General features: G+C 41.9%; 1 protein-coding gene across 1 annotated transcript; it reads left to right on the top strand.

Moving 5' to 3' along the window:
- The first annotated feature begins 125,564 nt into the window (after nt 1-125,564).
- DISP3 (dispatched RND transporter family member 3) lies at nt 125,565-253,441 on the top strand. The gene is made up of 21 exons (XM_063436627.1): nt 125,565-125,748; nt 164,266-165,190; nt 175,416-175,635; nt 188,858-188,994; nt 190,100-190,234; nt 212,010-212,170; nt 212,500-212,639; nt 214,873-215,018; nt 215,443-215,604; nt 216,079-216,240; nt 231,786-231,914; nt 233,800-233,936; nt 235,892-236,073; nt 240,272-240,402; nt 241,516-241,688; nt 241,822-241,948; nt 242,248-242,393; nt 248,316-248,475; nt 250,044-250,157; nt 251,132-251,298; nt 252,292-253,441. The coding sequence occupies exons 2-21, from the start codon at nt 164,269-164,271 to the stop codon at nt 252,652-252,654; spliced, it is 4,014 nt and encodes a 1,337-aa protein (XP_063292697.1). The 5' UTR covers nt 125,565-125,748; nt 164,266-164,268; the 3' UTR covers nt 252,655-253,441.
- The last annotated feature ends 34,917 nt before the right edge of the window (nt 253,442-288,358 follow it).

Below are 288,358 nucleotides of genomic sequence, written 5' to 3'. Positions count from 1 at the left end.
GAAAACACTGACAGCAGCCTGATATGCAGTGCTTAGAGGAGAACACTGACAGCAGCCTGATATGCAGCGCTTAGAGGAGAACGCTGACAGCAGTCTGATATGCAGTGCTTAGAGGAGAACACTGACAGCAGCCTGATATGCAGTGCTTAGAGGAGAACACTGACAGCAGCCTGATATGCAGTGCTTAGAGGAGAACACTGACAGCAGCCGGGTATGCAATGCTTAGAGGAGAACACTGACAGCAGACTGATATGCAGTGCTTAGAGGAGAACACCGACAGCAGACTGATATGCAGTGCTTAGAGGAGAACACCAACAGCAGCCTGATATGCAGTGCTTAGAGGAGAACACTGACAGCAGCCTGATATGCAGTGCTTAGAGGAGAACGAGAACACTGACAGCAGTCTGATATGCAGTGCTTAGAGGAGAACACTGACAGCAGCCTGATATGCAGTGCTTAGAGGAGAACACTGACAGCAGACTGATATGCAGTGCTTAGAGGAGAACACTGACAGCAGACTGATATGCAGTGCTTAGAGGAGAACACTGACAGCAGCCTGATATGCAGTGCTTAGAGGAGAACACCAACAGCAGCCTGATATGCAGTGCTTAGAGGAGAACACTGACAGCAGCCTGATATGCAGTGCTTAGAGGAGAACGAGAACACTGACAGCAGTCTGATATGCAGTGCTTAGAGGAGAACACTGACAGCAGTCTGATATGCAGTGCTTAGAGGAGAACACTGACAGCAGTCTGATATGCAGTGCTTAGAGGAGAACACTGACAGCAGACTGATATGCAGTGCTTAGAGGAGAACACTGACAGCAGACTGATATGCAGTGCTTAGAGGAGAACACTGACAGCAGCCTGATATGCAGTGCTTAGAGGAGAACACTGCCAGCAGCCTGATATGCAGTGCTTAGAGGAGAACACTGCCAGCAGCCTGATATGCACTGCTTAGAGGAGAACACTGACAGCAGCCTGATATGCAGTGCTTAGAGGAGAACACTGACAGCAGCCCGATATGCAGTGCTTAGAGGAGAACACTGACAGCAGCCTGATATGCACTGCTTAGAGGAGAACACTGACAGCAGCCTGATATGCAGTGCTTAGAGGAGAACATTGACAGCAGCCTGATATGCAGTGCTTAGAGGAGAACACCAACAGCAGCCTGATATGCAGTGCTTAGAGGAGAACACTGCCAGCAGCCTGATATGCAGTGCTTAGAGGAGAGCACTGACAGCAGCCGGGTATTGCAATACCATGGTAATTTTTTCTCATGTCAAGAAAATAAATGTGAAGTTTTACAACTGATTGCAAGAATCGTATTCCCTAATTTTCACATGGAGGAACTGGATAATCATTACTTGCACATTTCGCTACATATTGTAAAGACAGATTACATGAGTTATCGTTCACTCAGAGAGCACTCAATTATTATTATTTTAATGTCAGACTTGATAACATAGAGATGTCAGTGATTCCATTGCTATTCCATCCCAGCACAATATGCACAGACAGGAAAATACATGTTAAAATGTAAATATTTGGTAAATGTAGCATTTTATTGAATCAGTCAAACTTTGGATTTTCATTTAATATACATATAATATAAATGTTTTAGCACAAGTGGACAATGATAAAATGGTAAAATTTCATAAATAAAAAGAATAAAAATATAGCTTCTGCCTTCTATTCTAGATAAGCAAATTTCATTAGGCAGAGCCCCAGGAAAGTGCGTTTTTAAAAAAAATATATTTATACGGTATATGGACAGAAAAATACATTTTATAACCAAACAACGTAAAACAATTTATTTTATATACTTTTTATACATTATTTAAAAATACTAACTTAAAAAATTAATAATAAAAGATAACATATGTTCTCTTGTAATAATCAGGTCCAAACATTGTAAGAAGGAAAACTCCAAGCACCATAACTACTACAACTCACTGATTTGGTTTTGCAACTTCCCCCTTACCCCCTCTCCCCCCAATGTAAGGAGTCAAATCAATTTAGAACGGTTTGACTTCTTACCTAGGGTCCATGGGGCGATGCTCTCCGCCTCCACTACCAATGCCAGAGTGACAGAAGTTTCTAGGCAGGATCTTCTGTTAGCGTTCATGAGTTAAAGGGACACTATAGTCATCAGAACAACTACAGCTTAATGTATAGTATACAGCTTAATGTAAAGTATACAGCTTAATGTAAAGTATACAGCTTAATGTATAGTATACAGCTTAATGTATAGTATATACAGCTTAATGTATAGTATACAGCTTAATGTATAGTATATACAGCTTAATGTATAGTATACAGCGTAATGTATAGTATACAGCTTAATGTATAGTATATACAGCTTAATGTATAGTATACAGCTTAATGTAAAGTATACAGCTTAATGTATAGTATATACAGCTTAATGTATAGTATACAGCTTAATGTAAAGTATACAGCTTAATGTATAGTATATACAGCTTAATGTATAGTATACAGCTTAATGTAAAGTATACAGCTTAATGTAAAGTATACAGCTTAATGTATAGTATACAGCTTAATGTATAGTATATACAGCTTAATGTATAGTATACAGCTTAATGTATAGTATATACAGCTTAATGTATAGTATACAGCGTAATGTATAGTATACAGCTTAATGTATAGTATATACAGCTTAATGTATAGTATACAGCTTAATGTAAAGTATACAGCTTAATGTATAGTATATACAGCTTAATGTATAGTATACAGCTTAATGTATAGTATACAGCTGTAGTTGTTCTGGTGAGTATAATAGCTCCCTTCAGGCATTTTCATGTAAACACTGCCTTTTCAGAGAAAAGGCAGTGTTTACATTGCCTCTAGAGACACCTCCAAGTGGCCACCCCTCAGATGCCCACTGGAGGGGCTTCCTGGCTCAGTGCTGCACAGTAGGCAGCCCTGCCGTTCAGCGTCTCCATGCTCTGCATGGAGACGCTGAATTTTCCTCATAGAGATGCATTGATTTAACGCATCTCTATGAGGAGGTGCTGATTGGCCAAAACGGCGGGCCCCATTTTGCCTCCTTGCCAATTTCATCCAATCCAATGATTTCCCTATGGGGAAATTCTGACGATGTCACCAAAATTGGAAATTATGATGATATCACCAAGGAGGCGGATCGGAGGAGGGACCAGTGTTGGCGAACCCACGTGGTGCTGGAAACAAGGTAGGTTTTAACATTTGCTAAGGGGGCAAGCCACCTAAATGGTGGATTAAACACTATAGGGTCAGCAATACATGTTTGAGTTCCTGACCCTACAGTGTTCCTTTAAGCCCTGCAATGTGTGGCTTAGTGATCAGGTGAAACTCTGAAACTACACCAACAAACATGATATTCGTGGCACTTGTCTAGATATCAGGCTTGCATCACCAGCAGGGCCGTCTTTAGCGCGGGGCAAACGGGGCAGCTGCCCCGGGCCCAGTTGCTCCTGGGGGGCCCAGAGCAGCTGCTCCGTGGGCCCCGCGATTTGGGCAGCCCCCCTTGGACCCGGTGGTGCGGCTGCACAGAGCCGCACCATCCCGCATGCTAAAGAGGGTCCCCGGGTGGCCCATGCACTAAGGGCCACCCGGTGGACATGTGTCAGCAGGGGCCCGGTCGGGCGCTGTTACGCTTAAACAGCGCGACCGGGCCCCTTCCTGTTCGTCAGCCGGCTGGGAGGAAGTGAGTGCCGCGCGTCACTTCCTCCCACCGGAGATCAGAGCCGCACAGGAGGAGAAAGGCAGGAAGGAGGGGAGTTTAAGAGGAGAACTCCCAACTGCCTCAGCCTGCCACTGTTCCCCAGGGAAACCACCCTCCAGAAAAGGTAAGGGTGGTTGGAGGGTGGCTAAATGTATGTCAGTATGTTTGTGTGTGTATGTCTGTCTGTGTTTCAGTGTATCTGTGTGTGTATATCAGTATGCCTGTGTGTGTCAGTATGTGTGTGTGTGTGTGTGTGTGTGTGTCAGTATGTCTGTGTGTGTGTGTGTGTGTCTGTGTGTGTGTGAATACTTCTGTCAGTGTGTGTGTCAATATGTCTGTGTGTGTGTGTGTGTGTGTGTGTGTCAGTATGTCTGTGTGTGTGTGTGTCAGTATGTCTGTGTGTGTGTGTGTCTGTGTGTGTGTCAGTATTTCTGTCTGTGTGTGTGTCAGTATGTCTGTCTGTGTGTGTGTCAGTATGTCTGTCTGTGTGTGTGTCAGTATGCCTGTGTGTGTCAGCATGCCTGTGTGTGTCAGCATGCCTGTGTGTGTCAGCATGTCTGTGTGTGTGTGTCAGCATTTCTGTCTGTGTGTGTGTGTGTGTCAGTATGACTGTGTGTGTGTCAGTATTTCTGTCTGTGTGTGTGTCAGTATGTCTGTGTGTGTGTGTCAGTATTTCTGTCAGTGTATGTGTCTGTGTATGTGTGTGTGTTAGTATGTCTGTCTGTGTCAGTATGTCTGTGTGTATGTCAGTATGCCTGTGTGTGTCACTGTGTCTGTGTGTATGTCAGTATGCGTGTGTATCAGCATGTCTGTGTGTGTGTCAATACGTCTGTCAGTGTATGTGTGTCAGTATATCTGTCAGTGTATGTGTCTGTGTGTGTGTATGTATGTGCGTCTGTGTGTGTGTGTGTGTGTGTGTCAGTATGTCTGAATGTGTGTCAATATGCCAGTATATATTTGTGTGTCAGTGTATGTGTGTGTCAGTATGTATCTGTGAATGTTTTAATATGTCTGTCTGTGTGTGTGTATGTGTCAATATGTCAGTGTGATTGGGGGTTGGGCGTAATTGAGGGGTTGGTGGATTGAGAGGGTCGCAGGGCCGAGGGGGCCCAACAAAATTCTTTGCCCAGGGTCCTATTCATATTAAAGACGGCCCTGATCACCAGTTACACTGCCTGCTTTCTGCATCTTTGTCCTCTATTCACACGTCACGTCCTCATCTGCTACATTGGACTTTACATTTCCTTGTTTCTCTAAACTTTTTTTGTTCTCCTCTGGTTCCATCTCTCCTTCTGCTCTTTTCTCCACCAATCATGTCCTTCTACCTTTCCCCCTTTTGAGCATATGTAAATTATTATGTAACTGTTCAGACATGTTATCAACCAATCATAAAAAATGATATGCAAAAAATATATTAAAAAAGTTTTCGGCCCAAAAAGCCACTGCTTTTGATGGTCATGATATTGTAAGAAAGAGATGGAGCTCACGTTAAGTGAACATGTGTCAAGTTGGGCCACAAAAGTTAAACATGCTTTAGCCAACTTATATAACTAAAAGCTCCAAGTATTATATTGTTTATTAATTTTGGTGGGAAACATAACTGGTTATTCCACACTCAGACAATGGCAAATAATAGGCAGGGTCACCTCTCCAGATACCATTCTTGATTCCACCATGATATCTAAGGCACCTGAAGCTTAATATTCTACTGGAGCACCTTGTGTAGGAGTGCAGTGCAATATACGAGCCTGATAAGTGATTTGGCACAGTCCACGTGGCAGATGGTGGATGAAAGCCTGCCTCCAGAAATTCAGCTGTGCCCTTCAACACTCATCAGGTTGCAACTGAGTGTTTTGTTGTAGTAAAGAACCACATCTCATATCTTTCGACATCAGTTGCCCATTAGACGATCTCATCATCAAAACACTTGATTGTAGAAAACGTGTGTAGTGCAGATAACGTGTTTTCCTGTTTAACATTCCATTGCACGCAAAACATTTTTTTCTCCTATCGCTTTTGAACAATTTGCTCTGAAATCTGTGACAACCAACATTTCAGTGTGTCTTTGTGATTATTTGACTGTGTTACTGATATCGTTTTATCTCTTCGATGGCTTGTTTTCCTGTGTCTCAGCTTTCAATTTAATCTAATGGTTTGTATCATCCTACATATCTCTTATCATAATCTGTTTGTGTTCTCTTATCCTTGTGATAGATTTCAGTAAGGTTTTTCCTTTTCCACTAAGTATAATACATTTGCTAAACGTTGTGGGCTGATATACTCATTGATTTGTAGTGACCGCACAGCTTGTTTTAAATCAGGGACCTGTCTGTGCACTTTTATAGGGGTAAGCGAATTTGTCTAACGCAATTATTTCTGGTTTGGGTGAAAATGTGTTACAGCGGACAATCAAAAATTATTGTGAAAAAAAATTGAGAATTATATCAATAAATATATTTTAAATAACCAAGATAACCAATAGCATAGTTGGACTTAAAACCAGTCCTAACATTTTTTTGTATCTGTCCAAAACCAGCAAATTATAATGCATATTTGTGCAAGTCTTACTCCTGTTAAGTTTGCCCGTTGATGTCAGATATGATTGCCCATGGGATATTCCCCAATAGTTCCTGTTTTATCAATAGGTGATGTAATTTCTGAATTTATGATTAGAAGAGGGATTAGTGCCTTAAAAAGTTCTTCAGTTCTTCTGTGTTGGTAGACACAAACCAAAAATCAGTAATGCAGGCATATAGTGTAGTATGTCAAATGAATATGGAAGGAATAAGAAGAGGGGATACACTTACAATAAGTAGAGCTATCAGTTACCTTTACTTCTGTGTGCCTGGGCTGTGAATATCCCTGGGTCCAATGGTGAGGGATCCATAGGGTATGTAAAATAAACAGAAAACAAACACAAGTCTAATGTAGTATATATGGTATGGGAGGTGAAATAAATAATTTTATAGAAATGCACTCACAATGTGTGGAGCTTCCAAGCGACTCCCAGAACACAGTGGTATAATCTCCATTCTAGGTTCTTGTTACTGGGGTTCTCATGATGGTTTATTTGAAAAAAACAGGTGGTTTGATCCCCAGCAAGATAATTCATGTACAAACTATAAAATCCACTTCTTCAATACATGAATACATTTTACAACATTCCTGGACCATCCTGACTTTCATTTAGAGTTTATACATCAATTTGCTTGGTAGGGAACATACCATCTAAGTCATGAGGATTTAGTAAAGCTCAGGACCCACCGGACACCGGCATACACCATGTATCCTCACGCGTGGATTGTACCGCGCAGGCACACAAAAGTAGAGCTAACTGATAGCTCTACATATTGTAAGTGTATCTCCTTCGGCTTTTTACTTCCATTTACATTTAACATACTACACTATGTACCTCTTTTGCTGTTTTTTGTCACATTGCATAACTTACCAACACCATAGACCCTTTTAAGGTATCACTACCTCTTCTAATCGTTTACACATATCTTTGGACTGGAATAGCGATACTCTGGCTTGGGTTGTTTGAACTGGATTTTACATTTAACTAATAATGCTAGAAGCTTACCACCTCTATATTTTGGAAGTTCTGGGTATTCTTGTCAATGCCTTCATTCTTGCAGTGATCCTCCAGTCAAATGAAGCCCAATGTTGAAGTCAAATCAAATTATAGCCACTGCAAATTATACACTTTATTAATGACCATGAAGACTCAGACTTCAACAGATACAATGTGGACTATTAATAAAGTGTATATTCTGTATGGGCTAAAATTTGATTTGACTTCAATATTGGACCTCATTTGATTATAGGATTCTGTGTCAATATGTCAATAATTGATACAAATTTATTTTCTTTTGGCTTTCAGCCTATTACTGTTGTTCTTGCTGGTTAAGAGTTAATCCCTAGATATGTATTAACCCACACTATCTGTACAGACACATATCCCAGCAGTCAGGGACAAAAATCAAGTATATACACTTTAAAAATAAACATTTAACTGTTTAGCAAAAAAATCCACTCAATGTAAAATGGGAATGTTAAAGCCCAATGTGTTTCAAATACAAGAACAGTCTCCCTCCCCAGTCAGTACCCTCTCCATCTTGGTATTTACCAAACGTTGTGTATATTTAATAAGAATAAAGTATACGATAAGCCACGTAGCAATCTTCTCCCTGCGCCATGGGGCAATTTCAATAAAGTTTGACACTTTCTAAGCAGATATTTTATTCAATGGAACATTCTTGTAACAGTTTGTATATCAGCACTAAGTTAATAAATGTATAAACGCAGAAATCACATGCATTTGTGAAATGTATCCAGACATTTGTGTTATCAGCAGCCCTGATAAAATCCTGTGGAACCCATTACCCTTCAGCTCCTACAGGGGTAATCAATCTCTTATCATTACTGACAGACTTAGAAAGGGACAGGTTTAGCCAGTTCCTGTCAGCTGCAAGCACTATGCCCTTTGCACTGGTCCCCATAGTAACCCTCGGTGGGGTGACCAGGAGATGGTCCGTCCATATGTCTGGAGGCAATTAGGTATTCACAGAGAGTGCGGCCTATCTAGACTGCCCGAAACAGCACAAACCTAGAATATCAATTACTTGACTTTATTTATGTGAACAGAGGAAGCGAGAAAATAGAAAATAAATTATCAGCCTTTTATACAAGTGTAACAACCAGCAATCTGATTCCTTACATCTCCTAAGACATTCAATTAATAATTTGTGATCTACAGAAATGCTAGAATGAGAGCGGAGATTCTGTAATTACTATTTCAGAGCTTACCCTGATTATTTACTATTTAAATCCATAGACAGGAAGATATAGATAGATAGATAGATACATGATAGACATTCATATAGACAGATAGATAGATAGATAGAAAGATAGATACATGATAGACAGATAGATAGATGATAAAGAGCAAGAGATAGAAAGATAGACAGACAGATAGATAGATAGATAGATAGATAGATAGATAAAAATATACATTTGCTCCTGCACACAAGCTCAAATGTCCCTTATTAGCCGGGTGCCAACCAAAAAACAGCATAGATAGATAGATAGATAGACAGATAGATGATAAAGAGCAAGAGATAGAAAGATAGATAGATAGATACAGGGCTGTCTATAATATGATTAGGACCCTGGGCAATGCATTTTCTTGGGCCCCCTGGGCCCTGCCCCTCCTATCCCTCCCCCCCAATTACGCCCAATGTGCAATCACACTGACAGACGTACTGGCACATACAGACACAGACAGACATTAAAACATTCACAGATACATACTGACACACAAATATTGTGGCGAAACCGATATACTGGCAGACATACTGACACACACACACAGACATACATACACACACAGACACATACACTGACAGATATACTGACTCACACAGACACATACACTGACAGATATACTGACACACACAGACACATACACTGACAGACGTACTGGCACATACACAAACACACACACACACAAACACAAACACACACACACAAACACATACACTGACAGACATACTGACACACACAGACACATACACTGACAGACGTATTGACACACACACAGACATACACACAGACACATACACTGACAGATATATTGACACACTCACAAACACTGACAGATATACTGACACACACACAGACACATACACTGACAGATGTATTGACACACACACACAGGCATACTGGCATACACACAGACACACACACACACACACAGGCATACTGACATACACATAGACAGACGTACTGGTACATACACACAGACAGACATTAAAACAGTCACAGATACATACTGACACACACATACACTGACACACAAATATATACTGGCAGACATACTGACACACAGACATACATACATACATACATACATACAAACACAGACACATACACCGACAGATAAACTGACACACATAGACACATACACTGACAGACGTATTGACACACACACACACAAGCATGCTGACACACACACACAGGCATACTGACATACACATAGACATACTTACACACAAGCATACATTTAGCCACCCTCCAGGTTCTTACCTTTTTCTGGAGGGTGGTTTCCCTGGTCCAGTGGCAGGCTGAGGCAGATGGGAGTTCTCCCTTGGAACTCCCCTCTTCCTGCCATTCTCCTCCCACGCGGCTGTGCTCTCCAGCCGGTACAGGAAGGGGCCCGGTCGCGCTGTTTAAGCGTCACAGCGCCAGACAGGGCCCCTGCTCACACATGCTCCCCGGGTGGCCCTTAGTGCATGAGCCACCCGGGGGGCCTCCTTAGTGTGCGGGCCGGTGCGGCTCTGTGCAGCCGCACCGCCCGGTCCATGGGGGCTGCGCAAATCACGGGGCCCATGGGGCAGCTGCCCCGTTTGCCCCACGTTAAAGACGGCCCTGGATAGATAGAGCGAGAGAGATAGACAGACAGACAAATAGACAAGTAAATTCTGCTCACATTACCATTCCACAGGCATTTGGCATGAAATAAAGTCTGTTACTCTTTCCACTAAGTAATTTAGCTGACACTACATTCTGATGAAATGTTATCTTTAAACCACCACCGGTGATTTTATTTTCGCATGACAGGCACGCTGTATAACAGTTTCCATTTTTAATGAGCCAAAAACACACAAACACAACCTAAGAAAAAATAAAATATGTCAAAACCTTTCTAAAATCAGAACCAACTCCTTCTACGAGGGAAATTTGGTGCAGATTTTGAAACAGCCGTGAGATATGTGCTGGGACCATCCTCCTTCATCATTTAGATTAATTAGTGTAACCTTGGATGGAGCAGTTCCCCAGTGAAATTAGTCTCACCACCTGTTAATTGCACTTCCTCCGCTATCCGACGCCGCATCACAGACACATTCGCCTCTTACAGTAAATGTTACCGTGAGATATATGCATAGATTCTGTACACCAAATTAACAAGGAAAATGAAAATGTTTCTGGCTCAGAGGATTCCCAGGATTTAGGTAGTGTTTCTTTCTAACATCTAACATATTTTATTGCAATATTATTGGATCAAATCATGCAGGGGTTCTGAAAAAGCCCTCAGTTCCACCATTCCTCCTATTCTATTTAGCAACTCAAATCATCCCACTCTTAACGACCTTCCCCCACATTTATTTCAACATGTTGTTAAAGTACTTGAATTGTCGTCCTAGTGTCAGGAATACAAACAACACTGACACACAGAACCAATGGAGGCTGGTTCATAGGGGCAGGTGGGGCTCCCATCACCCCAGTTAATGTTACAAATAAAACCCTCAAGTTTATTGGCATTGTAAGGACTACCAATAAGTGTATGTTAGAAATATGTGTCTGCATATTTATATCTGCAGTTAACATTTTCCCCTTTATGAATAACTGGAGATGCAGCTGATTTTAAACAGGGCATGTCCTCTCATGGGTTAAGTGTATAGAGACCAACAAGACAGGGGCAGTGCCCCTCCATCTTTAAACTTTACCAATCACCAGTGCACACAAATTAGGAAACATCTCCCCAATACAAAGGAAAGGCCGGCCAGTCGTGTATTAATAAAGGTTAGCTTACCAAGTAAACAAGTTGAGGTCGGGGTAATAGAAATCTGAAGAGTCAAGATACGAGCTAAAGTCAAAGGCCCGAAAACCCCCAACAATAATATTATAATGCATTCCCGGGTAATATTTGACCACAGCAGGGCAATGACTAGTTCCTAAAGTGAACTTTAATAGTATATAGTGGAGTATCATTGGTTGGCATCACCAGAACATCCGTGATCATTGGTGTAGGAACGAAGCAGTAGTTTCCTGGTTTGGGCTATAGGAAGACCCCTTAATGGAGCAGCCCATGTCAGAAATGATGAGAGAGCAAGGCAATATGTGGCAAGATGTTGGTGCAGACTGGAGAAGTGAGCGTGGCACCCCAATGCTAAACTGGAGCGGAGGCAGCAAGTAATGTGACACTTTTTTTGATACGTCTTGATATAATCATTTTAATGGCTACATTTCTGGAAGGAAACCATGGTTGTGATATCTGCTGAAGTTTAGCAATTTGTTTTGTATTGTATTTGTTTTATGTTTAGCCGTGTAACTTCCCCGTCATATAGAGAATGAAAACCTTCCACTATGTTCCTGCTGGTGAAACACTGTATTATTATTATTATTATTATTATAGCCATTTATATAGCGCCAACAGATTCTGTAGCGCTTTACAATATTATGAGAGGGGATTTAACTATAAATAGGACAATTACAAGAAAACTTACAGGAACGATAGGTTGAAGAGGACCCTGCTCAAACGAGCTTACAGTCTATAGGAGGAGCTTACATTCTATAGGAGGAGCTTACAGTCTATAGGAGGAGGGGTATAAAACACATTAGGACAGGATATTGCAATCAAATAAGGTGGGAGTGAAGCAGAGCTGGAGGAGAGAGTAGAGTGCTGCCCTTTAGGAGAGAGCAAGAGACAGGGATGTAAGGTAGAGGTTAGTCTGGGCGGCCATAGGCTTTCCTAAAAAGATGGGTTTTAACTTAGGTTTTAAGGGGAGAGTCTGATGGCGGTAGGCAGGCTATTCCATAGGAAGGGAGCCACCTGCGAGAAGTCCTGCAAGCACGAGTTGGCCGTACGGGTACGAGCAGCGGACAGGAGATGGTCACGTGCAGAGTGGAGAGACCGAGAAGGGGCATACCTATGGATCTGTGAAGAGATATAAGAAGGGCTAGAATTGTTCAGTGCTTTATAGGTATGGGTTAGCACTTTGAATTGACTCCTATGGGATACAGGAAGCCCATGTAAGGACTGAAAGAGGGGTGAGGTGTGAGAGGAGGTGTGATTTACAGAGGAAAATCAGTGTGGCGGCAGCATTCATTACAGACTGTAGCGGGGCAATACGGCTTTTGGGAAGACCAATGAATGCATAGAATACAAAATCCTGATTTTGGATTTTGATGTAGGAAAAATAATTGTATTAAAATCTCATTTTAGAATGTGCTCATTAAGACATTAGAATGTTCTCTATATAATGGTGTTTCTCACTACAACGTATCAAGAGTTAATCACCACCTATTCCTGCGATTAAATCCCACTCCTAACACCAATACAGGGGTAAACATTTTCTGTGTTAGAAATTCCACTCTTATGTTCTATTAGTTATTACTCACAGGAGTGTGGAACAAATAGGGCTTTAAAGTGACTCTCCATTTCCACAATGCCAGTTTTTACCTTACTTTTACTGACTAGTAAAGTTTCCAGGAAACATTTGAGCCCCCCTTAGTGTTGTGCCCTAACTGTAACTTGTTTTAATTTGAAATTACATTTGTAATGTAAAGCTGGATCACATTCAGAACTCATCTATTTGAAGTATTTTACATGAATGTAGAAATTATGCTTTTCCAAAGCAAGATTTAGCATGACCATAAAATGACTAGAGTTAGATTAGGTTTCCTATAGTTAATAAATAATATTGTCTCATTTTGACATATGCCATTAATAACAGCAGGGAAACTGAGTTATACACTTTCCGTGACGAATTTGAATAATATAGAATGCTCATTATATTTCTACAGGGTAAAACACTTTAAGTTTTATTAACTAAATCATAAATTGAGGTGAATTAAAAAAAGAGAAGAATTCAGGATTGTAACGGATGCCAGTACTCCAGCTAAGTATATCCATGAAGAATCTCCCAAGTCCCAAGCGCCGTAGTGATTATAAGTGTGAAAATAGCTCCCAATCCCCCAAACATGAGCCTAGATTTCAGGAAGGGGTAAAATGATCTGTTTAATCCAGATGGCCTGCTTTTATGCAGTACAAGGACACAGAAAACACGCCCATGACACTCCCACACAAAACCGCGTAATCCCTTCCCTGTGCCTGGGAGATAATTGAGTCAGGAACTGTACAAACTTAATCTCCAGGCACAGAAAACATACAATTTACAAACTCCCCAAAAGTACCTTCAAAACACATGAAAACTCCACAAAAGTTACATCCCCTGATTGCCCTAATCTGGGTGACAAACATATCCAAAAATCACCCAGATTGGTTCAAGGATTTGAGATTTCCATGGAAGTCAATAATTTGACCGACCGCACACATGGTCCTATGCCCAAAACAGTTCCATTAAATCAGGGCTAGCGGTCGGTGAACTTTGATAACATAAAAATTAATACAATACCGAACATAGTCTCTATTTTAACCATGGACCTTGTTTCCCTCATCCAAACGAACAATTCCACCGAACAGTGTTCTTCTAGGATCTATAGAACCGAATGGAAGTCCAGCAGTGTTCGGGAGTTTCAGTGTCTGATTATAGTTCCATGAACTCGACGATCAAACACCGCTGCCTGCGTTCATGCGAACAAGATGGCTGCCACCTAGTGGTCGTTCATACAAATTGCGGCCATCTAGACAAACAATTAGAACACTGAGGTCAGAACCGTTCCAAGGTGTTAATAGGGGTTAACAAGCTCCCCTTTGGTCCATAATTCATGCGGTTGTTCGGTTCCCGAACGGTACAAATAAATCCCACAAACCAAGTCTTTTTACCAGCCTTTTCTATGGCCCATAGTCAGTGGGCAGGAGGCTAGCCTTCACACTCCTACAGGAGCCTGTGACGAATGTCCTGGCAAGGGGGTGTTCGTCACAAGGATAAAATAGTTAATCCATGACTATAGCTAAGCAAGTAAACCCTTCTATAGATACAAGTTACCATCAGACATTATTTTGAAGATAATGTAATTAAATTTAAGAAATATGTGAATCGCTTTAGGTTTTGTGTTCCTGTTTTTTCTCAATAACATTTATTCGCATCATGGTATACACTGCTAGCATACAATATGCAGAAAAACACAGCAGGTTAATTGTTGAGTTATTCTTCCATCCTTTTATAAAATAATTGTGAATACACTGTTTAACCCCTTAACCCCTTAAGGACCAAACTTCTGGAATAAAAGGGAATCATGACATGTCACACATGTCATGTGTCCTTAAGGGGTTAAGGACATATGACATGTGTGACATGTCATGATTCCCTTTTATTCCAGAAGTGTGTTCCTTAAGGGGTTAAAGCATTATATGGTATCCCTAACCTTAAAATAGTCCAGTCAGGGTCTAAATTATTTTCACAGAAGCAGAGTCCAATTCTGTAGGTGGGATAATCATATATAAACAAAGATGTCTAAATAAGTTGTTTATGGGTCTTTGTAAAGAACCTGATGATTTTTGGTGGAATTTGGAATCTTAGAATGCCATTGGAATATATAATGTCTGCACCTCTGCACCTGGACATAATTTCACACATTTAGGAAGCACTCTTACACCAAGCACCTCTGCTATACAGGGCTTGTCTTCTGCTTTTTTTCCTGCAAAGAACTCGTGTAGTGACCTTGGGTCCGTGACCCTTCATGGCTTCTATAATACACCCGTGAAATTAGCTCTACAAAAGAAGATGAAATATTTGGAGGGAAGAGGACCGCCTCTCACAGTCACTCTGTAGACTTGCCATGAAAGAAACATTGTCTTCTACACAGCACTGAAGAATAAGGGATGGTATATTGGATTCTAGTGGTAAAAAATAACACTGACCAATAACTGGCACGAAACGACAGCGGGATTTGTGTCAAGAAGGATCTACTCCTACTCATTACTGTACGCTCTTAGTCTAAGCAACCTTCAGCACTCCAGATGTTGTGGACTACATCTCCTATAATGCTCTTACAGCCATAATGTTGGCAAAGTATTATGGGAGTTGTAGTCCACAAGATTTGTTTATTTCTATTTCACCCAAACAGTCTGAGGGTAATGCCAATTCCAATATATCTGTTTGGGAATTCAATGAGTAAAGCTCACACACAGATCTATCATATCTCACTTACACATTATATTTTCATTCCAAACACAAGCTACATCCTTGTCTGTCTTTCGTTCTGCGGAGGATTCTGCGACCAATCAGAATACTCGGTACATAAGGTTGCACCAGATGGTTTAATCCTCAAGACATCAAGAAAGCATCTGGCTAGCCTTCAGCCAAACTTTCTTCCGATTTTGCAGAGATAAAATGTATTAGTCTTGGGAGATACACACTTAAACTGATTGTACTTTTTATGTTTAAAGGGGCCTATTATAAAAAGTGTCGAGTTTGCTACACGAAAGATAATATTTTCTGTTTTCAAACCATTCCAGTGATTTGGACATGCATAATTTATATCATAAATTTAATCAGTTTTATTATAACGATTGAAATGAAGTGCTGGAGAGAGAAGCACAGTGTTTTGGGGATACAGAGTGATTTTGTATAATTATCTTATTACAATTTTACCGGTATGGGAGGATCATTCGGTGCTTAAATGAGACTATATGGTACTTGTTAATTGTTCTCTCAGCAAGAGTGAAAATGCCGAACACAAGCTAAACTAACCAGAATCCATGTCAAGAGACGGACGTTGGTACACTGGTACAGTGGTGGGAATCCTTAAACTGACTGACGGGAGTATAATTAACAATTAACAACATTATAAAGAAAATCAGAAATGACCAAGGCTCTTTTCAGGCGTAAAATGCCTTAAACCCCTACCCACCTCCACCCCCTCTAAATCAGCAAACGTTAATCGAGGCATTGCAGATATTTTATCAACTATATTTCCCAAGATGTGTGTCATTAGGTCTGCATGTCACTGAGCATATTGGGCCATGTAGTTCAGAAAATATCTACAGTACCAATGATGGCCATCACTGTGATAGAAGTAAGATAAAAGGAATCTGTGAATGGACATTAAAAAGGGAATCACTGCATAGAATCTTGTCAACGTTTTAGCAGATATAACCCCCAAAATGGCATTTTACAGGTTACTGCAAACACTATAACCACTTCAGTGATTTGAGGTGGTTATGGTGCAAGCACTCTGTATGTGCAGTGTTTCAAATAGTTCACATACTTCAGAAATTCAGTGTTTCTGTCTGAGATGCAAATCCATCTATAGAAGCGTTCTTCAGCCGGCTGGGAACTAATGATAGTTCCAACTGAAAGCAAATAAAACAGAACAAGTTATCCAAAAGGGGGGAAGGGGGAGAAAGAACGATATCTCACACAAGCCCCCCTAAATGTACTAGTACAGTGGCAGCAACCCTAGGTGATAAGATTCCATATAAAGATAAAATATAGCTTTTAATTTGTTATATATCCCAACGTGCTAATTAAATAGTAAATAATTAAAGCTGAGAGGTATTAAACCAAAACAGGCAATTTAACCCCTTAAGGACCAAACTTCTGGAATAAAATGGAATCATGACGTGTCACACACGTCATGTGTCCTTAAGGGGTTAAAGGTTAGCCCGTGCTGCCCTTGTCTTCTGGCAACACCAGTGGCAGAGGGGTGTAGAGGGTATAAATTTAAAGACTCTGTCTTGTTAATCGCAGTAGTCCCAATGTTGTAACCCCCCAACTCCCATCACTCTTAGCCACCTTGGCGGCAACATTTCTTATCCTCTCAGCGGTAAGTCAGCAGCCTAACTGTCACCCGGCTGCCTAGCTAAACATAGTCAAATCATCAAAGCTGGTGGTAGAACTGGAGGAAATCTAAGAGTGATGGGAGTTGGAACATTCGGATATATAAATATATATATTAACTAACAAATTAAAAGCTATAATTTATCTTTATATGGAAACTTATCACCTAGGGTTGCTGCCACTGTACTAGTACATTTAGGGGGGGGCTTGTGTGAGATATCGTTCTCCCCCCTTTTGGATAACTTGTACTGTTTTCTTTGCTTTCAGTTAATTTATGATTAGGGGTTACCGCCCCCCAGTTAATGCTCAGCTACCTGACACACTCTCTCTACTCTTTCTCTACTTCATTTAATGATAGTTCCATGCACATTCTACACACTGAGGTTCATTTAAGTATCTATCTAAGGATTGAATGGCAGCAATGGTATCCGTGTCCTGCAGCTCTGTAGACGCTGGATGTCATTCAGCCGCCATTTATTGCAAATTGGCGTCCAGAAGGACCAAAATAAATGGCAAACTGTGAAGCGGATTGCTCCCTTATTGTGACACGGCACTAGGGTACTCATGTCACCATAACCACTACATGTGGCTGTAGCGGCTATGATGCTTGGAGTAACTCGGTAATTCTTTTTTGCATATTTTTGGGTTTAAAAAAACAAGCCTACTAGTTTCTGTAGCTTCTGTAAATCCTCCCATTTTTATTTGTTGCAGACTTTTGCGTCTGCTCTGGTCATTGTCGCAATAAGAAGGCATGCAGACAAAGCACGCATGCATGTGACTGGCAAAACACTCGATGAGTTGTATTACAGCACATTGATAAGCGTGTGAATGGCTAGTTGCAAGATCAGCACAACCCCTCTTGCCGTCTGAACTATAGCTCAAAGCAAGTGATTCAGAAATCCCCCTCTGATTGACAGCCGGGAAGGTGTTTTATGACAGGGCCTAGTTATCTTCAAATAGACACTTTTATAAAAGAAACCTGCAGGGACAGGCAATTTAACCCTAAAGCAGTTTAGCGAGCCTTCAGCAATATCCTCTATGTAGAGGTCATTGTGAACAAAATACATTTTCCAGTGGAACTACAAATCCCATCATCCCCAGAAGCAGAGGTTATTTAGCTTGGGATTGCCGCATGCATTCGGCAGCAGATGCTTCTAATTGACAAGCCCACGTACCTTTTTCATTGTGCTGCTTACTGAGTCAGTAAACTTTACGATTACAATATAACAAAATCTTTTCTTCTCTGTGGATGCATTTGCATAGACCAGTCTATAAAGATTAAAGTAGATTTGAGTCTCATTGAGTTATAATACAGCAGATTGTGGGTCCCTAAACAGTAATATCTATAATTATGGATTGCATCGGACGCAGTGACTTTCAACTCTCTCTAAAGCCAATTCGCAGCCAACTCATAAAAAATATGACATTTTAATAAACTTTTAAAGTGCCCATCGCCTGTACCCAACAGCTTGTATATATCTGATATATGTGTTAATGTAATAAACAGTGCGTTTGTTAAAGGAAACCTAAGGTCCTAAAAATAACTATAGATTTAATTCTGTCCACCTACACTTTCTCCTTTGCTAGTGATAGACAGCCACTAGAGGAGGACGTAACCCTGCAAGGTAATTATTATTTATATAAACTGCAATAATTACACTGCCAGGGTTAAGGGTGGTGGGAGTTGGCACCCAGACCACTCCAATGGGCAGAAGTGGTCTGGGTGCCTGGAGTGTCCCTTTAATATCTGTGAAATGCATTGAGGTCAATATTTTACCATTTTTATTCCTATATATAACTATAAGTAGATATGAGCTGGCTTTGATAGTCTTTGATAATGTTCCATGTTCATTTGCAGATATCACCACGTAGGGATCCACAATCTGCTATATTAGAAAACAATATGCCTGAACTTCTGTTTTAAGATTGTATATGGAAATGGAGCCATAGACCCATAACGCTTGCGGTGGATTTAAATTGCTAATTTTAGTGGATCACAAATGCAATGTTAAAGCTATGCAGATATACACATAGCACCAGGACAAAGAGTTTACTAAACTGCAATATTTAGCCTATTAGAGAGCCAACATTTTCCAAAATCATTGTATTGGTTCTCGCATAAACAGATAAAAACAAAGTGCACTTTGACACAAACAAAAAATGAAAGAGCTTTTTCAATTTAAAGTCTGGAACGTGTCTGTAAAAACGCACATCAAAGCTCACACCCTTAAGCCTTTCAAAGGAAAAAGCATACATAATAGAAAATCTATAAAATCTTTTTTTCAAACCCGGAACTGCAGCAATTTGAAAAGAAAATTCTAAATTATATAAACTAGTAAAAAGTCTCCAGTTCAACTATTTTTGAAATTTGTCTTTTTTGGCATAAAAAGTGAATTTCAAGATGTCAGCCATATCAGCGGAGAAAAGAGCAGGTCTGTAGGGGCTTACCAGTCGTCAAAGGGGGCGTTCCACCTGTCAAAGATAATGGGCCCAGCTGTAAAATGGGGTCTGCCTGTCAATCAAAGGTGCGGCCCCCAAAAGAGGATGGTGGCCACTGGCCAGGCTGATTGACAACCTGCCCCCTCCAACAGTCTATGCACACATTGCAGCTGAAGTGCTCTGTACATAGTCCTAGTACTCAGCCCCTTCTTGTAATTACAAATTTACAGTCGCATTTCAAAATGAGGGGCAGATCGACACAACCTATACTCGCTGGGACAATACCCGAAAACATGACAAATTTGGGACTGTTGGAACCTATAGCCAGCTATTCTGGTATAGGAAGTAACCCAGCATGTGTATAAATACATTAGTGTGCAATCATCAATACACTTTGTCAGCCCTACCAGGGATCCGCTCGACGCCTGCGATGCACCATTAATTTTTACATTTTTAAACTGATGCAAGCTTTTGCCGGAGTGATTAAACTCATCGTAGCCCTCTAATTATACCATAATTAGTCGTCGGATATAGGATGAATGGATAGCTGTCTCCACCGTCACAACCCAGGATTGTTTACAAAATATTCACTGGCGTTCGCTCAATATTGTATCAGAGTCTGCGCAAACAAAAATTACAATCTAAACTTTACTTAAAAAAATGCTAATCCTGAAAGTACCTCTCTATAGAGACAGTAATATTTATCTCCAAAACCCTAATGAGTGAATAAAAACTGGGGCAGAAATATCCCCATAAGTCCTAAATAAGGAACAGGGAGGGGAAATTGGCCGTGCATTATGGTATAACTTGGCAGACTTGGCAATCCCCTGTGTTTTCTCATCCCTAAATTTAACACATACGTGACACCTCTCGATCCTGGGCACCTCGTCTTAGCTCCCTGTCAATCACTGCTGTAAGCTCTGTCCTTTGCCTCAGTCGATCAGCGTAGCGACAGATTAAGGGAAATAATTGTTGAACTCTGAATTGCAAAATTGAGGCTAAAACAGCCAAGCTGTAAATACAGCAAAGTTGGAGAATTTTTCCAAATCACCTACTTTAGCCTAAATTTAGCAATTTGAGTTCAATGAATAAAACACATAGTCTGTAATAAGAGAGTTTTCTCCGACTTCCTTTTTTTCTTATTTATGTTGATGCAGATAAAGAGCTCCGTTTTAATAGCATCACCAGAGTGAAACATGAAAGTAAAGGGATTTACAGACAGACAGACAGACAGACAGACAGAATGATAGCATGACAGTGTGAAAGTATTTCTAATATCCTATGATCCAACACATAGAACTATAGCTACCATGGGTTAAAACACTCGATAACAGTCACCCTCCTTATAAAACAAACAACCAACAACTGGGATTTCTACTTTACATTAACCAACACAGGAAAGAGCGTTGTAATTCCCCGATACACGGTGTGGTTTATGGAAAATATGTCTTTGTTTCTTGCGGCAGAATTAATATCCTAACACATCTGGCTGCGGGACCTAGTGGGAAGCTCCATTCGGATTCAGCAGGAGAATTAACTTCTAACAAAGTCAGGATGATGCAGGAGAGAGCAGGACAGGGGAACAGACGGCTGCTGCTTGGGAATATAAAGTCTTATTACCCAGCGCTCAGTTAAATCAATATTAGAACAGAGAATTTCAGTGGGAAAGAAAATCGATGACATGAAATACAATGTATTACGATAGAGCTACATTGGCAAAACTGTGTAGAGATTCTAATGATAAGTTAATGAGCAAATAAATAAATGGAAATTAGGTAATTGTTTTTACATGGGAAACTGGGCAATGCGGATATGACCCATAGCAGCAAACGGATAACCTTCCATTGTATTCTAACTATAGCAGATTACACTTCATCCACAGTGGATATATAGCATACAGCAGCAATGGACTAGACTTCCTCTGCAATCAGACACTTTTTAAGCTGTTTGGGGGTCTCTCCAAGAAAGCTCGCCCAGTCTAGCAGCGAGGTCAATGGGGGAGATTGAAAAAACCTCAATTAATCTGAACTTGGCAGATGAAATACCTAAAATCTCCCTTAACACCACCCACACACATAATAATATACCTATTACTATTTTAACGGTGCCACCACCAAGACAATTTATAAATGGGGTGCCTTGGTCCCCCAGGTAAATCAATAATAAAAACCCGCCAAATACAACTTTGCACAATATTTAAGGAATTGAAAAAATACTAATACATGTAATCAATGTCTCTGTTAAGTCAGTTTTATTTAATTCTGATCTCAATGTAGGCTAAGCTCAGTAATGAAACCGTAACCCAATTTAAAATTAATGTGAGCTTGACCTTATCTGTTCCCCCAACCGAGTGTACTGAGTCCATCAGATTGTATGTAACTTCAAAATAATGGGGATTTAGTAACAGTTTCTGATCATACATTGCATAAGCCTGCCACAATGACAATGTACCCCATTCTTGGCAGTCCTGCTATAACACCCCAAACAATCAGAAACCAGAAAAGGCAACATTTAAACAACATTCCTTACTCATATGTTCAATTAAATAGATTAACAACAAAGCTAGGAGCAAAAAAAATAAAATAAAATTGAAGAAGCCCTACTCATTTTGCCCCTTGCAAGACTTCTTCACAAGTAAATGATCATTTAAAATCATGGCACATTCATATTTGCTGAGTAATTAACATGCCATTGACAGATAAAGCTGAAACAGCATTGTGTCCTGTAGCTCATCTTTAAAAAAAGGTTTCATGCCTCATTCTCTATGATTAAAACAAAACCAAGATGGTAAAGAAGGAGGTAAAGGACATTTTTGTTATACATACTTATCTATGTTTGACTTCAAGTGGTGGTTTTAAGGCAAGCCTTGTCTATTTGGACCAAATAATTGTTAGAATATGTATCACAGTAAGGTTTGATCTAATGCTTTCTTTACATATTTTTTCAGTTAAATCAATTGTTTGATGCTGAGAACATGTAATACCTACAAACCTTTTATGGCAATATCCCTCTTTGTTGTGTTGTGTTAAGAGGAAAAATCCAATTCCACTAATCCTCTTCATCCATGGCCAGTGGATTCTAAAATAACAATGAGAAACATAATCCCATGCATGTAAACAGATGTTTATTTCTAAAACACCTTCCAGCTTCTAAAACATTTGATCAAGCAAAAGAAAGAGAGGAAGGGAAGGGATGGGGTAAAGGTTGTCAGAAAGGATGTGAAAAAATAATATAAGTGAGGGAAAAAAACTGAACGTGAGATAAAAATAAAATAATATCAATCAGTAAATAGAAAATTATAAAATATAATTACGTATCTCCATACAATGTCTTCTATGCATCATTTCAGTTCAAAAGATTTCAGATTTTGAATTAGTTGGTTAGAACTCAATTCTAGTTTTATTCTGGACATTAACAGCATGTTAAAAATAGCCAGCAGACCTTCTATTACCATATTTTATTTATCTTTTTCTTCCTATGTTTAGAATTCGCAAGTTTGCTTTGAGGAATAAAAAGATGGAAAGCTATGGTTTTTCCATAAAATAGTCTTAGTTGATGGAGTTAGCAATGTGAGCTGAAGTTAATTCGATAGACGTGTTCAGCTAAGCAGGTGCTCAGGATCACAGCAGGCAAATATCCCTTGAAGCATTCAGAGGATTTACGTGGTAGACTATTCACCCTTTCCTGGCCAGTGAAGCACAGCTAAAAGAAACAAGTGATTACTGAAACAATATCATTTTGGTATTTTAAGCTTCTTGTAAATATATGAGTAAAAGTTAACTGGCATGTACAGAGTGAGCCAAAGAATTTAACTTATTACAGTGCCTACTGTTGTCTCCCCCCCTCTTTAGTGGCCTCAAATGTCTTAATTTTTACTGAATGGAAGACATGCCTCCCGTGCTCTGGGTGAGAGACCCACAACTGTTACTTCCCGCCTCTAATATGCTAGCATTCCGTCACGCGCACACGCCTGGTGCCATTACGATCTGCCATAGAGAATCATTGTACTGAATGGTTCTCTGTAGCAGAATCATAAGGGCATTGTGCGAGCAATGGCATGCCCCTATGGTCCCCAATGCACCACTACCAGTACACAGCAGCACCGAAGGAGATTTGATGCAGGAGAGAAGATAATTTTTTGCTTCATTTTGACACTGATCGTTGGGGCGGTGCCTCTTGAAGCTAAGTAGGGACATTAAGACTGTAGCGTTAGAAATACTGATATGTAGTATTTTAAGTAAAAAATATTTTCCCAGTTTGAAAAACAGAGACTGAACTGAGTTCATATTACAGTTTTGAATATGTTTGGTTTTTCCTTTTATTATAAAAGAGCTTACTAACAATATAATAAAGCATATCTAAATTGCGGATATTCGGAACAGTATAAGTGATGTTCCCTAATGGTGTCTGTTCCAACTCATAAATACTTTAATATCCTAAGACGATTACTCACTCATCTCCACAAAACGCTCTTAATTGAAACAAAACTTTCTTTGTTTTCAAAGAAAAACACAAAAGAATTTTCACATAATTGGCTGACTCATCCTTTGTTTCCCTTTAATTGCTTAAATAAAAGAATTAGCTGTGCTAAGTTTAATACATTTACAGACACAAGCAAAACACTAAATAGTAAAGAAACTTCCCATGAAGAATGGATGGCTGTTTATAATGTATTCCCCTTTTTTGAAATTAAACTATTAATCTGAGTCTTGATTTTGTTCTAATTTAAAACCAAGTAGTGTTCCATCTATGCATTTTTATTTAAATGGTGTATGTATCATGTCCCTGCAGTCTCACTGCTCAATTCTCTGCCATTTAGGAGTTAAGTCACTTTGTTCATGCAGCATAGCCACACCTCCCTACATGTGACTTACACATCCAAACAGCAGAGTGTGTTAACTTTAGATGTTCTTGCCTCCTGCTTTGTTAATTGAAAAGCAGCCTCCTGTGTGAGACTTGATCATGTTAAATAAAGAAAGAAGAAAGCTATTAAGAATAAATTACTAATATCAGTTGTCGCAAATGCACCCTACTCCAAGAGTGTGCGTGATGTAGTTGTGGGGGTGAAAGGGTTAAAGTTCACTATTTGTCTGCACTAGACCAGAAATAATGACAAAATCTTCCTTAACACCACACACACTTAGACATAATAATATACCTATTACTATTTTAACGCTGCCACCACCAAGACAATTTATAAATAGGGTGCCTTGGTCCCCCAGGTAACTCAATAATAAAAACCCGCCAAATACAACTTAGCACAATATTTAAGGAATTGCAAAAATACTAATTAGTCTCTTTAGGTAACGTGATTCTTAACCAGACATCAGAACTTAATAAAGAAATATTTATTATGAGCCAAAAATAGTCACAGTGGATACAAAAATATAGATGAAAAGGAGGGGGCGGGGCCTGACTAGCATGGCGACTGGATGTGAATCCTGTGAGTTCCTAGTGAAACACACAACAAAAGTCGATTTTCAAGCTGTTCCACTCAAACTTGCACTGAGCCCAATATACTTTTTGATCTATTTACTGACTGATCATCTTGGGAGCGTATTCCGCGGTCATCTACATCCTTCCAGACACTGACATTGAGTGTGGCCTACCAGGTGCTGAGACGGGTTGAGGCAGCCGCTCTCCCAGATTCGCGCAGGCAGGGCTCCGAGCATGGTCATGATTCCCAACCACCCCCCCACCCTTGGATGCCCCCTTCCTAATATCTCCCAAGATCCTAAGAGCTGTGGCAGTGCCACAAGCCCCAGCAAGGGCACCGGAGGCACACTAAAGATGACGGCTGCCACGAGTACCCCAGCACCAGGAAGAAAGGCAAGCACTATTCACAAACGAGTAGATAGTCTCTTTGATGCGTTCTGGAGAAAGTTGGAGAGCAGGCTGACCTTAACCGAGGCAGAGGTGGTCCCTTCCACACAGTACCCGAAGCACATCCCGACACGTAAGGCAGTTCCCACCATGAGCCAGAGGCACTCAAGTTGGCTGAGGTTGCACTGGAGCACAAAAAATAAGGCAATTCATTGGCAGGCACTGAAGCTGTGTCCCTCCATGCCCATCATGACAGAGAAGTGGATCCCGCATCCACAGAACCCATCAATGCCACCTTCAGCATCAAGCCTGCAAATTTAAGCTATGTGGGACTGTGAAATACCTGTTAAAGGGATAGGCTGAAAGCATTATATTTCAATGCAGGAGGTGTCCACTGTTGATCCAGCTCCCTTTGCTATCAACCTCCATGTTTTTGTTGCTGTACATGTTATGCCACCATGGTTTCTCTCCTTAATAATGTACTGCCTACTTGATACAGTCTGTTAATGCATAGTATGCCTGTGTTCTTTTTTATTATTTCTCTATCTATGTGCTAATACTATGTCTAGCCTGGTATGCCAAGGATGGAATGACCTAATACTCACCATGTCTATAATTTCTTTTCAGTTAGACTATTCTGCATTTGCCTCTCATTTAGACATGATTGTTTACCCTGCTTATTATGTAAAAAAGTTTGACAGCTATCTTTGCAACACAAATCATATGCAGGCGATGTATTGTACTGTTGTCAGAAATGTATACTGTTTACCTGAATACCTATCGTTATGTACAATATTATGCTCTGCATGTAAACTGTCTTCTCAAAAATAAAGAATTAAAAAAAAATAGATGACAAAACAAATTAATTACACCAACAACAGATAAAAACAAAAGGGATAAAATAACAGAAAGTCTTAATAACTTACTCAGCTCTTCAAAGTCTATACTTCTGCCCCAGGAGGTCTCTGGTAGGAAAGATGGTGACTTACTTCGAATTAGATTCTGGCCCCAAGCAAGTACCAAGGCATTTCAGTATCATTGGATATATACCCTGTGCATTACCATGCTTGGTCTAGAGATGAAGTTAATGCATATCTATAGAGATAATGCGTGACCACCCCCTTGTGTACCAGACCAACATCAATCCAAATGGAAACATTTGGTTCTATCTTATCTTATGTACATGCCACATAAATAATAATTGCATCTACAAATGTGTTATTATTTCCCCATTCCATAGATATGTCGTATGCCATACTTGCAACCCAATATGGCGGACATCACTATTCCTTCCCCTATGATTAAGTTATGACAAACATGTTTGGAGTTGTTTAGAAGATGGCGCTGGTCACATTCCAAATATAACAAACATAAGGCTTAATTATTATTTTGTGGGTAAATATTAATGGGTTTTTTTTCCTTTTGGAAATGATACCGGGACAAGGCTAATAGCCATTAACATATCAACAAGATTGACTCATCAATTAAGAGGTACATGGCATATGCCTGAACCAGATCTTCAGGTGTAGAATATCACACCTTGCACACCTTCACTCCTATGCAATTTACATTACCCCTTCTGTCATCTGACCTGTGTGGGGGTCCAAACTTGAAAAGGAATTAAGGCTATAAACCTTCCATAAAATCAAATTAACCCCTTTTGACATTGACAATGTCCCATCTCTACCAGTCAGGCACTACACAAATTACATTAAAGGATAATATTCTATAGTGCAATAATGAATTATGCACCCTTGCCGTGACATCAGTTTTTGTGTATTTTTTAAAAATTTCTTCCAGATGTTCTCACTGTGTCTACAATGCTTCTCAATGAGAAGTATTTGATTGGACAATATCCAGTATTAAGTACACATTTGCTTGGGAGGGTTCTTCGTGAGATAGATTGCACAGTGAAGTTATCAGTGTGGTTATTAAGCCACATTCTTTCATTTTACATGAAGAGTATTTTATCAGGAAAGTTTAGGAACTAATTGTTAAACTGGATATCGTGGAGAACTGACAAGAGAATTGCAAATTAGAATTTAAAAATCTCTTTTATTAGCTGGCTCTGTCTTTTGGACTAATATTTGAAGTGCTCTATATCAAGTCTCCATAATTTCTGCTTTTATGAAAAAAGACCTTTGGTTTTATATATATGTATACAAAATATACACACATTACAATTACTACAGGTATGGTTTTATATCCAGAGGCATTCTATGTTGATTTCAATCCTAGTAGAAGATTAAATAAGCAAACATAGAGGAAGTTCCCCTGTGTAACTAAATGTGTGCATAATCTACACACAAAAAATCCACGATAATTAGAATCTTACTGCTTATTAAAAATGCTTAATTTATTTTCATTACTTAATGAAGCAGGCTAAGCATCATAACTGCTACAACCCAATGTAATGGTAATGCCGCCTAGAGCCCCGGGTGCCACCCCTCGCTTTAATATTATACTATTTAAGAACAGTTTGATAAAAGCGAAAGTCTTCCAGCACTAAGAATCCCTCATATCTAGGCTAGTATCAAAGTCAGTTTGGTCCAATCTGGACAGCGTTGATTAGCTTAAATAGCAAAAGAAAGGTCCAGGCAATGCTCTATAGGCACATTTATTAGGAACAAGGTGAACATCACAACGTTTTGATCCTTCAATGGGCCTTAGTCAGAGCTTGATAAAGACCCATTGAAGGGTCGAAACGTTGTGGGGTTCACCTTGTTCCTAATAAATGTGCCTATAGAGCATTGGAGGGCCTGGACCACTCTTTCTATTGGTATTTAAATTATTTGGGGTTGGTGCCAGCCCTTGGTCTGGATGCACCCATATTTGGCTCAAGTGAATAGAGTGCAGCTCTGTTTTATTTTGTTCTTGTGATTAACATTGAGCTGGATTACCATACAACCATCACCCCCTGTCCCAGCCAATCAGTGCTGTCAAGGTAGGATGAAATTGACTCTGAAAACGTGGAAGAGTTAATTCTGCATTATAAATGTGATGAAACGGGGTGGTGTCTTGGTTTGATAAATGATTTGATATTAAATCGGAGAATGAAGAGTGTCTCTTTAAAGCATACAGAAAAAAACTTTGCATTTGTGTTTGGTAAATAATATTATAAATTATGGGAAGCAATACTATTAAACTCCAAACATTTTTACAATATAAATTTCAAGGAGCACCAAATGTTATGCCTACAGTGTATTACATGATATACAGTTTGTTTTGAGTACACTGTGCCAAGGGGAAAAACAGCAAAAATCTAAAATAATATAGATGATTAGTTGGATGGTGCTGGCCAGGGCATAGAACCTGAAACTCAAACCCTCTCGATCCATTACTGGAAAAGTAATGAGTATTCATCCTATGCATCCAATCCGCAGTGCGCTTGGAAACTAGCATACATCACAAATATTACGAAGGTCATAGGATGTAAGGTACACGAGAGACACAAGAATAAATAGCATTCAGTAAGTGTAGCTATAACTGAAATAAAATAGATTCTGGGGAATGACCATTTCACCTCTCCCGTGACATCGCTGCTCAAGATAAAATGCACGAAACAAACAGAGGGGGATTCTATTGCTTTTCATCATATGGGCTGCACAACAAGCGTCTGTGATGGAAGGCCTGCTCTTATTGATCCTGCGTTATATCAAGGTGATATTATTATTGGATGTGTTAATATTAATGCACACTATTTAAATTGTAATCAGATTTATGCCCTAAAATGTAGATTATAGATAATTGACAGCATATATTTAGGGTCAAAGTTTATAAAAAGAAAAGGAAATGCATGTCTGTAGTTTAGATACTCAGTTTAGTGAATATAAACCTTAAGGGTTTTCAGTATTCAGTAAACTTTTCACGACAGGTACGCAGGATCCCACAGTTTGCCGTTAGCCGTTAATTTCTAATTTGAGCCTCAATTTAATATTGTTGGATAAACATTTAAAATGATTTAATATTATGTATTTTAATTTTGTAATGTTTTTACATTATTATTTTATTATTTATATAGCGCCAGCAATTTCTGTAGCCCTGTACAATGGGTGGACTAAGAGACACGTAATTGTAACCAGACAAATGGACGCACAGGAACAGAGGGGTTGAGGGTATGGGCGTCCGCAGGAATTTTATCAGGGGGGGGGCATAATTGTAATGACATCCATGCTCGGCCCCTTTATTTCAGGGCCGGACTGGGGTTACAAAGCAGCCTTGGAAAAAAATGTGTGCCAGCCCCATGTGTGTATGTGTATATGTATATATATATATATATATATATATATATATAAATATATATATATATATATATATTTAAATAAATATATGTGTGTGTATATATGTAAATAATATTTAAAAAAAAAAAAAATATATATATATAGATTGATAGATATTATTGGTATGTTTCTTTTTCTAATTCAAAACATTGGTTCTGTCAGTGTAAAAAATTTAATTATACAGTAAGCATACTCACATGCAGACCGACAATCTCACTGACACAAGCACACAGACTCATTGATACACAGCTTCACAGACCGACCATCTCATTGATACATATAAGCTCATTGACATAAAAACACAAGCTCACTGATACACATTTATAGGCTCACTTACAGGCAATCTCACTGACTGACACACACAGACAAGGTTGCTGGTACACACACACACACTTAGTCAGGGGGTCAGGACCTGTGGTGAAAGGTGAGGGGTAGTAAGGGGGTCAGGACCTGTGATGAGGGTCAGGACCTGTAGTGCAGGGGTCAGGACTTGTAGTGGGGGATCATAGGCAATAAAAGGGGATTAGGGGCTGTAGTGGGTGCGTAGTGGCAATAGTGATGGGTTAGGGGCTGTAGAGGGTGCTAAGTGGCAATAGTGTGGGCTTAGGGCCAGGTGAGAGAGCCATGGACTGTGGCTCTGCCTAAAACTGAACATAGCCTGGTTTACTAAACAGTGAACTGAGCTATGGGAAACTGATAGCTGCTGTGGTACTATCTGTGCGGTAAATATATCTACAGAATGTGAGTATTTACCCCCCACACCTGTCTTTGTCACCACTTACTTTCTCACTACACTACATCCCCCCCAGCTGTACCTCTGCCTCCATCAATCATTTATTAATCTCCTCCTTGTCAAGCCCCCACTTTTATTTGTTTTAACTTACCTATTACTTGAGTATCTTCTCTACACCAGCCCCTGAGCAGCATGCCTCTGCAGTAATCCTGCCCACAGGGTTTCCTCCTGCGAGCAGCTCCTCCTACAGGTGCTGGGAGCGCACAGCATGCTGCAGAGGGGATGTCACTCCCTATCTCCTCCTTGTATTCAGCTCTGAGCTCTCCTCCCTGCACACAGAGAGCAAGACCTGGCAGGGAGACCCTGCCGGCTCAATCAGCAGCTGACCCTGAGGGAGGAGGCATGCTGAAAAATCCAGGGGGGGCAATCCCCGGACGCCCATGGTTGAGGGTCCTGCTCAGTGAGTTTACATTCTAGAGGGAGTGGGGAGGAGTGACACAAAGGGTATAAGTAGGGGTAATGAAATTGGTTGCTAGAAAAGTATTCGCTGAGAACTTAGTTTATTTTGACAGTTGCAGGAGAGGAGTCATGGGGGGGAGGGGGAAGGGTTGAATGAAAACCCACTAACAGTTTAATTGATCTACCTCCCAGAAGAAGTGAGTTTTCAAAGATTTTTTGAAGGAGTGGAGACTGGGTGAAAGTCTTACAGAGAAGGGAAGGGAGTTCCACAGAAAAGGTGCATCAGATGTGGGAGTACGGACAGAGGATAGACGTAAGTCTTCAGCAGAGCGCAGGGGCCTCGACAGGACATACTTGTGTATTAGGGAGGATAGGTAGGCTGGAGCAGCATTATCTAGGGACTTGTAAGCAAGCACCAGAATCTTAAATTGTTTTGACATATATATTTTTTTCATATATGATATGACATCTTCTGATATTCTAATATGTTGAAAAAAAATATTTTAAAAAGTTTGTCCAAAAATATTAAATCATTTGGAAAGCTCATCCAATTCACAGTAAGATATATAATATAAAAAAGAGAGGGGAAGAGGGCAAAAAGATTATTTTACAGTGACATCTGCATCAGCCAGATACGCCTGGAAGAGTTTTAAACCCCCCAATTTGTCAGAAGCCCTTTACAACTATAATTTGTTGGTTCCATCTATGACATTGAAGGGTACATTGTTCTGGATAAAACGGATTGAACGCCACCCTATCAGGTTATTCACTCAAGTGAGAATTGTAAGAAATCAAAGTTAATTTGACTTGAAAATTTAGACCAAAATAGCCATATTGGACTTGGAATATGTTACTTTGGGTGACTGTGTGTGGGTGACTGTGTCTATGTAATGTTGGATGTGTGGCTATGTGTATGTGACTTTGGGTGACTGTGTGTGGGTGACTGTGTCTATGTAATGTTGGATGTGTGGCTGTGTGTATGTGACTTTGGGTGACTGTGTGTGGGTGACTGTGTCTATGTAATGTTGGATGTGTGGCTATGTGTATGTGACTTTGGGTGACTGTGTGTGGGTGACTGTGTCTATGTAATGTTGGATGTGTGGCTATGTGTATGTGACTTTGGGTGACTGTGTGTGGGTGACTGTGTCTATGTAATGTTGGATGTGTGGCTATGTGTATGTGACTTTGGGTGACTGTGTGTGGGTGACTGTGTCTATGTAATGTTGGATGTGTGGCTGTGTGTATGTGACTTTGGGTAACTATGTGTGGCAGTGTTTCTCTGACGTTGGGTAACTGTAGATATGACGGTTGCTGACAGTGTGTCTGTGTTTGTGGCTTTGTGTGACTGTGTATCTGACTGTGGGTGACTGTGTGTGACTATGTTTGGCATTTGATTGCATGTGACTGTGTATGTAAATGTATGTGACTGTGGATGACAATGTATATGTCACTGTGTGTATGTGACTGCGAGTGACTATGTATGATTGTATGCATCTGACTGCATGTGACTGAGTGACTATGTGTGACTGTATGTGACTGAGTGACTATGTGTGTGACTGAGTGACTATGTGTGACTATGTGTGACTGAGTGACTATGTGTGACTGTATGTAACTGAGTGACTATGTGTGACTGTATGTAACTGAGTGACTATGTGTGACTGCATGTGACTGAGTGACTATGTGTGACTGTATGTGACTGAGTGACTATGTGTGTGACTGAGTGACTATGTGTGACTGAGTGACTATGTGTGACTGTATGTGACTGAGTGGCTATGTGTGACTGCATGTGACTGAGTGACTATGTGTGTGACTGAGTGACTATGTGTGACTGCATGTGACTGAGTGACTATGTGTGACTGTATGTGACTGAGTGACTATGTGTGACTATGTGTGACTGAGTGACTATGTGTGACTGCATGTGACTGAGTGACTATGTGTGTGACTGCGTGACTATGTGTGCCTGTATGTGACTGAGTGACTATGTGTGTGACTGAGTGACTATGTGTGACTGAGTGACTATGTGTGACTGTATGTGACTGAGTGGCTATGTGTGACTGCATGTGACTGAGTGACTATGTGTGTGACTGAGTGACTATGTGTGACTGCATGTGACTGAGTGACTATGTGTGACTGTATGTGACTGAGTGACTATGTGTGACTATGTGTGACTGAGTGACTATGTGTGACTGCATGTGACTGAGTGACTATGTGTGTGACTGAGTGACTATGTGTGACTGTATGTGACTGAGTGACTATGTGTGACTGTATGTGACTGAGTGACTATGTGTGTGACTGAGTGACTATGTGTGACTGTGTGTGACTGAGTGACTATGTGTGACTGTGTGTGACTGAGTGACTATGTGTGACTGTATGTGACTGAGTGTGTGAATATATTTGGTATGCATTAATTAAGTAATTTCTGGGTCTTTCCCATCTTGATGAATACATTTTATTCCAATAAATTAGTTTTAAGTAGCGCTAGATGTTTCAGATGTATGGAGTTATGTTTATTAGAAATGTAAAGTTACATCTTCTGTTCGATATTGAAGATATGTCTTTAGCTCACACTTTCAAAATCTGCACATTGTGGACTATAAATCTTGACCTGTCGGAGAGTTTCAGACTTGCTGTCAGTTTGTCTTACTTCCACTCTGTGTACACCATTCCCTCATTCACAAAGACACAACAATAATGCAGTACACAATGTGACAATATCTGGGCTCTCACGACGGCACAACAGCAAAAAAATGTAATATTTTGTTCTATTTTATTGAATTCTGTTTGACTTTGTTTTATTTCCACTGCCATGTTCATATGTTGGCAAAAACGTGATTGTACCAATCTTACTCCATAGCTAAGCTAAATTATTGTTGTAACTGTAACTTAATACTCAATTGCTCCATCAATCGAGACCTTACGTGGTCCATGATTGATCCATTGTACAGTGAACCCAAAAACTCAATAAAAGCCATTAAAAAAACTGATGTTGTACTGAAAAAGGTATGTCTGCTAACATTCCCTTTCTTTGGTTTGTACAGCTATTAAATGTGAAAACTAATACGATTGGTCAAATCGGATTAAAAAAACTCCTAGACTGATGAAGCATGTTTTACTCATAGTTAAAAATTATAAAAATGGATATTAGTGTTATTTCCCTAACATCCCTGGTCCATCCCATCAATTCTACTGGTTTAATTTATAACCAAAGACAGGAAACATCTTGTACAAGAGAGAAAGGTAATGACCCACAGAGTAAAAGCTGGTTTTAAATAATTATCTGTACTATTTTCTGACAAGTGTTCCTGAATACAGCACAGGTCTTGGGCAGCACTGTGTTTAGCCTGCAGATATATCAAAAGATGATTACCAGGCAAGGAAAATTACATCTTTACATCAGGAAAATGTATAACTGTATCACAAGAGCTAGAATTTAGACAATTACGATTATTTACATAGCACCAACATATTCCACAGCGCTGTAAATAGGGAGACTAGATAAACATGTAACAGTAGGTGAAGTGGACCCTGCCCCAATGAGTTCTGATGTCAAATAACTTTGAATTCTGTTGGACAGAGTTTTAGGGTGTAAACTGGACCCTATAGACCAGAATGAGATTGCTCCTGATTGGTGGAGAATCTTCCTGGTGAAGGAAGGGTCCGCTGGCTGCTACTGACACTTACTGTGCAGGTAAGTAACAGTAGATTTTTTAATAGTTGATAGTGTATTTATTACATTGCATATTTTTTTTTAACACAGTCAATATAATGCATTAAAATGGTGCAGGAGTGGGGGGATGGGATGGATACCTTATTTTTGTAAAGATTTTTTTTTACACAGGAGAAAAAGCTGAGTATATTTCTATGAATACCTTCTGACTCCAATAATCCTGGTAATCCTGGAACAACCTGACGAGTTGGGGTGAACGGTGATCGAGATACACATGCCAGCTGAATGTGATTTAATATAGAATCAGAGTTAACATCTTTAGCAATATCTACTAATCGGACTGCAGAATAAACGTAATGTCTCCTCAAATCTCCATTTGACTTAGGTTGCGTTAGCTAATTCTACGCCTTCCTCTTTCCCAAATTAAATGTTCCAAATTAAGATCCCCTGTTGTAACATGTCGAATTTGTCTTAAGGAAGCATCAATAGAAAGCTCTGAATTTTACAAGGTAGCTTAGAAAGAGCATTTCACTATATTCACTCAACATGTGAGATTTAGGGTCCCCATACCCAAAAACCTACATTTATAAATGTTTGATAAAAGGTTGACCTAAAATTAAGCTTGCAATTAAAAGGAATAGTTGGGAATGGGTTTGATATCACTAATTGTTGCTTCAGTTCTAGAAAAACTTAACCTTTCTCAAACTGCACTTATATCGTGTTGAGAGGTTTTTTCTGCTCTGTGTTGTATATTTCCAATTTAGAGCCTTTCTTTAACAAGCACACGGCCCATCTGACCCAAAATCCCAAGATCCCACCAAAGCAGCGATGGTATGGGATAGAACAGACATAACCCAAAGCCCCTTTACACTCTCTGCCTTGGCAGCAATGCTCTATTGACGATCTAGCTCATCCGGATAACACAGTATTGGGACCCTCTCTCAGAATGTGGAGGAGGGTTAGGAATGCAACGTATCCATTGGAGGGAAATCTCGTATTGCCAATGGGAATGAGCTTGGATATAACTATATAACTAACACTTTCTTCTGTAATAGATGGCAACAGACTTAGGGACTTTACTCACCTGATTGAGGACAGATCTCTATCTTTTCTATAGTCCTTTAGCTGGTGCCAACTAACTCACTTCCTGTGATTCTCAGTAATACCAAAATGGCAGCCCAGTGATCTCACCACATTTGAGAGTCCATGCTTACCCCAGACTGTACTAATGAGATTGTTACCTGATGTATTCTCTCATACAAAATACTACTCCTAACTGGACCCCAAACTTTATGAAAGCATGTGAGGCTGCACTACACATCTAGCTCACGTGACTGGAAATTGATATGTAACTTATTAATCCGCTCCTCCACCAGCATACATAGACCAGAAGCTTTATATAAGGTTATCACTAGGTGGTACAGAACAACTTCATTGTTACATTATTTTTCCCATAAATTAGTGAACTCTACTGGTGATGCTCATCAGAAAAAGGCATTATAGAAACCATCTGGTGGTATTACTCAGCTATTAGACCCTGAAGTGTTCATGGTGGTTGGAGTAACTCTTTATAACGTGTAAGTAAAGTGATGTGTACATGCAAATTAACATCAAAGGGCCGTGCACATGATTTAATACATTTTATTTGTATGTATTCCTCATTCCGTTGATATTCTGGCATTTTCTTCTAACATGGTTTGATATTCAGTTCTCCCAAGACCCTGTGAGCTAATAACCAATGAACATAGCAACAATGTAACAGTTTTATATTAAACCTTAACTATTATTATACATTTCCAGAGTAACTAGTTAGAATAGCAGAATACAAAAAGAATGTTATTTATAGTGAATTATTACTTTTGAAATGTGTTAATGGAAGGAATCCCTCAATAATGACCTGAAGTGGAAGATAATAGATTAATATGTAACAAGTTATAGAAAGCGTTTGCAAATAATTACAATAAGGTAAAACATGTCATTTCTTATTCATTGTGATGTGTTCTGACGTTACACTTCTTGTGATCAATTGCATGGTCTCTGCGATCATGAAACACTGTCCATATTATCCACTGGGGGGGTTCAAAGAGACCAGTTCCATCTGCACTGCCAGCTGGGCATTAATGACTATATTAGACCCAGGGAGACACGGGCACAAAGTCAGCTCGTTCTAGATAATAAGGCTGTGTCCACAAAAAAGAGTCAAGGAGACTCTATTGAAAGATGATGTTAGTCAAATTTACACATGCCAGTTTCAATGAAATAATTGAATAATTGAATGCGTAGGAAATGCTTAATGTAGACTCTGTGAGGACAGAAAGGTTTGTAAACAGATTGTATTGATATGGACCTTTGTATTATTGCATTCTGCTAAAAGTATTATTTTAAATCTTTGCTCACTCCCTCCCACCCTTGCTTGCTTTGTGTTGTAGTACTGGTTTCCCGGCAATGTGTGTGAGGGGTGCTGTGTGCCTGTGTGTGTGTGTGAGGGGTGCTATGTGTGTGTGTGAGGTGCTGTGTGTCTGTGTGTGTGAGAGGGGTGCTATGTGTGTGTGTGTGTGTGTGTGAGGTGCTGTGTGTCTGTGAGGGGTGCTATGTGTGTGTGTGTGTGTATGTGTGAGGGGTGCTGTGTGTGTATGGGTGGGTGAGGGGTGCTGTGTGCCTGTGTGTGTGTGAGGGGTGCTATGTGTGTGTGTGAGGGGTGCTATGTGTGTGTGTGAGGTGCTGTGTGTCTGTGTGTGTGAGAGGGGTGCTGTGTGTGTGTGTGTGAGGTGCTGTGTGTCTGTGAGGGGTGCTATGTGTGTGTGTGTGTGTGTGTGTGTGTGTGTGTGTGTGTGTGAGGGGTGCTGTGTGTGTATGGGTGGGTGAGGGGTGCTGTGGGTGGGTGGTGTTTGTGTGTTGCAAAGTGTGAGTGGTGCATGGAGAAAATGTTTTCTTGTTTTTAAAACAAAATATGAAATCTACATTAATAAAATCTGAAGGTCCCCCCCAACCTTCTTACCTTTAGTGAAGGTGGGGGGGGATGAGGGAGGGGAGGGGGCACTGCCCTGGAGCTATATAGCTCCTCTGGCTGCAGGCTGTCTTTACTCCTCCCGAGCTGAGGAGTGTGGTGTGAAGCATTTCCATGGCAATGCACTGCAACGCTCCACACAGCCTGCTCGCGGGAGGAGCGATCTCCTCCCAGGTCCCTCCTCCTGCCTCCGGGTCCTCCCACCGTCTCTCCCCTCTCTTGAAGGGCCTTTGGGCCGGTGTGGGCGATCTTTGATTTCCCCACCGGACAGAGAGGGCCCACGGCAAGAGAGCGGGGCCTGCAGGGGAGATCAAAGGATCTCTCCTGTCAGCCTGGGCAAGCTGTACATGCCTGTGGGGCCCCCGGGCAACTGCCCAGCATGCCTATTGGGAAAGACGGCCCTGCTATCACCCCCTCTGATATAGCCTACCTGTCTGTCATTTAGCCTACTTCTCTCTCATATAGCCTATCACCCATCTCTGATATAGCCTATTACTCCTCTCTCTTATAACCTATTACCCCTGATATTATTATTATTATTATTTTATTATTTATATAGCGCCAACAAATTCCATAGCGCTATGCAATGGGTGGACTAACAAACACGTAATTGTAACCAGACAAGTGGACTCACAGGAACAGACAGGTTGATATAGCCTGTCACTCATCACCTGTCTCTCATATAATCATATAATCTACCTGTGTCTCTTATAGTCTAATTCTCTCATGTAGAATACCTGTCTTTCATATATCCTAGCACCCCTCTCTAATATAACCTACATGTCTCTGATATGGCCTACTTCTCTCACATACAGCCTTCCTCTCCTCTATGACCTATGGCCCTTTCTCATATAACCTATTATCTCTATTTCATATAACCTACTTCCCTCTCATATAGCCTACCTGTCTCTCATATAACCTATCACTTCTCTCTCATATAACCTACATGTCTCTGATATGGCCTACTTCTCTCACATACAGCCTTCCTCTCCTCTATGACCTATGGCCCTTTCTCATATAACCTATTATCTCTATTTCATATAACCTACTTCCCTCTCATATAGCCTACCTGTCTCTCATATAACCTATCACTTCTCTCTCATATAGCCTACCTGTCTCTCATATAACCTATCACTTCTCTCTCATATAGCCTACCTGTCTCTCATATAACCTATCACTTCTCTCTCATATAACCTACCTGTCTCTAATATAACCTATCACTCCTGCCTCATATAGCCTACCTGTCTCTAATATAACCTATCACTTCTCTCTCATATAGCCTACCTGTCTCTCATATAACCTATCACTTCTCTCTCATATAGCCTAACTGTCTCTCATATAACCTATCACTTCTCTCTCATATAACCTACCTGTCTCTAATATAACCTATCACTCCTGCCTCATATAGCCTACCTGTCTCTAATATAACCTATCACTTCTCTCTCATATAGCCTACCTGTCTCTCATATAACCTATCACTTCTCTCTCATATAACCTACCTGTCTCTAATATAACCTATCACTCCTGCCTCATATAGCCTACCTGTCTCTAATATAACCTATCACTTCTCTCTCATATAGCCTACCTGTCTCTCATATAACCTATCACTTCTCTCTCATATAGCCTACCTGTCTCTAATATAACCTATCACTTCTCTCTCATATAGCCTAACTGTCTCTCATATAACCTATCACTTCTCTCTCATATAACCTACCTGTCTCTAATATAACCTATCACTTCTCTCTCATATAACCTACCTGTCTCTAATATAACCTATCACTCCTGCCTCATATAGCCTACCTGTCTCTAATATAACCTATCACTTCTCTCTCATATAGCCTACCTGTCTCTCATATAACCTATCACTTCTCTCTCATATAGCCTACCTGTCTCTAATATAACCTATCACTTCTCTCTCATATAGCCTAAGTGTCTCTCATATAACCTATCACTTCTCTCTCATATAACCTACCTGTCTCTAATATAACCTATCACTTCTCTCTCATATAACCTAACTGTCTCTAATATAACCTATCACTTCTCTCTCATATAACCTACCTGTCTCTCATATAAGATATCACTCCTGTCTCATACAGCCTACCTGTCTCTCATATAACCTATCACTTCTCTCTCATATAATCTATCACTCCTGTCTCATACAGCCTACCTGTCTCTCATATACCCTACTGTCTCTTCTGTAGCCTATAACCTCTGTCTTGCACACAATACTATTTGTCTAATGTTGCTAGGTACATACACCTTCCCTTTCCTTTGTGTAATAGTTGTTCCCCCTGTGTATTTCAAGCTCTAACAATTTCTTGCCTGTTTACGCCTGATCCATGTATCTCCCACTTTCCTTTAGGTACCAGCGGATCACAGCAGCTGTGGAAGGAAATACGCCCTTTACCCGGGTTTCTTTCCTGGCGTCCAATTATGTAAACAGAAAATAATAAAGTAATTTCACCCATGGGCAGATCTGAATAGAAAGCATTTCCTTCCAGCGGTAATGTATGGCGTGCTCGCTATCTACCTCCTGGCTTCTGCCGTCTTCTGTTGTCTTTGGAAAATATCTAATGCTCGCAAGAAAGTCGAACACAAAACATTTCACAGCTGAAGAACCAAGATAAACCGTCTACATCTGTATTCACGTTTCATTTTCAAAGCGATCCAGACAAATGAATGTCTCTCTCTGTATTTGCTTCAGTTGTTTTTTACCTCTGTTTGTCTCATAACCTGTTCCCTCGTCCTCTTCTCATTAATTCTCCTCGTTACAAGCTATGACAGCAGTTCAAGATATATTTACCTGCTGCCTCCAACTTTTCCTTCAACTTGCATTTAATATCTACAGACGAGTGCCTTCCTGACTAAATGAAGGGACGGTAAACACAGGCAAGCAACTAGTGTCTGGCTCGGGCTACTGGGCAACTGCTGAACAGTTCCCACATGAAGAAAATTGACGTGTGATCTGCTGGGAATTAAGAGCAAAGCTGAAAGGCTGGACTATCAGATATTTCAGAAAACCCTGAAATGTGTTAAATAATATGGGCAGCTCAATGTGAGACTTGTTCATCCATAGCCAACAGGGAAAGCAAGTACAAATCAGAGGCTGGTATTGCAATATGTTTAACACATGGCAGGATGCTAGGAGTAAAAATCCCAGGCGATTTCCATTATTTACTACTAATAACGATGTAAATCAGAAACATGATGTAAAGCAAAACACTCCTACAACAGTAATTGATTAATGAAAGTGTCTACTTGTATCACAAAAGACGGATACGTCAAAGGAAAATGCGAGCTATTGACTGGCCTGCAAAGTGGAAGAACGGAAAAGAATGTCAAACATCTAATCTATAAAGAAAAACAAATACATGGCAGTTATAGGCTCATCGATACGAAGGTTATGTCGCTTTTGAACTGTTTAGCTGAATATCTTTTGCTTTTACACCATTTTATTTCTTTCTGTGATATCTTTATTTATAAATGTCTTTGATTTCAGCAGTGGAGACCAAAGGGGATTCTTCATCAAATTGTTACAGGTGAATTCTATGAATACATTATATCTCCAGGATAATCCCTGTCTGTCAGAAGTAGTCACTAAAGTGAGAATTCAAAGTGAAGTTCAAAATAAAGGTAAAAAAATAGCCAAACTGAACTAATGATCTGAGTCAGCAATACTTCCAGTGTGGCTAATTTGGCCATAAATCCCAAATTAACATTTATTGTGTAAACACTTTTCATCTCAATGTAAGTCAACATCTACAAAAGATTCAAAACATTAATTAGCATGAAGATTGCTGTTACACACCAGGAACGAGTCCCTCATGTAGCATATGGCTGAGCCAAGTTTGAGCTCAGTTTGATGTGAGTGATTTCAGTGTGGCATTACAGGGCACCAAACTGTAATTTAATTAATTTCACACTACGTGAATATATATGTTCCTTTACAACACTTTCAATTCATACTGGAGAGAAATAAAGGAAACCCATAATCGCAAACCCGTGTTTTATTAGCCACATTATTTATCAATTTCTTTTTTCCCCAATGATTTACGGTGTTTAGAGGGAACATCAGATTGTACGGCAGGAATGCAAGCCATGAACTAGTGGACAAATACACCTGGAGTTCTGATATATTAAGCGCTATAATGAATGCGCGATTAGGAAGTACTTTTGCCATGATGACATCACTGATGATGTCATGTGTAATTTACAGCCTTTTACACTTTAGCAAATAAAACACATAAAAAAATAATGGAAGAATTATATTCAAGTGAAAGATGTTAATGATAAATTAATCACAAAGAAAACAGCATTTCTGTACACATATTACAGCATTATAAAGTAAAACGGGTCAGGGCTGATTGTTATAGCAAAGGAACATTTACATTTTACATTTTAACCTTTAAATGTGGGTACAAATTCTTTAGCTAAAAGTAAACACGAGTAAAAGTATTTTGATTGATTGCATTGCAGAGAGAAAGGATCTAAAATCTAACCTTGATTCTCAGATTTATGAGCTCATTTACAGGCATCGGTAGAGAAAAATAGTGTGCAAAAAAATCAGCAAAATACAATGCATTAACCAATTACTGCTCAGATTCTCAGGACAGCAACATCAGAAAGTGGCATTAGAGGAAATGTATCCGATAGGCTGTAACAGAAACCCCAAACGTCATAATGATGGGATGCACCCCAAAAAAGATCATTTATATGTTATGCACAGAAACTGTATAGATAAAGAGGACACAACATTGTTAAAATGTAGCGACTGAAACATCATAATGTGCAGCTTACTATAGTGAAGGTTTAAACCTTCATAACTAAAATGTTCCATTCCTTTGATCAATTTTGTAGCTCGTCTCTGCACTTTTTCTAGTGCCATGATATCCTTCTTTAGAATATGTGCCCAAAATTGCACAGCATATTCAAAGTGTGATCTTCCCAGCGATTTATAAAGAGGCAAAATTATATTTAATTTTTTATCCCAAGAATTTATGCCTCTATTTATACATGACAAAACCTTAATGGCCTTAGCAACTGCAGATTGACATTGCATATTGCTGCCTAACTTGTTGTCTATTACAGTTCCCAAATCTTCTCGTGTGTGGTTATCCCTAATTCACTACCATTTAGTGTGTAAGTTGCTTGTGCATTCTTAACCCCGAAGTGCATAACTTTGCATTTCTCTACGTTAAATTTCATCCGCCATTTTAGTGCCCAGCCCCCAATCTATCGAAATCCCCCTGCAGCAAAGCAATATCGCAGAGTGGAGATCATAGGACTCCACGCTATTCCGCAGGAGCCACTGCTAGGCTCCACAACATGTGACTGTAAATCCATATACTTACTTACTTACAGCTCCAGAAAAGTGTACATCTTATTTTTCCTTCCCACCACCAAAACGAGTTACTATACTATCCGCCCCTGTATTTTTCTTTTCAAATCATTTTTATTAAAGTTTAGAAATTTTTAAACAAGTTAGAATGAATAGACAAACATTCTCTTCGGGGTAGGAAAGGTAAGGGGAACTTGGAAGTGGAAAAGGGTATCCAACCATTTTAATGGCAAACAAAATGATGTATATGAACAGTAATTGTTCAGTGATAAAGTTTAACAATAAATACATTTTATAAACAATAAACTTTTTAAATTGATTTTTCCCATTTATCTCAATCACATTTTAGTTTTGTAAATTAATGCATAATTTTCCTATATGACAGTTTGTGTGCTTTATTATCTAAGATTAAATTAAAAACGTCTTTAAGTGATGGTACATTTTTGGATTTCCAATAACGTGGTAGCAGCAATCAGGATGTGGCCTATTTTATCTGTTCTATTGACGGACTATGGGAATTTTTTTTATAGTACAAGTTCTGAGGTTAAGATACCAATATATCTATCCACTTTGACAATTAGGTTGTGAATCCTTTACCAGTATCTAGTTATTTTGGGACAATACCACCATATATGGGCCATATTTCCTATAACCCCACAATCTCTCCAACACCGGTCAGAGTACATATTGTTCATATTGTGCAGTCTAGACGGAGCCAGGTACCAGCGATATAACATTTTGTAATGATCTTTCGAAATTGTCAGTACAAAAATAAATTCCTTTTAGTGCTTTAAGGAAACTGAACAATTCTTCAAGCTCATATTGTGTTCCTAACTCGGTCTCCCATGACACCATATGTTTCAATTTAACTATAGGTTTGGCGTTGTAAAGCAAGTAACACATAGATATTCTACCCTTTCTGTCCGGGTCCTATAAGAAGACTATTTCCAGTGTGGATATCTCTGGTGACCTATAGAGATGTCGCGAACATAATATTTACCATTCGCGAACGGCGAACGCGAATTTCCGCAAATGTTCGCAACCGGGCGAACCGAGCGAACCGCCATAGACTTCAATAGGCAGGCGAATTTTAAAACCCACAGGGACTCTTTCTGGCCACAATAGTGATGGAAACGTTGTTTCAAGGGGACTAACACCTGGACTGTGGCATGCCGGAGGGGGATCCATGGCAAAACTCCCATGGAAAATTACATAGTTGATGCAGAGTCTGGTTTTAATCCATAAAGGGCATAAATCACCTAACATTCCTAAATTGTTTGGAATAACGTGCTTTAAAACATCAGGTATGATGTTGTATCGATCAGGTAGTGTAAGGGTTACGCCCGCTTCACAGTGACAGACCAAACTCCCCGTTTAACGCACCGCAAACAACCGCAAACAGTCCATTTGAACAACAGCAAATTTGCACAAGGTTGGATACCAAGCTAGCCATGTCCCGTTCCTCGTCCTCAGTGATCTCACTGAAGGTATGTTCTTCCCCCCAGCCACGTACAACACCACGGTTACCAGATAGGTGACAACGAGCACCCTGGGATGCCTATTGTGGTTGGTCTTCCTCCTCCTCCTCAAAGCCACATTCCTCCTCTGACTCCTCTTCCTCACAATCCTCTTCCAGCGTTGCCGCAGGTCCAGCAAGTAATGCTGATAAGGCTGTTTCTGGTGGTGATGGTGACCACAACTCTTCCTCTTCACGCTCATCTACGGCCTGATCCAGCACTCTTCGCAGGGCATGCTCCAGGAAGAAAACAAATGGTATGATGTCGCTGATGGTGCCTTCGGTGCAACTGACTAGGTTTTTCACCTCCTCAAAAGGATGCATGAGCCTACAGGCATTGCGCATGAGTGTCCAGTAACGTGGCAAAAAAATTCCCAGTTCCCCAGAGGCTGTCCTAGCACCCCGTGTGACGAAACCAACCTCGCCACTGAGAACTGGAGAAGCCTGGTTGCCCGCCTGCTGCCTTTGGACTATGGCCCTGGGAGATTGGGCCCTTTACAAACAGTATTCGGCCCTAACAGAGTGCATGTCACTCATTCTGGCCCTTTAAATACAGTGGGGCCATTCGGTACTTGCCCTGTGTGAGCAGTGATACCCCCCAGATAGCTATGCCATGGAGCCTATTCATATAATGAAAGACTATGGGAAAGACTTTGGCTCCATGGCAATTAAACTGTATTTGTGTGGTCTGCGTGCCATTCACCTAATAATGTGCACGCAGACCTGAGCTATCTGGGGATATGTTAAATGTCTGTGTTTAATGTATAAAAAGTGACTTTATGTATTTTAAAGAGTTTTATGTTGTTTTGCAACCATGTGGTTAATGGAGTCTGCCTCTAGTCCTGGATAATTAGATTTCCTCTCCAATTATCTCCAGGGCAGAAGGGAGGAAGCCAGGATGCATTGTGGGGATGTTTTACTTTTACTGTTTGAGCCAGAAGGAACAAAAGATACTTTTAGTAACTTTTTAACCCCTGGTCGGATTCATGCCATTTTTTAATATGTTGTTCCCCTGAATGGATTGATTGTGGATATGTATTTTTATGTGAATGTGATGTATGGTTGTAAAGTTATGAAAGTTGTGTAAAAGTATATTTTGAACTGTACACATAATGGGATTAAGTGTCACACTAAGGGGAGGGGATGTGTGGGAGGTAACATCTATGTTATTGGTTATTTTATGCCTCCCCCTGGGTGTGGCCTGTATGTGTACTCATGTAATAAAAACCAGGCTGGGTGCCCAGCACCTCAGACCACTGCTTGACCTTCAACACGGAGCCTTGTCTCGTTCTTGGGGGGATTCACTGTATGCTGTTGGAGATTTGACTGCTAGGAGTGTAAGCTGATGTCTGCTTTTCCTATTCATCTGCTAGCAGCTATTTGTGAGGTTCCAGCTGGAGTGCTACCTTATTCACCTATATCCAGTTCGTGAGTTCTGATGTTCTGCAGTAGCTGTGCCTTTCTGAGGAAAGGGGATTATCGCCTAAACTGGGTTTTATCCTCTTGTATGCTGAAACGGTCCGTTACAATTGGTGGCAAGCGGCGGGATCGTTCCTACAGCCAGAAGGACAGCTACAGAACACCATTTCTTTGGATTTACAATTTGAGGGCAACGCATGTCTGAGTACAGCGACCCTGACAGCACCAGGATGGAACCAGCAGTGGAGTACAATAAGGGTGACATGGATGACCGGGATGCAATAAGGAAAGGCATCTGGTACCAGGCCCTGGATAATGTACAATACCAGCGGGGTGAGAGTCTCCCCAGTGAAGAGCAGCGGTTGCAGAAGCAAGTGGCCCTGCGGATGCCCTTCCTGGGAGAGCAGCCCCTGGAGGAATGGGTGAAGGAACTAGAGCACCGGGTATGGCAGGAGCTATGGCTGGAGGATGCCTACCAGGCGCTCTGGTGGTATATGGCACAGTATATACCCTGGACAGCCGAACATGACAAGCCAGAGGGAGAGGAGTTTGATGGTCCTGGCTTGTTATGGGAGTCCTTTGCAGAGCCTGGCTTCGGGAGCCCTGCGCAAACCAGACTGCAGGACATTTTCTATGAGAGGGAGGCTAGGCATGAGTGGGATGACCCCCATGAGGTAGAGCAAGACCTGGCTCACCTAGCAGCCCTGGAGTGGGAACTGGAGCAAAACTACCAAGATCTCTTCCGCTTCATTGGGAAGGCTCAGCAGGACAGTAAGGTGACAGACCCAGATCCAGACCCCTTCCGCTGGGAAGATATTGTAGAGATTTACTGGGAAGAACCCCAGGTGGCCTGTAGAGATGGGACCGAGGTCTCTCCACCGGCCCTGCAGGGAATTGGGAGCCCAGTCTCCATTCCCCAGCGGCAGGCTGAGTTACAGGGGGCAGAGGTAGTTGGTCCCACCCCCCAGCAGCAGAGTGATATGCCGGGAAGGCAGTGTGAAGTGCAGGGAGAGGAGAGCAGCGTCCTCCCTCCCCAGCGGCAGGCTGAGTTACAGGGGGCAGAGGTAGTTGGTCCTACCCCCCAGCAGCAGAGTGATATGCCGGGAAGGCAGTGTGAAGTGCAGGGAGAGGAGAGCAGCGTCCTCCCTCCCCAGCGGCAGGCTGAGTTACAGGGGGCAGAGGTAGTTGGTCCTACCCCCCAGCAGCAGAGTGATATGCCGGGAAGGCAGTGTGAAATGCAGGGAGAGGAGAGCAGCGTCCTCCCTCCCCAGCGGCAGGCTGGGTTACAGGGGGCAGAGGTAGTTGGTCCTACCCCCCAGCAGCAGCATGATTTTTTGGGAATTGGGAGCCCAGTCTCCATTCCCCAGCGGCAGTGTGAAGTAGAGGGAGAGGAGAGCAGCGTCCTCCCTCCCCAGCGGCAGGCTGAGTTACAGGGGGCAGAGGTAGTTGGTCCTACCCCCCAGCAGCAGCGTGACTTTTTGGGAATTGGGAGCCCAGTCTCCTTTCCCCAACAGCAGGACACTGTATTAGGAGAAGAGACAGTCGGTCTCCCTCCGCAGATGATGGAAGTATGCATGGGAGAGGAGCTTATTACCACCTCTCCCCAGCGGCGGATTATTAATGGGCAGAGTGTTCTATCGGGAGAGGAGCTTGTTACCCCCTCTCCCCAGCGGCAGTTTAATGTACCAGGGGGAGACTGTAAGCCCCCCACCGGTGCAGATGGGACCGTGGTCTCTGCACTTACCACACAGGGGGTAGGGATGGTCGGTCCTACCCCCCCACGACAGAACTATGTATCCAAGGGGGAGACAACCGGTCTCCCCATTCAGCAGCAGAGCTATGCAACGAAGGGGGAGACAATCCGTCTCCAGCAACCAGGCTCCAACCAGACTACTCCGGTGGTAGTGCTGGCATCAGGACAGAGTACCGCTGGTCTCTGCCCACTCAGCAACCCACCAAGGCAGCCTACCAGTCCCCTGCACAGCCGGGGTGAGGCACCTGGACATGGACAACTTTCTCCTCTACCCAGGTGTAGTAATCATTTATTGTGGGTGGGCTGTACTGATGTTTCTGCTTTGTGGGTGGGTTGCTGGACTAACAAGGGCACTGACCGGCAGGAGGTCAGGTACCCTGTTAGTCTTTTTGGAAAGGGGGAGAGATGTGACGAAACCAACCTCGCCACTGAGAACTGGAGAAGCCTGGTTGCCCGCCTGCTGCCTTTGGACTATGGCCCTGGGAGATTGGGCCCTTTACAAACAGTATTCGGCCCTAACAGAGTGCATGTCACTCATTCTGGCCCTTTAAATACAGTGGGGCCATTCGGTACTTGCCCTGTGTGAGCAGTGATACCCCCCAGATAGCTATGCCATGGAGCCTATTCATATAATGAAAGACTATGGGAAAGACTTTGGCTCCATGGCAATTAAACTGTATTTGTGTGGTCTGCGTGCCATTCACCTAATAATGTGCACGCAGACCTGAGCTATCTGGGGATATGTTAAATGTCTGTGTTTAATGTATAAAAAGTGACTTTATGTATTTTAAAGAGTTTTATGTTGTTTTGCAACCATGTGGTTAATGGAGTCTGCCTCTAGTCCTGGATAATTAGATTTCCTCTCCAATTATCTCCAGGGCAGAAGGGAGGAAGCCAGGATGCATTGTGGGGATGTTTTACTTTTACTGTTTGAGCCAGAAGGAACAAAAGATACTTTTAGTAACTTTTTAACCCCTGGTCGGATTCATGCCATTTTTTAATATGTTGTTCCCCTGAATGGATTGATTGTGGATATGTATTTTTATGTGAATGTGATGTATGGTTGTAAAGTTATGAAAGTTGTGTAAAAGTATATTTTGAACTGTACACATAATGGGATTAAGTGTCACACTAAGGGGAGGGGATGTGTGGGAGGTAACATCTATGTTATTGGTTATTTTATGCCTCCCCCTGGGTGTGGCCTGTATGTGTACTCATGTAATAAAAACCAGGCTGGGTGCCCAGCACCTCAGACCACTGCTTGACCTTCAACACGGAGCCTTGTCTCGTTCTTGGGGGGATTCACTGTATGCTGTTGGAGATTTGACTGCTAGGAGTGTAAGCTGATGTCTGCTTTTCCTATTCATCTGCTAGCAGCTATTTGTGAGGTTCCAGCTGGAGTGCTACCTTATTCACCTATATCCAGTTCGTGAGTTCTGATGTTCTGCAGTAGCTGTGCCTTTCTGAGGAAAGGGGATTATCGCCTAAACTGGGTTTTATCCTCTTGTATGCTGAAACGGTCCGTTACACCCCGGTCATACAAATATTCATTAACGGCTTTTTCTTGTTGGAGCAGACGGTCGAACATTAGGAATGTTGAATACCAACGTGTTGGGCTGTCGCAAATCAAGCGCCTCACTGGTATGTTGTTTCGCAGCTGGATATCTGAAAAGTGCGCCATGGCCATGTAGGAACGCCTGAAATGGCCACACACCTTCCTGGCCTGCTTCAGGACGTCCTGTAAGCCTGGGTACTTATGCACAAAGCGTTGTACGATCAGATTACACACATGTGTAAGCCACTTTGCCGATCTCCAGTTGGTGCGGAGTCAGCCACTGATCCACTTGTGCGTTCAGGGCGGACAGGAGTGCTGGTCCGGTGTGACTCTCTGCTTTCAGGCAAGTCAACCCCAAGACGGCGTGACAATGCCGTATCCAGGATGTGGAATAGTACCTGGGGAGCTGGGGGGTGCCGTTGATGTGGAGCAAGACGCAGCAGCAGAAGAGGACTCAGCCGAGGAGGTTATGGAAGAGGATAAAGTAGGAGGAGTAGAGGAGGTGGCAGCAGGCAAGTCGTGGCGGTGTCACCAACTGCTCTGCAGAGCCACGCATTCCATGCTTGGCAGCCGTCAGCAGGTTTACCCATGCTCTGCAGACCAGGAATCAGTGGTCAGATGAACCCTTGCCCCAACACTATGTGCCAGACATGCCATTACTTCCTTTTGCACAATCGAGTACAGGTTGGGGATTGCCTTTTGTGCAAAGAAATTTCGTCCGGGTACCTTCCACTGCGGTGTCCCAATAGCTACAAATTTTTTGAATGCCTCAGACTCCACCAGCTTGTATGGTAAAAGCTGGCGGGCTAAGAGTTCAGACAAGCCATCTGCCAGATGCCAGGCAAGGGGGTGACTTTGTGACATTGGCTTCTTACGCTCAAACATGTCCTTGACAGACACCTGACTGTGGGCAGATGAGCAGGAACTGCTCAAGGTGAGAGACGGAGTGGCGGATGGTTGAGAGGGGTCAAGGAGGACAGCAGTGGTTGATGTGGCTGAAGATGCTGGACCAGGAGGAGGATGGTGGCTTTGAGTTTGTGTGCTGCTTGTACTCATGTGTTGATCCCATAGGTGTTTGTGATGTGCGATCATGTGCCTTCGCAAAACAGTTGTAAGTAGGTGGGTGTTGGACTTCCCACGACTCAGTTTCTTTTGGCACAGGTTGCAAATGGCATCGCTGTTGTCAGAGGCAGACACACAAAAATATTCCACCCTGCTGAGCTCTGCAATGACGGCATTCTGGTGGTGGACACAGCATGCTTTGATTGGCGTGCTGTCGGGCTGACCCCGGGTGCCGATGCATGCTGTCTGACTGTGCCACTAGCTCCTTGCGACGACCTCCCCCTGCTTCCAACTCGTCTCCTCCTACTCTCTGTCTCCCCATCTGAACTTTCGCCCTGTTCTTCTTCTTGCCGAGCGGGCACCCACGTGACATCCATGGACGCATCGTCATCATCAACCGCTTCACTTGTATCTGACAACTCAGCAAAGGAAGCAGCAGCGGGTACAACATCATCATCATCACACCGTACGTCCATGTGTGTAATGCTGCCTGACTGAGACATATCCCTGTTATCTACATCCTCTGGCAATAATGGGTGCGCATCACTCATTTCTTCACTCTGACAGATAAAGTGAAGCGGCTGTGGTGCTAGTGTTGGTGGTGGTGGCAGGCGGGTGAGTAGTATCTTGAGAGGTGCCCGAAGCTAAGCTGGAGGAGGATGGTGCGTCAAGGTTCCGAGCAAAAGCTGTAGAAGATTGGGCGTCCTGTGTTAGCCAGTCAACTATGTTCTCAGAACTTTTCAAGTTCATGGTACGTGGCCTCTGAAAACTGGGCATTATTCTAGGGCAAAAGGGAATCACAGCACCACGACCACGACGGCCCCTGCGGGGTGGCCTGCCTCTGCCTGTCATTTTTTTTGGATTAGTGGTACTATGTGTGCAAGCTACTGTGAGACCATATATGAGTGGCACTGTGCAGTGGCAGAGGTTGGCAGAGTACACGCTGTAGGCCTGACACACTCGCTTGAAGACAACTAACTGCTATTCAATCTATAACAGTGAAAACAAATGTTTTGTTTTTAAATGCACGCTATTGTGACACCAGATATGAGTGGCAATGTGCACTGGCAGAGGTTGGCAGCGTACACGCTGTAGGCCTGACACACCCGCTTGAAGACAACTAACTGCTATTTAATCTATAACAGTGAAAAAAGTTTTTGGGTTTTTAAATTCACGCTATTGTGACACCAGATATGAGTGGCACTGTGCACTGGCAGAGGTTGGCAGAGTAGACGCTGTAGGCCTGACACACCCGCTTGAAGACAACTAACTGCTATTCAATCTATAACAGTGAAAACATTTTTTTTAGTTTTTAAATGCACGCTATTGTGACACCAGATATGAGTGGCACTGTGCACTGGCAGAGGTTGGCAGAGTATACGCTGTAGGCCTGACACACACTTATGAAGGACACTGACTGCTATTAGATTACAGTCAAAAACTTTTTTGTTTTTAAATGCATGCTATTGTGACACCAGATATGAGTGGCACTGTGCACTGGCAGAGGTTGGCAGAGTACACGCTGTAGGCCTGACACCCGCTTGAAGGACACTGACTGCTATTAGATTACAGTCAAAAACTTTTTTTGTTTTTAAATGCAAGCTATTGTGACACCAGATAGGAGTGGCACTGTGCACTGGCAGAGGTTGGCAGAGTACACGCTGTAGGCCTGACACACACTTATGAAGGACACTGACTGCTATTATATTACAGTCAAAAACTTTTTTTGTTTTTAAATGCAAGCTATTGTGACACCAGATTTGAGTGGCACTGTGCACTGGCAGAGGTTGGCAGAGTACATGCTGTAGGCCTGACACCCGCTTGAAGGACACTGACTGCTATTAGATTACAGTCAAAAACGTTTTTGTTTTTAAATGCACGCTATTGTGACACCAGATATGACTGGCACTGTGCACTGGCAGAGGTTGGCAGAGTACACGCTGTAGGCCTGACACACACTTATGAAGGACACTGCCTGCTATTATATCACAGTCAAAAACTTTTTTTGTTTTTAAATGCACGCTATTGTGACACCAGATATGAGTGGCACTGTGCACTGGCAGAGGTTGGCAGAGTACACGCTGTAGGCCTGACACACACTTATGAAGGACACTGACTGCTATTATATTACAGTCAAAAACTTTTTTTGTTTTTAAATGCAAGCTATTGTGACACCAGATATGAGTGGCACTGTGCACTGGCAGAGGTTGGCAGAGTACACGCTGTAGGCCTGACACCCGCTTGAAGGACACTGACTGCTATTATATTACAGTCAAAAAGTTTTTTGTTTTTAAATGCAAGCTATTGTGACACCAGATTTGAGTGGCACTGTGCACTGGCAGAGGTTGGCAGAGTACATGCTGTAGGCCTGACACCCGCTTGAAGGACACTGACTGCTATTAGATTACAGTCAAAAACTTTTTTGTTTTTAAATGCACGCTATTGTGACACCAGATATGACTGGCACTGTGTACTGGCAGAGGTTGGCAGAGTACACGCTGTAGGCCTGACACACACTTATGAAGGACACTGCCTGCTATTATATCACAGTCAAAAACTTTTTTTGTTTTTAAATGCACGCTATTGTGACACCAGATATGAGTGGCACTGTGCACTGGCAGAGGTTGGCAGAGTACACGCTGTAGGCCTGACACACACTTATGAAGGACACTGACTGCTATTATATTACAGTCAAAAACTTTTTTTGTTTTTAAATGCAAGCTATTGTGACACCAGATATGAGTGGCACTGTGCACTGGCAGAGGTTGGCAGAGTACACGCTGTAGGCCTGACACCCGCTTGAAGGACACTGACTGCTATTAGATTACAGTCAAAAACCTTTTTTTTTTTAAATGCACGCTATTGTGACACCAGATATGAGTGGCACTGTGTACTGGCAGAGGTTGGCAGAGTAGACGCTGTAGGCCTGACACACCTGCTTGAAGACAACTAACTGCTATTCAATCTATAACAGTGAAAACATTTTTTTTGTTTTTAAATGCACGCTATTGTGACACCAGATATGAGTGGCACTGTGCACTGGCAGAGGTTGGCAGAGTACACGCTGTAGGCCTGACAAACCCGCTTGAAGAAAACTAACTGCTATTCAATCTATAACAGTGAAAAAAGTTTTTTGTTTTTTAAATGCAATCTATTGCGACACCAGATAAAAGTGGCACTGTGCACTGGCAGACGTTGGCAGAGTACACGCTGTAGGCCTGACACACACTTATGAAGGACACTGACTGCTATTAGATTACAGTCAAAAACTTTTTTGTTTTTAAATGCATGCTATTGTGACACCAGATATGAGTGGCACTGTGCACTGGCAGAGGTTGGCAGAGTACACACTGTAGGCCTGACACACAGACGCTTGCAGACAACTAACTGCTATTCAATCTATTACAGTGAAAAACAACATTTTTTTGTTTTTAAATGCAAGCTATTGTGACACCAGATATGAGTGGTGGCGCTGGGCAAGTGGGCACAGTGTCCACTGTGAGCCTGACACAGAAGCTGGCAGGCAGGCAACTGCAATTAGATTACACAGGGAAAAAAAAGCAGACTGATGTTCTAGCCCTTACAGCAGAGATCAGATGAGTCCTTCAGGACTGTAGTGGACACTGAATACACTAGCCTAGCTATCCATTTCCCTATCAAATCAGCAGCAACTACACTTTCCCTCCTCTCACTAAGAATGCAGCTTCAGAATAAATCTAAAATGGATGCTGTACAGGAGGTGGGAGGGTCTGGAAGGGAGGGTCTGCTGCTGATTGGCTGGAATGTGTCTGCTGACTGTGAGGCACAGGGTCAAAGTTTACCCAATGATGACGAATAGGGGGCGGATCGAACCGCGCATATGTTCGCCCACCGTGGCGAACGCGAACACGCAAAGTTCGCCGGGAACTATTCGCCAGCGAATCGTTCAGTACATCACTACTTTGGAGTCATTATTTATCAGAGATGGGCCCAAAATTAGGACACCTATCAGGAGTTTTTCCAGGCTTTGGCCTGTGCGCACAAGGACTCCTCCGGCATCTTCCCCCGGTCTTAAAAGAGTTGAACAATTTTACCACGTGGGGAATTAAGAGTTCTGGAAAGGTTTTATAATATAAAATGGTGAATCCATCAGGACTAGGGGCCTTTCCAGATAACATACGTTTGATTGCCTCAGCTATCTCTTTAGCTGATATGTCACACTCTAAGCTTTCCAAATTGTCTGGGGAGAACCAAGGCAATTTCACTCTATCCAAGAATTTATCAATTGTTAACTCAGAGGGTTGGGATAGTTCTGAATTCAATTCTAGATGATAAAGTTTGCTGTAATATTCTGCAAATAGATCACTAATTTTGGTTGGGTGAGATATTTTTTGCCCCTGATCATTTAATAAATATGCTATTTTTGACTGGATATTCACATGCTGGAGTTTAAACAACAGAAGAGTTACGGCCCTGTTGTCTTTTAAATAAAATGTTTTCTTAAAACGTCTCACCATGATAGACGTACAATCTAAATGAATTTTTTGGATTTTTGCCTTAATTTCTCCTATCATTGCTTTTTCTGTTGTTCTCAGATTGTTATTATTGATTCTCTTCAGGTTAGACACTCTAGAAATAGAATAACCTCGTTATCCAGCCTTATGCGCATTCCAATCCACCTCGCCAGGAACCTCAGATGAAGCATTGTCTGAAAAATAATCACTCAAAGCCCTCTCTGCCAATGAACTATTTTCAACATCATTTAACAAATAATCGCCTAATTTCCAAGTTCTATTTGGGACTGAAGATATAGTTTTGACTATATGCATTATGACTGGAGCATGGTCGGACCATTTACATAGTTACATAGCTGGAGACTTGTGTCCATCAAATTCAGCCTTCCTCACTTTTGTTTTTGCTGTTGATACAAAAGAAGACAAATAAACCCAGTCTGAAGCGCTTCCAATTTTGCAAAAATCTAGGGAAAAAATTCCTTCTTGACCCCAAAATAACAGTCAGATGTCTGCTTGGATCAAGCAGCTATTAGTTCACTAATTAAAAATTATATCCCTGTATGTTATGTTTTTGTAAGTATTTATCTAATTGCAGTTTAAACATCTGTATGGACTCTGATAAACCCACCTCTTCAAGCAGAGAATTCCATATCCCTATGACTCTTACTGTAAAAAACCTTTTCTTTGACTTAGACGAAATCTCCTTTCTTCCAGCCTAAATGTGTGACCTTGTGTTCTATGTATAGCGCTGTTTATGAATAGATTTCCAGATAATGGTTTGTACTGGCCCCGAATATATTTGTATAATGTTATCATATCCCCTCCGAGGCACCGTTTTTCAAACTAAGGAGATTTACATTTTTAACCTTTCTTCGTAACTAAAATGCTCCATTCCTTTTATCAATTTTGTAGCTCGTCTCTGCACTTTTTCTAATGCCATGATATCCTTCTTTAGAACAGGTGCCTAAAATTGCACAGCATATTCAAGGTGTGGTCTTACCAACGATTTATAAAGAGGCAAAATTATATTTTCATCCTGAGAATTTATACATGACAAAACCTTACTGGCCTTAGCAACTGCAGATTGACATTGCATATTGCTGCCTAATTTGTTGTCTATAACAATTCCCAAATCCTTCTTGTGTGTGGTTATCCATAATTCACTACTATTTAGGGTGTAAGTTACTTGTGCATTCTTGACACCCTAGTGCATAACTTTGCATTTCTCTACGTTAAATATCATCTCCCATTTTAGTGCCCAGTCGCCCAATCTATCCAAATCCCTCTGCAGCAAAGCAATATCCTGCTCACATTTTATTACTTTACAAAGTTTTGTGTCATCTGCAAACACTAAAACATGGCTTTCAATGCTCATTTCAAGATCATTTATAAATATGTTAAATAGAAGCGGCCCCAAAACAGAACCCTGAGGGGCACCACTTACCACTTTTGTCCAGCCTGAAAATGTACCATTAGTAACAACTTGTTTTACTCTATCCTTAAGCCAATGTTCTACCCAAGAACAAGAATATTCATCTAGACCAATTTCTTTTAGTTTGAAGACTAACCTATTGTGAGGAACCGTATCAAATGCCTTGGCAGAATCCAAGTAGATCACATCCACTGCAACAGCCTGATTAAGCAATTAATATCTAAGAGATCAGATTTCAAGATGCGCAGGATTAAAGCACTCTGAACCATAAACCTGTCCAGCCTAGAATACATTTTTTAAAATAGAATATTAAGTAAAATCTCTTTCACCCTCATGCAAAAGTCTCCAAGGATCATTCAAACCACATTCAATCATGTGTTTGCACCATTTATCCGCCATCTATCACTGTCTCTCCTATGGGATTGATCAGGGTTTTCCCTAGCATTATCTAGTTCTCCATCCATGACAAAATTCGTATCACATTACCAAAATACCTCTCAAATTCTCAGTTACCAAATCCATAATTTTCCTAAAAAAACGTAACTGACCAAGGTGGGAAAATACATATTTACAATTGTGTGCTCAACATTATTGATTTTACCTATCCACAATATATACCTCCCGTCATTGTCCGTTATTACCTTATCCGTAAAGCATGCCACATTCCTGTTGAAAAAAATTGATGCATCTCTAGACTTAGATTTATAGACACAGTGAAATTGGGTTCAGAAAAGCTTTGCCATAAGCTTAAATCTTTACCATCTTAAAAATGTGTTTCCTGGACACAAATTATATCAGACTTGCAGGACTTAACTTCTTTAAATAATAATCTTCTCTTATCCGCGATGTTGAGACCTCTCACATTAAATGACAAAAACTTGAAGTTGGCATCAGGCCTAATTCTCTGTGGCAAAGGCAACTGTATATTTGTAGTTAATGCTTCCTCCTCCATCTAACTTTTTTTTCTTCTGAGCTGTCTGTAGCTCTCTCCATCCCTGCAGTTGTGTAGAGGGTGGAGGCAGAGGCCCCCCCCCCCCGCTGGTATCTCTAGCCGTGAAGCCGAGGACCCCGATGGGGAGCGGGACCTCACACCCCCTATCCCCTCCTCCTCAGCCCGGCCGCCCCTATATATGAGCACTTGGAGCACACTGGGCCACTCTCCGAGCTCACGGCTGATTCAGCTGCGGTCCCGCCACTCTGAGTGTGATGCTCCCACCAACGGAGATTTACCGGCTAAATATCCTGGGGCCTGTTTTGAAGGGCCTTTGAGTGGGCCTGCAAGTCCTTACTCACCCCTGCAGCATCTCCTTCCAATTTCTTCGTTCCAGGCACACACTTTTTGTTTTTCTTTTGCTTCTGCATGATGATATGAGGTTCTTGTACCAGAAGCAATATTCAGTTTATATCAAATAAAATTGAAATAACTGTTTCGGAACAAAATTGTCCCCTTGGCCCAGGAGCCTCTCTAAAAGGTGGCCATCAAAGATGGTGGCCAAGACATGCCCAGTCCCTGTATTTTTCTCTTTGTCATTACATAAACTTTTAAGAACACTGTAGGCACTACACCTACCCCTACCCCCACCCCCATGTTTTACTTTATGTACAGAGACCTGATATTAGTCCTGAAGGGGTTAACTTGCAAGTGATTGCGATTAATGTTGTAAAAAGTCCTAAAACGCTATCTTTCTTGGTCCCACACATTTTTATCCTCTTTTATTCTAAGCCCTGCATTGAGCAATAGCTGACTTACAGATATTCCATCACAATGGCTGGGATCTCTTTGGGTTTCTCACGGAGATTCAATGTTTTCCAGCCATAGACTGGAGCTGTGCACACTGCGTTAGGGTCCCTCAACTTCTGGATGTTAAATGTGTATGATGAGGGGCTGCTTTAACCCCTTAAGGACCAAACTTCTGTAATAAAAGGGAATCATGACATGTCACACATGTCATGTGTCCTTAAGGGGTTAAACTATGACAAAATCTAGCAATATTAAAATTCTGGACAAAAAATCTGACCCCAAAATTTGACTAATTTCAAAGAGGTATTGATTAAATATTGCGTAGATTTTTGTCTTTACATTAAAATCTGTTAAGATAGCAGCTCATCAGAAGTGTTCCTCATCAGACGTGTTTTTTGGTCAAATATAAATCTTTCTATCAATGTCACACCCTGCAGACCGCATTGTGTATCTTTTGTGCCAATACAAAATACAGGGTATTGCTATTGAAGAATCCTTTCTTAGCAGTTTCTGAACAAGAAAACTTTCGAAAAGTGTTTAGGGGGAACACGCAAACTATAAAAGAATCGGAAATGTAGCACAAACATTTCATTTATCTTCTTATTTAACCCCTTAAGGACCACGGACGTGCTAGGTAAGTCCGAAAAAAACCAGACCTTAAGGACTGTGGACGTACCTAGTATGAGCACTGGAAGCGATCGTGAATGCTTCCAGCCGCTCTAAGGGTATTGCAATGATGCCTCTGTGTCGAGGCATCCTGCAATACCTCTCCTGACTGCAGGGCCGCCAAGTGCGATCAGGAGCGATCACTTTCGGGTTGCCTCACCTGGCGCCCGGCAGTGTAGCAGAGCATCAGAAACCATCGGGCAGGATTCCGATGCTCTGCCTGCGTGCTGTGTGCCTCGAGGGGTAGAGGCACTCAGTGAGGACTTAAAATCAACAAAATCAATAAAAACATTTTTTTAAAAAAGAATAATATAAATGTATTAATCCGCCCCACAGCCATGTGGCTTCCAATATGGCATTGCCTTTTTAAAGGCAGTGCATCATGGGGCTTCTGGGGGGTGTCCCTAGCTTGCCTCATCATAGAGGCAGGCTAGGGACATCCAATCAGAGCTTGCCCCTATAATAATATTTATTCTACCTATGATCCCCATTTGTCTGATCAGGTCAATATTAGTAAATATTGACTCTGATCAGTGTGGATCTCCCTCCCTCTCTTCACTTGTGTTTTAGTGAGAGAGGGAGAGAGATCTATGTTTTGAATAGAGAGGTTTAGACAGATTTAGGTAGTTTTAGTTAGGGATTGGTAAAATTGTGAGGCCCAAAGGCTATTTTCAGAGCTATTAACCCCAATCCTGCCAGTGATCACTGTACAGAGCTGTATAGATTACTGGCTCTTGCACAGCAGCACTTATTTTGCTGTCTGTGCATTTTTTTAGGGGTTAATTTTTTTTAGTGATTTTTTTGTGTGACAGATCACTAAGTAAAGTGAGGTCGTATAGCGCTGAGGAGACGTATGCCTTTCATGCGTTAGAGTCTGACGTGTCTATGTCTGACTCCGACCCTGATTTTGGTGCAGAATGCTTGGTTGTATAGGGAGAGGTCTGGTCACTAAGGGGTTAAAGTATGGGCCGGACCACGTCCTTATTTCTCTGCTCTTTTATTATACTGAAATGATTGGTTGAAAGTGATGGGATTGGAAGCCAGCAACCATTAACAAGATAGTGACAACAGGCATAACTTTTGATTTATGTGTTAGGTCCCTTCAGATAAGCCAAATCCAATCATGCGTTTGATTTGTCCTAATCCCATGCTTCAAATCAAAGTGTATTTTAATTAAAATAAAAACATGGATGAGTTGTCTGATGCTCTTTTCAGTTGCAAAGACCAAATTAGAAGCGTTCTATGTAAACTGAGTTTTTTGCTGAATCCAATAATTTGAAGCTGCGCCCCAGCAGGAGAATAGATAGATTGAGGTATAATGTCCTGGAAGGCAAGAAGCTTTCAATTAGCAGTTCAGTCAGGTGCAGGGCAGCGTGTTATCACCAGAGACCCTGTCTGACATTCATTTGGGGAAATGTAATCTTCTTACATATGTATGGATTGAGATCCAGTGCAAAATACAGCAGGGGCGAGGAGGACAGCAAGTCTCCATAAGAAATGTTTTTTTTTAAATAAATCTTTATTTTTCGGTGCATCCGAGTACAAAACAGGCTTGCATTACCACGACAGTATGAGCAATCATTTAGAAAACAGATAAGTGTAACTTTGCTGTGGTAGAAAGATACAGCACAAATTTCAAGTAATATTGAAGTCAGGCTAGTCAAAGAATAAGAGTACGACAAGATAATATGAGGAGACATCAGTGAGAGTATTATAAGTATTGGTTGCATGTTGAGAGATAAGAGACTGTGCTTGCAGAGGCATTGCTTAAATTCAGGTGGCTCAGCCTACCCCATACTAATATTTGTGGCTCAGGTTCTGCATGCCAACACCCCACCAGCCCCAGTTCTCACCGCACGCCATGGCACCTGTGTCATGAGTACAATGGCAGAGTGTTGATACAACTCGGGCTTCTTGGTAATTCTTCTAACATGCTGAGTGTTGTGCTCCCGAAGGTGAGAGAAGCTTTGAGGGGGCTTTTTCAGTGTAGGCCGCAGTCTGGAGCGGGTGGCCAGCAGTCGAGTCAAATCTTCGGCGCTGATGCGCTCGTCTGGGTGCCTGCCTTTGCTTCCTCACCTTTGGAGCCGCTTCAGGGTCTTGCCCAGGAGGTGTGGAGTGTTGCGCGGTCAGATGCAGAATCAGTGCCAATGGAGCCTTCTCCTGAATGCACTGGTGATAGGAGAGCTTGGCCCAGAAGTCGTCAAACAGGCGATCCAATTTCTTAGAGAGAGAGGGTTGCGAGTCGCTGGATGTAGAGTTATACGTGGAATCCACCATCATAGTCATAGATGGCCTGCTTGTACAGGTAGGTTGATGTCGGCACTTAGCCTCCGTAGCACTGGTAGCATTTGCCTGGGATATCCCTCACCGGCGGGGGGGGGGGGAGGGAGCAGAGTGTGCAGGGTAGACCTCCAGGACAGTGTGCTTCAGTCAGCCAAGGGATCAGCAGCCTCCCTTGCGCTGTCCTAGTAGGCTCTTTGTAGGCCGCAGGTCTATCCCTAGGGAAAGTAGCCTGTTTCGTTCTGTGTTCCTGACCCCGGTTAGTATTTTGACTATTCTCTTATTCTCTTATATTCTGGCCATTTTAAGGTCCGGTTAGACGTTATCATTATTCCTAAGTGTGATACTAATACTGCGTGTTGGATCAATTGTAATCCTGACAGCGCGGCTGCTAGGCTCCGACTCCCAAGAAATGTGTTTTATGTTTATTTTGGATATCTCTTACCCCCGTGGGATAGATCAATTAGAATGGTGCTTTCTCATCTCTTTCAAAACCCACCCCTTTTCATTTTAGATTCTCCGATATTTGGTGTAAGAATTTCAGTATTGCTGGTACATATACAGTATATTTACTAGACTTCTGCTTTCAGTTTCAAATCATGATTCACCTGAATTTTGGGCGATTGGCGATTCATGGTTAAGGGACAGCAACTAAATGTTGATTTTATTCACAGATTAAGAGAGAAGTGACCAAGAGATAGAAAAAAGGAGTTGTAGTAAAAAGAAAAACTATCTATATTTATATATTCTATTTTTAGTGAACATAATATACATATATTTATTTGTGGTCAGGGAGTAAATATTAAACATTATTATATCCTAAAGTCGGTTGTGGTGTAGGCCTGTAAATAAAGAAGGTCCACCAAGATGGAATTTGTAAAATAGGGACTGGTGGGTGGTGTGACCAAGCGACGTCAGCCTGGTATGGAGGTAAGTCTGGGGTTATAGAGGCCAGGTACAACCCCTCAAACAATATTTTGCAGTTCACTTATTGGCCAATTTCCACACCATTTTGGTTCATCCGAATCGTTTTTGCCAAATTGACAAGACCCAAACCACTTTAAACAATTTTATTAATTTTTTTACAGATTAATCGATTTGGACGAACCACATTTTTTTACACCGTGCACAAGTCTAACATTTACAATTTTAGGGCACACGTAACTAAAGGTATAATAGCAAACTGCCTTTATCAATAAATCCTAACAAATGGTGTAAATATTTTAGTAAACAATTATTTTAAAGGTTATTCCAACAGTACATTTCTAATGGCTTGTCTTCGTCCTCCCTTCAGATTCTCATTAAGGTGATAAGGCCATTTTTATATACACTGCAGGAAGAGGCCACACATATTGAAATCTAAATTTGCAGTGATAAGATTTGCAGATTTCAAACTGTTTTCAGATAGTTTGACAGTTACCATGGTCTCCTGGGTACCTGCAGTCCAATATATTTAGATCAGCTGAGGTTTTTTTTTCCGTATTAAGATAAAGTCCTCCCTTCTTTGGATAAAGATATTTCTAAGATAAGATATGCCACGCAGAAGGCAATGATGGCTCTAGGAACAATATATAGGGGGCGCATAACATAGTTTAAACTGGGGGGGGGGAGGGGGTCACTCATAATTTGCACTTGGAGTGGGGGGTTAATGTGCCGCCATTGGCCACATTAATCACCCAGCATTCTCCTTCTGGGCTGGATAATGACACTTTGTTAATTAGATGACTCTCCTATTTGCTATATTTCTGTGAGCTTGCCATATTTAAGGATACTAAAAAAGGGAGTTATCTGCTAAACAGCAGCCTAACCTGGTATCCTTAAATATGGAAATCCCACATAAGGGCACTAATTCAGGTAATTACCTACTAAACAGCTAAAAGATCAAAATTGGGAAAAGGCCCTTTCTTAGTTTAGATTTTTCATTTGTTTTGTAGATAACTCCCTTATTTGTATCTTTAAGTGTATTTGCTGTATTTAAGGACACCAAAGCTATATAGAAAACACATACACATTTTCATACACACACAAATACAATCACATGCACACATAACCATAGATATATACACACATATAAACACAAACATACACACAATCACAGGCACACACATAATCACAGACATAATCACACACATACACACACACAATAACAGACACATACACACATATAAACACAAACATACACACAAACAGACACATACACACATGGTCACGTTTATACACACACACACAATAACAGACACACGCACACATATAAACACAAACATACACACAATCACAGACATAATCACACATGATCACATTTATACACACACACACATTTGTACTATTTATTAAGAGGTCTATATCTGAAGAGGAGTGGTAAGTGGACACCTACAAGTACCATTTAAGTAGGGGACTCTTGGTACCATCACTCCAACACTGTGCTGTAGTAGTTATAGTGCTCAGACTATCCCTCTAACGCATGTGAATGGGAAACACACAAAGCTTTGCATACACTCTTACCCACTTGGGATTTTTACTTTTAACTAAAGACTAAACCGTGTGATCTGAAAGATGAGCAGATAAATTGACAATAAATTGAGGCTCGCTGTGTGGAAATTTTGGATTTTTTTCCAAATCATTTAATTTTTCATATATTGAAATTGGTTCAGTGTTTAGTTAATAAACCCCCAATATTTTCCTTCTGATATTCTGTTCTTTCCATAGTTACTGGATGCTTTACATGGAACCTTTGCTTTTCGCTTGTTACTCCAGGGGAGTCTATTATCCATTCCTTCTAGATACATACAGCTTAACAATATGTTCATAACAAGCACATAATAGAAATACACCCACAGAATGGGGATCTCATGGCAGACAATTTTATTAAAGACACGGAGGCTCCTATTATGCTTCTCTTTCTTTATTTTCCCTCAGCAGCGAAGAGAGAAATGAGTGAAAAAGAGAAAAACATATCATTAACATATATACATATTCAACATATTCCACAGTGCTACATTGGGGAACCTCCCCCTTTTAGTATATAAGGTGTAGCACTCTCTTCCTCTTCCTCTTTCTTCGCTGCTCCCTCAGACCAGCTAAGTACATTTATTGACTATATCATTATACTGTCATCTATACCTACTCTGCCTGCAGTTTTATCTGCAGGGTTTGGTTCTAAGTTTTATTCATTCCTTATACTGTTTTTCTTTCCTTTGGGGTGGGCTCTTGCCCCTCTTCACCCTGACCGGGTTTTGACCCGACCCGTTTTTTCACCCGGGTCCCTGGGCTCCTCTGTGCCCCTGACTATCCCCCCACCCCACCCTTGTCGTTTTCGGCAACCGTTATATCCCGCCTTCCTTACTCCACGGCGGTCTTTCACACCTTCTCGGTTCCGCCGCGGGCGAGTTCTGCGCATGCGCGGACACTCGCGGCGGCCATTTTCTTGGTTTCCCGTCGCCGATAGTGCCGGCGGCCATTTTAAGCCTCATTACTCGGCGTGTTTTTGCTCCGAGGAGGCTGCTTGACCCCGCTCCTGCTCTTACCGGGTATTTTTTCTCTCCTGCTCTGTCCTTTGTGCGTGGGTTAAGCAATCCAGCACCTCTGTCCTTTAGCCTTACATTAACTGCTAGTTTGTTACCATGCAGTCTGCCTGTGGTGATTTGAATCCCCACCCTGTCCCACTTAAGGGTACCACAGCATCTGATTCCCAGGCCGACTCCAACCTTATAGGTTCTGAGGAATTCCAATCCCTCTTGGACACTACTATGTCCACCTCTATTAACAAGGCCATCTCCTCGGCCATGGGAGCTATGTCATCTAGTATCTCCCTATCTATCTCTCAGGCCCTTAGACAGGCCCTTCCCACCCAGTCGGGCACAGGGCCCTCTCCCAACTCCCTTGATGAGATTAGCCCAGGGCGCAAGGCGCCTGCCAAGCGCAAACACACCGCTGACCCTCCCCACACACAGGTACAGCCTGGTTTGAATGACACGCCTCAGGCTGTCGATGATGGCGCGCAACAACCGCGCAGTAGAGCTACTGGCCGGGCTACGGCGGCCAGGGAATGGAAACGGGCACGTGCCCATGATTTATTGTCCGATTCGGACGAGGATGGGGACGAGGAGTCAGACAACCAATTCTCAGATCCCTACGGGGACGAGGTTTCAGGGGACGATGACCTACCAGGGTCACAATTCCCTTCCAGGCAAACCAAGGCCAAAACCCCTTCAGGGGCCCATGATGCAGAGCTAACCTCTGACGAGAAAGATGCCCTGGTCTTTGACCCGGACAACCTCAGGCACCCTCGCTCCGCGGAATGGGAGCCCGCGACCCATATAGCCCGATACCTGGCCCTTAGGGTACGGAAATCCCTCTCACAGGAGGGCCGGAACAAGCTGAGGGCAGAATGCCCACGCCCGATCATACCCGATGCGGTAGCCAAGACCCCTGAGGTAGACCCCCAGATTGTGCAGTTTCTGGGCAAGTCGGGTTGGAAACCCAATAAAGGCCTGGACTACTCCATGCGGAACTGCCAGGATAAGTTCCTTGACACCCTGGGCCCGGTCACCAAATTGTATGAGCTGCTAGAGACGGCTCAGTCGACTGGGGCTCCAGTAGACTTTGAGGTGGCGTTCGGCTGGCTCCAGCGCCTGATTTGCATGATAGGCAACGCCAATACGGCCATGTCAACAGAGCGCAGGAAAGCCATCCTGCTTAAGATTGAGCCCAAGCTCGCAAGCATGGCCTCTAACGAGCCCGGTGCCTCCGCAAACGGCCTTCTATTTGGAGAATCCTTTGTAAAGGACCTAGGGTCTTACGTAAAGACATTCACGGCCTTGGACAAGGCCCAATCCTCCATTAAGAGGGTTTTTAGCCCAAAGGTTTTTGGCGGGGCCGGTAGAGGTAGGAGCCGTCTACCCGGCCGCAACCCCCGGGGTTTCTCAAGACCGGGCAGAGGCTCCTTCAACCAACAGAGACCGACCCAGGAACGGTCCTTCACCCCATTTTTCCCCTCGCGAGGACGGGCTTGGCATACCCGCGGCAGTCGAGGAGCACCCACGGCAAAACGCCCTTATGGTGAGTACCATGTTTCCCCTTTCTTCCCATATACAGGTAGGGGGCAGACTGACCCGGTTCGCCCGGGCATGGTCACTTGTCACGTCAGACAGTTGGGTGTTACAGGCAATAAGGGGTTACCAACTAGAACTAACCGCTCCCCCCATTCAGCCCTCTCCCCCAAGGGCGATTCACATGCCATCTGCACACTTAGATCTCATCTCTACGGAGATCAGGGAATTACAGGCCAAGAAGGCCATAGAAGAGATCCCTCTAGACACACCGGGTTTCGTAAGCAACCTTTTTCTAGTGCCCAAAAAGGGAGGCGGGGTACGCCCGGTTATCAACCTGCGGCCCCTAAATGCCTTCATACAATACAGGCACTTCAAGATGGAGGGCATTCACTGCCTCAGAGACCTACTCCTACCCGGAGACTGGATGGTCAAATTAGATTTACAAGATGCTTACCTAACGATCCCAGTAGCCTCGATTCACAGGAACCTACTCCAGTTCTGCTGGGAAGGCAAGAAGTGGCGTTTCACATGCCTACCTTTCGGCCTGTCCTCCGCCCCGTGGTGTTTCACGAAGGTCCTAAAACCAGTGGTGACCTTCCTCAGGTTACACGGAGTCCGCCTTATCATTTACCTGGACGACATCCTAATACTCTCCGGGACTCGATCCCTCTTACTAGAACACTTAGGGTGGGCCCTACACCTCATACAGAACCTAGGCTTCCTTGTAAATTGGAAGAAGTCGGTTCTGATCCCCTCTCAACAAATGGAATTCCTCGGATTCCGTATCGACTCCGTACTACAGGTTCTCTGCCTCCCAACAGAGAAGATGTCCAACATCAAGAGGGATATAAAGAAACTGATGCAAAGGCCGGACATATCCCTACGCCAACTGGCGCGGGTAATCGGCCTGTTAGCGGCCTCTATCCAGGCGATTTTCCCAGGCCCGCTACACTACAGAGCCTTACAACGGCTGAAAGCGGCCTGCCTGAGAAGTGGCCACTCGTACGAATCTCACATTTCCCTGGACACAGAGTCGAGGGAGGAACTGAACTGGTGGCTAACCCACATGGAAGCTTGGAACGGCCGAGCGATCTTCGGGTCCACTCCAGACCTGGTGATCGAATCGGACGCCAGCTTACATGGCTGGGGCGCGCGCTGCGGCAATATATCCACAGGAGGCAGGTGGTCCACGGAGGAGTCCTTCTTACACATAAACTCTCTGGAACTGCTGGCGGCCTCGTTCGCCATTCGCAGTCTGTCTCCCAGAGGCATCTCATGCTCGATCCTCCTCAAGCTGGACAATGTCTCAGCCGTAAGATACATAAACCATCTAGGGGGAACCAGGTCTCGCATCCTAGCGGTTTTGGCCAGAGACTTCTGGAACTACTGCTTACAAAACAGCGTGTCCGTTACCGCGGAACACATCCCGGGCCTAGACAACTACACCGCGGACTGGAACTCCCGCTACCTGAGGGACTCGGGAGATTGGAAACTGCTACCGAAATTATTCCGCAGAATCTCGTCCCTGTGGGGACCTTTGAGCATGGATCTGTTCGCATCCAGACTCAACACACAACTACCGAAGTTCTGCAGCTGGAGACCAGACCCGGAGGCAGTAGCGACAGACGCTTTCCTCCAAGATTGGTCCGAGGGCAGGGCTTACGCCTTCCCTCCGTTCAACCTGATAGCTCGTTGCCTGGCGCACCTCCGGCGCTTCAAGAGCTCATTGGTACTGATAACCCCGTGCTGGAGATCTCAACCTTGGTTCCCACATCTGCTGGAGATGGCGATAGACCACCCACGGCTACTGCCGGACCATCCATCGCTATTGACCAACCCAGATGGGGAGAACCACCCCCTGGTGGAACAGGGCCTTCTCCGCCTCATGGCGTGGCTCCTTTCCGGGGACCCTGGGAGATCACGGAGGTTTCGAACACGACTGTGCGGCTCCTGGCAAACGCATGGGCACCTGGTACACGACAAGCCTATGCTGCAGCATGGAGACAGTGGGCCAATTGGTGCTTGGGACGATCATTGGATCCGATATCAGCCCCTGTGAAATCGGTACTAGATTTCCTTACGCACCTGTTCGAATCAGGCAAAGCCTTCCGCACGGTCAATGTTTTCCGCTCGGCCATCTCAGCCGGGCACGACCAGGTGGACGGCCTCCCACTGGGTCAGAATCCTCTGATTTGTCGTTTGCTCAAGGGAGTTCGTTTCTCACGTCCCCCCACATCCAGATACGGGTCCTTCTGGGACGTCACCTGTGTGTTCAGACTCATAGATGGCTGGCCCACTAACGTAGATCTTTCTCTTAAACAATTGTCAGCAAAACTACTGATGCTGCTTTGCCTTCTATCCTGCAAACGGGTATCAGACGTGAGAGCCTTGGACTGGCGAGCACGTTCATTCACCCCGGAGGGGGTGTCATTCGATATTTCACGAAGAACGAAGTCGGCCACCAAACAGGTCTGCTATCCACGGATACCGGGTTTACCTAACTTATGCCCAATAGCGTGCCTAAAAGAATACGAATCTCGCACCTCTACACTGCGCCCGTCCAATGACGGGCCTCTGTTCATCTCCCTGAAAAAACCCCATCTGCCGGTATCCACACCGACGCTGGCAACATGGATTAAATGGATACTAGCTACGGCCGGAATAGACGTCTCTGTTTTCTCATCTCACTCTGTTAGAGGCGCCATGGCCTCTAAAGCTTCGGCGGCCGGTTGCCGCTTGGAAGACATTCTGAAGGCTGCAGATTGGTCTACGGAATCCACATTCAGGAACTTTTACTTTAGACCGATACAACATTTTTCAGATAAAGTCATTGCTCAGCTTTAAACAAGCATAATAGGAGCCTCCGTGTCTTTAATAAAATTCCTAGATTTTACTAGTAGCATGACGTAAAGTCATGATTTTATTAATGACACGGAGGCGAGTATTATTCCCTCCCTCCCTCCCTGGGTTGGAGGTGGTGATATGGTTTTCTATTGCATCCTATCCTTTCTGGACTATATCACGACTTACTCCTTTAGGACGGGTCTTCCTGGCCCATAGTCTATTTATTTATGCTGTATAGATTTTACGCTCTCTGTCGTTTGGCTTAGTTTACTTTAACTTTAATTGATCATGATCATCGCACTTTATGTTATGTCTAGTTAATATGTCATTTATTCCTTTTCAGAAGTCAAGATTACTATATATAAAGTGGAAAATATTACACCCAGTTGCAAGTTGAGATTTTACCATATTTCTCCCCTCTCTCATTTTAGCGTGATTCCGATTACTTATGGAACTAACAGGAGCTTCGCAGTTGACTCCGCATTTCCAGGAAGATATGTTCAGCTTCCCGAGTTTAAAGTTCAAATTCGAGTTCTGGTTCGGTTTACGGGTCTTCGGATCGCGACGAAAGAGGAAGAGGAAGAGAGTGCTACACCTTATATACTAAAAGGGGGAGGTTCCCCAATGTAGCACTGTGGAATATGTTGAATATGTATATATGTTAATGATATGTTTTTCTCTTTTTCACTCATTTCTCTCTTCGCTGCTGAGGGAAAATAAAGAAAGAGAAGCATAATACTCGCCTCCGTGTCATTAATAAAATCATGACTTTACGTCATGCTACTAGTAAAATCTAGGAATTACATATTGATAGGGATGGCTTCCGCACTGGCTTTTATTTATTTATTTTCAAATATTTTATTTATTATTTGGCTATTTTATAATTTTTTAAGCATATTTAAATGAAAAAAGTGTAAAGTTATGAAAAAATGAAAAGTCTATATATACATTGTGTATATAAATTTATGTACCGTATATCATACATTTCTATATAACATTAGCTCTTTATAACTATTATAAAACATGCAGATCTTGATACACACGAGTTAATTATTATGATTTTCAGAGAGTGTTACTGCTATGCTGTTTACATTTTGGCTGCTTGCTTTTTATTTTTCTCTGTGTTTGTTTTCGCATCTGTTGCTAAATATTGCATTTTCCAGGAGTGATTACAGTGTCATGCTGGGCCACACAATACATCTCTAGGTTACTGTGAGCAACAAAATCGTCAAGGTCACCCAAGAAAGTGGATGAGAATAATATTAGTAATATTGTATCCTTTTTCGGAAGCTTTACAATGTTCCTTCATCCTTTGGACTCACATGTGGGTCTGAGCTGCACCTTGGTACAGCTGGTTAGTACATAGCAGGCAAAATGGGAAAGATTAATCGTCGTGATCAGAAACTTGTGCAATAATCGAAAATATCGAAAACTAGGAGAATAACCAATGCGATGAGCTTGGCCGTTCCACGGAAAGAATCCTTCTCTGGGAATGACATTGTATAAACATTGACATTCTCCCTTCATCCCACGATTTATGACAAATTACAAAGATTTATCAAATGACATGACAATCCATGGCACAGCCAGGCCACACATTGCAAGTACGAGGAAATTAACTTTGATTTCTCTCTTTCCAATGCCATATATTGTGTTTATCCTGTCTCTAGTTAGGGGTAAATACAGTTGTGTGAATTTCTACATTCATTTTTTTTTAGATCTCACAAACAGACACATGTAAGATGAAATCGATAAAATCGACGGACCACTATAGTGCCAGGAAAACATGGCGCGCGCATTCAGCCAGTCCATAGGAAAGCATTCACAATGCTTTCCTATGGATGCTGGCGTCTTCTCACTGGGAAAATCACACTGAGAAGCGCGATGCCCTCTAGCGGCTGTCAATGAGACAGCCACTAGAGGCTGGATAAACCCTATTATAAACATAGCAGTTTCTCTGGAAAAAAAAAGGGTTAAACCTAGCTGGACCTGGCACCCAGACCACTTCATTAAGCTGAAGTGGTCTGGGTGCCTAGAGTGGTCCTTTAATGATAAATTCTATTTATATAGTTACATAGCTGACAAAGACTGGCACCCGAATGTTAAACCTTTCTCACGATCCAAAAGAAATGTAAACTCCAGTCTGAAGTTCTTTTCAAATTTGCAGCAAAGTAGGAAAAATATCCTTCTTGGCCCCAGAATGTCAGTCAGATCTCTGTTTCGATCACATATTAGAAATGATATCAATGAAGATCATGGATTTGCAAGAATTCATCCAGTCGCTATTTATGGTAAGTAACGATTTACCTTTATCCTGTACCTGCCTGCTGACATGATGAACTGAGCAAAAATAAAGAATTTCTAAAAAACCTAAAATCTAAATAAAACATGCCGGCACAGTATGCTGGGTGATATGTGTGCTCCTGCACAGAACCATTTTATTCCATGACAGAGTCTGCTTTCTCACTCTCTATTATGAAGAAGTGGGAAACTGAGCCAGACACTCGGGATGCTAAGTCAGACACTCGGGATACTAAGTCAGACACTCGGGAGGCTAAGCCAGACACTCGGGATGCTAAGCCAGACACTCGGGATGCTAAGTCAGACACTCAGGATGCTAAGTCAGACACTCGGGATGCTAAGTCAGACACTCGGGATGCTCAGTCAAACACTCGGGATGCTGAGGCAGACACTCGGGATGCTAAGTCAGACACTCGGGATGCTAAGTCAAACACTCGGGATGCTAAGTCAGACACTCGGGATGCTGAGGCAGACACTCGGGATGCTAAGTCAGACACTCGGGATACTAAGTCAGACACTCGGAATGCTAAGCCAGACACTCAGGATGCTAAGTCAGACACTCGGGATGCTAAGTCAGACACTCGGGATGCCAAGTCAGACACTCGGGATGCTAAGTCAGACACTCGGGATGCTAAGTCAGACACTCGGGATGCTAAGTCAGACACTCGGGATGCTAAGTCAGACACTCGGGATGCTAAGCCAGACACTCGGGATGCTAAGTCAGACACTCGGGATGCTAAGACAGACACTCGGGATGCTAAGTCAGACACTCGGGATGCTAAGTCAGACACTCGGGATACTAAGTCAGACACTCGGGATGCTAAGCTAGACACTCAGGATGCTCAGTCAAACACTCGGGATGCATAGTCAGACACTCGGGATGCTAAGTCAGACACTCGGAATGCTAAGTCAGACACTCGGGATGCTAAGTCAGACACTCGGGATGCTAAGTCAGACACTCGGGATGCTCAGTCAAACACTCGGGATGCTAAGTCAGACAGTCGGGATGCTAAGTCAGACAGTCGGGATGCTAAGTCAGACAGTCGGGATGCTAAGTCAGACAGTCGGGATGCTAAGTCAGACACTCGGGATGCTAAGTCAGACACTCGGGATGCTAAGTCAGACACTTGGGATGCTAAGTCAGACACTCGGGATGCTAAGCCAGACAGTCGGGATGCTAAGCCAGACACTCGGGATGCTAAGCCAGACACTCGGGGTGCTAAGTCAGACACTCGGGATGCTAAGTCAGACAGTCGGGATGCTAAGTCAGACACTCGGGATGCTAAGTCAGACACTCAGGATGCTAAGCCAGACACTCGGGATGCTAAGCCAGACACTCGGGATGCTAAGCCAGACACTCAGGATGCTAAGCCAGACAGTCGGGATGCTAAGTCAGACACTCGGGATGCTAAGTCAGACACTCGGGATGCTAAGTCAGACACTCGGGATGCTAAGCCAGACACTCGGGATGCTAAGCCAGACACTCGGGATGCTAAGCCAGACACTCAGGATGCTAAGTCAGACACTCGGGATGCTAAGCCAGACACTCGGGATGCTAAGCCAGACACTCGGGATGCTAAGCCAGACACTCGGGATGCTAAGTCAGACACTCGGGATGCTAAGTCAGACACTCGGGATGCTAAGTCAGACACTCGGGATGCTAAGCCAGACACTCGGGATGCTAAGCCAGACACTCGGGATGCTAAGCCAGACACTTGGGATGCTAAGTCAGACACTCGGGATGCTAAGTCAGACACTCGGGATGCTAAGTCAGACACTCGGGATGCTAAGTCAAACACTCGGGATGCTAAGTCAGACACTCGGGATGCTGAGGCAGACACTCGGGATGCTAAGTCAGACACTCGGGATGCTAAGTCAGACACTCGGGATGCTAAGTCAGACACTCGGGAGGCTAAGCCAGACACTCGGGATGCTAAGTCAGAAACTCGGGATGCTAAGTCAGACACTCGGGAGGCTAAGCCAGACACTCGGGATGCTAAGTCAGAAACTCGGGATGCTAAGTCAGACACTCGGGATGCTAAGTCAGACACTCAGGATGCTAAGTCAGAAACTCGGGATGCTAAGTCAGACACTCGGGATGCTAAGCCAGACACTCGGGATGCATAGTCAGACACTCGGGATGCTAAGCCAGACACTCGGGATGCTAAGTCAGACACTCGGGATGCTAAGTCAGACACTCGGGATGCTAAGTCAGACACTCGGGATGCTAAGTCAGACACTCGGGATGCTAAGTCAGACACTCGGGATGCTAAGTCAGACACTCGGGATGCTAAGTCAGACACTCAGGATGCTAAGTCAGAAACTCGGGATGCTAAGTCAGACACTCGGGATGCTAAGCCAGACACTCGGGATGCTAAGTCAGACACTCGGGATGCTGAGTCAGGACTGTGCTGCTCACCGTGAGACTATTGGCAGGTATGTTTACGCGGCCGGGATATCTCTGTCCTGTAAAACCAAGCCAGGTACAATTTCAGGATTACAGGACTTCTTGACAAGCGTGCTTGAAATATGGTTGTCATGGTCACCCAAGCATTAAAAATCTGTGACATTATCAAGCATTGCACTTGTAGAGGAAAGAGAATGCATTTCTAAATAAAATAGAATTCTCTACTGCCATAAACATTTAGATTTCTTAGCTAATATTTCTGGGGGGTTTTAAGACAAGCAACTACTGAAGAACTACAGCTCCCATGATGCTTTGCCATCCTATGTGACTACCCATAACTACCAATAATCACCAACAGCTGGGATATCTATTTTGCTGTTTTAATGTTCCCATACCTGCTTGAAGCAAATCATGCTAAGGGGAAATTCAGGGTACGGTGATGGATGGAAAATATTAAATAGTGTAAGACAGTTAGAGCTATTTTATATATACTTTAAAATAGTTAAAACAATTTAAACAAAATATGAGGATGGCATCTAAAAGGTCAAATCTTCTTTTCATTTACATAAGATTTTAATTTCGGCGACAAGCGAGCTCTAAATGTGAAGTTCTCTTTGTGGAGAACATTGGAGCCATTTCCTGGGGTGTACGAGGGTGAGAATGGACATTTTACATTTCTGGAATCCTGCCCTTCTCCAGCAGGTACCTCTGACAAGAAGAAGGTTCGGGGGATGTCTGTGGCCTACTTGACAGATGAGCTTAGGTTACTTTACCTTCGATCTAATAGCGATCGCAAAGCACAAGATTTACCCTTCACAGTGCCTCGTGCCGGGAGCTATCAAAATATCATAAAAACCTGCAATATTGTTTTCTTTTAAGAACAAAACACAAGGATTTGAACCCATTTTAAGTGTTTTCTGCTTAGGATCCCTCCACCATTTTGAATATAAATGAAAACTGTCTCATTATGAATGAAAACTTGTCAGGATTCACCTGGAGCCTCGAAGCTTGGAATTTGGGCAACATACAGGACTGGGGGTAGCTCTACCCATTCCACACCCATCTCCAACTGTTTTACAAGTGGGAACACTTGGTGTGGTCCAGCCTGTATGTGCACGGTCTTACACATGTTTAAGGATGGAACCAAAGGGCCAGATTAAGAGCCCATTGGGCTTGTTGCTGACATTTATGATGGGCCTAATTACAGAATCTTATCGACAGAAAACACTAAAAGTCCTACCTCCCAAGCGTCATGTATCTGATGGAGATGGTGCTGGAGGGAAACTCATAGGATGCAGCCATAAGAAAACACATACCCTATGCTAATCTCTAGCTTTCCCCTTTCAAGTAAATCCATACCCCATAACAGCAGTGTCCAGTGAAGCAGGATTTTCAGTGAGCGGGGTGAAAGGGTGGGCCCCTAATGTGAATCACATAACCAGAACCGCCCAAAAGGGACAAACATGCCCAAAAAGGGGGCCTGTCTGCACAAAGCATTAGATGGTCAGCCTGGCATAAATGCATGTCAGGCTGCCTGCCAATCATGCAGGATGACCAACCAAGGGCATACTATGCAGACAGCACCCCGAGCTTGGCATAAATGCATCTAATGATGTGCTAGCTCTATGCTTTCTAAGGACTGTCCCCTAGAACTCACTGGTCCACTCTCCTCACCTTCTTACAAGCAGGCAGAAGCTCCTCTTATACAGTCTGGAACAGAGAAAATGTGTATGTAGTAAGTGTAGAAGAAAGGGATTATGTCACAGTGTTAGAGAGACTGAAGCAGCAAGAGCATTTGCATGTTGCGCAAAGTCAGCTTTACCTTAACTAATTTCAATGTCAGCCAGTCCACATACGTTTTGTTCCCCTACATCCCTCTTAAGGTTCCATACTTATGCAAGAACACGTGAAGAGTAGTGTTAAAAATGAATTAATAAATAAATAAAATAAATAAATAAAAAACATAAATTGGCCTATTCCATAGTCATGGACCTGGAGCTGCAGCTCCAACAGCCTCTATGTTAATCCGGCCATGCGTCTCAGAGACGAAACAGGAATCCGGTATTTTCCTAATGTGATCATTTTCCGATTACCATAGTTGTGAAACGGTGTAAGACTGACCTCACTCACTCTATTTAAATGGCTAACAAGTATGTTGCAATAATTATAGAGACACTCCATGAAAAAATGCAACAGGCATGTATCTCATAGATCATAATGGTACACCCAGCCTGATTGTTTTAATGGTGAAAGATATAGAATGTAATAACATAGAAATACATATATCCTATCACTGCCCACTTGGCTCCAAAACGAAAGAGAAAGTGGTGGGATACCAACAAAGAAACATCGTGTTGTACATTTCCACGAGCCAACTGCACAACGTTGCCCTTGAATCTTTGCAAATAGTATCCCAAAGTGAATCTTTTTTATTAGAAATTGAACTGTTTATCACTCATAGTAATCTTTATGTTCAAACGAATGAGAATCTCCAAATTATCCAAGATACTTGCTGCTAGTGATGTACCGAACTGTCCGCCGGCGAACAGTTTCCGGCGAAATTAGCGTGTTCGCGTTCGCCGCAGCGGGCGGACACATGCGCAGTTCGATCCGCCCCCTATTCGTCATCATTGGGCAAACTTTGACCCTGTGCCTCTCGGTCAGCAGACACATTCCAGCCAATCAGCACTCCCTCCCTTCCACACCCTCCAACCTCCCTCCCAGCATCCATTTTCGATTCATTCGGAAGATGCATGCTTAGTGAGAGGAGGGAAAGTTTAGCTGCTGCTGATTAGATAGGGAAAATGATAGCTAGGCTAGGGTATTCAGTGTCCACTACAATCCTGAAGGACTCATCTGATCTCTGCTGTAAGGACAGCACCCCAAAAAGCCCTTTTTAGGGCTATAACATCAGGCTGCTTTTTTTTTTTCCTGTGTAATGTAATTGCAGGTGCCTGCCTGCCAGCTTCTGTGTGAGGTTCACATTGGATACTGTGCCTACTTGCCCAGTGCCACCACTCATATCTGTTTTAACAATTGGTTAAGCTTTAGATTTTAAATAAATATTTTTTTTCACTGTAATAGAAGAGCAGTTGCCTGCCTGCCAGCTTCTGTGTGAGGTTCACATTGGATACTGTGCCCACTTGCCCAGTGCCACCACTCATATCTGTTTTAACAATTGGTTAAGCTTTAGATTTAAAATAAATAAATTTTTTTCACTGTAATAGAAGAGCAGTTGCCTGCCTGCCAGCTTCTGTGTGAGGTTCACATTGGATACTGTGCCCACTTGCCCAGTGCCACCACTCATATCTGTTTTAACAATTGGTTAAGCTTTAGATTTAAAATAAATAATTTGTTTTCACTGTAATAGAAGAGCAGTTGCCTGCCTGCCAGCTTCTGTGTCAGGTTGGATGCCTTGCCCATTTGCACAGTCAGTGCCACCACTCATATCTGTTTTAACAATTGGTTAAGCTTTAGATTTTAAATAAATAATTTTTTTCACTGTAATAGAAGAGCAGTTGCCTGCCTGCCAGCTTCTGTGTGAGGTTCACATTGAATACTGTGCCCACTTGCCCAGTGCCACCACTCATATCTGTTTTAACAATTGGTTAAGCTTTAGATTTAAAATAAATAATTTGTTTTCACTGTAATAGAAGAGCAGTTGCCTGCCTGTCAGCTTCTGTGTCAGGTTGGATGCCTTGCCCATTTGCACAGTCAGTGCCACCACTCATATCTGTTTTAACAATTGGTTAAGCTTTACATTTAAAATAAATATTTTTTTTCACTGTAATAGAAGAGCAGTTGCCTGCCTGCCAGCTTCTGTGTGAGGTTCACATTGGATACTGTGCCCACTTGCCCAGTGCCACCACTCATATCTGTTTTAACAATTGGTTAAGCTTTAGATTTAAAATAAATAATTTGTTTTCACTGTAATAGAAGAGCAGTTGCCTGCCTGCCAGCTTCTGTGTCAGGTTGGATGCCTTGCCCATTTGCACAGTCAGTGCCACCACTCATATCTGTTTTAACAATAGCTTAAGCTTTAGATTTTAAAGAAATAATTTTTTTTCACTGTAATAGAAGATCAGATAGTTGTCTGCAAGCGTCTGGGTGTCAGGCCTACTTCAGCGTGTGCTCTGTAGACCTGTTCCAGCGTGCTTTGACAGTTGCCAATCATATTTGGTGTCTCTATAGCGTGCTTTTAAAACCAAAATTTGTTTTTCACTGTTATAGATTGAATAGCAGTTACTTGTCTTCAAGCGGCTCTGTCAGTCCTTCCTTCAGCGTGTGCTCTGCAGAACTGTTCCAGTGCACATTGCCAATCATATCTGGTGTCTCTATAGCGTGCTTTTAAAACCAAAATTTGTTTTTCACTGTTATAGATTGAATAGCAGTTACTTGTCTTCAAGCGGGTGTCTCAGGCCTACAGTGTGTGCTCTGCAGAACTGTTACAGTTCACATTGCCAATCATATCTGGTCTCACAGTAGCTTGCACGCATAGTACCACTAATCCCAAAAAAAATGACAGGTAGAGGCAGGCCACCCCGCAGGGGCCGTCGTGGTCGTGGTGCTGTGATTCCCTTTTGCCCTAGAATAATGCCCAGTTTTCAGAAGCCACGTACCCTGAACTTGAAAAGTTCTGAGGACATAGTTGACTGGCTAACACAGGACACCCAATCTTGTACAGCCTCCGCTCGGAACCTTGACGCACCATCCTCCTCCAGCTTAGCTTCAGGCACCTCTCAAGATAGCACTCACCCGCCTGCCGCCACCACCAAAACTAGCACCACAGCCGCTTTACTTGGTATGTCAGAGGAGTTATTCACACACCCGTTTGAAGAAATGAGTGATGCGCAACCATTATTGCTAGAGGATGTAGATAACAGGGATATGTCTCAGGCAGGCAGCATTAAACACATGGAGGTACGGTGTGATGATGATGATGTTGTACCCGCTGCTGCTTCCTTTTCTGAGTTGTCAGATACAAGCGAAGCGGTTGATGATGACGATGCGTCCATGGATGTCACGAGGGTGCCCGCTCGGCAAGAAGAAGAACAGGGCGAAAGTTCAGATGGGGAGACAGAGAGGAGGAGGAGACGAGTTGGAAGCAGGGGGGGGTCGTCGCAAGGAGCTAGTGGCACAGTCAGACAGCATGCATCGGCACCCGGGGTCAGCCCGACAGCACGCCAATCAACGCATGCTGTGTCCACCACCAGAATGCCGTCATTGCAGAGCTCAGCAGTGTGGCATTTTTTTTGTGTGTCTGCCTCTGACAACAGCGATGCCATTTGCAACCTGTGCCAAAGGAAACTGAGTCGTGGGAGGTCCAACACCCACCTAGGTACAACTGCTTTGCGTAGGCACATGATCTCACATCACAAACGCCTATGGGATCAACACATGAGTACAAGCAGCACGCCTACTCTAAGCCGCCATCCTCCTCCTGGTCCAGCATCTTCAGCCACGTCAACCACTGCTGTCCTTCTTGCCCCCTCTCAACCATCCGCCACTCCGTCTCCCGCCTTGAGCAGTTCCCGCTCATCTGCCCACAGTCATGTGTCTGTCAAGGACATGTTTGAGCGTAAGAAGCCAATGTCACCAAGTCACCCCCTTGCCCAGCGTCTGACAGCTGGCTTGTCCGAACTATTAGCCTGCCAGCTTTTACCATACAATCTGGTTGAGTCTGAGGCGTTCAAAAAATTTGTAGCTATTGGGACACCGCAGTGGAAGGTACCCGGCCGGAATTTCTTTTCACAAAAGGCAATCCCCAACTTGTACTCGATTGTGCAAAAGGAAGTCATGGCATGTCTGGCACACAGTGTTGGGGCAAGGGTCCATCTGACCACTGATACCTGGTCTGCAAAGCATGGTCAGGGCAGGTATATCACCTACACTGCGCATTGGGTAAACCTGCTGACGGCTGACAAGCAAGGAATGCGTGGCATTTCAGAGGAGTTGGTGACACCGCCACGAATTGCAGGCAGTCCTGCTGCCACCTCCTCTACTCCTCCTACTCCATCCTCTTCCATAACCTCCTCGGCTGAGTCCTCTTGTGCCGCTGCTTCTTGCTCCACATCAACGGCACCCCCCCAGCTCCCCAGGTACTATTCCACATCCCGGATACGGCAGTGTCACGCCGTCTTGGGTTTGACTTGCTTGAAAGCAGAGAGTCACACCGGACAAGCACTCCTGTCCGCCCTGAACGCACAGGTGGAAAAGTGGCTGACTCCGCAGCAACTGGATATCGGCAAAGTGGTGTGTGACAATGGAAAAAATTTGATAGCGGCATTGAAGTTGGGCAAGTTGACACATGTGCCGTGCATGGCACATGTGTGTAATCTGATCGTACAACGCTTTGTGCATAAGTACACAGGCTTACAGGACATCCTGAAGCAGGCCAGGAAGGTGTGTGGCCATTTAAGGCGTTCCTACACGGCCATGGCTCACTTTGCCGATATCCAGCGGCGAAACAACATGCCAGTGAGGCGCTTGATTTGCGACAGCCCTACACGTTGGAATTCAACACTCCTAATGTTCGACCGCCTGCTCCAACAAGAAAAAGCTGTTAATGAATATTTGTATGACCGGGGTGCTAGGACAGCCTCTGGGGAGCTGGGAATTTTTTTGCCACGTTACTGGACGCTCATACGCAATGCCTGTAGGCTCATGCGTCCTTTTGAGGAGGTGACAAACCTAGTCAGTCGCAACGAAGGCACCATCAGCAACATCATACCATTTGTTTTCTTCATGGAGCGTGCCCTGCGAAGAGTGCTGGATCAGGCTGTAGATGAGCGTGAAGAGGAAGAGTTGTGGTCACCATCACCACCAGAAACAGCCTTATCAGCATCGCTTGCTGTACCTGCGGCAACGTTGGAAGAGGATTGTGAGGAAGAGGAGTCAGAGGAGGATTGTAGCTTTGAGGAGGAGGAGGAGCAAGACCAAACACAACAGGCATCCCAGGGTGCTCGTTGTCACCTATCTGGTACCCGTGGTGTTGTACGTGGCTGGGGGGAAGAACATACCTTCAATGACATCAGTGAGGAGGAGGAACAGGAAATGAGTAGCTCGGCATCCAACCTTGTGCAAATGGGGTCTTTCATGCTGTCCTGCCTGTTGAGGGACCCTCGTATAAAAAGGATGAAGGAGAACGACCTGTACTGGGTGTCCACGCTACTAGACCCCCGGTATAAGCAGAAAGTGGCGGAAATGTTACCGAATTACAACAAGTCGGAAAGGATGCAGCATTTGCAAAATAAATTAAAAAGTATGCTTTACACAGCGTATAAGGGTGATGTCACAGCACAACGGGAATCTAACAGGGGGAGAGGTGGAAATCATCCTCCTCCTCCTCCTCCCACGACCACGCCGGCAAGGACAGGACGCTTTAAAGACGTGTTGTTGATGGAGGACATGCGGACCTTTTTAAGTCCTATGCATCGCCACAGCCCTTCGGGATCCACCCTCAGAGAGCGACTCGACCGACAGGTAGCAGACTACCTCGCCTTAACTGCAGATATCGACACTCTGAGGAGCGATGAACCCCTTGACTACTGGGTGTGCAGGCTTGACCTGTGGCCTGAGCTATCCCAATTTGCGATAGAACTTCTGGCCTGCCCCGCTTCAAGTGTCCTGTCAGAAAGGACCTTCAGTGCAGCAGGAGGTATTGTCACTGAGAAGAGAAGTCGCCTAGGTCAAAAAAGTCTAGATTACCTCACCTTTATTAAGATGAATGAGTGATGGATCCCGAAGGGACTGACACTGGGCGATACATTCGCTTAAAAAAGGCCTGATGAGATGAGCTGCCTTGGGCTAAAAATGGTCCACACGCTGCTGTATTTTAGCTCTGAATGACGTTTGACTTGCGTGACTTATCCGCCACCAACTAGGGTTCAAGCCGCCATGTTTTAGGGCACTTTCTGCCTGTGAAACAAACATCAATTTTTCTGGCCGCTGCTACAGCAGCGGCTGCAACAATACCAAATTTTTCAGGCATGTGTACATGCCTAATTTTTAGGCCCACTGGTGCAGCACTGTGGCTTCAAAAACCAAACCAAAAATTAAAATCCTCCAAGATGGCACCAATATACCAGTGGTCTAAGCATCTTCCCACCTTGGCCTAAAAAGGGGAGGTGATTCAACAATTAAAAATCTCTGCCATTTACATGTCCACTGATAGGAGACGCGGAAGGTATTAAACTGATATGAACAATACTCCACTCCTATCAGTAGGTCCGTCCCATTGTGATTTATGCCCCCCACCCACCGCGCAGGGATGGGGGCCGGGGGGGAGGAAAGTAGGCCCCCCCATTGTGATTTATGCCCCCCACCCACCGCGCAGGGGTGGGGGCCGAGGGGGGGAGGACAGTAGGTCACCTGTAGCGGATTGGTACCGGGCTGTCCTACAACATGTATGGGGATAATTGTATTTGGTCATATTGCTAGTTTAATGTGTGTGAACATGCATAGAAATCATTGTATCCGGGTATATTGGCAGTTGAATGTGTGTAAAGTACTGTATTCCTCTGGTTGTTCGGTAGAATCATTCGAATGAAACAAGGGAATGAAACTACCGAACAACCAGACCACCCTGTGTAAAGTGTGCCTTCAATTACCGTTTGCAACAATGTTGCAAACGGGTAATTACCTATTCGTGCAGTGTGGTCTTTGTCCTCTGGGTGGCCGCCATTCGGGATACGAACACGTGGCGGCGGCCATCTTAAACTACCGAACAGCGGTGTTTTGCCGTCGAGTGCCTGGAACTAAAATCGGACACTTGACTAGGCAAACACCGCTGAGACCTCCATACTTCCAGAAATTCGTATAGAAACTACCGAATGACCCGCCGTTCGGTAGAAAGAAACTCACGAACTAGGGGATTCATGCGAATTCCCCTTAGTCTCTATAACCCAGGCAATTCGTCTGTTTCATTCCCTTTTCTGTGACCGACCGCAGGGCCAAAATGCATGGAACTGTTTTCGGATACTTTACCCATGCGGTCGGGCAAATCTTTGGAACCCCATATCTCACGAACCGTTTATCCGAATGGGCTGATTTTAAAATATGTTGTTCCTCCAGACTAGGGCTATCTGGAGATATTGGATTTGTGGATGTACCCCAAGTATTTAGGGTACATCCAAAACTTGGGTAAAACTATGTACATTATAAGGGGATTATGATGCTAGAGGAGGGGAGGAGATGTGTGGGAGGTTACTGTTCACAGATTGGATAATGTCTTAAGTGATAGAACCTCCTCCCTTGCATGGGAGAGGGCTTTATTAGGAACTGTGGAATAAAGCTTGTCAGTGCTACCTCCACCCACTACCAGGACCTAGTTGCCACCCCGTATGGTTCTGCAGTCCCCATTACCACTGTGGAACAATGGGAGGTACTGCACGAGGCAGATCCTGTCCAGGCCAATGTGGACAATCTACGGCACCATCGACAGACCGTATATCTGAATGGTACAGCAGTCCGGGGGTTACGAGATTCGGGAGCCACCATCACTTTGGTACAGAGCCACCTGATTTCAGATCAGGCAAAACTGAACAAAACTGTTGCCGTCCGGGTAGCTGGGGGAGCAGTGTACCGGCTACCTACAGCAAGGGTACATTTACATTGGGGAGCGGGGGCAGGGGAAGTGGAGGTGGGGTTGATGCCGCATTTACCGGCGGAGGTTTTATTGGGGAACGATCTGGGGAGGCTCACTTCTGCTTTTGAGCCCCAGTCGCCCACCACAGGGGAGGTCAACCCTGTAGTCACCCGACAACAGGCCCGCATCCAGGACCACAACACACTGCCGGAGGTCCAGGTAAGCAACCCTACCCCCCCTCTAGAATGTGTCCCCTGGGCTCCACCTAATGAATTTGTAGCTGAAGTTGCAACAGACCCTACGCTTCAGGTGTATAGGGACAAGGTTGTCACGGGTCCCCCCGGGGCGGAGGGAGAGAGATTTATCTGGGATAAACAACTTTTGTACAGGGAAACAAGCAAGCAGATTACGGGGTCAGACCCGATAGCGAGGAGACAATTAGTGGTACCGCAGCGGTACCGGGCTGAATTACTCCGGATAGCGCATGATATTCCGCTATCCGGACATCTAGGAGTTAGTCGCACCAGGTACAGACTAACCCAGAGTTTCTTCTGGCCAGGGATTAGCCAGGAAGTACGCAGATATTGCACGACTTGCGATACCTGCCAGAGAGTGGGAAAAAGGGGAGATCGCAGGAAGGCTAAACTTCACCCCTTACCCATAATAGAGGAACCTTTTAGCCGAATAGCGGTGGATCTGATAGGCCCCCTCAATAAAGCTAGCCCGTCAGGAAAAAGGTATATTTTAACGGTAGTAGATTATGCCACCAGGTATCCAGAGGCAGTGGCTCTGACCAACATCCACGCTGAAACGGTCGCGGATGCCCTCATGCGGATATTCTCCCGGATGGGATTACCCAGGGAGATTATCTCGGATCAGGGTACCCAGTTTACCGCAGAATTCACCCAACACCTCTGGAGGATCTGTGGCATTAAGCCTATTATCAGTGCCCCTTACCACCCCCAGACGAACGGGCTCTGCGAACGATTCAATGGTACCTTGAAGCAGATGCTCCGAACCTTCGCAGAGACCCACAAGGACTGGGAACGATTCCTGCCGCACCTCCTATTCGCATACCGGGAGGTGCCGCAGGAATCCACAGGGTTCTCCCCGTTTGAATTACTGTTTGGGAGGAGGGTCCGAGGCCCATTAGATCTTATTAGAGAGCATTGGGAGGGAGACCGGAGCACAGACGGAACCCCATCATACCATATGTGTTGGCCTTTCGGGACCGCCTAGAAGCGTTGACCAAGACGGTAAGGGAAAACCTTCAGGAGGCCCAGACCCGCCAGCGCACATGGTATGATCGGGGAGCCAGGGACCGTAGCTTTCAGGTCGGGCAGAAAGTACTAATTTTAAAACCTGTCCGACATGATAAGTTACAGGCCGCCTGGCAGGGCCCATATAAGGTGGTGGAGCAAAGATGTGACACGACCTATATTATCGGCCCCTGCACAGGGACTGGGGGGCGACGCATGCTCCATGTGAACATGCTGAAGCCCTACCACGAGCGTACTGAGGAGGTAACCGCCATCTGTGCCCCTAACACGGAAGAGTTTGACAGCTTACCCCTCCCCGATTTGCTGGGGGATGGGCAGTTGTCCGGGGATTTAGGGGAGGTTGCGCTGGGAGATCGGCTGAGCCCACAGGAGCGGATCGAGGTACAGCAACTATTAGAAGAGAAACGCGACACGTTCTCTAATGTACCTGGATACACGCCTCTGGCAACTCACCGGGTCGAGACCCCAGGGCAACTACCCATGCGCCAGACTCCCTACCGCATCCCAGAAGCGGTACGGGCAAACATGCGTAAGGAGATCGACGAGATGCTCCAACTGGGGGTGATTGAACCCTCAGACAGTCCTTGGGCATCTCCTGTAGTCCTCGTACCAAAGCGAGACGGTACGACCCGCTTCTGTGTGGACTATAGGAGATTGAACGAGAAGACCGTATCCGACGCCTATCCGATGCCCCGGATAGACGAGTTACTGGACAGAATGGCCAGGGGCCAATACCTCACCACTATTGACTTGTGTAAAGGTTATTGGCAAATCCCCCTGGCCCCAGACGCCATCCCGAAGTCGGCCTTTGTCACCCCATTTGGCTTGTACCAGTTTAAGGTCATGCCATTTGGGATGAAAAACGCCCCAGCCACCTTCCAAAGGATGGTGGATCGACTCCTGGATGGATTTCAGGACTATACCTGTGCCTACCTGGACGATATTGCTATTTTTAGCAATACGTGGCAGGAACATTTAGCTCACATAGGAACTGTGCTAGATAGGATAAGGGAAGCAGGTTTGACCTTGAAGCCGGCCAAGTGTAGTATCGGAATGGCTGAGGTACAGTACCTGGGACATAGAGTAGGGTGCGGTAAACAGAAACCCGAACCCGCCAAAGTAGAGGCTGTAACCCAGTGGCCCACCCCTAGGACTAAGACCCAGGTTTTAGCATTTCTAGGGACAGCGGGGTATTACAGGAAGTTTGTTCCCAATTATAGCGCCCTGGCCAAACCCCTCACTGACCTGACCCGTAAGAACCTTCCCCGCCAAGTAAACTGGACCCCGGAGTGTGAGCAGGCATTCCAACAATTGAAAAATGCACTGATAAATGCCCCTGTCTTGGCAGCTCCCAATCCAACTAAACGTTTTCTTGTTCACACAGACGCTTCTATGTTTGGATTGGGGGCAGTACTGAGTCAAGTCGGGGCCGATGGCGGCGAACATCCAGTGGCTTACATCAGTTGCAAACTGTTACCTCGAGAAGTAAGCTACGCCGCCATCGAAAAGGAGTGCCTGGCTGTGGTGTGGGCCCTAAAGAAACTGCAGCCCTATTTATATGGACAGCCCTTTTCCTTGCTCACGGATCACAACCCGTTAGTCTGGCTGAACCGGGTGGCTGGGGACAACGCCAGGCTGCTGCGCTGGAGTTTGGCGCTACAGCCTTTTGACTTTAATATCCAGTACCGGCCGGGTAAGCAGAATGGAAATGCTGACGGGTTGTCAAGACAAACTGACTTAGAGAAATGATCCGTGAGCCCCCGGACATCCCCAAGCCGATCCGTGTTGGATCAGACTGTGTATGCCGGTGGAGGGTATCAGCCGTTGGAGACGTCCTTTTTCCTGCAAGCTGCCGTGGAGAAGTAGAGCTGGTGTAATCCCATCCACGATATCCAGAGAGAGAGGCAGGTTCAGCTGTAAACAGGAGCAGAGTAATATTCCCAAATAATCCCCTTCCAAGAACGAGACGAGGCTACGTTTTGAAGGGTCAAGATGAACTGAGGACTGGAACACCCAGCCTGCTTTTTATTAGAAACAGATACATACAGGACACTCCCAGGGGGAGGATGAAAACAACCAATAATACAGATGGTAACACCCCCACGTCTCCTCCCCTCAGATAACTACATAACATAATTAAAATGTCCACATTTTTACACAAGTTCTGGATGTACCCCAAAAACAGTAGCGCTGGATAGCTCTCCTTCAGGGGAACAATATATCCAAAAATCAGCCCATTCGGATGTATAGTTCGGGAGATACAATGTTCCAAAGTTTTGACCGACCGCACAGACCAACTAGCCGAAATTAGTTCCATGAGTTTTGGCCTTGCGGTCGGTCTCCGTTCGCACGGTAAAAAGGTACGAAAATCTTGCCATCCATTCGAATCGCGGGGTTCGCTGGAATCCCCATAGATGATTGAGTATAACTACCGAATGGTGGGACGTTCGGTAGTTTCCATACGAACTTATGGAGGTCTGGAGGATTCAGCGGTGTTCGCCTGTTTGCGTATCCGTTTTTAGTTCCATGCGGTTACAGGCAAACACCGCTGTTCGTACACAAGATGGCCGCGAACACGTGTAAAGTCCCGAAATGGCGGCCACCTATATTTTTACATACGAAATTCGTACGGAATCAGACGAACAGAGGAATGAAACGAATAGATGATTAAGTTGTAATTCCCTTGTTTGCTTCACATCCACCAGAGATTTGTAAGGATCTGTTACAGCCGGCTTGTGGGCAAGGGGGAGCAGTGTAGCGGATTGGTACCGGGCTGTCCTACAACATGTATGGGGATAATTGTATTTGGTCATATTGCTAGTTTAATGTGTGTGAACATGCATAGAAATCATTGTATCCGGGTATATTGGCAGTTGAATGTGTGTAAAGTACTGTATTCCTCTGGTTGTTCGGTAGAATCATTCGAATGAAACAAGGGAATGAAACTACCGAACAACCAGACCACCCTGTGTAAAGTGTGCCTTCAATTACCGTTTGCAACAATGTTGCAAACGGGTAATTACCTATTCGTGCAGTGTGGTCTTTGTCCTCTGGGTGGCCGCCATTCGGGATACGAACACGTGGCGGCGGCCATCTTAAACTACCGAACAGCGGTGTTTTGCCGTCGAGTGTCTGGAACTAAAATCGGACACTTGACTAGGCAAACACCGCTGAGACCTCCATACTTCCAGAAATTCGTATAGAAACTACCGAATGACCCGCCGTTCGGTAGAAAGAAACTCACGAACTAGGGGATTCATGCGAATTCCCCTTAGTCTCTATAACCCAGGCAATTCGTCTGTTTCATTCCCTTTTCTGTGACCGACCGCAGGGCCAAAATGCATGGAACTGTTTTCGGATACTTTACCCATGCGGTCGGTCAAATCTTTGGAACCCCATATCTCACGAACCGTTTATCCGAATGGGCTGATTTTAAAATATGTTGTTCCTCCAGACTAGGGCTATCTGGAGATATTGGATTTGTGGATGTACCCCAAGTATTTAGGGTACATCCAAAACTTGGGTAAAACTATGTACATTATAAGGGGATTATGATGCTAGAGGAGGGGAGGAGATGTGTGGGAGGTTACTGTTCACAGATTGGATAATGTCTTAAGTGATAGAACCTCCTCCCTTGCATGGGAGAGGGCTTTATAAGGAACTGTGGAATAAAGCTTGTCAGTGCTACTCCTGAAACTGTGTGTCGTCCAGTTATTGGGATTGCGATGGGGATATTGCTGTATTACTCTACCTGCTAGAAACCTTGCCTGTGGACTTATCATCACCTTGTTCCTGAGCCTCACTGGGATCTCTAGTGGAGAATAGCTGTGAAAGATCGGCTCTCCGCTTCATCACCCCATTGTGATTTATGGCCCCCACCCACCGCGCAGGGGTTGGGGAGGACAGTAGCTCCCCCCAGTGTGTATCAGGGGCTTTGAGGACAGGTGTCAATCCATACCTGCCAAGTGACCCTATGTAGGGGGAACAGTCTCTATTCTGCTCTGTGTCAGTGTGTATCATGGTCTCTGTGGACGGGGAACAGTCTCTATTCTGCTCTGTGTCAGTGTGTATCATGGTCTCTGTGGACAGGGAACAGTCCCTATTCTGCTCTGAGTCAGTGTGTATCATGGTCTCTGTGGACGGGGAACAGTCTCTATTCTGCTCTGTGTCAGTGTGTATCATGGACTCTGTGGACAGGGAACAGTCCCTATTCTGCTCTGTGTCAGTGTGTATCAGGGGTTTTGAGGACAGGTGTCAATCCATATCTGCCAAGTGACCCTATGTAGGGGTAACAGTCCCTATTCTGCTCTGTGTCAGTGTGTATCATGGTCTCTGTGGACAGGGAACAGTCTCTATTCTGCTCTGTGTCAGTGTGTATCAGGGATTTTGAGGACAGGTGTCAAACCATATCTGCCAAGTGACCCTATGTAGGGGGAACAGTCTCTATTCTGCTCTGTGTCAGTGTGTATCAGGGCTGGGCTTTGAGGACAGGTGTCAATGTTAGGTGATTTATGCCCTTTATGGATTAAAAGCAGACTCTGCATCAACTGTGCAATTTTCCATGGGAGTTTTGCCATGGATCCCCCTCCGGCATGCCACAGTCCAGGTGTTAGTCCCCCTGAAACAACTTTTCCATCACTATTGTGGCCAGAAAGAGTCCCTGTTGTTTTTAAAATTCGCCTGCCCATTGAAGTCAATGGCGGTTCGCGCGGTTCGCCGGTTCGCGAACATTTGCGGAAGTTCGCGTTCGCCGTTCGCGAACCGAAAATTTCGGGTTCGCGACAACACTACTTGCTGCTAATGTCAGACAGACAGCGCTATTTACTAAACCAGGAGTTGACATTATTTTTGTAAAACAAAATGCATTTCCTTTGCAATTTCCCATGTTGTTCAGTTAACAAAGAAACTTTCTTTTTTTCATATACCGGTAATTTGTTTCATGCTTTTTGTCTCTAAATTTTTTTTAAAAAAAATGTCTCTGTGTAACTTTAGAAAAAATATCAGAACGTAGAGTGTTTGAGGATAAGAACAAAATGAAAGCCCGTTTTTCCTTTTATTTAGCAGAATCTGACTGTTAGAATATTAATCTCAAAATTTGAACTGGTGTTCCTGTCTTTGGCTGCCAAAAGAACCCACGCAGAGAAGCCAAATACGGTGGTGTGATTGAGCTACAGATGAAGACAGTGTCATTAAAATTCCCAGCATTGTGTTTGGACTTTTTCTATAGAAAAACCCCATACTCCTTCATGAATTAGCTAATCTGATGCAAATAAATCTTAATTATGGGCTATTCAAATACTAGGCTCCTTTTCTGTACAAGCTTAAAAAAAAAGCCTTGAAGGGGGCAACATTTCTAATGGGGATTAACACATGCATATTAATGGCACTGAAATTGGCAACTGCACAAAGAGTCACCTAGCGGCCAGAGCCTCGGCGCTAATTATTCTAGACAATTAATTACATGGATTTTTATTAATTACCTATTGCAAAGTACAGTCCATGAACTGGGGCTGAGTTTAGCAAACAGATCATGTACGGGAGATTTTGTTTTGGGCCCCCTGAGGGATTGAAATAGAGGCATTGCAGAGGAAGTGAATGAATAAACGACAGCTAGTTTGGAGGTAGAATGCAATGAAATGCTCTGTGATAAGTGCCCGTATGAGCTATTCTTACCCATGTCCCATATCCCATACCAAGACCTACTACACAACATATAAAGGGAAATTTCGCTCAACATGAAAATGACATGTTTATGTTTAACCCCTTAAGGACCAAACTTCTGGAATAAAAGGGAATCATGACATGTTAAAGGGGTTAAAGGTTCAATCTGCACTATTTTCAGAGATGGACGATGGTCTATTTTGTGGCATTTATACCGTGAGTTCTGTACGAAGCTACATTTTTGTTTGATACTAAGTTACCAAGCAGCAACTGACCAATCGAATTCCAATTCATTTTTGCAACTTTTTGTAATCTCTCTTACTAAGGCATGACTTACGGCTCATTCTTGTAACTGGAGCTGCTCATATTCTTATTTCATGGAGTTTTCTCTATAAATCTCACCTCCTGGTTTTCTTTACAAACAGGTTGTTTTATTAAACTCTGAATTATCATGGAATAAAATCCAAATTTGCTAAAATTTTGTTAGAAATAGTCTAGCGGTAGCTCTAGCTGAATTTTTACAGCTTAAAGTTTGACATTTAGATTTTAATTTTGACATTTAGTGAATAAGCGTGTTACAGTCAGTGACATTCTGTATTCCTGACTTGCTATGGCTCTGTTGGCAGCGTACACAGCGACACAGATATACAGGCTGAACAAAATACTCAAGTCCACTAAGTTCAGATGTTCACACATTTCTGATTCTGCTGTTGATCCAAAAGAAGGTAATAAAAAATAAAAAATAAAAAAGAGATTTCCAACTTAGCCACAAATGGACAAAAAAATCCCTTATGATTCCAAAAGTCGGATCTCTTTGTGGATCAATAAAGATCAATAACGGCGAGGAATTATCTGTCTATAAAGATTGTTGAAAAGAAAATTCCTCGCCGTTATTGCTCTTACTGTAAGGAATCATTTCGTCCCCTTTCTCAAAGTATAAATGAGTGTCCTGTTCTACTTTACAGCCATATTAATGAAAAGGTTATCAAAACGCTGGTTCCACAAAGCCTGTATATATTTCCATGATGTTATACATATCCAATCTACAACACCATTTAAAAAGAAAAGAAAAGTTCCCATTTTCTGGCATTTTTTCATAACTTCTTCCATCCCCTTTATTCATTTTGTAGCCGGTATCTGCACTTTTTTCTAGTTTCATAAAAAAAAACCACAAACTCAAACTCAGATAATTCAGAATGATAATTAAGAATTTGTTTTTATTATTAATGATATCTAAAGATATGGGTTTTTATTTTTTTATTACATATATTAGCATAGTTACTTTAAAACTAACGTATATTATACATGTGGGCATTTTTAAGGAAAGCGATGGCATGTCTGTGAATGTAGCATCCTAATTTATGTTTCCAGAATTTAATAATTGGTCTCGGCAAGTGGTCATAATACGCACAATGAATACAATTGCTAGCAAGGAATCCCTGTCTGCTCTGCATTAAGTGTAAACCTTCCTTTCATCTCCACCTCCCCTTCACTGGCTGCTAGATGATGCCATGAAGTTTGACCTACAACGATTTTTGTAGTTTGTAAGAGATGTGAAAGCGAACTGACAGGGAAACACGTTTCTCTGTGGGGAGAACACTTGTGCCCGCAGCTCCCATGTGGGGCTCAACTAGCGTTCGGCACAACAAGAATAATGAATTTCAGACATGAAGATCGCAGTGTGGCCTGCAGTGTACTTGATTATCTATAAGATTGTTTATCATCCCATGTACAAGACAATGCACAACCAAAGAAACGTGCTGTATTGTGATGTTTGTCACTGTAATATGATACTTTGTACTCTCTTACTTCTGTACTGCTGAATCCTTGAACTCATAAATACAGAATTGAAAAACAAAATGAATTGCCAGTTAATCATTTTCTAAACGTTATCCCTGCATTGCAACAAAAGAGATCAGGTGGCATTTACAGTACATCTGCATCATTCAGAGGAACCAATATCTCTCCCACTAAATACATTTGTTTCTAAAGAGAAGACTGATGCTGGGGCAGAAAGAAAGATAATCAGGGCTTCATGTGCTAGATTTCAAACACAATTCCTATTTATAACGGGGATGCACAAGACTGAAATGCAATGGATTGCAAAAAAAAAAATGCAACAATTATTCGATTAAAGTGCTGTAAAAGGGAAAATGTAAAAAAAAACCAAAAAAAAACCCCCCAAAAAAACGTTAATTTTCATTTCAGTGTGTTGATGATCAAATATATATTTTAGGCTATAACGATATCAACCCAAAACTTGGAATGCCTTCAAGACATGTTTGAAGAAAAAATATATATATTTATAAATAGCCAAAAAAATAAAACAGATTGGTTATTTTGTTTATAGCCTTTAAAACAATGGCGTGTTCATAAAAAACTATTTGTACAGCTAATGTTTGTCTTTCTCAGTTGGTTTGTCAATGTTGATTTTCGGCTGTGAATAAGTCAATTTGTTGAGAAGTTTCTTAATTATATATTGTACATTCTTCCATTGTGTTATTTTTAATTTTTTTTTTGGCAATTTAGATTTTATTAAAGGGACACTATAGTCACCAGAACAACTACAGCTTATTGAATTTGTTCTGCTGAGTAGAACCGTATAGAATGTAAGCTCGTTTGAGCAGGGTCCTCTCGAACCTATCGTTCCTGTAAGTTTTTTGTAATTGTCCTATTTATAGTCAATTCCCCCCTCTCATAATATTGTAAAGCGCTACGGAATCTGTTGGTGCTATGTAAATGGCAATAATAATAATAACAATAATCATTACCTTCAGGCTTTTTGCTGTAAACACTGTCTTTTCAGAGAAAATGCAGTGTTTACATTACAGCCTAGGGATAACTTCACTGGCCACTCCTCAGATGGCTGTTAGAGATCCTTCCTGGGTCATGGCTGCCTAAAATGCATCCAAACATTCAGTATCTCCTCCCTCTGCATGCAGACACTGAACTTTCCTCATAGAGATTCATTGATTCAATTCATCTCTATGAGGAGATGCTGATTGGCCAGGGCTGTGTTTGAATTGTGCTGGCTCTGCCCCTGATCTGCCTCTTTGTCAGTCTCAGCCAATCCTATGGGAAAGCATTGTGATTGGATCAGGCTACCACTTCTGATGATGTCAGCAGACTGCTTGTTTTTTCTGAGTCTAACAGTATGCAGAGCTACAGCTTCAGGCTTGAATGCAGTAGGATTTTACTATTTTTAGGGATGCATGAGGGGGACAGGGTGGCAAGATGGTGGTTTTAACCCTATAGGGTCAGGAATATATGTTTGTGTTCCTGACCCTATAGTGCTCCTTTAAATTATTTTTTTTCCTATTAATTCTCTGGCAAAGCCCCCAAACTTACAGCTGCCACTAGAACTTATATTGCATTCTATTGTCTTTACGTAGCCTATGGTCTAAGAGGAGAGTTGGGAAATGTACACATGAAATGGCCAGCTGGTTAAAATCTCCATTTAAATCCTTCACAATCAAGCACTATTTACGGTAAATCATAGCGTAGAAGTTGATTGAAATATACGATGCATGTCTAGGACAAAAACACGATTTTAATTACGGATTGAAGTTTAACCCCTTAAGGACCAAACTTCTGGAATAAAAGGGAATCATGACATGTCACACATGTCATGTGTCCTTAACCCCTTAAGGACACATGACATGTGTGACATGTCATGATTCCCTTTTATTCCAGAAGTTTGGTCCTTAAGGGGTTAAGGGGTTAAGGGCTACCTACAAATGAAAACAAGTAGAAACAGAAATAACATTTCTGTCACATGTTGTAGTTATGATAATAAATAAATAAAAGTGTTCAAATAGCCATGCTTCTGGATGTCTGTAAATAGCCAGGTGGCCTTTCTGGGACTGTTGCTGTCTAAAAATGTTTCCAGAGGTTAAACATAATGTTTGTAAGTGGTTACAATGCCACCAATCGGGTGTACCGTTACACCAAATATCTGTAGATCACAAGGCATCATGAATCATGCAGAGCCCAATGTGAAGTCAGTCTGTTGTCCCTTCCTTGACATCCACAATGCAGCCATTAACGTTTCACCTGTAAACATTTATTTTGAATGTGTTAGAAGGAATTAAGGCTGGAATTTAGATTTCCTCTGCAAAGATGCAAGGGGACTAAATGTAAACTTTGCAGAGAAATTCAACCTTCTACATGGCAAAAAAACAGTATAGGAGCAAGGAAGAAGGTACATGTGGGCATTATGATGTAAATTTCATTATGCAATGCACAGGTATACACACACTGCCGGGGAGAAGGAGGTTAAACAGATAATTCTCCATCGTCTGGCAATATGGTGACAATTTGGTTCAAAAACATGAATGATACTGAATAGCCGACTCTTGCTTTCCAACTTGGATTTCAATAAATAATTGAGTATAGCTGAATTATTTAACTTTCATACTTAAGAATAAATTCTCAGGATTTTTTTTCCCGTTTTTTTTCACCCTATAAAAGGCAATTCTACAAACCCTTCCTAAATATACCAATTGGCATTTGTTTTCACTTATTTTTCTAGATTTAGAACTGGGATCTCCAAACATACCCGCTGTGCTTTTACTGCAATGTTTTTTTCAATGTTTTTTATTTTTTTATTTATACAAAGTTATATCGAGAAACCTTTTGTTAACATACTGTGATACACGTGTTAATAGAAAGACAGGATTTTCAATTTGTTTCTTTGCATATAAAAAAAAGTTACAAAGATATTGTTCCGTATACAACAAACGTATTTCTTATATATTTTAAGCACAATCTACTTCTGTTTTTATAGGAGATTTCAGCCTACAGGAGAAACGGAATAATTTTTCATCCCAGGGTTTGGAGATTTTTATTTTTCCCATCGTCAGACATTAAGCCCAGGAAACAAAGAACCTTAACGAGTCTGTTTAAATCAATGTGAAATATTTAATGGGGACTATACAAGCAATGAATTAAAAATTTAATTTACATTAAGGCAATCAAACATGTTAAACTGTCATTAAACTGACCTTGGACAAGGCTCTTGCAATCTCTGTTAAAAATAGATCTCAAAATTCACAGACCATGAAATTATTGACCAGAGCTGATCTATTTAGTGCAAAGCTTTAATGAACAGATGCACACGAGGAAAAAAACCTGCCTTCTTTGGGTTTAATTTATAGATAAAGCCCCTTCCTATTTTCCCATTATACATCATATGACGGAATCTCCCCATACATTGATACATGTATGTTACTTGGATCCTTGGCCACTCCAAAGATGGAACGTGTTACGTGTGGCTTGCTGCAATTTGTTAGCCTGCCTCTAACTGCAAGGAATGATAAGATACCCACATATTGTTTTATTTCATTTAATTATTATTTTACTAGATAACTGCCTACACAGATGCTGGCGAGGCCTTTCACCTCATTCTCAGTAGCAGGTAATCTAGTCAGAAATAGGAATATTATTCTGTATAAGGTGTCACCAAGTCATTTTTGCATTGAAGCCAAGTAACGGTCACATTGTGTACTACTATTACTGTCAGGGGTCTGGTCGGGAAGGGGTACTGACCAGTGCAGCGACCTTTATAGGGTGGAACCCAGAAGGCAAAGAAACAAAAATATACACAAATCAAGGCAAAAAAAAAAGTGTATTGATTTAAAGGGACACTCCAGGCACCCAGACCACTTCTGCCCATTGGAGTGGTCTGGGTGCCAACTCCCACTACTCCTAACCCTTATTTTCTATAAACTACAATAATTACCTTGCAGGGTTAACTCCACCTCTATTGGCATGCAATAATTATGCATTTTTTAATTTGTGGCAAATCTAAACAAAACAACTTGCAAAAGCTGCAGATATCTTGTCTGTAGCATTCCAATCTTCCTCTCTTTTCCTAGCCCACACGTCCAGACTTTCAATCAGATCGCAGCTTTGTAATACATCACATTAAGATTGAGGGAAGACATGTGCCATTTCTGTTTGCTCTGTGTGACTTACAGAAGCAGAATCAAATCTCCCTGGCTTTCTGATAGACAGCCATAGGGCTGTTTCTGCTCCCAATTCTATTGAAATCAGCATTTTTTATTTTTTTTAAGTTTTCTCATAAACAATAGTGATACATCAATCATTTCCTTTAGATTGTAAGCTCACAGGCCATCTAGCTAAGCACTTTGTATAAAAGAGCTCCAATGGCTAGTTATCAGCTCTCTCTACCTCTTGTATTTGTCTGTGTTTATTATACGTTCTCCACTAATTGTACAGCGCTGCAGAATCTGTTGGCGCTTTATAAATTGTAATAAATAAATAATATCAATTTCAATGTAATTATTACACATTTGAATGTAGCAGTGTACACCGAACAGTGCGTTTACAATCATATATGGTCAGCATAGACAGTAACAATCACATATGTTAGTCAGTTAATTGTTCCCATTCTGTGAGTTAACATCTAAGACACTAGGACAAATTCCCTTTGAATGTGCAGATAACCCAACGTGCCCACTGACTCTACTCGCCCAGAGGCATGTGTACGTGTATTTATGCAGACATACCAGTTAGTCACCTTGTGAGAGACTGATGAATTTCACAAAACGCAGGATGGACGGAAAAATGGTAATAAAACGTATTTCAAAATATCCAGCGAACAAATATGTTCCTCTTCACAGAGGGTTACTGAAATGTACATTAAATGTATGTGTGTCAGGATCGTCATGGCTTTTATCAACGGTCAGTAGGGTGTGAACTCAGTATTTTATAAAGTGTCCCAAATGTGACACACTCCATACACAAATATCACTTCAGCAAGCTGCGAAGTGTACGTTTCATTGCACAATGGGGTAATTCACAACACAGAGCGTTGTGCTGAAAAACTAACAACAGAGCTGACACATTTTGCACAAACAGCTCAAAATACTAAACACGTCTGTTTGCAGCCTAAACTGTAAAACGTATTTATCATTTCACCACATATCACCATTTTGTCAATACAAACCCGATGTATCCTTCCATTAAAAGTATAATGCTTTTCAATACTCTGCTTTTATTCCCTAAATTGCTGCTTATTTGATTTGCTTGTCCTCAAATGCCCACAACATTGTGAAATATTATATTTTATGAATTTTTAATCTGTAGAAAGGCCCTTTCTTGTCAAGCTGAGAAATAATATCTCGAGTGAACGCGCTAAGTAGAACATAGCCAATTTCCATCTCCAAGGCTTTCTACCACTAACCTTTTGTTGCACTTAAGATTTGTAGCAAAAAAAATTACTTTTTTGAGCTTTTCCAGATTTCCAACACACGCTATGCCTAAGTGAAAATGTGAAATGCTTTTTCAGTGAATGGTATTTAATATTGAGCGTTAAATTGCCAATTTTCTTCTGCACTTTTTTCTGACCATTAATAAAGTGGCGTAGGTTTTGTAAGATGTGAAAGCCTACAAGTAGGCATGTTGTTGAATTAACTCAGCTATAAACACTATAGAAATAAAATATGCCCACCATTTTTTTTATATGTTTCAAGATAATACAGGGTGGGCCAAAATTCAGATTAGGGTTTGAGGAGTCAATAAGCATTTTAATATTAATGAACCAATTGAATGATATTACATACAGCGAATGCTTAACGTGGAGATGTCAGGGTACCTGAGTCCTCTACCTCTAAGGGAGGTAGAGACTTGGTGGTTTATCCGTCCAGGCGAGCTGTTTCCTCCGTTCCTCGCGGTTCATCCAGTCACTTAAACACCGGCCGCGAGGAATCCACGTCCTTTTCTAGCAGGACGCTCAATACGTGACGTCATGACGCTATCACGAGTAATCTGTCACTCAAGTGTCCGATATCCAATCGGTACTTGTCAGAGGCGTGATTTCCATCCAGAGCCAGGGTATTTAAGCTTACTCCTTACTTCAGCTCATTGCCCTGTCGTGGTTCTAGCTTGTCTAGTCACTCAGTGCTCTGGTATTCTAGTTTGCTCTATTGGTTTTGACTCGGCTCGTTGTACTACCCTGCTTCTCTGTTATCCCTTGACCCGGCTTGTCTCTCGCTTATCTGTCTTCTCGTTCCCTCGACCTCGGCTTGTCTCTGACTATTCTTTACTCTCGGTACGTTAGTCCGGCCATTCTAAGGCCCGGTATACGTACCTTTCCACTCTTTGTACTCTGCGTGTTGGATCCCTGTCCCGATCCTGACATTACGACAGGGCCAATGGATCCTGCAGGTACAAACAGTCAGCTTGGTTCTTCGGATCCCAGGTTTGACGCCATGGAACATAGGATGGATCAGATGGCTTTGGCACTACAGGCACTTTTGTCTCGTGCTAGTAATCCACCTGAGGAGACACGTACTCCTTCTATCTCTCCTGCAGTCTCAGGTCTAGAGGTAGCCACTGTAGGTGCTTCTTCCCGTATTACCCCACCAGTACGTTATGGCGGGTCACCGGAGAAGTGTCGTGGCTTTCTAAACCAGATTAGCATCCATTTCGAATTACAACCCCGCTCTTATCCTACAGATAGAGCAAAGGTTGGATTTATTATTACTCTACTCATTGAAAAAGCTTTGAGATGGGCCAATCCTTTATGGGAGAATGATAATCCACTAGTCTATAATTATAATGCCTTTGTAGCTGCGTTTAGAAGAACTTTTGACCCCCCTGGCAGAAAGGTCAATGCAGCTAGATTAATGTTGCGCCTTAAACAGGACAATCGAACACTTGTGGATTATGCACTAGAGTTCAGATCCTTGGCGGCAGAAGTTAAGTGGAACGAACAGGCTTATATAGATGTGTTTCTGAATGGGTTATCAGATGTAATTCTTGACGAGGTCGCTACTAGAGAACTCCCTGAAAATTTGGAGGATTTAATTTCTTTTATATCTCGTATTGATGAACGCTTAAGAGAGAGGCAGAACACTCGAGATAGGACCCGTAGACCCTCCTTTAAACTAGCGCCTACCTTTCAAATCTCTGAGTTCGAAGACTTACGTATTCCTGAACCTATGCAGATAGGCAGTACTCATCTCACTGAAAGGGAGAAACAGTACAGGAGAAGGGAGGGTTTATGTATGTATTGTGGAGTCAGGGGTCATTTACGCCTAAATTGTCCCAATCGTTCGGGAAACGCTCGCACCTAAGTTCCTCTAGAGGACAGGCCTTGGGTGTTTCTACTTTGTCCTCTATTCACAACTACAAGGAGCTCAGGCTTTTGTTACCCGTTTCTTTAAAGTGGGAGAAGGGAGTAGTTAAGACTATGGCACTAATCGATTCTGGAGCTGCTGAGAGCTTTATAGATCAGGGTTTTGCTGCCAAGCATGCTATTCCATCCCAGTTAAAAGAGACACCTCTGGCTGTCGAGGCCATCGATGGTAGACCGTTACTTGAGCCTGTTATTTTCCATGAGACCATACCGATTAACTTGACTGTTGGCATCCTGCATAAAGAGGATATATCCTTAATGCTCATTTCTTCTCCGTCTATTCCCATAGTCCTGGGGTACTCCTGGTTGAGGAGACACAACCCTATTATTAATTGGGAGTCAGGGGAGATAGTTTCGTGGGGAGAGAATTGTCAAGAAAAATGCTTGCGGAAGGTCTTACCTCTCGGATTAACTAATACATCGAATACCTCTGACAATCCTACAGAGACACAAATTCCGCCTCAGTATCTAGATTTAAAGGCAGTATTTGACAAAAAGAAAGCCGATACCTTACCCCCACACAGGTCCTTTGATTGCAAAATTAACCTACTCCCTGGTACCATGCCTCCCAGAGGTCATGTATACCCATTATCTATAAAAGAGAACTCAGTCCTAGAGGAATATATTCACGAGAATTTAGACAAGGGATTCATCAGGAGGTCCTCCTCCCCTGCCGGGGCTGGATTTTTTTTTGTTAAAAAGAAAGATGGTTCTTTGAGACCTTGTATTGATTATCGAGGCTTGAATAAGATAACCATTAAAAATGCCTACCCGATTCCCTTGATCACCGAACTCTTCGATCGTTTGAAGGGCTCTACAATTTTCACCAAGTTAGACCTCAGAGGGGCATATAACTTGGTGAGAATCCAGCAGGGACATGAGTGGATGACGGCATTCAATACTCGATATGGTCACTATGAATATACTGTTATGCCTTTTGGGTTATGCAATGCGCCAGCTGTATTCCAGGATCTGATAAATGAGGTTCTTAGGGAATTTCAGCAAGATTGCGTCATTGTATACCTAGATGATATACTCATTCATTCTAGTGAGATTGAGATTCATCACAAGCAAGTCAGGAGGGTTTTGCACAAGCTTCTCCAACATGGCTTGTACTGCAAGTTGGAGAAATGTAGCTTTGATCAAACCCAGGTAACCTTTCTCGGCTATGTGATCTCTGGGGAGGGATTTAAGATGGATCCGGATAAGCTCCAATCCATTCTAGAGTGGCCTTTACCCACAGGTCTTAAAGCCATACAGAGATTTATTGGTTTTTCCAATTATTATAGGCGCTTTATTAAGGGCTATTCCTCCATTATTGCACCTATCACTAACATGACCAAACAGGGGGCTGATACTAAGAATTGGACTACTGAAGCTCTCCTTGCGTTCAAGACTCTCAAGGAGCTTTTCGCTTCCGCTCCAATTTTAGTTCACCCTGACACTTCTCTGCCTTTTTTGCTTGAGGTAGACGCATCAGAGACTGGTTTAGGTGCTGTCCTATCTCAAAGGTTGGGTGTTGATAAACCATTACATCCATGTGGATTTTTCTCTAAAAAATTGACCGGTACTGAAAGCAGGTATGACATTGGTGACAGAGAATTACTAGCGGTTATCAAGGCTTTGAAAGAATGGAGACATTTATTGGAAGGTACATTACATCCTGTTACCATTCTGACAGACCACAAAAACTTGTCTTATATCGGAGAGGCCAAGCGTCTGTCCTCCAGGCAGGCTCGTTGGTCGTTGTTTCTTACCCATTTCAATTACGTTCTGACTTACAGACCTGGGTCAAAGAATTCTAAAGCCGATGCGCTATCTCGCCAATATGAACCCTCTGCTTCAGTTGAACCACTTTTGTCCTCCATTGTACCCAAATGCAATATTATTGCTAATACCAGTCTCAAAATTCATTCTCCGCTACTTGACCAGATCTTGAAGTCACAACATCTAGCTCCCGGAAACACTCCTGAGGGAAGAAACTTTGTTCCTCCTGAACTTCAACTGGAGCTCTTACAATGTTTTCATGAAAGTAAAATAGCTGGTCATCCTGGTATTCGCAAGACATACTCTCTGATATCCAAGGATTTCTGGTGGCCTTCACTTCGAAAAGATATTGAGGAGTTCGTCGCAGCTTGTGAGACTTGTGCCAAGACTAAACTACCTCATGCATCTCCATGTGGCCTGTTACACCCCTTGGACATTCCTGAGAAACCTTGGTCCTGTTTGTCCATAGACTTTATCGTTGATTTGCCTGCTTCCAAGAGACAGACTGTTATTCTCACGGTGGTGGATAGATTTACTAAGATGGCCCATTTCGTACCATTGCCTAAACTTCCGACTTCTCCTGAATTGGCGGAGATTTTTGCGAGAGAGGTTTTTCGCCTACATGGGATTCCTTCAGAGATTGTTTCTGATAGAGGTTCTCAATTTGTCTCACGTTTCTGGAGATCCTTTTGTTCTCAAATGGGTATCAAATTGAACTTCTCCTCTGCCTATCACCCTCAGTCTAACGGAGCTGCTGAACGTACTAATCAAAAGATCGAACAGTATCTGCGTTGCTTTGTTTCCGAACACCAGGACGATTGGGTCGGTCTGATTCCTTGGGCGGAGTTCGCACACAATAACCTTGTTTGCGATTCAACTCGCTCTAGCCCTTTCTTCATGAACTATGGCTTTCATCCTTCGATTTTTCCTTCGGTTTCCTCTTCTCAGGGGATACCGTCGGTTGATGATCATGTCGCCAACCTGAAGAAATTATGGGATCAGACTCGGCAAATTCTATTACATAGTTCCTCGCTGTTCAAGAAACACGCTGACAAACATAGAAGAGCGGCTCCTGTTTTTGTTCCTGGGGATAGGGTATGGTTGAGTACTAAGAATATTCGCCTAAAAGTTCCATCTATGAAATTTGCTCCTCGCTACATAGGCCCTTACAGGGTTCTCACCCGTATCAATCCGGTTGCGTATCGCCTTGCTCTGCCACCTGCCTTACGCATTCCTAACTCTTTTCATGTCTCCTTGTTGAAACCCCTCATTTGTAACAAATTCTCCTCTAAGGTCTCCTCGCCTCGTCCTGTTCAGGTGGAGGGTCGGGAGGAGTACGAGGTCAGCTCCATCATTGACTCCAGAATTTCAAGGGGTAAATTGCAATATCTGGTCAACTGGAGGGGATATGGTCCTGAGGAGAGGAGTTGGGTACCTCAGGAGGACGTCCATGCTTCTCGCCTTCGCAGAGCATTTCACCTCCGCTTCCCATCTCGCCCCGGTTCATTCCGCCCGGTGGGCGTATCTGAGAGGGGGGGTACTGTCAGGGTACCTGAGTCCTCTACCTCTAAGGGAGGTAGAGACTTGGTGGTTTATCCGTCCAGGCGAGCTGTTTCCTCCGTTCCTCGCGGTTCATCCAGTCACTTAAACACCGGCCGCGAGGAATCCACGTCCTTTTCTAGCAGGACGCTCAATACGTGACGTCATGACGCTATCACGAGTAATCTGTCACTCAAGTGTCCGATATCCAATCGGTACTTGTCAGAGGCGTGATTTCCATCCAGAGCCAGGGTATTTAAGCTTACTCCTTACTTCAGCTCATTGCCCTGTCGTGGTTCTAGCTTGTCTAGTCACTCAGTGCTCTGGTATTCTAGTTTGCTCTATTGGTTTTGACTCGGCTCGTTGTACTACCCTGCTTCTCTGTTATCCCTTGACCCGGCTTGTCTCTCGCTTATCTGTCTTCTCGTTCCCTCGACCTCGGCTTGTCTCTGACTATTCTTTACTCTCGGTACGTTAGTCCGGCCATTCTAAGGCCCGGTATACGTACCTTTCCACTCTTTGTACTCTGCGTGTTGGATCCCTGTCCCGATCCTGACAGGAGATTTATTTGACGGTGTTCAGAAGATGACATCTATTAAACGAGCTGGATTTGTCACCTCACAAAGTCGGGCTCTTTCAGTTGCATTGTTTATAACATTACTTAATGTTTGAGGCTCTAGCGCTCTCGTTTTTGCACGCATATTCTCCTTGAGCTGCTCAAGTGTACGTGGTTTGTTCACGTACACCCACTCCTTCAGATATCCCCACAGGAACTAATTCATCTGGGAGCAGTTGTCTTAGGAGACCCATTGTGGCCCTAGCTGTACGGGCAGTAGCCCCACCCTGTTGAGACCACATTTTTTACATGAAGTCACGGCAGTAAACTCTTTGCGTCAAAATAGTGGATCTGCCATTTTGAAAATAAAATTCCACTACTTTGTACTGATTGTTCCTTCATGAAATTACCCCTGAAGAATCTCCCAAGAGTCAGTTATACTATGTACCTGCAGCAAAAAAAAAATATCTACAAAAATATAACTACTGATACAGCTTCAATTAGCCGAAATTGACTATTCGATTTTCTAGTAGCTACTTTAATGTTTTGCATCTACCAAAAGCTTGTTGCTATAAAATTCTGTTAGTTTAATTAAACATGCATTACAATATACTACGATGCGATAATGATATACTATGTATTATTTTATATCTGTCCCGTAGAAACATAGCATCTTCAGCAGGTGATTATTCTCGTACATACACTGTGTACAGCATAATGCTTGTTATAATAACAATTAAATAAGAATAATGGAATAACACTGAAAATGCAGCAATTTACACCAATCACAATCAGAGAAATTCAGCATATACTTATTGGTTCAGAAACTGTGTAGAAAATCCATTTACCGTATATACTCGAGTATAAGCCGACCCGAATACAAACCCAGGCCCCTAATTTTACCCCAAAAAACTGGGGAAACGTATTGACTCGAGTATAAGCCTAGGGTGGGAAATGCAGCAGCTACTGGTAAATTTCTAAAAAGAATTAGATCCTAAAAAAAATTATATTAATTGAATATTTATTTAAAGTGTGTGTATATAATGAATGCAGAGTGTGTGTGTGTTTGTGTGTAGTGTGTATATAATGCATGCAGTGTGTGTGTGTGTGTTTGTGTGTAGTGTGTATATAATGCATGCAGTGTGTGTGTGTGTTTGTGTGTAGTGTGTATATAATGCATGCAGTGTGTGTGTGTGTTTGTGTAGTGTGAATATAATGAATGTAGAGTGTGTGTGTGTTTGTGTAATGTGTGTATATATAATGAATGCAGAGTGTGTGTTTGTGTGTAGTGTGTCTATATAATGAATGCAGAGTGTGTGTGTTTGTGTGTAGTGTGTGTATATAATGAATGCAGTGTGTGTGTGTTTGTGTGAATGCAGTGTGTGTATATAATGAATGCAGTGTGTGTATATAATAAATGCAGTGTGTGTGTGTTTGTGTAGTGTGTGTATATAATGAAGGCAGGGTGTGTGTGTGTGTGTGTTTGTGTGAATGCAGTGTGTGTTTGTATGAATGCAGTGTGTGTATATAATCAATGCAGTGTGTGTATATATAATGAATGCAGATTGTTTGTATATAATGCAAAGTGTGTGTGTGTATAATGAATGCAGTGTGTGTGTGTTTGTCTGTGTATAATGCAGTGTGTGTGTTTGTGTGAATGCAGTGTGTGTATATGATGCAGAGTGTGTGTTTGTACGAGTGCAGTGTGTGTATATAATGCAGTGTGTGTATATAATGCAGTGTGTGTTTGTGTGAATGCAGTGTGTGTGTACATAATGCAGTGTGTGTGTGTGTGTGTGTGTGTGTATAATGCAGTATGTGTGTTTGTGTGAATGCAGTGTGTGTGTATATGATGCAGATTGTGTGTTTGTACGAGTGCAGTGTGTGTTTGTGTGAATGCAGTGTGTGTATATAATGCAGTGTGTGTGTGTGTAATGCAGTGTGTGTGTTTGTGTGAATGCAGTGTGTGTGTATATGATGCAGAGTGTGTGTTTGTTTGAGTGCAGTGTGTGTATATAATGCAGTGTGTGTATATAATGCAGTGTGTGTGTTTGTGTGAATGCAGTGTGTGTGTACATAATGCATTGTGTGTGTGTGTGTGTGTGTATATAATGCAGTGTGTGTGTATATAATGCAGTGTGTGTTTGTGTGAATGCAGTGTGTGTGTACATAATGCATTGTGTGTGTGTATATATAATGCAGCGTGTGTATATAATGCAGTGTGTGTGTTTGTGTGAATGCAGTGTATGTATATAATGCAGTGTGTGTGTGTGTATAATGCAGTGTGTGTGTTTGTGTGAATGCAGTGTGTGTATATAATGCAGTGTGTGTGTATATATAATACAGCGTGTGTGTGTATATAATGCAGTGTGTGTGTGTATATAATGCAGTGTGTGTGTATAATGCAGTGTGTGTGTGTATAATGCAGTGTGTGTGTATATAATGCAGTGTGTGTGTGTATATAATGCAGTGTGTGTGTATATAATGCAGTGTGTGTGTATATAATGCAGTGTGTGTGTGTGTATATAATGCAGTGTGTGTGTGTGTGTGTATATAATGCAGTGTGTGTGTATATAATGCAGTGTGTGTGTGTGTATATAATGCAGTGTGTGTGTATATAATGCAGTGTGTGTGTTTGTGTGAATGCAGCGTGTGTATATAATGCAGTGTGTGTGTATATATAATGCAGTGTGTGTGTGTGTATAATGCAGTGTGTGTATATAATGCAGTGTGTGTGTGTGTATATAATGCAGTGTGTGTGTATATAATGCAGTGTGTGTGTTTGTGTGAATGCAGTGTATGTATATAATGCAGTGTGTGTGTGTATATAATGCAGTGTGTGTGTTTGTGTGAATGCAGAGTGTGTGTGTGTTTGTGTAGTGTGTGTGTAAACTGGGTGGGGGGAGGGCATTTTTATTTTAATATTTGTATTATTTAGTTATTTTTATTATTTTAATATTTAATTGGTTCTTTTTTTTTGTTTTTTTTTTCTGCTGGATACTTGGCCAGGGAGGTACTTGGCCAGCCCCTATCTGCATCTCCTGTAAAAAATGCAGAATCCCATCACACCTTTTATTTGGAACAAGACAATAGTTGAGATGCACAAAAAAGGAAACTCACCACCCACACATTGTTGCGAGCCTGGAGTTCTGCATTAACCCTGTATCCACCGAAGTCACCATCGAGTGATCTTAATCCCTGGTGGTCCAGTGGTGTGTACTGTGCAGCAGGGGGGGGGGACGGGGGGGTCAGCTCACAGTGTAAATCTCGCGGTCTGCGTGCCGCGGTAACCCGTGGCAACGCTTTGACGACCGCGGCTCGCATTATTTGGAATAATGATTCCACACATCTCATATCACAGCTCGTAAATCTTATCCTAAATGGTGCCATTCAGTTTGCGTTATTACTAAATAGAAAATTCAAAGTGAATGAAAATTTTAAGGCCGAAAAGAGCAGAAATTAAAAAAAAAAAAATCAGCTATGCTTCGAGTTTGGTTAATTTGGCCGAGTAATAAAAATGAACATTGACTTCTATTTGAATTATCAGTATAGTGAATAACCCTGCAGGTGTTTAGTAAATAAACCAGATATACTTTGAACAAAAAGTATGGAATACAATAAAATTGATTAAAAACCCGCATGAATGTGAACATCAGACAATAAATAAATAGAGACATTTCACCGCCAGAAGGCCCCGTATTGGACACGAGTTTTGTTTGCTTGATGGGGAAGTGCGTACGACTGCAATATAAAGCGTAATAAATGGCTATATATGGGAAGCTCACGTACGCAGTTGTTTTTTTCAAAGAAATATTCCCTTTTTTACATATATTTCAATAAAAGGTATAAAACCTCAACGTCTCAGCTCCGTCCTGATCTCTTATTAAAGTGCGTAGAAATGCCAGGTGTTGAATACCTTTATTAAAGATTGGAAAAGGTCATATTTTCTTTGAAATGAGCTTGCAAGCAGACTCTTTAAAGCTACTGTATCATTGCGTTTCTCTCTGTCACGCTACCATGTGTTATTATACCGCCTTCTAACTGCACTCCGCACTACCAAAGCTATAAAACGAGCATAGCGATATAACATTATAATAAAATAATGTGGGTGTATTTGTGTCTAAATAGAAACAGGGATTCCAGCCAGGAAACACTTGGGTATTTCAAAAGGGCAGATTCTCAGTGGAGAACACAGATTCATAGGGTGAATGGGCAGATTTTCAGCAGAGGGTACAGATTCATGGGGTGAATGAGCAGATTCTCAGCAGAGGGGACAGATTCATAGGTTGAATGGGCAGATTCTCAGCAGAGGGTACAGATTCATGGGGTGAATAAGCAGATTCTCAGCAGAAGGGACAGATTCATGGGGTGAATGAGCAGATTCTCAGCAGAGGGGACAGATTCATGGGGTGAATGAGCAGATTCTCAGCAGAGGGAACAGATTAATGGGGTGAATGAGCAGATTCTCAGCAGAGGGTACAGATTCATGGGGTGAATGAGCAGATTCTCGGCAGAGGGGACAGATTCATGGGGTGAATGAGCAGATTCTCAGCAGAGGGTACAGATCCATGGGGTGAATGAGCAGATTCTCAGCAGAGGGGACAGATTAATGGGGTGAATGAGCAGTGTGGCAAAACTAGCCACTTCTGAACTACATACAGTACCGGTTGTCCGTAGGCTGAAAATATAATGTATAACGTTAAATGTATGTGTATTGCTCTATGGCCGTTCGCATGCTGGCAGCCGTATGCTGCCAGCATACAAAGCATTCATACGACGAATCACGGCTATCCTGGCCGTTCGCCGTACGAATGTGGACTCCCCAGGTAGACCACACATTCACAGGTCGTGTGGCACCAATTAACCGATTGCAACATTGTTGCAATCGGTAATTAAGGGCTCTCCTAGGTGGCCGTCGTTCGACTACCGACCATGCGGCGGTCGGCCATCTTGGATCCCTTGTCTCTGCAGCGGTGTTCGGTCGTCGAGAGCCTGGAATGGAAAACGGCTACTCAATGATTCGAACACCGCTGGACTTTCAGGGCGTTCGGGAGTCCCGCGTTCGGTACATTATATGTCCCGTACTTATTCGGTACTTTTAAACCCTCTTTAATGTTTTACTGTATTATGTGCGGCGTTCGGTCAATTCAGCTGGGATCGGAGCGGTATTCTCCCAAAGTGTGCGCTCCGACCCCAGCTATCTACCGAACGTTCAATTATTATAAAGTACCGAATATTGTGTGAATTGTGTATTTTAATGTCAATTGTCGGTTTTGCTGCACGAGGAGATAATCCACTTAAGCGTCCATTTTAGTGGGAGTATCTGTCTCGTGCAGCAAGGCCTGTTGGGAAAGTCACAGTGCATATTGGGAGAAATCCCCTGGAATTACTGTCTGGAAACCCCTTGCATGGGGAACTGTATAAATATGCTGCCTGTGAATAAACCGAGTTAGTTGACTCCCAAACTGTGTTTCGTCCGGTTATTGGGAGGATTGGGAACATTGCCTTGCTTTCTACTCTGACTGTGGATTTCCTAGATGTACCAACGGATATCGTATGCTGTTACACTGCATTCCGTTACAAGCAGATTCTCAGCAGAGGGGACAGATTCATGGGGTGAATGAGCAGATTCTCAGCAGAGGGTACAGATTCATGGGGTGAATGAGCAGATTCTCAGCAGAGGGGACAGATTCATGGGGTGAATGCGCAGATTCTCAGCAGAGGGGACAGATTCATGGGGTAAATTAGCAGATTCTCAGGATTTCACAGTCTGTATGTTACATCGTGGATTTAGTAGTTCTACCTGGTTATCATTCTAAAATACCATCCAGTTGTGCTGCTAGGATACGTTTCAAGGTTACGCATTTAGACTAGAGCATTTCTGTTACCTGAGTACTCCTCGGGATTGTTACTCCTTGGCAACCAGCTACCTATCTCCATCCTGTGCTTCCCAAACTTCTAATTCAATAGGTTCATCATTTGATTCATGACCTCTCTGCCTTCCATCGTCTTTGATTCTAGTCCAGAGACACTGTTGTTTTTTTTATTACAGCCTATTATGCACAAATCAAACGTCCTTAATAAATCTAATTTATTATAAATGTGTACCTGGCTGCGAATATTCTGTTAATATATCTATGGCTCCTCTTCCATAGACTCTAATTAAAACATTTCTTGTGAACTCATGGGAATAAATAAAGACTATTTTTCTCCAATCTTTCTTCAGGAGGAGATGTCCACTTTACGTCTCACTGTGTCTTTGGGTTCATTTAAGGATTATTTATCTTGGCAGTACCAGTATATATATCAATCAGAGACAGCTCTTATTAACATTTATTTATACATAGAAACATCTGAAAGACAGCAACGCTTGCAAATGCAGATAGTTTAAATATTTTATTAAATGCTTTAACAAATGACATTCAAATAGTGATGTCCCGAACGGTTCGCTGGCGAATAGTTCCTGGCGAACATAGCGTGTTCGCGTTTGCCACGGATGGCGAACATATGCGATGTTCGGTACGCCCCCTATTCATCATCATTGAGTAAACTTTGACCTTTTACCTCACAGTCAGCAGACACATTCCAGCCAATCAGCAGCAGACCCTCCCTCCCAGACCCTCCCACCTCCTAGACAGCATACAATTTAGATTAATTCTGAAGCTGCATTCATTTTTTTTTGTGTTTGTGTTTATTATGCATTATCCTCCCATAGCCAGTAACCTGTGTTTATTATACATTATCCCCCATAGCCAGTAACCTGTGCTTATTATACATTATCCCCCATAGCCAGTAACCTGTGTTTATTATACATTATCCCCCCATAGCCAGTAACCTGTGTTTATTATACATTATCCTCCCATAGCCAGTAACCTGTGTTTATTATACATTATCCCCCATAGCCAGTAAACACAGGTTACGGCTATGGGAGGATAATGTATAATAAGCACAGGTTACTGGCCATGGAGGGATAATGTATAATAAACACAGGTTACTGGCTAGGGGGGGGGGGGATAATGTATAATAAACACAGTTTACTGGCTATGGGGGGATAATGTATAATAAACACAGGTTACTGGCTATGGGAGGATAATGCATAATAAACACAGGTTACTGGCTAGGGGGGGGATAATGTATAATAAACACAGTTTACTGGCTATGGGGGGATAATGTATAATAAACACAGGTTACTGGCTATGGGAGGATAATGCATAATAAACACAGGTTACTGGCTATGGGGGGATAATGTATAATAAGCACAGGTTACTGGCCATGGAGGGATAATGTATAATAAACAAAGGTTACTGGCTAGGGGGGGGATAATGTATAATAAACACAGTTTACTGGCTATGGGGGGATAATGTATAATAAACACAGGTTACTGGCTATGGGAGGATAATGCATAATAAACACAGGTTACTGGCTATGGGGGGATAATGTATAATAAGCACAGGTTACTGGCCATGGAGGGATAATGTATAATAAACACAGGTTACTGGCTAGGGGGGGGATAATGTATAATAAACACAGTTTACTGGCTATGGGGGGGATAATGTATAATAAACACAGGTTACTGGCTATGGGGGGATAATGTATAATAAACACAGGTTACTGGCTATGGAGGATAATGTATAATAAACACAGGTTATTATACATTATCCCTCCCATAGCCAGTAACCTGTGTTTATTCTACATTATCCCCCAATAGCCAGTAACCTGTGTTTATTATACATTATCCCTCCCATAGCCAGTAACCTGTGTTTATTATACATTATCCCCCCATAGCCAGTAACCTGTGTTTATTATACATTATCCCTCCCATAGCCAGTAACCTGTGTTTATTATACATTATCCCTCCATAGCCAGTAACCTGTGTTTATTATACATTATCCCCCCCATAGCCAGTAACCTGTGTTTATTATACATTATCCCCCATAGCCAGTAACCTGTGTTTATTATACATTATCCCCCCCATAGCCAGTAACCTGTGTTTATTATACATTATCCCCCCATAGCCAGTAACCTGTGTTTATTATACATTACCCCCCCCCATAGCCAGTAACCTGTGTTTATTATACATTATCCCCCATAGCCAGTAACCTGTGTTTATTATACATTATCCCCCCATAGCCAGTAACCTGTGTTTATTATACATTATCCTCCCATAGCCAGTAACCTGTGTTTATTATACATTATCCCCCCCATAGCCAGTAACCTTTGTTTATTATACATTATCCCCCCCATAGCCAGTAACCTGTGTTTATTATACATTATCCCCCATAGCCAGTAACCTGTGTTTATTATACATTATCCTCCCATAGCTAGTAACCTGTGTTTATTATACATTATCCCTCCCATGGCCAGTAACCTGTGTTTATTATACATTATCCCCCATAGCCAGTAACCTGTGTTTATTATACATTATCCTCCCATAGCCAGTAACCTGTGTTTATTATACATTATCCCCCATAGCCAGTAACCTGTGTTTATTATACATTATCCCTCCCATAGCCAGTAACCTGTGTTTATTATACATTATCCTCCCATAGCCAGTAACCTGTGTTTATTATACATTATCCCTCCCATAGCCAGTAACCTGTGTTTATTATACAGTATCCCCCCATAGCCAGTAACATATGTTTATTATACATTATCCCCCATAGCCAGTAACCTGTGTTTATTATACATTATCCCTCCCATAGCCAGTAACCTGTGTTTATTATACATTATCCCCCAAAAGCCAGTAACCTGTGTTTATTATACATTATCCCCCATAGCCAGTAACATGTGTTTATTATACATTATCCCCCATAGCCAGTAACCTGTGTTTATTATACAGTATCCCCCCATAGCCAGTAACATGTGTTTATTATACATTATCCCCATAGCCAGTAACCTGTGTTTATTATACATTATCCCCCATAGCCAGTAACCTGTGTTTATTATACATTACCCCCCATAGCCAGTAACCTGTGTTTATTATACATTATCCTCCCATAGACAGTAACCTGTGTTTATTATACATTATCCTCCCATAGCCAGTAACCTGTGTTTATTATACATTATCCCCCCATAGCCAGTAACCTGTGTTTATTATACATTATCCTCCCCATAGCCAGTAACCTGTGTTTATTATACATTATCCCCCCATAGCCAGTAACCTGTGTTTATTATACATTATCCTCCCATAGCCAGTAACCTGTGTTTATTATACATTATCCCCCCATAGCCAGTAACCTGTGTTTATTATACATTATCCCCCATAGCCAGTAACCTGTGTTTATTATACATTATCCACCCATAGCCAGTAACCTGTGTTTATTATACATTACCCCCCATAGCCAGTAACCTGTGTTTATTATACAGTATCCCCCCATAGCCAGTAACATGTGTTTATTATACATTATCCCCCATAGCCAGTAACCTGTGTTTATTATACATTATCCCCCATAGCCAGTAACCTGTGTTTATTATACATTACCCCCCCATAGCCAGTAACCTGTGTTTATTATACATTATCCCCCATAGCCAGTAACCTGTGTTTATTATACATTATCCCCCCATAGCCAGTAACCTGTGTTTATTATACATTATCCCCCATAGCCAGTAACCTGTGTTTATTATACATTATCCACCCATAGCCAGTAACCTGTGTTTATTATACATTACCCCCCATAGCCAGTAACCTGTGTTTATTATACATTATCCCCCCATAGCCAGTAACCTGTGTTTATTATACATTATCCCCCCATAGCCAGTAACCTGTGTTTATTATACATTATCCTCCCATAGCCAGTAACCTGTGTTTATTATACATTATCCCCCCATAGCCAGTAACCTGTGTTTATTATACATTACCTCTCCATAGCCAGTAACCTGTGTTTATTATACATTATCCCCCATAGCAGTAACCTGTGTTTATTATACATTATCCCCCCATAGCCAGTAACCTGTGTTTATTATACATTATCCCCCATAGCCAGTAACCTGTGTTTATTATACATTATCCACCCATAGCCAGTAACCTGTGTTTATTATACATTACCCCCCATAGCCAGTAACCTGTGTTTATTATACATTATCCCCCCATAGCCAGTAACCTGTGTTTGTTATACATTATCCCACATAGCCAGTAACCTGTGTTTATTATACATTATCCTCCCATAGCCAGTAACCTGTGTTTATTATACATTATCCCCCCCATAGCCAGTAACCTGTGTTTATTATACATTACCCCTCCATAGCCAGTAACCTGTGTTTATTATACATTATCCCCCATAGCCAGTAACCTGTGTTTATTATACATTATCCCTCCCATAGCCAGTAACCTGTGTTTATTATACATTATCCCTCCCATAGCCAGTAACCTGTGTTTATTATACATTATCCCCCATAGCCAGTAACCTGTGTTTATTATACATTACCCCTCCATAGCCAGTAACCTGTGTTTATTATACATTATCCCCCATAGCCAGTAACCTGTGTTTATTATACATTATCCCTCCCATAGCCAGTAACCTGTGTTTATTATACATTATCCCCCATAGCCAGTAACCTGTGCTTATTATACATTATCCCTCTTATAGCCAGTAACCTGTGTTTATTATACATTATCCTCCCATAGCCAGTAACCTGTGTTTATTATACATTATCCCCCCGTAGCCAGTAACCTGTGTTTATTATACATTATCCCCCCCATAGCCAGTAACCTGTGTTTATTATGCATTATCCCCCCCATAGCCAGTAACCTGTGTTTATTATACATTATCCTCCCATAGCCAGTAACCTGTGTTTATTATACATTATCCCCCATAGCCAGTAACCTGTGTTTATTATACATTATCCTCCCATAGCCAGTAACCTGTGTTTATTATACATTATCTCCCATAGCCAGTAACCTGTGTTTATTATACATTATCCCCCCATAGCCAGTAACCTGTGTTTATTATACATTATCCCCCATAGCCAGTAACCTGTGTTTATTATACATTATCCCCCCCATAGCCAGTAACCCGTGTTTATTATACATTATCCTCCCCATAGCCAGTAACCTGTGTTTATTATACATTATCCCCCCCATAGCCAGTAACCTGTGTTTATTATACATTATCCCCCATAGTCATTTATCGTTGGACCTAGGCAGCATGATGTCTTAGGCCGGCCCAGAGAGTGAGTGAGTGAGTGAATAATATAATATATATGTTCAGAAACATATTAGTAATATATGTAAATCGGGTTCATGCAAAGAGGGTGAAAAGGTATTAAAGAAAAACACACTTATTGCATCAAATTTACAAAGCCAAACTTTTAAAAGCGTTCCTCATTTCTTTCTCGGGATGAGGAATATATCGGTTGTAGACTGAGGATTTCCATCTGCCCAATCTTTTAATAATATGCACTGGAGTGTCAGTGTTGAAGGAGACCGAAGCTGCCCCTATTCTAAATGAAAGACCCGAGACATGGATACAACCCAATCTTAGGAGTAGTGTTCTGATGTAGAAGATGAATTTAGCCGTAGTCAGAGGGATTCAGTGAGAGTGGTGGTGAAATGTGTGTGGCATGACTGAGTGTGGGTAAGTAAGAGTCAAGTATTTTAACTGGGCACTAGTTCTAGGTGGGATAAAGTGGTATAGCAGATGGATGAGTAGTTTGGTTCGTTTTAGAGGTTTGTAGAGAAAGTATATAGTGATCATGATTTTTAGCGATATCCAATATTTTTAAGGTGGTCCCAGTGCCACCACTCATATATGGTGTCACATAGCTTGCATTTAAAAAAAAACAAAAACCTTTTTTGACTGTAATATAATAGCAGTCAGTTTCCTTCACACGTGTGCGTTTCAGGCCCTCCAGGGCACAGTGTCACACCAGTGCAACTCATATCTGGTGTAACAGTAGTGTACATTAAAGAATAAAACTAGAAATTTGACTGTGAAATAATAGCAGTCAGTTTCCTTCACACCTGTGCGTTTCAGGGCTTGCCAGGGAACAGTGTCACACCAGTGCAACTCATATCTGGTGTAACAGTAGTGTAGATTTAAAAAAAAAAAATACAGGGGGCTTGTTGTCACCTTTCGGGGACCCTTGGTGTTGTACGTGGCTGGGTGGAGGTAGAGACCTTCAATGACATCAGTGAGGACAAGGAACGGGACATGGCTAGCTTGGTATCCAACCTTGTGCAAATGGGGAGTTTGCGGTTGTGCAAATGGACTGTTTGCGGTTGTTTGCGGTGCGTTAAACGGGGAGTTTAGTCTGTCACTGTGAAGCGGGCGTAACCCTTACACTACCTGATCGATACAACATCATACCTGATGTTTTAAAGAACGTTATTCCAAACAATTTAGGAATGTTAGGTGGTTTATGCCCTTTATGGATTAAAACCAGACTTTGCATCAACTACAGGGCCGGCGCGTCCATAAGGCGGCACAGGCGGCCGCCTTAGGGCGCACCGGCCCGGGGGGCGCAAATGTCGGGGTGACCGGCAGGAGGGAAGCGCACAGCTCCCCTCTCCTGCCGGTCACTTCTTATAGCGTGGCTGAGCGGCAGCAGCATCCCCACAGACCAGTTTTCCTTCCTGCCGCGGACTGTGTGGAGGGGGCGGGGATATGAACACGTCATATCCCTGCTCCCTCTGTAGCACACAGCGCGCCCAGCAGGGGCGGTGCTACCGCTGGCCACCTTCATGTTAGCATGGGAGGACTTCCTCCAAAGAAGACTGCAGATAGGAGGGGGGCTGGGCAGGACTAGCTCCAACTCCCAACTACCTGAGCCAGCAGTCCCCAGGTAAGTCACCCTCCTGTCTTTGGCTAGAAAAGTGTATTTTTTGATCAGCATGTGTGTGTGTGTGTATGTATGTCTGTTAGTGTGTGTGTGTGTGTGTTTCTGTCTGTCAGTGTGTCTGTGTGTGTATATATCTGTCTGTTAGTGTGTCTTTGTGTGTGTGTGTGTGTGTGTGTGTGTATGTCTGTCAGTGTGCCTGTATGTCTGTCAGTGTGTCTGTGTGTGTTTCTGTCTGTCAGTGTGTCTGTGTGTGTATATATCTGTCTGTCTGTCAGTGTGTCTGTGTATGTCTGTCTGTTAGTGTGTCTTTGTGTGTGTGTGTGTGTGTGTGTGTGTCTGTCAGTGTGCCTGTATGTCTGTCAGTGTGTCTGTGTGTGTTTCTGTCTGTCAGTGTGTCTGTGTGTGTATATATCTGTCTGTCAGTGTGTCTGTGTGTGTTTCTGTCTGTCAGTGTCTTGTGTGTGTATGTCTGTCAGTGTCCGTGTGTGTATGTCTGTCAGTGTGTCTGTATGTCTGTCAGTGTTTGTGTGTATCTGTATATGTGTGTCTGTCTATCTGAATGTGTATCAGTTTGTGTATCTGCATATGTGTCAGTGTGTGTATCTTCGTGTATGTGTATCAGTGTGTGTGCGTGTGTGGCAGTGTATGTGTATATGTGCATACATCTCAACATTCAAACACCAACACTACACACAAATAACCACCTGCATGCAAACTTCAACACTACATACAAACACACCCCTGCATTCAAATGTCAACACTACATACAAACACACGTCTGTATCAGACACCAAAATTATATATAAACAAACACCTGCATTCAAAAACCCAACACTACACGTAAATGCATGCTTGCATTCAAACGCAAACACTACATACAAACTCACCCCTACATTCACACAAACATACTCTATACAAACACATGCTTACAGTCAAACACACAAATACTGCAACGTGCTAAATACAATCCTGCAAGCATGGGGAATCGGTAGAGCCCCAGCTTTCCAAGCATTGTTGAAGTTGCACGACAGATGAGGATCTATCTTTTAGCCATCCTGTGTACATACACAGACCGTTATACAGTCTGTATGTCTCTGTATGACGATCTGTGTATGTATTCAAAAGGAATAAACGCAGGCAACACTATAATAGTAATAATGGTATATTTTATGATAGGTGAACCACCCCAAAGAAAGTGCAACGTTTTGGCTCAGCAGAGCATTATTGCATGATTAAGGCTCTGCTGAGCCGAAACGTCACACTTTCTATGGGGTGGTTCACCTATCAATAAATATACCATCCTTACTATTGGAGTATTGCCTGCGTTTATTCCTTTTGAAGACTTTACCGGTGGATCCAGCGATGACTGCCTGACACGGAGCATCTATCACTGTGGATGGCCGGAGCATTTACATGGTATCAGTGTGCAGGTGAGGTCTGCTTGGAAGAGCATTAACATGCACGCTCACTGCACACTCACTGCAGCTCCGCACACCTCCTATAACCCACACTACCTGAACAACACACTCACTGCAGCTCCCCACACCGCCTATAACACTCACTACTTGAGCAGCACGCTCACTGCAGCTCCCAACACCTCCTATAACCCACACTACCTGAGCAGCACGCTCACTGCAGCTCCCCACACCTCCTATAACACACACTACCTGAGCAGCACGCTCACTAGAGCTCCCAACACCTCCTATAACACACACTACCTGAGCAGCACGCTCACTGCAGCTCCCCACACCTCCTATAAACCACACTACCTGAGCAGCACACTCACTGCAGCTCCACACTCCTCCTATAAAACACACTACCTGAGCAGCACACTCACTGCAGCTCCCCACACCTCCTATAACACACACTACCTGAGCAGCACACTCACTGCAGCTCCCCACACCTCCTATAACCCACACTACCTGAGCAGCACGCTCACTGCAGCTCCCCACACCTCCTATAGCACACACTACCTGAGCAGCATGCTCACTGCAGCTCCCCACACCTCCAATAACACACACTACCTGAGCAGAACGCTCACTGCAGCTCCCCACACCTCCTATAACACACACTACCTGAGCAGCACGCTCACTGCTGCTCCCCACACCTCCTATAACACACACTACCTGAGCAGCACGCCCACTGCAGCTCCCCACACCTCCTCTACCCACACTACCTGAGCAGTACGCTCACTGCAGCTCCCCACACCTCATATAACACACACTACCTGAGCAGCACGCTCACTGCAGCTCCCCACACCTCCTATAACCCACACTACCTGAGCAAAACACTCACTGCAGCTCCCCACACCTCCTATAACTCACACTACCTGAGCAGCACGCTCACTGCAGCTCCACACACCTCCTATAACCCACACTACCTGAGCAGCACGCTCACTGCAGCTCCCCACACCTCCTATAACACACACTACCTGAGCACCACACTCACTGCAGCTCCCCACACCTCCTATAACACACACTACCTGAGCAGCACGCTCACTGCAGCCCCCCACACCTCCTATAACACACACTACCTGAGCAGCACGCTCACTGCAGCTCCCCACACCTCCTATAACCCACACTACCTGAGCAGCACGCTCACTGCAGCTCCCCACACCTCCTATAACCCACACTACCTGAGCAGCACGCTCACTGCAGCTCCCCACACCTCCTATAACACACACTACCTGAGCAGCACGCTCACTGCAGCTCCCCACACCTCCTATAACACACACTACCTGAGCAGCTCACTCACTGCAGCTCTAGATACAGAGACAGATAGGCAGACAGATCGTAATAATTTAATCAGCACCTTCTAAACATGTTTATACAGTAGAGGCAGCAATTAATCCGGTGCAGTTACCATGGAATCCAGTGTTCTTTCTGATTATTCCATGTTTAATTCTTTGCCCCGGAATTATGTTTTTTCTAAAAAATGCAATGAGTTTCACAGGATTTACACAACGACATAAACTGATGATAAGAACTCTGCAAAAAATCACTCAACTTCAGGAGCGGCACAGAATCCTCTTAAAAAGCATTTCTCTTCCAAGCGACGGTCTTTGTAATGTCACTTAATATCGCTAATAGTGACATCCATCTCCGGCACTGCTATATTGCCTTAATACACTATTTAGCACTTTGCTCTCAAGGGTACCTGTAATCCAATTTAACTTATTTAAAAGAACATCATTAAAAAATCATGGTGATGTGTCTAATACTTTGTTACTCTCCAAAACAAAATGTATTTTATTGATTTCAATGCTGTCTTTTAAGCTGGAGGTCTTGTATAAATTCAGCTGGAATCAAATTACCACAAAGCATCCAAACTCACTGGCTTTTTAACTTTTTTTGCTCTTTGATATTAACTTTGGCTTCACTTTATCTTATTAATTGGTAGCCAACGTTAAGATGAAATTAGCCACTAGTCTGACTGGTGTCATAGGGAGAAACCCCAGAATTTTCCGACGCAAATTGTAGTTTTTGTGATTTCAGCGGACGAAACCTTAAGATGGTCCAGTCTTGTACCTCCCAGCTGCCGCAGACGGGAATAGACCGTCCCAGTTTTCGATGATAATATTTTGGCTTTTTACAAAGTAATACTGATTCTCAGGCAGCCAGAAAACTGACAGCCCTGGGCAGCCTATTCATTAAACTAATTCTAAATATTTATATACGTCATCAGTACTTGTGTGCGAAGCTTTTCAAATTACAGAAAATGAAAATTACAGAAAACTAATGAAATTAACCTGTTTCTACCCAAATGTCAAACTGCTCTATAAAGCAAAGGGATGATTTACTTATTTCAGCAATGACAAAAATGATGTCACATGTCTGTTTCCTCTACGGCATTGCTCTCAGCCGATGTGATTTCATATTTCCCATTGTTTAGAGATAATCTGTGTTAAAGTATTTCTATTAACAGAGGACGTGGATCAGATTTTTCATAGATCCCCCAAAAAACAAATTTTAAGTGTTCTGAGTCACTTTGGGGCAAAATGTTGAACTCCACAAACTCAATTTTACCATCGACAAAACTTTGTACACCTACCTTCGAACTGATACAAATTAACCCGGAGCTGAAGCTCTTCTAAAATAATCTGTAATTGCTCTGAAATAGGCAAAGGTTGGCTCATGAAGGAATACGACACCATATCTGAAGTCAAGAAAGACAGTGGCCAAATGGTAAAAGTCAAAAGAACAAATGTGTTTTCTAAAGAAACAAAAAAAAAGAAACTGAGTTTGTGGATTCCTGATAACCAACGGTGGAGAATTTCACTCTCAGAGTTTTCATTCTCTTGTCAATTCTTCCCAATTTCTGATTTCTGATTAATAAACCAATAGGAGTCCAATCACAACAATTTTTCAAGAAAAACAAAACAAAAACATGAACTGCAAACTTTTTTGGTTCTGCAATTTAATGGAATTAAAATCTGTGTTCTACCTCATTAGAATGACCAGATATCTGCGTGGATATTATAGGCTTGATCCTGAGAATTGAACAATACGTGGGAGATGGCAGATATACAACTTGCAGCCATCTCCAAGTTCCCCCCCATTTGAATTGTTCAGCTTCTAGGGACTTAATGATGTAATGAATTAATGAACAAGTGATACTAATGACTAGTGATGTCCTGAACTATTCGCCAGCGAATAGTTCCTGGTGAACATAGCATGTTCGCGTTCGCCACCGCGGGCGAACACATGCGATGTTCGGTCCGCCCCCTATTCGTCATCATTGAGTAACCTTTATCCCTGTACCTCACAGTCAGCAGACACATTACAGCCAATCAGCAGCAGACCCTCCCTCCCAGACCCTCCCACCTCCTACACAGCATACAATTTAGATTAATTCTGAAGCTGCATTCATTTTTTTTTGTATTATTATTATTTTTTTTGTTTATTTTTTTATTCTAAATGCAAAACATTGGTATATAGGTGAATGTTCACTAAATGCCAAACATTGTTACATAGAGGAATATTCATTAAATACCAAACATTGTTACAAATTGGGGGGGACCCTAGTCACCCCCTCCCCCCCAAAAAAAATTATCCCCCTACCTACCCCCCTCACCCTAAAAATAATGAGGGGGGACCTTTAACTAAGAACCTGTAAAAAAAATTAGAAAAAAAACAACTTACCATTCAATGTTTTCTTTCTTCTAAAATCTTCTTTTTTCAGCCCCAAAAAAGGGCAAATAAAAAACCATAATAACCGACGCAATAAAAAACAAAAACAAAAAAAGAGCGCAAAAAATAAATTATCCATCTTCACCCATGGAGGGCTCTGCGCATACTGAGCTCTGCAGGGCGGGGGAAGGCTTATAAAGCCTTGCCACACCCTGCAATTAGGCTAAGAACACTCTGATTGGCTGGTTTAAGCCAATCAGAGTGCTGTTTGTCATTTTACACAGCGTGGGAAAGTTCTTTGGAATTTTCCCACGCTGTGTAAAATGACAAACAGCACTCTGATTGGCTTAAACCTGCCAATCAGAGTGTTCTTAGCCTAATTGCAGGGCGTGGCAAGGCTTTATAAGCCTTCCCCCGCCCTGCAGAGCTCAGTCTGCGCGGAGCCCTCCATGGGTGAAGATGGATTTTTTTTTTATTGCGTCGGTTATTATGGTTTTTTATTTGCCCTTTTTGGGGGCTGAAAAAAGAAGATTTTAGAAGAAAGAAAACATCGAATGGTATGTTGTTTTTTTTTCTAATTTTTTTTACAGGTTCTTAGTTAAAGGTCCCCCCCTAATTATTTTTAGGGTGAGGGGGGTAGGTAGGGGGATAATTTTTTGGGGGGGGGGAGGGGGTGACTAGAGTCCCCCCCATTTGTATTTAGGGCTGCCACCCGCCGCTCTGGGGTGGGGGCTAGGGGGGAGGACATTAGGTCCCCCCCTTATTGTTTTTTTAGGGCCCCCACCCACCGCTCAGGGGTGGGGGCTGGGGGGGACAGTAAGTCCCCCTTATTGTTTTTTTAGGGCCCCCACCCACCGCTTAGGGGTGGGGGGGACAGTAGGTCCCCCACGTATTGTTTTTTTTAGGGCCCCCATCAGCCGCACAGGGGTGGGGGCCGGAGAGGGGGAGGACAGTAGGTGCCCCATTATTATCTTTATGGCCCCCACCCGCCGCCCAGGGGTGGGAGCCGGGGGGGGACAGTAGGTCCCCCCCTCATTATCATTATGGCCCCCACCCGCCGCCCAGGAGTGGGGGCCGGAGAGGGGGAGGACAGTAGGTCCCCCCCCTCATTATCATTATGGCCCCCACCCGCCGCCCAGGAGTGGGGGCCGGAGAGGGGGAGGACAGTAGGTCCCCCCTCATTATCTTTATGGCCCCCGCCCGCCGCCCAGGGGTGGGGGCCGGTGGGGGGGAAGGGCAGTAGGTCCCCCCCCTCATTATCTTTATGGCCCCCACCCGCCGCCCAGGGGTGGGGGCCTGGGGGGAGGACAGAAGGTCCCCCCCTCATTATCTTTATGGCCCCCACCCGCCGCCTAGGGGTGGGGGACGGTGGGGGGAAGGAGAGTAGGTCTCCCCCCCCTTCAATCACTATTGTGGCCAGAAAGAGTCCCTGTGGGTTTTAAAATTTGCCTGCCTATTGAAGTCTATGGCGGTTCGCCAGGTTCGCCCGGTTCGTGAACATTTGCGGAAATTCGCGTTCGCGGTTCGCGAACCGAAAATGTTATGTTCGCGACATCACTACTAATGACTGATAAGAATGTAAACCTGTGCTATGCCTAATGACTGTGTTTCATTAATGAACAAAGCCCTGCGGAGATCACTACTCAATGTGTATTTATCATATTACCATCTCTAGGGGAGAGAGCACTATTTATATATTATCAGAATACCGTGAAAAACAAAAATACAAAAGATTATGTTTCATGCATTTTAAAGAGCTAATCCAGGCCCCATGACCAGTTCAGTGATTTGAAGTGGTGATGGTGCCTCGAGTCTGTGTGCAGCACATACAGAAATGAACCCCTCTAGTGTAACTACCGTCAGCAGAGTCATTGAACCCTCATTTGCCAGCCAATGATGAACAAGCGTTCCGGGCTGTCTAATGTGGATTCTGTGCATACGGAACGCAGCCGTCAGCACGCAGAGTGTGCTTGCAAAAACAAGCGCTAAATGGCAGCGTTCCTCCTCCCCATGACTCAATGTCCACCCCTCAGGTGGAGCAAGAACTTGGCACTGCCGCTGGAATGGAGGTAAGTTTTATCTTTATTTTATTTATTTTTTTAACTTGAGGGGGCGCACCAGTACAGCAAGGGTTACTCTGAGCAAAAGCAGTGTTTAATGAAACTCACATCATATTGTCCCATGGCTTCTTTTGCTGAGACGTTCTATATATTATACACATGCACCTGTGGTGTTTGATCCATACATGCACACAAGAAACTTCTTGTTCACATACTTGTGCTGTAGTGGTTATGGTGTGTATAGAGCCACTTTAAATACGATTACGAATACATATACTTACGCTTAGAGCGTTACTTTATTGTGCTAGATTCAGCACCATCCTGTCTACAATTTTAAAAAATACAAAAAATAAATAAATAAATGACCTGCAAACATGACTAGGACGTCTCCTCTCAGCAGCCAATCTGACTTCGGTGCTTGCTGATCTGGGTCCGATCCAATGCTTATCGCAGAGACACAGGGGGCCATTCCAGGACTTCTAATATCGATGCACTGAATCAGTTCCAAGCATTTCATACAATCAAGCTGTCTGTGCGTAATGACATCCTTTGTGACTTCCTTTCAAAATCAAGGGTCTTAATAAGGAAATGCCTTTAGTGGCTGTCTGTCAGCCTGTGAGTGTCTGTGTGTGTCTGTGTGTGTGTGTGTGTACACACTGTGGAGTTTTTTTGCAGGATTAAGTCAGCCCTCTCTACTTCCAAGGCTGATAAAATAATGACCATTGAGTTGGGAAACAGTAAAATCGATTGATCAGCTGTCCAGTGCATTCACTGTAAAGAAATAGCTGCAATTAACGATTATCTGCTACAAGTGATGTGAATTTCCCTGGATAGGAAAGCATTTTACATATTTGTTTGTGTAAACTGGAATGACTATGAACTGGCCAACAATCATGCACAAGAACATGGATCAGTGAACACAACATTCCAGGAGTTATTGATCGTATAAAAACCGACATAAAAATCCCCTAGAGATGGAAAGTATACATTGTTTGTCACATTATGTGCTGCGCGTCCTTGAGCTAATTCTGTATCCCATCGCGCAGCACCAAGTATTGTTTGTGTGGTGTATTTATATTTGTGTAGCTAGATAGACAGACGGACAGACAGACAGATTATAGATAGATAGACAGATAATAGATAGATAGATAGACAGATAGACGGGCAGAGACAGACAGACAGACAGACAGACAGATAGACAGATAGACAGATAGATAGATAGATAGATAGATAGATAGATAGATAGATAGATAGATAGACAGGTAGATAGACAGGTAGATAACAGATAGACAGATAGATAGATAGACAGACAGGCAGAGACAGATAGAATGATATACAGACAGACAGATAATGGATAGATAGACATGCAGAGACAGACAGATAATAGATAGATAGATGGATAGATAGATAGATAGATAGATAGATAGGCAGATAGACAGACAAGCAGAGACATATAGATAGATAGATAGATAGATAGGCATACAAACAGATAGTAGGTAGATAGATAGACAGACAGACAGGCAGAGACAGATACATAGACAGACAGATATTAGATAGACAGACAGACAGGCAGAGACAGACAGACAGATAGATAGATATAGACAGAGAGATAGATAGATAGATAGATAGATAGATAGAGTTAGAGACAGACAGACAGATAATAGATAGACAGACAGACAGAGACAGATAGACAGACAGACAGGCAGACAGGCAGAGACAGACAGACAGATAGATAGATATAGTCAGAGAGATATACACATAGATGGAGATGGATGGAGAGATATAGAGATATATAGATAGATAGATATAGACAGAGAGATAGACAGATAGATAGATAGATAGATAGATAGATAGATAGATAGATAGATAGATAGATAGATAGATAGATAGACTGAGAGATAGATAGAGAGAAATATATTTTATTTACAAATATTTTTTTATCAAGTATGAGAATATTGCACATCACACACACACACACACACACACACACACACACACATATAATATGTGATATTGTGTATATGTAGAAACAATGTTTACAAGCAATGCACACAGTGGAATATATTGTTCTAGATACAATGTATCAGGAGGATATAATGACTTGTGACTGAGGGGAAATTGGAATGCTAAGCATTGCCTGTCCAGCTGTCTATCTCTGTCTGTCTGTGTCTATCCATCTCACTGTGCAGATAAATAAAAGCCAATTACAGCAAATTGCTGCTGGTGCTATCAGCATCACAGGAGAAGATCAGGATTTGGGAGAGAGGGCTGACTAATCTCCAGCTCCATGCTATTCCCTGGGCAGCCCAGGGACTATGTGCAGTAAAGGCAGTCACCAGTGGAATATATAGGAGGGTTTGTACCAAGAGCTGGGAGCAGCAGGGATATCATGAGCCTGCCTGGATGCTTTCACTGGGGTCTGAGCTGCATCCTCAGACTGGCTGCAGCTGGCACTGGGTATAGGATAGATCCCCCCTTGCTCCTGAGCTGGACTGGGGAGCACACTGTGATTAAAGGCTTTCTCCCCCTTTGTCACTTACCTCAGTGGTAGCAGCCGAAACCAAAACAAAGGAGAGAGAGTCAGATAAAAGGAGGCAGTGAGAGAGAGCTTGCACAGTTATTGGGGGAGATCAGGAGAGAGAGGGGGAGCCTGGATAGCAGCTCAGACCGTGCCCTCTGTAACAGCACCCATCATCACCCACACAGCTAAAGGTAAGAGCTGGGGGTAAGGCTGGGGTGACTGTCACTTATCTCAACAATACATCAATCAAAGACTGCCACAATGTATCCAGTCAGGCTGACTCTGCATGCAATGCCATGGGGATCTGGAGGAACAGAAAGTCCCTGGCACACAGTGGGCACAGCTACAGCTCACACCCCCCTTTACAACTCAGAGAAGTTTCTCCTTAAATAAAAACTAAATAATCCATCCTTACCTGTGCTCTCACACTGCATTGAGGACCAGAGGATCTCCCCCATGTGTTAAAGATCAGATTTGTTATAAAAGGGGGGATCTATAGTACAGTGTTACCTGCCATTCTCTTATCCAGACGCACATGGGTGCAGTGTTTGTGGGGGCAGGGGGTAATCAGGGGGTCCTGTGTTCAGGGGTAATCCTGAGAAGCTCCTGTTATAATTAATCCTGCATTCACCAGATTTGGCTTATTTATTATTTGATAGTTTATGTTATGTGTCCTGCAACATACAATGTATCATTCAGAATAAATCAGAACATTTTGTTTGGTAAAATTCTTGCTGGACCTTAAGATACCAGCTTTTTATCACAGGTTTATGTCATTATTTTCATTTGATGATTGCTGCAATTATGTGCAGATAGAGAAATGTTATTGTATATGTTTTATTTATTTATTTGTCTCTGTCATGGAAGGTGTAAACAGAAAAAAAAGAATAGGGTTATTATTGTCCAACAATAGTCTAAAACTGGTTACAGAATAACAGGTTAAACCTTTTTTTTTAATCTGTGAACGGCATATTGTTTTGTGTTTGCTAGAGCACTGATGATATCCTGCCTTAAGGGTCACGAAATACTGTGAATTCCTATATGTCTTTGTTCTATGACATGGGTCCCGTTACTATATACCATTAGTAGATATTTTGTATCTCAGTTACATAACAGTAGAAAAAAATGGGTATAGTGCTGCCGGTGAAGATCTGGTCTCACTGTGTACAATACACATTTTCTAGTATTCAAGGTGATTCCATTGACCAGATCTCAGTTTTCATGAGTCCGCCTTCCTGCCATAGTAGCTTATAGACCCCAAAGTACTTTTCAGTTACCCCTTCAGTCCAGTTGTTTGTGAACTATAATGTCAGTGCTCAGCTATCATGTCTACGTTCCCCATGATCCTCCACCTCTAGGCTGTATAAGCCTCATGGGAAATGTGGTTTAGAAACAAGTGGAGTACAAGGGTTTAGGCTGAGCCATTGTCTCTAGGCTTTGATTGAGTGTCTACCTTCTTTAGTCTTATAGAGATTTTATGAGATTTATCCAATTGCTTCCAGAACCTTTGATCTGTAATGCCACTTGATTCTGTGTTAGGCTTCATCTTCGAAAGGCATCCCTCACCTCCTCTTTACCCTCTAAATGAAGTCTTTAAAGAATCAGTTGACTCAAAATAGTATCATTGTTGATTAAAGCTGATTTAGCAGTAAAACCCATTTTTTATCTTAATTTTGCAAATTTACAACCTGCTCCAAACTTAATATAAAAGAATATATTTGAAAGCATTAATTCTCTGTCCTTAAAACTCTTTGGAGATGTCCGTCATTGCTGCATAAGGCATCTTTATTGAGGTTTCCCACCGAGTTCTATGAGACTGAAGGGCAATGAGGTTTAATACGAAAAAACAGATGGCCCCGATGTGCCCTATTGGAAATTCTACTTCTAAAAGACATGGTCATTTATTTATCTGAATTGGGAAATCCAAATGGTTCATTTTTTTATTGTAGCTTAAGACGCCACAAAACAACTTCAATAAGTTTGAATGTATTTCTGACATGCACAGTATGATCAACGACAATACAACACATTAATTGTTTAAATAATCTGCCCCGAGGGGAATTTAGCAAATTACACAAAACCAGAGCAGGAAACTGTTGCCTTGAAATTGCACTGTTTTTGTATTAGTAAAATGATAGACTTATCCGCCTCTATGTATAACCTGCTGTCTGTGCACTTCAGCGAGTCGAAAAAGACTTTGTACAGGACAATGGAAGACCTTGGAGACTGTAGTCATTTGTAACTCAAAACATATATATTAAATGGCATTACAATATGTGCAATGCTGTATGTTTGGAAATTCTAAATATGTTGCATTTCTGATTTCTATAGATACAATGTATTTAGCGTTATGGAGTGGGACCAACAGAAACTATGGGGGCTACCTACTTAACAGATGGCGATTGACTTGAAACGTCAAGTATCCAAGTTGGAATAAAGGATCTCCCGTCCCCCAATTTGGCCACGGCATTACAAGCCACTTTTTAGTAAATAGCTCCCCGTATATATATATTTAATTATATAGAAATATTAGAATAGAATTGTGAAGATAATTGAGAAATGAATTCCCGTTCATGGAAAAAATTGTAAAATTGATATATCAGGACTGTACCGGGGTGAACTCTAAGCGTTTTGACCACTGCGTGAGCAGAATTTAATCACAGAGTACTATTATATTTATTTATCAGCTCAGTCAAACACTACAAGGCAGATCTATCAAACTGCCAGGCACTGCAAGGTCATTTGGTGAAATGTACCACGATTTCTTTTAAAGCTTTCTTCGAGTCATATTTCAAGCACTGGGATGAAATTCTCCTCGCTATTCTGCCAGCTTTATTTATTTATTTATTTATTTATTTGTTATTGAAAATTATAGTTTGCCTGATATTTGTATGATGGGAGCATCCAAACCAGCAACTGTGAACTAGTGGTAAATGTAAAAGATTGTCATTTGAACAGTGAACTATAATAAGATTGGATAAGTGACAACACTTATTGTAAGCTCATTGAGCAGGGCCCTCCACCTCTGTTCCTGTACGTCCAGTTGTCTGGTTACAAATACGTGTCAGTTAGTCCACCCATTGAATAGCGCTACGAAATGTGATGGAGCTATATAAATTATAAAATAATAATAATAATAATAACAGTTTATCCAAAACAAGGAATCTATTTTCAGGTCTTGTGATATGTTGTGGCGTTTATGTAATGGAAGACTTTTACAGTCCGAGTTTTTAAAGCCACTGCCAACAGGAAGGTTTGTAGGATTCGTTCACATGGACAGGTGAATATTTTATTTGCACAAGTGGCTACTAGACTTCTGCTTTATGTTTGCCATATGACAGAATCTCTCAGGTACAGAGAAATATACAATATTCTAAAACAACCCAAAAATACATTTTAAAAACTTTGGAATACTATGAAATTCATATCACCGAATAGCTTGTATTTGAGCGCACACTTTGACGAAATATCATTCAGATCCCTTTGGTGATTCGGGAACGCCATTCAAATTTTTGACCTGTCGGCTATGAGGTGATGTCCCAAAACAGTTCCAGAGAAAACAAGGCAACGACCGGTCATCTGTCGGGGGTTCTCGCACGAACGAATTGACGAACTGACGAATTCTCCCCCTGGCTTTTAGGGAGCGAATGCTCCAACTGTTCGATAGTTCATGCTTCCCGAACGCCATTCTCATAACTGTTTGGGAAGTTGGATGGGCAGTGGTACCAGTTTCTCGGGTGTTCATGGCATCGTGTAGTCGAAAACAGTTCCACGCTGTTGACGACCATGTACCCCTGCCCATGTTTGGGAGACAAAATGGCTGCAAATTGTTTGAACATGTACGTTCAGTTATATGAACGGCGGCCACACAGGGAAAACACTTGAACTAATAACCAATTTGTGGTTAACAACCAGGGGTGGTTGGTGATTATAAGGTGCAAACAAGGAGACCTTACAGAGTTGGTTCGGTAAATGAACGGGGGTGTACGGACAGCCAAACAAAAGAGAATAAAAGTGTAGCTAGAGCATCCATTTCCCTACAGGGTGTTCTGTGTGTACTCCCCAATTATGTTAGAATGGAGAGAATGGAGAAAGCCGAAAAGCATTTCTAATCCATGGTACCTCCTACAAGATTATTTCAGACACATTTAGCTCCCTATCATAGTATCATGATATGTAAAAGATTTCCACGTACAAGTCAGACTGAATTCCAGGGCTAGATCCAGATTATTTATCTAGAACTAGATTCAGGTCAGAAATTCCAGACCCAAGATATCAGACAGGTCATGGCAAGTCCATGTTTCCATTTCGTACCGCCCCCCTCGGGTACCTCTTATATGTCTTTTAAAGATGTTCTAAAATAACAGATACAATGTTTATCTTGCAATCCCATGTTTATTGGACAAACAGAATGTTGTTATGACAAGCTTTTGGTAGAACCTCCCTTTCTAAAGTTTAAAGCATTTTAATGACGTTGGAAGATATCTGTATTTTTCAGGCTCTTACACTCCGGGTCTGTATCTTTCACAGGCCTGTTATAGAGTTTGGAGAGGTGTTTTTTTTACAAGACTTTTAGACATTGTGTGTCTTCTTATCGGCTTCTTATACGTTTTATCTTATTTCTTCTACTATGTATATTTTTTGATGTGGTGGTTGTGATTCCAAACCATAGAGAGATCTGGATATATTAATGTATCTCTGGCGGATTTACTAAAATGTTAAACTCAGGAAACATTTTGGGACTGATGGTTACTGTAGTCCTTGCTGCCGGCCCAGTAGGGATGGGAGTGAGCGCAGTATGTAGGGGTGTATATAAAATATACCCCTCTCTGTCTCATTAGAGATATCTTTGCCAGAAGCTCAAGGAAGCAGACAGAAGGGTCAGTGTTAGGACCTGCTTAGGGGGGTCTGCCTTGACGTTGGCAGGCAGGCATTCCCTCCAATGGCCATTGGAGCAACTAAATGTTCTCCTTTACACCCAACATCCACAGACCAGATCGACAATGGCGTCCCTTTATATTACACAAGGGAAAAATATCATGTTTTCTGTTCAATTTTATTTTTATTTTTATTCTAATTAAAAGCACCTTTTATTCTTACTTGCTGCATGTATATCTAGAGTTGAGGTACATTTTATTTATGCACTAGGTTATTGGAATAATTGCATGACAATATATAATTACATGTACAACTTAAAACAGTCATTTGTTAATAGATTAAATTAAAACACATCAAAATGTTTGGCTATATTTTCTTCTAACACGATCTAGCTGTTTGATTCCGTAGTAAGAGAAAGATACATAGTTTCTGAGGTAAAGGCGTTAAACAGTAGACATTTATCTATCTGTATCTTTCCTCTGTTACAATAGTTTGAGGTTACACTTAGGGGGGAGTTTAAAAGGATAGAATTGGGGGACGCCCCCACATCCTCCTGATCGACTTTATAGCTTATAGACTATTTGCCAGTAAATTTAACATCCAAAACGAATCCTTGAATACAATCCACTGTCTAATAAATCCATTTTCAAATTCCCTGCCGTATAATTCAAGGACAAATGGGAAGAAGTTGATGACACTGATTATTACTGTGACAACTAATGAATAATAATTGAATTAAATCCACGCAAAGTGAATATAAATTGATACCTAGTCATATATCAGCTGGCTTCTCTGCATGTGGTGTGAGCTACTGCAAAACGTATAGGATGCAAGTTACACTTACTATTAATGTGACACAACTGAAACGACAGATAACAGGGGAACAGCGACACACAGACAAAACACTATCACAGAGACAGAAAGCTCGGAAAATCAGCCTGAAAAGAACAGTTTTTTTGTTTGTTTGTTTGTTTGGTTTTCATGAACAGTAAAAAAAAAAGAAGTTTAGACTCAATACTAGATTTGTGACTGAGTGTTCGGAGATGCTGCAGTTAGAAATCATGGAAGTAGGCGTAGTGGGTGGAGTTAATATTTAGACACACCCCTTTTGGAAACAGATTGACTATATCTTCCTTTATATTTTGCCAATTCTTTCTCCATTACATTTTCACACACCATATACAAATGTTTGTTAAAAGAAACATGGAAGTAAAATTCTTAAAATGTCTCAGCCTCCAACACACAAAAGGAATGTTTATACTAATTTTTCCTTTTTTTAAACGTTAAACCTATTTTCTGTTAGAAACCATGTCTTAATCTCCACTAATGAATGTGTGTGCATGAGCTCTGTAAGTTTAACATTAAAGGAGCACTTTATTGTCAGAAATACAAACATGTATTTCTGATACTATCTTTGTAACAGCGCTATTTAGGTACCGGCCCCCCGGCTTGCTTCTAAAAAGGTCATTTTACTCACATTATTTCCAGTGCCAAGCTGGCCCCATTCTGTTCTGCTTCCATGACTAAGATCATCAAAGTTGGCGATCCCAGCCAATCCAATACCTTCTCAAAGGATAGCATCGGGGAGCCATTGCGCATGCATGGGAAAACACTGCGCTACGTCAACCAGCATCTCCTTAAAGGGGTGCTTTAAATCAATTCATCTCTATGGGGAGTGTTCAGCGCCTTCATGCAGGGCCGGTGCAAGGATTTTTGGCATTCAGCAGTCTGTGCATTTGTTCAGCAGTCTGTGTTTGAACAGCAGTATGTGTGTGTTCAGCAGTATGTGTGTGTTCAGCAGTCTGTGTGTGTATTTAGCAGTCTCAGTGTGTGTATTCAGGAGTCTATGTGTGTATTTAGCAGTCTGTGTGTGTGTATTCAGCAGTCTGTGTGTGTGTGTGTGTGTATATATATTTCACAGTCTGTCTGTGTATTTAGCAGTCTGTGTGTGTGTGTGTGTATTCAGCAGTCTGTGTGTGTGTGTGTATATTTAGCAGTCTGTGTGTGTATTCAGTGGTCTGTGTGTGTGTATTCAGCAGTCTGGCTGTGTATGTATTTGTCACAGTTTACCAGGGAGTTGGAGCCCAGGTGCAGGAGATGGCACAAGGAGATGGCCTTGCGGTCTGCAGGGTTCGGGGTGCACCGTGACAGTATTCAACAGTCTGTGTGTATTCGTCACTCTGTGTGTGTGTGTGCGTGTGTGTATTCAGCAGCATCTGTGTATGTGTTCAGCAGTCTAAGTGTGTATTTAGCAGTATGTGTGTGTGTGTTGAGCAGTCCGTGTGTGTATTCAGCAGTCTGTGTATGTGTGTGTATTCAGCAATCTGTATGTGCGACTGTGTGTATTCAGCAGTCTGTGTGTATTTAGCAGTCTGTGTGTGTGTGTGTTCAGCAGTCTGTGTGTATGTATTCAGCAGTCTGTGTATGTGTATTTAGCAGTCTCTGGTTGTGTGTATTTAGCAGTCTGTGTATGTGAATTTAGCAGTCTGTGTATGTGTGTATTTAGCAGTCTGTGTATGGTTATTTAGCAGTCTCTGTTTGTGTGTATTTAGCAGTCTGTGTATGTGTATTTAGCAGTCTGTGTGTATGTGTGTGTTTAGCAGTCTGTGTGTATGTGTGTATTTAGCAGTCTGTGTTTATGTATTCAGCAGTCTGTGTGTATTTAGAAGTCTGTGTATGTTTATTTAGCAGTCAGTGTATGTGTATTAAGCAGTCTCTGTTTGTGTGTATTCAGCAGTCTGTGTGTATGTGTGTATTTAGCAGTCTGTGTGTATGTATTCAGCAGTCTGTGTGTATTTAGCAGTCTGTGTATGTGTATTAGCAGTCTATGTTTGTGTGTATTAGCCGTCTCTGTTTGTGTGTATTTAGCAGTCTGTGTGTGTGTTTAGCAGTCTCTGTTTGCCTGTATTTAGCAGCCTGCGTATTTGTTTTCAGAAGTCTCTGTTTGTGTGTATTTAGCAGTCTCTGTTTGTATGTATTTAGCGGGCTGTGTATGTGTATTCAGCAGTCTCTGTTTATGTGTATTTAGCAGTCTCTGTTTGTGTGTATTTAGCAGTCTGTGTATGTGAATTAGCAGTCTCTGTTTGTGTGTATTTAGCAGCCTGTGTATGTGTATTCAGCAGTCTGTGTGTATGTGTGTATTTAGCAGTCTGTGTATGTGTATTCAGCAGTCTGTGTGTATTTAGAAGTCTGTGTATGTTTATTTAGCAGTCAGTGTATGTGTATTAAGCAGTCTCTGTTTGTGTGTATTCAGCAGTCTGTGTGTATGTGTGTATTTAGCAGTCTGTGTATGTGTATTCAGCCGTCTGTGTGTGTGTGTATTTAGCAGTCTGTGTATGTGTATTCAGCAGTCTGTGTGTTTGTGTGTATTTAGCAGCCTGTGTATGTGTATTTAGCAGTCTCTGTTTGTGTGTATTTAGCAGTCTTTGTATTTGTATTCAGCAGTCTGTGTGTATGTGTGTATTTAGCAGTCTGTGTGTATGTATTCAGCAGTCTGTGTGTATTTAGCAGTCTGTGTATGTGTATTAGCAGTCTATGTTTGTGTGTATTAGCCGTCTCTGTTTGTGTGTATTTAGCAGTCTGTGTGTGTGTTTAGCAGCCTCTGTTTGCCTGTATTTAGCAGCCTGCGTATTTGTTTTCAGAAGTCTCTGTTTGTGTGTATTTAGCAGTCTCTGTTTGTATGTATTTAGCAGGCTGTGTATGTGTATTCAGCAGTCTCTGTTTGTGTGTATTAGCCGTCTCTGTTTGTGTGTATTTAGCAGTCTGTGTGTGTGTGTTTAGCAGTCTCTGTTTGCCTGTATTTAGCAGCCTGTGTATGTGTTTTCAGCAGTCTCTGTTTGTGTGTATTTAGCAGTCTCTGTTTGTGTGTATTTAGCGGGCTGTGTATGTGTATTCAGCAGTCTCTGTTTATGTGTATTTAGCAGTCTCTGTTTGTGTGTATTTAGCAGTCTGTGTATGTGAATTAGCAGTCTCTGTTTGTGTGTATTTAGCAGCCTGTGTATGTGTATTCAGCAGTCTGTGTGTATGTGTGTATTTAGCAGTCTGTGTATGTGTATTCAGCAGTCTGTGTGTATTTAGAAGTCTGTGTATGTTTATTTAGCAGTCAGTGTATGTGTATTAAGCAGTCTCTGTTTGTGTGTATTCAGCAGTCTGTGTGTATGTGTGTATTTAGCAGTCTGTGTATGTGTATTCAGCCATCTGTGTGTGTGTGTATTTAGCAGTCTGTGTATGTGTATTCAGCAGTCTGTGTGTTTGTGTGTATTTAGCAGCCTGTGTATGTGTATTTAGCAGTCTCTGTTTGTGTGTATTTAGCAGTCTTTGTATTTGTATTCAGCAGTCTGTGTGTATGTGTGTATTTAGCAGTCTGTGTGTATGTATTCAGCAGTCTGTGTGTATTTAGCAGTCTGTGTATGTGTATTAGCAGTCTATGTTTGTGTGTATTAGCCGTCTCTGTTTGTGTGTATTTAGCAGTCTGTGTGTGTGTTTAGCAGTCTCTGTTTGCCTGTATTTAGCAGCCTGCGTATTTGTTTTCAGAAGTCTCTGTTTGTGTGTATTTAGCAGTCTCTGTTTGTATGTATTTAGCAGGCTGTGTATGTGTATTCAGCAGTCTCTGTTTGTGTGTATTAGCCGTCTCTGTTTGTGTGTATTTAGCAGTCTGTGTGTGTGTGTTTAGCAGTCTCTGTTTGCCTGTATTTAGCAGCCTGTGTATGTGTTTTCAGCAGTCTCTGTTTGTGTGTATTTAGCAGTCTCTGTTTGTGTGTATTTAGCGGGCTGTGTATGTGTATTCAGCAGTCTCTGTTTATGTGTATTTAGCAGTCTCTGTTTGTGTGTATTTAGCAGTCTGTGTATGTGAATTAGCAGTCTCTGTTTGTGTGTATTTAGCAGCCTGTGTATGTGTATTCAGCAGTCTGTGTGTATGTGTGTATTTAGCAGTCTGTGTATGTGTATTCAGCAGTCTGTGTGTATGTGTGTATTTAGCAGTCTGTGTATGTGTATTCAGCAGTCTGTGTGCATGTGTGTATTTAGCAGTCTGTGTATGTGTATTCAGCAGTCTGTGTGCATGTGTGTATTTAGCAGCCTGTGTATGTGTTTTCAGCAGTCTCTGTTTGTGTGTTTTCAGCAGTCTCTGTTTGTGTGTATTTAGCAGTCTCTGTTTGTGTGTATTTAGCAGGCTGTGTATGTGTATTCAGCAGTCTCTGTTTATGTGTATTTAGCAGTCTATGTTTGTGTGTATTTAGCAGCCTGTGTATGTGTATTCAGCAGTCTGTGTGCATGTGTGTATTTAGCAGTCTGTGTGTATGTATTCAGCAGTCTGTGTGTATTTAGCAGTCTGTGTATGTGTATTAGCAGTCTATGTTTGTGTGTATTAGCCGTCTCTGTGTGTGTGTTTAGCAGTCTCTGTTTGCCTGTATTTAGCAGCCTGTGTATGTGTTTTCAGCAGTCTCTGTTTGTGTGTATTTAGCAGTCTCTGTTTGTGTGTATTTAGCGGGCTGTGTATGTGTATTCAGCAGTCTCTGTTTATGTGTATTTAGCAGTCTCTGTTTGTGTGTATTTAGCACTCTGTGTATGTGAATTAGCAGTCTCTGTTTGTGTGTATTTAGCAGCCTGTGTATGTGTATTCAGCAGTCTGTGTGTATGTGTGTATTTAGCAGTCTGTGTATGTGTATTCAGCAGTCTGTGTGTATTTAGAAGTCTGTGTATGTTTATTTAGCAGTCAGTGTATGTGTATTAAGCAGTCTCTGTTTGTGTGTATTCAGCAGTCTGTGTGTATGTGTGTATTTAGCAGTCTGTGTATGTGTATTCAGCCATCTGTGTGTGTGTGTATTTAGCAGTCTGTGTATGTGTATTCAGCAGTCTGTGTGTTTGTGTGTATTTAGCAGCCTGTGTATGTGTATTTAGCAGTCTCTGTTTGTGTGTATTTAGCAGTCTTTGTATTTGTATTCAGCAGTCTGTGTGTATGTGTGTATTTAGCAGTCTGTGTGTATGTATTCAGCAGTCTGTGTGTATTTAGCAGTCTGTGTATGTGTATTAGCAGTCTATGTTTGTGTGTATTAGCCGTCTCTGTTTGTGTGTATTTAGCAGTCTGTGTGTGTGTTTAGCAGTCTCTGTTTGCCTGTATTTAGCAGCCTGCGTATTTGTTTTCAGAAGTCTCTGTTTGTGTGTATTTAGCAGTCTCTGTTTGTATGTATTTAGCAGGCTGTGTATGTGTATTCAGCAGTCTCTGTTTGTGTGTATTAGCCGTCTCTGTTTGTGTGTATTTAGCAGTCTGTGTGTGTGTGTTTAGCAGTCTCTGTTTGCCTGTATTTAGCAGCCTGTGTATGTGTTTTCAGCAGTCTCTGTTTGTGTGTATTTAGCAGTCTCTGTTTGTGTGTATTTAGCGGGCTGTGTATGTGTATTCAGCAGTCTCTGTTTATGTGTATTTAGCAGTCTCTGTTTGTGTGTATTTAGCAGTCTGTGTATGTGAATTAGCAGTCTCTGTTTGTGTGTATTTAGCAGCCTGTGTATGTGTATTCAGCAGTCTGTGTGTATGTGTGTATTTAGCAGTCTGTGTATGTGTATTCAGCAGTCTGTGTGTATGTGTGTATTTAGCAGTCTGTGTATGTGTATTCAGCAGTCTGTGTGCATGTGTGTATTTAGCAGTCTGTGTATGTGTATTCAGCAGTCTGTGTGCATGTGTGTATTTAGCAGCCTGTGTATGTGTTTTCAGCAGTCTCTGTTTGTGTGTTTTCAGCAGTCTCTGTTTGTGTGTATTTAGCAGTCTCTGTTTGTGTGTATTTAGCAGGCTGTGTATGTGTATTCAGCAGTCTCTGTTTATGTGTATTTAGCAGTCTATGTTTGTGTGTATTTAGCAGCCTGTGTATGTGTATTCAGCAGTCTGTGTGCATGTGTGTATTTAGCAGTCTGTGTGTATGTATTCAGCAGTCTGTGTGTATTTAGCAGTCTGTGTATGTGTATTAGCAGTCTATGTTTGTGTGTATTAGCCGTCTCTGTTTGTGTGTATTTAGCAGTCTGTGTGTGTGTTTAGCAGTCTCTGTTTGCCTGTATTTAGCAGCCTGCGTATTTGTTTTCAGAAGTCTCTGTTTGTGTGTATTTAGCAGTCTCTGTTTGTATGTATTTAGCAGGCTGTGTATGTGTATTCAGCAGTCTCTGTTTGTGTGTATTAGCCGTCTCTGTTTGTGTGTATTTAGCAGTCTGTGTGTGTGTGTTTAGCAGTCTCTGTTTGCCTGTATTTAGCAGCCTGTGTATGTGTTTTCAGCAGTCTCTGTTTGTGTGTATTTAGCAGTCTCTGTTTGTGTGTATTTAGCGGGCTGTGTATGTGTATTCAGCAGTCTCTGTTTATGTGTATTTAGCAGTCTCTGTTTGTGTGTATTTAGCAGTCTGTGTATGTGAATTAGCAGTCTCTGTTTGTGTGTATTTAGCAGCCTGTGTATGTGTATTCAGCAGTCTGTGTGTATGTGTGTATTTAGCAGTCTGTGTATGTGTATTCAGCAGTCTGTGTGTATGTGTGTATTTAGCAGTCTGTGTATGTGTATTCAGCAGTCTGTGTGCATGTGTGTATTTAGCAGTCTGTGTATGTGTATTCAGCAGTCTGTGTGCATGTGTGTATTTAGCAGCCTGTGTATGTGTTTTCAGCAGTCTCTGTTTGTGTGTTTTCAGCAGTCTCTGTTTGTGTGTATTTAGCAGTCTCTGTTTGTGTGTATTTAGCAGGCTGTGTATGTGTATTCAGCAGTCTCTGTTTATGTGTATTTAGCAGTCTATGTTTGTGTGTATTTAGCAGCCTGTGTATGTGTATTCAGCAGTCTGTGTGCATGTGTGTATTTAGCAGTCTGTGTGTATTCAGCAGTCTGTGTGTATGTGTGTATTTAGCAGTCTGTGTATGTGTATTCAGCAGTCTGTGTGTATGTGTGTATTTAGCAGTCTGTGTGTATGTATTCAGCAGTCTGTGTGTATTTAGCAGTCTGTGTATGTGTATTAGCAGTCTTTGTTTGTGTGTATTTAGCAGCCTGTGTATGTGTATTCAGCAGTCTGGGTGTATTTAGCAGTCTGTGTATGTGTATTCAGCAGTCTGTGTTTATGTGTGTATTTAGCAGTCTGTGTATTTGTATTCAGCAGTCTGTGTGTATGTGTGTATTTAGCAGTCTGTGTATGTGTATTCAGCAGTCTGTGTGTATGTGTGTATTTAGCAGTCTGTGTGTATGTATTCAGCAGTCTGTGTGTATGTGTGTATTCAGCAGTCTGTGTGTTTGTGTGTATTTAGCAGCCTGTGTATGTGTATTTAGCAGTCTGTGTGTATGTATTCAGCAGTCTGTGTGTATGTGTGTATTTAGCAGTTTGTGTGTGTGTTCAGCAGTCTGTGTGTATGTGTGTATTTAGCAGTCTGTGTATGTGTATTCAGCAGTCTGTGTGTATGTGTGTATTTAGCAGTCTGTGTATGTGTATTCAGCAGTCTGTGTGTATGTGTGTATTTAGCAGTATGTGTATGCATTGCATTTGTTGGAGGTGCCAATAAATATAAGCTTAACGGTATTGGTAATTTTATTCCTATGAATGGTTGTGTAGGTAGGACCTCGGTGCACTGATTTGCCTGGGGTCCTAAAATGCAGTTAAAATGACCCTGCCTCCCCGGCCACAAAACCACCAGTGGAGATGTCACAGTTGGGAGTCTTTGTGAATTATCCGCAGACTGTGACAGTGCTGCTTTATCTGTCTATCTGTCAATGTTTTTTAGCGTGAGATTCTTCCGTATTTGGCTAGGTGCCCACGATATTGTTTATACCATCAGTGTTCTGAGATTTAAACATTACTCTACTCTGACAGGAGCTTCCTAATGAGCCCAGGCCTTGCAAGGTTCTATTCCGCTAATTTTGTTGTTTATTTAATAACATGAATGTAATTAGATATATAAATGTTGAGGGAGGTGGGTGCATGCTGATTGTAAACCTTAATAACACATTTAGTGATATTCACTAAACTCCGAATTGTAATGAATAAAAAGTCAAATTGCAAACTTGAGGTTACAATAGCCGACCTGGAAAAATTCTTCAAATCAGCTATAGACACAGTTTGGCTATTTTTGCTTCAGTTTTGCAATTCAGATGTTAATTTGCTTCTATTTAAATTGATTTTGAATTCTGTTAAGTCACACTTTATTATCAATATGGAATAACTCCGTGTAGCATCCTATGATCTGCAGCTTGTAATGTAGTGTTTGGGCATATCTAGTGGTTATTTGCGCCCGCATTCTGTATCTCACTGAAAGCGCCATGCTTTTTCTTGCGTTCAGAAGAATTATTATGTACCTGCAGATTTTTGGTTCAGAATCAAGATGCTATTTAGAAAACACAGCACAAATAAATAAAATATAATCACAGCCGCCCGTTGAAAAGTCGCCGAGCCTGCTTCCTGGAAGGGTTCATTAGCAATCACCCGTGAGTAATATGTTTACTGTGGTGACTCTATGCGGACAGAACAGGCGGTTTTAAGAAATTGTACAGGAATCAATAAATGTGAAACCTTTAAATTAAAAGCAAATTGTACATTACAAAATAGGCTAAGCTTGATTACCTTCAGATAATGCGTTAGTATTACCTCTGTTAGCTTTATTTATATGCATGCCGCTGCAATCGTATGCATTAAAGTGGAACTGTCCCTTCTTTGAGGTGAGTAGCACAAGGGAAGTAAGTGAAAAAACAACTTAGCTCTGCAGAACTTCTGTGTTTATGGCATCGTTATCACCCAGTGATGCTCCCAGTGTGAGCATGTGAGCTCAGGCGTCTAACGGAAAAATTAATTGGTTTCCAGGCATTTCTTTTGTAGTGACTAAACCCACTGGGCTATTAACTAAAGTGAGAATTCAAGGTGAATTTAAAGTGCATTTCTAACTTAAGGCCAAAATAGATAAAATGATAAAAAATAATCTCCGCTATGTTTCTAGATCGGCTATTTTATCGTTAAATTCGAAATTCACTTTGAATTCTGAGGTTTATAAATAACACAGATAGTGCCTGTATGTGCATGTCATTGTAGGAGTTACATTCATTTATATGATATCAGGACAAACAGACACACAACAGAACATTAGGATCAAGAAAAGACAGATACGTAAAAAAAAGTGCAATTTTTGTCAGTTATTTATTTGCACAAAAATAATGACATAGGTTCATAAAGTTACCTCGCTTCAACCTTCACTACCAAGTGCTTTCTGTTTAAAGTAAAAAAGTAGAAAACTAACAACATGACACATACTCGATTGTTTGGATCAATCACTGTTTTGTATGGAGTGTTTTTCAAAAATGCCTACAAATTTTTTTTAAATTAGACACATTTTTAAAATATTGTATAATGTATCATTAAATACATCACTGGGTTGGTTAAAGGGTATTAGAGACTGTAAAGTTTCCCATATTTTACATTATTTTACACTTATCTTTTAAATATTGGTGATGAAACATAAAGATGTAAAAGAAATGGCACATACACTGTTTAATGTTATTTGAAAGAAGATTGCTGGCCGTGTTTGGGAATAGAACTTCCAAAATATGCCACTAAAATGTAAACATAATCAATTGATATGGGCATAATGACACATACACTAAGTATGATTTGTCTGTTTGAAACCTTAACCTGGAATATGCTCATTACAAAAAGCCCAAAGGGTAGTAAGACATTTGTAAGCAAACACATACATTGTCTTGCAATCACTATTATCTTAAACTAAACAAGACAAGTTACAGATACAGTGAATGCAAATCAATAAACAAAGTTCTAAGTCTGAGACTCTATCCAGTTAGAAGGCCAAGTAAATAGTCCCCCTTCCCCTGTCCCCCCCTCCCCACCAGGGTCTTGGCTTGCACAAGGTATGGTAGACAAAGCAAACAATATTTTGGTAATTTTGTGGATAAATATCAGCATACTAATAACTGAATATATAAGAAATAGTGGGGAGGATAAATACATAGGGTTTTAAAGGTAATTAAGCCTGTTTTATGTTTGGGTGTATAATTTCCCCTTAATTACACATTTTTTCTCTGTTGGGAATTTAAAAATACACGTTATGCTGAGGCCGACCGTGGAGCGTGCAAACGGTAGAATTAATCACACCAAATTAATATTCATGTGTAATTTATTCCAAGTATTGTTAATAAAGCTGCATTCATTCAGATATACCTCATTTCATGTGCGAGTCTCGGCGGTAATAATACGAGCTGTGCATTAATGGAGGAACCTGCCTGAGCCTGTCACCTGATTTAACCCATTAACGACCACATGCTACACTTGTCAATCATCTCACAATCTAATCCATGTACAGCCAGTGTCAGCCTAGATCATGGGTCCTCAAACTCCGGCCCCCCAGATGTTGCTGAACTACAACTCCCATGATTCTCTGGCTATCTATGTAATTCAAAGAATCATGGGAGTTGTAGTTCAGCAACATCTGGGGGGCCGGAGTTTGAGGACCCCTGGCCTAGATTATATGAATTATTTCGTTTTAGCATTGCTATGCAGTCCTGCTCTGATTAACAGTTAGTTTCCCACATTAAAAGTTGCAGAGTCCTGACCTCGATGAAAAGTTGTGAGAATGGGGTTCAGATTTCAATTTTATAGCCAAGAGAAAAAAAACTCTAAAACTGTAACCAATAACAATTGTTTTAGATCTTACGATTTTATTTGGAGAATCTGCCTTACTAAAACTATCTTGTCTCACATTTTTCCTTTTTTTCCAAAGGGTTAATGGAAGAAATATTATTATGGTCTTTATTCATATGATTTTTTTTGTGAAGGTTTTAAACAGGACCAATTGTTTACCCGTTCTATAAACTTCCTGGTCTATTTTAAATTTTGAGGATTTTATTTTGGATACTTTATCATTTATTGTTCCAATTTTTACTTTTAAAATCTAGTTATTTTCTAAAGTTTTTATATCATGATCCAATGCAATTTCAGTTTCAATTTTATTAAATTCTTATTCTTTATTTTTTAAGGATCTTTTTTGAAACTCTCTACGACTCCTCATGTGTTTCTTAGAACATTCATCGCTAGCTAGTGTCCATTCCTCCATCACTGATCTGTCTTCCAGTCCAAATGCTGGGATTTGTTAAATTCTAAGACCATTTCAATCCCTGCTGTTAGGAATAGTGACAGGGAAAACCTCACAATACAAAGGCTAAAAATAGCAATCACTATCAAATGGTTAAACTAAACTTTATAACAAATACAAAAAGCCCATTATAAAGATTTATCAAGTTCATGTTTAAAGGGACACTCAACCCTTCAGTTGGATAAAGTGCTTTACGTGTGAAGAGTGTGTCCTCTTTTTCATTTTTCAAAAATGGCAGATTTGAATAGAAATTGGTACTTTTATAAATGAAAATTGTTACGCCCCCTGGCTGTCAATCAGACAAATGGTCCGGTTACTTCCTGGTTGTTTTGCTCATTGAAGATGAACTCAAGAGGCAGTAATTGCCCAGAGCACCTGCCTTGCAAAGACTTCTCATTGAGCTGCAATGGGAAGTCTGTGACTGGACAGACACAGAAAGTCTGGGCGGGGTTAGAAGGGGAGGGCTTGCAAAGGCAGCAGGCAAAAGATCTACCCCAATAAAAAAATGCATTATACATGCGTGCCACTTTTCATTTACGGCATATCTACTAAAAAGTAATTTTCTTTTTTTGTTTTGTTTGGGTAGTGGGGTGTTATCATTTTTTTTTGTATTATTATTTAATATTTTTGTTCTGCATATTGATTATAACATGTGAGCTCGTGGAGCTCCACCAGCGGTCCTCGAGCGCTTTTCCTTAAATAACTGTATGAGCAGTAGAAAAACATGCACATTTGTAATTAGACAAGTAGATTCAAGGAGCATATGTATCATGGTGCTTAGTGTTACAGACTATAGATGCATGCATGTAAGGTTGTTTCGTGAGTGTTTGAGTGCCGTGTTTGATTTAGAAGCTAAGGTTTCCATCGGTGTCAGAGCCCAGTGTGTTTTAATGTGTGGTACCGGTCTGCAATTGCTCTTCAAGTCAGGTGTAGGCTCGGATGTTACACGTGTGGGTTCTGTCAGAGCCGGTGTGTGGTTGTGCCAGGGGTATGTTTTGACATGTGCCTGCCATGTGCTGCTTCGTGTCGGTTATGTTAAAGCAAGTTGGAATGCCAGATTGTCAGTTATGTTATAACATGTGTGTAGCTGTGTGTGTTGGCAGGTAAGTCTTGGATTTTGGGGATAGTAAAGCACATCAAGTTGGGGTGCAAGTCCTGGGTCAGCTGATGCCTCGGCTTGATGGCAGGCTTAAGGGGTAGCGTGCAATCAGAAGCAGAGTTCAGGTGAGTCCTCCCCAAAGCCCTGGCCCATCTTGAAGGCCTGCATCCACGGGCCACAAACTGGGATTCTCTTGAAGGAGGCAGAGTTCTTCCCTTGCAGAGTGCTGCAGTGAATCCCTGTGGGGAGTCTCCATCTGTGGCCCTGGATCTTCTGCGCTGGTGGCCGATGCTCTGGCAATGTTTCCCTGGTGGTCTTCAGCCCGGGTGGGCCCATCGTGTAAGGCTGTGCATCAGCGTTATAAGAAGTGCCCAGGGGGGACCCGCTCTTTTGTCCGCCCACTTCTCTCTACTTACTGTTCGCTGCTGATGCTTTTGGCTGCTCTGAGGGACCTGCTGGCTTGTCTCGGAGGTTGTCGAGGGATGCAGTCAGGTTCTGCAGCGTGGGCTCAGTGTTATCTCACCCTTTAGTTGTGCATGTGGCTGTAAGGTGTCGGCCATCTTGGGGTAAGGCCGCACGGTCTGTGCTTAACGGCAGAGCTAGTGCTTGAGCCTTGCGGTAGATCAAGGTTGTCGCCCGTGGGGGGTAGGGGAGAGGCAGCAATACGCCAGTCAGAGAACTGGGGGAGCAGCTGTCTCACCCCAGCTCAAGCTCAGGTAGGCCTCAAGCCTTAGTCGGACAACTCCGGTGCCGTGTCGGGTCATATTCAGTATCCTCGTGTATTTCCCCGGCTGGTGAGTGGTTTGGTCACCGTTTCGGGTCAGTGCCAGTTTGTGGCACGAGGTTAGCTCCAATTTTCTAGCTCAGAGGCGAGAGCTCAGACAAGGCACGTCTGATCTGATCAGCGGTCAGGCTCCGCCCCCTGTGGGGTGTTATTTTAAATCCTCATTACACATGGTAGTTTTCACGTATTGGGGCTAACTAAACCATTTAATTGCTACAGTTTAGAGTGATAAACCAGACATGGTTTGTTATAACTCAGTATAATTTCCTCAGTCTTCTACCGCAGATACCGTGAAGATAATTCCATCTATCAAGCCACTGTGGTAGCAGCAAGGTTTGCCAAATCTAATATGTGTTGCTGAACTTATATAATGTCTTAATCATGATGGTAAGAACATGAACATTGGCAATTTTAGGTTGTAGTACCTGTATGCTTCCGAGGGTAAATCAGCTGCGGTCTTGAAGGACGAGAGTCTGGAGGGAGTCCCAATGTTCCCAGAAGTGACCTTGTCTCTTGGAGGTTCCTGATGGGGTGTTTGGCTTCTCCATGGAGCATCATCAGGGTATGTGACATGCGCCACCAGGAGGGCAGTAAACGGTTGAAGGAATCTCCGCCATGCCATGGTTCCCCACCGAAAGATCGGCATAGAAGTTGAGGCTCGTGCTTTCAAAGGCGTATGGGGAGTGACCCTGCATTGCGTTGAGAACTGCGGCCTTGTCTTGCCCGCTCTGGAACCGCACTATCAGGTCCATGGTTGCTGCGGACGTTGCCTGAGCCGGTTTAGGTATCTGGAACATGCCGTCTAGGATTGTTGCTTTTGCCTGTTTGGGGGATAGCGTTGCACCCAAGAGGCGGCACACAAAGTGTGGTATCTTTTCCTCCAGGATAGTGTCCGGTATGCCATGGATTTTAAGATTCTTGCTGCATCTGGCGTCTTCCAGTGCGGCAAATCAGGTCAAGTTTGGTTGTGGAAGAGGCGGTATCGGCACCGGCAGGGCTAGTGAGTATGTTTCCTGATTACCCAGTGCTAGTTCATCGGAAAATTCAGAGTCTTCATCGAGGTACACGGCCATCTTGTGCTCAAGGCCGCCACATGCCTGCTTCCAGAGGTCTCCAATGCTCTTCCCCGGCCTGGGCGGCTCTGGCCTCTGTTTTAGCGTTTTTCTGCCCATCTGGATGTAGTCAGTCAGACTGGTTAAAAACCAGCCGAAATTGTTGGGTAATAGTCGAGTAATTAGGGGTGATTTTTGCCAATTTTCACGGAGCTCGTGGAAAGTGTGATTGTTCAGGTTAGCTACTTGGCTCCGCCCCACAATGGTAAATTTTTTTAAAATTACTTCAATTTTTTCTAGCCAGGCAGCCATGTTGCGTCAGATTCTACCATTATCTGACCAACTGCTGCTCAACTGAGCTTGCTTGTTGCTGATATTGCAGGTTGAACAGGTTGAGCAGCAGTTGGTCAGATGACAGAAGAGTATGACCCACTATGGTCGGTCAGCCAAATAAAAAAAGTGAAATTACTCAAAAATTAATATACATTATTTAATAAAATAATTACGTTTCATTCAAAGTACAAAAAAAAGAAATAAATAAATAAATAAAAGAGAAAATTTGATGACAGTTTTCCTTTGCAGGTTTCTGTAGTTCTGATTCACTCTGTGTGTGTTTGTCAGGGCTCAGACATACACCCCATTGCTCTCATCTTGTGCGTAGTGATCTTTACCCATATTTAATTGTAGAGAGGTTGCTGCACAGGGGGCCTGCAATAGCAGTGCATACAGAGGGTGTGCATACCTGTAGCAAAGGCACAGACAGATATCTTCCAACATGACATCAAGTGAAAAGAGGAAAAAAAGCCCCACTCTGCAGGACGTTTTCAATTAGTAATGAAATCCATAGTACAAAGGCTCAGGAACACAGACACGTCTATGCTGTCTCGAACACCTCCGTTTCTTTTACAAATGAACTAATTCTGCAAAGATGTCCTTGTGAAAATTGAATACCATATAGATTAGACTCGCTGTTATCACAATCCTTTCAAAATGGAATGTGTCCTATTGTTAAAGACCTGGGCTACTTTATATGTATTCCATTTAAAGAAAAGAAAACAAATTGGGGGATCAAAGAAACTAAGCATCCAATCCACCAGGTGGACAGACCAGCACTGCCCAAGGGCTTAACGGTAGTAACATACATATACAACAGAACTAATAAATAATGGGTTAATTATCTACAAAGAAGGAGTAGTTTAACCTGGTAATAGCTAGATCCCTACGTAGAATATATGCAAAGTATATACAGTATAACACATAGAGTACATATAAACATAAACGTAATGAAGTCATATATATACAATGTAAACCTAGGTCCTGTCTAACGAGGACTGACAGGACATCATTATATAAAGGCTATACCCGAGGGGGGATTCCCGCTGGTTCTCATCTGAATGTTAGAGCTGTAATAGTGACTTTTCCTTGAGCCCCCTATAAATGGGAGGAGCAATTGATCATGGCATACGACCAATAAATGTAATATTCAAAAAGTGTCTTCGCTTGAGGCAAATTTGCCACCAAGTTTCTCAAGGCATCGGGAACTAGTCAACATCAGTGAATATTGATGACAAGCCATTTCAAATTAATGTCGCCTGTTGTAATTAGGGATGCACCGAAATGAAAATTCTGGTCCGAAACCGAAAATTCAGGGGGTGCCTTTGGCCAAAAACCGAAACTGAAAATGACTTTTCCCCCCCAAATAATTAAAAAAAAAAGTGTTTTCCTATAATTTAATTAGTCTTTTTTTAGGAATTTAATTAATCTAATATGAAAAACTTTCCTTCTCCATTCTCTTTTAGGGGTCCCCCCTGCTTAATGTTCCTCTCTCTCCCCTCTAGTGTTCATCTCCCCTCCCTCTTTTTTAGTATTCTTTCCTCCCTCCTCCCCAGTCCCATAGTGCCCCCCTCCCCATAGTGTTCTTTTCTCCCTCCCCGTCCCATAGTGTTCTGTTCTCCCCCTCCCAGTCCCATAGTGTTATTTTCTCCCCCCTCCCTGTCCCATAGTGTTCTCCCCCGTCCCATAATGCTCTCCCCCCCTCCCCTGTCCCGTAGTGTTCTTCCCCTGTCCCATAATGTTCTCCCCATCACCCATACTGTTCTCCCCCTCCCCTGTTCCATAGTGTTCTTTCTCCACCCCTTCCCATAGTGTTCTCCCCCCCTCCCCTGTCCCATAGGGTTCTTTTCTCCCTTTCCCTGTCCCAGTGTTCTTTCCCCCATCCTCCGCCCCATAGTGTTCTCTCCCCGACCCATAGAGTTCTTTCCCCCACCCCCTGTCCCGTAGTGTTCTTCCCCCCTCCCCTGTCCCATAGTGTTCTTCCCCCCTCCCCTGTCCCATAGTGTTCTTCCCCCCTACCCTGTCCCATAGTGTTCTTTTCTCCCAACCCTCCCATGTCCCATAGTGTTCTTCACCCTCCCCTGTCCCATAGTGTTCTTCCCCCCTCCCCTGTCCCATAGTGTTCTTCCCCCCTCCCTTGTCCCATAGTGTTCTTCCCCCGCGTCCCATAGTGTTCTTTCCCCCCCTGTCCCAAGTGCAGTATTCTTGACTTTTCATGTTATTATTACTATCTTTCATTGTGATATATAATCATCTAATTGTTAATGCAAGCATGTCTGTTAAACTATGCCCTCCAAAAAAAAAAAAAAAATATTCAAAAAATAAATTCAAATTTTTATTTTTACATTTTGGTAAATTTGACCCCTTTTTGGCCGAAACGGGATAGGCCTATTTTCGGCTGAAAATTTCAGCAGCTGCAATTTCGATGCATCTCTCGTTGTAATCAATTCACTCAGTTGGAAATGAAATGGATAATTAAAGGGTTATTCACTGAAGTGAGAATTGCGGAGAATTTTAAAGTAATTTTAAATTGTGGATTGAATCCATGTCAATCCTGTTTTTAATTTTTCTATTTTGAGCTTAAACTTCAAATACACTTTAAATTCTCAATAATTCTCAGTGTGGTAAATAAACCTGATAAAGCACTTAAATGGGATCGAAAAAGCAAAGAAAAAAGTGTAGCCATAAATCACATGTTTTCACCATCACACTTCTAAAAAAACAAATGAAAAATGGTAAATAACTGTCAGTGCAAAATAGGTTGTCTATTACCCTTAAATTAACTGTTTGATTTACAATCTACAAAAACAAACAAATCGTCAGAGTGTAATCTAATGTGTTTAAAATCATATAGAATGGATGTGTGTTATTCAGCTCACATGTTCCTGAGCAATGGAAATCTGCTCAATCTGAAAGTGATGTATTATGAACTTTGGAATAGTTAGTTACAAAGGTTCTTTACCCAATCAATTCTCACATGTTGAGTGATGTCAAAATAATATCCACAGAGGAGCAGAGATTATCACATTAAAACATGTGGACTCTATTTACAGATGTACAATATGTTTTAAGGTATTTAAGATACTTTCATTAATCGACAAAATGCAGACAATGCTGTCATCATCATGGTGTGTGAGGAAACATTGCTTTCCAATTGAAGTGATACATATGGCTCAGGAAAATGTGAGTTGAATATCACACATCTATTATATTGCTTGTTGGTTGTTTTTAACTTAGTCAGCATAGTATGCTATGGGTTTTAGTTTATTTTTTGTATCGACAATAATTAATTATGTAGTGAATGGAAGGGGGTTGCATATTTTCGTTCTGAAAGACAGCTGCATTGTAAGGAAAGCTGCCTGTAGGGAAATCGTTTTTTTTTTATTAAAGAAACACTCCAACAACCATATTAAATAATTTTATATCGAATCTAGCTTAGCCAACCATGTGAATGATTCCTTGAATCAAAAGCGAAATTTATCAAAGTAAAGCAGGTGCTATTTTGGGTGCAAAGTACTAAATGTTGAGAGATACTCCTTGTTTAACATTTTGCCCTAGAAAAAAAAATATTTTTGTCTTGATAAATCCCCCCCGCCCCCAAGTATTTGCATTTTATTTAAATATAAGAAAACCGTAAAAAAAGATAAAAAAAAATCCAAGTGAATTGATGTCTCAGAGTCTCTGATGTGAGCTACCTTCAAGGCAAATCCGACAGTTGCCATTTATCTGAATTAAACCCTAATTTAGTGCATCGCAGGTGGGGGTAAATACAGGGGAACACTATGTAAAACAATCATCTTCCCATAAAATAGTAATTGAGTAATGGAGAAATGTGTTTTAAATAGAAATCACGGGAATGTCTAGTATGGCCAAATCTATTATTTTAATGAATGCAGAAACCTTCATGCCCTGAGACAGTGTTTAAATAGGGATTGTATAAAATAAAATAAATGCCAAGGTGTGCGTTCTGTAAGCTGTGGGATAACATATCTTAATCAGCGGCAACATTTTAACATCTGTGTTTAACGCGGTTCAACATTTTTGGTTTTTGATGATCTATGAGTAGGTTAGATTGTAGGACATTTCGCGGGCAACTACAGAACTCCGACATTAACATTTTGAAAGGTTTAAAGACATAAAAGTGAATCAAATGCAGGGAGTAACTGAAACCGGTATCGATATAACTCAGCATCAGAGTTTAAGGAAACGGCAGACATTCTGTATTTTTGAGAAACAGGTTAGATTTCATACATGGTTAGTTTATTAATGTAAGAAAATAATATGCACATTGATTTAATGCAATTCTGTTATGTTTTATATATATTCACCTGTTACCTATACAATACAGTTTGTAATGCGTAATTTAATCTATATGTACGCTGTTTCTTGTGTTTTCTAATTAGTTATATTTATAAGTATCCTGCTTAACAAATGTTACCCAAAGATTTCTTTTTATTGAAAAGGCATTTATCATATAAATATAGAAGGGAGCAGAGAATAATGTTCAGGGATAGCTAATTAAATAAAGCAATAGAAATGGGACAGTTTGATTTTTAAAGTATTTGTTAATTTGTACAGGAATAAAGTGTTTTAGATGATATATAGTATGAAATTCACATACATAAACTATGACAAAATAGATACTTTTATGAAGAACAAAACTTCCTGTAAAATGCCACCAGAATGTTTATGTGATCGCATAATATCCAAGTAAAGCAGGCACTGTTACACAAATCATATATTGCAACCTGCAAGGAAACCCTTTAGTGTACTCGTCTATTCACTAAATATTGGTCCTCTGTGGATTACTGTATTGAAGAGACAACCAAACCACAACCATGCAGACAGGGGGGAATATGATAGAAACATTTAAATACATAAAGGGAATTAACACAGTAAAGGAGGAGACTATATTTAAAAGAAGAAAAACTACCACAACAAGAGGACATAGTCTTAAATTAGAGGGACAAAGGTTTAAAAATAATATCAGGAAGTATTACTTTACTGAGAGGGTAGTGGATGCATGGAATAGCCTTCCAGCTGAAGTGGTAGATGTTAACACAGTAAAGGAGTTTAAGCATGCGTGGGATAGGCATAAGGCTATCCTAACTATAAGATAAGGCCAGAGACTAATGAAAGTATTTAGAAATATTGGGCAGACTAGATGGGCCAGACTAAATGGTTCTTATCTGCCATCACATTCTATGTTTTTATGCGGATGGATGTGCCTATTGTGAATAGCTGAATGGGTTAAAACAGCTGCTGGGGTTGTTTGCTGCTCCTACCATCATCTTTGCAATAGTATATACAAGTTCTATACTCATCTGGATAACTTTTTTTTACTGCAATTGTTGTGGCATAGCCCTACCCCTACTTTGTACCCCTTAAAATGAGCTCTCTCACTTCTTATCGTCCTGTTTTATAGTCCCCACTCAAGCCTTGTTTTTCATTTTTTAAATCTCATTCCAAACTCTTGTTCACGAACATTTTCACAACATGGGCAGCAACTGCCGAGTAAGTGACACACAGAACAGGTGGTTAACAGTAAACCAGTGTGTGATTTCCACACACGAGAAGCCGGCACTAAGTGAAGGTTAATTTGTATTCTTGCGATGAGCAGCTATTTCTTATTTCTGCACATAGTGAAATAATCCGGCTTTAATGTCACAATCAGACTCATTACAAAAACAAAAAACACTCAGAAACACACAAAAACACATCATAAAGATCAAAGCTTCCAAATATCCCGTGGGCCTTCAAAACAAGCAATGCTTTACTATACACATCATTTTTAATAAAAGAGAAATAAAGAAAGGGTTCATAAAGATTTGAAATTTGTGAAATTTTCATATTTTTACATTATTGTCCCAGGGATAGCTTTTTTTTCACAACCGTCTCTTTTTCTATCTTTTTGTTTTTAACAACAAAATCAAGATGTAAACTATTCAGAGTTGATGAAAGAACACATTTTATTTCAAACACAATATTTTACAAAAAAAATGTCGTGATGTGGACATGTCAACCGGATAGTTCTGCTGGCTCGTGCTAGAAGTTTCGAAAAAAAGAAACTCATCAGGAACCAGTTCTATCCAAAGCAGGTTGTGGTATTTCGGCCAGCTATTTCATATTGAAATATTAACTCATGTGGAATTAATAAAACAAAAACATAGACAAATAGGGCAAAAGTTTGTTTTATCATTTTCGGCAAAATCTAAACCCTTTTTATCCAAACCCGAACAAATATTTTGGTTTCCGGATGAAGCAGTTTGTTTGGCTTTCGATTTAGATGAACTGGGCAAAGTAAGATTTAGCTAAAACCTACTAGTGAGCAGTTGCATGCGTAACTTATCTGCCATCCCACCTCTGGCCTACGTCTACCCCGTAGACTCTAGTACTTGTAGGTTCCATGTTGCTATGGGATGCATACTAATTCTCTGGTACTAGATGTCATGGTGAACTATGTAATACTCAGTCTAGTATGTGGTCGTTCTTGTTCCAGTTCTACTTTTTTCCTTAGTGCTACATTTATTACCCCCTTTATAACTCTATCATGTACGATATTCTCTTCTGTACTATCAATACAAGTGGGTGGTTCACCGTGAGGGCTCTCCTCCAAGGAACATCTCAAAGAACTATGTGCTATAGAGTGTTCCTCCTTCTAGACTCTGATCATTCGTGGATTCACAGTGGGGAAACCTCAACCTCGTTTTCTACATGTAGACGATCTGACCTATGCACATTTCTTTAGTTCTGTTACTTTTTTTCTCATATTTTATTGATTTTTGATCAACAGAGGAAGATAAACATTGTATGACATGAACATTGAAATGTGGACAATAAATAGTTGCACAAGAAAAAGAGAAACAAACAGACAAATATTAAAAGAACACTATGAACATGCATCATTTCATAGATATGAAAGGTGTATAGTTATAATCTAAATTACACAATTAATCATAATAGAGGGTCTGCCCAGGTGGACGTTTCTTGTCTCTTCACTAAATCCAGGTGTTGAAGAAAGGACTTCATTGCTCACCTATTGTCTCTGTCAATATTTTGTGTGCCAATTACTTGCTGTCAAAAAAACCCTCTATATAATTGATTAAAAAATGAAATAATCAATATATAAAAGAAAAAGTCCATGTATCATAGGTGTAAATATTGAATAGGCATCATCTAAAACCCAGATATATACACTACTCTCAGATGAAGGAGCCAATGCAGACAGGGATATAGATTTCTTAATATTTTGCAGCAAGAGAGTCGATTTCTTCCAAAACGCAGACTAAGTCCCTAAGAAAATATCTCACTCCAGAAATAAAAGACGCTTGGCTCTGATTCATAACTATTGAGCATATTAAAAAAGGGCCGGTGGGACCAATTACACTGAATGTCAGCAAAAATGACTGGAAATGCAACAGACTATCAGAAAACCACTGACAGCTGACACGCTCGCGTCTCGACGCACGTGAAAGATGCAGACAGATCTGAAGGAGACTCGTCTTAACCCTCTGGAGTAAAATGACTCCATTTTCATATTTGTATAATAAATGCGATCGCGTCATGTAGGAAATCTCATATGCAGCATGACAGATACTGTAACTAGGGAGCTACGGCTCGGGGAGACGGAGAAATGCAAATAAATGAGCATCACTTCCACAAAGTGCTTATTGTACATTTGAATATCTGGGAATCTTCTGCCAAACACCCTTTACATGCAGTACGTGCGTGTAGGAAGCAGACGGCTAGTTGGCATTCGAACAAACCACACACATATGCCAGATGGACCTAAAGTGTACCACTAGTCACACACATTATTTATTCTGATTGGTACTAAGCAGACTGTCACCCAAAGCAACTTCACCATGATTACTGTCCATTTATCAGCATGTAGACCTGTGCATTCTTTTTGAAGTGAATTGTAATTCATTATAATTTTGGGGCAATCGGCGGTTTGTCAATAATTCCGAACTCCAAAACGCTATATGGACGAATGCAAAAAACAAATTAATTGGGCAATGCATGACATTTTCTTTATTTGATTCATTTATTCAGAGTTCCGTTTGGTACCAAATAAAAAAGATAATTGATGGGAAAAATGGCTATTGATGGTTAGCGGACAACTAGTAAATGATTTAGATCAAATTACAAAATAAATACTAGAGGGAAACGATCTATATTTATACATTTAGATCTTGTATATTTATTAAATATTTCATGTTTTTTTCTGATCCTTTTTTTTACCCTTTATTAATTATTTCTTCTCACTTGATCTGTGAAACAAATTGCTCCAAAATGCTCAATGTGCTACAGAATATATACATAATTGTTACATTACACTGATTGGCCAATTTTCACTCTACCTGGTTCAACTGATTCATATCCCCAAAACAATCACATGGACGGAATTTGTCCAAACTGAAACGCCATATTTTTTTTCCTGTCGAATCGATTCAGGCTAACAAAAAATGTTCACCATAGACAAGTCTATTATCCAGTACTATGGGAAATGGATACACCAGATCATATTTGATCCATTCATAATTTAAATCCATGGCCTAAATAATGCATTGAAATAAATATGCGAAAACAACCGATTCAAACTAGCAAAAGGTTAAAAAAACATATTCACTCGTAAAGTGTGAAAATCCCTGACTTACATTAGTCCCAGCTTTTAGTGTTGCCTGCTTCAGAAACACCAGAGGTTTGTGGGACTCGGTTTCTAACTGAACTAGAACTCTCAAAAAGCTTTGCTGTGCCTCCTGACATACAAATAAGCTAACAGAGGTTAGGAGCGAAGGACCATAAGAGCCCTGTCCGCAGAAACAGGTCCTTCAAGGGGTAAGTATTTTAGAATAGAGAGGTGGGACATAGTAGGCATGGTGAACATGCAGAATGCCACAAAACGTCTATAAATACTATACAAAAAGCAGTCATGCAAAATTACAACAACAATAATAATAAAAATAATAATGTTATGAACAAACAACAGTATTTCGCTATGAGAGGCTTCCTCTATGTTTATTTTTCCATCTGAGCTTCGCATGCAACAATCCTTCATCCAGAGAATCAAGTGGAGCCTCGGTGGCATTATCCGAATACTATAGGATTCTACGGGATTATACGGAAAGGCCACAAATCCGGCATCTTGCATTTCACGGTGACATTTACACAGTTCATATCTGTTTGAAGTCTGTCATATCGATTTATTGCATTTTTAAAGGACATTTTTAAGAAATTAGTCTTTTAGCTCTTTTTAGAAGCCTCTGCAATTGTTATTAATATTTTATTGCATTTTAATAATTTCTATTTGTTTTTATTCTTGTGTGCGTTTTCGTTGTTTAATTATTGCTCAGAAGATATAAAATATGTAAACGCTGTAATGATTCATTTCAGTAGGCTGGGCAGTTCTTCCTCGGGCTGTGAAAGAAATAAGTGCTGGGTCGGAGCTTTTTAAACTTGATAATAAAAAATGAATATAAAATTCTTGTTGGTGCCATCCAATCCAAAAACATTCAGTCAAATTGCACAAAGTGTCATGGGATACAGGATCGAGATCATTTTATTAAGAAGAGGTTGTGCGCACCACTTTAATTCTAATTGAGCTGAAAATTTGAAACGTTCTATAAAATGCAGAAATGTGGCCATTCGGGTGGCTGAGAACTGAGCTAGGCTTATATTGTCTCTTCTGCTTCTGCAAACTACAACTCCCATCAGCCTGGTCAAAGTTACAGTCTGCAGCCAGAGTTGTTTGTTTGTTCTTTTCTAGTTAAATGGTGGCAGAACAGAGCAGCCTTTGTTCTGAGACGGATACATTGCTCACCATGAAGGCAAATAATTATAGGTTTTTTTAAAACTTAGATTTACTTTCAGTGCATAGGGCAGGATTCTTAAAGTGACGCTATCGTCACCAGAACAACTCCAGCTTATTGTATTTGTTCTGGTGAGTATAATCATTCCCTTCAGGCTTTTTGCTGTAAATACTGGTTTGTTTGTTTTTCAGAGGAAAGGCAGTTACATAACAGCCTAGGGACACTTCCACTGGCCACTCCTCAGATGGCTGTTAAAAGTGCTTTCTGGGGCAGTGCTGCACAGTGTGACTGATATTCAGTGTCTCCACCCTCTGCATTAGGAGACACTGAACTTTCCTCATAGAGGTGCTGTAACGGAATGCAGTATATTAGTCCACGATATCCGTTGGTATCTTCAGGAAATCCACAGTCAGAGTAGAAAGCACGGCAATATTCCCAATCCTCCCAATAACCGGACGAAACACAGTTTGGGAGTCAACTAACTCGGTTTATTCACAAGCAGCGTATTTATGCAGTTCCCCATGCAAGGGGTTTCCATACAGATATTCCAGGGGATTTCTCCCAACATGCATTGTGACTTTCCCAACAGGCATCGCTGCACGAGAAGGATACTCCCACTAAAATGGACGATTAAGTGGATTATCCCCTCGTGCAGCAAAACCGACAATTGACATTAAAATACATAATTCCCGTAATATTCGGTACTTTAGAATAATCGAACGTTCGGTAGATAGCTGGGGTCGGGGCGAGAATACCGCTCCGATCCCAGCTGAATTGACCGAACGCCGCACATAATACATTTAAACATCAAGGTGAGTTTAAAAGTACCGAATAAGTACGGGACACATAATGTACCGAACGCGGTACTCCCGAACGCTCTGGAAGTCCAGCGGTGTTCGGATCACTGAGTAGCCGTTTTCAGTTCCAGGCTCTCGACGACCGAACACCGCTGCAGAGACAAAGGATCCAAGATGGCCGACCGCCGCATGGTCGGTAGTGGATCGACGGCCACCTAGGAGAACCCTTAATTACCGATTGCAACAATGTTGCAATCGGTTAATTGGTGCCACACGACCTGTGAATGTGTGGTCTACCTGGGGAGTCCACATTCGTACGGCGAATGGCCAGGATAGCCGTGTTTCGTCGTACGAATGCTTTGTATGCTGGCGGCATACGGCTGCCAGCATGCGAACGGTCACAGTACAATACACATATAGTCAACGGGACACGTTATACATTCAGCCTACGGACAACCTGCAATGAATATAGTTCAGAAGTGGCTAGGTTTGCCACAATGCTCCCCCAGAACCAAGCCGGCATAGACAGTCTGATCCCAACGGATCGGCTTGGGGATGTCCGGGAGAGTACTCACAGATCACTTCTCGAGTTCAGTCTGTCTGGATAACCCGTCAGCGTTACCGTTTTGTTTTCCTGGCCGGTAATGGATAGTAAAGTCAAAGGGCTGCAGCGCCAAGCTCCAGCGCAGCAGCCTGGCATTGTCTCCAGACACACGGTTTAGCCACACTAACGGGTTGTGATCTGTGAGTAAGGAAAAAGGTTGTCCGTACAGATATGGCTGCAACTTTTTAAGGGCCCACACCACGGCCAGGCATTCTTTCTCGATGGCGGCGTAGCTCACTTCCCGGGGTAGTAGCTTGCGGCTTAGATAGGCTACGGGGTGTTCTCCGCCATCGGCTCCCACTTGGCTCAGTACTGCCCCCAATCCAAACATGGAAGCGTCTGTGTGAACAAGAAATCTTTTAGTTGGATCAGGAGCAGTTAACACAGGAGCATTAGTGAGAGCAGTCTTGAGTTGTTGGAATGCCTGCTCACACTCTGGGGCCCAGACAACCAGTCGGGGAAGGTTCTTTTTGGTCAGGTCCGTTAGGGGTTTGGCCAGGGTGCTATAGTCGGGGACAAACTTCCTGTAATAGCCTGCCGTCCCTAAGAACGCCAGCACCTGGGTCTTAGTCCTGGGGGTAGGCCACTTTGCTACGGCCTCAATCTTGGCTGGCTCAGGCCTCTGCTGCCCACATCCTACACGGTGGCCCAGATACTGTACCTCGGCCATACCTATGTGGCACTTGCTAGGTTTTAGGGTTAACCCAGCCTCCCCAATGCGATCTAGGATCGCCCCGATGTGGTGTAGGTGGTCTTCCCAGGTCTGGCTAAAGATGGCTATATCATCTAGATAGGCACAGGCATACTCCTGAAAACCGTCCAGTAGCCGATCTACCATCCGCTGAAAGGTAGCCGGAGCGTTTTTCATCCCGAAAGGCATGACCTTGAATTGGTACAGGCCAAACGGGGTGACAAACGCCGACTTGGGGATGGCGTCATCGGCTAGAGGAATCTGCCAGTACCCCTTACACAAATCAATGGTAGTGAGGTACTGGCCCCGTGCCATCTTATCTAACAGCTCGTCTATCCGGGGCATCGGGTAGGCATCAGACACCGTTTTGTCATTTAGCCTCCGGTAGTCGACACAGAATCGGGTGGTGCCATCCTTTTTAGGTACCAGGACTACCGGCGATGCCCAGGGGCTATCGGAGGGTTCGATAACCCCTAGCTGCAGCATTTCGTCTAGTTCGGCTTTCATATGGGTACGGACTGATTCCGGAACCCTATATGGAGCCTGGCGCATAGGTAGCTGTCCCGGGGTCTCTACTCGGTGGGTGGCTAACGGAGTGTACCCAGGTAAATTGGAGAAGGTAGTCCCTTTGGCTACAATCAGCGCCTGTACCTGGGCACGCTCCTGGGGGCTTAGCCGCTCCCCCAGCTGGACTCCCCGGGAAGGCTCTATCTGTTCCTCGGGTTCTAGTAGGTCAGGTAAGGGTAGGTTCTCCTGATCCTCTAAGGAGGAGGCACAGATTGCCGTCACATCCTCGATCCTCTCATGGTAGGGTTTGAGCATGTTCACGTGGAGCATGCGTCTCTTCCCTACCCCTGAGCAGGGGCCGATCACATAGGTAGTGTCGCATCGCTGCTCCACTACCTGGTATGGGCCTTGCCAGGTGGCCTGCAGCTTATCGGTGCGGACGGGCTTTAAGATCAAGACCTTCTGTCCCACCTGAAAGCTGCGGTCCCTGGCTCCTCTATCGTACCAGCGTCGCTGGCGTTGCTGGGCCGCCTGGAGGTTGGTGTGTACAGCCTGAGTTAGCGCCTCCAGACGGTCCCTGAACTCCAGGACGTATGATATGATAGGGGTTTCGTTAGTGGGACTCTCCCCCTCCCAGTGTTCCCTAATCAAATTCAAGGGTCCCCGCACCCTCCTCCCAAATAGTAGCTCAAACGGGGAGAATCCTGTTGACTCCTGGGGAACCTCTCTATAAGCAAAGAGTAAGTGAGGCAGAAACCTCTCCCAGTCTTTGTGGGTCTCCCCGAACGTCCGAAGCATCTGCTTCAGCGTCCCGTTGAACCGCTCACATAGCCCATTGGACTGGGGGTGGTAGGCGGAATTAACTATTGGCTTAATGCCACACACCTTCCACAGATGTTGGGTAACTTCGGCCGTAAATTGGGTACCTCGGTCTGAGATGATCTCTTGGGGAAACCCTACTCGGGAAAATACCTTCATTAAGGCTTCCGCTACGGTCTCAGCGTGGATATTAGAGAGAGCTACAGCTTCGGGGTACCTGGTGGCGTAGTCCACTATAGTTAGGATATATCTTTTGCCAGAGGGACTGGGTTTTGGCAAGGGCCCTACGATATCCACCGCTACTCGGCTGAAGGGTTCTGCAATGATGGGTAGGGGACATAGCCTGGCCTTGTGGCGATCCCCTCGTTTACCTACACGCTGGCAGACGTCGCAGGAGGTGCAATACTGGCGCACATCCTGAGAGATCCCGGGCCAAAAGAAGGCATGGGTCAAACGGTATCGGGTACGGGTCATCCCTAGGTGTCCTGACAAGGGAATGTCATGCGCAATTCTCAGCAGCTCCTGTCTATATTTCTGGGGTACCACTAGCTGTTTATTAGTTAAGGTGACAGACCCCCCCACATCTTTTGCCGTGACACGGTATAGCAACTCTTTCTCCCAGATGAACCGCTCCCCCTCTAGCCCTGCTTGGTCTGTTTGTGCCCGGTCCCTATATACTTGGAGGGTGGGATCGGTCTGGACTTCGGTCGCAAAAGTCGTCGGGGTATCCCAGGACATGGGGGTCAGTTGGGGAACAGGGTCTCTTACCTGAGCCTCAGAGTGTATCGGTGTAGCCGTGGTGCGAGCCTGTTGTCGGGTGGTTACGGGGTGTGCCTCCTGGTACGGAGCCTGGGGAATAAAAGCGGAAGTCATTTGGCCCAAGTCATTCCCCAGCACAACATCTGCAGGTAAATTCTGCATCAGCCCCACTTCCACAGTTCCCTCTCCCACACCCCAATCCAAATGAACCTTGGCAGTGGGTAGCCGGTATACTGCTCCCCCTGCCACCCGTACTGCCACTGAGCCGCCAGTGTGGGTTGCGCCTGGTACCAAATGTGGCGCAACCAAAGTTAGAGTGGCTCCTGAATCCCGGAGCCCTTGTACCTCCTTCCCCTCCAGGGTTACTAGCTGACGGTGATGTTGTCGGTTGTCGGTGGCCCGGACCGACATTACCTCATGCAGCACCCCTAGAGGCTCCTCAATTTGAGCACTCAGCAATTCTTGGGTGGCGGGGGCTACCTGGTAATGGTGCGCAGCAGCCCTGGGTGCCAAATTTTGTCGCACTTGATTCCAAGCTTGCCGGCTCCTGTTTTGGGTGCACTCTCGAGAAATGTGCCCCCACTGTTTGCAGGTGTGACACTGAATGTTAGCCCGGCCGTTGTATCGGGAGGGGGGTGGTGGAGTATTCAGTGCTGGCCGGTGCAGGGGTACGGTGGGGCTGGTAGGGGTAAAATTATTGGGTGTCCCTGTAATCCGAGGGAGAGTCTTATTTTGGGCACCGTGATGCCTCCTGGCATCAAAATGCTGATCCGCCAATTTAGCGGCTTCGGGTAGGGTGAGTGGTTTACGGTCCCTCACCCATTCTTGTGCTTCCGGGGACAAACCATTAAAAAACTGTTCCAGCAGCATTAACTGCCTCAACTCCTCCATGTTTGTAGCGTTGCTGGCCTGTATCCAGCCTAGTGAGGCTTGGTCCAGCTTGTGCGCCCATTCTGCATGTGAATCTTTCTCAGGCTTGCGCAAGCCCCGGAATTTCCGCCGGTACGCCTCTGGGGTAATAGCATACCTCTCTAAGATCGCCCTCTTTACCTTAGGGTAATCTTTGCTGTCCTCTCGGGGTACAGCACGGTAGGCTTCAGCTGCCCTACCCGATAATTTGCCTGCCAGCAGCGGCACCCATGTGGCGGGTTCCAAATCGTGCAAATCGCACAGCCGCTCAAAGTCCTGCAAATACCCATCGATTTCGTCCTTTTCTTCACAAAACGCTTTAAATGCGTGATGTGGGACTTTGGGCTTTACCTGTCCGTAGGTGGAGGCAGTAACAGACTCTGCCCTAGGCGGTGTTGCTGGTGTGCTGGTTGCCATCAGATAATCCTGTACATCCGATATCATCACGGTCATTATTTCCAGCGGTAGTGGTTGTGGTAGGAACGCCAACCTGGTCCGTAGCTCTTTTTGGAATGGGGTCTCTTCCATGGCTGGTGGGGGTGTAGCGCTGCGGGCTTGGTCTCCCTCCATCAGTTCTGCGATCAGCACAGCCTTAGATTTGTTGCTGGCTATCTTACCCCTGGCTTCCAATAGTTCTTTTAAAGTCTGTCGTTTCAGTATGGTATAATCAATCTCCATACGAATTGCCCTTGCTTTCCTTGTTCGGTAGTTCCAGTTTACACGAACGCTGCTTTTCGGCTGTAAGGTTCGGATCCCACCGCTGCCACCAATTGTAACGGAATGCAGTATATTAGTCCACGATATCCGTTGGTATCTTCAGGAAATCCACAGTCAGAGTAGAAAGCAAGGCAATATCCCCAATCCTCCCAATAACCGGACGAAACACAGTTTGGGAGTCAACTAACTCGGTTTATTCACAAGCAGCGTATTTATGCAGTTCCCCATGCAAGGGGTTTCCATACAGATATTCCAGGGGATTTCTCCCAACATGCATTGTGACTTTCCCAACAGGCATCGCTGCACGAGAAGGATACTCCCACTAAAATGGACGATTAAGTGGATTATCCCCTCGTGCAGCAAAACCGACAATTGACATTAAAATACATAATTCCCGTAATATTCGGTACTTTAGAATAACCGAACGTTCGGTAGATAGCTGGGGTCGGGGCGCACACTTTGTGAGAATACCGCTCCGATCCCAGCTGAATTGACCGAACGCCGCACATAATACATTTAAACATCAAGGTGAGTTTAAAAGTACCGAATAAGTACGGGACACATAATGTACCGAACGCGGTACTCCCGAACGCTCTGGAAGTCCAGCGGTGTTCGGATCACTGAGTAGCCGTTTTCAGTTCCAGGCTCTCGACGACCGAACACCGCTGCAGAGACAAAGGATCCAAGATGGCCGACCGCCGCATGGTCGGTAGTGGATCGACGGCCACCTAGGAGAACCCTTAATTACCGATTGCAACAATGTTGCAATCGGTTAATTGGTGCCACACGACCTGTGAATGTGTGGTCTACCTGGGGAGTCCACATTCGTACGGCGAATGGCCAGGATAGCCGTGTTTCGTCGTACGAATGCTTTGTATGCTGGCGGCATACGGCTGCCAGCATGCGAACGGTCACAGTACAATACACATACAGTCAACGGGACACGTTATACATTCAGCCTACGGACAACCTGCAATGAATATAGTTCAGAAGTGGCTAGGTTTGCCACAGGTGCATTGATTCAAAGTCTCTTTATAAGGAGATGCTGTTTTGCCAGGGCTGTGTTTGACTTGTGCTGGCTCTGCCCCTGATCTGCCTCCTTGACAAGTTCAGCCAAACCAATGCTTTTCTATGGGAAAGCATTGTGATTGGCTCAGACCTCCACTTCTGATGATGTCAGGCAAGAAGGCAGATCAGGGGTGGAGCCAGCAGCAGCAGCAGACTGGAATGATGGTAAGATTTTACTATATTTTGGGAGTGCTAGGCGGAGCCAAGGAGGTTAGATGGTGTTTTAGCACTATATAGTCAAGAATACATGTTTGTGTTCCTGACCCTAAAGTGTTCCTTAAATTCCAAAAGTCTGGAGAAGTGTGGAGTGTAGTGGCTGTTTGAGATGCAATGTCACCCTTCAACTCAAAGAGAATATCCCTAAATAGCCCGCACCTCCCACACCTCATCTTTCTGTCAGTCCCTACATTGGCTTCCTGTAAGATATAGGGTTCAATTTAAAATCCTGGCTCATGCTTTCAAATCTCTACACAATGCTGCTCCCACCTACCTATCCTCCCTAATACACAAGTATGTCCCGTTTAGGCCCTTACGATCTGCTGAAGACTTACGACTATCCTCTGTCCGTACTCCCACCTCTGATGCTCGCCTTCAAGACTTCCCGAGGGCCTGTGGAACTCGCTTCCCTCCTCCGTTAGAAGCTCACCCAGTCTCCACTCCTTCAAAAAATCGTTAATAACCCACTTCTTCATAAAAGCGTATCAATTAAACCGTTAGCTCCCGACTGATTCCTCTTCTGCAACTGTCACTAGTCTAATACTATCCTTACCTTTTGTGTCACTTTACCCCACTCCCTCTAGCATGTAAGCTCATTGAGCAGGGCCCTCAACCCCTCTGTTACTGTGTCACTATACCCCACTCCCTCTAGCATGTAAGCTCATTGAGCAGGGCCCTCAACCCCTCTGTTCTGGTTATAACTACATGTCTGTTCGTCCACCCATTGTAAAGCGCTGCGGAATTTGTTGGTGCTATATAAATAATAACATAATAATAATAATCAGGATTCTGAGAAAAAAAATACTCCATTTAGAAATCATCGTAAATGTTAATAACTAGGGGCCATTGCTGGGCGACGGCATCCATTGCTGTTAATTATCCTTAATCAGCATATTTGAATTGATGTGAGATAATATGACTTACTGTGTAGCTGCTCTTTATAATGTATCAGAAGATGAACCTTCTATTGGTCTTGGTGACGATGCAAAGAAACACATCTGTTTTGATAAATAAGTGGTTATTTTTTTAGTATTAGCACAATGAGGTTTACTCACTAAGCTAATATTGAGAATTACACATTATAGGAAAAAAAAGATGAAACAAGTTCCCTAATGTATCTGTTTGGCCTAATATTGAGATTTCTTAGGGATTTCTTATAGTGAATTCATTTCATTGTGTGGTACGAATGTGGGAATATTATTATTATATTGAATATTATTGGAGTCAACTGCTAATAAAAGGTAAAACAAAACAATACAAATAATGAGTAGTCATGTCCTAATCAAAGAGTGAGTTGTTAGTACATTTTATAATGCAGCAAACATTCCCAGATCTGCTGAGTGTTTCACTAAAATGAAAGTTGCTAGTAATTCAAATTTAATTTCAAAATGTAATGAATAACTTTATAAATCTTTTTTGGTACATTTTACATATTAAACGTGTTTCAGGACTTTAAAAGAAAATGGAAAATTACATGACAAATGTGAGTCAGAGCATCGACAGATAATGTACAATGGTAGACTGTGTAATTATGTCGTTTATGTAATATTTTTTATTCTCCTACAGGACATGGACATAGATGACCCCTTGTTACAAGATGCTTGGCTTGACGAAGAGGAAAATGAAGTAACCTTTCAATCCCCAATTTGCACATCTTGCCAATGGACATCAAAACCTTTAAATGACTCATTGACCCCTTGTGGATTTTGGAATTTTGTAGGTTGGATATTCACAAACCCATATTGTGCTTCCTTTTTACTTGCGCTAGGATGTCTGGTACCCATCGCCTTGTCCGTTATCATGTTTGTTCATTATCCCACTTTGGACATTGACATTTCCTACAACGCTTTTGAAATTCGGAACCACGAATCCTCACAGCGCTTTGATTCGCTTACTCTTGCCCTAAAATCCCAGTTTGGGACATGGGGGAGAAACCGACGAGATGTGGCGGATTTTACTTCTGAAGCTTTACAACGTTTAATCACTGAACAATTGCAGCAACTTCACTTAAACATCTCCCAACAAGACAGCGCCGAAAGAGTTAGACGAAGCTTGGTTTGGCAAAATAACACAGCAAGGACTAACCTCACGAGCACTGTGTCTTTAAATCCCATTAGCACAACAGTAAATCAATCTCGACATATTCGGGGAGTCTCAAAAGGGGATATGCCTGGTCCTTATGTGACCGCGAATACACAAAGTCACGCCCATTGGCGCATTGAGCTTATATTCTTAGCTAGAGGAGATGATGAGAATAATATATTTACAAAAGAACGTCTGATGACCATTCACAGGATTGAGCGGAAGATTATGGACCATCCCCACTTCCGAGAATTTTGTTGGAAACCTCATGAGGTTTTGAAGGACCTTCCGCTGGGGTCCTACTCTTATTGTTCTCCACCAAGTTCCCTACTTACATATTTCTTCCCGACGGAGAAAGGTGGGAAGATCTACTATGATGGAATGGGGCAGGACTTGGCCGATGTTCATGGTATGTCTCGTTAATAATAATAATAATAATAATATCACATTATAATTAATATTATCTAATAACGTCTAGGTGATATTGCCCATCTTAACTCGTACTCGTATTATTGACCTCAGAAAGATGAAATGCTGAGCTAAACTCACAGTGAATTGAATATTCAAATCTAATGATGCAGCTGGAGGTCTAGTCACTGGGCTATATCATCAACTAAAATTATTAATATGCTATTTTTGCCCGTTTCTCTAAAATACAGGAATTTGTGCAGCTGTAAAATCATTTGCAATATCTCATGAAAACATTTGTATTAAATTAGTATTGCCCATTTAATTATTGATTGAGCTACGTAGTAAAAATTTGTAAATACTGTAATGAATTCTAAATTAGTCCCGTAAGAGAATATTACCTTCAATGTATATTTTACTTGCCATTGATTTTCTGTAATTAAGCACCTTTTCACCCCTTTATGACAAGAGGTTAATTGTATATGTGTAATGAAGGGGTTAACTGGATGATTTCCCTGCTGTGCTATTTTTCTGTTTGTCTTGGCCCTCGTTTGCAAATCGCATCCTCTCCAGCTGGCACCGGGCACTGCCCGTCAGTATGTGCTTTCAGGGGAGATTAGCTGGTCCGGGGCTGCCTGTAGCTCTGAATGCCATTAAACGGTTTGTGACATTGTAATCAGGTTTCCATAGCGTGATGTCTGGTCTCTGCTGCCCTGATTAAAGGCTACTGCTGCTGGCTATAATGTATCATTCGTTTTTACTAATGGCGTATACTTGACACTGTTTTCTTTGTTTGGTAAAAAAAAAAAAAATAATAATAATTTTAGTAATGTAGGTGCACTTAGAAAACAACTACACCTCTATAGCTACACCTCTATAGCTGAACAAGACACTCCAGGATCCCTCACACGTTAGGTGCACTGTGTAGGTTAGGTTACAGTTAGTTATACTGAGTGGGTTTATATTATTAAAGGGACACTCCAGGCTCCCACACACGTTAGATGCACTGTGTAGGTTAGGTTACAGTTAGTTATACTGGGTGGGTTTATATTATTAAAGGGACACTCCAGGCTCCCACCCCCGTTAGATGCACTGTGTAGGTTAGGTTACAGTTAGCTATACTGGGTGGGTTTATATTATTAAAGGGACACTCCAGGCTCCCACACACGTTAGATGCACTGTGTAGGTTAGGTTACAGGTAGTTATACTGGGTGGGTTTATATTATTAAAGGGACACTCCAGGCTCCCACACACGTTAGATGCACTGTGTAGGTTAGGTTACAGTTAGTTATACTGGGTGGGTTTATATTATTAAAGGGACACTCCAGGCTCCCACACACGTTAGATGCACTATGTAGGTTAGGTTACAGTTAGTTATACTGGGTGGGTTTATATTATTAAAGGGACACTCCAGGCTCCCACACACGTTAGATGCACTGTGTAGGTTAGGTTACAGTTAGTTATACTGGGTGGGTTTATATTATTAAAGGGACACTCCAGGCTCCCACACACGTTAGATGCACTGTGTAGGTTAGGTTACAGTTAGCTATACTGGGTGGGTTTATATTATTAAAGGGACACTCCAGGCTCCCACACACGTTAGATGCACTGTGTAGGTTAGGTTACAGGTAGTTATACTGGGTGGGTTTATATTATTAAAGGGACACTCCAGGCTCCCACACACGTTAGATGCACTGTGTAGGTTAGGTTACAGTTAGTTATACTGGGTGGGTTTATATTATTAAAGGGACACTCCAGGCTCCTACACACGTTAGATGCACTGTGTAGGTTAGGTTACAGTTAGTTATACTGGGTGGGTTTATATTATTAAAGGGACACTCCAGGCTCCCACACACGTTAGGTGCACTGTGTAGGTTAGGTTACAGTTAGTTATACTGGGTGGGTTTATATTATTAAAGGGACACTCCAGGCTCCCACACACGTTAGGTGCACTGTGTAGGTTAGGTTACAGTTATACTGGGTGGGTTTATATTATTAAAGGGACACTCCAGGCTCCCACACACGTTAGATGCACTGTGTAGGTTAGGTTACAGTTAGTTATACTGGGTGGGTTTATATTATTAAAGGGATACTCCAGGCTCCCACACACGTTAGGTGCACTGTGTAGGTTAGGTTACAGTTAGTTATACTGGGTGGGTTTATATTATTAAAGGGACACTCCAGGCTCCCACACACGTTAGGTGCACTGGGTAGGTTAGGTTACAGTTAGTTATACTGGGTGGGTTTATATTATTAAAGGGACACTCCAGGCTCCCACACACGTTAGATGCACTGTGTAGGTTAGGTTACAGTTAGTTATACTGGGTGGGTTTATATTATTAAAGGGACACTCCAGGCTCCCACACACGTTAGGTGCACTGTGTAGGTTAGGATACAGTTAGTTATACTGGGTGGGTTTATATTATTAAAGGGACACTCCAGGCTCCCACACACGTTAGGTGCACTGTGTAGGTCAGGTTACAGTTAGTTATACTGGGTGGGTTTATATTATTAAAGGGACACTCCAGGCTCCCACACACGTTAGATGCACTGTGTAGGTTAGGTTACAGTTAGTTATACTGGGTGGGTTTATATTATTAAAGGGACACTCCAGGCTCCCACACACGTTAGATGCACTGTGTAGGTTAGGTTACAGTTAGTTATACTGGGTGGGTTTATATTATTAAAGGGACACTCCAGGCTCCCACACACGTTAGATGCACTGTGTAGGTCAGGTTACAGTTAGTTATACTGGATGGGTTTATATTATTAAAGGGACACTCCAGGCTCCCACACACGTTAGATGCACTGTGTAGGTTAGGTTACAGTTAGTTATACTGGGTGGGTTTATATTATTAAAGGGACACTCCAGACTCCCACACACGTTAGGTGCACTGTGTAGGTTAGGTTACAGTTAGTTATACTGGGTGGGTTTATATTATTAAAGGGACACTCCAGGTTCCCACACACGTTAGGTGCACTGTGTAGGTTAGGTTACAGTTAGTTTTACTGGGTGGGTTTATATTATTAAAGGGACACTCCAGGCTCCCACACACGTTAGATGCACTGTGTAGGTCAGGTTACAGTTAGTTATACTGGGTGGGTTTATATTATTAAAGGGACACTCCAGGCTCCCACACACGTTAGATGCACTGTGTAGGTTAGGTTACAGTTAGTTATACTGGGTGGGTTTATATTATTAAAGGGACACTCCAGGCTCCCACACACGTTAGATGCACTGTGTAGGTTAGGTTACAGTTAGTTATACTGGGTGGGTTTATATTATTAAAGGGACACTCCAGGCTCCCACACACGTTAGATGCACTGTGTAGGTTAGGTTACAGTTAGTAATACTGGGTGGGTTTATATTATTAAAGGGATACTCCAGGCTCCCACACACGTTAGGTGCACTGTGTAGGTTAGGTTACAGTTAGTTATACTGGGTGGGTTTATATTATTAAAGGGACACTCCAGGCTCCCACACACGTTAGATGCACTGTGTAGGTTAGGTTACAGTTAGTTATACTGGGTGGGTTTATATTATTAAAGGGACACTCCAGGCTCCCACACACGTTAGGTGCACTGTGTAGGTTAGGTTACAGTTAGTTATACTGGGTGGGTTTATATTATTAAAGGGACACTCCAGGCTCCCACACACGTTAGATGCACTGTGTTGGTTAGGTTACAGTTCGTTATACTGGGTGGGTTTATATTATTAAAGGGACACTCCAGGCTCCCACACGTTAGATGCACTGTGTAGGTTAGGTTACAGTTAGTTATACTGGGTGGGTTTATATTATTAAAGGGACACTCCAGGCTCCCACACGTTAGATGCACTGTGTAGGTTAGGTTACAGTTAGTTATACTGGGTGGGTTTATATTATTAAAGGGACACTCCAGGCTCCCACACACGTTAGGTGCACTGTGTAGGTTAGGTTACAGTTAGTTATACTGGGTGGGTTTATATTATTAAAGGGACACTCCAGGCTCCCACCCCCGTTAGATGCACTGTGTAGGTTAGGTTACAGTTAGCTATACTGGGTGGGTTTATATTATTAAAGGGACACTCCAGGCTCCCACACACGTTAGATGCACTGTGTAGGTTAGGTTACAGGTAGTTATACTGGGTGGGTTTATATTATTAAAGGGACACTCCAGGCTCTCACACACGTTAGATGCACTGTGTAGGTTAGGTTACAGTTAGTTATACTGGGTGGGTTTATATTATTAAAGGGACACTCCAGGCTCCCACACACGTTAGATGCACTATGTAGGTTAGGTTACAGTTAGTTATACTGGGTGGGTTTATATTATTAAAGGGACACTCCAGGCTCCCACACATGTTAGATGCACTGTGTAGGTTAGGTTACAGTTAGTTATACTGGGTGGGTTTATATTATTAAAGGGACACTCCAGGCTCCCACACACGTTAGATGCACTGTGTAGGTTAGGTTACAGTTAGCTATACTGGGTGGGTTTATATTATTAAAGGGACACTCCAGGCTCCCACACACGTTAGATGCACTGTGTAGGTTAGGTTACAGGTAGTTATACTGGGTGGGTTTATATTATTAAAGGGACACTCCAGGCTCCCACACACGTTAGATGCACTGTGTAGGTTAGGTTACAGTTAGTTATACTGGGTGGGTTTATATTATTAAAGGGACACTCCAGGCTCCTACACACGTTAGATGCACTGTGTAGGTTAGGTTACAGTTAGTTATACTGGGTGGGTTTATATTATTAAAGGGACACTCCAGGCTCCCACACACGTTAGGTGCACTGTGTAGGTTAGGTTACAGTTAGTTATACTGGGTGGGTTTATATTATTAAAGGGACACTCCAGGCTCCCACACACGTTAGGTGCACTGTGTAGGTTAGGTTACAGTTATACTGGGTGGGTTTATATTATTAAAGGGACACTCCAGGCTCCCACACACGTTAGATGCACTGTGTAGGTTAGGTTACAGTTAGTTATACTGGGTGGGTTTATATTATTAAAGGGATACTCCAGGCTCCCACACACGTTAGGTGCACTGTGTAGGTTAGGTTACAGTTAGTTATACTGGGTGGGTTTATATTATTAAAGGGACACTCCAGGCTCCCACACACGTTAGGTGCACTGGGTAGGTTAGGTTACAGTTAGTTATACTGGGTGGGTTTATATTATTAAAGGGACACTCCAGGCTCCCACACACGTTAGATGCACTGTGTAGGTTAGGTTACAGTTAGTTATACTGGGTGGGTTTATATTATTAAAGGGACACTCCAGGCTCCCACACACGTTAGGTGCACTGTGTAGGTTAGGATACAGTTAGTTATACTGGGTGGGTTTATATTATTAAAGGGACACTCCAGGCTCCCACACACGTTAGGTGCACTGTGTAGGTCAGGTTACAGTTAGTTATACTGGGTGGGTTTATATTATTAAAGGGACACTCCAGGCTCCCACACACGTTAGATGCACTGTGTAGGTTAGGTTACAGTTAGTTATACTGGGTGGGTTTATATTATTAAAGGGACACTCCAGGCTCCCACACACGTTAGATGCACTGTGTAGGTTAGGTTACAGTTAGTTATACTGGGTGGGTTTATATTATTAAAGGGACACTCCAGGCTCCCACACACGTTAGATGCACTGTGTAGGTCAGGTTACAGTTAGTTATACTGGATGGGTTTATATTATTAAAGGGACACTCCAGGCTCCCACACACGTTAGATGCACTGTGTAGGTTAGGTTACAGTTAGTTATACTGGGTGGGTTTATATTATTAAAGGGACACTCCAGACTCCCACACACGTTAGGTGCACTGTGTAGGTTAGGTTACAGTTAGTTATACTGGGTGGGTTTATATTATTAAAGGGACACTCCAGGTTCCCACACACGTTAGGTGCACTGTGTAGGTTAGGTTACAGTTAGTTTTACTGGGTGGGTTTATATTATTAAAGGGACACTCCAGGCTCCCACACACGTTAGATGCACTGTGTAGGTCAGGTTACAGTTAGTTATACTGGGTGGGTTTATATTATTAAAGGGACACTCCAGGCTCCCACACACGTTAGATGCACTGTGTAGGTTAGGTTACAGTTAGTTATACTGGGTGGGTTTATATTATTAAAGGGACACTCCAGGCTCCCACACACGTTAGATGCACTGTGTAGGTTAGGTTACAGTTAGTTATACTGGGTGGGTTTATATTATTAAAGGGACACTCCAGGCTCCCACACACGTTAGATGCACTGTGTAGGTTAGGTTACAGTTAGTAATACTGGGTGGGTTTATATTATTAAAGGGATACTCCAGGCTCCCACACACGTTAGGTGCACTGTGTAGGTTAGGTTACAGTTAGTTATACTGGGTGGGTTTATATTATTAAAGGGACACTCCAGGCTCCCACACACGTTAGATGCACTGTGTAGGTTAGGTTACAGTTAGTTATACTGGGTGGGTTTATATTATTAAAGGGACACTCCAGGCTCCCACACACGTTAGGTGCACTGTGTAGGTTAGGTTACAGTTAGTTATACTGGGTGGGTTTATATTATTAAAGGGACACTCCAGGCTCCCACACACGTTAGATGCACTGTGTTTGTTAGGTTACAGTTCGTTATACTGGGTGGGTTTATATTATTAAAGGGACACTCCAGGCTCCCACACGTTAGATGCACTGTGTAGGTTAGGTTACAGTTAGTTATACTGGGTGGGTTTATATTATTAAAGGGACACTCCAGGCTCCCACACGTTAGATGCACTGTGTAGGTTAGGTTACAGTTAGTTATACTGGGTGGGTTTATATTATTAAAGGGACACTCCAGGCTCCCACACACGTTAGGTGCACTGTGTAGGTTAGGTTACAGTTAGTTATACTGGGTGGGTTTATATTATTAAAGGGACACTCCAGGCTCACACACACGTTAGGTGCACTGTGTAGGTTAGGTTACAGTTAGTTATACTGGGTGGGTTTATATTATTAAAGGGACACTCCAGGCTCCCACACACGTTAGATGCACTATGTAGGTTAGGTTACAGTTAGTTATACTGGGTGGGTTTATATTATTAAAGGGACACTCCAGGCTCCCACACACGTTAGATGCACTGTGTAGGTTAGGTTACAGTTAGTTATACTGGGTGGGTTTATATTATTAAAGGGACACTCCAGGCTCCCACACACGTTAGATGCACTGTGTAGGTTAGGTTACAGTTAGTTATACTGGGTGGGTTTATATTATTAAAGGGACACTCTAGGCTCCCTCACACGTTCGGTGCACTGTGTAGGTTAGGTTACAGTTAGCTATACTGGGTGGGTTTATATTATTAAAGGGACACTCCAGGCTCCCACACACGTTAGATGCACTATGTAGGTTAGGTTACAGTTAGTTATACTGGGTGGGTTTATATTATTAAAGGGACACTCCAGGCTCCCACACACGTTAAATGCACTGTGTAGGTTAGGTTACAGTTAGCTATACTGGGTGGGTTTATATTATTAAAGGGACACTCTAGGCTCCCTCACACGTTCGGTGCACTGTGTAGGTTAGGTTACAGTTAGCTATACTGGGTGGGTTTATATTATTAAAGGGACACTCCAGGCTCCCACACACGTTAGATGCACTATGTAGGTTAGGTTACAGTTAGTTATACTGGGTGGGTTTATATTATTAAAGGGACACTCCAGGCTCCCACACACGTTAAATGCACTGTGTAGGTTAGGTTACAGTTAGCTATACTGGGTGGGTTTATATTATTAAAGGGACACTCCAGGCCCCCACACACGTTAGATGCACTGTGTAGGTTAGGTTACAGTTAGTTATACTGGGTGGGATTATATTATTAAAGGGACACTCCAGGCTCCCACACACGTTAGATGCACTGTGTAGGTTAGGTTACAGTTAGTTATACTGGGTGGGTTTATATTATTAAAGGGACACTCCAGGCTCCCACACACGTTAGGTGCACTGTGTTGGTTAGGTTACAGCTAGTTATACTAGGTGGGTTTATATTATTAAAGGGACGCTCCAGGCTCCCACACACGTTAGATGCACTGTGTAGGTTAGGTTACAGTTATACTGGGTGGGTTTATATTATTAAAGGGACACTCCAGGCTCCCACACACGTTAGATGCACTGTGTAGGTTAGGTTACAGTTAGTTATACTGGGTGGGTTTATATTATTAAAGGGACACTCCAGGATCCCACACACGTTAGATGCACTGTGTAGGTTAGGTTACAGTTAGTTATACTGGGTGGGTTTATATTATTAAAGGGACACTCCAGGCTCCCACACACGTTAGATGCACTGTGTAGGTCAGGTTACAGTTAGTTATACTGGGTGGGTTTATATTATTAAAGGGACACTCCAGGCTCCCACACACGTTAGGTGCACTGTGTAGGTTAGGTTATAGTTAGTTATACTGGGTGGGTTTATATTATTAAAGGGACACTCCAGGCTCCCACACATGTTAGGTGCACTGTGTAGGTTAGGTTACAGTTAGTTATATTGGGTGGGTTTATATTATTAAAGGGACACTCCAGGCTCCCACACACGTTAGATGCACTGTGTAGGTTAGGTTACAGTTATACTGGGTGGGTTTATATTATTAAAGGGACACTCCAGGCTCCCACACACGTTAGATGCACTGTGTAGGTTAGGTTACAGTTAGTTATACTGGGTGGGTTTATATTATTAAAGGGACACTCCAGGCTCCCACACACGTTAGATGCACTGTGTAGGTTAGGTTACAGTTAGTTATACTAGGTGGGTTTATATTATTAAAGGGACACTCCAGGCTCCCACACACGTTAGGTGCACTGTGTAGGTTAGGTTACAGTTAGTTATCCTGGGTGGGTTTATATTATTAAATGGACACTCCAGGCTCCCACACACGTTAGGTGCACTGTGTAGGTTAGGTTACAGTTAGTTATACTGGGTGGGTTTATATTATTAAAGGGACACTCCAGGCTCCCACACACGTTAGGTGCACTGTGTAGGTTAGGTTACAGTTAGTTATACTGGGTGGGTTTATATTATTAAAGGGACACTCCAGGCTCCCACACACGTTAGATGCACTGTGTAGGTTAGGTTACAGTTAGTTATACTGGGTGGGTTTATATTATTAAAGGGACACTCCAGGCTCCCACACACGTTAGATGCACTGTGTAGGTTAGGTTACAGTTAGTTATACTGGGTGGGTTTATATTATTAAAGGGACACTCCAGGCTCCCACACACGTTAGATGCACTGTGTAGGTTAGGTTACAGTTAGTTATACTGGGTGGGTTTATATTATTAAAGGGACACTCCAGGCTCCCACACACGTTAGATGCACTGTGTAGGTTTGGTTACAGTTAGTTATACTGGGTGGGTTTATATTATTAAAGGGACACTCCAGGCTCCCACACACGTTAGATGCACTGTGTAGGTTAGGTTACAGTTAGTTATACTGGGTGTGTTTATATTATTAAAGGGACACTCCAGGCTCCCACACACGTTAGATGCACTGTGTAGGTTAGGTTGCAGTAAGTTATATTGAATGGATTTATATTATTAAACCTACACATCAGGCTCCCACACACCAGGCTAGTTTACAGAAACACCTTGGCTTAAGTCAATAGTACATTTTGATGACTAACAGGGAAGCTGACTATATCATAACACACCCCTGCCTTTCTATGTTATGTCCCCTGCTTTCTATCCATTAACAGCATCTCAGTAAAAGCATAACTGGAAACAAACACGTGTTGTACAACTGAGTTCAATGTGATCCTTCCAGGATTCCTCATAGAGGGAGTGTGCAGCAATGTTCACCTCCTCACACTCACCTGGGAGGCAACTCCATGTTTACATTTGTAGCCTTGTGGATCACTTTCCTATTTTTGGATACGTTTTCCATATGTTTTTTTCAAAATATTAAAATATCAAAAATATATCATACAAACAAATAAAACAGACACATTTAAATAATTATAAAACATATTAACTAATTTTCTAAAGTTTACATCATTTAAAAAGCTTATCCAGAAATATTAAATCATTGCCTAAATCAGGGGTCAGCTTTGAGAAGAATTTAAAAATATAAACCACTAATATCCCCCTACCCCTCCACTATCAAGGAGTATCACACCAAAGCACTCCACGAGCAATGCCTATGAGATAAAACATGGTCCTGTTTTTATAGGCAGACCGTGGTCAATTTAACATTGTACCTATTTATTTATTTTTTATCACAGGTTCTCTGAAGCTGGCAATGACCCACCCAGAGTTTTACTGGTATGTAGATGAGGGACTTACGACGGAAAATATGAAAAGTTCCCTTCTTCGCAGCGAGATCCTGTTTGGGGCTCCACTGCCCAATTATTATTCAGTTGAGGATCGGTGGGAGGAACAGCAGAGAAAGTTTCAGAGCTTTGTGACTTCTTACATTAGCATTCTGTCTAAAGAATCGACAAGGTACAGTCCTTCAATCATTTACTGACTTCACTGTAACTCATCTGTATGAACCCTGCACACTGGATATTTAATATATGGTTAGAAGACTCCACTAAGCTCTTACTGCTGCAGGTAAAAATACTTTGCCGTCCCTCTGATCAACTCCCCACCCCCCCCCCCTCTAAAAAAACAGTTTGCCAGGAAAGTTTATTGAAGAACCAGTTGGCATCATATGCACTCTAAGATATGGGGATATGGTACTACATGGATATGTGGGTCAGAGAAGGTACATTTAGGAAACTAGACGTGTGGAAATGGACAGTTTATGTCTAGGGACAGAGTGGATGGCCATGGGAATGCCCTCTTATTCCATAAGTTTTTCCAGACCCAATCACACACTAGATGTTGGGAATGTAGTGACATGAGTAATTTGAACACATCTTTCTGACCCAGTTGGTCCTATCTCAGTTCCCTGTCAGATAATTCAGGGCCATTAGAATTACTTACCTCATGCCAGGTCTCCCTCCGCTCTCCACACTACACAGCCACTGGTCACGCTGGCGTTCTAATGAACGCCGGTCACTTCCAGTGGCCACAATTTATAGGCGCTGCCACCGTTTATGATGCTGGTGGCGCAGACGTGGCACCACCGGGTTAAATCAACCAATTAGAGTCCTCCTAGGGCTATTTAAACTCCCTTATCCTGTTGTTTGATGCCCTGCCATGGTTTCCATTAGTTTGGTTTATCAGATAGTGTGTTTCTTAATTTAGTATCTTCTGGCTAATTGACCTTGACATTTCCTTGACTACTCTATCTTCTGTTTGTCCTTGACTGTTGGCTAACATTTATTCTGATTTCTTTATCCCTGACCTCGGCTTGTCCTGTACTATTCTATTCAGCGTTCAGTCCAGCCATTCTAATTTCCGGTTATACGGCTTCTTTTCTTTTCAGTGTTTGCTTTACTTAGCTATGCTAGCTGGATAATAAGTGTCCATGATAGTACCTGACGGGCTCCAATTTTCAGACCAGTTGAAGCAAATTTCATAAGATAGTAAATTGTGTGAATATCACCTGAAATGTAATCTAGACCTTTATTAAGGACTCCCACATAGTGAACCAAGCTGGTAACAATATTCTTGCTTTCTATATACAGCTGGTAGACAGTAGACACCTTCTTAGAGCTGGAGTTACATCATTTTACAACATGAACAGATTATTACTCAACAGCGGGGTGTGAGAACGTCTGTGTCACCCTTCAAAAAGTGGGTGTAGAAAGTGGCTGGGGGGTAGATTATGGGATATCCTGCCCCACTCCTGCCCCTTTATAACAATAATAATAATAATTAATGATGATGGCAGGCCCTGTACTCTGTCACAGACCATTTACGTTACTGTAATAAAACACACAGCCTTCAATCAAGTCTCCATCCTCCTGCAGTCCTGTCTGATGTGCTGCTAAGAATCTGATCATTGATCATACCAACTGCAGATTTAAAGTTTCACATGTTGGAGCTTTGATGGGCTGAGTGCATTTAGACTGCACTTGTTATTAACGTTTGCGTTAATGTTACTTTGTTACTATGTTACTCATTCGCTCACTGAGTCTGTGTAATCCGCACAGAATGTGCTCTGTAGCTGATATTACCTGCATTTTAAAAACAAATGCACCCTGACATTCTTGCGTTCATTAGTAAATATGATTTGCTATTAAAGGAGCACGGCTAACTCGGAAAGCGGTTTGCTAAAGTGCGTTATGTGTGAATATGGCAAGCGCGTTTTTTCATTTTATAAAAAGTGCAGAATTCAATAGAAATTGTCTCTTTTACAAATTAGCCCGGTTACACCTCCCCGGCTGTCAATCAGTTGACAAACCTGTTACTTCCTGGTTCGGTTTGCTCAGTGGAACTAAACTCAAGAGGCAGCAATTGCCCAGAGCACCTGCCTTGCAAAGACTTCTCATTGAGCTGCATTGGGAAGTGTGTGATTGGACAGCCACTAAATTAAATAAATAAATAAATAAATGCATGTTTTCACTGAGAGTATATCTACTAAACAGTGTTTTAAACAAAATAAATTATTTGGGCCTTGGAGTGTCCCATTAACACATCTTTCCTTTAACATATATGGTGATCACTATAAATTTGGTAGGATATAGGTTATCTGTCACCAAGATTTTCCCTAAAATATATTATGGAGTTTACGCAGTGAACACATAATTGTAGTGAAATAAAAACTAATATTTCAGCAAAAAAGTGCAGATTTGGGAAAAATTCCCCAGCTCAGCTACAGTTACTCAGTGAACACAAATAAAATAAATATGTATTACTCGCCATTAAAAGTTTCTCTTTCCATTTTGATGGCGTCATGAGGATTTGTCTAACGCGTTGGGAGAAAGAAGAAAGACACAATGATATAAAAGTGTTTTTAATTTGAGCGCATTCCGAATTCTTATCGATAAATGGTTTTATTTGCAATATTACCCGACCTGCACTTTATATCAGTTATGTTTTTTATAGAACTTTGCATAATTCTGAGATATCGTCTGGTGCAATGTTACTGAACACCTGGCTATTCAAGCAGCACTAGCCGCATATCTAGACTTTTGCGCTGCAAGAAATTTTGGTTCTGCAGAATAATTTTTTTAGAGGAGAGAAAATGTTTCGGGACTCACAAAATTCTGTTGGATGTTGGTTCGGCTTCACCGATTGATTCGATAACCAGATCCAAAGAGCAAACCAAAAAGGTGCAAAGTTAGTTAATCAGTGTGCTACTAAGTATATACACAATATAATATTCTGAATATATTGTGCTGTACACTGATAGGAGCATTTGTCCACCGTTTGGTTCACAGATCAAGTGAAAAAAGTAATAACTAGAGGAAAAAACAGGAATATCAGTAAAAAGAATTCTACATTTCAATATTATAAATGTATTAAATATAAATTATACAAATATGATTTTCTTCTACTTATCTTCCTGTTTTTCCCTCCACTGGATATTTCTATATCTGGATATATTTGATCTGTGAATTAAACCAACATTTAGTGACTGTCCCCGAGCCATCGGCCATCTTTTTTTTTCCATCTGCCATCTCTGGGCAGAATTTAGAATTTTGACCCCCACCAAAATATGTTAGGCCTTGCACATTTTGGTTACTCTGTAATTTGGATCTATTGTGGCTCAGAATTCAGACATTTTGCAGAACACCCGATCTGTAGTCACAGCTGGGCTATTTTAGCCAAAATGTTGCATTTTGTTTTTCAATTCACAATTTAATATTTTGGTGAATAAGCCCCCGACTAAGAAAAACTGTTTACTACCCACCTGTCCTACTGCCCTTCCTTGTGCGGTTCAGCTTGTTAAGACCTTAAATATAAATATAAATTCAGAATAAAATAACAAGACTGTGAAGAATTCTTCCAGAACAGCTATTTCAGCCTGAATTTTGCCTTTCTGATTTGAATTTGCCATAATTCAGAGTTTAGCAAATTAACCCAACTGTGTGCTCTTCTTTTAAGATGCTTTTTTTTCACTGCAATCATTTTTCCAGGGTTGTTTTTCCAGAACTCATTTTGTTTCTCGTAAACAGAAATGCATAATTTAACCATCATTTTTTTCCCTCTCATAATGTAATTACTCATTTCAGTGTGAATTCTTGCAGTTATTTTCAGTCTCCGTGATATCCCAATTTGAAGTCATCTGTAGTTTAATTTGGGTTTTCTGCAATGGTTTCAATAATCATCGCTAATTACGGCTTCCTTCCCTTTGTGATTATATTGGATAGTAATTATCACCTAACAAACCCAGTTTAAACATTCTCTACAGTCTCTGATATTATGTTTTGCAGATTTTTTTTGATTTTCTTTGGAGAAACCGATTATCAAAGCTACTCTGCAATTTTGTTTATTTTTCTTTTCCCTGAAGTGACATTTTAACAACATTTTATGTTATCACGTAAACCTTTAAGTTCAAGTTTAAAGGGGAAACATAAATACTGCATGACATAGAAAAGCTAGTGGCAAAACAAAAGTGTTAAATTGAACCTGTCATGCCAAGTTCGACTTAAACCAAAACATATCTTAGGCTCTAAATATACAATTTATTATAAACATAAATTGGATATTTGTCTGCTGTAAGAGTTGTTATAGTCTAAAAAATACAACAGCGGTGAGAGAAAATAAATCTTTCACCAAAGTTGGAATGGTTGTAGGGTACTTAGGGCATAACCCAGAATAATCATAGAAAGAGAGATTGGAATGGGTTAACTAAACAGCGCTCCCAATATCCAACCTAATACCCTTATATGGGCTGCTCTGCCAGTAGCCGGAAAAAAAAGTGCCTTTTTAAAGAGAGCAAAAAAATAACTATAATTTTTATTAATCCCTGTTTGGGTAAAATAAATAAATAAATAAATAAACAATGTGAATATAAAGTGCAAAACAACAAAATATATATAATTAGTTAAAATAGAACCAACTGCTAGTAATCAAGTCTGCAGTATCATAATATATAATATCCACCCGTGTGGTGGTACATACTGATATAGATGTGATATAATTAGTGATGTCCCGAACGGTTCGCTGGCGAATAGTTCCTGGCGAACATAGCGTGTTCGCGTTCTCCACGGATGGCGAACATATGCGATGTTCGGTCCGCCCCCTATTCGTCATCATTGAGTAAACTTTGACCCTGTACCTCACAGTCAGCAGACACATTCCAGCCAATCAGCAGCAGACCCTTCCTCCCAGATCCTCCCACCTCCTAGACAGCATACAATTTAGATTAATTCTGAAGCTGCATTTTTTTTGTTTGTGTTTATTATACATTATCCTCCATAGCCAGTAACCTGTGTTTATTATACATTATCCCCCATAGCCAGTAACCTGTGTTTATTATACATGGATACAGTGTGTAATATAGAGATACTGAGTGTAATACAGGGATACTGTGTGTAATATAGAGATACTGAGTGTAATACAGGGATACTGTGTGTAATATAGAGATACTGAGTGTAATACAGGGATACAGTGTGTAATATAGAGATACTGAGTGTAATACAGGGATACTGTGTGTAATACAGGGACACTGAGTGTAATATAGAGATACTGTGTGTAATACAGAGATACTGAGTGTAATGCAGGGATACTGTGTGTAATATAGAGATACTGTGTGTAATATCGAGATACTGAGTGTAATACAGGGATACTGTGTGTAATATAGAGATACTGAGTGTAATACAGGGATACAGTGTGTAATACAGGGATACTGTGTGTAATATAGAGATACTGAGTGTAATACAGGGATACTGTGTGTAATACAGAGATACTGAGTGTAATACAGGGATACAGTGTGTAATACAGGGATACTGTGTGTAATACAGAGATACAGTGTGTAATACAGAGATACTGTGTGTAATACAAGGACTATTGGAGAGGGGCAGTAATGTAATGTAATAGAATTAAGGGAGGAAGACATGGAGAGGGGGGCAGTAAATGTAATATAATAGAATTAATGGAGGAAGACATGGAGAGGGACATGGCACTAAAAGACTGTGTCCACTCCGGGCAGCAGCCAGCTGACCCGTGTGAGTCAGGCAGGGGTTGCCGGGAGTGGACAAGGGGGAGATATGTGGCGGGGCATCGCCACTAAGTGCCATGTCCCCTGAGTATTCAGAGGTTTGGCTTTATATTTTGTGTCTCCAATATGTACTGTGATGGTTTTCCCTTGTGTATGTCTTGCTATTACTGCATTGCAGAACATTTAAAAGTTGACAGTTGACAGTTAACTCCTGGAGCCGTGAATAAAAATGGTCAGTTGACTCCCAGGCTATGTGTCGTGTGGTCCTTGGGAATGGGAATTATGCTGTGTGTCCTGCCTTCTGTATGATGAATCCTGAGTACCAGCGGAGAGCCCTTGGATTAACCCCTGCCGCTCCGCTACAAGGCTCCCATTGGCCCACGTCATTCCAGCACCCCCACACATGAACGTTTTGGGGGCGTAGGCATGACGTGGGCCAGTCACTGGTGTAACAGTAGTGTACATTACAAAAAAAAACTAGAAATTTGACTGTAATATAATAGCAGTCAGTTTCCTTCACACGTGTGTGCGTTTCAGGGCCTTCCAGGGCACAGTGTCACACCAGTGCAACTCATATCTGGTGTAACAGTAGTGTACATTTAAGAAAAAAAATACTTCCACCTTTCGGGGACCCTGGTGTTGTACGTGGCTGGGTGGAGGAAGAGACCTTCAATGACATCAGTGAGGACAAGGAACCGGACATGGCTAGCTTGGTATCCAACCTTGTGCAAATGGGGAGTTTGCGGTTGTGCAAATGGGGAGTTTGCGGTTGTTTGCGGTGCGTTAAACGGGGAGTTTGGTCTGTCACTGTGAAGCGGGCGTAACCCTTACACTACCTAATCGATACCTGATGTTTTAAAGCACGTTATTCCAAACAATTTAGGAATGTTAGGTGATTTCTGCCCTTTATGGATTAAAAGCAGACTCTGCATCAACTGTGTAATTTTCAATGGGAGTTTTGCCATGGATTCCCCTCCGGCACAGTCCAGGTGTTAGTCCCCTTGAAACAACTTTTCCATCACTATTGTGGCCAGAAAGAGTCCCTGTGGGTTTTAAAATTCGCCTGCCCATTGAAGTCTATGGCAGTTCGCTGGGTTCGCCTGTTCGCGAACATTTGCGGAAATTCGCGTTCGCCATTCGCGAACCGAAAACTTTATGTTTGCGACATCACTAGATATAATGTTATCACAGCAGTTTGCAACAGAATATCAGTCTGAGTCTGAGATTGCTGAAATAGGGAAATGGGGACAATTCCTGAATACATATATATTAAAGAGCACCTTCAGGTATAGTTATAAATAACTAAGAATATGTGTCTCTATTTTAATATCTAAATCCAGACGAATGTACTGGTATTTGTTTCAAGGATCGAGTAAATAAATACAATCCTCAATGGTAGCTTATTGGGATATTTGGGGAGGTTCATCGCAGCGTATCACAGATTGGGTAATAGGTCAATCGTGAAGCTAGCCGTGAAAGATACCAAAGTCACAATATCTTATGCCCCGATTATAATATCCCATTCCTGTATGTTGCCATAAATTAGCTGGTATACTGCAAGCTGTAAAATTGGCTCGCTTATTGCAAATATGCTAAATTATAACATCGTCTTTGTTCGCGTTATAGTCTAACTTACATTCTACCCCTTATTCCAGTGCCTGCTCTCATTTTCTCACTTCTGAACAATGACTTATCCTGTTTGGAATTTCTTAATTCGCACCATTCCTATATTACTCCATGTGACAGAGAACAGGAGAACCATCTGTAGGAGGGGTCTCCTGCTCTCTCCAGTCACTGTGTCTGCTGCTGACATTGAGTTCTATCCTGAGGATTGATTGACAGGTGAGTGGGACATGAAGAAAAATGGCACCTGGTGATCTATTAAGAGAAGGAGAATCTGCTCCAACCCATCTGATAGCTACACTAATAAGGCCTCCTAAAGTTGGGATGGGTTATGTCTTTGTTCCCTGATGCCTCACTTTTAGGGACACCAAGGAACTGTCTCCAGAAAGCCCATTGTGCTAGAACCACGCAGAACGCTGAAACAGTAATCTCTATTTAGTTTACCCTTAATGAGCTGGCCTGCTTGATTGGCAGGCAGCCTGGCGTGCATTGACACCAGGCTGATTTGTCAATTATTGAGCAAGCCCTTCCCTTTCCGGGCTGGTCTGATTATTCAGTTATTATATGGATAGTAGTCACTGTGATATTGTATACATCACACCAGAGATGGTGCCATCAAGTATAAGGGTCATCCAATGTGGCCCTTATAGTTACCCTAGAAAAAGAAGCGTAAGCTTTATAAAAAAAAATAAAAAATTTAATTGCTGTCAGGGCTCCGCGGGCAGCGGTGAGGGGAGGCTGCAATCCTCTCGCAGCACTCACCCTCGGTCCGTCACCGCGGTCAGCGAGCGGCGTCCTCTCCTCTTGACACGCCGCTCGCGTCCTTCTCTCCTCCTCCCAGCGGCAGCACTGTTATCAAAATGCCGGGGTCACTCACGTGACCCGGCGTTAAAGCTACAGCACAACAATCACAGTGGGGGATATAAATATCCCTCATGTGTGATTGTTAATTCTGATTGGAAGTTATCCAATCAGAATTAAGGTTATAAATACTTACCTTTTCTGTCTCTCAGTGCCCTGTTGTGGTCTTTGCTTTATAGTATTGATTCTGAACTTGTGTTTCTGGTTACGTGCTCTCTGGCTTGTTATACTGACTTTGTGACTTTCTCCTACCCTTTGACCTCGGTTTGTTTCTCGTTATTCTGTCTTCTGGTTCCCCTTACTCGGCTTGTCTCCTGACTATTCTGTGTGTGCTTAACCCGGCCACTCTAAGGTTTCGGTACGGCACCTTTTCTGTGTGTGTGTGTGTGTGTTAGCGTGTTGGGTTCCCCGAATCGTGACAATTGCTACATTAAGAAATACTACTGTAATAACTGCTGGCTGAAATCTGAGCCACACGTCCGTCTCACTGACCACACTGAAATAATGCCTATAGTGCTAATTATTTGATATATCATTGTTTTAACCCCTTCTATAAACAAATCTAATAGAAATGTTGTTATTTTTATGTATTTTGCAGTATGGAACCTAGGCCATAAAGCCGTACCCGCCCTTGTATATACTCTAGTTACATCAGTTTCTCTACTAAAAGCCACTTGTCACTGACATAATAAATGTAACGTTGCTGAAAACATCAGCTCGAACCCTGCTTTCAAACAGAACAGGAAGTTTCAATGAGTCATGTCATGCCTACAGTCAGGGAGGAGAGAAGAGTTGACGAACTCTACCATTTCACTGTAAGCCTTAAATTAGCAGTCCTGAGATTGATAAAGATTGCTATAGCAGTTTTAAAAAACATTATTTTAGAATCATATGGTTAGCTGTGTTTACTGTACATGAGTAATATGCTCAAATGCATATATTTTTTTTAGGTTCTGTTGTAATTTTTCATAAGCCACAATGCTAGTAGAGTCCTTACAAATACCTATAAGTAAGGTATTTAACCATTTTTATTTTTCTATTTTTGTCACACCTGCTATATGTGTGAAAACAAAATGATTGTTTGCTTTTATACAAACATCTCAGCCCCTGTGTGAAATATTACAAGATAAAGGACAGGTGTAATGTCTAAAGCTTTTGATTTTAAAAATATTTTTATTAAGGACAAACGACTAACTGAAAAATAACATTTGTGTACAGTTACATAATTAGATTTTTTGAGTCTGTCTACACACAATCTATACACAAAATTGCTATGTTATGAGATGCGTATATTATAAATATGCATCTATTATCCATCCAAATAAATGTTTTGCTAATACTGCAACTGGGACTTAATTCCGCATTATACCTGCTTTAACCTGAGTGATGGTAGTGAGATCCACATGTATCCGACCTGTAAGGGAGCCCCGGATTGTTCATAAGACACATGACCTGCATATTGTTTACCAATTAAAATAAAGTACTTACTTACAATATTGTGGTAATATCGTGATATAAAAAAAAATAATCATGTAAATAGCCCAATCTTCCTAAAAAATTTGGAAGTCTAGAATTTATAAAAAAAAAAAATATATATATTTTTTTTTTTTTATAAAACAAAGAATAGTTAAAGGAACTGCAAAGTTTTGGCTAACATTTGGAAACATCCATGTAGCTTTTCTGAATAAGATTTGCATTCATTTTATTAGCTAAACATCGTATTATAGCGAATCAGAATTGTAAATTCTAGGCTACAAAAAGACAAGCTCTAACTAGACCTGATTTGGAAACGTTTTCCCAATAAATCATTTTCCTTGAAGTTTGGAATTTAGATTTAACTTTGATACAATTTGCTGTTTACTAAATAAAGTAATAAAGTTGGTTTAAAAGAACTCAATTGCTGGCCCTTTAATCCCCGAGCCCAAAAGGATTTACAAGTTGAGGCCGTACTTTTGCATAAATATACTTTCTTTGTTAATAACTGAAAATTTGCTGACATTTCAGCAACTGATCTTCAAAGCAGTATTTCTTTTAAATCTAATTGTAATTCCTGTGGGAATTCATATCTGAATAAAATATGTTCAGTAGTAATAATAAAAATGCATAAATGTCACATTTGGTACCGCACGCAGTAACGCTTCCCTCTTAACCTGCTGAATAAGCAAAGTCCGCCTCACCTGAAGCTGCGCAGATTGACACCATATTGTTTGCCTTCCTAGGATTCTGTCGTATTTTTTTTTACTGCATTCTCCAGAAAAAAAAAATGCAATCTTTATATTATCTTCTGTGGACGTCAGCGAAGAGAGAAGAGTCTGGGGAAAAAAAACAAACCTGTGTGATGAATCTGACAGACCAATAAAAATAGAAAGATTGTGAAAAATGTTAATTCTGTGAGCGCTGGGCAATGGAAGTCTGTACTTGGAGAAGCAATCGTTTGCACAACTTCGATTTGTTTCTTACTGTGATTAGGTATAACTGCTTCTCAAACTGTACATTCTCTTGGTGAACCACATAGAACATATGATTTTATAAAGATACCGTAATTAAGGATGCTTCTGCTCGGCTAACTAAAACACTTTTATAGTTGAATTGAGAAATAAGAACAGTCATTTTTTTTAGATGCCCAAACCAGCAGAGTAATTATGCTCCGATTTTCTCAAACCTTTTTACCTCCTTCACATTCTGCTCTGTAATCATTTGGCTCCCAGAGATTGAAATCAACAATGATAATGTTAATATATGTGTCCTTTAAACCATGGAGGATCTGGCTAACTAAAAAGAAGTGTGACTTGGGACATTCTTGTCTTTTCTTTTTGACAGTTTATGTCACGTTTTTGTGTGCTTTTTTTTTTAATCCCTATCGATTATTGTCCGCTGTTATTCCCGTTTGCCTGCGCTGCCATTTTGAGTGACCGTGGCTCAGAAACATAATTTACAAGACTGAGCTATTACATGATGAAGGGACAGGAAAATCTGCTGTAGAACGACCAGCCATATAATTCTCGAAACCATTTTAAATCATCAAATATGAATGTGGAGGGATCAATATGAGCGGTCTGACACCTAATTCTGTAAACCAGTTTAAACTAACATGTGTCAATGGGGAAGAATAACATGAGTGATGGCCTGACCTGACACATAATTTTGTAAACCATCTCACGTGGATGGGGAGGGAGGGATGTGACTGATGGAGTGACCTGATACATAATTCGGTAAACCAATTGAAACCATCACGTGTGGATGGAGAGGAAGTAATATGACTGATGGAGTGACCTGATACATAATTCGGTAAACTAATTTAATCCATCACGTGTGGATGGGGAGGAAGTGATATGATTGATGGAGTGACCGGATACATAATTCTGTAAACCAATTGAAACCATCACGTGTGGATGGAGAGGAAGTGATATGACTGATGGGGTGACCTGATACATAAGTCGCTAAACCAATTTAATCCATCACGTGTGGATGGGGAGGAAGTGATATGATTGATGGGGTGACCGGATACATAATTCGGTAAACCAATTTAAACCATCACGTGTGGATGGAGAGGAAGTGATATGACTGATGGAGTGACCTGATACATAATTCGGTAAACCAATTGAAACCATCACGTGTGGATGGGGAGGAAGTGATATGATTGATGGGGTGTCCTGATACATAATTCGGTAAACCAATTTAATCCATCACGTGTGGATGGAGAGGAAGTGATATGACTGATGGGGTGACCTGATACATAATTTGGTAAACCAATTTAATCCATCACGTGTGGATGGAGAGGAAGTGATATGACTGATGGGGTGACCTGATACATAATTTGGTAAACCAATTTAATCCATCACGTGTGGATGGAGAGGAAGTGATATGACTGATGGGGTGACCTGATACATAAGTCGGTAAACCAATTTAATCCATCAAGTGTGGATGGAGAGGAAGTGATATGACTGATGGGGTGACCTGATACATAAGTCAGTAAACCAATTTAATCCATCACGTGTGGATGGAGAGGAAGTGATATGACTGATGGGATGTCCTGATACATAATTCGGTAAACCAATTGAAACCATCACGTGTGGATGGAGAGGAAGTGATATGACTGATGGGGTGACCTGATACATAATTCGGTAAACCAATTTAATCCATCACGTATGGATGGGGAGGAAGTGATATGACTGATGGGGTGACCGGATACATAATTCGGTAAACCAATTTAATCCATCACGTGTGGATGGAGAGGAAGTGATATGACTGATGGGGTGACCTGATACATAAGTCGGTAAACCAATTTATTCCATCACGTGTGGATGGAGAGGAAGTGATATGACTGATGGGGTGACCTGATACATAAGTCGGTAAACCAATTTAATCCATCACGTGTGGATGGGGAGGGAGTGATATGACTGATGGGGTGACCTGATACATAATTCGGTAAACCAATTTAATCCATCACGTGTGGATGGGGAGGGAGTGATATGACTGATGGAGTGACCGGATACATAATTCGGTAAACCAATTGAAACCATCACGTGTGGGTGGAGAGGAAGTGATATGACTGATGGAGTGACCTGATACATAATTCGGTAAACCAATTGAAACCATCACGTGTGGATGGAGAGGAAGTGATATGACTGATGGGGTGGCTGGATACATAATTCGGTAAACCAATTGAAACCATCACGTGTGGATGGGGAGGAAGTGATATGACTGATGGGGTGGCTGGATACATAATTCGGTAAACCAATTTAATCCATCACGTATGGATGGGGAGGAAGTGATATGACTGATGGGGTGGCTGGATACATAATTCGGTAAACCAATTTAATCCATCACGTGTGGATGGAGAGGAAGTGATATGATTGATGGGCTGACCTGATACGTAACTGGGATGTAAAAGGGACAATCCTATTGGGTAAACTAGTTGTTGCAGTTACAGTTACTTTTCTATCAGTAAATAATAGGAATGTCTAGATGATTTGTCATAAAATTGCAGTTCTCCGGAGTAATCCTGCAGGGTTATCAGATAGGGTTATAATGTTAATATTTCACAGTGAATATGGTAGAAAATTGTGTCGGAAAATGCAAAAATAAACAGAAGTGTGCGCTTTATTTTTTAATTCTGTGTTTTGCTTATTGTATAATCAATATTTTAATATTTTATTATATATTTTCTTCTTAAACAAGTAAAGTACAAGTGCTGTACGGCGGAACGGATTTGTTTGACTATGAAGTACGAACAACTTTCAATAATGACATGCTCTTAGCATTCATTAGCAGCAGTTGTATCGCCATCTTGGTGTATATCCTCACTTCCTGGTCAGGTAAGACCTCTCATTCCTTCCACCACACACGTGGTGACAATGCCATTACTCAATACACCCTCATACTTCCCAAGTGTACCACAAAAATATAGACTTCAATTTTACAAGGCTATTAAAATCACCTATCTCAGCAAATAAATATGGGGATTCAGTTCCACCTTATGGCCATCTTGTGTTAAGCCCACCACTATGCCACAGTACCCCAATATCAGTGGGTCCTACACTAATATGTTTTGACATTGTATTTTTTTTAATTGTGTTTTTTATCACATTTATTTTGCATTATATAAATATTCACAATGCTCTTACAACATATTATTTAAATATACTTCATTTAAAGGGATTCTATAGTGCCAGAAAAACAAACCCGTGCCCCCTCCCTCGCGCCCTCCTCCCATGGTGCTCACGGGGTTAAATCCACTTCAGTCACTTACCTGAACCCAGCACCGATGTCTCTCGGCGCTGGGTCAGGCTCCTTCCACACTCCCCCCACCAACGTCAACGGACGGGGGAGACCTAATGCCCATGCACGCCAGTGGCCACGCTTGCATTAGGATGTCCCCGTAGGAAAGCATTATCCAATGCTTTACTATGAGTTAATATCTGATGCTGGAGGTCCTCATGCAGAGCCTGAGGATGTCCAGCGTCAGATAATGGACCAAAGGCCAGTTTCGATTCCGGAAGTCCTTCTAGTGGTTGTCTTCCAGACAGCCACTAGAGGAGGAGTTAACCCTCAGAGGTAATTATTGCAGTTTCTCAGAAAAAGTTAAAGGGACATGGGACATTGCAGCCAGACCACTTCAATGAGCTGAAGTGGTCTGGGTGATTACAGTGTCCCTTTAACACTAGCACTATTTAATTAATCTCTCATGTTAATATTAGTGTAGGACCCACCGATAGTGGGGTACTGTGAAGCAGTGGTTGGCTTAACACAATATGGCCATATGGTGGAACTGAATCCCCATATTTGATTGTTGAGATAGGTGATATTAAGTAGCCTTATAAATTGTCAAACTGTATTTTTCTGTTACTTAGATGTTATATTAAGTGTGAGCTTTAGTTACATTGATATAAATAAGGCTTGTCCTGTCCTTTCTTTTCACAGTGTTTTTATCCTTTTTTGGGATTGCCAGCATTGGACTGAGCTGTCTTGTTGCCCTTTTCTTATACCATGTGGCCTTTGGCATACAATACCTTGGTATCCTCAATGGAGTAGCAGCATTTGTTATCGTCGGAATTGGTAAGTACAATATATTTAATGAAATATTCACAGACTCTGCAAAGCATTTCTCCCAGCATTTGACCTTTGTAAATCAGGAGCCGGGGTAAGGGCATTGCAGAGGGCAGGACAGCATTACATCAGGGGGTATCCTATTTTTTTTTTAGCTTGAAATCTCTCTCCGTTAGGTGTGCATGCATGCCAGACCAACTTATGCAATGTGCTACACTACCAAACCGAAAATCAGGACTGTTTTAATGGATCCAGGATGGTTGGTATATATGACATAGTTACACACTGTTCCTGGAAGTTCACCACTTTGTGAAATACTAGAGAGATTATATTCTCTGCATTCTTATTATCGTATAATATTACGGTATCGTACTTGCTAATTAGGGTCTGATTCACTAAACGGTGCGTTGTGAGCTGACCGTTTAGCTACAGAGATGCTAACTAGAAAGCCAGCAATGGATAATTGTCAGTTCTCCCAGTTCAATGTTGAGTGAATAAACCATTAAGTACTTAACATTGCCTTTGCTAAATTACTAATTAATGAGAAGCCTGAGAATTAAAACGTAGGTTAACCACCCCAACTGTGTTCCGTGGAGCCTCGTTTTCAGGCTAATGACTAGGCTCCGGGGTATAATAAAAATACCTATTTTTGTAAATATTCCCGCAGGCTCTTTATAATGACACAACAACTGGAGAGATTTTCTGACTCATCGAATTCATGGGCTAGTTAGTGAGTTTCAGCTGAGCAGACTGGACGGAGCTAAGTTTGGATATGCTGTTACTTCACCCAGTTACTGGGATCCTGATATCGCTGGGACTACTCGGTCTGTTATTATTATCATCGCTGACTAAATTAAAATGACAGAGTTATTCACCAAGCAGAGAATTCAAAGTGAATTTCAACTTTAAGGTCAAACTAGCCAAACTGGAAACATACCATAAATCAGCTGTGCTCTGTTTGACTACTCTGGCCTCAAAATCGAAAATCACTTTGAATACATTTTAAATTCTCACGGTAGTAAATAATCCAAAAATCGAAAAATGTCTTCTAAATCTGTTACTGCAGTTTTTTAACATTCTGAGTAAGGAATTATTTCTTATAAAGCTCCTCAAACTCAGGGGGTGTGCAACCTAAATAATACGTGTAAATATCAGAGTTCATTGAATTTATTCAGCTAAAATAGTCAAATCAGAAAAATAGCTGCATGGAGAATTTTTCCAGCTCAGCTACTTTGGCCTATGTTTAGCATTTATCAAATATCCCTAAATCCCATTTTAGTGCATAAACCCCCTGGATTACATTTCAGAAGATTTGGGTATCTCATTCTAACTTTCCTCTATTTTGACCTTGATTTTGTAAATCGGATGCCGTTTCACTACTGAGGAAAGAAAGCCCCGATGCTGTCATATAAAAGGTCGCTCTGACTTCTAAATTCGACAAACATGCTTTAATCTCAATAGATCATAAAATGTATCTGTTTGCTGAGTTAACAAATTTTTTCGTAAATCATCATTTTTTCTCAGACTTGTTTTTTCTAATCAATCTTTTATTTTAGAGACAAAAACATTTTCATTGCTTTACCTTACATCAGTCTCATAATTTTAGTTTTACGTTTAATATCCAATTGTAATATATTAAAGTATATTGAAAAGGTAACAGAAACTGAGACATAGCTATAAGAAACGGGGAGGCGGTTGGGGGAAATACCACCCAGATGAGCTATGGTAATTATGGTGTTGTGGAGGAAAAGTCTTGCCAGGGGTCCCAAACTTTATAAAATGGTAATGTGTTGTCAATGGTGGCCATCAGTTGATCCGTCTAACTTGAATCAATGGAGGGGCTAAAGTTCCCAATCCCGATGCCATAATAGCTCTTGTGGCAGCTAAGGTGATTTTAGGATACTTCCACCATGCAGGGAAGTGAAGCCCAGAGGTTTGTTACCAGTTCGTCAGACTCCTCCATGCAGCACCCACCTTCACGGCAACCTTTCTCCACCTATTGTGGTCCTCAGGTCTGGTGTGGAAGGGTGCCTGCTTCATCCACTGCAAGCCAGTCTCTTAGTAAATGAGACAATGGTGGTGTAGGGCCCAGGGAGGGAGGCACGTCCACTGAAGGCGAGATGCCAAGGGATTGGAGAAATTTGATAGGGTACCTGTGTGGTTGGGAGTGCCAATGAATGCCAAGATCTTGAAAGGGTAGCTCCAAGCAAATGGGACATTGTTAGTGTGATGTAATTCCAGTAAAATACAAGTTTAGCAGGCTAAGATTGCCACAAGGCATATGTATGTATATGTGTTTGTAGTATCAGTTAGTTAATAACACGTAGCTAAGATACTGTCATCACTGTACTGACCAGGTGCAGGAATGTAAGAACTGGAATTACGCGTCCCTCTCCTTTGTATCAGATGAGCCACGTGGTTAGACCGGATGGATGAGTTTAGACTCTATTCATTAAATAGGTTAAGGGTATGTGTGGGTGTAGTTAATTGTGGGAGGAGCTACAGTGCTATATAAGGAATGTACTCTATGTATTCAGTACTCAGACTTTGCTGTATTTTGGTGACGCTAGTCCCTCTGAGTCCCGATCGGTGATCCAATAAAGAATCTCTTCCTTCCTGAAGAAACCTGTGTCCATCTCTCTGTGCTTGGCTTCCGTCAGTTTCTCCGGTATCATTTGGTGCATTGGCCGGGAAGCTCATCGTTCAACGGTAGCTGAGAGGCAGAGGCGTGAGACGGTCTATCTTTGCCCACGTTCTCTACGGCTGCACCCCTGAACTTCTGCGTGGACCTCCCTTCGTCTCGGCGCCACTGGTCTGTTGTCCAGGAGATCATCGGCCTCTACGTGAGAAGTGCTGGGGTGTCCCCGTCGATGAGTGTGAACTCAGGTTCAGGAACGAGGAGGTAAGATAACTGCTGTTTTAGACGGCAGGACCCGCTAGGGGTATACCGATTGTGCGGTAGGCCCAAAGGGGTTTTTGAATCTGTATCTGCCCCCTCTGTCGGAGGGAAGGAGCGAAGGCGCACCGCTCGATCGAACGCTCTTTAGTCAGACCGTTTGATTTGGTTAGTCAGGCGGGGTCCTGGTGTAAGATAGCCCTAGCCGGACACCGGTGTCTTGTCTAGACTAGCGTTCTAGGGTGTATATTACGTTCGCTAGGTCGGAGGGACCGGGAGACTAAGCGGCGCCTGTGTAAATTCGGTTCGCTAGTTCTCATCCTATCTGGGCTAAGTGGGAAGGCGTGTAAATTTGGAACCCACTAGACTTTTGATAGTACGACTAAGAGGCGCCTGTGTAAATTCGGTTCTCTAGCTCGTTGTATAGTGCGACTAAGAGGCGTCTGTGTAAATTCGGTTCTCTAGCTCGCTATATATGTGGTGATTGGGCAGTGTGGCTAACCAAAACGGGTGTATATAGTTTTAGGTAGTCCATTCAAGGTACTGGCCAATAGTTTAGTTGGGAATTGTAAATGTGTTAACGATTGTTTTAGTAAAGTGTATATCTTGTTAGATAGCGCGAGCTCAGCCGTCTAGCGAGAGTGTTAATAGTGTGTTGCTGTATTATAGTGCACGGTACCATAACCCTGTATATTTACTGACATTATATAATAAGTACTAATCATTGTCGTCCATTGCATGTTTAACACCATAACCACTAATAATTGTATTGTGACCTTAACTTGTGCTTTGACCTATGCTAACCGTACTGTAACCGCTATTTGTAAAAGACGATGTTACTGGGGTGTGTTATAGACGGGTAATTCGTATATAGAGAATTATAGCGTGGGTGACTGTGTAGTTACGCCAAAGGGCATAATATTGATTATATAGTGACTGGTGTAGCAGCTGTGTGTGTACGGGAATTCCCTGAGTGTTTATTGTTATTGTGTACGTTTCACTTGGTAACCGTACCACGTGGTGCTGTTGCCAGAGGAAACGGGTGTGACTGTTGAATAGTACGCGTGTATAGTAATCGTTGTCGACGACGTTCCACTGTTAAATATGGGTGCGTCGCAGTCAACGATTCCGGATCCCTTAGGATGTATGGTTAAGAATTTTAAAAAGGGATTCAAAGTTTGTGATTTTGGGGTTAAGATGTCCCCTGTACGTTTGGTCACTTTGTGCACTAGGGAGTGGCCTACTTTGGTTGCGGCATGGCCGCCACGTGGCAGTTTGGATCCAACTCTGGTACAGCGCTTACACGTGGCTGTATCAGGTAGGCCTGAACTTTACGGCCAGTTTCCTTATATTGATTGTTGGAGACAGGCCGTAAATGACTCGCCAAAATGGCTCCGGACATGCCACGAGGAACAGTGTCGCCTCATGGTAGCTAGGACTTGTTCGTCCACTAGGGCTGGTGTTAGGCCCATTTTGGACACGCCCCCTGAGTCCGAGATCCCTTTGCCGCCCCCTTACTTTCCGGTAAGAGGAAGTGACGCAAATACAGGAAGTCCTGTAACCCTTCCCTCATTACCCTCATCCACTTCCGCTTCCTCCTCCAGTACAGGATCCACCCCCCCTCGTACTAAATCTCCCCTTCCGGAACCAGAACCCACCCCCATTAGAAACGAATATCCTGATTTGGCGCCACTTCAGACTTCCGGTCAAGCTTCATCTAGCTCGGCCCGAAGTGTTCTATTCACTACCTTTTCCCAAAACCAACCTCCCACATCCCCATACCCTATATCTCCCCGACCGGAACCCATGACTGACGCTTCCCTACGTAGCCCCATCCAAACCCGACAGTTGACTGGTGCCCAACAATTAAAGCACTATCAGATGCCTCTTCGCTTAAATCCCGGGTCAGCTTATATCGATGCCGCAGGTCAAATGGCACACGCTGACCCTGTCTTCGTATATGTCCCTTTCACCACTACCGACCTTTTAAACTGGAAGACCCATAATTCCTCGTATACTGAGAAACCACAAGCCATGACTGATCTGTTCACCTCAATAGTACAGACACATAATCCGACATGGGCTGATTGCCAGCAGTTATTAATGACTTTATTTAACAATGAGGAAAGGACAAGAATAAATCAAGCAGCCATTAAAGCATTAGAGGATAGAGCCCGTGCTTTGAACCAAGCCAATCCAGCAGCATGGGCCGCGACACACTATCCCAACACCGATCCCGATTGGAACGTAAATGGTGCTGATATGGTTCAACTCAGAGCCTATAGAGACGCTATAATTGCTGGCATGAAAGCCGGAGGAAAGAAAGCCATTAACATGTCGAAGACAGTTGAGGTGATCCAGAAAAGCGATGAAGCGCCCAGTGTCTTTTATGACCGATTATTGGAGGCGTACCGCTTGTACACCCCCTTTAATCCGGAAGACGCAGACAATTCCCGAATGGTTAACTCCGCCTTTGTCAGCCAAGCTTACGGAGATATTAAGCGCAAGCTACAAAAGTTAGAAGGGTTTGCAGGTATGTCAATCTCCCAACTAATGGAGGTAGCTAATAAGGTCTATATGAATAGGGAAACAGAAAGCAAGAAAGAGGAGGAGCGCAAGATGCGTAAAAAGGCTGATATGCTAGCGGTAGCGATCGCAGGCGTAGATAAACGGGGCCCAGATAGAGGCAATAATAGATGGAGTAGGGAGCCTTTGAGTAGGGATCAGTGTGCGTATTGCAAGGAAGAAGGGCATTGGAGGAACGAATGTCCGCAAAGAGAGCAGTACGAGAGAGACCAACCCAGGGCAGGCTACGGAAACTTTAGAGGCAGAGCGAGAGGTAGAGGAGGCCCCGGAGGGAGTAATGGTTATAGAGGGAGTAATGGGAACAGAGGAAGTGTTAGGGAAGACAGATATATTCCAGCAGCGCAAAGGTCCCGCGATAGAGAAGGTAGGGACTTCGTAGGATTGGCTGACACGGTCATGGAGGACTATTGATACCGACCGGGCTCCATCCCCCTTGGTCGAGCGGAGCCTATGGTCGATGTATCAATAGGGGGGAAAAGGAGTGCGTTCATGATCGACACTGGTGCTGAACATTCAGTGGTGACTAATCTAGTTGCTCCTCCATCTGGAAGGACTATTACTGTGATAGGAGCAACTGGAAGAAGTGCTGAAAGACCGGTTCTTAAAAGTCGACTCTGTACATTGGGAGGCCACGTAGTAAAACACCAATTCCTTTATATGCCTGAATGTCCAGTCCAATTGCTGGGACGTGATATGCTATCCAAATTACAAGCGCAGATTACGTTCCTACCAGATGGAACAACATCTTTAAAGTTTAATGGACCTTCAGGTATTATGACTTTATCCGTACCAAAGGAAGAAGAGTGGCGACTTTATACAGTGTTGACTAGTCAAAACCCTAGGAGTGATGAGACATTGTTTAACATACCAGGAGTTTGGGCAGAGAACAACCCACCAGGACTGGCCCGCAATATTCCACCAATAAAAATTGAACTGAAACATGGGGTTTATCCAGTGAGCCTAAGACAATATCACATTCCGCAGAAGGCTAAGAAGAACATCCAATCCTATCTGGATAAGTTCATACGGTATGGTATCCTAAAATTCTGTACTTCCCCCTGGAACACCCCATTGCTGCCTGTTCAAAAGCCCGGCACAGATGAGTATCGACCTGTGCAGGACTTAAGAGCAGTCAATGATGCGGTTGTTAGTATACATCCAGTTGTACCCAATCCATATAACCTGCTTGCTTTAATTCCGGGCGGGGCTACTTACTTCACAGTTTTAGACCTCAAAGATGCCTTCTTTTGCCTCCGAATTGCCGCAGAAAGTCAATGTATTTTCGCTTTCCAATGGGAGAACGCTGTAACGGGCTCAAAACGCCAAATGACTTGGACAAGACTGCCCCAAGGGTTTAAAAATTCACCTACCCTATTTGGTTCAGCCCTAAGTCAAGATCTATTGGATTTCGAGTCCATCCCAGGAGAGTGTGTATTGTTACAATATGTAGATGACTTGTTGATAGCAGCAGTTACAAAAGAAATCTGTCAGCAAGCAACGCACGATCTACTACACATTCTCTGGAAGGCAGGATACAAGGTGTCTAGAAAGAAGGCTCAGTTGTGTTTGCCAACTGTCAAGTATCTAGGATTCCATATCTCTGAAGGTCAAAGAATTATGGGGCCAGAGAGAAAAGAAGCTGTCTGCCAAATACCAATACCCAAGAATAGAAGACAAGTGCGAGAATTCTTGGGGGCAGCAGGCTTCTGTAGGATATGGATTCCCAGTTATGCGATACTAGCAAAACCTCTGTACGCAGCTATCAAAGGTACAGAGCACGACCCCTTCTTATGGACCCAAGAACAGCAAACGGCATTTGAAGATGTGAAGAAGGCTTTGATGAGTGCCCCAGCATTAGGTCTACCTGATCACACACGACCATTCTACTTATATGTACACGAGCAAAGAAGAATGGCTGTGGGAGTATTGACACAGTACTTGGGATCATGGCAAAGACCTGTTGCCTACATGTCTAAGCAACTGGATGCAGTGGCCAGCGGACTTCCACCTTGTCTAAGAGCCGTAGCTGCAGCCGCCCTGCTAGTAGCTGAAGCCGATAAACTCACTCTGGGTCAAGAACTTTATGTACGAGTCCCACATGCAGTACAGACGTTGTTGGATTACAAAGGAAATCATTGGTTTAGTAACAGCCGTATGACCAAGTATCAAGCAATGTTGTGTGAAAACCCAAGAGTGCATTTAGAGACTGTAAACACCTTAAATCCAGCTACCCTTTTGCCACAACCTACTGAAAGTCAACATGATTGTTTGGAAGTAATGGATGAAGTATTCTCAAGTAGACCAGATCTTCGTGATTTTCCCATCCAGAACCCCGATGTTCAATATTACACTGACGGCAGTAGTTATGTGAAAGAAGGGATCCGCTATGCAGGATATGCAGTAACAACCATAGACAAGGTGATAGAAGCTCGGCCACTGGCGAAAGGAACATCAGCACAAAAGGCAGAATTGATAGCACTGACACGAGCGTTACAATTGGCTGAAGGTTTAAGAGTAAATATCTATACGGACTCTAAGTATGCGTTTTTAACCACTCATGCCCACGGAGCTTTGTATAAAGAAAGAGGACTACTGAATTCAGAAGGCAAAGAAATCAAGTACGCAGCTGAAATCCTACAACTATTGGAAGCAGTGTGGGAGCCGAAAGAAGTCGGTATCATACATTGTCGAGCGCATCTGAGAGGAGATGGTGATGTAACCAAGGGAAATCGGATGGCAGATAGTGCAGCTAAGCGTGCTGCTGAATCAGGAAGACAGGAGTATGTGGGGCATATAGCTGCTCTTATACCAACTCCACTGTCCCAATGGACTCCAGTTTATACAGCTCAAGAAGAGGAGTGGTTAAAGACTGAACCGGGAAAGTATCTGGAGAACAAGTGGTATCAGCTAGAAGATGGAAGAATAGTTATACCAGCATCGCTAGCGGTAGAAATTGTCCAAAATTATCACAACGGGACACATTCTGGGAGAGACAGTACTGAAGAATCTCTTAGAAAACATTTCTACATACCAAGATTGTCCAACTTGACTCAGGCCATTGTACGCAGATGTGTAACGTGTGCTAAGAATAATGCAAGACAAGGACCAGTAAAGCCACCAGGAGTCCAGTTTATGGGGGGACTCCCCATGTCCGATCTACAAATAGACTTTACAGTGATGCCTAAGTCGGGTGGACATCGTTACCTGCTGGTAATTGTGTGCACCTATTCAGGCTGGGTAGAAGCATGTCCTACTCGTACAGAGAAAGCAGGAGAAGTTGTGAGATTCCTGCTACGAGAAATAATACCCCGATATGGACTACCCTGTTCTATAGGATCGGACAATGGTCCAGCTTTTGTTCACCAGTGCCTACAACAACTGACTCATATGCTTGGTATAAAGTGGAGGCTTCATACTGCATATAGACCCCAGAGTTCTGGTAAGGTAGAGAGAATGAATAGAACTATAAAGAACCAGTTGGCTAAAATGTGTCAGGAAACCCAACTTAAGTGGAACGTTCTCTTACCCATAGCTTTATTGCGAATCCGCAGTACCCCTACCAGAAGGATGGGCCTCTCTCCTTTTGAAATCATGTATGGGCGACCACCTCCCGTACTTGGTAACTTAAGGGGGGACTTGAGTCAGTTGGGAGAAGGAATTACCCGGCAGCAGGTTGTAGAGTTGGGTAAGACTATGGAGGAGGTACAGAAATGGGTACAAGATAGATTACCTGTGAATATTTATCCCCCTGTTCATAGTTATCATCCAGGAGATCAAGTGTGGATTAAAGAGTGGAATAATGTACCGTTAGGGCCCAAGTGGAGAGGTCCTTATGTTGTTCTTTTGTCTACCCCTACAGCAATAAAAGTAGCAGAAGTGACTCCGTGGATACATCACTCCAGGGTTAAACCAGCAGCAGTCGATTCTTGGCAAGTTACAGCAGATCCAGAGAATCCCTGCAAGATCCGGTTAAAACGCACTACTCAGTCGGAGTAACGAGGAATTATTGTGGATTACAAATTTTATTGTTACAGGTGTGAGTGAGAAGGCCATAATAAAGCCTGTCCGCTTACCATCACATAGTGTATAAGCCAGGAAAGTCTCGAAGGGACACCTGTGAAGATGAGCAGAACTCCATTCCCTGCAGCCCCTCACATCCTGGAAGCTGAGGCGCCATCGCACGGACGAAGACTGAGGATGACGGCGAAAGATGTGCTTTTGATAGTGTTTATTTATATGTGTTTTTATATTCAGGAAGGTAGAGGTACCGACACTCCTAGCTGTGAGGTATGCATTAAGACTACGAGAACAGGTAACCATATTTCCCAAACCCTAATTTGGCATTCACAATACGAATGTAAAGGAGATGTATCGAGATGTAGATACTTAAATATAGATTATAGTGTGTGCCATTTAGGAGTAGGAGAACCTAAGTGCTTCAGTCCGGAGTATCAGCCTCGTACAATTTGGTTGACTCTCAGGAATGGAGATCCTCAGGGGACCCTAATTAATAAAACGGTGTTAGAATCCGTACATTCTTCGGGTGTTCTGCTATTTGATGCGTGTAAAGCGATATCGAGTGGTAGAAAGCCGTGGAATGTATGTGGGGATCTTAGATGGGAGAGGACGTATGGGTCTAACGATAAATATATTTGTCCCAGTAGCAAAAATAAATATGTAAGTCCTAGATGCCCAAATAAAGACTATAACTTTTGCCCATATTGGTCTTGTGTGGGGTGGGCAACTTGGGGACAGACAGTAGACAAAGACATGATAGTGACTAAGTTGCCGACTAGCCCTTATTGTAAGTCTATGGAATGCAACCCAGTCCATATACTCATTAATAACCCCGACAAGTTCCTAGATAAGTATGGTAATTTATTTGGGTTTCAAATATACGGGACGGGTTTAGATCCTGGGACATTATTGTTTATAGGAATAGAGACTGATACGGTATCCTCCCAGACTCATCAAGTATACCATTCCTTTTACGAAGAGATGAGTATAGATAATAAGATCCCCCATAATGCTAAAAACCTGTTCATTGATCTAGCTGAAAGTATTGCCGGTAGTCTTAATGTTACCAACTGCTATGTGTGTGGAGGTACTAACATGGGAGACCAATGGCCTTAGGAAGCAAAGGAGGTAATGTCCGGTTCTGAGGCAGTTCAACAATTAATATCTTCACAAGCCGATTATCAGATGAGTGTTAGAGGTAAATCTGAGTGGAGATTAAAGACCTCCATCATAGGTTATGTTTGCATAGCAAGGAAAGGAATGATGTATAATACTTCTGTAGGAGAATTAACTTGTCTAGGGCAAAAAGCTTATGATGATGATACAAAGAATACAACTTGGTGGTCGGCTTCAAATGTCTCAGAACCATCAAACCCGTTTGCTAGATACGCCAATTTAAAGGATGTGTGGTTTGATCTATCCATCACATCTACCTGGAGAGCCCCAGCAAATTTGTACTGGATCTGTGGTAAGAAAGCCTATTCGGAGTTGCCACAGGACTGGGAAGGGGCATGTGTGTTAGGTATGCTCAAACCATCCTTCTTCTTGTTACCGATTGAAACAGGTGAGACTTTAGGTGTTAAAGTGTATGATGTGAATCATAGGAAGAAAAGGGGACCCATAGAGATAGGTACCTGGGAAGATAACGAATGGCCTCCCCAGCGTATCATAGATTATTATGGGCCAGCCACGTGGGCTGAGGATGGTACCTTTGGTTATAGAACCCCTATTTATATGCTCAACCGTATTATAAGATTACAGGCGGTGGTTGAGATTATCACAAATGAGACATCACAAGCGCTCAATCTTCTAGCGAAGCATAACACCAGGATGAGGACAGCAGTCTACCAAAATAGATTAGCCTTGGATTACCTTTTGGCAGTAGAGGGAGGTGTATGTGGGAAGTTTAACCTGAGCAATTGCTGTCTTCAAATAGATGACGAAGGGCAAGCAATAGCTGAGCTTACTAGCCATATGGTTAAACTAGCGCATGTGCCTACTCAGGTATGGAAAGGGTACAATCCAAGTAGTTGGTTTGGTAGCTGGTATGAGTGGTTTGGAGGGCTTAAGGCAGTGGTAGGTGGAGTCCTACTGATTTTACTGTTGTGTCTACTCCTGCCGTGTCTTATACCCTTAGTAGTTAGGTCTGTGCAAAGCCTGATAGGAAGTATAGCAGAGAGGAAGGCTGCTGCACAGATAATGGCCATATATAAGTATAAGGCTTTAGATCAGGGAGAAACTATGCAGGAAGATGAGTGTTGAAAAGATTCACATCATAAGAAAAGTCTGGTCTGGTTCATGGTAACCTGAGGTATATGCAAACCAAGGTTAAGTGATGCCTCAAGTAATTGTGAAATATCAGAGGCATCAAAGGGGGGAATGTGATGTAATTCCAGTAAAATACAAGTTTAGCAGGCTAAGATTGCCACAAGGCATATGTATGTATATGTGTTTGTAGTATCAGTTAGTTAATAACACGTAGCTAAGATACTGTCATCACTGTACTGACCAGGTGCAGGAATGTAAGAACTGGAATTACGCGTCCCTCTCCTTTGTATCAGATGAGCCACGTGGTTAGACCGGATGGATGAGTTTAGACTCTATTCATTAAATAGGTTAAGGGTATGTGTGGGTGTAGTTAATTGTGGGAGGAGCTACAGTGCTATATAAGGAATGTACTCTATGTATTCAGTACTCAGACTTTGCTGTATTTTGGTGACGCTAGTCCCTCTGAGTCCCGATCGGTGATCCAATAAAGAATCTCTTCCTTCCTGAAGAAACCTGTGTCCATCTCTCTGTGCTTGGCTTCCGTCAGTTTCTCCGGTATCATTAGCTCTAAGCAGTTCTATCAGAGGTTTCCACTGCCTTCTCTTCTGGAGTGTGCTCGGAGCCAGGTGTTGAAACACCTGGAGCAGTGTGTGTCTGGGTATGATACCTCATTCTCTCTGCACCTTTTAATAATAGCTTCAGAGGTAAAGCTGTAATGAAATCAGACTATGATGTTCCTGTGGTGTCCCCGTCTGCTTTTTTGGCTCCTAGTGCTCTCTTTGCCCTGTCCCTGGTCCATCCTGGGTCTTCAATGTCATGCAACTGTGGCCTTACGATACCTGGGATAAGTTGCAAGAGAGAGCTCTCTCGTGTTGACTCAGGCAGCTTGATATCTGCTTGTTTTTGTGATAGGACCTGTTAGAGAGGTCCTCCAGCAAACTCTCCATTGTGTGGTGGCAGCTGTGCAGTTTGTTTGTGTAGTCCACCATGGTGTTATGTGCTCCTACTACTCTCTCCACTCTAGATTCCAGCTCTGCTGTGTAGGCCCCTAGGGCCTGGATTATGCTCTTTACCTCTTCTGCACTCAGTTATATTGCAAAGGCCACAAAGGTACTGCTTGCCTACATCTGTTGCAAGATCATGACAGTATCCTCTGAACCGGCCAGGGATGCATCGGAGGCTGCGTTCTTCTGGTCTTCAGTCGGGCTGCATGGGCTTCCTCCACCACCATCATGGGACGCCTCCAGGCCCTTGTGGTGTGAATACTTGTGCCACCAACGGTTTCCTTTTCTGGTGCCTCTTTTGGGAGCAATACCTGTTTTTATGGATGCCAGGAGAGTGTGCATGATGTCCAAGCAAGGACCCATCTTCTTGGACATTCTAGAGATACATTATAACTACTGCTAGTGCAATTATTTATGTATAATTATATTAATATTAGAGAAATATTGGTGCTTGATATACAATAAAAACACTATTACTAAGAATAGTTTGGGCTCCCATCCAGATCACAGCTATTTTGTATATTTTTTGTAATTTCATAACAATTGCAGCAGAAATTCCAAAGATCTAAAATAGTTACAAGAGAAATGTCCAATCAGAAAGAAGTCAGAAGGTGCATGCTGGGAAGAATTATGCTAATAATTACCATTAATAAAGGTGAAAATCAGTTATTCAAATATCTTTAAAAATGAACTGTATATTGAAAAATACACTAACATAGAATATAGTTCGGTCTTCCTTAAAGGATCACTATAGTGTCAGGAAAACAAACTCGTTTTCCTGCAACTATATAGCCCTTAGGTCCTCCCTCAGGCCCCCCTCCCTTAAAACCCCTTCAGTTACTTACTTTAATCCATCGCCAGTCTCTCGCCGGGCTCCCTCGGCGCTGGTGACCTCTCCTCCCCCACCGATGTCAGCTCCCGAGTGGAGTGGAATGCACATGCATTTCTCAATGCTTACCAAAAATCAACAATGAAAACCTGCGTTTTCTTGAGTGTAGCGCTAAATGTGATAGAATAATACAATAGTGAATAGTGCTCTTAATTGCACTTACCCTCTTTTATACACTTGTATACATGAAAAAAAGGGAAAAAATAGACAAATAATTGTGCAGTATGTTTAAGCTGGATTAGAAAATTTTTTGTGAATTCTGAAGATAGAGTCAAGTTCACTCACATTTGTTAGAGCCTTTTATAGATATAGGGCTCTAAACTTCCTGGCATCTGTGTCTTTTAGGGTAGACCACACGACCCCCCTCTCACGATATACGTATACGTGTTTTCCTCCAAATTTAGATAGAAAAAGAGACACAGGTAATCTGATCTGAGCGTAGTATTCCCAAATACTATAAATATCAATGAAAGAATAAGATATAGTATTGCTCACCTTTTTTAGAGCCTTTGTTAACCGGCTCTAAGTGTATTAGCCTAGTGTCAATTTGTGGGGTGACACTACCCCTTTCTGGAATCACTTCGACAGGATACAGCAAAGAAGGTTGAGTATAAAAATATATTTATTATAAAATGAATATTCTAAAATTATGTATACAGTTTTACTAGAAAATAATAAAATCTGAAATATCATATGTAAAATACAAATATTTGTTGCCAAAACGCGTTTCGCCGTCACACGGCTTCCTCAGTCGGCTTCTCTGCAGAAGCCGACTGAGGAAGCCGTGTGACGGCGAAACGCGTTTTGGCAACAAATATTTGTATTTTACATATGATATTTCAGATTTTATTATTTTCTAGTAAAACTGTATACATAATTTTAGAATATTCATTTTATAATAAATATATTTTTATACTCAACCTTCTTTGCTGTATCCTGTCGAAGTGATTCCAGAAAGGGGTAGTGTCACCCCACAAATTGACACTAGGCTAATACACTTAGAGCCGGTTAACAAAGGCTCTAAAAAAGGTGAGCAATACTATATCTTATTCTTTCATTGATATTTATAGTATTTGGGAATACTACGCTCAGATCAGATTACCTGTGTCTCTTTTTCTATCTAAATTTGGAGGAAAACACGTATACGTATATCGTGAGAGGGGGGTCGTGTGGTCTACCCTAAAAGACACAGATGCCAGGAAGTTTAGAGCCCTATATCTATAAAAGGCTCTAACAAATGTGAGTGAACTTGACTCTATCTTCAGAATTCACAAAAAATTTTCTAATCCAGCTTAAACATACTGCACAATTATTTGTCTATTTTTTCCCTTTTTTTCATGTATACAAGTGTATAAAAGAGGGTAAGTGCAATTAAGAGCACTATTCACTATTGTATTATTCTATCACATTTAGCGCTACACTCAAGAAAACGCAGGTTTTCATTGTTGATTTTTGGTGATCTTTTATATGTGGTGGGTTTTATAGGAGTACCCACGGAGTGTTTTAGCGGCTATTTTCTTTAAATTGTACACGAATACAAAAAAGCGCCACCTATTCCACACTTTTGTGTATTTTGAACTTATTTCTCAATGCTTTCCTATGGACGTTCTGCACGCTGAATGCGATTTTCGCATCCAGCGTTGCAGAAGCGCCTCTAGGGGCTCTCAGGAAGACAGCCACTAGAGGCTGGATTAACCCTCAGTGTAAACATAGCAGTTTTCCCAGAACACTTCATTGAGCTGGTCTGGGTGACTATAGTGTCCCTTTAATAATTCATTTAATAGTTATTTTGCACCAGTTCTATCTTAGTGTTTGAAAGTGACCAATCCATCTATTAATGTGGTTTAAATGCCAAATGAAAGAGCACAAGTGGGCAGATTTATAGCAAAATAGGCATCTGTTCTGATAAATTTAAGACCCGTTAAAACCTGCTGGATTTACTCCTTTCTTTCAACCTCAATATATGTAACAATTCTATTACTGTATATAACAAGCGCTCCAGGGCAAAATACTGCAATTTCTAGCCTACCTTTAATGCATCAGATTCCTATAGCACCAAGGGAAATAAAATGTGGCTCCATTTAATGCACCTGCAAGCAGTATAACACAAAACATCGCATTATTTGCTTCTCCGTGTTGCTGCCGTTAGATTTCCTCTAACCTTTGTGTATTCATGATGAAATCCAATAAAAGGGAAACCTATAACTTTATTTAGTGATTTTATTCGAATCCTGTGAGAGTGCATGCTATTTTATCTTTATAATACATTGTACTTTTACGATTCACCTGTTTTTATTTATTCTATTCCCTTTTATTTCACAGTGAATAACATTCACACGTCTGTCTTCCACTTAGAAATAGCCTTCTTCCCGTATTACAGTCTCCTAGTTAGTGAAAGTCTTTGTCAAACGCTTATAACAACAAAAGAAACAAACAAACAAATAAAAACAAATTCCCAGATTTTACTAGTAACATGACGTAAAGTCATGATTTTATTAAAGACACGGAGGCGAGTATTATGCATAACTCTTTCTTTATTTCCTCAGCAGCAAAGATAGAGGAATATAAATATTGTCAAAATGAAAGAAAAAACTGTACAGGCATAACAGGCAGCCAATCACATAACAGAGGAAGTAGCTATATAAGTCCTGTGTCTCCCACAATCCCCCTCTTTCTTGCGAAAACCGAAGACCAGGAAAGATAAACTATGTCCCACTTGATCCAAACAGGAAACGGGAAACAATGCGAAAACTTCAAGCTAAAAAAGATAGAAAAATATGGTAATTTCCAAACTCAAAACTGTAGACTTACCAAACATAACCGTGAGGAGCCATACATAAAAAAACTGGATTCTGAAATAGAAAATATATAAAAATTAGAAACCAGCATAAAACGTTCAAGATCATCCAAAACATGATAAAAATACATGATATAAATACAGACCTAATTGAAAAAACATACCTGAATAGCACCGAAGCATCTCCTTTCCCAAATCCACACCGGGAGGGTGGGCGGGAATAATACTCGCCTCCGTGTCTTTAATAAAATCATGACTTTACGTCATGTTACTAGTAAAATCTGGGAATTTTATTAAAGACACGGAGGCTCATATTATGCAAGTTCAAAGCTGTGCTATCACCTGAGATGCGATGTGTTCAATTGGTCTGAAATAGAAATTGCGGAAGGTCGATTCACGGAACCAATCCGCTGTTCGCATAATGTCCTCCAAACGACATCCAACTGCATACGCTTTCGAAGCCATAGCTCCCCGAACTGAATGAGGCGTGAAGACAGAGGTGTCTATACCTGCCATAGACAGGAGCCATCGTACCCAACGTGCCAGCGTTGGCGTTGAAACAGGTTGGTGAGGTGCATGAAAAGAAATGAACAAGGGATGCGAATCTGATGAACGCAGAGACTGCGTAGCTTCCAGATAGGCCCTCAGGCAATCCACCGGACAAAGTGCAGGATTCCCTGAGAATCTCGGATACACAAATGACTTAGAAGTCTATTTCGTCCTCCTGGATATGTTGAAACAACTAACACCCTCTGGGGTGAAAACAATGGCGTCCCAGTCAAGGGCCCTGACGTCGGAGACCCTCTTACATGAGATCAAACAGAGTAACATAACCAACTTGGAAGACAATTGTTTGAGGGTCAATTCCTGGCTAGGGTACCATGCAGAGAGAAAGTGCAACATCACATTGACGTCCCAGAAGGCAGAAAAACGAGACCTAGGAGGACGGGCGAGGCGGATACCTTTGAGGAGGCGACATACAAAAGGGTGTCTGCCGCCGGGGGAACTATCCAAACCACTATGACCCGCTGAGATAGCGGAGCGGCAAAGGTTGATAGTGCGGTATGCCTAGCCCGAGTCAAACAGGAACGTGAGGAACTCCAAGATCAGATGGAGAGGGGCAGATATGGGATCCACTGCTCGTACCATGCACCAATGAGACCATGAGTTCCATGAGCTACGGTAAGCCGATCTTGTGCCTGGAGCCCATGCGTTATCGAGGAGCAGGAGAGTTGATCGCGGAACGTTTGAGACAATCCAAGGTCCCCTGAAAGGAGCCACGCTACTAGAGGCAATTGGTGGTGTAACACCAGCCCGCGCGAGTTCCCGTCTGGATCCAGAAGAAGATCCTGGAAGCTCGGGATCAGACGAGGGTAATCTATCGACAACTCCATCAGGCGTGGAAACCACGGTCGGGATCTCCAAAGGGTGTGATCAACGCCAGGTAACAGCCGTGACGGACCAATTTCGATATCGTGCGGGCAATCATGTTGATTGGTGGAAAGGCATACAGACGGCCTGATGGCCATTCTTGGAGAAAGGCGTCCGTCGCCACCGCAGCCGGATCCGGTCTCCAACTGTAAAACTTCGGGAGTTGCGTGTTCAGACGAGAAGCGAACAGATCCATCGTGAACTGTCCCCATAGACTGTCTAGGCTTTGGAAAACCGAAACGTGCAAGTGCCAATCTCCCGAGTCACTTAAACGTCTGGAATTCTAATCCGCTCCCGAATTGTCCAGACCCGAAATGTGTTCAGCCGTCACAGAGACGTTGTAGTAGAGGTAAAAATTGCCAAAAATCTTTTGCTAACAGAGTCAGCATCCTTGACTTGGTACCTTCCAGGTGATTAATATATCGGGCAGCTGACACGTTGTCCATCTTGAGTAGAACACAGCAGTTCGCCCGACCCGGGGTAAGGCTGTGAATCGCAAAAGTCCCTGTCAAGAGCTCCAGGCAGTTGATGTGCAACGGTTTCTCGATTTCGGACCATCCGCCTCTTGTGGAAACATCGCCACAACGAGCACCCCAGCCGTGTAAGCTGGCATCGGACACTATCACCACGTCCGGAACGGAACCGAAAATGGCTCTTCCATTCCAGGCCTCCATGTGTGCCAACCACCAGACCAGTTCGTCCCTGGATTCTTCGTCCAGTCGTATCCTGGATTCGTAAGAACGGCCCGAACGGAGGTGCGAACCTTTGAGGCGTTGGAGGGCTCTGTAATGTAGCGGGCCCGGGAATATTGCCTGGATGGAGGCAGCGAGCAGGCCTGTTAGCCTGGGCTGGCTGTCTGATGGACAACTCCGGCACCCGGAGCGCCCGCCGAAGTTCCTTCTGGATGGTCTTCATCTTGGATTCCGGTAAGTACAGGAATCGCTAGATGGGATCCACTCGGAAAACCCAAGAATTCCAAGGACTGAGTGGGGATCAGGGCCGACTTTTCCCAGATGATCAAGAAAACCAAGTTCTGTAATAGCCTAGTTGTCCAGTCCAAATGTAGTAGTAGCTGGTCTCTGGACTGTGACCTGATTAGAATGTCGTCCAGGTAAATAATCAGGCGTACTCCACTCGTACGAAGGAACGTTACCACCGGTTTCATGACCTTGGTGAAGCACCAAGGAGCTGAGGACAGACCGAAAGGCAGGCAGGTAAAACGCCAGCGCCTCCCGTGCCAGGTGAAGTGGAGGTAATCCCTGTGGTCCTTTGCGATGGGAACTGTAAAGTACGCGTCCTTCAGATCTAATTTGGCCAACCAATCCAACTGCCGGAGGAGATCTCTGAGGCAATGTATGCCTTCCATCTGAAAATGTTGGTAACGTAGGAATGCATTGAGAGGACGGAGATTTAATACAGGGCGGACTCCACCCCCTTTCTTTGGCACCAGAAAGAGATTGCTCGTAAAGCCCGGAATGGCGAGAGGCAACTCTTCTATAGCGCCTTTGGACAACATCTCCTCGACTTCTGTCGAAATCATTCCGTCCCGATCCGGCGGGAGGGACAGTTCTCTGGGGATGGAAATCTGAACAGGCAGAGAAAACAACTCCAGGCGGTAACCCCGTACGCATTGCAGTACCCAAGCAACTGAGGTTATAGCCGCCCACCCCCGGTAAAATGATTCTAGCCTTCCCGCCACCCGGACATGAGTGAGATGGGAAGAAGGGGTAGTCACCATAAGGACGCCTGCCCGAAGTGGCACCACGGGGGTAACTGGAGCCCCAAGATCTCCCTCTGGCAGGGAAACATGCGCTTCATGTTTGCCTGCTCCTTGTCTATGGCCGTAAAGGTCTTAACGTATGAGCCCAGGTCCTTCACAAAGGAAGTGCCGAACAACGTCCCCCTCATCAGTCGACCTGGTTCCGCCACCGTCATGGCAGCCAATTTGGGATCGATCTTAAGAAGGATCGCCTTACGCCTCTCAGAGGACATAGCAGTATTGGCATTGCCCAATAGGCAGATAGCCCTCTGGACTCAACCTATGGCAACGTCAACGTCCAGCACTGAATTGCCCGCTCTAGCGGTGTCCAGGAGCTCATATAATTTGGACAGGGGGCCCAGGGTATCCAAGATCTTGTCCTGGCACCCCTTAAGGGAGTAGTCCAAGCCCTTCTTGGGCTTCCAACCTGACTTGTTCAGGAATTGAACAGGGGATCAATGCAGGCCGAGCCCGGTAGAGAGGGCCTGGGGCATTCTGCCCGTAACTTATTGCGACCGTCCTTGGAAAGGGGGTACGCATACGTCGTGCCACGTAATGAGCGATATGGTCCGGGGAAAACCCACTCTGCGGACCTAGGGTGACGGAGATCGTCAGGATCAAATAGAGGGTTGCCCTGAGGGTCAAACAGCGCCTTGGCGTCCCCAGTGGGGCCAAGCACGTGACTATGGGCAGCGGTGGAGGTCCCAGAAGGGGTCACACCCGTAAGGGGCAAAAACCTCACCCGACTCGCCCTCATCATAACGTCGGACTCATTCTCCACACTCCAGTCGGTATCCGACCCATCATCCAGGGCTTTAGCCCAATTCCATAATCTAGCCTTTTTAGCCCGGCCAGGGGCTCTATTGCGCGTGGGAGGCGCGCTGTCACTGACCGCCTCTAGCGTGTCATTCATGGCAGGTAGAACCTGCATCGAGGAGTGGGAGTCGACATGTTTAGACTTCGCCTTAGCCTTACGGGCCCCAGGCACAGTCGGGGTAGGTGAGGAGGTCCCCACGCCCAGGAGGGCGGGGGCCGCCAGGAAGGCAAAAAGTAAGGAGTGCAGGGAATGGGAAAAAAGGAGGAGGACACAGCACCCATGGCTGAAGCAAAAGCCTCTGCAAGGAAGAAGCCATAGTGGCATCCAGCAGGGTTTGAAATTCCTGGGAAGCATTAGCCCCTACAGGATTGTCTGAGTTAAAATCAGTGGTGAGGCCCTCAGGCCCTTCCTCCCTGTCCTGCATAGTGGCAACTTAAAGCATAAGTAAAATCCCAGCAGTATAAGCTAACAACAAAGTGACAGAACAAGGGTTGATTAACCCACAGAAAAATAGTATAGGGAAAACAGAAGAAAACCTTTGCACTGGTGTACCCCAGGGACCCAGAGGCAGAGCAGAGCGCACGGCAGCAGAGGGATCGACCGACACGGAGAAGGACCGTCCCCAAGATGGCCGCCGCACGTGCAGAGAGCGCTCGCGGACTGAAACCCGGCGTGGAAGGGGCTTTCACCTACCCGCGCGGGCAGCCCGCGAGCGAGCTGTGAGATACTGACAGCCGCGGCAAGCAGGGCGGGCGCGGGGGGGGGGGGGGGGGGGGAAGCAGAAGGTTGTGAGCAATCAGGGAGAAATACACCAGCGCAAGGGGTAGTTGAGAGAAAACAGTAAATAACTGCTGCACAGAAGCAGGCAGTAGCAATAATAACACAAGATAAATCATAAAATATCAGTAAATTAGCAATAAAAGAGCAAACAATACACAATGAATAAGGAGCACAAAGCAAGGTACTTAGCTGTCTGAGGAAGCAGCAAAGAAAGAGGGGGATTGTGGGAGACACAGGACTTATATAGCTACTTCCTCTGTTATGTGATTGGCTGCCTGTTATGCCTGTACAGTTTTTTCTTTCATTTTGACAATATTTATATTCCTCTATCTTTGCTGCTGAGGAAATAAAGAAAGAGTTATGCATAATATGAGCCTCCGTGTCTTTAATAAAATCACAGTTCTGGGGAAAAGTTCTAAAATTGCAGCAATGAGCAGAAACATTCTATCGTTTCCATGGTGATTGCTTCATATTTCAAATATTACCCCGGGATGGCTCTTTATGCATCACACCCGTTTTATCTGTTGTGTCTTACTGTAGGTGTCGATGATGTTTTTGTGTTTATAAATACATATCGGCAGGCTGCTCACTTGAAAGACCCTCGACTCCGTATGATCCACACTGTACAAACTGCCGGAAAAGCCACGTTTTTTACCTCATTAACCACGGCTTCAGCATATGCAGCCAACATCTTTTCCCAGGTCAGGAACTTGTTACTGTATTGGGCAGATTATTATAAAAACAGACAGCTGGTGGGATTATTTTATACATGGGGAGACGCAGAAAAGTTTGACAAATGGAAAAGTGGGGCAAAGTTCTAAAAGTGGTGCTGAGGTCACGCGGCATTCTGCTGCTTATTTTGTGGGTTTCCATGATGACAGCGTCTTTGGAACTTTGCCCAAGTTGCCTGATTGAGGCTCTTTTATAAATCTTCTCAAACGTTTTGTAATAAAATCGACATTTATTTGGCTAAATAACGGAAACTGAATTGTGTACATTAAAGATATTTTTGTGGTTCGTCATTCCACAGATTCCAGCTGTTCACGACTTTGGTCTCTTCATGTCGCTAATCGTCTCATGTTGTTGGGTGGCCGTCCTCTTTATCATGCCTGCTGCGTTGGGGATATGGGGGGCTTACATTTGTCCACTGGAGAGCTCCTGCCATTCCAAGTGAGTACAGTCTTTTATTTATCTTCAGAAACATCGAACATGGAATGTCCAGCTAGCGTATGTTAAAGCAGCAATTTCTTCTCAATAAATTGCTGTAATGAGATAAAACCTTGTAAATCAATGTTATGTAAATGTACATTTTATTTTGTTTATATGTTTATCAAATATTGGTTTCTAAGGACTTTCAAAGATTTTAATGGTATCAATTCGATTTTCATTTTCAGGGAAGGTCTGAAATATTAGCTTAGAATTAGAAATTAAAAGAGCAAGAAATAAGTTAAATATGACATAATAGACAGATAAAAATGGTCAAATACCCTGCTTATGAATATTTGTAAGGGACCTCAAACTCGTCTTTAAAATGCCACCAGAATGTAAAAATAATATCTACATGTTGGTATACAGTAAGTAGAGTTGGCCCAAGCATCTGTACTACACAGGACATTCTGTATAAACAAAACAAACCCTCTGTGTGTCAACATTTGAGGGGTGCAGTTAGCATCCAAAGCACTAGTATGTACCAACTGTAAACATGTATCCCCACTATTTGTTTCCGACTTGCTTTGTGTCTGGGGTTTATTTAAAGATGAACGCGTGGTTGTTGTGTTTCAGGTAACACATATGGTTCCAGAAGGTGTTTTCTTACAGAGAGATTGCTGCATGGGTCTGACAGGGAATATAAATAGCTAAACTGACAGTAACAGTAGGTTTATAACACGCCTAAAAATAATTAAAGTCATTAACACTATTGATGCAGGCAAAAGCTTTAACAAAAATGTGTTTATTGTATCGTTATGCTGAACCAGTTCTTTTTTGCTTGTTTTTATTTAATACGGTTTATAAAAAGCATATAATTTTTTTATAGTAATATAAAAACTAATCATTCAAAAAACCAGTTCGACCTTTCACACATTCTCGTTGCTGCAGTTCCATTAAAATATTGGTAGTTGTTACTCCCTCCATCTTGGATCAGAATCATTGTAGTTATCGACCAGCAAACGGGGGAAGGGAGCCGAACAGCAACCATCATTAATGTTTATGGAATCTCTAATCGCTGTTCCATGTTGGTTCCATGATAGGTGGTAAAAATTCGTACTTATCGATATCTGACTAAAAAGAATCCACATCGCATCTTGATATAAAGATAAAAAGATACGTTTCTGAATGTAAATAATGAGTTTAAAGTGAATCATGCAATGTGTATTTAATTACAATTGAGAACTAATGGCGATCTGTCAAGTTAGGTGTTTGGAAACACAAAGGGCGATTTGCTCGATCGCAGGTGAAGTGATCATGCACTCAGCAAAACTTTTGTAGTGTCCTTGTGACGTTGCTATGGTAATGAATTGGAAACGGTAAAATACAAAATGGCAAACAGAAAATGGCAGATGATATCAGCTTTTAATGCATGAACAGGTGAAAACGTTGATATTATTATTACTGAAAGAGGTAGTAGCTATCTGGCATATACTCCCAGCAGGAAAGTTTAAAGGCACACTGCTGGCACAATAACAACTTCATTTGAATGAAGTTGTTATGGTGCGATGAGGTCTCTGGGTGCTTGTTAACCTCAAGGTGTTAAACCCTTAATGAAATGAACATCATTTTGTGAAAGGGGAGCTACTGATAGACTTTTTAGCGGTCCCAGTCCAAGGCTTCACGATTCAATCCTCGAAATGCAATGGAAGTAGCTGTGCAAAGGGATCTCCTCATTCTGATGAAGTTGTTATGGTACTCGGCGTGTTTCTTTAATTATTTTTACCTGCCATAACAATTAATCTATGATTTCACTTTCATGTTGTTTGCCTATTTTTGTATGCATGTCTGTGTTTTTATTCATTTTCATTTATATATTAAAAGTATGTGAACAGGTAAGTGTTTTGGTGGGAAAGAAATAAAAAAATGACCCTTTCTTGTGAGCTAGAAATGACATATGTTTGTGGACTACATATCCCATGATGCTCAGAATTCTGTGTAGCTGCCTACCAATTGTATATTGTTTCCTTGTCTCTGTGGCCCTTCTCAGTAAATGTGATTTTTGACATCTTGACTGTCTTGTTCTGAAAACTCTGCAGCTATTTTGCAGGTTCCTTCGGGGATTATACGCGCGGCGCGCCATGCCTTGCAATGCATTGGAAATAAGCTTCCATCACAGCTTGTTGTGGTTAATGCTTTCTTCCTGCAACAATGTAATTCGTTCTAAAGATTACATGACATTTCTCTCTGTGTTCAGTTGTAGCGAAAGGTGTCTGAAGAATAATAGTTTGGACATTTATGAGGACCTACTGTTAGCTCAGGATGCACCCCCCAGGTCCGTCCAGGGTGACATTCATTATTTGGATGATGATATCCCACTTCTGACCGTAGATGAAGACCCAGGTAGGTTTAGTTGGAGATATTTGAGGTACGAAATATTTTTTTCATGCAAATGATACTAGAATAATTAATGAAAGACACAGCGTATCCTTAACATATCCTAAGATATGCTTCTCCCTGTCCTTTGTTACCAGAACCCAATGTAATATTGTGCATCCCTTGTTAGAGATATCACAGCCTTTCACCTCAGCCATAAAGAGAGACATAATGTGGGGCTGGGGTAATGACTGGATATGATTAAGGCAAAAAAACATTTCATTTAGACAATAATACCGGATGTATATTGGCACATTCTTATTATGTGCAGGATTTATTCATTATATGTCTGCTGTTAAAAGACCGCCCGCCTTCCTCAGAGTGTATCACATTGTAACATTAAGCCATACCTTATCTCAGACTGATACAGTGCCTTGTCTGTTGTCCTCAGTGTCCATTGAGTTTGGAGATGTGCCTTTGGTTTCAGTCCTCCCTGACAAAATAGACCGAAAGTCAGAAACCGACAAAAGAGACCAAGTGATTCGCTGGCTGCAAGCGATCCTACACCACTGTGTTCTGTGGACAACGGTGAAAGGCCGTTACATTACTGTAGGTGAGCCACTCTGCGGGTTACCACAGCCGTGCCTGCCATGATGTCTGTCTGCTATCATTGGCTCAGTAGGAGCATTTTCTGGAGTTCAAATTGTTTCCAACTTACGGTATATTTTTTACAAATAGTTACACACTCCTATATAATAGTGGGCCCAGGGGATAATTCTAATTAAATGAAGAAAATGAATGAAGAAAAGAAAAATGGGACTCAAAATAATTTGAATCTTTTTATAGCAGATGATGTGAATGTCCAAATGAAGCCCTCTCAGGGCACCCACACATATTACGTTAAAATGTAGGTTATTCATGTTGAGAGGGGGCATGAGTTCTTAATCTTACCCAGTTCTTTTTTCTTTTCTTCTAATAATTAGCGATAACATGCGATAATAGAATAGACACATGAGAAGTCCGTAAGAATTGTGCACACTCACAGATATTTTGACCTTCTCTTCCTGTTCTGTCTTTTCATTTGCAGGTCTTTTTCTAGCAGTTCTTATCCTTTCTATAGCCTTTGCAACCCGTCTTCATCCAGCCAGCCGTGCCCCCGTTCTGTTCAGGCCCGATACCAACATACAACTTCTTCTGGATCTCAAATACAATCTAAGTGCAGAAGGGATATCCTGTGTTACCTGCTCAGGTAGGTGCTCATTCTTTATTAACTGGACTGCTTCATAGAACTTCATATTTTTCCATCAGACCCTGCATTGTGTTTTCTTGCGGGGGCCTTTCATCACAGTCCAACTCTACCAAGGTAAAAAGAGTTCAGTTTGGTTCAAGACGGTTTGCCAATAGCTGTGTATGAGACAGAAGTACCAACTTATTCAACTTAAAAAAACAATGTTTCAGCTGCTTTACCTGACCCTTCAGGACAAGCCCCTTCTGGTGTACACCCACCAAAGTGAAAATAATACAATCAAACCATTATTATATTGCCGCAAATTCACTTCTGTGATCACATTTAACTTCATGTGCAAAACTCTGTAAATATATATCTGTCTTATTTCTACACCCCATAGTACATAGTAGTAATGTGCCATGGGTTTAACAAACGGAGTAAGTACAACTGGTACCCTGGCCGCTTCTGCCCCCATGTCCTGTGTTGGTGAGATGAGGACGGTTAAATTGCAACCAAGGGTTTCCAAATGTCTGGCCCATAATATGTCACCAACTACAAAGTTTGTGTGCCAGAGGGGGAGCCAAGTGCTCATTTTTTAGAATTAATTTGTTTGTTTGTTTTTTATTTATTTTTTAAAATGTGTTTGGTGGCAACAACTGTGTTTACAGAAGATTTGAAGATGTCAGTCACCAGGCTATCAGGGTTGAATTGATTTGTTGGCCTGTGGATAGGAGTAATTGTGTTGCAAGTCATCTGATTTTTTTTTTATTTTTTTTTAAAACCGATAAGTCAAAGTTGAGATATTATTCCCACAATAGTTATTTCTCCCACCATCAAATAATTCACAAAACGGAGTGTAAAGATATCTACTTTTTTCATTTCAATTTGTGAATGGGGAGCTACTAATAGACTAAAAGCGGCAGTGGCACCCAAGTCCGAGGATTCCTGAAAAAAGACTGAAATGTCCAGGGGCAGAGCTGACATGCGCCAAATTGGAACTTTGAAGTTAAACTGTTAACGGATTAACCCCTGAAGGTAAACCAGTGCCCGGGACTTCCCTGCACCATAATAACTTCATTCTGATTAAGTTGTTATGGTGCCCAGAATGGTCATTTAATGAAATATGATAAATATAATGAATAGCAAAAATCTGTTTCTAAATACATTTAGAGGTGAACCCTATGTAAACATTTCCCTAAAAATGTATTTATTTATTTATTTATTTATTTATTACTAATTTAAGAAAGGTCATTTTAGAATGTCTGTCAAATCTATAAGGTCATTGTTTCCCTGCCAGTAGAGTCTATAAAAATGTCAATTTAATGTGACACCAATTACGCTACATACTGTGCAGCTCGCTGAGCCTCGGTACATGATCTGCCATTCTGCACGCAGCCTCCACGGAGTCTTATCTGACAGCATAGCTAGAAAGAGAAATGTTCAAATCAATCCCGACCCAACCAATTGGAACACGTTGCAAATTATTTCGCTGATTGAAAAGAATAAAAATCGTCTTCAATTTCAGTCAAATTTACTCTCCACTGTTCAGATGGGTCTGTAGGATATCATTCTGTGGATATGTAGTCCATCATCTAAACATGCCAGGACTCCCAGGCTACTGTTCATGTGATATTCTCCTGATCCTAATAAAAAAAGAGAACAGGCTCTTAACCCTCGAGTAGGAGTGTTCGTATATTTTACAACATAACTTTTATTGTGGAAATACATAAGAATAGTATATAGAGACAATATATTGTTTCTCCTCATCCTCACTCAGCTGAAACAAGACACACTAAGAGCCTCAAGTAGCCAACACTTGCTTTTGAATTTTATTTTGTGGCAACTCGGTTCCAAGCCTCGATTAGGAGGATACATTTCCAGAATTCTATATTGCCAGTGAGTAGAGATGTCCCGAACTTGTTCGCGGTCGCCGCGGCGGGCGAACATATGCGATGTTTGGTCCGCCCCCTATTCATCATCATTGAGTAAACTTTGACCCTGTACCTCACAGTCAGCAGACACATTCCAGCCAATCAGCAGCAGACCCTCACTCCCAGACCCTCCCACCTCCATGACAAATAGGGGGCGGACCGAACATCGCATATGTTCGCCCGCCGCGGCGACCGCGAACAAGCTATGTTCGCCGGCGAACAGTTCCCGGCGAACTGTTCGGGACATCTCTACCAGTGAGTTTCTACCAAATTACGAACCTTGGTTGAATATATGTTTTATGAAATTTCCCTCATAGTCAGGTGTATTGAATCTTGAAACAAACCGGACAACGATTGAACATGTTCGTTTGTTTTGTGATTCGGAGTTCCACCCGTGGCTCCTCAAAAAGAGAGATGATTGATGGGAAAAAAGATTATTGATGGTTAGAGGAAGCCAATAAATGTTGAAATGGGGAAAAACTGACTCAAAAAATAAATAAATCTGTATTTACAAATATATTAAATAAGTATATCATAGATAAATATAGATTGATTTATCTATTTTATAGATTTATTAATATTTCTCTTTTTTCCCTCGGTTTTTCCCTCGGTTACTTTTTCTCACTTGATCTGTGAACCAATCGGTGAGAAAATGTTCCTATCAGCGTACAGCGCAATATATACATTATATTTATTTTCCAGTAAATTGATTAGCCCATTTTTGTGCTCTTTTAGGTTAGTGCATTTTCCAGAATATTTTAAATGACGATATTTGGATAAGCCGAACTGCCACAAGGACTACTAAAAAAAAAAAAAATTTCCCTACGAATAGACTTGGCTGAGTTTTCAGCTAGGCTCAATTAAAGATGACAGCGCTCTCCTCCACCCCACTAACAGAGTCTGGACCTGCCTGGCTTCACACAAAGAGATATGGTGCCCATCCAGTTTAACAAGAGACAGAAGAATTCACTCAACATGCATTTGCTACAATTTTATTATTATATGGTGGTTTTTCATATAGAACGTTTCTGGGAAAGTTTTATAAGTGGCACTTTCTCCGCTTTTTGTTGGTTTCCATGGCATTAGAACCTTGCTTTAGACTTGTTCAAAATAAATAACCCACTTCTTGATGTTTATTGTGTTAGCTGTTCAGCTTCCTTTCCGTGTTTGAGCTTGGAGTGGCTCGATAAATTGTTATATTCTTAGTGCTTGTTATGTGTCTGATTTCCATTGCACGGTACCTTTACAATTTAATATTGAGTAACGATGGGGAAACGGCTTTCTTCTCCCATCTGATTGTCACTGACAGATGAGGGTGGAAGGTCAGATCTAGAAATCTTATCAATATCAAATTTAATTAGACCAATAGAAGAAACAATAGAAGGGTGGAGACATGTTCATCCTAGACAGGTACGTATAGAGGGTTCATTCACTAAACACCAAACTGTAATAAATTGGAATCTGAATGGCAACATTTAAGCTAATATAACCGAGCTTTGATTGTTCACAACAAAACGTAGTAAGGTGCAATGGTGCTAGAAGAATACAGCAACAATCCCCAGATACCAATGATCACCCAATTGGATACAGAAACAGTGAACAAAACAAAATAAAAGCGGGGAGTGCTTCACATCCTACAGATATACTACAATGGATATACTTCCCTGAATGCAATATGGAAGGAATCACAAATCTATATAAAGATATAATAAAAAAAAGTCCACATAGTGTATTACTGTATTACAGTATGAAATGTAGAGAAATCTATGTAAAACAACTCACGTTTACCAGAGCCTCATGTAGCAGGCTCTGGCTGGTATCCATCACCAGATAGTCTTCACACACTCGGTCAGCTTGTGATTGTCTCAGCAGTGCAGCAATGCAGGATGTCTTGGCACAAGTATGGTAAAATATGTTTATTTAAATGGTATTAAAAACCCACAGATTGGGTATTACATAAATAGCAGCATAGCGCGTTTCGACCTGTAATAGGTCTTCCTCAGATGCAGATATAAAATAAAGTGCACAAACATTGCTTATATACCATATACATAAATGTTAAAATACGCACACTTGTATTAAATTGAATAAAACCAGCTCCCATTTCCAAATATGGTCACAGCCAGACATGTTTCGCCCAATATGGCGGCACATCCGGTTATAGACCGAGTACAACAGTAGTCCCCACAGTGTTAATCCAATCCTAATATGTCCTCCCAATGTTCCTCCCAAGAAACGGCCGATATGTCATATCACGTAGTGAGGCTCATGCCGTCACATGATCGTATTGTTGACAGTTCGGCCAGCACGTCACTTCCTATAGCATGTTTCCGGTCCGGGAGATAGTCACATGATCGTCATTGGGAGTAATGGTGGGTCTGAAGAGATCTTCAGCTCCATTTAATTTGATTGTTGGTGTGTTGGAGACTTTTACCAAATCATCACTTTTTGACAATTTTTAATTCCCTGAAGTTTGTTTACTGAATAAACCCTAGAGACATTGATGTGTGTTTAATAATGAGTCAGTTTAAATTAGCTGATTACAACCATGAAAATTTAGATAAAAAAAGCTGATATGGAATTTAGTTTGACTGTGTTACTGTTACTGTGTTACTAAATGTGTGACTGTGTTACTCTGTTACAGTGTGACTGTGTTACTCTGTGACTGTGTTACTGAATGTGTGACTTTGTGACTGTGTTACTGTGACTGTGTTACTCTGTTACTCTGTGACTGTGTTACTCTGTTACAGTGTGACTGTGTTACTGTGTTACTCTGTGACTGTGTTACTCTGTTACAGTGTGACTGTGTTACTGTGTTACTCTGTGACTGTGTTACTGAATGTGTGACTTTGTGACTGTGTTACTGTGACTGTGTTACTCTGTTACAGTGTGACTGTGTTACTGTGTTACTCTGTGACTGTGTTACTGAATGTGTGACTTTGTGACTGTATTACTGTGACTGTGTTACTCTGTGACTGTGTTACTCTGTTACAGTGTGACTGTGTTACTGTGTTACTCTGTGACTGTGTTACTGAATGTGTGACTTTGTGACTGTGTTACTGTGACTGTGTTACTCTGTTACAGTGTGACTGTGTTACTGTGTTACTCTGTGACTGTGTTACTCTGTCACAGTGTGACTGTGTTACTGTGTTACTCTGTGACTGTGTTACTGAATGTGTGACTTTGTGACTGTGTTACTGTGACTGTGTTACTCTGTTACATTGTGACTGTGTTACTGTGTTACTCTGTGACTGTGTTACTCTGTTACAGTGTGACTGTGTTACTGTGTTACTCTGTGACTGTGTTACTGAATGTGTGACTTTGTGACTGTGTTACTGTGACTGTGTTACTCTGTTACAGTGTGACTGTGTTACTGTGACTGTGTTACTAAATGTGTGACTGTGTTACTCTGTTACAGTGTGACTGTGTTACTCTGTGACTGTTACTGAATGTGTGACTTTGTGACTGTGTTACTGTGACTGTGTTACTCTGTTACAGTGTGACTGTGTTACTGTGTTACTCTGTGACTGTGTTACTATGTGACTGTGTTACTCTGTTACAGTGTGACTGTGTTACTGTGTTACTCTGTGACTGTGTTACTGAATGTGTGACTTTGTGACTGTGTTACTGTGTGAATGTGTTACTCTGGTACTGTGTTACTTTGTTACTCTGTTACTGTGTTACTCTGTTACTGTGTGACTGTATTACTCTGTTACTGTGTTACTATGTTACTCTGTTACTGTGTGACTGTGTTACTGAATGTGTGACTTTTTGACTGTTACTGTGACTGTGTTACTCTGTTACAGTGTGACTGTGTTACTGTGTTACTCTGTGACTGTGTTACGGAATGTGTGACTTTGTGACTGTGTTACTGTGTGAATGTGTTACTCTGGTACTGTGTTACTTTGTTACTCTGTTACTGTGTTACTCTGTTACTGTGTGACTGTATTACTCTGTTACTGTGTTACTATGTTACTCTGTTACTGTGTGACTGTGTTACTGAATGTGTGACTGTGTAACTGTGTAATTGTGTGACTGTGTAACTGTGTGACCGTGTTACTGGATTTGTTTTTGTGTCACTGTGTGGCCGTGTTACTGAATGTGTGACTGTGTCACTGTGTAACTCTGTTACTGTGTTACTCTGTGACTGTGTTACTGTGTTACTGTGTTACTCTGTTACAGTGTGACTGTGTTACTGTGTTACTGTGTTACTCTGTTACAGTGTGACTGTGTTACTGTGTTACTGTTACTGTGTTACTAAATATGTGACTGTGTCACTGTGTAACTCTGTTACTGTGTTACTCTGTGACTGTGTTTCTGTGTTACAGTGTGACTGTGTTACTGTGTTACTGTTTTACTCTGTTACTGTGTTACTGAATGTGCAAAGACGGTGCTGTTTTGACCTGAATTTGTTGTGTCTCTCGACAACTTACACCTTTATTCACTAAAGTGAGAAGGGCAGGGAATTCAAATGTCAGACACAAAGTAGTAAAACTGAAGACAGAACTGGATTTTTTTTTCTGATTTGACTGTGTTGGCCTAAATTTGTAAACTCACATTAAATTCCCAGTGACTTTCAGTTTAGTAAATAACCCCCCAATCCTAACATTTTTATATGACAGACGTGTGACCTGGTTTCATATCTATAGATCCAGATTGTTATATTGGAGGCTTCCCATCCTTGATTCATAGAACTATTGGTCTCTGGGTAATTTCCACATTGCATATTGGTTTACACAGCGCTGAATGTTTATTATGGACCGCAATGCAGCGTAAACATCTAGAACGCAAATGAAAATCTATGTCTGGTTTATGGAAGAATTGTGCATGTACCCATGTATAATAAGTTATATACATACAGCACTGGGTTCTACACAGAGCCATAAAAAGCAATATGAGATGTGTTATAATAAGCATCTAACCCAAAACATCCCGTATCTCCACCATGTGCAAATATAATCAGCATCGCTCACTATTCAACTCATTGCGAGTGCTGTTTAGATAGACGTAGGTCATACTTAGAGATCATTTCTGACAAATAGAGGCTTGTTCTATAGAAAGTTAAAAGGGTCAGTCCAAGCACCGTAAGTAAACTTTGTATTACTACTATGTGAAAACGCCCTGAGCCCGGTCTTATTTAGGAATGCCATGGTTTGTTAAAATGAACACAGGGAGTCTAGGCCAACTCCTTGGTTTTGCACCCCTCCCTGTCACAGGTGCCTTATTCAAGGGCCCTATTTAACCTTGTACTGCAGAGAGCCCCAGATGGAATTATATTCCCCAAGTAAGTGGGTGAATCTCATAAGAGCCAACATAATGCTAGAGTAGGACCTGCCAAGAATGGGGTACATTGACGCCTGCCAAGAATAGGGTTCAAGAATGGGGTACATAGACGCCTGCCAAGAATGGGGTACAAGAATGGGGTACATTGACGCCTGCCAAGAAAGGGGTACAAGAATGGGGTACATTGACGCCTGCCAAGAAAGGGGTACAAGAATGGGGTACATTGACGCCTGCCAAGAATGGGGTACATTGACGCCTGCCAAGAAAGGGGTACAAGAATGGGGTACATTGACGCCTGCCAAGAATGGGGTACAAGAATAGGGTACATTGACGCCTGCCAAGAATGGGGTACAAGAATGGGGTACATTGACGCCTGCCAAGAATGGGGTACAAGAATGGGGTACATTGATGCCTGCCAAGAATGGGGTACAAGAATGGGGTACATTGACGCCTGCCAAGAATGGGGTACATTGATGCCTGCCAAGAATGGGGTACAAGAATGGGGTACATTGACGCCTGCCAAGAATGGGGTACAAGAATGGGGTACATTGACGCCTGCCAAGAATGGGGTACATTGACGCCTGCCAAGAATGGGGTACAAGAATGGGGTACATTGATGCCTGCCAAAGATGGGGTTTATTGATGTTGTGACAGGCTTATGCAATGTATGATCATATACTCTAACTAAACCCACATTATTTTTGCCTAGATATGGTGTGTTTTTGTTTTTTAAATAACACAATTTGTGAGCTTTGAAGTTGCTGCTTAGTGGATGAGTAAATGCACTGGATTTTGTGTATGTTTTGTAACAATCACTCCCTCTGTAAGACAGCCCACCAGAGCTGACAGTCAGGCAGCCCAGGGTTAGAAATGAAAATGAAAATGAGAAGTTCCTGATTGGAGCTTTTATCATGGTGAGGGAGGGTCTGTCTGTAGCTACAGACAGATCCACTAAGCAGCACATTGCAGATATAACTTTGTATTTAGATATTTTATAATTATTTGAATGCATTATCTTTATCACACAATAAAATGATGAGGTCATTTTTATGACAGTGCAGTCCCTTTACGTGAAGCTGAGTAGGGAGAGTAAGAGCATACGGTGGTTTAGTTATTGCTGACGATGATCAAATGGTAGACAGGATGAAGCAGGTAAAATGCAGGTAAACTGCAGGTAGCGTAGTTACAATCCTTTTCTCCCAAGAACTAGACGACACATAGCTTGGAGGTTAAAACACTGGCATCTCACCAGGCTGAGACACACTCTTTATTATTACAGCTTCCTTTAAGCACAGACCTCCGCAGGGGGGTCTGCATTCCACACAATACACTTCCCTTAGTCCCAGGCAGGAGGGGGTTGGGTTACAGATAGCCATCTCCTGCCTTAGGAGATACCAAGCAGTACACAGGGATACACTTTACATCATATTACAGTCGGGGGGGTTACACTTTAAGTGGCTGGTTTGGCCACAGATAGGAATAGCAATGCAGTAATAGCAAGATATATACACAAGGACATTCTGTAAGTGGCTAGGTTTGCAACAAAATGTGACCTTTCTTAACAGGGAACTTAAACCCTATTCCACCGCTGGTCAATCATATTTCAAATTAACCCTTCAAGTCAGTGGTACCCACATCAGTCCATCCTTGCAAGCGCGCTGTCTTGGTGTCATACTTGATTCTGGCCTCACCTTTGAGCCTCACATCCAGTATGTTGCCAAATCCTGTAGATTCCATCTTAAAAACATAGCCCGCATCCGCCCCTTTCTTACGCAAGATGCTACCAAGGAGAATTTCCATGCTCTAGTAATTTCCCGCATGGATTACTGTAACCCTCTCCTAATTGGTCTCCCCAAAAGCCGTATTGCCCCGCTACAGTCTGCAATGAATGCTGCCGCCAGACTGGTTTTCCTCTCTAGCGGGTCCACTCACACCTCACCCCTCTGTCAGTCCTTACATTGGCTTCCTGTCCCTATAGGAGTCAATTCAAAGTGCTAACCCATACCTATAAAGCATTGACCAATTCTAGCCCCTCTTATATCTCTTCACAAATCCATAGGTATGCCCCTTCTTGGTCTCTCGTGACCTTCTCCTGTTCGCTGCTCGTACCCGTACGGCCAACTCACGCTTGCAGGACTTCTCGCGGGCGGCTCCCTTCCAATGGAATAATCTGCCTACCCCATCAGACTCTCCCCTAATCTTCAAGTGCCTTAAAACCCATCTCTTTAGGAAAGCTCCCAGAGTAACCTCTACCTCACATACCTGTCTCTTGCTCTCTCCTAAAGGGCAGCACTCTACTCTCTCCTCCAGCTCTGCTTCACTCCCACCTTATTTGTTTGCTATCTCCAGTCCTAATGTGTTTTATACCCCACCTCCTATAGAATGTAAGCTCGTTTGCGCAGGGTCCTCTTTAACCTATCGTTCATGTAAGTTTTATTGTAATTGTCCTTAAATCCCACCCTCCCCCCCACCTCATAATATTGCTACAGAATCTGTTGGCGCTATATAAATGGCGATAATAATAATAGGAAGAATAAATGGAGAGGAACATGGTTTAAACACATCCCACCTCCCCTGTGCATTGTCTGTGGGCACACTATATATATAATATTACAGGATACTTTGTTCCTGAATGTAACATCCACACAGTTCCAAGTTCAGTACAATATTTGCATTTGAACAAAATTGTGATTATTTCCATTTTGAGCATGTCTTGCTATTCTGCTTTGTATTACCACTGGGAAACTCTCTGCTCATTTCATCTCAACATTATCAATTTTTTTGCAAACATTGTCACGTGTAATTAACTCAGAAATGTAATGTTTTCATTGGGTATTTTATTTTGGTATTTAATTTGTATTTTATTTGGCTAGATAGCATAATTAGGCAGTTCAGCCTCAATATTCTTTGAATTTTAGCTAATTTAGCTTTCTTTACTCAGATATAATATGTAGTGTGTGATAGCATGGGCGTAGACTCGGTTAATAGCCATACATTTAATGATGAATTGCATTATTTTATTATAATGTACATGAAATGATTCAGATTGGAACTAAGCCAATACCAAACCATGTTAATCATGGTAAAATTGGAGCATTTTAGGACTAAGTGTCAAATTCCGATGAGTTTTTATGACAAATGAAGCCTCAAATTATCCACATTTATTTTTCTTATTATCATTATAATAATTATAAACTATCTGAAAAGCTCTCCTGCTTGGTCCAGAGTTGAGAAACAAAGAAAGGTTTTCTAAAGCACACAAGTAGCCTAGCTCCCCATCGGAGTGACTATATGTTCCTCTGTCGGTACCTGATTGCAGTTGAAGGTTAGGTGTATTTGCATGTATGCGAAGACCGGTAATAATAATAATTGTGTGTCATCTTATATCAACTTCAGAACATAAATATTTGCACAAAATAATTACAGAACTCGTCATTTTTATCCATTCGTATTTATTTTCCTATTTATTACTATTTCTTATTTATTAACAACTAGTGAATTTATTTAACAGTAAAGACAAAAATGACTACTAATATTTTTTTGGAAGTTTTTTTGTAGTGCTTAGAGATTTGTGATTCACAGACTTCGAGATAACAGAATGTTTTTTTTAACCTGGTTTTGTCTTATGTAACTGTAACTTTGAACACGTCAGTCTGGTTGTCACAATCCATCCTAACAGATCGTTATGTTGAGCTCTCGTTATCCCATTTTTTCACACGGTCAGTGGAAGCCAGGTTTAATTCTATCCGTGAATGTGGTTTCACATATTAATGAGCTGTGATCTCACCTCCCCGGAGCGATTCGTCTATGTCCAAAACCTGAATCTCTTTGATGTCATTCATCAAGGTGAATTTAATGCAAATGTGAACTTCGGCACCACATCCATTATAAATCTAGCTTAAAATCTGCCCATAGGAAAAGGATATCATCAGAATAGCTAAACCACCCGGGAACGACCTAGTTAATGTATGTTCATCTTGAGTCACCCACCTTCCTTGTAAAATGTCATGTAAACACGTCACTAGGATTCAAGTTAATTATGAATAACTAAGGGCTGTTACATTTGTATCCCATGTGGCAATTCTGAATACGTATATATATATATCATTTTTTGTATTTTTATTTTTTTCCTATGTAATTGGATCAGCAAGCATTCACGTAGATAGATCCGGTAAAAAAAAAAAAAAAAGACTACAAATCCCATGAAACTTTTCCAGCCTTTAGACTGGCAGAGAATATTGGGAGTTGTGGTTAGCTTTACAGCAGATGTACCCATTGCCGTATAACAATCAATAAAGGAAGACAAGAATATAAAGACATTACGACACCAAAACAACTCTAATGCAGTAGATAGGTTTTGGCCTCATTAACATGCTGCAATTTTTTATGTTCAAATCTCTGCAGTTTTTGCACACAAAAAAATGCTTTGCAGAATGCATGAGTCTGACTCCATAATCCCACTCCTATTTAAAAATGTCTTTATTATCAGTGTGTACGTAGCTCTCATTATAACGCAGGCGGCTCGACTTTCCTCTCATTGGATAAGCTGTGTACATACACTAATAAGGAGGTTTTTTTCTGGAATGAGGGGCCAGGACTAAGGACGCAGTCTTATAGTGCAGCATTTTTATTTTTGGCAAAAACTACAGAGATTTTAGCCCTTAAACAAACAGCTTATTAATGATGCCTAAACCTATCAAATGTAGTAAAGTATTGTAGGTGCCCTGCGTGTCCCTTTAACTACCTGGGTGTTTCTGAGGTCTATTAGTTGGCTTATCCAGTAATATAGACACAGCTCATACCTTTACTAAAGTTAGTCATTTAACCTGTCTTGCTGCTGAAATACATTTGTTCCTTGTACTGTCAGTCTTCATTGTTCTTGACGATCATCACTCTGTCTGTTACAACATGAATTGTCACTAATAAACCTCTCAAAGATCTCGCTCTAGATTGGTAAGAGCACTTGGTGTCAGAATCTGTTCTAATGGACAGCTTCAAGATGCCCTCTGTCTCTTTTAGTGTGTTCAGTGTCTTAGGGCATAATATAACCCTTTGCAATTCGCTATCGAGTGCAATAAAACAGACAGTGCAGGTTAACAAAGTTATAATTGGTATTACAGAACATTTGCAGAATCTCTAGCAGTGACAGACACGGACAGTACTCCTAATCTTCCCTGAAAAACAGATAATTTGTTTAAACAAGGAATAGTTTACCTACATCAGATGTATAGTAAATAATAAACTGTATTAAATTAAAAACCAAATCTGTTACTGTGACGGACATGGGTGTGGCGGTATACCCTCCTTAAGATGGGTTTCTACCGCCTAGTTCTAGTTGTGATAGCTTCAGAGTGATTATAGCTGCCAGTGATTATAGGTATTGCTGAAGGGGTAACCGTGGTATCACCCAAACACGAGACGAGGATAAGTGAAGGGTAAAGAAGAACTGTTTATTCCCAGCCACATATTTCCCACATAGGAACCCCCACAGTCTGTACATCCCCAGATAGCCTGGATCCGAGTGCCCAACATATCCGAAAAGCGATCAGATCCCACGGACAGAGCCGAAACGCCACCGTGTGGAAGTTCTGACCGGCCGCACACATGGTCCTATGCCCAAAACAGTTCCAGAGCATTTTGTGCTTTTGGCCGGTCAACTTCGGGAGTTCCATGTGAAAGAAATACCGAACGCACACTCTGGCTTCTTGGTAGCATTTGTTCGTATGAACCATAGCACTATCCTGACGTGTTTGGGAAGGAGAAGGCGTTCATCTAAGTTCAGCGGTGTTCAGGAGTTTCAGTGTCCGATTTTAGTTCTAAGCGATCAACGCCCAAACACCATTGCCTACATTCTCGCAAACAAGATGACCACCACACAGTTCTCACGTGCTCGTGCATACGAACTGTGGCCACCCAGCCACACAATTAGAACCCACACTGATAGAACTGTCAGGAGAGGTTAACAAGGGTTCCCGAACAGTACAAAGGAATCCCACAAACTCAGTCTTTCAATAGTTTTTAGCATGGCTCATAGTCCTGGGGCAGGAGGCTAGCAAGCAGGCTCCTCCAGGAGCTCAGGGCGAGGGCAAGTTCACCACTATGGGTAAGATGGACAACCCATTAGCTCATTTTATTTCAGCTAACTTTTGCGATTGTTTTTTGCTTCACTGTTTAGTGAATAAACACTACCAATATATTTATTTAGTTAGCAGAACTGGCTGAAAACAGTCTAAACTACTGTTTTCTCAAATCATTCTCCTAAAAGAAAAGAAAAACTGAAAAATATGTATCTCCTATCCTCCTGCAGAAGGAAACACATCCAAAATGTGAACATTATAAATTGTCATTTTTAAAAAATGTATTAGCACTTTTTTACGTGTCTGATTGAAATAGAATTTTGACAGATTTAGGATATACAGCGTTTCTGCTCTCACAAGCATTAGATTTCCCAGTTTATTAAATATTCTCCTGTACTTTATATGTGAAGCACGGTTGAAAATGCAATTCGCGCATAGATTCATACGGAGAGCGCAATTTCACTGGCAAATCTTGTATTTGTGAACAGGAGGAAGGGCAGGAGCTGTTAAGATGAATGACATCCAGAACAGGAAACATTCCTGCATCAATCATGCACTTCACGGCAGTGGCTGTGAATCTGCAGCTGATGGGCTTATCTGAGCGCAGTCTTCGCTCCTACCCGCATCTATCATTTATTTAGTATTCCAGAGGCCCACAGCTCAGTTTCCTCTTCTCACTCTCCTTCTTCATTCTGGAACTTGATACAAGGAAAGCAGAGCGGAAACAGGCAGGAGCCCAAGGGTGAGAAACGTCCTGCAGATTGATGCTGTCAGGTAGCTGGGATATGGCAAGCCAACCTCGTGTCTTCGGAACTCCCGTTAAACTGTATGAGATACATTGTATCAAGGACCGGGCCGGCCCCAATGTCACAAATTATAGCGCAAGGTGATAATTCATTAAAAAGGTCTTTAACCCCTTAAGGACCAAACTTCTGGAATAAAAGGGAATCATGACATGTCACACATGGCATGTGTCCTTAAGGGGTTAATGCTGTTTATATCAAAATAAAGTGGAATTGTTCTTTGGATATGACATTTACATTGAGAGTCACGTATAAGGTGTGTTAACCTTTTTATCATGCGATGCGCCATTTTATTTTAAATCAATATTTTGCAATTGACATCACAATCCAGTTCAGTCGGGGCACAGCCAGGGCACACATTGTGATGGAGGCAGTGAGATAGTAACATTGTTGGGTAAAGAAAGTAACTTGTGTCACACGTTGATTACGTCTCCAATCTATCGTGTCGTAAGTCTTTACCCGTCTACAGTTATTCACTAAACTACAAGTTGTTGGCAGTTGACAAGGGCGTTGCAAATTCTAGGCCGAAACAATCAGGAAGGAAATGGGTGAGATGGACAACATTTCAGTCCAGCTATTTGAAAGGGCACGTGAAGTCCCATTTCATAACTTCTTTATTATAAAAATCAATTTTGCCCACATTTGGACAACATTGCTTGGCTGTCCACGCAAGTTTAAATGTGGAGAAAACCGATATTGTTATTATAATTTCTGCCATAGCAATTCGGGAAATGTGGGGCCAAAGTACCCTCCAGTTTGGTTCAGTCCTTCTGAATATGGTTTAATGCAGAACTGGGTTATGGCGTTAGTAGCCTACTAGCACCATGGCCACATTTATGAGCATAGTGGTTATAATGTTTACATTATCCATTTAATTATAGAACATTCCTGACAGCTTCCAGTTTTACAATTCAACATCATTTAAAAATTAATACCATTTATATTTATGCAAATGTTTTGCTATATGTTGATGGCATAGTCCTTCGTATTATATTAAATATTTCAAAATTACAGTCCGATATAACAGCCTTACGAAGAGGCACAAAAATGGCATTTAATTCAAATAATAATAAAAAAAAAATTACAATAGTCCGCTGTTAACGTGAGATTATTTTACTTGTATTCAGAGTTGCCAGAGTTGTTTAATCTTCTGATATCAATACAAGTTCCCCTTAAGAGCCCAAAGCTAGTGATACTGGATAAATGCTGGCAAAAATCGTGAAAACCTATATAATTTAATTGTAGCAGAAAATGATGGAAAAGCAGATTGATGTGTATACAAACAAGCCCTGTCTGGATTCTGATCCAGAGTGTAACTTCATTAATTTAAATATATCCCTTAAAAAAGCTACTATGAAACAAATAAACAATACATTTAATCGCTATATTTTTACAGTGTATTAAAAAAGTTGTTTTTGATGTAAGTAATTGCTTTTATACATGTGGTATAAATTGTACATTCTCTGCAATAGGTTTGTTTCAGGAGAAGCCACGTAGCCTTCAGAACAACATCCGGACCTCATCGGAGAAAAAGAAGAGGGGTTCCATCTCGCAATGGAGTTCGAGATCCTCTGGCGATCCAGGGCATCAGGCTCTTGCTGGTAAGACATCTTACTAGTTAGGGCACCCGCGACAATATATATAATTATTGGTTCCAGCCTTTCATCCTTCCAATGTGCATAAAATGAGTTGCATTAAGTTTGGGAAATATTGTATTTGTAAAAAAGTAAAATTCCTATATTATTATTACATGGGAAAATTACCAGAATGATGATACAAGTAGGTAACTGAGTCTCGACTAAGATAGATTGGACATGGGTCTCTCATTGCATTTAAAGGGACACTATAAGCATCAAAACAACGTTAGCTTAATGAAGCAGTTTTGCTGTGTAAATAAGGCCCCTGCAGTCTCCCTGCCCTGCTCAATTCTCTGCCATTTAGGAGTTAAATCACTTTGTTTATGCAGCCCTAGCCACACCTCCCTATATGTGACTTAAACAGTCTACCTACACATTTCCTTTAAAGAGAGATCTAATGTTTAAATGCCCTTCATTGCACAGTCTGTTTAATTTAGAATTTATTATCTCCTTCACGGTTTATAGCCTGCTAGACCTTGCATGATCCTCCCGTGTGTGATTAAATTCAAACTGAGCAGGAGATAACAACTTCTAATGTAAACACACTATGCTGTTACATCTGATTGAAAATGAAACCATTATTTAATGTTGCCTGTGTGAGTCTCCGCTAGGGGAGGTGTGACTAGGGCTGCATAAAGAGTGATTTAACTAATTAATAGAAAATAATTACTTCAGGAGCATTATTTATAAACCAAACTGGTTCATATACCTGTAGTTAAAGTGGTTTTGGTGCTTAGACTATCCCTTGTTGTGAGTTTGAAGGTATGTTATAGCTTGCATAACCTACACAGGAGTATAAACAGGTCTATAATCACACTACATGGTTTATACAAAACACACAAATAGAGATTAGGATACAATTAACTGTCTGCATCATTTCAATCATTTGCTGTGTGTCTGCTCCATACAACCGTACTACAATTAATATAGTTTACAGGAACATTATTTTGGGGCTCATGCGTGCGAATGGGAGCATGCCACAGTAGTGTGTCCTCTCTGCGCCGGGATGAACATGTGGTAAAGATTTTTTGACCAACACTGTATTGCGCCCACATCAGGAGCTGGCACTGACTGTAACATGCTTTATTTGTAGCATTTCACAAAGCAATTTGTAGAATTAAATAATTGCCAACGTCACGGTCAAGTTTAAATTTTAGATTAAAAATCCATAAAAGTCAGTGCTTTCCGCCCCGTGTCTCATCTCTGCAACTCTTTGTTAGTGACAGTGGATTATTTGCATTGAGCTTCTGCCCAACGTGTAATTGAGGTTTTAACACTAATTGCTTAATGGTACAGGGCCAAGTCCAGGCCAGCAGCTGCTCCGTGTTGGGATGGAGAGATGCAAAACATGAGGCGGACAGGAGGCAGGACTAAGAGAACACTAATTTATAAATTTACAAAGAAGTCAAATGAAACATTATATCATAATTATTAGCAGCTGCTGGATATACCTTAGGGTCCCTATTCTCTTAGATTTAATAACAATAATTTATACGTACAATATTCAAAACGTATACAGCATTCACCTCTACTTTAAAAAAAGAAATTTGATTCAAAATAGAATGTGACACCAGGGACAACAGCATGAATGTAGGTTACGTACTGTTATTACCCTAATAGTGCAGCGCTCTGCTTTTTGGCCATATTTTGCAGTACATAGCGTGTCGTCATTATTGGACACATGCTCAATGCAAATGATCTGCTGTCTGTAGTGAGATATTCATAACCAACGTCGGCAGCCAACCTGCCATTGTTGCCTTGTTTTTCATTTTTTTTTTGTATGATCTCGTTTTTTTATTGGTTGTTTTTTGCCCAATTGTTGCTGAGCCGTACATTTTTAATTATTTAGATTTGCAAAGAACTGTATATGTGACGAGATGTAAATGGGAAGGACGCGTTACCATCTACAGACTGTCTTTTAATGATACCACTACTGCACCTTGGCAGCCGGTCACTCCAGGGGAGGATGATGTATCTTTGTTTCAGGTGAGAGAACCATTGCATTCTCAATAAACACCATCGGGGTCGATTTGTAAAAACTTCCTTTTCGCTTGGTAGAGGCTTTGCTAAGCTGTAATAGAGGATGCTTTGGGACAAAAACACCTGGACCACACATTGTGCCAACTCTTGTGTAAAATCACAATGCCATGCACAGAGAGATCATTGAAACATGTCTGGCGTTAAAAAAAAATAATACTGTAGCAACAAACTACACACTGTCAGTACAAGCATTTTATTTTAACCCTTTGAGTGCCTGGGCCTTGATTGGAAAGCAATGCCTAGCGAATCAGGCACTCACAGTGTTAGCTAGTATTCGGTTGTGATTATCTCAGCGATGTCGAGGGAAAGGGTTCTGGGCAGCCAGAAAGGTTAATGGATCTGTCAAGGGAATTGATGATGCAGTTTAATCAATGTTTAAAGTAGATCACTGTGTTCCCCTGTAATGTTTTTTGTCAGTGGTTTTGGTGATGAAACAGTTAAGAAATCTTTTGAACATCATCGAATGACCTTTGACTCTTGTTGGTGAATACAATGGATGCGTTCCAATTAGTATTAGTTTAACGGGCTTCCCGTGCTGTGTTCCTTCTAACAGGTCTAGGGCATGGTTCTAAAACTAGAGCAATCACCATGGAAACCAATGGAACGTTCACTGCCCTATCTTTGTTTTGTCTGAGTTCTCTCTTTAGTACAGATAACAATACTGTCTAAGTGGGATTCACTAAGTTTCCGTCCGTGCCACCTAAATGTTAAAAACTGCCCATTCTGCCTCAATTAACTTTTTTTGCAGCAAACCAGCCAGGAATAATTTTAATAATTTGATAATGAAAGCGTTTAAGTGAGTTTGCTTTTCTGTAGTCTCTTCTACAGCCGTTCTTGGAGACACAAGGATGAGTTCCTTGGAAATAGAGAGAATACTTTAAGCTGCGGACATGTGAGCAGTGAGCGTGCATTGAGGGTGAAGATATTCTTGGCATCACACTCGTATTGCAGAGTCGTTCTAGGCAGAGCACGTATTGCCAGTGTTCTGAGAGCCTCTGTCTTGCTGCTAATTTGCATCAATGCAGATAGCACAGATGGGGATGTGTGTGGAAAATTCTGGGAGGTCTTTCACTCCAGCATATCTCCGATTTCTATAGCATTGTGGAAAATGGCTGCTATAATCTCACGGCTTGGCCAAGCAGGTCACCAAGCTGGCTGTTTAATCACTTTAGAGCAGGCGTTTCAAGTTTTGGAATCCAGTTTTTTTAGATTACTATTGACATGATTCTCTTTCAGTATGTGGCCAGAATCATGGGAGTTGTATTCCAAAAACTGGGAGAGATCAGAGTTTGACTTCCCTCCTTAAAGGGACACTATAGTCAGCAAAACAACTTTAGCTTAATGAAGCCAATTTTAGCCATCACTGGTTTTGCAGTGCCAATTCTAGCCATCACTGTTTATTTAGGGCCAATGATAGCCACCACTGCAGTACCAGTACTAAATAGTCATCATTGGTCTTCCAGTGCCAATTCTAGACATTACTGGTTTTGCAGTGCCACTAAGAGCCATGACTAGTCTGGCAGTGCCAATACTAGCCATCACGGGTCTTGCAGTGCCAATGCTAACCATCACTTTTTTGCAGTGCCATTGCTATCCATCACAGGTCTTCCAGTACCAATGCTAGCTGTCACTGGTCTTAGGCCTATTGTAACTATCATTGGCCTAGCAGTGCCGATACTAGCCATCACTTGTCTTGTAGTGCCAATAGTATCCATCACTGGTGTTGTAGTGCCAATGCTTGTTAGCCATTACTGGTCTTAGTAAATCTTTATTGTGTTCTGTTGTGTTTCTCTAATGGTTGTTCCCTCTCTTGTTAGGATCCTCTGATAGCACGGGTACTCAGGAATACAGGATGATTATGTCACATTGTAAATATGTGTTTTCATTAATCCATTGTTTAGGTGTATAAGGTTCCTTACGGTAACTTCACCAGGAAGCTGACAGCTTGTGTGTCCACCATAGGGCTGCAAAGTGAGGCGTGTCCCAAGAAGTGGATGCTAACATCATCAGCCTGCGATGCTCGAAGAGGCTGGAAAGCTGACTTCACTTTCTATGTTGCAGATAAAGAGCAGCGGTATTCCAGGTAGTGTAAATAACTGGACACGGTCCTGGACACCAAGGCACAATAAATATGTTATTAAGAGGTAAGAAGAGAGGGCCTTGATGTATTTCTTGAAGTAGAGATGTTTCCAGAAGTACTAGAGTATGTGGAGACAAAAATATAGCAAAATATAGTGTAGTATATCATGTGATGCTTTAAAAAAAAAAAGGGAATTGCACTCACATTTTGTAGAGCTAGGATAGCTCTATCTAGCTGCTCCTGGGAGGTATAATCCCCGGTTAAGGATATGTGATGTCTTCTTATCTTATAGTGCCGTAGTGCAAAGAATCTTCAACTGGATACAGCAGCAAGCATGATATCAGCCCTGCCTTTTGGGCTCACTGGCTTGTAGTTCATATATGCAAAACATTTGCTCCATACTTGTGAGTTCCTCTCCTATTTTGTATCAAACATATATTTGCGTCATTGAGCACTATATATTTTATTCTGTGTTTTGCATGTATGAACTACAAGCCAGTGAGACCAAAAGGCAGGACTGATATCATCCTGAACTGCTGTATCCAGTTGAAGATTCTTTGCACTATGGCACTATAAGATAAGAAGGCATCACATATCCTTAGCTGGGGATTATACCTCCCAGGAGCAGCTAAATAGAGCTATCCTAGCTCTACAAAATGTGAGTGCAATTCCCTTTGTTTTGCTTATGTTTAATTGTCACACGACATACTACACTATATTTTGCTGTATTTTCTGTTTCCACATATTCTACTACTTTTGGAAATAACTTTATCTCAAGAAATAGATCAAGACACTGCCCCCTCGTCTTACTTGTTTGTACATTTTATTGGACCTGATTGAGAGACTCTGGTTTGGGTGTTGTGACTGCCTACCTATTTAAATACATATGTGCTAGAGACCAAGATCACCTATATTCTGAATAAATATCTTATTGTCAAACAAGGTGTTACATTTCACATGTTCTCATATAGTTTGATTCTAGTAAACATCAAAAAATGGTTAAATGTAGGCTTACACCAGATCTACCTTAATTCTTCTCACATTAACATTGATCGTATATTATATCCCCTCTTTGCCCAGCCTTGTGAGATTGCATGTTCAACCACCTGGCATTCCAACCCACATGTTAATTTGCTCTTAAGAACTAAATATGTTTTGTCTCGCCAAGTAATCAGAGACAGACACAGTCAGATCTTTCTTACTTATCATCCTTCCATCTATTCTGCATTCTTCTAATTACAAACACAATATTCACAATTATTCATGGAAGCATGAGTTGTCAGAAATCTAAGGTGAAAGCAGAATTAATTTACATTTTTAGGCTAAACATAGCAGTATTAAAAACATTCTTTAATTCAGATGTTTTCAGTTTGACTATTATAGCCAAAACATATTTATATACTATGAATGACCTATAATGAATAGCCTTGTTTTGTCAATTGTTATGTACAAATTCTGTTTTTGCCACCTGGAACACAGCTACTAAGTCAGAGAAGCACTGATTTCCTTTGGGTATTTTTGTTTCTTGGTATAGGTTATGTTATAAAAGTGCATCCATAAAATGCTATTATTGTCTTGCTTCTTTTATTTATAATCAATAGCCATAAAAGCTTCCAAATTGAAGGCATCCATAACTTCCCTTTCTGTCCTCTTCTGATTGAGGTAATCGATGTCTAAGTGCTGATTCCATTCCTCTTAGGAGTCTACACAAACAACACCGGATGCTATCACAATATGTCACAGGGATTCATTTGCATATTAATTATCTTAAGTCATAGCAAATAATCAGGGTTTAATCAGGAAGGCAGAGACAGTTGCTTAGTTCTGTTTACTTTTAGAGATAATAATTCCGCGTATTGCCAAGCAACAGCACAAGTGACAACAGATTGCCCAGATATATATGTTAAAAAGTAGATATAAAACATGCCCTAAAATGAGAATTGTGGTAACAGTTCTATCACACCATCACAAGACTATTTAAAGATACAATAATATCCAATAAAAATATGTTTAACTTGTCTGAATCCAATGCGGGTGTTTTGGCATTGTGTCATGGCTCAAATGCTGGAAGATGAGAAGCAGTCCGAATGGCCTTCCCAAAACAAAACCCCATTCCAGGCCAGGGTCCATAGTCGGTGGGAAGGAGTCTGACCTGCAGTCCTTTTCAAGTACCAAGGTAACAGAGAATTCCGTTACACTTGGGTTAACGTTAGGACCTGCAGGACAAGAAGAATGGTTGTCAGAGACATGCCAGCAATCAAGAGTACCATAAAAGTGACAAAACTATATAACTAGCTGGGTCAAGAAAACAGGAAAGAAGCTCAGCAAATGAACAAGCAACGTCAGAAAACAGAAAACCAGTAGTAGAATAAAGAACCCATTATTAGGTGCAGAATTACTTTAACAGGATGGGTTCAAATGTGCCAGTAGAATGTTGTCAAAAAGTGAGCTCCAGTAGGAAAGGGATAATATTGGGGTGAAGTCTGGGCATCGATAAACATAGCCAACAGAGCATCATTTTGGCTATGAGCATGTGTTCATGGACGTGGGGCGTCAGGAGCACAAACGCAATTAGCTGGTACAGTGACAACCAATGTTGCAAAAGAAATACGCAGATTCATAAAACGTTTTGCTATTTTCTCGTTTCTAATCTTTGCATGAAAACAAAAATCCAATTTATATGCGATAAAATATTTTTATAGAAATTTTTACTGGAGACATTTTAAATTCAGGGTTGTTAAAATATTTACAGCCCATTGAGAGGTATTTAATGTTACAAAGCCAAAGCTGTGAGTCAACATTCATTTTTGTTTTGATTGTTCTGAAATAAACAAAAAATTCAGACTTAAAAACTTTAAAAATGCTTTTTAAATACTATGTCTCTGGAACATGAACTGAATTTCCAAATTAACTGCTTTCAGTAAAAAAAATCCAAATGAGTTGAAATCGAAGGTAAACTCTGCAGAGGGATCAATACGGTCATTTACATTTGGCTGTGCTGTATTAATGAGGGCAGATGTTCAAGATCTCTTTATTTAGCACAAAATTAACCTATTAACATTTTAATTAATGCAACAGCTGTTTCTACGGCAACCTGTTTTCTAGCATGCACTTTCTGAACTCTTTACTACAATAATCTATTTTTTTACTTGCATAAAAAGCAATAAAAAGTAAGATCAATATTTCGCTAGTTTTTACCTCTGAGTGAATAAAGATGAACCTATGACTGATTTAGTTTTAACAGAAGTCTCTAACTAAACATATACGATTTTGTTAAAATTATCACCAGATTGACTGACATAAAAGGAGACTGGAATTATATTTAACGCAACATTCACAACTGTTTGCAAGTCATACTTTTAAAGTAGGGCAGGGGTGGAGTGAAATGCCACCCTGGCCAATCAGTACCTCCTCATAGAGATGCATTGGTAGAGAGACATTGGTGGAAACACTGTAAATTAGTGCTGCACACTGTGCAGCACTGCCCCAGGAAGCACCTCCAGTAGCCATCTGAGGAGTGGCCACTGGAGGTCTCCCTAGGCTGTAATGTAAACACTGCCATTTTTCTGTAAAGGCAGTGTTTACTGCAAAAAGCCTTCAGGGACAACAATAAGTTGTAGTTGTTCTGGTTACTATAGTGTTCCTTTAAACAGAAGAAGGATTGCTATTTATTTATCTTCTTGTATTGTAAGTACATCTGTGAATGTTTAGTACTGTGAACTCAAGATGTGAATTCTAATCTAACATCAAAGCTTTAATTTAAGGGACATCATTTAAGACACAAAGTACATTTTCATTTGGTTGTAATCACTTCTAAAATAATTCTGAGTTTTCACGAACAACTACAGGACTTTTTTTTCTAATTGATTTTCCATGTCTGTGATAAACAGGCACAGACTTCTACTCCCTCGAGACTCCAGTGAGGGGTAGATAGATATTTTGCTGATCCTCAGAAACCCTTTGCACCACTATATTTTGTGATTACTGTCTGTCTTAAACATGCCACAGCAGCCTCAGAGTCTGTTTCATTTGACAAATTAATGTATCTGCTTTTTACAAGACTATACTGATTACCATGCTCATTATAAAAATGAAAACCTCAGATCAGTATAGTTATGTAATCAATGCATTGGATCTGGAGAAACATGATCCTATTGCTGTAGTAGTCTCTTTCCCTGAAATATGTCCTTTATCCCCCCAGGAAGCTATATTTTGCTTTTTCACATAAAAACCCCTCACACGGGAGAATTTGTTCCTCTTCACCCAGTTGTCTTCCTGGATCGGGATCGGATGGAGGAAATAAAGGAGTTTTCTATGTGCCCAATGAAAAAGGTAACTAAATAGCTTATTAAATTACCTATATACCGGTAAGTTTTTCTCACCCTCTATGCCTCTGCCCCTTTCTGCCAGTCTTAGATAAAATCAGTCACCGGAGACACCAGACTACAGTGAAATGACTGGTTCAGAACAATATATAAGTCATGGAAAAAATGTCAGGATTACAGTTGATCCAGCACGCAGAATAGTATCACACCTAGGACTAAGGATAACGACTAACCGGACCTTAGAATGGTCAGACTTTACCTACCTGAGAATAGTCAATATACTTGCCGAGGTCAGGGACACAGAAAGAGACACAATGATGAGGAAAGCCAGAAGTCAAGGAAACCAGAAATCAGGGAAGTCAAAACTAACTCAAAAGTCAAATTCCAGAAAAACGCAATCAGGAACACACTTTCAGATAACCAGCTAGTAGAAACTACGACAGGGCACTGACAAAAAGGTCATTCGGGTTTAAATATCCCTCCTTAGGCTGTAATTGGCTGTCTCTGACCTCTGGCCCCAAAACGTGCGTGCGCATCTATGACGTGACGTCGCCCGCACATTGGCGCCATCTTTGATGTGGGCCAAGGTAAGTTTCCTATAAAAATCCGAACCAGCGGCCAGCGTTCCTAAGAACGTCGCACCTGCTGGGGACCGGAACGAAGGGAGACCGGGCAGCTGCCCGCCGGGACCAAGGTAAGTCAGAAATATCTCTGTCGGTGTGGCTGCTTAGTTTTTGTGCAGCCTTGCCAGCAGAGGAGACGGGAGAGGAGCCAGGAGCCGTGATAGAAAACAAACCATGTACAGGACAAGGAAGAAGGATTTTCAATTTACCCAGCCCGTTATGTTACCCCGATATTTCCTATTGTGGGTCAAAACCGACATCAACTTTGGTTTTCATTTGTTTATTTTGCATTACTGTTATTGCTTTCAGAGTTAATGCAGCTGGTATTTGTGTAAAAGTGTTGAGAGTCTTAGGGCGGGCTTATTAAACAAACTATTAGGTGTTTTTAGGAGTTTATCAAAATGGGTATCATAGATGAGCCAAATGGATCCGAATTGCCATGAAAATCCAACTTTTTAGACATTTGTTTTTTAATAATAGCATTTTTGTTTTCCCAGGTCCTCCAAGAAAAATTTCCCCGACCCTTGGTTTTAATCCTTGTTTAAACACTGCTTGTGGGAAGCCAGCAGTTCGGCCTCTTGTAGACACCGGTGCCATGGTCTTTGTAGTTTTTGGGATACAAGGCATAAACAGAACAAGGGCCCCAGACAATCATGTCCTTGGAGAACTGGTAGGGAACATGACAGATATTACACTATTGCCTTATAAACACCACGATGCTTGAATTTTGTACTTTTGCCAGAGGTTCTCGTTCCCGTGACTGATGCATTTGTGTTGCCTCTTGTCTTGTCTCTTTGTGAAAGGGCAGGGTGATCTACGATGATAAATTTGACCTATTTAAAGAGATTGGCAATCTATGTCGGCTATGTAAAGTGATCAGCAGTAACGGGGAGCTGGTGAAACCCGGGGGTGCTCAGTGCTTGCCTTCAGGTGAGTATTTACTAGAATACATAAAAACCACAATACTATGTCTGAAAGGCTTTATTGTTGCTAAGTGTAAATGTTGACATTGTATCTGCGTAAATGACTACTATTGGGCATAAAGCAAAGCATTAATGTGAAAGGGAATGTGCAAAGCGATATCTTCTAATGGACTGGCCGCTCCCATGACACTCTGCCAGGTATTAAATGGCACTGGCATTTTTTAAAAAATAAATATTGCTAAAAAATAACATTCCTGATTTTCAGCTTTTTTTTTGTCTTTCTCTGCTAACACTCTGTGTCCACAGGTTACAGCATATCCTCCTTTCTCCAGATGTTGCACCCTGAATGTGCGAACATCCCGGAGCCAAACCTGCTGCCAGGCCAGCTTTCCCATGGCGCGGTGGGAGTGAAGGATGGAAAAGTCCAATGGGTTTCTATGGCATTTGAATCAGTAAGAACACAGGAAATATTTTTTATTTTTTTTTAAATTTGCCACTTAATTTTCTGCTAACTTGATGACCACATAATTATATTGTTTTATAAAACACGAACGTACTCCAGCCAGGCAACATCCAACATTTTTTTTTTTTTAGATTTTAAATTCTTTATTTTTGTTGTGCATATATATATCACAGGCAGGTAAGAGGTGCCCCAAGAGCAGTCCTCCAACTTTTCCCACGCTCAACATGCGGGCCACAAGATGAACAAGCACATTTTATAATCATAACAAGTAGAAACAGTCGTTTGTGTAGGTAGCTATATGATTAATTTAGGTTAGATCTATGCATTGGCTATGTTTTTGAAAGTCAAGTACAGTAGATTTATAACAATTAAAATTAAAATGCTTTTGCCTGCGCAGAGGCTTAACTCTGCTGTCGAAAAGTACAACAGTAAGCTGTCAAAAGCAACAGGATAAATCCACGGTTCCAATGTAACGGTGACTAAATAAACCCTTCACTGTTAATAGTTATAAATTGGGTGATGATGATGCTGTGAATATTGATATTATAAGCTCCCTGAGCAACGGTTAATCGAGGGCACATGCCCGTTCAGCCCCCCCAAGTAGGCTACTATAGCAGATTCAGGCATACGCAGTAAGATACATTCATGTGTACGCTAATTATATAAGTGCATATAATATAAACAAAATGATGCTAAATGAAAGCGAGCCCGACAGCCTGGGTTGGTTCATCTGGTGTATCAGGATAAGATGGAAGCGGTACATTTCATTAACATTACTTCCGTGACCGAGTGCAAAAGGATGCGCAGGTAATTATAAAGAACACTAACTAAAGTGAACAGCATTAATGCATATTATATGCGGGTGCCAGGCATAGGTTAGTTGGTAAATATAGTGCCTGCTTGTAAATAAACCAGGTACGGAGTGCAGGTATCCTATGAGATCGCTGTTAAGTTTAGGCCTGCGATTATTAGTTGGATCCTGCTTTGACTAAACTTAGGTGCTGGGTGTGTTGATCACATCGTATAAGCCATTTGTCAGGTACCATACGACTGAGGATGCAGCTACCAAATAGAAATACTGACTGCACAGGTGTGGTTTGGTCTAAATAAGGCAAATAACTGCAATTGACAAACAAACAATAGTAACCTAAATTCTCTGTAAATTCCTTGGGGACATGAACACTGGCGCTTAAAATTAAACCCGTCATATGAATAGCGCTGATGCAGGCAATAAAGCATAGTAGTCCTGCACCTTTGTTGCTCAAGCATTGACTGGAACAGGCCTTTATAGGTTGCAATGAGGTGAGCAATAATATATGATACTAATATATACAAAACGTGTTTGTTGTTAAACTGAACGATACATTATACAAAGCAGATTATAAGTATGGAACTCTTTAAAAGTTCATATAGGAAGGTAAGTTATCTGAGATGATGTAACCTGTAATTTTTTTCAATAGGCTGTATGGGCGTAACGAGCGAAGGTTTAGGTGCTGCGTATAGAGGCAAGGGAGCTGTTCTCCCTTTCGCTTGCGTGTGACCCTTGGGTTGCCAGTCCTCCATCTGTGCTCCCCGGGTCTGACCTGACCCTCCAGTGAGGCACACTGTGGTACCGTGGGCACTCAAAGTCCAGATCAGCCCACCAGACCCCCCTCCAAAAGTCCATGCGCTGACTGTCTCCTGCACCTCCCCAGCGCCACAGTCACCGCTATGAAGCACCTAGTCCTGCATGTCTCACCCAGCGCCGGTCCACACTTAAGACTGTGGGACCCTCCCCACGGCTACCCGTCTTCTTTGGGCCTCCCTCAAACCCAGATTCAGGGTCTTCTGCTTCTCCAGGGAGTAGGCCGCCCAGGGACCCATCTGCAGGTCAGCAGCCATCCGGGTCTGAGCTGCGTTTGAGTGCCTCCACTTGAAAGAAAGCAAATCTTCTGGCGGGCTGTTCTCCAGGCAGCCTTTGCCAGTGCAGGCGATCGGCCCAAAACCAGCGCGGGGGTTCCGGCGCTGCGAGGGCCGCCGCCATGGGATCGGGATAACCCCCGCCGGCAAGCACCGGTTATGCAATGTCGGTCTCACACTGCAGGTTTGTAGGGCACTTCCATACTGCCGGCCCCACTCCAGTGCCGCTTGCATCCAGGCTTTGATTTCCTCATCTGTAGCTCAGGCGTTTTACTGACAGTGAGCGTCCGGCTCAGACATGAGGGTCGCCAATGTCAGGCTCTGGTGTCAGAGTAGGCCGAATGCGGTAATTTCACCTCAATCCTGGTGGTATCGGATGGATTTTGGGATCTACTTGTTGCCAGAGAGTTCCTTTGCGCAGATCTTTGCACCTCTCAGGCATATAAGCGGTCCGTGTGCAGTATTTCAGCATATTTTCAGACTCCAGGCCGGAGCTGTGTGAGATGGCTGCCAAACAGCTCGGCGGCCCGGCCCCGCCCCCAACATACAACATTTATGCATGGTGTACCTGAAACCCACTGAGCACAAAATGAGGTTATTTTCTCATTTGTCCACTATTCTGTACACGTACCTATAACGTTTTAGGGGACAGTCCAGATTTGAGACCAATGCCTAACGATTAGTTTTTTTTCACTGTTTTCCTCGTTCGGAGGATACTACAGAAAGGCACCCCTGGCCTCTTACACCAGGGGTGCCCAAAAGGTTTTTTAAATTATGGCTTCTATGATGATTTGCCATTTTAAAGGCATTCCAAAGGTATGCAAAGCATCATGGGCAATCTACCTTTTGGGCACCCCTGTGTTACACCAATAAAGTATTCAGTTTTTCTAGGCATGCCTCCCTGATCACTGATGTCCTCTTCTGTAGTCTCACAAGTCCCCTTTTTGGACCTGTGGATGTTTCTTAATGGCCTTTTCTAACTAACTGCTCTCATTAGCGTACATATCCATATCTTACTGGAAGGAGTCCTTTATTGTTTTCCAACATTTTTAAACATCACTATCTCCCTACTCTAACTTTTATTTTTTTAAGTCTCTACACAAAAGGTCCACATAATCTCATTATAGACATATACTTTTTTTAATTTCTGCTGCGTTTTGTCAGTTCTCTACTCTGTAGCCCCTTTCAAATAATTTAAGAATATAAGTGTCACCGTATTAAATTGCCTTTGACATTTTCTGTCTTTCTACATTTACTGAGGACACGCAAGAATCATGACAATAGCAGGCTCCTAATTAGATTTGATGGGTGACAGCTGTCACCTCTTAATATAATGTTCCTGTCATTGAAGCCTTGGTAAAAGGTAACGCTTAACTTGACTTCTTTGACCTGTGTTATCACAGGCAGGAAAGTGATCTTTAACATTTCAGGATTGCATTTGATGTTACAATTAATATCATTAATCATCTGTATGTTCCTCGGGTACTCCTCAACTAGGGAACCCCACTACTCGACAAAATATGTCATCTACATACCTCCAATGCATGATTTATTAACAGTATCTCTACATGTTCCATAAACAGTTTAGTGTAAGCTGTGAGCGGTGGAGCTCCCCATTGCACTTCCTCCTGAATTCATTTCTTTCAGTGGTGAACTTTAATATTTAAAATAAAAATTACAGGAAACAAGACTCGCTCTGTTACGTTTTCAAATCGCCATCCATCAAACACAGACTCAGTAAAACATGTTGTAATAGTTTTCTTGAAAGTAATTTGCTTATGATCTTGTTTGGTGCCCGTGATTATAATTGTGTTATTTCTGCCTTTTTTGGCTCTGTGCTTTTTTTTGGGAGTGGGTGATTTGTAATAGACTTACTATATGACATGTTCGCCTTGTTCTGTTTAGTGGAGGCCAATAATCTCTCGTTAATTTAAGTAACACTTAGCTGCTCAAAGTATGTGACTGTGTTTTTAATGTAATTTAAACAGTTGAAGTATTCTGAATTGTGTAGCAGTACACATTATATTTTCCAGTTTTATTTTTTTGGGGTAATAGTCATTAATCATGTGAATGTGTGATTGCCAGTGTGTTGTGTAAATCCCCAAATTTTAAGGCAGCTCCGGGGTGTAATATACCCACTACCCCTTAAGATTAGTGGGAGCTACACTTTAAGGAGTAAAACCTATTTGCATCTCCTCCATTCATTCATCTCCCATTAATGAAATATCATCGGAGAGGTGCTGGGGAGACAATGGGAGTCTTTTCTGCTCCTCTTCTGGTAAATCGCTGAATTAAGGATAGAAGCTGCAAAGAGTTAGAACTCCAACCCTCATTTATATACACTGTATACATGTGTTAGAGGAGAACCATACCATGTGAGTGTTGTACAGTATGTAGATGTCTCCGGAAGGCGTTATTTTCCCATAATACACGGTATCAGACACAGTATTCACTTAACTTCGTAGTGTGCGAGAAAACCGACGTGAGGCAGAAAATGACTAATTCATGAATTTCTCTTCTTAAGATCCATGGCGTTTACTCATCTTTCTCTTGACTTGACAGATCTAACGTATCTGATTTCCTGTCATAAAGCCTGTACGTTGGCAGCGATCTAAAATACGCCAGTGTAATAGGCAGTCCACTGGCAAATCAAGAGCCGCAGCTTTTGGGAAGACAGGCTGAATTCTCATTATATTTAAATATTCCTAAAAGGACCCAGGACATGCCAAGTCTGTTCTCCACCACGGCACTGAAAGGGTTAATTGTACAGGTGTAGCTCGTGTAGTGATGCCATACGCCTAGTCTCACTGAGCACAGCATTTCCTCCAGAAAGAGACATTTTAAGCAATTAAAACAATAACGGCTTTTAGTAAATATGAAAAAGGAATTTTCTCCATTTTGATTTCCTCCCAGCGTATCTGCTGCAGGGACACTTCTAGAAGATTAAAATGCGCCTTTTTCAAAATTAAGTGTCTTGCGTCGTCCCATAAGAGGCTGTTTCTCGCAGTTTCAAATAAAACCATGTTGTAATCACTTCTTCCCAAATGTTCGCTTATTTCAATATTAGATACAATCTCTGATTTATATTAAGGAAAAATGTTCTTATTCCCACCTCTGGGGCTAGAGGCAAATCTAAATTACAGCTTAATGTATTTCTCAAATCTAGAGCTAACATTAACCCTTAAAGAACATATGGGGGTTCTTCAACAAGGATGTAGCTTTATCAACGTATGTGTTTGACAAAACCACACACTATTTGCAGAGCAAAGCGACGAAGTTCAGATGAATCTTTACAACGTTGTTTTGCTGGGGGGGGGGTATCCAAATATTGTCAAAATAAATCCCAGAGATCCGTTTCTACTAAGCTGAAAACCTACCCAAGTGGCTATCAGTTGCCCCAATTATCCTCAGATGTTGGCCTAGTGTTCTGGTCCACAAAGTAGATTGTATGCTCTTTGGGTTTTATTTGAAATACTAAAGTAGAAGTATTGCATGAACTACCTGATTGCCAGAGGGATAAATATTCATAACAAATTAAGGATCCCCTCTCTCTCTCTCTCTCTCTCTCTCTCTCTCTCTCTGTGTCTCTCTGTCTCTCTCTCCCTCTCTCTCCCCCCCTCTCTCTCTCTCTCTCTCTCTCTCTCTGTGTCTCTCTGTCTCTCTCTCTCTCCCTCTCTCTCCCCCCCTCTCTCTCTCTCTCCCTCTCTCTCTCTCCCTCTCTCTCTTTCTTTCCCTCTCTCTCTCTATATATATATATTTTTTTTTATCAACTTTTTGTCTGTATATTTAATATAATCGTATTTAATAATAATAAAAAAAACAATATATTTTTTTTTAAACTGAATATATTTTTATTTGTAACATTTATTCTCCTCAATGTTAAGGGAAGCATTCAGTTTCTGTCTGAAATCAGAACACATGCTGTCACATCCATGTACAGACTGCACGGCCAGCTCTAGACTGCAAAGTGTTTGTGCTCTCTGCCTAATGTATTATGTATGTCTCTTCACAGACAACCTACAAGGGCAAATCTTCATTCCAGACATACAAGGACTATCTCAAATGGGAGACCTTCCTGCAAGAGCAGCTTCTGTTACTTCCTGCAGATTCAGCTTTAAAACGTGGATTCCAAACATGCGAACACTGGAAACAAATATTTATGGAAATTATTGGCAAGTGATAAAAGAGGGGGGAATAAATATTAATATTTTTGTGGGGAAGTCAAAACGTTTGTGTTTCACCTGTACGCGTTCCTCCTGGGGTCTTGAATAATGAGCAAAATTAGTGATTTAGTTCACAGAATATTGTTTAAAGCAGAGATAATTAACAGTAATACTTCAAATTAAGACCTTGATTTAATATTTTTGGATACACTTTTAAAATGTTTTGAATATTATATATACTATATATTTTTTGTAATTTTAATATTCTGAAAAGTTATATCTGTGTATAAAACACACATTCATAGAAATGTATATATATCTCCACGATTGATTATTTTAAAAATTCTTTATTTATGCTTCTACTATTGATTGAATGTTGCTGGTGATTTGTATCATTCAGCGGGATTCTGACCGAGCTCCAATCAGCCAATCATAAAACAGTAATGTTAATGAATACGTTGATTGTGTCTCTCTGAATCTAATTTAGCTGTATTCTCAGGATTGTACATATATATCTGCTGTTTTCCTGTCTCCCTAGAGTGAAGTGAAATGAGAGGATGGTGGGAGTTGTAGTCAGATACCTGCTGGTTACATTCTGTTCTTTCAGGCAGCTATTTACACTTTTATAATTGCTGGAGAATAGTTAATTTGGCATTCTGGGGGAAGAGTCCTCTCTTTAGAGCAAACCATTTTTCTGTATATTTATGGGGTTTTGTGCACTGAATGTACATTGTAAGTTTTGAGGGATTCAAACCATTTTTAACGTGAATTTTATATTTAAATCCAAAGTAATAAAAAATAAAAAGCAAAGTTGCTGACTTGGAATTTGTTTCCCAATTTAAATATTTGGACCTAAAATTTGAAATACACTTTGGATTCACATTGCATTCCTCAATGTATAACCCTAACAGTGAATGTTTAATTTAATATTTTGTTCCTCTGTAAGTTGTCACAGTACTGGTAATCACAGATCTGCCGATCTCCCAGAGTAGATCACCAGTTATTGGGGGGGTTTGAATTCAGTACGAACATAGGGAAATGTGTGCTCTTGTGTAACGATACGTTAGAGGGGGTAGGGATGTTGCGTTATACCAGTAGAGGGCATTCTACCTAATAACAGATGTTTAATGTTATGCAGTCATTGGTTAATGTTGCCTTTTATAGAGGTTGCCCATTGAGACTGGAATACAGGAGTTTTTACTTACAGCAAAGGAATGGGCTTTTTGCAATTAGAACAATAATGTTGTGGAATTCTCTACCTAAAAAGGATGTCGTCAAATTCTGTAGATATTTTTTCTAAAATGCCTGCATGTTTTTTTGGAAAAACAGAATATGCAAGGATATAATTAATGTATATACACAGGTTGTTGATCCATAGAGAAATCGGTTTGCTGTTATGCAATCAGGAAGGAATTTTTTTCCACTTTTGGGTTAAAATATGCCATTTCTTCAAATAGTTTTTGTTTTTGCCAGTTTTGGATAAACAGCATACATAGATGAGTTTTAAAGGTCCTGAGTCTTTTTTTTTTAACCCAGATTAGTTTGTAACTATAGACTTTTTGCCTCCCCCATCTCAGGTGTGCAAAGCGCGTTATACGGCCTTATCCTGTCTTTGGTTATTTGCGTGGCGGCTGTAGCAATCTTTACAACACATGTCCTGCTCCTGATTCCTGTGCTGCTAACAATACTGGGTAAGAAAACATAACACATATCTAACAAACACTTCCTCGGTGTTCCTTCGTGTTCTGTTTTTTTTTTTTGTTTGTTTTAAATATAAAATTAAATGTTATGTTTAAAATTAAATGTGTGTTTCACCTCCTCTTATGCAATGTGTGCCCTGGCTGTGCCAGGACTAAACTGGATTACAATATATTTTGCTCAATCATTAAAGGAACACTATGGGGTCCTGAACACAAACGTGTATTCCTGACTCTATGGTTTTAAAACCATCATTTAGGTGGCTTGCCTCCCATAAGCCCCCGTAGAAAGGGTTAAAATCTACCATTTTCCGTGGCTGCATGTGTCTGCCGGGACTGGCCCTGCCCCCTGATCTGCCTATTTGGCGGATATCATCAGAATTGAAAATCTCAGCCAATCCACTGGTTACTCTATGGGAAAGCAGTGGATTGGCTGAGATCACCAGGGAGGCGGGGTAGGGGGCAAACACAGCCCTGGCCAATCAGCATCTCCTCATAGAGCTAGATTGAATCATTGAATCTCTATGAGGAAAGTTCAGTGTCTGCATGCAGAGGGTTGAGACACTGAATGTCAGTCACACTGTGCAGCACTGCCCCAGGAAGCACCTCTAGCAGCCATCTAAGGAGTGGCCAGTGAAGTTATCACTAGGCTGTAATGTAAACACTGCATTTTCTCTGAAAAGACAGTGTTTACAGCAAAAAGCCTGAAGGGTATGATTCTACTCAAATTCAATAAGATGTAATTTTTTAGGTGACTATAGTGTCCCTTTAATTATACATTTAAAAGAAAATGGAGTACCCCATGAAAGTAAAGTTTACACAAGTTGTAGGTGTTTTAGATATGGTTAGTCTGTAAGTGTCATGTAAATGTAATTTTATGGTGTTCAATTTTCCACTGTCACAGAATGAATCTCTAGATGATATTCCAAGAGCACTTTCAGTAATATGAATTTAATTGTCCCTTTTAGGTGTTGTTTGCCTGGTAGTTACCATCATGTACTGGCTGGGCTGGGAAATGGGTGCTGTGGAGGCAATTTCTCTCTCCATCCTTGTTGGTTCGTCAGTAGATTACTGCGTTCATTTGGTGGAAGGGTATCTGCTGGCAGGGGAGAGCCTCCCACTTCATCTTAAAGAGGTATCAGTTTTATTATATGAAACCTGTTATAAATGTATCTTCATCAAAACTACAAAAAATTCACTCCACAAAGAAGGAAAACTCACAAGAACCTTCTGAAATGTTTTAGGTTAAGGATTTAATGCAAATTAGTTTACTATTCCCATAATCCTCTAGTGCAATGGTATATCAGTGGGAATATTTGGTTTCCACATGTTTTCCAGCAATTCATTAAAGTTGTAATCTACAGACTCCGTTTAATACACCGAGATACTCTATATAACAACACTGGGGGCATTTTATAATCAGTCAGACCCCAGAATAAAAAGGCAGGGGAGCAATACCGTTTTATCTTTTCATAAAAGGCCATACGGCACCAAGGGTAAGTTATTACTAATCAGTGAACTGACGCCATAATATAAAACACTATATACTCCCAAACGGCAAGAATATAGAAATGAATAAAACAATACATAAATATTGCAATATTCTCACATGCTTGATTTATTTCAGACTTCTAGCAGATTTTCAGTATTCTAAATTAAAATATAAATTTGTATGAATTTGTCAATATTTTGATAAGTCAATCACCAGGCAGAAACCGAAACAAATCAAATGAGCCTTGATAGAAGATTAACGTTTAGTGCCACTAGACTTGTGAGAATCACATTGCAACACTTCATCAGAAAAGATTGTATTTTATTTATCAATTTATTAAAACATTACTGGTATTGGTATTCATTTAATTTGTCTTTTTTTTTTTTTGTCGGGGGAAGGGAGGGTTGTATTTTGTGCACAACTCCCAGTTTGCTGAATCATTTTCACATTTTTTGTTCTTTTTTTTCTTCTCAATCATTGGCCATTGTCAGATTTGTTCAGATTTTTGTTTCAAACTAGCAGTCTGGTTGGCCAAGGAGATGGAACTTTTGTCTAAAAACAGCATTTATTGTGATGAAAGCACAGACAACGCGATGTATTTACAATTTGTAATCATTGTCTTGTTTCCTTTAACAGGACGCGGTTGCCTGCCGCCAGTGGAGAGCGTCAGAGGCTGTCCGCCATGTTGGAGTGGCCATTGTGTCCAGCGCAATAACCACAGTTATCGCCACCATCCCTCTATTCTTTTGCATCATTGCACCTTTTGCTAAGTTTGGAAAGATTGTAGCCCTAAACACCGGGATTTCCATATTGTATACATTAGTTGTGAGCACCGCCTTGCTCAGCATAATGGGCCCAAGTACCTTCGTCAGGACCAGGACTTCTTTTTTGAAAGCAGCCCTCGCTGCCGCCGTCTCTTTGGCCGGATGTATTTGTGTTTACATTACACTGCTTAAAAGCGGTTTGAACATCCCTGTTCTTAACGGGTCTCCCCCATAGTGAAAAATCTTTTTTATAAATTTTTTTTGTACGCATTCATTTTTTTCTGGAAGGCTAATTTTATGGTATTGAGCAAACAAGCAATTCACTGTGCATTTTCTTCTTTAGAAATTGACTTTTTTTTCTCAAACTGATGCATACGACAGCAGTCAGCGTACCAGCAACTGCAGGAGCCTGGCCGCTTTGAAACAGGCTCACGGAGAATGCCACTTGATCAGAACATACTGTCCTACCATTGTGCCGTAGCACTCACATCGCAGCACAGCAGACGTGGCCTTATGCAGCTTCAAAGGTCTATTAGGAAATCAATATGAGCACAGATTTCACCTTAGGTGCCCTCTTTTTAACTTTTAACCACCTGCGCCCAAGGCCCTCTTTTATTTATTTTATTTTGTGGGATTTTTTAAATATATATTACTTTCTTAGATGTCTCGCATTGCCTTGTCTAAATCTTAATTACCCAAAATGCATTTTCACAGGTGTGTTATATCTTAGGAATGCTGTAAGTTACAAGGGGTGTGGTTTATTCCTAATCACACCCATGAGGAGTCTCTGCTATTTTCACCGCTTTTATTCTGCTTAGAGTGTCAGTGATAGCCACTGTTTTCTGTTTTTTTAATTCACAGCATTGTGAAATGTGTCTCTCTCTGGACCCCTGAAATCCCGATCTAGCTGGGATTTTATGAAGTTGTGTTAAGTTGTATTATAAAGGAACGTTTCCTTCTAGAAGCGATATCATGTTGGATCTTTTATCCTTTTAGTTACTAAACTTTCCTAATACAATGAACCATTCTTTGTTTGTTTTTTCAGTCATAAAAGGACAAATTATGATAGAAATTTAACCCCGTAAGGACACATGACATGTGTGACATGTCATGATTCGCTTTTATTCCAGAAGTTTGGTCCTTAAGGGGTTAAAGAAGGACAATCTAGGCAGCGTAACCATGTTCTTTGTCCCGGATCTTGCCTCAGAACCCTTACACTTAATACAAATGTCAAAATAACGAAATAAGACTTTACAGTAGCAGAGTTAGAAGCTTTGCTTTTTAGCCAATAGTTACACCTCCCAACTCATAACAAACACCCCACAGACTTTGTGTGGTGATTGTTGCAGGGTGCCCATAGCCAAGCACAGCAGAAATCATCAGATTGACAGAAGTAGCCTTTGAACAAGCAATTGCTAACTCTCAAAGAGTCAAGCCACTCATTGCAAGCGTGTGCATGTGAGCCGGGAAGTATAATGTCTCTCTGACTGCCAGGGCGGTCTCTATGAGCTTCCAATCATTACTTTGTCAGTTAGACAAATTAGTCAAAAGTAAAGCTGCAGGTCACGTAATAGCACCACAATCACTTTGATAGGCTCAACTGGTTAGATAAAAAGGTCGGTTGTAATATCCACAAACATATGATGCATTGTTTGATAAAATATGTAACTGAAAATGTAGTAGGCATCATGCCATTGCATTATAAAGGGTTAAATTGAGACCATGTTACATAGATGTCATGGCTTTTTGATGCAGTGGATATAACACGTGTCATGGCCTGTGCTGGTACGCGTTGCTTTGCCAGACATTCTCATTGGCTGCTCGTTACCCTGGCTCTATGGAATGGGAGTTATGGGTGACACTGTGCAAAGTTGGAGCAATCCGTGTACTAATACTCATTTTACAGTCAGGGACACCAAAGCCTTGAAGTGAACCTGTCATTACAGATCTATGTTTGAAGTTTTCTACACATCTTGCTTAACAATTAAATATTTCTTTGCTTAATATTATTAAAAACTCATATTTTAATTTATTCCCACTACCCCTGTCTCCTGCTGAGACCATCAATCATGTTTTAGTGGGTGTTACAGTTGCTATAAGACACACCTCTCCTAGATACCCTGTTTGGGAAGCGCAGACTTGTTTCCGATAAGAGATTTAAATTCCCCCAAAGCAGCTGCAATAATTAATTCTGGCTGTTTCTCTCCTCTGTCCATGCTGCTGGTGCACCTCTCACACAGAGCCTGTCTTTCTTTCCTAGTTCCGCTTGCAGGCACTGCTTTCCCTTAGGCTGAATTCAAGGAAGTGAGACACCTACTGGAGGGTTTCTCTGATAACAGGCACGCAGAGCACAGCCTTTTTATTTGCTTGCTGATCGGCAGTGGATTAGCACAAACTAAACTGACTGAAAGGAGAGGAAAAGGCTGTTTTTTTTTAACCTATCGGTTTAGAGAAATGTAGATATTTGCTAAAGATTCTGCTTGCACAGTGTATACACGAAATGTAATTATCTATTATTTAAGATTAAGTTGTATCTGTTACAAACGTAACACCTTCATTTATATGAATGTAAGGAAACTTCAATATGTGTTTGTGAGAACGACAGCAAGCGTTCACAATTATCTTGAAATATAACTAAATTAATTTCTGGAGTGAAATATCCGTGTAAGGTAGGACATTTGTAAATTATAAATGCCACTTTTTATGGACATTTCCAGACTCGGAGTATAACTCTGTATTTTTCCCAGACTACCAATCTTATTATACTCAGTAATAACATTTCACTCATGGCAGTGAGGGTTTGGAAACTCCTGCTAAAGATTGCTAAGGTGGGCAGGAATGTCCTATACTGGTCTTGGGTTTTGAGAGTTTTTAATGATGTATCCAGATAGGGACCGGCAATTTGGGAGATATGCTCTGCATCACTCCATGTACGCTATAGTATAACATCCAAACATAATAATGCCAAAGCCAAATGTTGATCTATTTAATATGTCTTCTTTAAAGGGATGCTGAAGGCACTGTAATTGCTTCACCTCATTGAAGTGGTTATAGTGTCTGGAGTCCTCGGACTCCATTCAGCATTAAACCATTTTTTATGATTTAATGCTAAATAAGATTTTTCAACCACCAATCCCTTATGTGATGCTTGGGCCAATATGGAAGCATTAACCTGAGCAGTAATTGACGACTATGATTGGCTGAGAGTGCCAGCTGACCTATTTCAGCCTATCACAGCGCTCATTGCTATTATTATTGATTATTATTTTGTTATTTATATAGTGCCAGTAAATTCCGTAGCACTGTACAATGGGTGAATGAACTGGCATGGCTAGTAGTGTCTAATATCTACCTTAACAACACCTCCAGTGGGGAACAGGCTGTCGGAAGCCAGGGAGCCTTCTTTAGTGTTAAATTGCTCAAAAATGGTTTAACACTGAATGGAGAGACAGCACTATAACCACTTCAATGAGATGAAATGTTTATACAGTGCCTACAGTGTGTCTTTCCATTCCATGTGGTATAAATTATATAGAGTGAGAAGAAATGAGTCCATTTTAGCAGACGGTAGATAACGTGCTATAGAGAATTCAGTTACTTTCTATTTTGCCAGGAATGTCTCAGAGTCTGAACACCTTCTGCACCAGCCTTTTCATGAGACGTATCGGCTTCTGGCATTAGCACCCAGGGAGTCTGAGTGGAAGACATTAAATAGTCTGTACAGAGAAGGCAACAGTGTAACTGCAGGAACACAATCAAAAGACATCTTATCCCTCCTCAAACTACAGAGACATGGCAGTAAAAATATACAAACCCTGACAGCTGCCCTCGAGGGACTGTAATTTAATCCTGAAAGTGACACAGCTTTAAGAAGAGCTGCACAGATCTCTCATGTAATGCCGTAATGTCGTGCTGTGGCTGGGGTTCAGCTCCTCAATGCTGCGGGCCCCTCCAAATGCTCTGTTTTAATAAATCTATCTGGATAATCACACAGCGTGTTCAGACTCTACAATGGGAAAACGTAAGGCATTAACCTCTCAGTGCAGACTGCCTTACTTGTGAATGAGTCTTTAACCCTGTGAGAGCCAGAGGTGTGACCAATGTATTGCACTCTAAAGGAGTTAAATAGCAGAGGTAAATAAATATATACAGTATATATATATATATATATCCATATTATTGGAGCTTTCCAGAACTGTAAAAACTGCTGAATATGGTTAAGAACCTCTGACACATTCATTTCTGCAATACTGTAGATAAGATTCCTCTAATTGCTGAATTATTTTCCAAAGAGAGAGCTTCAACAAAACATATTTCCACAATTAATATTTAATTGTTACACATTACAGTGAGCTATGAATAAAAAGCTGGGTCCTGTTCATTCACATGGGATTTAGAATTTTCCCAGATTGGTGTTGAGCAACATAACCTCTAAAATTTGATGCCGTGGTCATGTGGCCTAGAATGTCTTGGTGTCACCCCCCAGGTTAATGTCAAATCATTTAGAAGTAATTTGACATAAACCAGGGCCTGGCCTTCTGGTTGCCTTGATACCTCTCCCTCCTCAGCTATTTTTTATTATCAATGTTAATGTCACCCAATATGGAGAGCGATGATTGGCTGAAACCGCTGTGGACGGGTTAGGCCGTGCTCTCTGCCTATAAGTGCCATCCAGGCTTGATAAGATTGACAATGCAGAAGTGTGAGTTTCAAATTAGCAATGGTCTGGTTTGGGCACTAGTAAGAGGACCATTTTTGGATAGCAAGAAAATATCTGGTACCAGGGACGGTTATGGGTACCAGAAAGATGTCTGGTTCTGGTAACAGGAAGATGTCTGGTTCTGGGTACCAGGAAGAGATCTTGTTCTGGGTACCAGGAAGAGGTCCGGCTCAGAGCAAACTTTTTCTAAATAGTTTTAAATGAAACCAAGGACTCTAAACAGGGGCACTCTAAACAACATAACCAATGCAGTGAGTTGTAGTGCTTCTATTTTCTATCCGTCAACTGTGCGGACATAACCTAAAAGTATCAAAACATTATCTCTCTTAGGGTTTTCATTAAAGAAACAAAGTAGAGCTTTTTAATCACCCACGTATTGTGCCAAGTGATAATGGATGAATGAATTCTCGTGGACTTGCCCATTGAGCATTAGCCTCTGGTCGCTAAGATAAAGCTGAATTAGTTCCAACTCAGTCTGTGTTCATTGGAGCTTCTTCAGATCACTTGGGCATGAAGCAAGTGAATTTTCTGCTGGGCTCAACTTGTTAATTTTATGAGGAGTTTATCTCAGGTTAAACCAGCAGGGTCCTTGCGTTTTTTAGCAAATCATGAATTCTTCTTATTTTCACAGGCAAGTTCTGAAGCACATATCTGGATTTCAGCGCGATAACTCTAATTACAGCTTGCTATCTTGTTAAGTCAAACTTCAGGATGTGTGATTAACTATTTAAAATTGATGTGGGTGTTAGCTAGCACAGCGAAGGCTGGGGATCCTTACCTCCATTTTTTAAGAAACGTATGATTCCTTCATCCTGTCGGTCAGTACTTGAATGTTTTGGCACAAAGTATAATTTGTATGTTCCCTGTGTGAAATTAATTAAAGGGTTACTCAGAGAACCATGACCACTTCACTGATTTGCAGTGGTCATGGTACCAGATGTCTGTACGAGCAGTGCTTTTGCCGTATGCTGCAGGAAGTGTAACTCCACCTCTGGCAGTGTCATTGTGGCATCATTATTGCACAATTCACACAATTGCATTCATATGCTGAGATGGGACAGCTCAAGCTCTCAGGCAATAAACGTCCGACTTACAGCATTTGCAGATCTGTAGACGCTGGATGTCATTACCAGCCATTAAGGAGCCCAGTGGGGACCAAGGTAAGAGCGTAACCATTGTGAAATGTTCTTCCCCATTACCTGGAAACGGGGCCAAGGAACTCGTAGCTCCGTAATCCCAGCAGCGGGCTGTAGTAGTTACGTTGCCTGGAGAGACTCTTTAATTGGCCATGGAGAGATCCCAAAGAAATATTCTCCCAGGCAAAAAAAGAAATGCTATAAGTGCAGCCATGGTGATAACTGATTTTTGTGGTCAGTATTTCCCGTGATGAATTATGGGAAGAATTGTCCACAGCAGAATGAGGATATCGCAATATTGAGGTTGTACGAAGCTGCTTTGTAAAAATTGTAAGAATGTGTTACTATATATTTGTGAAGTGACAGGATAGGATTTATTGTCGACGTTTCTTGTGCAGTTTCATTGCCGGCCCCGCAGGTTGGTTGTAAATAACTATGTATGGATCCCATCTGCTGCAGCACTGATGATTACTGTATACTAAAGATAGCCTTGAGCAGCTGTAATTTATAATACACGGCCGAGCAGTCGGCTACGCTGATGTCACTGAGTAAACATTCTCCGCTGTGTATAATAGGATGAATATAATGCAATGAACTCTTCATCAAAATGTGCAGTATTTAAGATCAGCAATTCTAGCCGCCGCCTGCATCTAAATATAATGTCTTCAGGCGATTTTGCGATGATGTGATATTCCTTGTCTAGTACTTTAGCCTGGCAAATGATATGTTTAACGCTCTGTTTGCTCCAGAGGGTAAGGAAGTTTCCATTTGAATTTTGGCTTCTGCAAAAGGCAAATAGAGTTACTAAACAAAGTTCTCTTGCCTTTAATTAACATTTGGGTGCCAGAACCTTGGCTAGCCTTGGCCCAATTCACCAGCATTGTAAAAAGTCCATTGCATCAACCATTCAAATATTACAGATGGACAGAGGTTGGTGAGTAACCAGAAATCGTGTTGCAGAGTTGCAGGAATTCTCCAGCTATCCAGATAAGATTCCTCTAATTGCTGAATTATTTTCTAGAGAGAGAGAGCTTCAACAAAAAACTTTTAAAAGACGAATTTTCCCAGATTGGTGTTGAGCAGCATAACCTCTAAAATGTCAAATATTACAGATGGACAGAGGTTGATGAGTAACGGTAAATGCTGCATAGCGCTTACTGGGTCTAGAGAAGTGACAGTAACACTTTAAAATGTTGCGAGTGGTTTAATGCGGTGGTTAATTACATTCCCGTGATTACTGGCGTATGTTGTCAGCTGTGCTAAGACAAAATGGAGAAACTAAACTCAGAGGGGCTTTATAACACTGGGAGGCCTTCGCTTTGCTATGCAATCTACTTAATTATAGTTTCTTTAGGAGCTAATAGCTGTGTGAGGATGATGGGAATCTTTGCCATGTTTGCCATCAGTGCGTTACTTCCTCGCCAGGTTTAATCCTATTGTCTTTTATTGGAAAGCAATGTGTGCAGTCCATCACTGTAACAATATGATATTTCAACTGATCACACGTTTGTTTACAATCTGTCGGTTTCGAACACAGGCCTTGAACGGATTCTGTATTGTGTGAGTGTTTTCACAGAAATCACAGTCTAAAATAAGCAGATCCATTTTCTGCTGGTAAAATCACAAAATTTAGACAACGTTATTAACTTGAAACCAGGCGTAACTCTTGCCATTAATCAATCTCCATAATATTCAGTGAGATAGCAAAACGTCAGATCACAGGACATTCTATTTCAGTCTATGTTGAAGGTTATTGAGCAGTAGTGATGACAACCAGTGACGTATGGAATTAACCTGTTTTGTTCCAGATTGACACTGTTGACACTGATGTTTTGTGTGTTCCTCGAAGCATGTAAAAAACTGATATTTTGATTATAGTGAACATGTGTATTTGTTGTATTATATTGTTGTAACAGTGCTTATTTTCACAATGTTTGTTTTCATTCACCACCCAGTAATTACGAGTTTGGTGACATGGATTCCAGATGTCATCAGCTCGGGAGACGTGTTCATTCAGTTAATGCTAATTCCCAGCGTATTCGGTAATTGGGACGATGTGACTTGTGTAAACGGTTCATCAACAGCCGTTATCCGTTAACATGTTAATAGTTATCAGAAGACAGATTACGATCGAGGTCAATACTGGGGATTTGTTTATTGCCGATACGTCTTGGAGGCACGAGTAGAGAGAAAAGTTACATATAGGAAGCAATAGCGGATCATTTCTGTGCAGATTACAGCATCTTTGAAGGCTTATGGGGTCTGTGTATAGTCTATTAGGACAACTTTAAATATTACATTTGTTTTGCAATATATTGGAAATATGTGAATTATCTCTTACCGGGACAGATTTTTTAATAAATATAATGGCCACTTAAAGGATCACATCAACACAATAATCACTATAGCTTAGTGTAGTGGCTGAGGTGCTCAGATTGCCCCAATGTAATAGTCAGCAGTTTTGCCTCCTGTCTGGGGTCCGAGAAGTGCCGATCCCTGCCATTTTGCAGCCCCGAAGTTCTGAGCTAAGTCCAGGTTTTTAGGTGCTAGTTGCTGAATTATGTTTCCACTATCCCATCCACCCATTTTCCACTATTGGTAGTACTTTAATATTCCACAGACATAATGATCGATTCCTCCCTTCCACCATCACAGATACATCCATATACACCCCGTGCATGTCTACTTATTGACACCTCACAGCAGAGCATCAGGGTAACCAATTACTGTATTTACAGAATAACAAAATAAAGCTCTGGTAATTAGAAAATAATAACCTCTGTCACAAAGGCATTTATTTTATTTGACCCATCATCTCTTATAACATTGTGTGCTATTAATAAAGACATTCAAGCTAAATAACAAAATGTTTGCCAGATTTATGTTTTAAAATATGTTTTTAACTTTTTTTTTTTTTATTGATTGAATACTGATTGAAGGGTCACTAATTAACATACCAATTTTAATTCATATTAAACGTTATTCTACTTCCTCTGTTGACATGATTGGGGCTGTGAACAGTTTGACAAGAGCTGTAATTTGATTTCTTTAACCCCTTAATAACACATGACATGTGTGACATGTCATGATTCCCTTTTATTCCAGAAGCTTGGTCCTTAAGGGGTTAAGCTTATTCAGCAGTTTCACTCCTTCTATGCGATGAGTGAGACTGAGACTTGGTATAAAACGGCGTACCCCATAAATCTATGGGGGACAGGGGTTAATAAGACAAGAAAGAATGACAGACTCGTGATTGGTAGACCTCCTTCCTGGTCTGGGGGGCATCTAACTTCTCATGCACTTGCCATTGTAAATGCTGAAAATGTATAAACATTCGCTATAATATCTGTTTTGTCCTTTTATTTTATTTTTATTACATTTTCTTATTTGCTTATTTTTATGCATTATCTCCTTATTGCATTGAAGAGATTGGAAATTGCAGGTCACTTACTGCATATTATATCGCCGTTACTACAATCATTCGTGTAAGTGCTAATAATAATTTTGTCAAATAACCAGTTGCAGTCTGTAAAATGTCACCTTACCATTGCCAACCCCATTGCCAACCCCATTGCCAACCCCATTGCCAACCCTGACTGGTAATGAGAGCTGCCATTTTGAAAAAAAATTTTGTCTCTTTATCTTTGTCATTACAGCTCGAGCAGTTTGTTTTGGGGTGGGGTGGGGGGGGGGGGTGCCTCTGAGAGAAGAGAGGGATCATGGGTAATACAAATCGATTTGCCTGGCGTTGCCTTTTCAGAAGGCAATTGTGACGTAATATATAACACAGTTAAAAGTTGAACTAATCTATTTCGCTATTCCTCTTTAAGGGACAACTACAGTGAATAATTACATTTTAATATTTTTATTTATGTTAATAATAAAATGTTCCTTTGTGAAGCTGTAATGGCAATACTGATATAAAAGATGTTTTTCGTCAATCGTTCATTTTTTATGACCGTTCCCTGTTAAGGGGTACACATGTTTATTCTAATTTCTGCGATGGGGAACCGTACACGTCATGGGCTACGTACCCTCTGCTAGTCAGAGTGTGCGAGTTTACCTGTCCTCATAATAATGAGGTCAGTCTCAAAGATTAAAGTGTGATAAATGAGCTGCTATTCACTGTTTAGATAATAAATTACTATAAACTGTGCGCATGCCACCTTGAGGAGATTTTAATTTTCCATCTAGTAAAATGTTAATGGATTACTCCAATCATCATTAATGACTAAAGCCTGCTGTAGTGGTGATGCGTGGAGCACCCTGGACTGGTTGCCCTCTTCGCTGGCCGCTGCCGGGCTCCGATGTTCCCTTGTGGTCCAGTGACAGACTTCCTGCTCCTGCAGAACCGCTGAAGCTAGAAGCCACTCATTCATTGGCTGAGATCGCCAGCTGATCCGTCTCTCAGCCAATTAATGTAATTCTGTGCAATGAAACTTCGCTGATGGCACCCCAATATTTCAGCCAGAGCTAGTATTACAAAGCGATTAAACTCTATATGTTTAGTGTTTTATAGCAAAACGCTGCACATACAGTCTTCATGCACCATAACCACTTCAATCCCTGAAATGTTCATGGCGCTTTGAATATTCCTTTAAATCGCTTAAAAGCACAATGTATTCTGCGTTACTACTGAATTTAACACATTATCAGCCACTGATTTCAAGAACACTATTCTAGGTGGATTTTCCTCATAGTTTTCATAACGTTAGAAATGTGTTTTTTTTCATTATAATTTTTTATATATTTATTTATTTTATGTGGCGGTGGCCGTTTTGGAGTTACATCTGCTATTCCTCTTTGTTATAGTTTCAGTGAGTTGAACTCCCCACACAGAGATTCCACTATCAATCGGAACGGAGGAATTTCTGAGTTGAGCTGATTAATTCCCAATCCCCTTTTCTCTGTCCATTAGGAATGGATTGCTGAGCTATATTGTGCGATGATTAAATATATCAACAGCACTCATTGAAAATCACTGCAAGTCCCACTTCGAAATTACAAAAAAAAAGACAAAAACTTTTTTAACAGTTTTAAAAATGACCAACACTGTTTCGTCTGCTGTTACAGTATTGTGTGATGGTGAAAGGGGTGTTTTGTGACAAAGATCCTTTAAGTTCCAATAATATTTTGTTGTCATCACTGCCTAGTCCCCAATGAAACGATGCCAGTTTGCTAACTCGGTATTAGCTGCTCTATGCCAGCCTGACACATTTATTGGGTGAGCTATGATCTTTAAAAGATGGTTTGTTGTGATGCAATTATTCTGTCATTAATCATTAAGGGCTTAAAATATAAAAACGTGTATTAAAGCACAATCTCTGCTGTTGGTCGGGTGAGCTGCAAGCAGGTACCCAGCGACTCTATATCTGGTAATTAACTGCAGTGCCCATTATCCATAGATGATCTTGCAAGATAAAGTGCCTGTGGCAGCTGGATAGACATAGGCAGGAAAGGAATTATGGGTGCTCAGGTTTGCACTAGACATGGCGGCATATTGCAGAGCATTATGGGAACTATAGTCTACAAACAGCTGCAGAGTCAGAGCGTGGCCAGCGCTGCTTTCCTCTAACAGCAATGCTATTTTTATTTGTTTGTCATAAGTTAACATCCATCATCAGACAACAACATGTGTTTAAGGGGCATGCACAATAGTGACGTACCTAACTGAAATCAATCCAATCCAATCATGGGGTATGTAAAGAAAGGCACAGTGATCAGTAAAAATAGGAAGATACAACTCTATTCATACAACAAAAAATGCTTTCCTTGTATAATGTTGTGTTTTGTTTTTATAACAAATTATTAACAGAAATATAGAAATTCAAATGGAGTAAATGGGTGACAAGGCTTGGCAATGCTAAACAGAATGTAGTGTATAAATCTCTCTTTAAGGATGCTTTGCTCCAGCACTGATATTTACCCTGCAGAGAGACTCATTTATCTGCCTAGATTCTATGCTCTTACACTGATGCTGAAACCTTTGTAAGTCAAACTTCATGGCTGCTTCCCGGCAACCGGTTGGTGTGGGGACTTTGAGCACAGTGTTATCAGCTTTTAAGGTTTTCCTTTTTCAGGTATGTGTGATCAGCGATCTATACATTAAATAGCTATTTTATCCTATTGTTATGTACTTACTATGCGTCCCATGCATCCAGATGAATGCTGTATTATTTAAATGAAAAGCTCTTGGTAATGATGGGGTTAAACAAATTCTTTTTTGCATGTCTGTAAATGAAAATAAAGGCAAGTGAAGCCTGTGCAAATCTGTTGATTAAATTGGAAGATAAGGGCAAGCTTAAGAGTATAAATAAAACATTCTGTTTTCTTTCAAAAGCCGCAGTTATTGTGGAGAGACATGAGAAAATCTATTCAGTAGCAGCACAAGAGGGAACATTGTACAATGTAACATAATTTCAGCACAGTCCACTCTCTCCCGGCGCCACCATGTACCAACCGGTCCTGTACGTTTTCTAAGCTGTATTTTCCTGGTTTGCTGTGTTTCTGGTTTATAATTGTAAATAAAGGATTTTCATAAATGAGAATATTCGCTGAATTTCTTCTCTTACTATTTCTGTTGCGTTCTAAGTGCCATGTCTCCATTTTCCAAACAATGGCGAGAACTGTCGAGTTGGATACATTGACAGCAGCCGGACAATTTCTAAGGTATTTCATAAAAAGAAAGGAAAAATAACAAAACAATGAGCTAATCCAAATAAATTGCAGGACGTGTGAGTGGGCAATAACCCGAATAACCCAAATAACCCCAATAACCCGAATAACCCCAATAATCCCAATATCCCGAATAACCCCAATAACCCCAATAATCCCAATAACCCAAATAACCCCAATAACCCCAATAACCCCAATAATCCCAATAATCCCAATAACCCCAATAACCCAAATAACCCCAATAACCCCAATAATCCCAATATCCCGAATAACCCCAATAACCCCAATAATCCCAATAATCCCAATAACCCCAATAACCCCAATATCCCGAATAACCCCAATAACCCCAATAATCCCAATAACCCCAATAATCCCAATATCCCGAATAACCCCAATAACCCCAATAATCCCAATAACCCCAATAACCCCAATAACCCCAATAATCCCAATATCCCGAATAACCCCAATAACCCCAATAATCCCAATAATCCCAATAACCCCAATAACCCGAATAACCCCAATAACCCCAATAACCCCAATAACCCAAATAACCCCAATAACCCCAATAATCCCAATATCCCGAATAACCCCAATAACCCAAATAACCCCAATAATCCCAATATCCCGAATAACCCCAATAACCCCAATAATCCCAATAATCCCAATAATCCCAATAATCCCAAATAACCCCAGTAACCCAAATAACCCCAATAACCCCAATAACCCCTGCCCTGTCAGTGAAGCAGCAATGCATGACAAATGTATATTTCCTATTTAATGTAACTAAAAGGACACTCCAGGCACCGAAACAACATGTTCACTCCCCCCCTCCCCCCCCCCCCCCCAGGCGGCATCTGGCTTCTAAGTTTTCCTCTAGGCAGGGCGCCACTGATTTGCTGAGAGTGGTCAGCTGACGCTCTCAACCAATCACTGACTGCCCATTCACTAGGCTGGCTTGGAAAGAGCATCTATCTTCCAAGCCAAGTTAATAAATGGCGAGTCACTGATTGGCTGAGAGCATTAGTAATGTTTGTATTTGATTGCAGGGGAGTGTTTGTAAGTAATGTTTGTGTTTGATTGCAGAGGAGTGTTTGTAAGTAATGTTTGTGTTTGATTGCAGAGGAGTGTATGTAAGTAATGTTTGTGTTTGATTGCAGAGGAGTGTTTGTAAGTAATGTTTGTGTTTGATTGCAGGGGAGTGTTTGTAAGTAATGTTTGTGTTTGATTGCAGGGGAGTGTTTGTAAGTAATGTTTGTGTTTGATTGCAGGGGAGTGTTTGTAAGTAATGTGTGTGTTTTATTGCAGGGGAGTGTTTGTAAGTAATGTTTGTGTTTGATTGCAGGGGAGTGTTTGTAAGTAATGTTAGTGTTTGATTGCAGGGGAGTGTTTGTAAGTAATGTTTGTGTTTGATTGCAGGGGAGTGTTTGTAAGTAATGTTTGTGTTTGATTGCAGGGGAGTGTTTGTAAGTAATGTTTGTGTTTGATTGCAGGAGAGTTTTTTTAAGTAATGTTTGTGTTTGATTGCATGGGAGTGTTTGTAAGTAATGTTTGTGCTTGATTGCAGGGGAGTGTTTGTAAGTAATGTTTGTGCTTGATTGCAGGGGAGAGTTTGTAAGTAATGTTTGTGTTTGATTGCAGGGGAATGTTTGTAAGTAATGTTTGTATTTGATTGCAGAGGAGTGTTTGTAAGTAATGTTAGTGTTTGATTGCAGAGGAGTGTTTGTAAGTAATGTTTGTGTTTGATTGCAGAGGAGTGTATGTAAGTAATGTTTGTGTTTGATTGCAGGGGAGTGTTTGTAAGTAATGTTTGTGTTTGATTGCAGGGGAGTGTTTGTAAGTAATGTTTGTGTTTGATTGCAGGGGAGTGTTTGTAAGTAATGTTTGCATTTGATTGCAGGGGAGTGTTTGTAAGTAATGTTAGTGTTTGATTGCAGGGGAGTGTTTGTAAGTAATGTTTGTGTTTGATTGCAGGGGAATGTTTGTAAATAATGTTTGTATTTGATTGCAGGGGAGTGTTTGTAAGTAATGTTTGTGTTTGATTGCAGGGGAGTGTTTGTAAGTAATGTTTGTGTTTGATTGCAGGGGAGTGTTTGTAAGTAATGTTAGTGTTTGATTGCAGGGGAGTGTTTGTAAGTAATGTTTGTGTTTGATTGCAGGGGAATGTTTGTAAGTAATGTTTGTATTTGATTGCAGGGGAGTGTTTGTAAGTAATGTTTGTGTTTGATTGCAGGGGAGTGTTTGTAAGTAATGTTTGTGTTTGATTGCAGGGGAGTGTTTGTAAGTAATGTTAGTGTTTGATTGCAGGGGAGTGTTTGTAAGTAATGTTTGTGTTTGATTGCAGGGGAATGTTTGTAAGTAATGTTTGTATTTGATTGCAGGGGAGTGTTTGTAAGTAATGTTAGTGTTTGATTGCAGGGGAATGTTTGTAAGTAATGTTTGTATTTGATTGCAGGGGAGTGTTTGTAAGTAATGTTTGTGTTTGATTGCAGGGGAGTGTTTGTAAGTAATGTTTGTGTTTGATTGCAGGGGAATGTTTGTAAATAATGTTTGTGTTTGATTGCAGAGGAGTGTTTGTAAGTAATGTTAGTGTTTGATTGCAGGGGAGTGTTTGTAAGTAATGTTTGTGTTTGATTGCAGGGGAATGTTTGTGATTAATGTTTGTGTTTGATTGCAGGGGAGTGTTTGTAAGTAATGTTTGTGTTTGATTGCAGGGGAGTGTTTGGATGTAATGTTGACTTTTAAATGCAAATTTAGATCAGAGCCCTGATCTCTACCCCATCAAACACATTTGGGATGAACTGGAACGGAGATTCCGAGCCATTCCTTCTCACGCAACATCAGTGCCTGACCTCACAAATGCTCTACTGCATGAATGGACAATAACTCCCACAGAAACAATCCAAAATCTTACAGAAAGCCTGCCCAGAAGAGTCCCTGTCAGTGTAATGGTCAGGCCTCCCAATACCTTTTTTTTTGTTCCCAGTACTTTTGTCCATATAGTGTATATATTTTATATTTTATATTTTACTTTCTAAGTTCTAAGTATAAGCCTGCATGGAGCTTTATGTAGGGAAATAGCAGCTTATTCTTTTGACTGGCTTTGTCTCACTACCGACTATTTTGTTCTAACAAGTCAGTGCTTGGCATGTTGCTACACTGACTCAAATAGCAACTTGCAATACAGCGGTTCATAGCCACCTATTGTGGCTTGATGGGGCTTTTCTTTACCAGCTGACTACTCTAAAGAGCATGAGCCTTATAGATACTAAAGCCAGTATGTCATGTAGTATGGATCCAAGTAGAACCCTCCAGCGTAACCACTACTAGGGGCAAAGTGTCCTTTTATCAGTACTGAGCTATGGTTCACTGGGTACTTACCTGTTCATACTAGACTATATAAGGCATTTAAAAGCTCTACTATAACCATTCCTAGGGGCTCAGTGTTTCTTTATTAGCGACCATTATAGCCCATACTTATGCGTTTTCAAGTTAGCTGCTTTGTGGAGAGGCAGGGAGAGCCACAGTAACTTTATGCCCTATGTATACACTTCAGCCAATCTGAGTAACTATTTATCACTGATCCAGCAATATCCTCTAGTGTAGCCACTTCTAGGAGCTTTAGTGTCTCCTTAATACATTTTGGCCCTTTTTTTCACTGGGGATATATGTGCACTCAGTAATCAGTTTGAGCAACTAGTATACTCTATTGGTACTATTTACTGGGGTACGCATTCGTCCTCATAGCTGCCTCTCTACTGAATATTGATGCTATGCTTATCAGCACACGCATTCTTCTTCCTTAGCTTCCCAAGCTTCGTTAGTCTCCTCTCCCCGTTATTTAAGTGTGTGCATTTCATTTTATTATTATATTTTTCATTTATTATTTTTCATGGTTATGTATACCTATTAAAGATTACCTACTTTTAACAGACAACAGAGATTCATATCTCACTGGTGTTTCCCGGACTCTCTGTCCGTGGGTTACACCTCTCCTTTTCGTTTGTATAAATATTAGGGTTATCCCCTTTTTGAGATATAATCTGGATACACTGAATTTATCCCTTACAGAGGGCTATTTTCATTTCTTCTTTTTACTTTCTTGTGAGATAGCTCAGGCGGTTAATGCATCATCAGTACAATCTGTTCAACCCTTGGGTCGCAGGTTCAAATACTGGCAGGGTTGACTCAGCCTTTCATCCTTTCAAAGTAGATAAAATGAGCACCAATAAATTGGGTAATAGTAACAACCCCTGGATATTGGGTAACATCCCCAGGACGTACATGGAAACCAGAGTAGTCTGAACGTACCTTTCCTGGTTAAATATTGTTATATTGAAAAAAAAGTAATTTTATCTCAGGTTAAAGCAGATCCTTTGAATTGTTATCATCGTTTAATTCTAAAATGCCAATGAATTCAGCACAGCTGCACAAGGGTCACAGCACTGGGTATATACTTAAAGCGGGAAGAAAAGAAAACATCTATCTATCTACTGATCCCACTGATAGAAATCTTCACTATATGAAAGAACACTTTGTATACAATGAACTCCTGAACACTTCCAGCTTCTCAAATAAACACTTCAATATGATTGAAATATCACTGGGGGCCCGAAAGTTGGAAAGGGCATTAGGAATTGTGCACAGACTGGATCTGATTTCATTATTTAACACTCAAAGTGTGATTAGAAAGACCTTTCATTCTGCCAAATTCAGAACAACCACTAACTGAACAGCCAAAAACCTTCTGAATCCCAGCCGCTCACCTTTGTAAATTTCCAATCCATGTGACATTGTTCAGTGAACACTGGAAGGCGAGCATACAATACATAATGTCTGCCAATATAGTGGGTCAGGTAGTTTACCCAGTCCAATGAATTGCCTAGCTATGATTAGTGCAGCAGGTATGAAACATTAAAGGGACTCTGTTGGCACAATACCCAATTTGTCTAATTGAATTATTGAATTTATGGTAAACACAGGAGTAGTCTAGGAACTTATTACCTTCAGAGAGATTTAGATAGATAGTAGGGGTGAGAAACTGCAAGTGGGAACCAGGAAGGTGAGAAGTATGTAAATTCGTAGTGAGACAGGAGCATTTATGGGTTAGGTGGAATGCATTAGTTATTGAGTTGAGTGGTAGACTTTGCTGAGCAAGAACGTGTTTAGGGAGAGTCTAGCGTTAGGTAATCTAGGAGAAACTCTGACAGATAGGTGGATTGGGGGGAATAAACGGCATGTCCACTCCCCCTTTTATTACTTAGGTAGAGCTCCCACTCACTGCCCTTTGGTGGGAACTAGGGTGACATGAGTTCCCAATTATAAATTAATTAGCCCCTACCTGTTGCCCAGGGATGTAGGCTGTAGGGACATTAAGTCGCCTCATGCTATTAATTATAGCTAGTGATGTCACGAACATAACATTTTCCGTTCGCGTACAGCGAACGCAAACTTCCGCAAATGTTCGCGAGCGGGCGAACCGCCATAGACTTCAACAGGCAGGCAAATTTTAAAACCCACAGGGACTCTTTCTGGCCACAATAGTGATGGAAAAGTTGTTTCAAGGGGACTAACACCTGGACTGTGGCATGCCGGAGGGGGATCCATGGCAAAACTCCCATGGAAAATTACATAGTTGATGCAGAGTCTGGTTTTAATCCATAAAGGGCATAAATCACCTAACATTCCTAAATTGTTTGGAATAACGTGCTTTAAAACATCAGGTATGATGTTGTATCGATCAGGTAGTGTGAGGATTACGCCCGCTTCACAGTGACAGACCAAACTCCCCGTTTAACGCACCGCAAACAACCGCAAACAGTCCATTTGCGCAAGGTTGGATACCAAGCTAGCCATGTCCCGTTCCTTGTCCTCACTGATGTCATTGAAGGTCTCTTCCTCCACCCAGCCACATAAAACACCAAGGGTCCCCGAAAGGTGACAACAAGCCCCCTGTATTTTTTTTTAAATGTACACTACTGTTACACCAGATATGAGTTGCACTGGTGTGACACTGCCCTGGCAGGCCCTGAAACACACATGTGTGAAGGAAACTGACTGCTATTATATTACAGTCAAAAAAGTTTTTTTTTTTTTTTAAATGCAAGCTGTTGTGACACCAGATATGAGTGGTGGCACTGGCCAAGTGGGCACAGTATACGCTGTGAGCCTGACACACACGCTGGAAGGCAGGCAACTGCAATTAGATTACACAGAAAAAAAAAGCAGACTGATGTTCTAGCCCTAAAAAGGGCTTTTTGGGGTGCTGTCCTTACAGCAGAGATCAGATGAGTCCTTCAGGACTGTAGTGGACACTGAATACACTAGCCTAGCTATCAACTTCCCTATTAAATCAGCAGCAGCTACACTGTCCCTCCTCTCACTAAGAATGCAGCTTCCGGGGGGCGGGGCCTAGCTGTCATGGAGGAAAGACGCACTTCGTGTGAGCTCCCTCAATATCTCACTTTAAGCAGCTATCAACAAGCGAATTTCACCCCAGAAGGGGGTGACCCAGCAATGTTGCTCCTACCTGACCGACATGCTTAATAGCGGTCAGCAACTCGACAGAGTCTTACTTACCTCCGTGTGGCAAGTGTGGCCTGGTGCTCACCGGGCGGGAGAGACGGCCAATCTCCCGATCCTGGGATGCCCAGGAGCAGCTACTTCCCAGCAGGAGCTCCGTTACTCCCCCCCCCGCCCCGGACTTGTGGGGTTATCCCGGTCCACCCCTGAGAGGCTGTCTGGAGCTAACGGACGCACAGAGCACAGCCGCCCAGGCTGACATACTCATCTGCGACTCTCCCAATATGGCGGCAGCCGCGTGTCCTCCTGGTACCAGCAAAGCATGGCAGGATATTGTGTCTAAGCTGGACAGACTTTTTAATCAATTTTGGAAGCAAATAACAAGCAGGAAGCCCCAACAAGCTCCACCACAGCCCCAACAAGCTCCACCACAGCTAAGCGAAGCAGTCCCCATAAAAAAATCCACCAACGCAAAAGGCGTTGAAGACGGGACCAGAGGCACAAACAGAAATACAGAGCCTGCCCCACGTCAAGCACTCACCTCCACCTTAAGCCACCACAATCCTGCACCGGACGTGAAGCACCACCGGGACAGATCCGACCACCCGACAAAACAAGCTTCCACCACCTCAAGCCGCGAACCCGGCACTCAGCCAGAGACTTGCCTTTGTTGTTCCAGGTATCAGGGACTCCCAGGGTCTGCACCTGGCGCCCAGAAGGGATCGGATGAGCACAAGCAGTAAACAGCAGCCTGCCAAGCATGTCCCACTATAGCCGATCCTCCACACTATGCCTTTGATCACATGAACTGCTCTCTGCACATTAACTAATCGTAAAGTAGCAAGCGTTTAAACATGTCATTATTTCACCTCCTAAAGAGTTTATTGTTGTAGTTCCTTACATGCCTTTACCTTAACCGTTCATGTATTATGTTATTCACTAGTCTCATCTCATGGGGCGACTCACACTTGATTTATAACTAGTGGTGGAGCTGCTGATATAAATACACAGTTGATAACGTGCAAGCTACACCCTAAACATGACAGCCATCTTTCACAACAATGTACTGCTATATACTCATACCCTCAGTGCAACTAGCCATTAGCCATGATATACGCACGTTCAGCCTAGCATGCTCAAATATAACACACTTCTGTCTAAAAAAAAAAAAAAAAAAAGAATGCAGCTTCCGAATGAATCTAAAATGGATGCTGTCCAGGAGGTGGGAGGGTCTGGGCGGGAGGGTCTGCTGCTGATTGTGACCAGTTACAAACAGCCTCCAGAGATCCTGTTCTACACCAGATCAGTGGAGCCAGACTGCAGCTAGAGCCCATCATCATCCTCATCTGCTTGTAAGTAGGCAATCTAGTATATTATTCGTGGCACTAATCTCTAATTTACCTCACATTAAAGAAACGCTATAGTCCCCAGAACCACTGCAGCTTAATGTAGTGGTTCTGGTGTCTATAGCCTGTCCCTGCAGGCCTTTTAATGTAAACACGGCGGCACTGCAGCACTAGCGTTAGTTAACATGGCAGGTCATATGGGTGGGGCATTGTGATGTCACGGGGGGGGGGCCTAGGCCGGCAAAAATCCTTGCACCGGCCCTGGACAGATGACAGCAGGAGAGGAATCAGGGTGCAGAGAGGCAAAGCTGTTCACAGTTTAATTGATATGCTTTCCTAAGGAAGTACGTTTTCAAAGATTTTTTGAAGGAGTGGAGATTGGGTGAGAGTCTAACAGAGAGGGTAAGGGCTTTCCATAGGAAAGGTGCAGCTCGGGAGAAGTCTTAAAGGCAAGCATCAGAGGTAGGTGTACGAACAGAGGTTAGACGTAGGTCTCTGGCAGAGCGTAGGGGCCTAGATGGGACATATTTGTGTATTAGTGAGGATAAGTAATTTGGAGCAGCATTGTGTAGAGATTTGTAAGCAAGTATCAGGATCTTAAATTGAGTCCTATATCTTACAGGAAGCCAATGTAGGAACTGACAAAGGTGGAGGCATGGGAGGTGCGGGCAGAGAGGAAGATGAGCCTCGCCGCCACATTCATTATAGACTTTAACGGGGCAAGTTGGGAACATGTAAGATCACTGAGAAGCAGATTACAGTAGTCAAGGCGAGAGAGGACAGCGGCATGGACAAACACCTTTGCCGTATCAGGCATTATTTAGGATCGGATGCACGCAATGTTTTTGAGATGGAAGCGGCAGGATTTGGCAATTGATTGGACATGTGGGGTGAAGGAGAGGTCGGAGTCAAAGAGAACACCTAGGCAGCGAACCTAAAAAGGTAGAGCAGATGGTAGCGCTATTGACTTGGAGGGAAACTGACAAGGGAGTAGGGAAGACCATAAATTCTGTTTTAGACAGGTTCAATTTAATGAAATGAGCAGCCATCCAGTTAGAAATAGCAGAGAGGCAGTCAGCGACACTAGTCAAGAGGGGTGGTGAGAAATCAGGTGAGAACAGGTATATTTGCATGTCATCTGCATGGAAATTATACTGGAAACCGAACGAGCTGATGAGTTTACCAAGGGAGGCAGTGTAGTTTGAGAACCATAGGGGATCAAGGACAGACCCTTGGGGAACAACAAAGAGAGGGTTTGGGGAGAAGAGGCAGAGCCAGAGAAAGAAACACTGAAAGAGTGCTGAAAGAGTAGGAAGAGCACCAGGAGAGAGCGGTATCTCGTAGACGGAGATTATGGAGGATGAGAAGAAGCTGTTGATGTGCAACAGTGTCAAAAGCAGCAGAAAGATCAAGTAGAATTAGGATAGAGTAGTGACCATGAGATTTTGCAGTGATAAGATCATTGTAAACGTTGGTCACAGCTGTTTCAATAAAGTTACGAGCGCGGAATCCAGATTGAAGTGGGTCAAGCAGTGAGTTGTATTTGAGGAAGCCTTAAATAAGAGTTGTTTGGATTTGCATGTGTATTTACACATCTTATCCCTGTACCTTGTCTTCTCTTCCTGACTATTTTTATTCCCTTATATCCCTAGGATTATTAAAGGTAGGGACTCCTTTCTCATCACAACTCTCCCAATTAGGGACCTTGTTTGGGTTCCGTCCTATTTTTTGTTATTAATAATTGTGGGTTATTCCCCAGCAGGGAGGAGTTAGTAGGGCTTTTCTCACTTTTTTCATAACAGGATTCCAATCAACGGATGTGAAAGCAACATTACATCGTTTCATTGACCCAAAAGGAAAGTAAGAAAAGACATCACGCTCCGAGGCCGATTGTGTTCCATGAAAGGAAACATGATTTTTTTTCACAAGCAAACATGGAAGACAACCCAGTTAAGTGTGACAATGGATTCATTTTATAAAAAAAATAGCAGTTTGAGTCATTTTAACTTTTTTCCCTACAAAAAGCTAAAGTAGAACATCTGTATTTTTATTGAAATAAGTTCTCTCTTCTCAGTGGACTGAGAACAAAATTACTTTGATTTAAAGGGACACTATACTCACCAAAATAACTTTAGCTTAATGAAGTAGTTTTGGTGTATAGATCACGCCCCTGCAGTCTCACTGCTCAATTATCTGCCATTTAGGAGTTAAATCACTTTTTGTTTCTGTTTATGTAGCCCTGGTCACACCTCCCCTGGCTTTGACTGACACAGCCTGCATGAAAAATGGTTTTATTTTCAATCAGACGTAACTTACTTTAAAAGTTTTTATCTCCTACTCTGTAAATTGAACTTTAATCACATACATGAGGCTCCTGCAGGGTCTAGCAAGATATTAACAGAGCAGGAGATAAGAAATTCAAAATTAAATAGAATGTACAATAAAGGAAGTGTAAACATTAGATGACTCTTTACAGGAAGTGTTTATGGAAGGCTGTGCAAGTCACATGTAGGGAGGTGTGACTAGAGAGGAATAAACAAAGTTATTTGACTCCTAAATGGAAGAGGATTGAGCAGTGAGCCTGCAGGGGCATGATCTAATTCTATACACCAAAACTGCTTAATTAAACTAAAGTTGTTTTATTGAAAATAGTGTCCCTTTAGGTTCTATGCTGTAAGCTTACATTTTGTGATCATTTGACAAATATAAGAAAAATAAATTTACTAAACCGTGAACTGTTGAGAATTGACCTGGAAATTGCAAACTTTGGGCTCAGCTAATTTTCATCCTAGTGTTGTGACTTAAAATTTGCAATTCCGTTGTAAATTCTCTACTATTCCTTACAGATAGATTTGCATTAATTAAATCATTATATTATGCATTGTACCAGAAGTCCCTGAGGTACCTTAACATGGGGGAAACTAACGGTCATTGTAGGCTATTCCATCGAGTGCCCAAAAAAGGACTACTGGGATATACTCGGAAGACAGTCAAAACTACTCACCAAGTATTTGATTGGTCAATCATTTGACCCGAGTACAAACTGTATACCGTGAAGTTACATCCTACCTGAAGATCCCATTGGGATTTAAATAATGAATGTGAATATTTTTACTAGATCAGGAATCGCTGAGTTTTGACAAATGAAGGACATCTCTTAAGCCAAAATAGTCAAAATGGAAAATGAGCTAAATAGTAAACTTCTTCCAGTTATTGCGACCTAAGAATTTAACGTTCCCTTGTCAGTTCTACACAATTCATTGATTTCGTGAATAAGTCCATAACGTTTTGTTAAATATTATTTTACTTTTGGGATTTTTGAACTTCCTGTAACCTTTCAATGAGGCAGAAACAACAGAAATAACAATCAACTAACTGTACAATAGCTGTACAAATAGTCAGCGTGTAACGAATTTGGCTCCAATGCTAGATTGCAGCATCAAAAACTAGCAGAGGCTCAACGTGGCTGTAAAATCTATCAAAAACTGTATGTATTAAATAAACTGTGAAAACCTTATTGTGTCTTTCACCTAAATTTGTACTAAAAATGTTTTGGATATAATTACTTTGATTGGAAATATAATTTAGCAATTTAAAAGATATATAAGAACAAAATTAACCAACCAAGATAATGCCACTGGAACTAGATGGGTGGGTGGATGGATGGATGGGAAGGTGGGTGGATGGATGGATGAATGGGTGGATGGGAAGGTGGGCAGGTGGGTGGATGGATGGGTGGGTGGGTGGATGGGTGGATGGGTGGGTGGATGGGTGGGTGGATGGATGGGTGGGTGGGTGGATGGGTGGGTGGATCGGTGGATGGATCGGTGGATGGGTGGGTGGGTGGGTGGGTGGGTGGATGGATGGGTGGATGGATGGGTGGGTGGATGGATGGGTGGGTGGATGGGTGGATGGGTGGATGGGAGAATGGGTGGGTGGATGGGTGGGTGGATGGATGGGTGGGTGGATGGGTAGGTGGGTGGATGGATGGATGGATGGGTGGATGGATGGATAGATGTGTGGATGGATGGGTGGGTGGATGGGTGGATGTGTGCATGGGTGGGTGGTTGGGGGGTGGGTGGTTGGGGGGGTTGGATGGATGGGTAGGTGGATGGATGGATAGGTGGATGGGTGGGTGTGTGAATGGATGGATGTGTGCATGGGTGGGTGGTTGGGGGGTGGGTGGGTGGAGGGATGGGTGGGTGGATGGAAGGATGGGAGGGTGGATGGTATCAACCCACAAATATCAAGCAGCTCAGAATATACAGCAAGGAAGAGGGTTATATATACATATTTGTAACGGATCGCCTGGCACCCCGACTGGGTACCTCCGTTGATGGATGCCCCTAGCGCTTCTTGAGGATTCCAAGCACTCTAGCCGACACCACAACGACCGCAGGACGAACCTCTCTTCCTTCCAGAGCGAAGCAGGAACGAGCTCTTAAAAGAGCTTAGGAGTGATTATAGCAAGGGAATATGCAGAGCATAGCAATCCCTTGTAGCAGATTCCCCCAATAAGAGACAGGACTCCAAATTGAGGGTGAAGTAGAACTAACTCAAACTTTATTTTACTTGGGACTAGCCCATTTGGTCTTAACATTAACATTGCTGTGAAAACTCAATAAAATTACAAACAGTCAAATCATAGCAGGCAACATTCAGTGACTTATTATAACATAATTACATATTTATAAATAGGTGCGGTAGACTATAATTAACACAAATGTCTCTCCTGCATGCAGAATTAGCGATATGCAAATCTACCCGAATATGCAAATTACCAGTCTTGCTATTCAGGTAGTGCATATTACTGTTGCTACCAACAGAGGGCACTACACAAGCTCCATAGCCAAATCCACCTAGATGGTAGCAATCCTCAGCAGTACAGGAGAGCAGGCAATACATCCCAGGGGCCATAGTCACATGGCAGGAGGCTGGCAATCAGTCTTCTCCAATGCCCAGTGGCAAGGCTGGTACCGCCACATTTCTCCCCTTTTCCATACAGACTAACAGGGTATCTGACCTCCTGCCGGTCAGTGCCCTGGTTAGTCCAGCAACCCACCCACGAAGCACAAACAGTAATACAGCCTACCCACAATACATGGTTACTACACCTGGGTAAAAGATTAGCTCGTCCATGTCCAGGTGCCTCACCAAGGCTGTGTGGGGTACTGATAGGCTGCCATGGTGGGTTGCTGAGTGCCAGCACTACCACGGGAGTAGCCTGGTTTGAGCCATGCTGAAAAGAAGAGTTGGTAGGCTCCTCTCTCGGGATCTGGGGCTGCTGCTGGAGGGGGAGACCGACTGTCTCCCCTTTGGTTACATAGTCCTGCTGCTGGAGGGGGAGACTGACTGTCTCCCCTTTGGACACACAGCCCTGCTGCTGGAGGGGGAGACCGACTGTCTCCCCTTTGGCTAAACAGCCCTGCTGCTGGTGGACAGGACCGACTGTTCCTACCCCTAGTGGTGCATGTGCAGAGACCACGGTCCCATCTGCACTGTTGTGGAGCTTACAGTCTCCCCTTGGTGGGTTAAGCTGCCGCTGGGGAGAGGGGGTAACAAGCTCCTCTCCCATACATACTTTCAGCCGCTGGGGAGAGGGACCAACTGTCTCCTCTCCTAATGACACACACTGCCGCTGGGGAGGAAGGACGACACCTTCAGCTCCCTGTAACACACACTGCCGCTGGGGAGGAAGGACTGCACCTTCGGCTCCCTGAGACTCACTGGACTGCTGGGGAGAGGGACCAACTGTCTCCTCTCCTAAGGACACACACTGCCGCTTGGGAGGAAGGACTGCACCTTCGGCTCCCTGAGACTCACTGCACTGCTGGGAAGAGGGACCAACTGTCTCCTCTCCTAAGGACACACACTGCCGCTGGGGAGGAAGGACGGCACCTTCAGCTCCCTGGGATACATACTGCCGCTGGGGATCTGGGTCGACTGCCCAGCATCCCTGTAGGGCCGGTAGAGAGACCTCGGTCCAATCTCCACCTGCCAGCTGGGTGTCTTCCCAGGACAAGTCAATAAGATCTTCCATCTCTGGTGCTGGTTGGGACGTATGTGGTACAGTACCAAGGTCCCCTGATAACAGGCTTGGTTGCTGGGGAGGAGGAACTAAACTCAATGCTTCCGGTGGCATACAGTCAATAAGCCCCATCATGTCAGAGACAGGCGGCGTTATACATTGGAATAGGCAAACATAATCCTGTTCTAGTTCCCACTCCCGGTTGGCAAGAAAAGATAGATCTGGCTGAATGGCGTCGATCTCCGCAAGGTCCCAGTTGTCTGCCCGCTCAGCTCGGATGGACCAGAAGCGAGCAATGTCGGTGTCTCCGAACCAGAGACTAGTTTCAATAGTATCCCACAACAAACCAGGGCCATCGTAGTCTTCCCCCTCAATACACTTGTACTTGATCAGCCATGGGTAGAGGTGGTAAGCATGCCACCGCAGGGCCCGATAGGAATCATCCAGCCACACCTCAGTCTCAACTAGCGTCTCCAGTTCGCTTACCCATTCCTCTGAGGGCTGGTTTCCCAATAATGGCATCCGCAGCTCTAGTTGTTCTGCTTGGCGCTGGTTAGTGGTCAGGATTTCCTCAAACCGGAAGGGTCGAATTTCGTCGATGTCCTCCTTCCCGAGATCGGTACGAAGCGCCACCCTCCACTCTGTCTCTCTTTCCTCTGGGATAGGATACTCCATACTGCGCATCACATCCTGTAGTCGCTGCTGGAGCCTGGCGTCAAAGGGAGATACTGCACGGCCTTCCATCTCTGAAGTAGTGCTGGTTTTCCAAGGCTAGGAAGCCATCCCACCGCTTGCCACCAATGTAACGGATCGCCTGGCACCCCGACTGGGTACCTCCGTTGATGGATGCTCCTAGCGCTTCTTGAGGATTCCAAGCACTCTAGCCGACACCACAACAACCGCAGGACGAACCTCTCTTCCTTCCAGAGCGAAGCAGGAACAAGCTCTTAAAAGAGCTTAGGAGTGATTATAGCAAGGGAATATGCAGAGCATAGCAATCCCTTGTAGCAGATTCCCCCAATAAGAGACAGGACTCCAAATTGAGGGTGAAGTAGAACTAACTCAAACTTTATTTTACTTGGGACTAGCCCATTTGGTCTTAACATTAACATTGCTGTGAAAACTCAATAAAATTACAAACAGTCAAATCATAGCAGGCAACATTCAGTGACTTATTATAACATAATTACATATTTATAAATAGGTGGGGAAGACCATAATTAACACAAATGTCTCTCCTGCATGCAGAATTAGCGATATGCAAATCTACCCGAATATGCAAATTACCAGTCTTGCTATTCAGGTAGTGCATATTACTGTTGCTACCAACAGAGGGCACTACACAAGCTCCATAGCCAAATCCACCTAGATGGTAGCAATCCTCAGCAGTACAGGAGAGCAGGCAATACATCCCAGGGTCCATAGTCACATGGCAGGAGGCTGGCAATCAGTCTTCTCCAATGCCCAGTGGCAAGGCTGGTACCGCCACAATATTGCTGTAGATTAAAAAAACGAGAAAATCTATTTGGTCACATATTTGTTGTGTTTTTTTTGTTTGTTTTTAATTAATACAATGATGTCTAAATGAGCTTTATAAATAAAAAGAAAAAAAAGATGAATAACTGCAACTTTCTAATTTTGCTGTTAAATTTGCCACCAAATTTGGAAAACATTAACTAGATCCCATTTGTATCTCGGCACAGCGGACACACCGGCCTTTGTTTCTGCCAGTAATCATTTTATAAATAAATTGCAATACTTGTAAAAGTGGAATTTTTCTTGTAACCACTATTGCACCAACGTATAACAAAATAATATACAATTTATATTAAACTGTGAGTCCCGTCTAAGTTTCTGTGCAGGTATCTGTTCTCCATGTGGGCCCGGCCCGAGCGTACTGGCAAGATCTTCGAAAAGCTGGATTTGAACACAAGTGGAGTAGATTGAGGATAAAGCAGTGTATAAATATAGCCATTATCTCTTGTTTATAATTCACCATTATTATTCATAATGAATACACCCTTGCACACTGTTTCTCCCTAAGGTGTTTATTCTGAATGAATAGTATATAATATTTTATTTACATCGTTTTACATACTTATCATAGAATATGAGCCATTTATCTCTGGGTAAACACACAATCAACAGACCCCTGGCAACAAGATCTTGGCTTTAAAGAAGAGAAGATGTAATTACTCAGGTACTAACATAGAATAAAAGACAATAAACAAAAGATTAACACACACCCTCAAATCACACTCAAGAAATCTAATGGTTTTTATTACCGAGACGAAACCACTTTTGAATCTTTGTGTAATTTTCACAGTCATACACCACATAATATATCAACCTAGCATTATATCAATTCCGTAGCGAATACTCCTTCTATTGAGAATAAAACTGGTCTCTAGAGAATGGATTTGATATTTTTTGGCCCCTCTAACAATAAGGCAATGGCTATATATTTTTTACTAGATTATATATTATTTTTGCCAATCTCTCTTTTTTTTATTATTGAGGTACGTCATACTATATACTGTATAACGTTTGCACGATAAGCCACATTAGATTGGTGATACCTCATTTGATAATAATAATGAAAACAAATAAAGACACGTTAAATCAGCAGGTCTAAGCTAACAATAAGTGCTACACCTAAAAACAAAAAGGGTTAGTTAGTAACGTAGATGGAAGATCGGCCTCTCCCTGAACACACTATAAATAGACTGCACTGCCTAAACCCATATTCAAAAGGGAAATATCAAAATATAAAAAGAAAACTATATGTAAATAGTAGAGGTCAACATCAAGGCTTGAAAGTTCTGAAATGCCTGATATGGGCAGGATAGCATCCATCAGTAGTTCTACAGGGAGTGCAGAATTATTAGGCAAGTTGTATTTTTGAGGATTAATTTTATTATTGAACAACAACCATGTTCTCAATGAACCCAAAAAACTCATTAATATCAAAGCTGAATATTTTTGGAAGTAGTTTTTAGTTTGTTTTAGTTTTAGCTATTTTAGGGGGATATCTGTGTGTGCAGGTGACTATTACTGTGCATAATTATTAGGCAACTTAACAAAAAACAAATATATACCCATTTCAATTATTTATTTTTACCAGTGAAACCAATATAACATCTCAACATTCACAAATATACATTTCTGACAAAACAAAACAAAAACATTTAGAAAGTTTGAATCTGTTTGCCATTCCAAATGCAGACTTGCTACAATAAACAGACTTTATAAATATCAAAATATTCCAGATTTCTCCTGAAACTTCTGACTGTCTTACTACTTTTAATTTTGTCATTAAATATATTTAGAATTTAAGAATATATTATTGATATTTAGTGATATCCCGAACGGTTTGCTGGTGAATAGTTCCTGGCGAACATAGCTTATTCGCGTTCGCCACGGATGGCGAACATATGCAATGTTTGGTCTGCCCCTATTCATCATCATTGAGTAAACTTTGACCCTGTACCTCACAGTCAGCAGACACATTCCAGCCAATCAGCAGCAGACCCTCCCTCCCAGACCCTCCCTTCTCCTGGACAGCATACAATTTAGATTAATTCTGAAGCTGCATTCTTTTTTTTGTGTGTGTTTGTGTAACCAGTAACCTGTGTTTATTATACATTATCCTCCCATAGCCAGTAACCTGTGTTTATTATACATTATCCTCCCATAGCCAGTAACCTGTGTTTATTATACATTATCCTCCCATAGCCGTAACCTGTGTTTATTATACATTATCCCCCATAGCCAGTAACCTGTGTTTATTATACATTATCCACCCATAGCCAGTAACCTGTGTTTATTATACATTATCCTCCCATAGCCGTAACCTGTGTTTATTATACATTATCCCCCATAGCCAGTAACCTGTGTTTATTATACATTATCCCTCCCATAGCCAGTAACCTGTGTTTATTATACATTATCCCCCCATAGCCAGTAACCTGTGTTTATTATACATTATCCCCCATAGCCAGTAACCTGTGTTTATTATACATTATCCTCCCATAGCCAGTAACCTGTGTTTATTATACATTATCCCCCCATAGCCAGTAACCTGTGTTTATTATACATTATCCTCCCATAGCCAGTAACCTGTGTTTATTAAACATTATCCCCCCATAGCCAGTAACCTGTGTTTATTATACATTATCCTCCCATAGCCAGTAACCTGTGTTTATTATACATTATCCCTCCCATAGCCAGTAACCTGTGTTTATTATACATTATCTCCCATAGCCAGTAACCTGTGTTTATTATACATTATCCCCCCATAGCCAGTAACCTGTGTTTATTATACATTATCCTCCCATAGCCAGTAACCTGTGTTTATTATACATTATCCCCCCATAGCCAGTAACCTGTGTTTATTATACATTATCCCCCATAGCCAGTAACCTGTGTTTATTATACATTATCCTCCATAGCCAGTAACCTGTGTTTATTATACATTATCCCCCCTAGCCAGTAACTTGTGTTTATTATACATTATCCCCCCCATAGCCAGTAACCTGTGTTTATTATACATTATCCCCCCATAGCCACTAACCTGTGTTTATTATACATTATCCCCCATAGCCAGTAACCTGTGTTTATTATACATTATCCTCCCATAGCCAGTAACCTGTGTTTATTATACATTATCCCCCCCATAGCCAGTAACCTGTGTATTATACATTATCCCTCATAGCCAGTAACCTCAGTGTAATATAGAGATTCTGTGTGTAATACAGAGATACTGAGTGTAATACAGGGATACTGTGTGTAATACGGAGATACTGTGTGTAATATGGAGATACTGAGTGTAATACGGAGATACAATGTGTAATACAGGGATACAGTGTGTAATACAGGGATACACTGTGTAATACAGAGATACTGAGTGTAATACAGGGATACAGTGTGTAATACAGGGATACAGTGTGTAATACAGAGATACTGAGTGTAATACAGAGATACTGTGTGTAATATAGAGATACTGTGTGTAATATAGAGATACTGAGTGTAATACGGGGATACTGTGTGTAATATAGAGATACTGAGTGTAATACAGGGATACTGTGTGTAATATAGAGATACTGAGTGTAATACAGGGATACTGTGTGTAATACAGGGATACTGAGTGTAATATAGAGATACTGTGTGCAATACAGAGATACTGAGTGTAATACAGGGATTCTGTGTGTAATATAGAGATACTGAGTGTAATATAGAGATACTGAGTGTAATACAGGGATACAGTGTGTAATATAGAGATACTGTGTGTAATACAGAGATACTGTGTGTAATACAGGGATACTGTGTGTAATATAGAGATACTGAGTGTAATACAGGGATGCTGAGTGTAATACAGGGATACTGTGTGTAATACAGAGATACTGTGTGTAATATAGAGATACTGTGCGTAATACAGAGATACTGTGTGTAATACAGGGATACTGAGTGTAATATAGAGATACTGTGTGTAATAAAAGGATACTGTGTGTAATATAGAGATACTGTGTGTAATACAGAGATACTGTGTGTAATACAGGGATACTGAGTGTAATACAGAGATACTGAGTGTAATACAGGGATACAGTGTGTAATACAGGGATACAGTGTGTAATATAGAGATACTGTGTGTAATACAGATATACTGAGTGTAATACAGGGATACAGTGTGTAATACAGGGTTACAGTGTGTAATACAGGGATACATTTATTTATTTATTTATTTATTAAAAATTCTTAAGAAACGCAGTCTTATTACCCATAGGGTCTCGATGCGCATACCAGCAATAAAACAGACAAAACAATATCCAGCAAACAACAGCATTATAATCACATGCATTTGAACCAGGTTAAAAGTTTCATGTCATCCCATACGCCTGAGCAAATAAAACTGTTTTTAAGCTCCGGCGAAACTTCAGTAGATCATTCTCAAGTCTTAATGTCAGAGGCAGGGAGTTCCAAAATTGCGCTCCCTGAACATCACTCGTTCTCCCTCCGCACTTTTTCTTTTTAAAATTTGGAATCTTCAATAAAGCTAAATCAGCCGATCTCAAGGATCGACTAGGAGTATAGCGTGTGAATTTATCCTTCAGATAGTCTGGTCCCATACCATGGACTGCCTTATATACCAAACAACCATTTTTAAACAGAACCCGTTCACGAACGGGCAACCAGTGCAAGGCTCTTAATGATGGAGTGATATGGTCATTGCGGGCCACACCCGTAAGTAGCCTTGCAGCTGCGTTCTGTATCAACTGTAGCTTGTGTATGATGTTCTGAGGCAGTCCAATGTACAGAGCATTGCAGTAGTCCAATCGGCTACTGATGATGGCGTTGACCACCGAGATTTGATCGGAGGGGGCAATGAATCTGAAAATAGACCTCAGAAGCTTCAGGTGGTAGTGGCAAGAGCTTACCACCTGATTAATCTGAGGCTTCAGTGTCAACCTGGAATCGAGAATGACTCCCAGATCTCTGGTGTGTAATACAGGGATACTGTGTGTAATACAGAGATACTGAGTGTAATACAGGGATACTGAGTGTAATACAGGTATACTGTGTGTAATACAGAGATACTGTGTGTAATATAGAGATACTGTGCGTAATACAGAGATACTGTGTGTAATACAGGGATACTGAGTGTGATATAGAGATGCTGTGTGTAATACAGGGATACTGTGTGTAATACAGAGATACTGAGTGTAATACAGGGATACAGTGTGTAATACAGGGATACAGTGTGTAATACAGGGTTGCTGAGTGTAATACAGAGATACTGAGTGTAATACAGGGATACAGTGTGTAATACAGGGATACAGTGTGTAATATAGAGATAATGTGTGTAATACAGAGATACTGAGTGTAATACAGGGATACAGTGTGTAATACAGAGATACTGAGTGTAATACAGGGATACTGTGTGTAATACAGGGATACTGTGTGCGATACAGGGATACTGAGTGTAATACAGAGATACTGTGTGTAATACAGGGATACTGTGTGTAATACAGAGATACAGTGTGTACAGGGAGTGCAGAATTATTAGGCAAGTTGTATTTTTGAGGATTAATTTTATTATTGAACAACAACCATGTTCTCAATGAACCCAAAAAACTCATTAATATCAAAGCTGAATATTTTTGGAAGTAGTTTTTAGTTTGTTTTTAGTTATAGCTATTTTAGGGGGATATCTGTGTGTGCAGGTGGCTATTACTGTGCATAATTATTAGGCAACTTAACAAAAAACAAATATATACCCATTTCAATTATTTATTTTACCAATGAAACCAATATAACATCTCAACATTCACAAATATACATTTCTGACATTCAAAAACAAAACAAAAACAAATCAGTGACCAATATAGCCACCTTTCTTTGCAAGGACACTCAAAAGCCTGCCATCCATGGATTCTGTCAGTGTTTTGATCTGTTCACCATCAACATTGCGTGCAGAAGCAACCACAGCCTCACAGACACTGTTCAGAGAGGTGTACTGTTTTCCCTCCTTGTAAACCTCACATTTGATGATGGACCACAGGTTCTCAATGGGGTTCAGATCAGGTGAACAAGGAGGCCATGTCATTAGATTTTCTTCTTTTATACCCTTTCTTGCCAGCCACGCTGTGGAGTACTTGGACGCGTGTGATGGAGCATTGTCCTGCATGAAAATCATGTTTTTCTTGAAGGATGCAGACTTCTTCCTGTACCACTGCTTGAAGAAGGTGTCTTCCAGAAACTGGCAGTAGGACTGGGAGTTGAGCTTGACTCCATCCTCAACCCGAAAAGGCCCCCCAAGCTCATCTTTGATGATACCAGCCCAAACCAGTACTTCACCTCCACCTTGCTGGCGTCTGAGTCGGACTGGAGCTCTCTGCCCTTTACCAATCCAGCCACGGGCCCATCCATCTGGCCCATCAAGACTCACTCTCATTTCATCAGTCCATTAAACCTTAGAAAAATCAGTCTTGAGATATTTCTTGGCCCAGTCTTGACGTTTCAGCTTGTGTGTCTTGTTCAGTGGTGGTCGTCTTTCAGCCTTTCTTACCTTGGCCATGTCTCTGAGTATTGCACACCTTGTGCTTTTGGGCACTCCAGTGATGTTTCAGCTCTGAAATATGGCCAAACTGGTGGCAAGTGGCATCTTGGCAGCTTCACGCTTGACTTTTCTCAGTTCATGGGCTGTTATTTTGCGCCTTGGTTTTTCCACACGCTTCTTGCGACCCTGTTGACTATTTTGAATGAAACGCTTGATTGTTCAATGATCACGCTTCAGAAGCTTTGCAATTTTAAGAGTGCTGCATCCCTCTGCAAGATATCTCACTATTTTTTACTTTTCTGAGCCTGTCAAGTCCTTCTTTTGACCCATTTTGCCAAAGGAAAGGAAGTTGCCTAATAATTATGCACACCTGATATAGGGTGTTGATGTCATTAGACCACACCCCTTCTCATTACAGAGATGCACATCACCTAATATGCTTAATTGGTAGTAGGCTTTCGAGCCTATACAGCTTGGAGTAAGACAACATGCATAAAGAGGATGATGTGGTCAAACTACTCATTTGCCTAATAATTCTGCACTCCCTGTAATACAAGGACTATTGGAGAGGGGCAGTAAATGTAATATAATAGAATTAAGGGAGGAAGACATGGAGAGGGGGTCAGTAAATGTAATATAATAGAATTAAGGGAGGAAGAGATGGAGAGGGGGGCCGTAAATGTAAATAATAGAATTAATGAGGAAGACATGGAGAGGGGAGGTAAATGTAATATAATAGAATTAAGGGAGGAAGACATGGAGAGGGACAGTAAATGTAATATAATAGAATTAATGGAGGAAGACATGGAGAGGGGCAGTAAATGTAATATAATAGAATTAATGGAGGAAGACATGGAGAGGGACATGGCACTAAAAGACTGTGTTGCGGACCGTTTTGCACACAAGAGGATAAAACCCAGTTTAGGCCATAATCCCCTTTTCCATAGACCAGCAGCTACTGCAAGCACCAATCTCCCGAACTGCAAACTGTACGAATTCACCAACTCCCGAACTAGAAACACACGAACCCTGGAATCAGCCGAACAGGAAAAGCATACAATCCGCTTACACTCCTGGCAGTCAGCATACAATCCAATTCCCCCAAAGAACGAGACGACACATCGCTTTGAGGGTTAAGCAGGAACAACAACTGATTTATTCACACAACAGGCTTATAAAGGCTTCTCCCATGCAAGGGAGGGATTTACAACAATTACACAATACACCAATCACACATGAGTTACCTCCCACAATGCCTCACAATCCCTCCCCTCTGGCCTGGAGATAATTGGGGAAGGAATCTAATTATCTCCCAGGACAGAGGCAAAACTCCATTACCCACATGGCAGACAGAAAGACAGTAAAATACATCAAATTACATACTGATACATTTAGTACATAAAACACACATTTCTACATATCCCCAGATAGCTTTGATCTGAGCGCACATTATTAGATG

Source organism: Pelobates fuscus, chromosome 11 (assembly GCF_036172605.1).
Source record: "Pelobates fuscus isolate aPelFus1 chromosome 11, aPelFus1.pri, whole genome shotgun sequence".
In the NCBI taxonomy this organism is placed as follows: domain Eukaryota; kingdom Metazoa; phylum Chordata; class Amphibia; order Anura; family Pelobatidae; genus Pelobates; species Pelobates fuscus.
This window is presented reverse-complemented; position numbering and strand designations above follow the sequence as displayed.

Coding starts and splice junctions, on each gene's coding strand:
- DISP3 (XM_063436627.1), top strand. CDS start 164,269: ATGGACATAGATGACCCCTTGTTACAAGATGCTTGGCTTGACGAAGAG. Junction 216,241..231,785: donor ATCCTGTGTTACCTGCTCAG/GTAGGTGCTCAT, acceptor TCTCTGCAATAG/GTTTGTTTCAGGAGAAGCCA. Junction 236,074..240,271: donor AAAGAGCAGCGGTATTCCAG/GTAGTGTAAATA, acceptor TTATCCCCCCAG/GAAGCTATATTTTGCTTTTT.